Raw genomic sequence first — 288,358 nt, 5'->3', positions numbered from 1 at the left:
CATTGTCCATCTTTCATATGCATATGCGGCAATTGAAAACACTATGGCTTGAGTCAGATGTCCTTTAATCATCAAGGTGACATCTTTGTTTTTTAAATCTTTAAAGAGGTTTTTTTGCAGTAGATTTTCCCAGTGCAATATGATGTTTAATTTCTTGACTGCTACTTTCATGGAGTTGATTGTGGATCCAAGTAAAAGGAAATCCTTGGCAGCATCAGTCTTTCCTCTGTTTATCATGATGTTGTTTATTGGTCCATTTGTGAGGATTTTTGTTTTCTTTATGTTGAGGTGTAATCCATACTGAAGGCAGTAGTCTTTGATCTTGGGTACTCACCCTGTTGTTGTTAACTGCCTTCCAGTACATTCTGACTCATAGCAACCCTGTGTACAAAAGAACAAAACACTGCTTGGTCCTGTGCCAATCTCACGATTGTTGTTACATTTGAGCCCATTGTTGCAGCCACTGTGTCGTTTCATCTGGGTGAGGGTTTTCATTTTTTTTTGCTGACTCTCTACCAACTTGATTTCCTTCTCCAGGGACTGGTCCCTCCTGATACTTGTTCAAAGTATTTGAGCTGAAGTCTTGCCATCCTTGCTTCTAAGGAGCATTCTGGCAATACTTCTTCCAAGATAAATTTGTTTTTTGGCAGGCCATTGTATATTCAATATTCTTCACCAATACCATAATTCAAAGGCATCAATTCTTTGGTCCTCCTTATGTATTGTACAGTTCTAGCATGCATATGAAGGGACTGAAAACACCATGATGTGGGTCAGGCACACCTTAGTCCTTAAAGTAAAATCTTTGGTTTTCGACACTTTAAAGAAGTCTTTTGCAGCAGTTTTGCCCAATGCAATGCATCATTTGATTTATTGACAGCTGCTTCTGTGGGTGTTCATTATGGATCCAAGTAAAAAGACATCTTTGACAATGTCAATCTTTTATCCATTTCTCATGATGTTGCTTATTGGTCCAGTTGTGAGAACTTTTGTTTTCTTTATGTTGGGGTACAATCTATGCTGAAGGTTAAAGTGTTTGATCTTCATCAGTAAGTGCTTCAAGTCCTCTTCACTTTCAGCAAACAAGGCTGTGTCATCTGCATATCACAGGTTGTTAATGAGTCTTCTACAAATTCTGATGCCCCATTCTTAATATAGTGCAGCTTCTCTAATTATTTGCTCAGCATACAGATAATATCCATACACCTACAAGAAAGACCAGTTAGTATGAGTATTAGTCACATTTACACACCAACCACTAAGGCCAAAGATGAGGAAATTGAAGATTTTTACCAATTTCTGCAGTCTGAAATTGATTGAACATGCAATCAGGATGCACTGATAGTAACTGATGATTGGAATGCAAAAGTTGGAAACAAAGAAGAAGGATCAGTAGTTGGAAACTATGTCCTTGGTGATAGACAGGACAGTGGGGATGGCATGATACAATTTTGTAAGATCAATGGCTTCTTCAATGCAAATGCATTTTTCAACAATGTAAATGGAGATTACACATGTGGACCTCACCAGATGGGATACACAGGAATCAAATCGACTACACCTGTGGAAAGAGATGAAAGAAAAGCTCAATATCATCAGTCAGAACAAGGCCAGGGGCCAACTGCAGAACAGACCATCAATTGCTCATATGCAAGTTCAATATGAAGCTGAAGAAAATTAGAGCAAGTCTATGAGAGCCAAAGTATAACCCTGAGTATATCCCACCTGAATTTAGAGACCATCTCAAGAATAGATTTGACATATTGAATACCAACGACCAAAGCCCGGATGAGTTGTGGAATGACATCAAGGACATCATACATGAAGAAAGCAAAAGATCATTAGAAAGACAGGAAAGAAAGAAAAGAACAAAACGGAAGTCAGAAGAGACTCTGAAACTTGCTCTTGAACGTCAGGTAGCTAAAATGAAAAGTAGAAATGATGACATGAAAGAGCTGAACAGACGATTTCAAAGGGCAACTTGAGAAGACAAAGTAAAGTACTCACCTTAAAGGATATAAAATAATTGCAAAAGTGAGCTAAACTTTCATTTTCGCATTCTAGTAATGGGTCTGTTGAGACCAATAGCCGTATTTATATTTGATTCTGGTTTTTAGATTGGCTACTAAATGTGATTCTGTTAATTTTTTTTTTTTAATCGCATACTTTGTGGTATTTTTTATGGAAGCTCTAAGGAACTAAACTAGACAGATAATTAGGTAGAAAATTGAAGTACCATCTCTCTAAAGAATTTTTTTGTCTTATTAAAGTTTCCACTTTGCAAAAATATTATTCACATGTTTCCTACAGAAGCAACTGTATTGATAAATAAATTGAGATTCAAAATTCTGTACTAGAATAGAGTTCTTATCTCTTTAATAATAATGGATTATGGGAAAAAATAGAATTGTTTTCCTCCCAAGTTATAGCTGCTGCCTAATTGTATTATGATCCTTGAACTTTGTTTCTTATAGGAATTTTAATTTATTTTTTTAATAACAGGATGTTGTTAAGAAAAGGTTATTTTGCTACCAGTGTTTAGGAGACTGAGAAAATTCTGCAGTGGTATGAAAGCTGGTAGCAGGGTAACTTTCATGCAAACTCATTACTGTTTGTTTATGAAAGTTCATCTAAGCCAGCCACTACAAAATTGAATGACAGAATTTCGGCAGAGAACTTTTGTTTGAGGTAAAGCTGTCAGACACAGAATTATAGGCATGCAATAATAATTTTGACATCTTAAGTCCCACAGAGCTGGAAAACAGAATCTGCTAGGCAGAACTTGTCAACAATGTATGCTTAACACAGGAACAGGTATTCAAAAAAAAAAAAAACATCCTAGTCAGATTTCATTGAACTTTGAAAATATGGAGCAAGACAATGTGTGAGAAAACATGTCATAGGAAGACTTACATGAAAATGTACTTTTCCAACTGGAAAACATCTTCTACCTCCTTCCCCAGAAAATGCAGGAATAGCTGTACAAATGATAGACTTTACTCATGTGTTCCTTAGCAACACAAATGATCAGGAATATATTAATGACACAGAGGATTTATTTACTGTACTTGGGGATGTTTTAGACAATTGGATTGTTTGCTGCATTCCTTTTAAAGAGGTGGGTCAATGATATCGAAGAGCAGGAATAAATATATTTACACTTGCTATGTAAAAGCTTTACATTGTGATTTTGCATTTTTTCACACTTTTAGTAAAGTGTTAACTTTTTAATACTGTTATTTAGTAAAACTAGTTATTAGTTATTAGAAAGATAATAATAATAATAACTTAAGCAGAGTAAGTAGTGTCACATGGATTAAACATATATTTTGGCCTAAGCAAAGTGAATGCCATTATTCAGTCTTCAAGGGTTAAGATGACTTTATATGGCCAATACACTGATAAATCTCTTGATTCTGAGCCATAGCTAAATGACTGAGTTATGAAGACACTGAAAGCATAAGCTAACCTTTTCAATGTTTCCTTTAAGTATGTATGAAGCTGTTAGAAAACTACTCCAGAAGTAAGTTCTGTTTAAGTTCATAATACAGAATGTTTTAATGTAAAGTTCAGACCAGTACATCAAAGTGCTACTTGGTGAAATGATTTAAAAGTGTTGCATTTTAAAAACAGAACTCCCCTTTTATTTTCAAAAGAATACGTATACATATCTGTACATTCATATATGTATATATAAACTAAACTATATGGCACATGAGAGAATGCAATTGAATTGAAGAAGAAATGGAAAGGAGGAGAAGGAGAAGGAAAGAAGAGAGGTGGAAAGGGGGAAGAGGGGAGATGAAAAAATCACGGTATTATTTTTGGCAGAAACCCCCCCCCCCAAAAAAAACAAACCCATTGCTGTTGAGTCAATTCTGACTCTTAGTGACCCTATAGGATAGGGTAGAACTGCCCCATAGTTTCCAAGGAGCACCCGGTGGATTCGAACTGTCAACATTTTGGTTAGCAACCTTAGCACCTAACCACTATGCCGCCAGGACTAGTAGTAATTGGCAGGATTTTCATCTTGAGTCATTTTGGTAGTTTGTGTGTTTCTAGGAATGTATTCATTTTATCTAGGTTATCTAATTAGTTGGTTATTTATTTATTTATTTTTGCTACAGGTATTTAAGGAAATCTCTGTCAAATCACTAGCGGACCACACAAAAACATCTCCATATGTTTCCAGGTTGGAATGTGTTTACAATTCTGTTTAAAATTCTGCCTTGGCCTTTGCTTTGTGCTTGCACAGATCCTAAAGATCAGTCAGATGTGAGAGTTTAGGGTCCCCTTAGGTTCCTTCTCACCATGTTTCTTGCCCTGTGTGTGGTTTCGTGGTATACATGGGACATTTTCAAGACCCTTGTTTTCCCATGTTTCTCTTTCCCCAGGCTTTTCTTTCTTAGGCATTTTGGACTGTCTGCTACCTACCCTGTTTGTTATCCTTTGCCTTTGGGAGTTGAAGACCTTTAAATGTTTTCAACAAATACTTCCCCACCTGCGAGGCCTCTTCAGCCCAGAGAAAGCTTTAAGGCTGGTAAAACAAAGGCAAGCTCCTGAGCCATTCTTATGCCGAAACACACAACTGCAATACTTTGAGAATAACTCCTAATTTGACTGTTATATAAACTCTGGTGGTGTAGTGGTTAAGAGCTACAGCTGCTAACCAAAAGGTTGGCAGTTCAAATCCACCAGGTGCTCCTTGGAAACCCTATGGGGCAGTTCTACTCTGTTCTGTAGGGTTGCTATGACAAGATTCTCGAGTTCTGAGAAAGTTGATTCTGACAGTTTTGGCCAGCTTAATCATCACGTTCATGGAGGAATGATGTTTTGGAGTTCTTACTCTCCCATTTTTGGTGTCAACTTTTACATTGATATGGTTGAAACAAATGAAAATTATATGAAATTTTAATGTTATGAAGTTTTATTAGAACATTGTCATACTTACTTGTTTACATATCGTCTCTGGCTGTTTGGGGACTACAATGATAAAGTTGAGTAGTTGGAACAGAGTCTGTGTATGGGCTCCAACGGTTAAAATATATACTCTCTAGACTTTTAGAGAGAAAAGGTTTGCTAATCCCTCGCTAGGCTACATGAAATCATTAAAGATTACTATTTTGGTTTTGATTCTAATCTTCACTGTCGCCCAGACTAAATCACCTGGTGAAGACTTCTAGTTGTCTCCAAGACCTCATTCTCCCTTTCCTACAGCAATAATATAACCCCCAGTGTTTAGCTGCCCAGAATAAACTCAAACAAACCAAACCCATCGCTGTCATGTCTGTTCTGACTCATAGTGACTCTATAGGACAGAGTAGAACTGCCCTGTAGGGTTTCCATTGAGTGCCTGGTGGATACGAACTACTGAACTTTTTGTTAGCAGCTGTAGCTCTTAACCACTAGGCCACCAGGTTTCCCTACCCAGAATAAAGACTACATATCCCAGCTTTCTTTGTAGCTAGATGTGGCCATGTGACTCAGTTCTGGCCAATGGGATGCAGTTGGATGTTGTAGGTACAACTGTAGGGAAGTGTCCTCATGGGAATGGGAGCTTCCTCTGTAAGCTCATACTTCCTACTGCTTGTTGTCTTGAATATGAATGTAATGGCTGGAACTCCAGAAACCATCTTGGTCAATGATATAATCTTGGGAGTGAAACCCATACTGATGAAGCAAGTCGTACTGGATTTCTGATTCCATGATTTATGTTATGAGTTGTGGGCTAACTACTTTTGAATTATTAGTCTAAGAAACAATCTCATGTCTTGTGTAAAATGCTGTTGTTCTGAGTTATTCTGTTGCCTATTTTCTGACATAATCCTAATGCATCCTAAAAGTTTTTTTCTTTTCATTGCTCAGTATCCATTTCCTATTCTATAGAAAATGCTACTCTATATTATTTTTACTCTGAATGAGTTGGATGAGGTTGTCTCTAGCTTTTAAGTCCCAGGATAAGCACATGATTCTAGCCTGGTCAACAAGGATATTCCATCCCCTGAGTGAGAATTATTGGTTCATGGATGGTCACACAATAATGTGATCAGTATAATGGTTTGGATTACCTCTGGATCTAGCCTTTCCTGAAGCTACATATTCCTTGATTTCAATTTCTTGAAATGCTATTTATCTTCTTGTCATACACCCTCCCTATTTTAAGCTAGTTGGTTGTATCATTTTCAACTGAAAAAATTCCTTCATAATGCTTGCCCTATTCATGTATATTACTCACAAAAGCTCTAACAATTATTTCAATTTTACAATAATCCTGAAAATTTGGGAAGGTAAGAACTGATCTTAATAAGTTTTGCCTAATATAGAGTCTAGCACCACATTATGAAGAGAACAGTGGCTTAACAAATGCCTGCAGAATTAAACTGAGGTAAAGTAACAGGCATAATGTGTGTGTGTTTCTTAGATTATTAGACATCACACTAATTTTATTCAAACAAGCCAGAGTTCATAAAACAAAATGCCTGTTGTCTTCAAAATCTTCCATTAAATGGTGCTCATTAAATTTGGAGAGATACTGTTTGAAATTGCCTTCAGACCCTGTGCAATCTTGTTACAACAGCATAACTGATAAATCATTATTCTGTGAAAGATAATGTGATTTCTGTAAACAGCCAAAATATAGTTGGAAGTGAGTCTGATAATGATAGATACTAAAGTGTATGGGATTCAAGATGGAGAACTGTGGGAGTGCATGCTATTCACTAAGTCATTTAACATACACTTTGCATTCATAAATGCTAACATTAGTTAAGTACATGCTTTGATCCGGTCATGGTGCTAAGTGCTTTACATGTATTTCCCTATTTAATCCTCATAGCAACTTCCATGAAAGACATTATTATTACCAATTTACATATAATAAATTAATAAGTTTTCTGAGGTTACACAATCAATAAGTCTTGTCAAATAAGAGTCAAGTCTAAGGGCTAATGGAGAAGACTTCCAAACAAAGAGTCAGCAGAATGAACTGATTTGCCAAAACTACTGCTACACCCAACCACATTTGTTGAACAAAAACCAATGTTATTCCTACCATGGAACACTCAGTGGCCCCGAGGCTCTTCCTGTCCAATAAAGAGAAGAGAGAAGTGTTTGAGCAAAGCGGATGCACCATGGAAACCTACCCTGGAAAGATACTACTCTCCTGCACTATGTGATGTATTTAGTAAAAGTTGGGAAGGAGCACAAAATATCTGGATAACTGTGTGGCAATTTAAGGTTTCTGTTTACAGGAAATAATCTTTATGGGAAATAGAGAGTTCAAAACTCAGATATCAATAATTTATGGAAATTCTATACCAGAACTAGTATGGGCTAGTGACCTTGTAGCCCTTCAGTTCATACAGCTGCATCCTGTTGGTCTACATTACTTGACAATATAATGAGTGGGGATCAGGGAAACACCAGGGGTGTTGAACAGATAAATTGTTTGAGTTTTTCTTAAAATATATGTATATAGCTTTCTAAGGTGACTAAAAATCTTTATATATTTTTATTTCATTCTCTCGCAGTCTTACTTCTTCTCTTATTACCTGCTATGGATTGAATTGTGTCCCCCAAAATGTGTATCAGATTATCTAGACTATGATTCCAAGTATTGTATTGTTGTCCACCGTTTTGTGATCTACTGTGATTATTCTGTGTTGTAAATCCTAACCTCTATGGTGTTAATGAGGCAAGATTAGAGGCAGTTATATTAATCAGGCAGGACTCTATCTATAGGATTAGGTTGTATCTTGAGTCAATCCCTTTGGAGGTATAAAACAGAGAAGCTAGCAGAGAGGATGGGGCCCCCATACCACAAAGGAAGAAGAGCCAGGAGAAGAGTGTGTCCTTTGGACCTGGGGTCCCTGCACTGAGAAACTCCTGGATCCAAGGGGAGATTGATGGCAAATGTCTACCCCTAGAGCTGACAGAGAGAAAGACTTCCCCTGGAGCTGGCACCCTGAATTTGGACTTCTGGCCGTCTATACTGTGAGAAAATAAATTCCTGTTTGTTAAAGCCATCCAATTGTGATATTTCTGTTATAACAGCACAAGGTAACTAAGATATGACCTCAGTCTAAATAGCATATTCTTAGGTATACCCCCAAATGGTAATAGAGTTAGCTTTCTTTTGAAAATGGCCTACTTGAAAGTACTTTGGGCATACAATGCTTAGGAGTCTCAATTTCCTGTCTATTTCAAAGAAAGCCTCCCATGACTTTCAACTGAGCAAACAAGCAAGTATCTCGTTGTTATCTTAAGCATTGATAGAGATCATCAGTAGCCAAAATATCCCAAAGTTACAAAGAAGCAAGGTTCTCTGACAGTATCATCTTTTCTCTATTTGTTTCTCTGAACTTAATGTGGAGACTGGAATAGAGGCAATGAGTCATGAGGTTTGATGGATGCACATCCTGCTGTCTATAGATGGTGGTTGTTGCTTAAAAGGACATCTAACACTTTTGGCAGGAGGTCTTCATTTTACCTCCTTCTTTACCCTACCACTCAACGGAATCAGCCTTTCCCATGGTGACTATACAGTGGAGTACCATCACGTTCTGCAACTCTGTGCGTCAGCCTGTTAAAGAAGCTGCTTGAAAAGTTCCATGATAGCAGTACTGTTTTACCTTGATACAATAGTAATGTTTCAGGTATGGTAAGATCGAACATGAATCAAGAATGGGAGGCTAGAAACATTTAAAGATTTGTCATATTTAATGGTCCCTGATGTTCACAGCAGGTCATGATGCAGGGCCACTTAGGGGGCTGCACCCAGGATAGGGTATAAGCAAGCTGAAATTGTAGGCAATGTCTTCTAGATGGCAAGCAGGATGGGGTTACAAGTTGTGGTGGGGTTACTAGGCTTCCCAAGCTTCCAGGGGATTGGGTATTTTGAATAATTTCACAGGTTCTGGGGCATAGTGGTTGTCCTTGACCTGAGGATGACTAGGACAGTGCATAGCGACCCAGTAATACGAGAACCCCATAAGGGCAGTGGTTTGAAAATGGACTTAATCAGATGCTCAAGAAGGGGAATTGACTGGCTTCTAGCCAGTCAGGACTCAGTCAAGACAGCATTTGTGAAATATAATACAAGCATGTAAAAGGTAGTTCTGCGTCGTGCTATGAAGAAAAGGGTGGAACAGGCTACTTCCAGCTTCTGATGAAAACCACGGGAAACAATATCAGGGGTGCAATGAGAAGAGAAAGTCTAAAAACAGATGGTTGGGAGATGAAGGGGAAGTCATCCATGATTTGCTAACAGGCATGATTGTTTTCGACTTTCTGCAAGGTATTTAACCTCTTCCTGCCTTATTTCTCCATTTGTAAACTTGGGATGTAATATTAATATTATAGAATTTTGGGGAGAGCTAAATGGTTGAGTAAATATTTCTACAGTGTCTGTGTGCAGATTCACCATAACAACAATTGATATGTGTTAGCTTTGATGATGATGATTAAATGCAGACATAGTTGGAGATGGGTGTTTTCCAAGCAACTGGCCCAACTGAAAATGGTAACATTTCCTCTTTAATTCTCCTTTAAAAGGTAACAACAATAACCATACTATTTTATTCATTCTTTTCCCTGAGAAGCCATCAGACAGGTATGTATTATCCTATTTACAGGTGAGGAACACAGGGCTCAGAAAAGAAATATGACTTGTATTGCTTACGTAGCTTGTTAGTGGTGGAGTCAGAATGCGGACCTCAGATAATCCAACTTAAGTGCTGTTTACAAGGTTGCAACGATAATGTGAGGCAGAGACTTTCTCTTTCATTGGGATGGGGTTGGTAATAGAGGAAATGCAGTATCTACTGGGAAAGGAAAGCTAGCATGAGACACCAGGTTGGGATGCACTTAGGACCCTGAGAAAAACAGGGGCTGAACACTTGGGGGTGATAATATAGTCTCCTGGCCAACTCCTGATCATCTTTCAGCCCTCAGCTGCTGACACATCATTTCTTCTGAGAAGCCTTTTCTGATTCTTCAGACCATATTTGACTCCCTCCTCCATATCACAGCAGCCCATGCTTGTTCTTGTAGCAACTATGTGTTTACAGTTGGTCTCTGGATTGGTAGTCAACTCAAGAAAGCATGACCATGTCACCAGAGCTCAGTACTGCGCCTGGCTCACAGCTGGGCCTCAATGCCCATAGTAGTCAAATGAATGAAGAAGAGGGAGGCAGGGGCTACAAGAAGGCAGGTTGTGCAGATGCTGTCTCAGGTCCTGTGTTTCTGTGGTCTTTTCATGAAGGTAGCAAATTTGAACACCAGCTTGATTGTAGAACAAGGTATTCGAAGAAGGTATTCAGTACCAAAAGGAACTAAAATTGTCATAGATGGGTGGAGGGTGAAGGGAAATGGTGTATTTTATTTATCACCTAGAAAATGACTTTAGGGTCTTCAGACTTCATTCCGGAAAATGAATAAAAATGGTCAGTAATTAGGCAGCACAGGTTAATCTAACTTCCCACAAATTGAGACCCAGGAACTATTTAAAATAGATCAGCCTGCATATTACCGAGAAGAGGAGAGGGAAATTATTTTAGGGAATCCTTTTACTGCAGGGATAAGTCAGGAAGCATTGCATGCCAGGCAAACTGTTCTGTGGGCAGGACAAACACTTGTCTCCATCATTAAACAAGTCAGGCCTGTTTTTAGAGACTCCCATTATTCCTCTTCTGAAGCAACACAGAAACATCCAGTAGCTTGCCCTGCTTGCACCTCAAGCCCAAAGAAGAGTTTGTTGGTTTATTTTTAACCCTGTAAACTGAAAAGTCTCAAACTAGAGGCAGCCCTGTCAGGCTATGAATGTTGGGGCCAACATGCGTTCTCAGAAAGCAAAAGGTCAGGATGCAAACCATTTAGGAAGTGTGTATTAAGATGTAAACAGTTTTTCTCGGGAGGAACGTGTTCATCAGTAACTGAGCCAGTTTGAATGTAAACCCTTTGGGAAGAATATGTCAAGATATAAAAGATTTGCTCCCAGAAAAAAAAGAATAAACAACTACAATTCTGCAATCATATATAACCTAACAAGCTGGCACCTCTCACCTAAGTGGTGACTCACTCCTCCCTAACCAAGTAGTCGACCTTTACATCTCAAAACTGATCTTATTTACAAACAATCATTAACTCCTACTTTCCTTTGTTCTCTACATATATAGGCCTCTTTCTTTGCTTGAACTTCAGAGTATTATTACTGAGCGCTGCCCAGCTTTAGCTGTTATTATTCCTCAGTAAAACTCCTTTTCGTTCACTCCTAACAGAGTACAAGATTTTCTTCTTTGACAACCCCATGACATAGGTTCGGATTGGAGAACTCATATTTTTTATGATGTTTTCCCCAAATAACACGGCCCACAATTCATTTAACATTCCTCCTTTCCTAATTCCTGCCCTCACTCCCTTCATGTTATACTACATTTTCTTTACCTGAAGTCCTTTTCATTCCATGGATTCAATTTACATAATTCCTTTTAATCTTTTACCTGCAATATTGTATGACTTGTTCTTATGTTCTTCAAAGCGTCCTATTTGGTCTGTTTATTACTCCATGTTATATTTCAAGCTCATAATGGGCATTTTAGTTTTGCCTCTCCTCCCTTGCTTCTCTCACAACCCCTTTACATTCAAATGTGATATCCTGTACACAGGAGGCATTTTAAAAATATATATTACATAATGAATTTAGTGCTTCTTTTCATCCCCTACTTTTTTGTCATAACAGCACACATAGTGAACAATATGGAAGTAAATGGACATGGGGTAAATGGAAGAGTCTCCTTGCAGCCAGAGATTACTGTCCTGGAACTTCGAGTGCATTGACTTCACCTAGCTGTTCTGACCATTGTGGCCATTAGTGTTTCAGCATATCCCTGACCAATGTGCTGCATGTCCCATGCCTCTGCACGTGATTGAGAAGCTCTGATTTATGTAAATGCAGTGTAGCAGGGTTCCTGTAGCCTGGCTGTGTTCTTATCCTGACCTCAGCTTGATACAGACCCTTAATAATTCCAAATTCCTCTCACACTAATAAAAACAAACTATTTTACTGATGATATTTGGATAAGAATTTGTGTGTGTAATGGTCATGCTTGTGCATTGAGTTGGCTGGGCTATGGTTCTCAGTGGTTTAGCAGTTATGTAAATGATGTAGTTTGGCAGTTATGTAATGATATAATTTTGCAGCTACGTAATGATGTAGTCATCTTCCACGATATGTTCTGATGTGATCAGCCAATAAATTGTAAGGTGAGTTTCTGCAGTAATGTGGCCTGCATCCAATATATATGTGGTCATTCTGGCAAAGCTTGTTTGCTTGCTCTGGATTCTGCATCTGGCTCATCATCATCTGATGTCTCATTCTTGGCACTAGTGCCAGTGGCCTGCTGTATTTCCTACTTACTTTGGGATTTCATCAGCCACCACACCCTGTAAGCCAGCAGCCTGCTGTCTGACATCATGAATGGGGTCTGACTCACAAAGTCATTAAATCAGATGTGCACAGCAGCACCCCTTCATTAAATGGATGTGATATATAAAAATTGGGCTCAAATAGGACTAAAGGTACAAGTAAGTTGCATGAATAAGTGCTCAAAATGCCTATGGTTTCCACTGCTGTCATATTACCTGATTTCTCCCAGTCTGCACTTATGGCCTCATGGGGAGTTCCTTATGATCAGTTGACCAAAAAAGAGAAAACTCATGCCTGGTTTATAGATGGTTCTGTGTGATGTGCAGGCATCACTCAGAAGTGAACAGTGGCAGCACTGCAGCCCCTTTCTGGGATCTCCCCAAAGGACAGTGGTGAAGGAAGATCCTCCCAGTAGGCAGAACTTCGAGCAGTGAGCCTGGCTGTTCACTTTGCTTGGAAAGAGAGATGGCCAAATGTGTGGCTGTATACTGATTGATGGACTGCGGCCAATGGTTTGGCTGGATGGTCAGGGAATTGGAATGAACAAGATTGGGAAATTGGTGACAAGGAGGTACTGGGAAAAGGTAGGAGGATAGGCCTCTCTGAATGGGACAAAGAAGTGAAGATATGTATGTCTCATGTGAATGTTTGCCAAAGAATGACCTTAGCGGAGGGGGGGAAGGTATTTATTTTTTTCATTGTACTTTAGATGAAGGTTTACAGAACAAACTAGCTTTTAATTAAACATTTAGTACACATATTGTTTTGTGGCATTGGTTACCAACCCCACAACATGTCAACACTCTCCCTTCTCAACCTTGGGTTCCCTATTACCAGCTTTCCTATACCCTCCTGCCTTACAGTCCTTGCCCCTGGGCTGGTGTGCCCCTTTATTCTTGTTTTGTTTTATGGGCCAGTCCAATCTTTGGCTGAAGGTTGAACCTCAGGAGTGACTTCACTACTGAGCTAAAAGGGTGCCTAGCAGCCATACTCTCAGGGTTTCTCCAGTCTCTGTCAGACCAGTCAGCCTGGTCTTTTTTTGTGAGCTGGATTTTGTTTCACAGTTTTCTCCAGCTCTGTCCGGTACTCCCTACTGTGATCCCTGTCAGAGCAGTCAGTGGTGGTACCTTGGCATCATCTAGTTGTACTGGACTCAGTCTGGTGAAGGCTGTGGTAGTTGTAGTCCATTAGTCCTTCAGACTAATCTTTACCTTCTGTCTTTGGTTTTCTTCTTTCTCTCTTGGTTCCAAAGGGGTAAGACCACTGGAGTATCTTAGATGGCTGCTTACAAGCTTTTAAGACCCCAAATGTTACTCACCAAAATAGAACGTAGAACACTTTCTTTATAAACTATGTCAATTAGGCTATATGTTCCCCAAGATCATAGTCCTTACATCCCTCAACCCAGTAATTTTATCCCTCAGGGGGCAGAGGAGGATTTTATCAAGTGAATAGGATGACACATTCTATAGAAACCAGTCATTTTCTTTCCTCAGCTACTCTCATCATTGCACAATGGACTCATGGACAAACTTCTTATGGTGGCAGGGATGCAGGTTATGCATGGGCTCATCAACAGGGGCTTCCACTCACCAAGGCTGACTTGGCTAAAGCCTCTACTGAATGCTCTATCTGCCAGCAGCAGGGTCAAGTACTGAGTCCTTGAGGCAATCAGCTAGCAACCTGGTAGCAGGTTGATTACATCAGACCACTGCCATCATGGAAAGGCAGTGTCTGGTTCTTACTGGGTTAGACACTTACTCTGGATATGAATTTGTCTTCCCTGCAAGCAATGCTTCTGCCAAAACTACCATCCATGGACTCACATCCACCGTGAGTCACCATCATGGTAACAAAGTACGGTAATGAGCTCATGTTCATGAAATTCACTAGTCTTACCATACTCTTCATCATCCTGAAGCAGCTGGCTTGATAGAACAATAGAATGACCTTCTAAAAATACAATTACAGCACTGGCTAGGTAGCAACATTTTACAGGGTTGGGGCAATGGAGGGTATACATGCTCTAAATCAACATCCAATATATGGTGCTGATTCATGGGTCCAGGAATCAAGGTGTGGAGAAAGGATTGGCACCATTCACTATTACTCCTAGTGACTTGCAAAATTTTTGCCTCCTGTTCCAGTGACCCCATGCTCTGCAGGTCTAGAGGTCTTAGTTCTAAATGGAGGAATGCTCCCACTTGGAAACACAACACAAATTCCATTGAACTGGAAATTAAGAATTCCACCTGGCCACATTGGGTTTCTCATGCCTTTGGATCAACAGGAAAAGAAAGGAGATACCATACTGGCAGGTGTGATTGACCATGACTACCAAGGGGTTATTGGATTGATGTTGCATAACAGAGGTAAAAAAGAGTGTGTCTAGAATACCAGAGATCCCTTAGAGTGGCTCTTAGTACTACCATGCCCTGTGATTAAAGTCAATGGAAAACTACAGCAAACTAACTCAGACATGACGGCTAATGGCCCAGACCCTTCAAGAATGAAGGTTTGGGTCACTCCATCAGGCATAGAACCATGACCAACTGAGGTGGTTGCTGAGGGTAAAGGGAATACAGAATGGGTGATGGAAGAAGTTAGTTCTAAATACCAGTTATGACCATGTGACCAGTTGCATATACAAAGACTGTAGTTGTTATGAGTATTTCTTCCTTGTATGTGTGCATCAAATATTTTTGTTTTCCTCACTTATAAAATGTAAACAGGGCTAGTGCATTTTCAGTTATATGCATGTTAGGTGTATCAAGTTAGGCACAAGTATGACTGTAACTGTCTTTATTTAGGGATTGTATATTGTTTAAAAAATGTGTACAGTGCCAAGTTGACAAGGGTTGGACTGTGATGTTTATGGTTATGTGTGAGTGTGTGAGCCTGCCAAACTTGGGTTCATTAGCCCCAGTCATTATATGAGTCAGGAGAAGCCTCCAGCCTGACTCCTGCTTGATGAACTTGGGACTTGCCAGCCTCTATAACCATGTAGTCTTTATATATAGATATAAAGTATATATATAAAGTGTATATATATACTCTTCAATGGTTTTGCTTCTCTAAAGAACTCAGCCTAAGACAACATGGTACACACAAAGCAAACAATCAAAATTGTCATTTCGAATCTCTGCTTTTGTCTTGTCACCTTGTACTCCAACTTTTTTTCCCTTTTCCCTCCCAGCCAACAGAGGCCTGTATGTGATTTGACACAATGAATTTTTCATCCACTATGTGAATAATCCCTTCAGCACACTAGAAGCGCTTTCAGTTACATAGGCAGTCACCATCTATTAGTGTTCATTGTGTCTTTTAGGGGGCTTTTCTTATCCTAGATCATCTACAAATAAAATTCCTGGCTAACTTTTGTTCTTGGTCCCTTGTTTCTAAGGTTGACTTGGCTGTGAGTCTACATGTATGTTAGCATTTTGTTTGTCTCCTGTACATATAAGAATTCAGTGTATGTTAGATGGAATCTATCTTTTATCCCATGTCAACTATATGAACTAAGAGTTATCTTAATATTTGACTGAATTGGATGTCAGAATGTTGTTGCTGATTTTGTGATTTTGGGCAAGTCACTTACTTTTCTGTAACAGTCGGTTTTATGCGTCAACTTGGCTAGGCTATTAAAAAATATATATATATAATCTCCAGTTATTCAGTCGAGCACTAATCTAGACGTTGTCGTGAGGGCATTTTGTAAGTGTGATTAAGATTCATAATCAGTCAACTTTAAGTAAAGATTATTCTAGGTAATCTGAATGGTCATGGCTCAATCATTTGAAAGGCTTTGAAAGAAGAACTGAGGTTTTCCCAAGAAAAGAAATTCTGCTGGCAGACTGCAGCTACAGCTTATGTACAAGAGTTCCATCTTGCACTTCTATATTACCTACCCTATGGACTTCAGTTTTTTTTATGGACTTCAGACTTGCCTAGCCAGCCCCACAATTGTGTAACCCTATTGCATGCAATAAATCCCTTAATATATACCTTCTACTGGTTCTGTTTCTCTGGGTTGAAACTTGACTGATACAGTCCTCCTAGATTTTGCTTCTTCATTTATGAAAGGGAAAGATGGGTGGACTGGAAAGATGATCTTCAAGGTCCCACCTTAAATATATATATATGTATATACACACACATACATAGAATCATTATATTTAAAGACAGCAGAGGTTCCCCAATTCTTTTAGTGTTGCTTAAAAGGCTTTATGCATCAAACGGAAGATCGTCTAGCAATAGTGAAGATGCCGATTTTATTTCCTTCAATAATTAACAAACTAGAGATTCCCCCGCACGTGACATTACTGCAGCAATCACAATCTAGTTTCTCGAGTTTATAGAAGACTTTGAGTTTCATCCTTTACTTTGTGTATTTTCCTACCCAAATAATGTAAGGAAAGATAAGTAGAGGGTAAGTTTGCCTTGTCACCTTTAGTCAGATATTAGTTTTCTCTCTAAGAAGAGAGATTTAACAAAGCTCAGAACTTATTTAGAACATTCTCTTTCTCAACACTTTCATAAGAAAATAACGAGTTAGTCAAATTTACCTCCCTCCTGATGTGACTAAATGTTCCTGGTGGATTCCAGCCTATTTTTTATTAAAAGAATATTGGAGAAGTAAGCGTATTTCCTGCTGTCTCATACGGGCATCTAGCAATAAATTATGTGTGCTAAAATGGAAAACTCACTCAGAGGAATCAATTTTTGATTCAGGAAAGGAATAATTCTGCAACTTGGTGAAAGAATGTGACTTTCAAATGTATGAAATTATAGTGGAAAATTGACCCTAAGGGGCCAAAACAGAGATTCCTGCCAGTAAAGTATGGTTGTGAAGTTCCATCCATATGGTCAAATCAATATCCTTGCAGGGGACAATGGATTTGCCTTTCCAGTTGATGTGTTTCCTTCCCCTCATCCATATGTGAAATTAATATATCCAGACACTGATCAAATCATTCCTGGTAGGGACTCATCTTGCCAGAGATATCAATATTTTTAATGTTAGTTATACAGTGGAAAAATGAAAATGCAGGATCAAATCTTTTTGTGATCTTAGTTAGGTGTCATTCATATTCAGATGTGTACATGTGAGTGAATATATGTGTATGTATCCAGATATACACATGTGTGTGAATATATATGTAAAATGTACATGTATGTGAATATACGTGTATGTGTGTGTGTGTATATATATACGTATTTACTTTTTAGGGTAAGTTATTTTCAAATATTTGCTGCAGATGAAGAATATATGATTATTTTTAGTCAAAGGAAATGCAGGAGAACCCAGTTATGTCTGATAATGCAAATAATTTTATAGTGGGATAGCTGGTAACATCATACAAAAATTAGCAGGCATACCCCATGCCACTAATTAAGATTAACTGGTACAATGAAAATCAGTAGATGATTTGAATAAAAGAACATTCAGAAATAATTTTGTTTGAATTCTTTCATATACCTATTTATATTCAATGCTTTCCTACATGGCTTATTTTAATGAATAGATAGGAATGGTTATTAACCTGTACATGCAAACACACATTTAATAATATTAGTATTACATTGCTTGTGAATAAGCAGATATTTTAAGAAGTGAAAGCAGGGAGTTTTTCATAGTTTGCAGAACTGTATGCAAACTAGATGCGGGCACAGTCTTCAATAGCCCCAGACCATATCTATACAGGTCAGTTAATTTTACTCTACCAGGGTCATATATTCTTCAGATGAGCCCTGTTGGTCAGTGAGAATAGGAAATGGAAGGAACACATCCCACATGGCTGCAGAAGCTCTTATAGTGGTGTGTTTGTGTCATCCTCATCTTCTACCAAATAGAAGAATAGAATATGTAATGAGACAGAATATGTAATGAGACAATAATGTTTGTTTCTTAAATAACAATCTTTACAAAAAAAAAAAATCCAAAAAATGTTTGGATTTTTTTTTTTTCAATTTTCTAAGAAGCCTTTCCCCAGATACTTTTGACAAAGGTACTGATTTTCTTAATAAATTTATTTTTCCATAGCCAAGAAAAAAGTAAACTACTTTATATATTAACATGTTTCCAACTTGGCAAAGCAAAGCTTGATGGTAGGTGATTTTAGATGACTAAATGCTGGCAAAGGTATTTTCTTTAAAACACAGGAAGATTCTTAATTGGTTCTGTTTTGGTAGTATTGCTATTTCTAAGAAATTCTTTCTTCTTTTTATCTCATTGCTACTCCAAAAATGTACTCTGAAACTCTCCATGGGGCAGGGGTATGGGGTGGGTGGTGAGACTATTAAAGCAAACACTTGGGTTGAAACAGGTTGGGAAGGTGCATTTAATTCTCCATTACTACTCTACCTAGTTCTATAAAGAGTGATTCTACAAAGAGTGGATTTAAACAGAGAAAACCTGAGCAATTTTAAAAACTGACAACAAATCTTTCTATTTCTACCTGCAGTGTAAATGAAGTTTGCATAAAAGAGGCTGACTTGAAGGAAGAGTCTGAATGTTCTTTAACAATCATTTGGGAATAGTTGGTATTGATTTTTTGTACAATAATCCCATCCAAAATCCACAGTGAGCTACAATGAGAAAAATTTTATGTGTAAAGGATGTGTCTTTGTAGGGGAAAGATAATCATCCATAAAGTTATTTTTTAAAAAGTTGGGGTAAGGGATAAAGTGTGTTCGTATGTATGTGTGTGTTAAGGGTCAAGATGATGGAAATGGTGGAGAGAGAGCAAACAATGTGTTTGAGTTATGATAGCTAGCTCTCAACTCCTAGGCACCAAGCAAGAACTAAAATACAGAATTCACTTTGTTGCAAGTAAAGCCAGATTGGTCTGTGGCCCAGGTGATTGCATTAAGTAGATCTTGGGACTGGTAACTGGACCTATAGAGCAGATGCTTCTCTGCACAGCCAATTAGAAAATCACAGCCTTCTCGTTCAGTGGTGCATGAGAAGTGGTTCATTTTTTGTTACACATTTAAATGCTATGGCTTTAAGACTTTTGTTATTGGTGGTGGTGTTCCTACTGGGCTGGGAATAAGCAAACAGGCGAGGTTGGGGCAGGCCATGATGTTGTGAGGGACGCCAGTGACCACAGTAGGGCCTTAGGCAAGATGCCCGTCTTCTCTGTCTTGCTTTCCTTAGGTGTGAAATGAAGATACTATCTCACATTGTAGTGAAGATTAAATGAGTCAGATATGTTAAAAGTTGAAAAGGGACTTATTACATGGTAATTGCCAAATAAGTGGGATATGCTGATTTATAAAGTACCAGCTGTTTATGAAGAGTGCCTAAAAAGCTATCTTCAGAATGCGGTTTATTTTATACACCTTTCTTAATTTGATGGTCAAGGAATTACAATTATTGATGTATTTATTTGATTTATTTGATGTTGAGCCAGAAGCACTAAGACAAGAAGTGTCCTTATCCATTTTGCACCTTTAGTGCCCAGCACAGTGCTAGGTCCACGGGAGGTACTACATATTTGTGGAATGAGTGGAAGGTTGACATCTGAGAGTAAGTGGAAGGGGGAGTACTATCCATGGTTTATCAAGTCGAATATGGCCATAGGCAACATGGAAGTCTGCCCATTGTTACCTGTTTCCTTAAATTATGATGTTCAAGTTTGACGTACTTATAAGCCTGACCAGGGGGTGAGTGGCACCTCAGGTTCTGAACTGGAGCTGCACCTCCAGATGAAGCTTCTACCCTAGAACACTTGTTCTGGCCCCAGCATTGTCACCTCCTGGCTGTGTGGCATGGGGCAAGTCACTTCACATCTTTGGCCTTCATTTTCTTTTCAAGAAAATGAAAGATTTGATTGCTTCCTTCCAATAAAATGTATGAAATTTAATCTTAGTAAAGGAAAGCTTCGTGTTGGAAAAAAGATTAAAACACATTCTGATTTAACACCTAAAAGTTTATTGGGTACAGAAAATCAAAAAACCAAACCCATTGCTGTTCAGTCTATCCTGACTCATAGCAACTCAGTAGGATGGAGTAGAACTGCCCATTAGGGTTTCCGAGGAGCGGCTGGTGGATTTGAACTGCCAACCTTTTGGTTAACAGCCATAGCTCTTAACCACTGTGCCACCGGGGCTCCACTGGGTATAGATTCAATCTTAAATCTCAATAAATATATGTAACAGTTAATTGGTATTTACTTATTTAAGAGTAAATATCAATCCATTTCATGATTACTTAAATCAGCAATCATTATAAGTACCTAAAAACACTTAATTTTAATGAGTAATAGTTGTCAAAATAAAATTAAAGATTTTAATTTATTTTATCTTATTCATTCATTCAAAAACATTTATTAAAACGTTCTTTTAAAACACATTACCCTCTTGCCATTGAGTCTATTTCAACTCATAACGACCCTATAGGATAGAGTACAACTGCCCCATAGGCTTTCCAAGGAGTGGCTGATGGAGTCAAACTCCTGACCTTTTGGTTAGCAACCAAGCTTTTTTTTTTTTTTTTTAGAAGATCACATATTTTCACATTCGTCTTTGTTAGATGGAATCACAAGGTTCCATCTTTAATTTTTGTTTCCTAACTTCTGTGCAGTCAAGAGATGAGCGGGAAGGCTGGTAGCTTCACCTTTCTCTTATTCCAGGAAAGACTAAGAAAGAGTGACAGATGCTTTGGAAATAAAGATTGGGAGGGAAGAGAATTTGTTATTCAAATATTCTTGATGTCTTACAGATAACAGAAAGTAACATATGTAAAGGTCTTTTTGAAGAACGACCAGCTACAAATGCATAGAATTCCTGGTCTCCACATTTTTCTATTGTTCCAAAGTAGGTCATTTGATCTAGTCAGACAGTCACCACGATTAAACAAAATCAGATTCTCTGAGCTCTCCATCAAGAGATCATATATCTTACCTCATCTTAGCCAAGATAGCCTATGCCAATATATATTTTACACAATTTTTGTATCATTAAGTCACTTGTCTCCTTGATTATGGAACCACTTTCAAAGTACTTCCTCCTAAATCTTATTAATCATGTATTGAACATATTTAATTACAAGCTTCAAGGAGTTAAAATAATTACCAGATAGTTTAATTGGTATTCCACTTCTTCCAGAAGCCTTCCTTAATTTCCAAAGGTTGTTCCTACAATATTTTTGTGTATGAGAGGCTGAGGTCCTGACTTTTTTAAACTAATTTTTAGGTGAGAACTGGAAATGTATACATGTATATATTTATTAGTTAATTACCCACATCATTTCACAATGGATTTGAGGGAGTGATGAGATTACCAAAGACTATTTTAATTCCTCTCGAAGTGTGCTTGGAAAACAAACAAAATATTGGAAAAGCCTGTGTGTGGTTGTTTCCATATCCCCCTTTGAAGAATGCAATCTTCTTAATTGTCTTTCTGAAGTTTGGCTATTTGGGGCTACAAAATGATTTTAGATTTTTAAACAGTATTCTATTTTGAAACTTGGTGATGGTTAAGGACAGAATTAGAGTAAAACAAATCCAACCTAAACTTTTGTTTAAAATAACAATGGCAGAATATGATCTTTCTGGAGAGTAAAATGCCACAATAGCAATATAAGTCATGCTTATTCTTTTTGTCGGTGGTTTCACCTAATGGTGTTAATCAAATAAAAGCTAATTTATTATGATATATTACTACTGTTCTAAAGGTAATGTCTCTTTCTTATCAAAGGGATATCACTGACAAAGGAATCATTAGATATGAAAAAACAAAAGCTTATTTTATTGTGGGCCCCTATACTTCCCCTAGACTAATATGGAAAGTAAGAAAACAATTCCTCGTTGAGGGGAAAATATTCCAAGAAACAAGTTTGAGAGACGTGATGGGCCTTGGGAGGGAGCTCCATCCGGAAGCTTATGGCTCACTGATTAATGTGTATTTGCTTCCTCTGCTTAGGAGAAGGCCACGTGCTCTGTCACTGAATTCCAGTGGTAAAAAAAAAGAATTTTTTTTTTTTTTGAATTCCAGTAGAAGTGAAAAAAAAATGTAACGGAACAGAGTGATAACTGAAAAAGACATTGTTTATAACCTTTATATGACACCGAGATATTATCACACGGAATGTAATTAACAAAATGTCAAGGTCGTCTAATGTTCAGTACACATTCAGATTTCTCCAAATGTTCCCAAAAATCTCTTAATAATTATTTGTTTGAATTAGGATCCAAACAAAATCCACATATTTGATTCTTATTGTGTTAATTAATATATATATATAAATTTCTCCTCTCCTTTTTATTTCATTTTTTTAATTTGTTTTCGGGGGATGGGTCTTTGCCATTGATTTATCAAAGAAACACAAAGATTAGTCCCACATAAAGTCCTACCTTCAGGATTTGTCTAATTGCTTCCTTGAGGATTTTTTTTCCCCAATCCTGCAGTTTCCTGGAAATTGAAAATTATATCTAGTAGCTTAATTTCAGTTAGGAAAAACATTTTTGGTGAAAACACTTTGTGTAAATATAGTCTTAAAATTCAAACATATACAGGGCATTTATACAAAGCCAACAGCCAACATCATCCTAAATGGAGAGAGTCTGAAAACATTCCCCTTGAGAATGGAAACCAGACAAGGATGCCCTTTATCACTACTGTTATTCAACATTGTGCTGAGGGTCCTAGCCAGAGCAATAAGGCAAGAAAAATAAAGCGCATCCAAATTTGTCAGGAAGAAGTGAAAATGTCCTTATTTGTAGATGATATGATCTTATGCCCAGAAAGCCCTGTAGAATCCACATGAAAATTACCAGAAATAATAGATTTCAGCAAAGTATCAGGATATAAAATAAACATACAAAAATCAGTTCGATTCCTCTACACCAACAAAGAGAACTTTGAAGAGGAAATCACCAAATCAGTAAGATTTACAATAGCCCCCAAGAAGATAAAATACTTAGGAATAAATCTAACCAGAGATATAAAAGACCTATGCAAAGAAAACTACAAGGCACTACTACAAGATACTAAAAGAGACCCATGTAAGTGGAAAAACATAACTTGCACACGGATAGGAAGACTCAACATTGTGAAAATGTCAGTTCTACCCAAAGTGATCTATAGATACAGTGCAATCCCAACCCAAATTCCAACATTTTGTAAAGAGATGGAGAAACAAATCACCAACTTCGTATGGAAGGGGAAGAGGCCCCAGATAAGTAAAGCATTACTGAAGAAGGAGAACAAAGTGGGAAGCCTCATGCTACCTAATTTTAGAACCTATTATACTGCCACAGTAGTCAAAAGAACCTGGTACTAGTACTACAACAACAGATACATAGACCAATGGAACAAATTTGAGAATCCACATGTAAATTCATCCACCTAAGAGTACCTGGTATTTGACAAAGGCCCAAAGTCCTTTAAACGGGGAAAAGACAGTTTCTTTAACAAATGGTACTGGCATAACTGGATATCCATCTGCAAAGACCTATACCTCACACCATGTACAAAAACTAACTCAAAATGATCAAAGACCTAAATATAAAATTTAAAATGATAAAGATCATGTGAGGAAAAATAGGGACAATGCTAGAAGCCCTAATACATGGCATAAACAGAATACAAAACATTACTAACAATGCACAAACACCAGAAGAGAAATTAGATAACTGGGAACTCCTAAAAATCGAACACTTATGCTCATCGAAAGACTTCACCAAAAGAGTAAAAAAGACAGTCTACAGACAGGAAAAAAATTTTTGGCTATGGCATATCTGATCAAGGTCTAATCTCTAAAATCTACAAGATACTGCAAAACCTCAACAACAAAAAGACAAATAATCCAATTAAAAAATAGACAAAGGATATAACAGGCACTTCACCAAAGAAGATATTCAGAAGGCTAACACATACATGAGGAAATGCTCAGAATCATTAGCCACTAGAAAAATGCAAATCAAAACTACAGTGAGATACCAACAGTCTAGCATTAATCCAAAAAACACAAGATAATAAATGTTGGAGAGGTTGTAGAAAGACTGGAATACTTATACATCGCTGGTGGGAATGTAAAATGATACAACCACTTTGGAAATCAATTTGGTGCTTTCTTAAAAAGCTAGAGATAGAAGTAATGTAAGATTCAGCAATCCTACTACTTGGAATATTTCCTGGAGAAATAAGAGCCATCACATGAGTAGATATATGCACACCCATGTTCGTTGCCACACTGTTCACAATAGCAAAAAGGAATGGGTAAACAAATTGTGGTATGTTTACACAATGGAATACTACCCAATGATAAAGAACAATGCTGAATCCCAGAAACACCTCACAACATGGATGATTCTGAAAGGCATTATGCTGATTGAAATTAGTCAGTCACAATTGGACAAATATTGTATGAGACCACTACTATAAGAACTCAGGAAAAGGTCTGAATACAGAAGAAAACATTCTTTGATGGTTACAAGAGTGGGGAGGGAGGAGGGGGATTCAATAACTAGACAGTAGGCAAGAATTATCCTAGGTGAAGAGAAGGACAACACACAATATGGGGAAATCAGCACAACTGAACTAAACCAAAAGCTAAGACGTTTCCTGAACACAACCAAACACTTCGAGGGACAGAGTAGCAGGGGTGGGGGTCTGGGGACCATGGTTTTGGGGGACATCTAGGTCAATTGGCATAACGAAGTTTATTAGGAAAATGTTCTGCATCTCACTTTGGTGAATGGCATCTGGGGTCTTAAAAGCTTGAGAGGGACCATCTAAGATGCATCAATTGGTCCCAACCCACCTGGAGCAAAGGAGAATGAACACCAAAGACACAAGGAAAATATGAGCCCAAGAGACAAAAGAGCCACATAAACCAGAGACTCCACAAGTCCGAGTCCAGGACTAGAAGAACTAGATGGTGCCCGGCTACCACCAATGACCACCCTGACAAGGAACACAACAGAGAGTCCCTGATGGAGCGGGAGAAAAGTGGGGTGCAGAATTCCAATTCACTTAAAAAGACCAGGCATAATGGTCTGACTGAGACTGGAGGAACCCCAGAAGACATGGCCCCTAAGACTCTCTATAACCCAGAACTAAGACCATTCCCAACGCCGACTCTTCAAACAAAGGTTATCCTGGACTGTAAATCACAAAATAATACTTGTGAGGAGTGTGCTTCTTAGTTCAAGCAGATACATGAGACTACATGGGCTGCTCCTGTCTGGAGGTGGGATGGGGGGAAAGAAAGGAATAGGAGCTGGTTGAATTGATAGGGAAACTCAGGGTGGAAAGGGAGAGTGTACTTGCACATTACAGGGATTGCAACTAGGGTCACAAAACAATGTTTGTATAAATTTTTGTATGAGAAATTAACTTGAGCTGTGAACTTTCACCTAAAGCACAATTAAAAAAAAAAATTCAAACATAGTATTTCTGCCTAAATCTAAATTACTATTACAACAAAATTATATCATTTTGTTTAAATCTTAGAGCCCACAGGTTTCCAAAAATGTAGTAGACATTAGTGACAAATAAAGTCTTTTTAGAATGTGGCATATATAGAAGATGAAGGATTCCACAAAAAGAGATCTTCATGGAAACACCAGCAGAACTAACATAAATTGCTTATGTTCTGATGCTCACAAACAGGAAACCAAGCCAGCAAGAACACTTGGAGTAAACACCTGGAGTAAAGATGAGACAATTTATAAAACAACAGGAAAAATAAAATAAAATAAACTTTACACTCCAGCATTTCTAATATTGATCCAAATTCTCTGACATTGTTAAGGTGACATTTGGCCAACTATTTAAGATCTTATCAGTTTTTTTATTTGCAAGAATGGAAAAACATACCCAATTTCTAGGGTTATTCTTAGGCTTAAGTGAGATAATGTAAATGAAAATATCTACCACAATGCTTGGCACATAGGCCTCTACCAAAACTGCTGCTTGCCTTTCTTTTTTTCTTCCCCAAACCTTTTTAAAATATCTCTTTAAGGTCTAGCTCTCTGCCAGTTGTCATAAGGAGTTAAAAGAGGTATGAAATAGTATCGAGCATGGTGCCTGGCATATTACATACATATATATATATATATGGAAGCATTGTCTCTTCTTCAAAGGAATTCATAGTACAATGGAGACACAAATAAACCACATAATAAAAATATGTTTTGTAGTAATTGCAATAATTGGCTGTGCAGCCCTACCCTTAATCAATACAATTTTTCTATCACCTGGCTTGAGCACTGTGCTCTTTCAAGATCTATGTATATGGGATCAAACTGTCAACAGCAACTCAAAAGATTAGATAGGAAACTTAAGGGGCAATGAGTTTATGTTAAGAAGGGGGAACAACTCAGAAAAGGAGGGTAAGAAAGGTTGCACAACTCAAAGAATGTAATAGATGTCACTGACTTGTATACGTAGAAACTGTTGAATTGGTGTATATTTTACTGTGTATATTCTCAACAACAACAACAAAATATATACAAATGAGTAATTCAGACAATAGGAAATACATAATTTCAATGTACAGGGTCACTGTTGAGAACTGACATGAAAGGGATGGTCAATTAAGAAAAATGGTAGGACTGAAGTTGAGTCTGGAAAAAATATGGAGAACATCTGGACAAGAACAGAGGTTATGCAAGGATACTCCAGGCTTGGAATACTTAAGGCACTGGGGAATGTCTTAAACAATGATAAAGGAAAAAATAAGCAAAGAGATTTTTTTCATGAGTAGATCAACAAGACTGATTAGAAAGAGTTTCTTGTAAAACAGTAGTAGAAGAAGTTGATGGGATAGCTGAGATGGTTTTGGGGAGAGTCTCAAATGCCTCAGGAAGAAGGAGAAACACTGAAGGCTTTGCAGCTGAGAAGCATAATAATGAATCAAATGTTTTAGAAGAGTTAGTCTAGAGCAGAATGGATTAGGATGAAGTACTAATGGAACGAGCGATATCAATTAGGAGGCTATTATTGAAATCCCAGCATGAAGTAAAATGATCTTGAACTTTCTTATGAATGTGTGTGTTTAAATCAGGAAAGCATCAGTTCCTATCTATATAAATGCAATAGAAAAAATCTAATGCTGGGGACTTACAGGACAGGCTTCACGGTCATATGACCTATGCAATTTCTTAGGCCCCTGCACTTAAAAGGGCCCCAAACACGGCTTAATCCTGTATGGCCATCTTAAAATTCTTAATCATTTTTGAACAAGGGGACCCTCATTTTCATTTGCACAGGGCCCTGCAAATTATGTAGCCAGTCTTGGAGACATACTAGTTAACTTGGAATTCTTTTAGACAGATTGTATTTGTGCATAAATCCAAGAATTCAACAGAGTCGTAGTACTACAAAAAAACTGGAGTTAGGGAAAAAAAGAGAGGAGTTTGGGCATAGATGCCTTTCTAAGGCCTCACAAACAATGGGATACTGTGAACATTGGAAGAATCTTAGTCTTTCAGCCTCATTGGAAAATATTGGGAAGACCACAGCCTTTGGAATCACGTAGAGCTTGTTTTTAATTCTGGCTCTGCCATTTTCTTTTGTGCCTTTCAGGCTCAGTTACTGCCAATGGGTGGCAGTAAGAGGAAGGGTTACATTTGGTGGTGCAGTGTTAAGAGCTATGGCTACTAACTGAAAGGTCAGCAGTTCGAATCCACCAGGCGCTCCTTGGAAACTGTATGGGACAATTCTACTTTGACCTGTAGGGTTGCTATAAGTAGTAATCAAAATGATGACAGTTTGTTTTTTTTTTTAACAGTGATAGCTGGGTACATTTACATAATGGTAATTACTCCTTAGTCATCAGTCTTTCCCCAGGAGTAGTAGATTTTTATCTCCGACCTGGGAGAATGCAGAAGGTAAACTCTATGGTGGGTGTGGTCTCTGGTGACCCCCATGGACTTCTTTCTATCTTGATATCCATTATCCAGGGATTTATCTCTATTCCTATCAGCTACCCTGGCTTGAAGAAAGGGTTTTAACACAGCATGTAGTACGTCTGTATCTTGTAGGTGTTTTGATCTTCTGTGTAACCATTCTTCCTCATCACCTCTTTGGGAGCATCTTCAGGTTTATCATTTCCAGCAGAGGAAATCGAAGTAAGAAGGTATCTTTGTCATTATCACATAGGGAGATATTTCGATGCAAGATTCAATTTTGAGAAACGTGTACCTCAGTATCAAAATACAGCCCTCTTGTGAAAAGTTAAAACAAATATCATATTGGAGAGATGCCACCTTCAGTCACTGAGGAGCAAAAAGTTTATGAACTTGCATGTGAAAACCATCTATCACTGCTTACAAGAAGATCATGGCTCTGGAGACATTTGTTCTGGTTCCAATTTTGTAGAATCAATTTAAGGAGAATGAAGGCCAGGCAGATGGATCACAACCAATTTGAGCTAATCTCCTGGAGTCCAGTGTATATATGGGGTGAGTGAGAGAGTTTGTGTTAATGTTTTTTTAGGCTTTATCCAAAAACCATACCTCTCCCTATTGCCCCAAGCATTGCTGAACTGACTGTGGTTAAGGGCTCAGGTGTTAACCAAAAGGTCGACAGTTTGAACCCTGAAAGATGTGGCAGTCTGCTTCTGTAAAGATTACAGCTTTAGAAACCCTATGGGGCAGTTCTACTCTGTCCTGTAGGGTCTCTCTGAGCCTCAACTGACTATACAGCAATGCGTTGGGCAAAGGACAAGCAAGGTAAAAATTAATTCAGCCTGAGCAGGAGGAGCTACTTCTATCACAAGACTGACAGGTTTTTGTGCCGCCTTTGAACAATGGATGACAGAGTGCTCTTGTTAAGATTTGGTGGGTGGCCAGGAGAACAACTTTTCTATGACAGAAATAATCAGCTCTCTTAATTAAATAATCACCCATATACATAAAAACCAGACATTTCATATTGTCCTCAAAACAGACATCAACTTTGCCATCCACAGGGAACTTGTTTTTACATTATTAATGGCTTGGCCCTGATGTTTTTTGAGGACTGTCATTTTGTTTCAGTAATTGAGTGGGGCCTCCATAGGCTTCTGCCAGTATTTCAACAATGGTGATTATGGGAAGAAAAATAAAATCTGCATTAAAAACCGGACAAAATTTTTGCTATTTAAGCTCTCTGCCTACAAGTCTTCCAGCCTAAAAAAAAGTGAAGCAGTGAAATGTACTCTTCTCTCTCACAATGTGGACATAATTTTTATAACATGTTTATTAAGATACAATTCATACACTAAATAATTCACCCATTTAAAGGGCACAATTCATTGCTTTTTATTACATTCATAGATGCGCAAACATCATCACGGTCGATTTTGGAACATTTTCTTCCCCTGTAAAAGAAACCCTTTACTCTTGATCTCTAGCGCCCCTACCTTCCATTTCCCCAGCCCTAAAAAACCACTAACCTACTTTCTGTCTCTATATCATTGCTGTGGAGTTGATTCCAACTCATAGCTACCCTATAGGACGGAGTAGAATTATTCCATAGGGTTTCCAAAGCTGCAATCTTTACTGAAGCAGACTGCCAGGTGTTTCTCCTGCTGAGTGGCTGGTGGGTTCAAACTACCAACCTTTCCGTTAGCAGCAGAGCACTTAACCACTGTGCCACAAGGGCTCCGTGGTCTTTTTTTACAAATGTGCCTATTCTGGACATTTCATATACATATAATCTGTAGCCTTTTGTGACTACTTCTTTTGTTTAGCGTAAGGTTTTCAAGGCTCTGGGTAAGCACTAATTGACCAGTCAAGTGGCACTCAATCGTGGCTGTGCCTGAAACACACTTGAGTTGCTTTAAAAAATAAAGATGCTTGGGCAGCGGCATCACCAGGGTTGATGTCAGTCAATACGCTAACTCATGATGTCAACTGCCGCCACCCCATCTTTAGCACTGGAGTGGGTGGGGCTGAACTGAGAAACCTCCCCCTGGTGGGCAGAGCAGCCCAGCCCCTCCTGGCTCCTTTCCTCCCTCCCCTCCCGGCAGCTCTTCCCCTCTTCCTTTGGCCAAGGCGGGGACCCAGTTCTCAACCCAACTGGCAGGTGAGGGTGGCATAGAGAGGAGTTATCCCACTCGGTGAAGGGCGACACCAACTTCAGTGACGCCGCTGCCTTGGAGGCCCCTCCCCCGGCAGCACCTCTGTGCTGTCACTACCACCACCATTTTGGCAGACCCTGGGGTCGTTTTGGTGTCACCCCCTCGACAGTGTCAGGGGGAGCAGTACCACCCCCCACACCTGCCTAGCAACGTCCCGGGCTTGGGCCTAGCCCAGATAGAGTGAATCAGAATCCTTGACATGGCATGGGCCTCTTAAGTGTACAAAGAATCAACCTCATGTGCGGTAACAGCTTATAGTTTGGTTTCAAGAGCACTGAAGGAACCCAAGCTTTCCAAGCCATTGCCCCATTCACCTTAAGAGGATGTCTGAAAGTCCCCTCCCCAGTCACCATTTTGTGCCAGAGCCTCCTAAGCTAAAGTGCAACAGTTAAGTGGAATGTAATCCATTAACAGACTTTAGCTTCATAATTCCTAAATAGTTTACTAGTTTATCAACGGGAACCAGTAAAGCACTGAGGCTGAATCACCAAGGAAGGCTAGGGAAGTTAAGTCCTCTTGAGAAGGACAGGCCTGAGTGCAATAGGACAGACACAGAGACACAGAAATTCACCGTTTACTCAGAGAATGTTGGGAGACCTTGAGGGTGGTAGGTGGTTTGTCAAGAAGCAGAAAGCCTCCGATTAGGGGATTTAGAGGATCCACAAAGTAGACTTTGTTTCACAGTTTTGCCCTGGTCTGGTCAAACTCACTGCTTAGTATGGAGGAGGCACATGTAATAGTATTGTTTCCCCCAAAGACAGAAACAGAGAGGCTGAAATTCAGTGATGGAGGCAGTGTTCTCTTGGTGTGTAGGCTCTGAGGTATAAAGGAATTATGGCTGAGCTGAAGCTATTTGTCTGTGACACAGAAATGGCAAGTTAGAAGGTGAAAACTTCTATCAATCAGCCAAATTCATGTGAACTCAATCTGCTTGATTGTTATTGTTTCCTCTGGGGTTGATCAGTTAATTTATTATTATATGGGTTCGGATTGAATTACCAGTCAATTTAAGATAATTGTGTCCAACAACTAGCCAGTTTAATGAAAAAAAAAAAATCAATTGAACTTGTCATTTGGTGATGGGATGTACACCGCCTCCCCCCTCCCCCAATTAAATGTTACTTTATGTCAGTGTGTTGGTATTTCATGGCCAGTCAGACCTTGCTAGGCTTAGCTGTTGAAAAATACCAAGAGAGAGGAAAAGTTTCCTCTTTTTTTGACTGTCTATCTTTTAGCTCTGAATGAGACAACCGCCCTCTGGTTTTTTCTTTTAATTTCACCAGAGCCTTTTTCTGTTAAAGTCTCCAGTAATGCGTCTTTTATTACACCCCAGGAACACATTAGCCAAAATCATTTCTGTGCTAGTGACATTTGTTATTCTCTAGTTTCCCATCTGGTTAATCGATCTCAAAAATATGTCATTTGGAAAACACCATTGTTCAACTTTCTAGAGTTTACCATGGTCTTTATCTAGTTCTTAATGAATGAATACATTTCAACAGAGAGAGAATAAGAATAAGCTCTACTGGTAAGGCCTACTGCCAAGGCAGATAAACATATTTTTAGGTAGCTGAATTCTACAAGATTTTCATGTTACATTTATGCAGATACATGTTTAGAAAGGTAAGCCCAAAGGCTCTTCCATCACTGATGCTCTATGATTCAAAGTGATAGGAACCCAGGAAAAATAATAATGATAAAAATTCACATTTCCCAAACTAGATTTTTTTAGTACAGGCAGTTATAGAGATTACAATTATTTATTATCTCTAAGGGCAAACAAAGCTATCATAAACATTCTCCTAGGGCAAAAATATTCTCTTGAAGAGTTAGCTCAGAAATACAGCTTGGCAACATGTAGTGTTTTTTTGTTTTGTTTTTTACATTACAGACTGAACACTTTTCTTTCTTACACTCATAGGAAATAAGATTCAGAATTTCTGCTACCCTAATTGGAAAGAGAACATAACTCAAAGGTTCACTAGACTGTGAAGGAGTCACATTGTGCTGATTTCAAAGACTGGCTTCTTTTATGAGACTGAGCTCTGTGTTTGCTAGTAGAAAATAATGACTAAAACTTTAAAATCACCAGAAGGTCAGCAGTCACTGGGCAATGAAGCAGTATTGGGAGGTGCTTTAATTTGCTCATAAAAAAAGATTCCTCCACTGTTTTTTATTTTCAGTGACTATTCAATTACAAATAACTAATATAGTATGGGCATTTTCTGTTTGCTAATAATTGCTTGGATAAAGAGTTTTGCTTTTCTTTGAGCCTTCATAGTCAGACTCCTTTGCTAAATGAATGGTGCTTTCAAAGATTAGCAAACTGAAATGCCACATTTGCTTTAAAAATAAAGGTTGAGATATTTGCATATTGCTTCTAGGGTTTTGCCTGATAAGTACGCATAGTCTTTATCTGGTTTACCAGTACATTAATTTGCCTACTTTGAAATAAAAATGCCAATGCAGTTTCTCAAACAGTATACGAATGTCCTGCTTATTGTTAATTATCCAGGTAATTTCATTGGTTCTTTGCCTTGTTTTAGTGGCAGTGACGAGGACAACGGGTGCTTTGGAAAAGAGAAAATCACTAACATTTGACTGGGAGCTGGAAAAGATGACTATAAACAGTGAAGAGAGCTCTTTGCCTTCACTCTCCATTGACCTAAACAGCACAGTATACGCTGAGAATTAATTCGTGATTAGTTTTGGAAGTGAAATCAGGGTGTATGTTTCATATCATTTCAATTATCTTGTTAAATGCATTTTGCATTTGTAAATTGGTGTCCTTGTATCAAAACTCCTATACAGATATAGTCCGTTTATCACAGTCTATTTTGTAAAAAGTACTAGTAATTCCCAATATTTAAAAATTCAGCTGTTTCTTGTAAAATGTCTTATTCTGGTTTCTGTTGAAAAACTGGAAGATTTGGGGAACTGGCCCTCGTTTTCTGCATCAAAACAATTGGAACTTAGCAGCAGCTGCTAGATTTAGACGTGAGATGACTTCCTCAGTTTGCAAAAATCTCTTCTGCTTCCTTTTTTCTCCTCCTTGAGTCAGAATTGACTGGCTGGCAATGGATTTTTTTTTTTTTTTTATAGTGAGGTTGAGAATTATTTCCATTTATTTGCCTGCAGCCACCATAAAATAAAAAGGAAGATATTTTTACCTAAGAGGGTGTATATAGACACAATCTTAACTCTTTGGAACACATTCAAGTCCAAGGAGAGTGGTCAAATACATACTAAATCCTCCTTGAGGGTGGAGTCAGAGTGTGAGGTCAGGAGAACATCAGAGAAGTCCTGACCCCACTCCCTTGAGGTCACTGGCTTGACCCCTGCCTCTGCTCTTGAGACCCTTGAGATGGACAGTTTAGTTCCTCATGGCTTTTGTAAATGTCTCTGATGTCCCAGAAGCTTTTTGAGGCTAACCCCAAGGCCACACAGTAAAAAGTTAATCCATTTTAATTTTGTTTTACTTGAATTTTGTTCATCTATGTTTTATTTTGAAGCAATATATTTTAAAATATAAAAGCATGGGCCCTGGGGTCAGACTGACTGGGTTGAGTAACCTAGATACATTAATCATTATCTGTGTTGATCTTGCATCTGAAGATTTCTCTGGACCTCGGTTTCATCCTCCGTAGACTAATAGCACCTGTAATAGGGCTATAGAGAGGATTAGCAGATATAATCTCGGTGAAAGTGCTCAGCATAGAGCATGGTACATGATATGTGGTATATGGTACTCAGTCAATTCCAGACTTTCTTCCCTCCTCCTGCCCCACCTCCAAATCAGTCCAAAGCAATTTGCCAGTACCGCTGTCCTATTTGCAGTAGACAACAGTAAGTCTAAATATTAATTGCACCTAAAATGGAAGATAGCATTTAGCAATCACTAACTATGTACTTGCCACTTTTTCTGCATTATTTTATTAAATCTTCACGGTAACACTAAGGAGCATACATACAATTTCATTATTCCAATATTAAACATGGTAAAACAAAGATTCAGGAAGTTTAACTTGCTAATATTCAGAAGGCTGAAAGAAAAATGGCAAAGCTATCATTTTAACTTAACTCTTTTTTTGGAGCCAACATTCTTAATTTCAAAATCTATCCTGAAGCACAATGCTATCGATGATAGGATAATATCTATACACCCACAAGGAAGACCAGTTAATACGACTATTATTCAAATTTACACACCAACCACTAGGGCCAAAGATGAAGAAATAGAAGATTTTTATCATCTGCTGCAGTCTGAAATTGATCAAACATGCAATCAAGATGCATTGATAACTACTGGCAATTGGAATGTGAAAGTTGGAAACAAAGAAGAAGAATCAGTAGTTGGAAAATATGGCCTTGGTGATAGAAACAATGGCGGAGATCAAATGATAGAATTTTGCAAGACCAACAACTTCTTCATTGCAAATACCTTCTTTCACCAACATAAACGGCAACTATACACATGGACCTCACCAGATGGAGTGCACAGAAATCAAATTGACTACATCTGTGGAAAGAAACGATGGAAAAGCTCAATATCATCAGTCAGAAGAAGGCCAGGGGCCGACTGTGGAACAGACCATCAATTGCTTATATGCAAGTTCAAGCTGAAACTGAAGAAAATCAGCACAAGTCTACGAGAGCCAAAATATGACCTTGAGCATACCCCACCTGAATTTAGAGACCGTCTCAAGAATAGGTTTGACTCATTGAACACTAGTGACCAAAGACCAGACGAGTTGTGGAATGACACCAAGGACATCATCCATGAAGAAAGCAAGAGGTCACTGAAAAGGGAGGAAAGAAAGAAAAGACCAAGGTGGATGTCAGAGGAGACTCTGAAACTTGCTTTTGAGAGTCAAGCAGCTAAAGTGAAAGGAAGAATTCATGAAGTAAAAGAACTGAACAGAAGATTTCAAAGGGCCTCTTGAGAAGGCAAAATAAAGTGTTATAATGACATGTGCAAAGAGCTGGAGATGGAAAACCAAAAGGCAAAAACACGCTCAGCGTTTCTCAAGCTGAAAGAACTGAAGAAAAAATTCAAGCCTCGAGTTGCAATAGTGAAGGATTCTATGGGGAAAATATTAAATGATGCAGGAAGCATCAAAAGAAGATGGAAGGAATACATGGAGTCATTATACCAAAAAGAGTTAGTCAATGTTCAACCATTTCAAAAGGTAGCATACGATCAGGAACCGATGGTACTGAAGGAAGAAGTTCAAGCTGCTCTGAAGGCATTGGTGAAAAACAAGGCTCCAGGAATTGGTGGAATATCAATTGAGATGTTTCAACAAACAGATGCAGCCCTGGAAGTGCTCACTCGTCTATGCCAAGAAATATGGAAGATAGCTTCTTGGCGAAGTAACTGGAGGAGACGCATATTTATGCCTATTCCCCAGAAAGGTGATCCAACTGAATGTGGAAATTATAGAACAATATCATTAATATCACACACAAGCAAAATTTTGCTGAAGATCATTCAAAAACAGCTGCAGCAGTATATAGACAAGGAACTGCCAGAAATTCAGGCCATTTTCGGAAGAGGATGTAGAACCAGGGATATCATTGCTGATGTCAGATGGATCCTGGCTGAAAGTAGAGAATACCGGAAGGGTGCTTACCTGTGTTTTATTGACTATGCAAAGGCATTTGACTATGTGGATCATAACAAACTATGGATAACATTGCGAAGAATGGGAATTCCAGATCACTTAATTGTGCCCGTGAGGAACCTTTACATAGATCAAGAGGGAGTTGTTTGGACAGGACAAGGGGATACTGATTGGTTTAAAGTCAGGAAAGTTGTGTGTCAGGGTTGTATCCTCTCAGCATACCTATTCAATCTGTATGCTGAACAAATAATACGAGAAGCTGGACTATATGAAGAAGAATGGGGTATCAGAATTAGAGGAAGACTCATTAAAAATCTGCATTATGCAGATGACACAACCTTGCTTCCTGAAAGTGAAAAGGACTTGAAGCACTTACTAATGAAGATCAAAGGACACAGCCTTCAGTACGGATTGTACCTCAACATAAAGAAAACAAAAATCCCACAACTGGGCCAATGAGCAACATCATGATAAACGGAGAAAAGATTGAAGTTGTCAAGGATTTCATTTTACTTGGATCCACAGTCAACAGCATTGAAAGCAGTAGTCAAGAAATCAAAAGATACATTGCATTGGGTAGATCTGCTGGAAAGGACCTCTTTAAGGTGTTGAAGAACAAAGATGTCATCTTGAAGACTAAGGTGCACCTCACCCAAGCCATGGTATTTTCAGTCGCATCATATGAATGTGAAAGCTGGACAATAAAGAAGATTGAAGAAGAATTGAGTCCTTTGAATTGTGGTGTTGGCGAAGAATATTGAATACACCATGGAGTGCCAAAAGAACGAACAAATTTGTCTTAGAAGTACAACCAGAATGCTCCTTAGAAGCAAGGATGGCGAGACTGTGTCTTACATACTTTGGACGTGTTGTCAGGAGGGATCAGTCCCTGGAGAAGGACATCATGCTTGCAAAGTACAGGGTCAGTGGAAAAGAGGAAGACCCTCAACAAGGTGGATTGACACAGTGGCTGCAAAAATGAGCTCAAGCATAACAACGATTGTAAGGATGGCGCAGGACTGGGCAGTGTTTCATTCTGTTGTGCATGGGGTTGCTATGAGTTGGAACTGACTCAATGGCACCTAATAACAACAACAACAACATTCTTAATAAACATTTTATAATGCTGTGATATAACCCATTGCTGTCCTGTTGATTCTGACTCATAGTGACCCTTTAGATGTAAAATACCCTAAATTTGCACAGTATGAAACTCCTTACTAAAGCAGTACATATTTCATCTGAGAAAGTAAAGCCATAATATGAAGGATATCTGTGATGGTTAAGATTCTGTGTCAGCTTGATTGGACCATGATTCTCAGTGTTTTGGCAGTTGTATAATATTGTTATCACTTCCCTGTTGAGATTTGGTATGTTATCAACCACAAGATGGTATCTGCTGTGAGTAGCCAATCAGCTGAAAGGGAATTTCCTGGCGCGTGTGACCTACATCCAATACAACCAGACATTCTGGCAAGGCTTGGGGGCTTTTTGCTTGTGCTGGATCCTGCAGCTGGGTCTCTTTCATCTGACCTCGGGATCTTGGGACTTGAGCTAGCAACTTACCTGTGGTCTTGCCTGCCAATCTTGGGAATCGTCGATCTGCACAGCCTGTGAGCAAGAGCCCTGCTTTCTGACTTGCCAAGCTTGAGTTCACCAGACCCTGCGGCTATATGAATCAATAGAAGCCTCTACTCTGACCCACGGACTGGAGCTATTCCAGCCTCTACAATCGCGTGAGCCATTTCCTTGTTATAAGCCTCTCTCTCTCTCTCTATTTACGTGCTTTACTGGTTTTGCTTCTCTAGAGAACCCAGCCTAAGACAATATCCTGTCTCTCTGTTAAATCCAAGAACCAAACCAGTTGCCACCCAATCAGCTCAGACTTGTGGCGACTGAACCCCCTGTGTGTCGGAGTAGAACTGGGTTCCACAGTGTTTTCAGTGGCTGAGTTTTCAGAAGCAGATCACCAGATCATTCTGCTGAGGTGCATCTGGTGGACTCGAACCTCCAACTTTTTGGTGAACATCCGAGTGTGTTAACCATTCGCACCACCCAGAGGCTGAATCCATTTGTTGGTACCAAAAAAATTAGATCTCCAAATAGGCACAGAATCAACTCCCTTTCTCCCCTTTTTCTTAGTTGGCATGGCCCCAGGCAGCAGTCTGATACCTGATTCTCTTCTTCAGGAGCTATAGCCTGAGCTACACGGAGCTGAAGTTGTTTCCCCATCGCCATCAAACACTTCTCAAACTAGACTCACCCAACTCCAAGTCTCTTATACATCTTATTTTTCCCAGAGGATAAGTAGGATACGTAGGACTTACTGCACCTATTGTTCCTGCTTCATCAACCTCCAGTCTCAGTTTCCTAAGAGAGTACTACTAAAGCATTTGTCTCCTAACACAACAAATATTTTAATCTTGATCAGCATCATTGCTATGAACCATAGACCATAACAGATTTAGCTGAGAGATAACTAAATATTAAAAATAATAATAATAATAAGGTAGAGCAAAAGGCTGAAAAGAAATTATCTTTCTCAAGGCTTGAAGCAATCTGTGTCAGTTTTCTAAAGTCTGGGACATGTGACCTTAAACTCAATTGGTATTAATCTCTCATCATGAGCTTAGTTGTTACAAATCATGCTCAGATTTTGGGATGGGAGAACCCATCTCTAATACAATTTGTCTAGTTTGTGTAAGTGGCATCTAAAAAGGAATATATCCAAAATTGTGAAATCTTCTATAGTGGCCCTGCTAATCATTAGATTTTCCTGAGAGCTTACTCTTCCTTTTAATGTTCTTCTTGTACATGTAAAACCTTATTTCCATCTCTTTTTTGCCCTTCTACATTCCTGACACATCAGTGCTGAATTACGCAGGAACCTTGTTCAGGGATACTGATTTAGCTCTCTCAAGTAGCGGAGTGCCCTACATCCGTAAGCAGTGCCTCTCCAAAATAAATTCATACCCATCTCTGAAATTTTATAGCCCAATAGGATTCTAAGACTTTCTTGATGCTGACTTCTCTTATAGACTTACTTAAGTTTTAATTTTTTATTCCACCAATATGGTCATTGAGCCCATGCATACTGCAAGTCCAGGACTTCTTCTTGTTCTGTGCTCCCATGGAGCCATACACCCTTGTTTATTTAGGGACCAGCATTGTCATGAAGTTACTTCTTTCCCAATCTTAGCCTACCTTCATTTTCATTTTCTAGAAAGCAATCTCTTCTCTCTAAAAGCAAGGTGAAGCATTCCACTGCTTATTTGTTTGGTTTACATGATAGAGAAAAATATTTTATAGGCAAAGTAGTTTAGGATTAAATGTAAAGGCTCTGGATTCAAATTCTGACACTGCCATTTATGAGTTGTGGTAGCTATGGAGATGTGTCACTTGTATCTGCTTCAGGGGAATCAGCTGAGGGCAAGTCAAATGTTTGAGAAGGAAAGGTGGGGGTGGGAAGGAGAAGGCAAATGAGGGAGAGAAGAAGAAAGACAAAGGACATCAGAGAATGGAAGAAGACTGGACAAGAAAGGAGGAATAAAGGAATCAGGTAGAGAATTTTTTAGAGAGTGACACAAAAGAAATGGACAGGGACTGGGGAAAGCAAGGAAAATGTTCATTTGTGGGCAAATGATTAGGTAAAAGCTAAATTGGAGCAGTCAACCCTTTCTCTCTGCAGCCCTAAAGATTATTGCTGCCTGGCATGGTATTGCAAAAGGGTCAGATGTGTGACCATGGCACCAAACTGACCTCTTCACCAGCTATTATGGGCAATAGAATGCGATTTTCAAAGGAAAAATTTCAATCTGGGAGTTGTCAAAACTTTGGAGAGGAAACATATTTGACCCCAGAAGCTTAATATCTAGTAAAAATCAATGATCTTCAAATACGTCTTTGATTAAGAATGCTTCAATGTCCGTTTGAGACAGGGAACAGCGCCAGGGAACTGCTTTAGAAAAAAAAAAAAATTAACACTAATTGCCTACTAAATGTCTGGCACCAGGTTGTGTGTTTCCCACATGCATTGTTTTGTGGCGCCTTTATTAGTGGCTTTTAACGTTCTTTCAAATCAGGAAGGCTTATACTGAAGGCTGAGTTGTAAATGTGTTAAAAGTGGGGATTGCTCCTTCTTCCTCTCAGCCTCTCTTAACCTCTGATTCATCAACTCAGAATCCCTGGGATTTTCCTTAACATGGTAGGAAACTCCTGCCCTTAGATACACCATCATGGAAATTACGGATGGGGACAATGTAATTCAGTTTTAGCTTATACATGTGGACTTGAAGTAAATGATTTTCTAGGGCATTATGTCTCTGAAGGCAGAGGTAGTACACTATGCCACATTGTAATTTTTTGTGTATACCAACTAAATCATTGTTGGTTAGTATCATTGGATCTGTATTCCTGTTGAGCAGCAATTGGCTGAAGCTGTTCTCTGCTGTTCTGTTTAAACAGAGCACTGGCTCTCCTATTTACCACAGTTTAAATCTCATTCGATTATCAGTTAGTCTTGCTTGGTTCTTCTGGGCAGCAGAACTTGCAGCCCTCTCTAAGATTGGCGTTGTAGTTTTCTGCCCTAGAGTCAATGCTGACTCATAGTGACCCCATGCAACAGAGAGAACTGCCCCATAGGGTTTCCTAGGCTGTAATCTTTATGGGAGCACATCACCAGGTCTTTTCTCCCATGAAGCCGCTGGGTAGGTTCCAACGTCCGAGCCTTCGGTTAGCAGCCAAGTGCTTAGCCATTGCACCATAGTATTCTTTTCGTTAAGATTAGTTCCTTTAACATCTGTCTATGCTCCAAATATCCTGACCCTCATCCCACCAGGACTTCCCATGGTGATTAACAAAGTTTGCATCACTGCCATTGTACCCTGTATTCTCTTGTGACCCTAGTTTTCCAAGTCCCCCCTGTTGTCCTTATTCTATGTATCTGTGTTCTGCATACTCCTTGTTTGTCTTTTCCTTTCTGGCGAAATGGAACCTATTCTTTCAGACTTCCATTACCTAAAAAGAAAAGCTAATTCATAGCAAAGCAATAATGCAAAGGTCTTCAAACATGGCTGCGTATTAGAAATACCTAGAAAGATTTTAAAATTACCTATTTTAGGCCTCACTCCAACTAATTCCATCAAAATTCTTGAGTTGGATTCTAGGCATCAATATCTTTGCAAAGCCCTTCAGGTGATGCAGCCAGGCTGGAGAACCACTGTGTTAATGGCTCAGGCAATCATGACTTTCTTATATTTGAATATAAACCAAGATTTTCAAGCTTTAAACCCAAGGAGGACACTGAGTTGGATCTGTAGGCTTTAACGAAATATTTATGAGTGAAGTGGTGGGGTTGGAAACTTCTTTGATCCACGAGATCAGTGAAAGTATGGGATGGGAAAATTAGCGCTGGCCACTTGCTCTTCTTTTCTGTCTATTGGGACTAATTGCAGGGAAGAATATAGGAGAACAACAATTGGCCAGGTAATTAATCAAGGCCACTGTGATAGGGAAACCTTTCACAGAGCCGTTTCCTGCAGCATAGACAACAGAGTTTTCTTGTATCTGTTGTGTTTCATATATATATATATATATATACACACACACACACACATATATATGCCCCTATTAAAAAAAATAGTTTCTGACCCTCTGCTATGGCTAGTAAGATTTTCAGAAAAGCTTAACTTCTTCAGGGTTTGATACAGCTGCACCCCACTTATTTTCTTCTGCTTTCTCATTCATAACTATTAGCACCAATAAAATGTGACTATGTTGGGGCTTGAGGTGACCTGGTAGAAACCACCATTCATCAAATAAGGACAGGGTAATGGAGCCCTAGTGGCACAATAGTTATGGGCTTGGTTTCTGAGTGAAAGGTTGGTCATTCAAACTCACCAGCTGTGCTCTGTGGGAGAAAAGACCAGGCGACCTGCTTCTGTCAAATATTTAAAAACCAAACCCATTGCCATTGAGTTGATTCTGATTCACGGTGACCCTACAGGTCAGGATCTTTTTCTTCTGGGGGCTAATAAACAAGTTTGAGAAAAGGACAGGCAACTAAATAGTTACACCAGTAAAAGAAAAAGCAAAGAAAACACTTCAGATGTAGATGGTCAACCTCTGATCATTTATTGTTGTCATTGTGTGCTGTGGATTCAACTCTGACTCATAGCAACCCTATTGGATACAGTAAAACTGCCCCATAGGGTTTCCAAGGCTGTAAATCCTTCCAGAAGCAGGCTGCTACATCTTTCTCCTGTGGAGTGGTTGGTGAGTTCAAACTGCCATCCTTTCAATTGGCAGCTGAGCCCTTAACTGCTGTGCCACCAGGACTCCTTTATTAAAGACTACAGCCTAGGAAAGCCTAAGGGATAGTTCTACTTTGTCTAATAGGGTCACTATGAGTCGGAATTGGCTCAACAGCTCACAATGACACCAATAAATACCAGAGGTTGACCATCTATATATGAAGTGTTAGCTTTGCTTTTTCTTTTATTGGTGTAACTATTTAGTTGGGTGTCTTTTCCCCAAACTTGATTGTTAGCCCCCAGAAGAAAGGGACTTCATTTTGTGTTACTATCGTCTGCCTACCCACCCACCACTCCTAGCCTAGAATGTAAATTCCATAAAGGTATTTACCTCATCCACCCAGTTTGTTGTCGGGTGTACAGTAGGTGCCCACAAATTTAGTGAATAAATGATTAAACTACCGTCTCTGGAGTTGATTGGTGGCATGGTGGTTAAGAGCTCAGCTGCTAACCAAAAGGTTGGCAGTTCAAATCCACCAGCCTCTCTCTGGAAACCTTATGGGCCAGTTCTGCTCCATCCTATAGGGCCACTATGCTCAACAGCAATGGGTTTTTGGTATACTAATTGTGATAATTTAGAAAATCAGTTCCAGATACTGCATTCCCCAACCATGCATTTTATTGCCTTTTTGTTCGTTCATCTATAAACCTACTTTCTGTGTCACTGAGAACAGTTTTCTAATGTGCTTTATTTTAACTGTACATCTATGAAGCCAAACTTGATCAACTTCGCCTTGTAGCATTCAGGTTTCTGTGAACCTTCCATGTTTAATTCACCCTGATATTTTGTAGACTGTTATCAGCCAAGAGTTGAAATCTAAAGTACTAGGATCAAAAATCCCTTAAAGAATATTATGACAGACTAGCAGTCACCATGATGTTCATATACTGTGAAAGCAATTTCATACCTTCTTCTCTCTGCAGGTTTTCTGATATTATCTTCATATTTGGATGAGATGTAAATATAAGATTACTTCTCCCCCATCCCTCCTTTCTACCACCGCAATCCTTATGAATTTCTTTCAATCAGGCACTAATCTTATTTTAATGGAGACCATGCACTGGAGTATTAAATGGACTGTGCATCACTAAAGGAGCCTCTGATATTTTCTAAGAAGGCAAGATGCAAAGGCATAATCCAAATCTCAGTGAAATTTTCCACTTAGCGTTCAGGAAGTCTGTTGTCTTATCTCTTTGCTTCCCATAAGCTTAGGTTAAAATAAATAGATAAACAGACAGCAGACAGACAGATGGATACCGATTGCCACTGAGTCGATTCCAACTCATAGCGACCCTATAGGACAGAGTAGAACTGCCCCAGAGAGTTTCCAAGGAGCGCCTGGTAGATTTGAACTGCTGATCTGTTTGTTAACAGCCATAGCTCTTAACCACTATGCCACCAGGGTTTCCAGACAGATAGGCAAACAATATATCCTGTTCTATTCAAATGTGTTTCCAATGCAATCAGGCATACAGTTCCCTCTCTTCATTGAGATTTCATTCAATATACCATTTTAGAGGCAAGTTACACTACTTTCCTAATTGCCTTCATCCTAGGGGCTTTATTACCACAGTACATTTTTAGTGAAGTGTGTCTACTGCTTGCTAGTTACTCCCTAAGAATTGGTTGTAGCTCCTCTAATTAATAATAATAGCATGGCACATATTTAAATGAGATTGTGCCTGTTGGTAGAGTTTAGAGCTTAGCAGGTAAAGCAAACATTTCGGGTATCAAACAGATGCTAGGAGATGGAGGTGTCACTCATGAGTGTGTTAATTAGTATAACAGGTTTATTATTGTCTAAGCCTCAGGATGAAACCAGCAATTTCACCTACTGTAAAATGCTGCTTTATAGGTTGTTAAATACAAAAGAATAGTTGCAAATAGGATCTGCTTTAGACGGTTTGTGCCAATTTATTTGGATAAGGATTTAATACAATTATACATCCCTCTTATAGTGCAATATAGCCTTGAGGCAGCTGAAGTCACTTTGTTAGGTCTCCTAATAATACTCCTTATCTATCTTCTTTTTTTTTTTTTTTTTGCGGGCTGGGGTGGGGGCTGGTGGAGTGGGGAGGACCTTTTATCCTGACTACCAAAGAACAACAGAGACAGAGAGCTTTTCATATTCTGACTGTTAATATTCACATTCACTCTTGGAATAATCATTTATTTGGATGAAACTCCTTGGGAAAAGCTTCCAAAGAGAAAGCATGTTTAATCTTCCCCAAACAATTCCATCTCTATGATAGTCCCCTGGCTCTCTGCATCAGTTGGAGATGGAAAAGCTACTTGAGTGACAGGGGCTATTGAAATTTAGTTCATAAATTACAACAAGCATTTCTTTGATAGAAAACAAAATGAGCGTAACAAAAAACTTGATTTTCTGGGCTTTTTTGGCTTGAAATGCGTTAACAGGGGGACATTTCTTTTAAACCATAATTGGAAAAATAAATAAGCTCTATTCAAATTTTTCCCACAGAAGTCCTCAGCTTAATTGTTCTCTCCTCAGAGACGTCCTCCTTCACCCATTTTTTTTTTTTTTTTTATATAACACTTTCCTTATACTTTAATTACCTTGATCACTCATTTCCTGGTTTATAGAGTTCCTGTGTCCCCACATTCAGAGTGGACAGGGGCCTGACTGTCTAGTTCACCTTCTGGCAGTGCCTTAGAGCTTCCTGTGGTACCTCACCTGAAGAAGGTGCTCAGTGAATGTGAATGAATGAATTAAAGTACTGTATCAACTACAATGTGCTACCCAATTGTCCTGTGGTATGATGGTCTAGCAATTTCCCTCTCTTGTCTTCCATGTTCTCATATACATGAGGTGGTGGCTGACATGATTCTAAGGTCACTTCCAGCTGTAATAGCCTATGATTCCATCTTGGAATTGATAACTTTTGTTTTACCTTCTATATACTTTGTCCCATTGCAAAAGAATATGTAAATAAATAGAGCTTCTAAAGGTTGGGGGAAAAAATAAGCAAACAAGTGAGTAGGTGTATGAGGAAGAACAGATTATCTTCCTTATTACTTGCTGAAGTTGTTTAGCAGCAAATTTTATTACAAAAACTGTCAGTGACAAAAATAAATGAATAAAAATAAAAGTCTAGTTATACCCAGAGCTGATGACTATTATAGTGAACAAATAAGTAATCCTTTTCTCAGATAGTGATTTATCGTCTAGTAGGCTGTTGCATTCATTGTCTTTGAGTTGACTACAACTTACAGTGACCTTATAAAACAGAGTAGAACTGCCCCACAGGGCTTCTAAGGAGCTGCTAGTGGATTCCAACTGTCAGCATTTTGGTTAGCAGCCGAGCTCTTAACCACTGTGCCACTAGGGCTCCAGTAGGCTGTTAGATTTATTTAAAAAAATAAAGAAACTTTAAAACACTTTCCCTTTCAAGAACACATCTTCAACTTAGAAATTTAGTTTATTTATTTTGAGGGAATGGCTTTAGTAATAGTCCATTTTTTGCCTGGTGCTTTGAATAGTACCAGGTAAGTCAGTGTCTGTGGCAGAAGCATTTCTGCTTGATCAAAATTTAACTTTCTCTTAAAAGAATACTATTTACCATGTATTTATTTGAATACTCAGGAAAAAGAGATCATTAAACTTAGCACCAACAAGGCCCTATCCTTATAGGATGGGGGAGGGGGGCAAGTGTCCATAAATAGTAGTCTACCTTCACCTCTCCAGTGTTCCAGTAGGCTCAGCTTCCTGCAACAACAACTACAAAAAAAAAAAAAAGAAAGATGGAAAAAGGTAATAAACATATTGATGATTTAGAGGACAGAAAAAATTTGTTACATAAACATATCTACTTGTACCTGTTTCCATGGAGTTGCTTCTGACTCGCAGCGACTCTACAGGACAGGGTAGAAGTAGAACGGCCCCATAGGATTTCCAAGAAGTGGCTGGTGGATTCGAACATTTGACCTTTTGGTTCAGAGCCAAGCTCTTAACCACTGTGCCACCAGGGCTCCCTAAAACTTGTATAGGAGGTAAATATAAAAATTTTATAATAAACCAATACAATCTCAGACTAGCCCCTTCAAGAGAACAAAAAGGGAGAAACTACAAGATGTGAAAGAAAAAACAGCAAAAAACAGACTTCGAGGTATTTAAAAGGAAATATATGAATAACTTTGAAAACCTGGATAAAATAGGTGATTTAAAGAAGACATAAATTATCGTAATTAAACCCACAATTGATAAAAACTTTAAGCATTCTCATAACCATAGAAGAAATTTGGAAAGTTATCAAAGAGCTCTTCTTGTTACTCTGAAACAAAACAAAAACAATGAACTATGTACACACATAATTAAACACACAAATAAATAGAACAAAATAACACCAAAAAGATCTCCGTGCTTTACTGTTGACTTTTTTGAAAATAAAGAAAATCCCCACGGGGTTTTCAAATTCCAATTATACAATTTACTAGAGTGGTTATCTTTGGACTTTTGTGTTGACTTGGAGACGCCTGTCTAATAAACTAGAATTTCTGGTTATTCTTTTTTTCCGTGAGATTTTTCTGTGAGCTCTTGCATGTTACAGGCATTGAAAAAAGATTTTCCTTAGGCAGCATATTTTCCTTCGGACCTTTCTTTCCTTAAATGTTCAGAAACAAATTATTCAATTTTTTTCTCTGTCATTGTGAATATAACGATATTATCTTTTTTCACTTTACAAGCTGAACCTTTTTCATAACTCAGCTAGAATTGATCTTGGGGCATGAAGAAGCCTAGATATTCTGGCTTTTTCCTTGGGTAGGATAGAGAGTAGCCATTATTATTTTGGAAGACAAGAAAGATAAAAGAAATACATTTTGAAAAATTATAAGATGTGGATGAAGATAATTGTAAGCCCATCAAAAACTACAGTAATTTTAAGTGACATGATGAATCTATGACACTTTATATTGTTCATATGCAAATATGCACATGTACAGGCAGTAACATTTCAGAATATAAAGGCTGATCTTTCATGATAATTCAGATATTGGCCAAGTTTGTCCTTAGTATTCTAATACGCTTTTTCTTCTCAGAGTTGTCCTTCTCTTTAGATGCGACTTCTGCCTACTCAGAGTCTTCCGAAAAAAGTAGCGATGATGTAAGAATTGCTCTAGTAATAATTCTCTAGCCGAAGTCGTTTTGGGGGCAAGAGATAGCAGCTCACTTTAACTGGCACAGATAGATGGGAGTTTGTTTGATGTAAGCATACGGAGACTTAACAAACTGTATGTATGTAGTTGAGAACTGTTAAATCGTCAATTTTCACAGCCCATAGCTCTCCAGTGTCTCTCTTTTGGGACCCTGATCTCTTACCCTCTTCACTTCTCATTTATACTCCATCTGTGAAGACTAAAAAAAAAAAAAAAAAAAAAAAAAAGACTGGCTTCTTCGACTTCTTTATCTGAACACACCAGATACATGGCAACCTTTGTCAGAGTCTACATAGCCTTTCAGCTCAAGCAACTTACTGAATACAGTTGAGATATATCTAATTTCTTTCCTGATAAATACTTTCGTTGGTTGCTGCTAGACAATGGATTGCCTGGTCCTAGGTCAAATGTGTACTGCGAGATCAATTATACATGTGCAGGATATAAGATCCTGTGGTTATGTTGCACTATCTCTTTCAGAAACTGTGCGTAGAGAAGGAATAATTATAACAAAAACACATAGAAGTGTTTCTTTGTGACTAATAAAGAAGTTACATGGTTTTAAGAAGATAAATGTCTTGACAGTACTTACAGAACACATACTATTTTTATGTATAAAGTCAGTGTGTATCCTAAGAAAAATATTGGTACCTTCAGTGTTTTTGCTTAACCTCCTCAGAGCTTTAAGCAAGCTTGGCTCACTCAATGAACTCAGTTCCTTTAATTTTTCATTAAAAACACTTGCCTAGGATCCTCTTTGTTTTGCCTCAACTCTATTCTCATTCCGTTTTTACTTTCTGTCTGGCTCCTGGTTCTTCAATTTGTCATGCAGGTATCACTGGATTTTCAGCCCTCTGAAAACACCTGCCTCTCTTCCAGCCTCTCAGGTAGGGTGTCTAACTTTAGCTCAGTCCTGTGATCCAAACTCCAAAACTACATACTTGGCAAATGTTTTGGCCCCTTTCAAGGTGTGGTTTGGACATTTAGCTGCCTTGGGTGATGCTCCAGCTTCTTTCGAAGAAAAGCAAATAGGAGCTTTTTATTAGCAGAAGCAGTAGTTTCTTATAAATTTATTGACTATGTCTAAAAACTAGGAAACACTGTTTTCTGGCCCATATGAATGAAAACTAAATCAACATTTAGACAGGTTAGAAGCAAATGGGACTATTAAGGTGAAAAATCTAGGTCAGGAAAACCATCTGGTTGGAAGATCATCTTAAGTAGAAGAACATCTTTTCAGGCTAATGACATCAGCTGCTTGCACTTATAAATTTCTTATGTTCCTATTTTTTACATTTTATCTTGGCTACCTTTGAGGTCTATATAAGACTCTACTTTGAGATGCAGAAGAATTACTCACTTCAAAAATGCCTGCCATCTTCATGATAAATTCACCATTGATCTTTCCGTCCAAGAAGGGTTTAATAATAAATCTGAGTCTCTAAACAGCAATATCTAAGTGCTGACGCTCTTCCCGTCCTCCATGAGATCTATGCCCTGACACAGGACATTGTGTCACTTCCTAATCCTGGTGCTCTAAGAAGTTATTCAGTTTGTACAGCAGCTTGAATGAATCACTTCGTCAGCCTTCAAAGTCAGGTTATGAGCAGAATAGCTTAAGGAAGATTCAGCCTTCAGCTATCATGCATGAAATGATTTAAGCTAGATTCCAAGGGCAAAATTTTGGTTTGATGTGAGCAGTGGAGACTTATTTTACAGCTTTCCCTCCTTCCAGTGCGTGAAGAACTTTGCTAAATGTGTTACATATGGTCAGAAATACTCTAGTGTCATTGGTTATGAGGTGCCCCAAATATTTTATTACAAAAACAGCTAAAATAGTAAAGTTTGAGAAATATATTTTAAATAGAGTGAAGGAAAGACTATCATTTTAATAACTTGGCTTGCATTTCCTGCGTTCAGAGAAAAAAAAAATGGAGGTTAGAGTTAAAGAATAAAAATTATACAAGACCCTGTGTAACTTTTCTCTGGAAGTAAGTTATATATCCACTTTATGTGTCTTAGGGGAAGGGTAAAAATGCTGAGCTAGGTGATCCTCTCCAGCACTGAAACCCAGGTTTCTAAGGTGTCTACAATCTTACTATCTCTCACTAACTTGACCTATTTTCTACTTAAAAAACTTAAGGGCCTACTAAAAAGAAATAAACATCTACAGCAAAGAATGTTTTAAGCCCCTATGAAAATTTGAAAAATCATCCAAGCCTGTAAAGAAAATCAATTTATAATTGAATCCTATACTTTTCCTTGGGTGGGTGAGTAGGTGGGGAGATTTGGTAATCTTTTATAAAAAAGATAGGTGAGTGAGTAAATTAATTTATTAGTTAAAAAACATAAAAGGTTAAGAATTTGCCATTTCCTTTTAGCCCCTTACTTGGTGTTTTCTTACTGGCTATTTAACCTTGATGGAATAAGAGCTTTCATTTTTAAAACAACATGGTTGATTTAGATCGTTTTAAAAAATATATTAATCAGTGGTCACGGTCTCATTCAGAAACCCAGGACCACTATCACACTTAAATACCCAGTTTCTTCATGTCATGCTGGTGAATTCAAAGAGGGTATTATTGTTTTCTATATCTCTAACTGCTTCATAAATGTATTTATTTTCATTATATAAAACTGAAGAATACAGTATAAAATGTACAAGAATTTAAAAAATATGGCCAAACCAAGGTACAGACATGACAACTGCCTCAAACCCTAAGTGGTCCCAGCAACCAATACCAAAATGAAGGATATGAATGACTTGGACTTTCCCATTGGTGAATTGAGTAAAAACACAATTTTAAAATCTTTTAGACACATAGCTAAAAATCAGTTTTCTTTTTTAAACAAGAATGCCAGAAATTGCCCCTTTAAAACTACAAATCAAGTAGGTATTTAGCTCTTAAAATTGCAGGTTAGATTTTACACAGTATCTGGGTGCAAAAGGAATACTGGGAGTGGGTAGATTTTGTTTAATTTTAGCTTTTTTGGGTTTTTTCTCACAAAGGCCAGAGCCATGTGAAGAATCAATCTTATTCACAGTACCATTAAAAATACCATTAGTGAATAGGGGCTTCAAGTTTAACTAAAAAAGATTAGCCAATGTGAGCAATTGTATTACTATCCACTTTTATGGAGACACAGATGTTTCTTGGAAATTTAGTAAAATCTTGTGGGTGCTTAGAGACATTAGCTACTCTGAACGCAAGCTTGGTTATTTGGGAGCCATTTGAAGTCCAGCTCTCATAGAGGTGTTCAGGTGGCAGCAACACAAATGATTCAAAAAGGTCAGCATCATCCTTTCGTATAGATTTCCAGGCAGGAATCACCCCACTTTCAGTAAATAATGTTTTATATTGCTATCTTACACTAAATAATCTCTTGTGTTAATTTTCTTCTTTGTGTGATCAGACAAAATGGAGAACAGTTGGTTAGATTTTAGTTACAAAGACAAATCATGTGATTCATGAAACAGAATTACCAGACTTGGTTTTCCCTAATACTCTATGATATTTTCATGCACCTTAAGATATTTGGAGAATTACATAGTTTTAATTACTTTAACTTAAAATGCTCTCCAAAGTACATTAAAAAAGCAAAAACAAGCCAAAAAAAAAAAAAAAACCATTGCTGTCGAGTCGATTCTGACTCTTGGTGATCCTATAGGACAGGGTAGAACTGCCCCATAGAGTTTCCAAGGAGCTGCTGGTGAATTCAAACTACTGACCTTTTGGTTAGCAGCCAACCTCTTCATCAGTGCTCCACCAGGGCTTCCAAAATACAGTACATGCTAGTGTTTTGGGGCAATAATTTAACTGGATTTATATGTAATTGAAAATAAACAACTGGCCTTAAAATAAAAACAATTAGTAATTATCGTATTAGGTGCAATGATAAGATTTTCAAATCTTTGTTGGCTTAAGTTAATATATTCTTAAAAAAAAAAACAGGCATCTAATATAGGGATACCTCAGAGATATTGTGGGTTTGATTCCAGACTACCACAATAAAGCAAGTCACACAATTTTTTTTTGTTTCCCAATGCATAAAAAAGTTATGTTTACACTATAATGTAGTCTATTAAGTGTGCAATAGCATTATGTCTAGAAAAACTATGTACATACCTTAATTAAAAAAATACTTTACTGCTAAACATCATCTGAGCCATAGTGAGTTGTAATCACTTTGCTGGTGGAGGGTCTTACTTCGATGTTGGTGGTTGCTGACTGATCATGATGGTGGTTGCTGAAGGTTGGAGTGGCTGTGGTAGTTTTTTAAAATAAGACAACAATCAAGTTTTCCACATCAATTGGCTCTTCCTTTCAGGAAAGAGTTCTCTGTAGCTTGGGGTGCTGTTTGATAGCATTTTACCCACAGCAGAACTTCTTCCAAAATTGGAGTCAATCCTCTCAAAACTTGCCACTGCTTTATCAATTAAGTTTATGTAATATTCTAAATCCTTTGTTGTCATTTCAACAATGTTCATAGCATCTTCACCAGGATTAGATTTCATCTCAAGAAACCAGTTTCTTTGCTCACCCATAAGAAGCAACTCCTCATCCACTAAATTTTTGTCCTGAGATTGCAGCAATTCAGTCACATCTCCAGGCTTCACTTCTAATTCTAGTTCTCTTGTTATCTCAACACATCTGCAGTTACTTCTTCCACTGAAGTCTTTAACCCTTCAAAATCATCCACGAGGGCTGGAATCAACTTCTTCCAAACTCCTATTAAGGTTGACACATTGATCTCCTCCCATGAATCACAAAAATTTTTCATGGAATCTAGAATGGTAAATTCTTCCCAGGTTTTCAGTTTACTTTTCCCAGGTCCATCAGAGGAATCACTACCTAAGGCAGTTATAGCCTTATGAAATGTATTTCTTAACTAATAAGACTTGAAAGCCGATATTACTCCTTGATCCATGGGCTGCAGAATGAATGTTGTATTAGCAGGCACAAAAACAACATTAATCTCCTTGTACATTTTCATTAGAGCTCTTGCGTGACCAGGTGCATGTAGTATTTTGAAAGGAATCTTTTTTTCTGAGCTGTAGGTTTCAACAGAAACCCTGGTGGCATAGTGGTTAAGTGCTACAGCTGGTAACCAAAGGGTCAGCAGTTCAAATGCACCAGGCACTCCTTGGAAACTCTGTGGGGCAGTTCTACTCTGTCCTGTAGGGTTGCTATGAGTCGGAATCGACTCTACAGCACTGGGTTTGGTTTTTGGCTGGTAGGTTTCAACAGTTGGTTTAAATATTCAGTAAACCATGTTATAAACAGATGTGCTGTCATCCAGGCTTTCTTGCTCCATTTATATAGGACAGGCAGAGTAGGTTTAGCATAATTCTTAAGGTGCCTAGGGTTTTCAGAAGGCTAAATGAGCATTGGGTTCAACTTAAAGTCACCAGCTGCAATAGCCCCTAACAAGAGTCAGCCTGTCCTTTGAAGCTTTGAAGGCAGCCATTGACTTCTCCTCTCTAGTTATGAAAGTCCTAGACGGCATCTTCTTCCAATATAAGGTTTTTTCTTCTACACTGAAAATCTGTTGTTTACTGTAGCCACTTTCATCAATTATCTTAGCTAGGGAATAGCAGAAAGATGTTTACCTGTGTCTTATCGACTATGCAAAGGCATTAGGCTGTGTGGATCATAGCAAATTACAGATAACATTGCAAAGAAGGGGGATTACAAATAATTGTGCTTGTGAGGAACCTGTACATACATGAAGAGACAATCATTTGAACAGAAAAAGGGTACACTGTGGTTTAATGTCAAGATAGGCATCCATCAGAGTTGCATTCTTTCACCATGCTTATTCAATCTGTATACTCAGCAAATGATCCAAGAAGTTGGACTATATGAAGAAGAACACAGCATCAGGATCAGAGGGAGACTCACTAACAACCTGTGTTATGCAGATGACAGAACCTTGGTTGTTGAAATTGAAGAGGACTTGATGTACTTACTGATGAAGATCAAAGACTACAGCCTCCATTATTATTATGGATTGAATTTTATCTCCCCAAAACGTGTGTCAACTTGGCTAGACCATGATTCTCAGTATTGTGTGACTGTCCAACATTTTGTCATCTAATGTGATTTTCTTACATGTTGTATATCCTACCCCTATAATGTAAATGGAAACCCTGATGGCGTAGTGGTTAAGTGCTATGGCTGCTAACCAAAAAGTTGTCAGTTGGAATCCATCAGATGTTCCTTAGAAACTCTATGGGTCAGTTCTACTCTGTCCTGTAGGTTTGCTAGGAGTCGGAATCGATGTGACGGTAATTTTTTTTTTTTTTTAGTAATGTTAATGAGACAGGATTAGAGGCAGTTGTGTTAACGAGGGAGGACTCAATCTATAATATTAGGTTGTGTCTTAAATCAACATCTTCTGAGATATAAAAGAAAGAAGTGAGCAGGAAAACATGGACACCTCATACCACCAAGAAACAAAAACCAGGAGAATAGCACATCCTTTGGAACCAGGGTCTCTGTGCTGAGAAACTCCTATACTGAGGAAGACTGATGACAAGGATCTTCCCCTAGAGCTGACACACAAAGAAAGCCTTCCTCTGTAGCTGGCACTCTGAGTTTGAATTTCTAGCCTTCTAGACTCTGAGAGAAAAAGCTTCTTTTTGTTAAAGCTATCCACTTTTGGTACTTCTGTTATAGTAGCACTAGATAACTGAGACAAGTATAGATTACACCTCAACATAAACAAAACAAAAATCCTTACAACTGGACCAGTAAGCAACATCATGGCAAATGGAGAAAAGATTGAAATTGTAACAGAATGCATTTTACTTGGATCTTATGATCAACACCCATGGAAGCAGCAGTCAAGATACCAAAGGGCACGTTGCTTTGGGCAAATCTGCTGCAAAAAAAACCTCTTCAAAGTATTAAAAAGCAAAGATGTCTCTTGATGATTAAGGTGTACTTGACCCAAACCTTGGTGTTTTCAATCCCCTCACATGCATGTGAAAGCTGGACAATGAATAAGGAAGGCTGAAGAATTGACATGCCATGCCACAGGCTGTGAAAAGAATGAATAAACCTGTCTTGGAAAAAGTACCGCCACAATGCTCCTTAGAAGTGAGGATGGCAAGGCTTCATCTCACATACTTTGGAGATGTTATCAGGAGAGATCCGTCCCTGAAGAAGGACATGATGCTTGGCAAAGTAGAGGGTCAGCAAAAAAGAGAAAGACTGTCAGTGAGAGAGACTGACACAGTGGCTGTGGCAATTGGCTCAGGTATAGCGGTGATCATGAGTTGGCACAGACCTTCTAGATAACTCTCTGCAACTTCTATATTAGCACTTGCTTCTTCATCCCACACATTTATGTTATGGAGACAGTTTCTTCCCTTAAGCCTCATGAAATAACTTCTACTAGCTTCAGACTTGTCTTTTGCAGGTTCCTCACCTCTCTCAGACTTCATAGAATTGAACAGAGTTAAGGCCTTGCTCTGGATCAGGCTTTGGCTTAAGGAAATATTGTGCCTACTTTGATTTTCTATCCAGACCACTGAAACTTTCCCCATACGGGCATTATGCTGTTTGGCTTTCTCATCATTCATGTGGAAACCTTGGTGGTGCGGCGGTTAAGTGCTACAGCTAATAATCAAAAGGTTAACAGTTCAAATCCACGAGGTGCTCCTTGGAAACTCTATGGAGAAGTTCTACTCTGTCCTATAGGGTCTCTATGAGTCGGAATAGACTCGACCGCAGCAGGTTTTGGGTTTTATCATTCACTTGTCACTGGAATAACATTTTTAATTTCCTTCAAGAACTTTTCCTTTGCGGTCACAACTTGGCTAACTGTTTGGCACAAGAAGCCTAGCTTTCAGCCTGACTTGGATTTCAACATGCCTTCCTCACTACTTTTAATCATTTCTAGCTTTTGATTTAAAGTGAGAGATGTATGACTCTTCCTTTCACTTGAACATTTAGAGGTCGTTGCAAGGTAATTAATTGACCTAATTTCAATATTGTTGTGTCTCAGAGAATAAGGAGGCCTGAGGGGAGGGAGAGAGATGGGGGAATGGCTGGTCAGTGGAGCAGTCAGAACAGTACACACAATATTTATCAATTAAGTTCACCGTCTTATATGGGAGTGATTCGTGATGCCCCAAAACAATTACCATAGTAACAGCAAACGTCACAGGTCACCATAACAGATATAATAATAATGAAAAAGTTTGATGTATTGTGAGAATTACCAAAATGTGACACAGAGACATGAAGTGAGCACATGCTATTGGATAAATATTCCCATACTTGCTGGACACGGGTTGCCACAAACCTTCAATTTGTAAAAAAATGCAATACCTGTGAAATGCAATAAAGCAAAGCACAATAAAACGAGATAAGCCTATAACTGGAGATTAACTCAGAAAACTTCAGATTTCTTACTTTTTTCTAGGTTTTTGAATGCTAAAATTTCAGTACTTCTTTTTTCTTTTCTTTAATGCATACCCGTTGAAAAGTTTTGGCTCTCTCCAGGGAGGAAAAAAGGCTATCACTGATCAAACTTAAGAACATCTGTCTTTCCCCATTTGGTACATAAATCCTAGATATTAGAATTGTAATTTGACATGGATTCACTTAGCTTATCTGGATTTTTAAAGCATGAGATAAGACCTTTTCAAGATAAAGAATCATGCAGCCCCAAACTGTCTTTTGCTTTAAGTTCCATCTATCTCCTTATTATGGATGCAATTTGTTTGTGCTGTAAAACTTTCTTAGTTTTAATTTTTGAGTTGTAAGGTTAACTTTATCCAAAGAATTCAGTCTTTTATCTATTCCTGGGAGATAACTTCTAAAACCTTAGAATTTCCTGAGTAATTTAGAATCCACTAGATGGCAATGGGTTTGGTTTTTGGTTTTTGTTTTCTAAGAGGACTCCAGACCTGACAAGTTATGTTAATGAAGTGACTCAGATAGAGGCTGGCCAAACCAGAAAGACAACCTCCTGATATCAGCAGACCTCAAGGGATGGGGGCATGATTCATTCCATCATGCCTACATAATGAGGCCCCAATAAAGGCTCTGGGTATAGAAGCTCCAGGGGCTTCCTCAATAGTAAAAGACATCCATGCAGGGGGGAGGGTAGCTTGTCCCTTTTTGGGACCCATTGGGAATCCTCCTCCCTCCCAGCCTCGCCTTATCCATCTCTCTTCATTTGTATCCTTTTTTACAGTAATCATTAAGTATAGCACTTTCCACTGTGAGATTCCAACTGTAAGTTGTCCTAGCGAATTATCTAACCCAAAGGACTAGTGGGAGCCATTAGGTCAGAAGCAAGAGGGGCTGAGGACCCTGGAGATTAAAGCTGTTATCCTGAGGGGGTAAAGGGAACATCCAAATTTATAGCCAGCAGATCGGAAGTAAGGGGGGACCCTGGAAACTCCCAGACTTATGGCTTATATCCTGAGAAGGTGGTGGGAAAACCCCAAATCTGTAGCCAGCAAGTTAGAATTGATAGTATGGTAGGGACTCTAAGCTTACAGTTGGCATCTAAAGTCTTGGGAAAACTTGGCAGTCTGAAAGACTGGGCCTTGTAACTTGTAAGATCTGACCTTGATCTGTGTGGTTAGGGTCAGAGGAAGACATACCATGTGTACAGTGTTCCTGACCCATCAAGCCATGATGTTGTCATTCACCTCATATGCTTGTGAAAGTTGGACAATGAATAAGGGAGACCAAAGAAGAATTGATATCTCTGAATTATGGTGTTGGCAAAGAATATTGAATATACTAAAGACTGCCAAAAGAATGAACAAATCTGTCTTGGAAGAAGTACAGCCAGAAAGCTCATTGGAAGCAGGGATGGCTAGACTTCTTCTCACATACTTTGGACATGTTAGCAGGAATGACTAGTCCCTGGAGAACAACATCATGCTTGGTAAATTAGAGGGTCAGCAAAAAAGCAGAAGACCCTCCACAAGATGCATTGATACAGTAGCTGCAGTAATGGGCTCAAGCATAACAACAACCGTGAGGATGGTGCAGGACTGGGCAGTGTTTCATTCTGATGTACATAGGGTCACTATGAGTTGGAACCAACTCAATGGCACCTAACTGTTGTTAAATTGAATTCAAAGAACACCATTTTGAGAGTCTCAGTATCTCAAAATAGGGAAATTTGGGGAAAATATTTCTTGGGATTTATGGACTGGCCTGGATGATTTTAAGGCATGTCTTCCTTGGAAAGTGAAGAATTATTGGTGACTGGGCAGAATTATGACATAATGCTTCGAACTTGTGGTCACAGTGAGTTGAGGATCTTGAAATGAACTTAATGTCCAAAGTTCTGTTGGACCAGTTCTAATGAGCAAGCTGTTACTTTAAACAGGTAAGAATTTTTAATTAGTTAACAGTCTTTTCTTCCTGGAGTAAGAGTTTCCTGGAGCAGACAGCCAAGATTTTTGCTAAATCTTTTTCACTTAGTTTCTTTCAGATTTAATAAAAATTGTCAATGATTCAGATATCCCAAAATACATGTAATTTCAACAAAAGATTCATTTAACAATGATTTAGACTTTTAAAAAACATTCATAAGACCTAGCTTTGTGCTTGTCACACGTTAGATCATTAGTTCTCAAACTTGACTATTGTGTGGACCTCTGAAACTAAAACACAAACAACAGACAACCAAACATACACCTGCGGTCCACCCCAAACCTATGAAATCAGCTTTTCCAGGTAGTTGACCTCACTATCTGTATCTTCAGGAAACTGCATAGGTGATTCTGGTCCACAGTCAAGGTTGAAAACAACTGGAGTAGATATTAAAAATGATGACAAATAAGTAAAATGAGAGTTATTGAATCCAAAGAAAGTTTCAAAATGGGAGCGCACAAAAGATATGCAATTTGCTTTTCCCAACTGCAGAACATGCTTATATCCCTTAAAGCCTGAAAGCAGCATAGCAGAGCTCCTATATACACACTGCTGCTTGTGGTAGGAGAGGTCTAGCCTTAATCTTTTTGAAATTGGCTTCTCCATGAACCTGTGGTTCTAGCTCCTGACCACAAGTTTTAAACATCAGATGTATGTTTTGTGGCTGTGGACTTAAACTACCCCATTACCGGCTGCATGCTAACTCATATATTCATTTCCCTAGTTTCCCAGCTTCTGACTCTGAGTTATGAATTCAGCATCTTGCATTATATTTTGTTTGAAAATAGTCGGAACTTGTCATTTTTTGGGGTGGGCAGGGTTGAGGGGAGGGAGGAATGTTGACTTTAATTTCTCACTCAATCTCATTAGTTTTGATTTAGGCCACTCTTAAATTTTTTTTTTTTTTTTTACTTTCTTGCTCTTAAAAATTATTTCCTCCTGCCCTGGCCTGGTGGAACCACCAGCTAGGATAACACCCCGGATAACCCTGGGCTAACAATCTTGACCAACGTCCCTCAGAACTCTAAATTATAAAGAACAATTCAATGGAAGTGCCCTATTGGAGATACTTTTTGGAGGCCCTCTTTCATTCTTTTTCGAGACTCTACGCTTAGGTTTCTAGACACTGAACAGGACCCTTTTATTCATTCTTTAAACAAATATTGATGGAGCCCTTATTATATCCCAGGTATTGTTTGGGACCCTGGGGACATAATGGCCAATAAAACATATAATATCCCTACACTTATGAAGCTTTCAATCTAGTGGAGTAATATAGAAAAGAAACCAATAAATATGTAATATGTCAGATGGTGATTAGTGCTAAAAAGAAAAACAAAGCAGCTTAAGGAGTTATGTGGCATGGCCATTTTACAGACTTAAAAAAAAAAACCAGCTGCCATCGAGTCGATTCCTACTCGTAACGACCCTATAAGACAGAGTAGAACTGCCCCGTAGAATTTTCAAGGAGCGCCTGGTGGATTCAAACTGCCAGCCCTTTGGTTAGCAGCTGTAGCACTTAAAAAGACTTGTTAGGAAGACATTTTTGAGAAGTATGGTGGCTATCAATTACAGGACATGAGAAGACATACAGATGAGGAAAATCAATGCGTGGGTAGGTGGAGCATAAACCAAAAAACCAAACCTGTTGCTGCTGAGTTGATTCTGACTCATAGCAACCCTACAGGCCAGAGTAGAACCGCCCCTATAGGGTTTCCAAGAAGCGGCTGATGGATTCAAACCACCAGCCTTCTGGTTAGCAGCCGAACTCTTAATCACTGCACCACCAGAGCTCCAGATGGAGCACAGTGGCAAGAAAAGCGGTAGGATCTGAGGTCAATGAAACATTGGAGGAATGAGTTCAGCTAGAACCTCATAGGCCATAGTAGATTATTGTTAGTTGCCATCTAGTTGATTCTAACTCAGTTTCCCCATGTGTACAGAGTAGAACTGCTCCATAGGGTATTCAACACTGTGACCTCTCAGAAGCAGATGACCAGTCCTATCTTCTAAGGCTCCTCTGGGTGGGTTCAAACTGCTAATGTTTCAGGCAGTAATAGAATGCTTAACTGTTTGTGCCACCCAGGGACCACGGCCATAGTTAAGACTTCAGTATTTGCTCTCAGTGACTGGGAAGTCACTGAAGTATTTGAACAGAGGAGTGAGGTTATCTGACACGTATTTTTAAAGGAGGATACTGGCTGAGAGGAAAAGGGTCTATAGAGGAGCCAGAGTGGACGTTCTTGCAAACATTTTGCTGTTGCTGAGTACTGTCAAGTCAGTTTTGAGTCGTAGTGACCCTATAGGACAGTGTAGAACTGCCACATAGAGTTTCCAAAACTGGAATCTTTATAGAAGCAGACTGCCACTTCTTTCTCCTGTGGAGCAGCTGGTGGGTTTGAACTGCCAACCTGTCAGTTAGCAACTGAGCACTTAACCACTGCAAAACCTGGCCTCCTTTGCAAACATTTAGGTGAAAGTTAATGTGCACTTGAAAGGGAATGGTGGGAGTAGAGGTGGTGATAAAACTTTAGGTTTTAACAGTAGAACTGCCAGGATTTGCAGATGGATTGGATGAGGGTATAAGAGAAAGAGAGGAGTAAAGACTGTTTCAAGATTTTTGGCTGGAAAATTGGCTCAGCTAAACAATTGGAATAAAGGTGCTACTCACTAAGATGTGACAGCAGTAAAGAGAGGCAGGTTGGGAGCAGGTGAAATTTTGAAGTTCCACTTTATACCTCCAAATTTTGAGATGCCGTTTAAACATGAGAGCGGACATGGAAAGTAAGCACTTGGATACATGAAACTGAGTTAAGAAGCCAGATTGAGACTGGAGTTACAAATTTGGGAACTGTCGGCATAGAGGTGCTATCTCAGAAACCCTGGTGGCATGGCATGGGGGTTAAGAGCTATGGTTGCTAACCAAAAGGTTGGCAGTTCAAATCCATCAGGCACTCCTTGGAAACCCTATGGGGCAGTCTACTCTGTCCTATAGGGTTGCTGAGTCAGAATCGACTCGACAGCAATGGGTTTGGTTTTGGTTTTAGCTGCTATCTCATTTATGATTAAGTTTGGCTGTAAATAACAGAAAACTCAAAATAACATTTGTTGAAGTGAGAAAATAATTGCTCTCTCTCTTATATATACATTAAAAAAAAGTTCTGAGATACACAATCCAAGACTGGTATGATGATCTGACAAATATTCTGAAATTAGACTCTTCTCCTTGTTGCTTTCCCCCTTTCTACATGTGGCTTCTAACTCATTGTCTAATACAGAAGCTTGGAAGCTTGAGGTCTAGCCATTATCTATGCATTGTAGTTGGCATAGAGGAGGAAAGAAAAAAGAATGTGCTCTCTCCTAAGAAAACTACCAAGAAGTGTCACACGACGTTTCTACTTATTCCCTGTTCGCTAAAACATAACTACAATGGAGGCTGGCCTATTTTGTCTTATTTTAGAGTGTCCATATGCTCAGTTAAACAATTGGAGGTCTACTAAATGTCTTGGCTTCTAACGATACTTAAAGTTATGGTGATTGTTGTTAGCTGCCGTTGAGTCAGCTCCTGACTCGTGGTGACCCCATGCACAACAGAAAAAAATACTGCCCTTTCCTGTGCCATCATATGATCATTTGTGTATCAGAACACCGTGATCCATAGGGTTTTCGTTGGCTCATTTTCAGAATTAGATTACCAGGCCTTTCTTCCTTGTGTGTATTAGTCTGGAAGCCCCACAGAAATACATAAACTTCCACTGACAGATGAGTCGTGGCTGTGCATGTGGCAAATTGACCAGGAACAGAGCCCGAATCTCCTGCATGCATGGGAGGCAAAGGTTCCATCACTGAGCCGCCAACAATCCCAGTTTGTTTGTGATTGAGGAGTTTCATGAGAGATGGGATTTCCAGTGTTAAAACCAGGAATAAAAAAAAACAAATACCGTATGCTGTTGAGTGGATTCCAACTCAGTGAACCTATAGGACAGAGTAGAAATGCTCCGCAGGGTTTCCAAGTTGTAGCTGGTGGATTCGAACTGCCGACCTTTTGGTTAGCAGCCATAGCCCTTAACCAGGATAGTTCTGGGCAAAAAATGACAGTCATTCATACTACTAAGGAGTGGGTATAGATGGAGAAATAAAAGAGACGCGTAAATGTAAGCACACAGATGTACACATTTCTCTTTCTCCAGTTTTTTACTTGTCCTGTTGTTCAGGATTGAATTGTGTCACTTCAAAATATTTGTTGGATTTCTGGTCCCTGTTTGAAAATAAAGTTTTTCTCTTATTATGTTAAAGAGTCTATATCAGAGTCCATACCAGAGTTGGGTGTGGCCTAAGCTTAATCACTTCTGAGTTATAAAAAGAGTAGAATAGACACAGAGACACACACATGGGGGAAGGCAGACACGAAGGAGCTCCAAGTCATGTTAAGGAACACCTGGAGCTACTAACAAGGAAGAACCCTTCCTTAAACCTGATACCCTGATTGGAACTTTTAGCATTCAAACTGTGAGAAAATACATTTCAGTTTTTTATGGCTATCCACTTATGGTATTTGTATTACAGTAGCACTAGAGATAAATAAGATACCTGCTTTAAAAAACAAAAATATCAGCAAATGTGTTATTAGATTGCAAAGAAAGAAAAAAAAAAACATTTTCCTTCCCCTTTGCAAACCATGATATATCTTCATTGGCATTATTATATGGGATGCTGGTTACTTTAAAGAAGCATGATGGAGATTCATAGATGGGACATCCAAGAATGACTTAAGAGGCTGAGGAAATTGTCACATGATTCAGAGCAAACCGATACTTCTCATGTTCATTCTCTGTGCTTTGCTAAGAATTTTACCAGATAATATCACATTAAACCCTCCTTAGAACATTGTGAAGAGAGCATTATATCCATTTTATACACGAGCAAACTGAGCTCAGAGAGGTTGAAGACCAAACCAGTTGCTGTTGAGTTGTTTCCAACTCGTGGCAATGTGTAGGTGAGGTAGCACATCTAAGAGTAGAGCCTCGATTCTAGCTATGATCACATATGGCCCTTTACAGTACAGCACTTGCTCTAATTCCCATCATGTCTCCCATCATTCTCTCTCACTTGACAAACTACTTTGCAGATTCATGTCCTGTGACTTTAAATATGATGTTCCATCTTTCTGAAGGTTCCTTCCCACTTTGATTTTATTTTATCTTGGATATTACCTCCCCGGGAAGTCTTCTGTAATCTCCTCTCCCCTTGCCCGCCAAGATTTTATCTTATATACTTCTAATTGCCCTCGTCTAACCTGATGCTATACTTGTTTACATGTTTGTCACTTCTAATGTAATGTGAGCTTCTGTAAGGACAGGAACTATGTTTTATTTATCAGAGTTGTGATGGTTAGCAACAAAGTGCCTGGAGGTGAGTGAGTTTGTTTATTTATTAATAAATGATTGAAGGCTAATCTCTGTAGGCATACATAAACACAAATGCGGACAGAAACTCAACCAAAACGTAAATATATAAGTTGGGCTAAAAAAGACCATAGGGAAGTACCAGACCCTCCTAGAAATAGTGAAATTCCAACTAAAAAAGCTTAGTCAAGAAAATATATAATGGTGGTCTGCATTTCAATACCTGCCTGAAAAAGTTTACAAAGAGGAAAATATTCCTGAGAGAAACAGGATTGGCTGGGTAGAAAAGAAAAAGCCCTGAGCAGCACTAAGGGAATAGAGCAGATTACATGGCCAGGATACAAGCTACATCTTAAAGTGGTTTCCACATGATCGAACACACTCATCCAAGAGATAACTCAGCTCCCAGTGGCATTGAGTTCTTATCTACTTATTGCTTCTGGTTCTGACTCATTATTTATATTGATATCAGAATTTCGTAATCTAAATTCCATGAGTGGTAGAAAGACCCATAGCAGAAGGAAACACTAAAATTTTTTTTGGCTCAGGAGCTTTGAGCTAGAAGAAAATTTAGAGAATATTTAAGACTGGAGGAGTTAAATTAATTGCTTCAGACCACAGAGGTGGATAGTGGCAGAATCAATATAAGAGCTCTGATCCCTGATTGTTTCTCTCTGTATAAAATGATAAAAGGCCTTTAATCCTTGACCACTGGTCCTTTAAAAAACCCATAAGTGATTTATAGGCTTCTTTGGAGCTCCCTTGCAGGTCACAGGCCAGGTAAGTGGTTGGAGGAGCAAGTCATTGAGTGGGGAGGCTACACTTCTGCCCCAAAATACCCTGATTTGCTTTGGTTTTAAATATTTTACCTGTTGGGATTCTTCCTGGTTTCAAATCTTAGCTGTGCCATCTACTAGATGTGCAAGTTTCTTAATGTATTTGTGCATTGGTTTCCTCATCAATAAAAACAAAAAAAATGATCATAGTACTTCCTAAGGTTTTGTGAGGACTAAGTACATATGTGTAAAGCACTAGCAACAGTGCCTGACACATAATAAATGCTATACAAGTCTCAGCCTTTAATAATGTTGCTATTAGTCAGGGTCAACATGACTTCAGTCTACTCAAGGAATCTCTAGTTTCTAACCATTACACTGCTGAAAACCAGCTGTACGTAGAATCTGTAGAAGAAAAATCTTGGAAAGTACTTATTTTTAGTTGCTTAGGACTGAAAAGAACATAATGAGCACTGATCTAACTACAATTCTGCATGGATTTACGTGTTCTAATGTTAAGATCACTGACACTTCTAGCCAATTACCAGTTTACAAATCCGTCATTGTCTGTCAAGACCATCCTATGACAAGCTCCTATCCCCCAAACCCTGTATATGCCCTTCTCCAGCTCCCTTCTTTTGAGACATCTCTTGGATCTCCTTGGAGTACAGTCTGTCTTACTATGTAAAGTAATAAATGTAACTTTGTTGCTTAAGAGTGTATTCTTAGTGGTCTTTGGTTGATGACATCCACAAAGTAAAACAACAGTTTATTTGTGATGATTCTTGGTTTCAACTTTTAGAAGCTTTAGCCCAATGTAACTGTAGCTGTTATTAATCACATTCAGAGGATAAGAAAGTATCAGGGCTTTTAAACCACTAATTTCCCATCAGTGATGTTCACAAAAATAGTAGAACTTCCCTAAGCGAGCATTTCACAATGTTCTTGAAAAAGTCCATAGCTATTTAGCTGTAAAATGTGTCTGTGGAATTCTACATGATGCATTCCATTCACAGCGATTCACAATACATGCTAACATACTTAAACCAAACAAAAACCAAACCAGTTGTTGTCGAGTCGATTCTGACTCATAGGACAGGGTAGAGCTGTCTGATAGGGTTTCCAAGGAGCAGCTGGTGGATTCCAACTGCTGACCTTTTGGTTAGCAGCCATAGCTCTTAACCACTATGCCAACAGGGTTTCCCTAACATACTAAAGGTCCTGAGAATTCCTGACAACATCTATTTTAACCTTCATTTTACATTGAATTTCCCAAAATTATTTCACCATCTAGCTTGTTTTCAGAAGATATCTTCCAATACTTATGCTCCACGCATATCACTGGACTATGTCACTGCCATTTATTCGCACTGTGTTTCTGCCAGCACTCAGTACCCCATTCTCCACTCCCAGAACCATCCCAGGCACAATCCCTCTCTAGTTTAAACCAGGTGATTATACAGAGGTAAATAATTGGCCAAACTAGCAAAATACTTTGGGAGATTATGCATATATGTGCTTTAGCTGCAGTACTATGGTGATTCACATGTGTCTTTATGGAATATAGTTTATAAAAGTCGAGTTGGAAAACTACAGACCAGAAATACTGGTGATGCAAATATACATCACTACGTATGCAGAATCAACCTAAACGAATGCTGCAAAGTAAATTAAGAACGATGGTGGTAAACTAAAAGTAATGTATAATTAAAAGTACAAACAGCAGCAATTGAAATCATGAAAGCTTTAAGACAACACTCAAAATGTACTGAAAAGAAGTCTTTCTAAAAATTTTGGGAATCGCGACAATGTGCCTGTGCCTAGCAGGAACTCTGCTATGCCATTAAATATTGCAAAGACATGGTACAGTAGGTTCTTCAATAAGCGCTTATACCATGCAGCTTTTTGTAACCATCAATACTCACTTAGCAGTTACAAACAAGCAGCCTTCATTTCTACTTATAAATGAAAACTCATGTTTTGCAGCATGTGCACTCACAGATCTCCTGACCCTCTTCTCCAAAATGTGTGCCTTTAGGTCTCTTGATTTTTTTTTTTTTTTTATCAGTTTTATTGTCCTTTAGATGAAGGTTTACAGAACAAACTAGTTTCTCATTAAGCAGTTAATACACATACTGCTTTACGACATTGGTTAACAACCCCACAACATGTCAATGCTCTCCTTCTCAACCTTGGGTTCCCTATTACCAGCTTTCTGTCCCCTACTGCCTTCTAGTCCTTGCCCCGGGGCTGGTGTGCCCCTTTAGTCTCATTTTGTTTCATAGGTCTGTCCAATATTTGGCTGAAGGGTGAACCTCAGGTGTGACTTCATTACTGAGCTGATAAGTTGTCTGGGGGCCATACTCTCAGGGTTTCTCCAGTTTCTTTCAGGCCAGCAAGTCTGGTCTTTCTTTTGGAGTTAGAATTTTGTTCTATATCTTTCTCCAGCTCTGTCCAGGACCCTCTATTGGGATCCCTGTCAGTAGCTCTCTTGATTTGAAAGCAAAATGAGCAAAAATGAATCAGAAACACTTCCTAGGAACTTCCAGTTACCACAGTGCATACTATGCTACCATCAGCTGAAAATAAATCCAGTGCTTCCCCAACCCCTGCAGAATGTCCTAATGTGTCACTTTAAGGGTTAGATAGTTTTACACAAATGTGACATTTATTTTGCCTTATAGGTTTCTTGTCATGCCCAGTAATTTTTAAAATTGTGAGCTACAATAGTTGCCAAAGAGCAACTTAAAAAAATGAAGTGGTTGTTTTCTATAAACTGGGTTTTGATGGAAAAGCATCTTGACAAAGAAAGGCCAGTTCAGGCCACACTTGTTCTAAACTCTAGTCTCGTTAAAGCCGTGGGACCAGTATCATTCAGAAGTTTCATGAGGCTCTTAAATAACCTCTCATACAAGCCAGGCATTCAAGTCCAGGCCACTGTACAATGTTTTCATAGCAGGAATCTCCACAGCTTTGAGTGGTGCTGCTCTCTGCTGGGGTTCACAGCAGTGTAGCTCTTTTATCCATTTGCACTCAATTTCATTACTCGGTAGCTCTGGCTTAAATTCCGTAATTCATTGGCAGGTGCAAAGATGACAGATCTTTGGGAAATCACAGGATTTTGAAAGAATTAGGAAAAGATTTATTAATTCTGTATTTGCCCCTGGATCTTGATGTTGAGTTTGGATATTGGGAAGATTTGTTAGTTACAAAATGTTGATGCTTCAGATGTTATTATTGTTTAAATTTTATTTTTCTTTCCCTTAAAAAAAGGTGTGTGTGTGGGGGGGGAGGCTTATCCTGGGAGTCAATTAAAATTCCTTGGATAGCAATAGGTCATTCTTATGTGGCCAGCCATCGGACAACAAAGTTGACTAGTCAAACGTAGAAACAGCATTTCCTCACAGAAATACCTATCCAGATATTGTGGCTAGCAGAGCCAATTGTGATCATACAGAGATTTGTTTCTCAGATGGTATAAGTCTTTACATATATGTAGCCAGGTTGTGTGGGTTCAGTTCTCAGTTTTGCTACTAATAAGCTGGGTGTCTCTGGAGACAAGTCAGTAAATTTCTCTGTCCTTCACCTATCACTTGAGGATGCTAATAATACTACCACTGTACTTCAAGATACAAATAATACTGACCTAATTGAATTAATCGGGTTAATATAAGTGAAAGAGTGTAACACAGTGCCAGGTATATAGTAAGCAATTAATGAATATTAATTCTTATTGTTGTAATTATTATCTTCACTTTTTAAAAAGCGTATATCTGTCATCTGTTTTTTTTTTTTTTTTAAGTGTGGTCACACATTGTTTTTTCTGTTTCATTTTAAATACACTTTTTCTCAAAAAATCTTTTTATATTTGTTTGTTTAATTGTGCAGTTAAGAAAATTGTTGAGTAACTTATTAATTAATCCTAAATAGGCATGTGGTGGGATATAAGATTGCTAGTTTAGATGCATTGGGCAAATCTTCTGCAAAAGTCCTCTTCAAAGTGTTAAAAAGCAAAGATGTCACTTTGAGAGCTAAGGTGCATCTGATCCAAGCCATGGTATTTTCAGTTGCCTTATATGCATTTGAAAGCAGGACAATGAATAAGAAAGACCAAAGAACAACCCATGCCTTTGAATTATGGTGTTGCCAAAGAATATACCATGGGCAACAGAAGAATGGACAAATCTGTCTTGGAAGAAGTACAACCACAATGCTCCTTAGAAGCAAGGATGGTAGAACTTTGTCTCCCATGCTTTGGAGATGTCATCAGGAGGGACCAGTCCTTGAAGAAGGACATCATGCTTGGTAAAGTAAAGTGTCAGCAAAAAAGAGGAAGACCCTCAACAAGATGAATTGACACAAGTGGGTGCTCAATGGGCTCAAACATAGCAATAAGTATGAGGATGATGCAGGCCCAGGTAGATATCTATCTCCATCATAGGGTTACTATGAGTCAGAACCTGCTCAGTTGCACCTAACAACAACAGTTAAGATGGAGACAAAGAAAGGCCTAAGAAGTCAGGATAAGTACATTTAAAAATGAAAAATACTAATGAATACATAGTAAAAAATATATTTTTTAAGCCCTCAGTGCCACAGATATTGTTTTGTCTAGTGATGTTTTATGCCCAGAAATCTATTTATTTAAATTTCAATCTGAAACTTTAAAATAGCATAGTGAATAAAAATGGAAGAATATTATTCAAAAGGAAACCAGTTTTACCTCACTTTTTGGTGTTTCTAATAATAATAATAGTAATAATGTAGTAATCCTGAAAAAGAAAAAAGCTCTTTTTTATAGAATACTTATTATATAACAGAGCCCTGGTGGTACAGTAGTTAAGAGCTTGGCTGCTAACCAGAAGGTCTGCAGTTCAAATCTACCAGCTGCTCCTTGGAAACCCTATGGGGCAGGTCTACTCTACCCTACATGGTCGATATGAGTCAGAATCAACTTGACAGCAATGAGTTTGTTTGTTTTAGTTTATTATATAAATTAGTGTAGCAGGGATTCTAAGATTATTCATACCCATGCATTGTATCAATCGTCACAATAATCCTATGAGGTAGGTACAATTGTCAAACCCATTTTACAGAAAGAAACAAAGGCCTATAGTACAAGTAACTTCCTCAAGTTTCCTCAACTGGGATTAAATGTGCATTTAAAATTTAAGCAAACTTCCAAAGATTATAGGAATCCAAATACATTGTGTTTCTTTCTTTGAAATGCATCTTAGAGTCTACCTTTGTTGTCTATTCCTTTTATATACCACCTCCTTTTCTTGGAGGAAGTAACTCCGATCTAGATTTCTTACCCATTTTTTGGTTAACTCTGCATACTGTCAACAGTTTTGAAAATTCTGCTTTACCAGGTCTCTTGTTCACCGAGTTGTCTTACTGGCTTTTCATTGCTTAGAGAATCAAGTACAAAAATCAAGTACAAAATTCTGACTCCTCAGGCCTCTCTTTGTCTGTCTCCATCTTAACTATTAATCTTATTTCCTATCAGCTGGCTATTTAGGTTTAACTAATAAAAGTTCCCCAACAATTTTCTTAACCTCACAATCAAAGCAAACAGATTAAAAAAAAGATGTTTGAACAATTTTCTTTAGGAAGTGGGCTGAAGGAATTCAAACTTTAAGTCTGGGTGATTTGAATAGTGCAAAGGATAATTTTCTGGGATTTATATTATTTTATTTGGGGCTATTGCTTAACTATTACTTGAAAATTTGAGAATGTAAGGGAGTGTGCATTCTCATTAGACTTTTCCTGAGAGCCAGAACATGTGCCATGGCTATATTCCTCAACAGGCCTGGCCAATTTATGGTGTTCTAGTTTAAAATGTGTCCATCAGCCTGGTCTGTCCTTGCATGCCAGGGCTTGCCTTAAAATAAAATTTATGCTGTAGCTTGGAGAATGGAAGCCTGTCACTGGAGAGCTCATTTTAGGGTTCACAGAAAACCCCTGCTGCCAGAGGACTTTGCACCTGGGCCAAATTCAGAGCAATTTCATTGGTGATAATCTCTTCTATTGGGGCTTTGGCAAGGAATGTTTATATTTTTTGGAAGGATAGATTTCCTGAACAGGTGGGTATTTTTCTTTCCAACAAGTCAATAGTACTCTGCTTGAAAACATAGATGTCTCATTCATCCTTTTCAAATGAGCATGTTTTGAGATCCCCAAAGATTGGAACTATGTCTCCTTCACCACTTTGTTCTCATTTCCAATCACATTTCTTGGCATTGAGAGAATGTTTTTTTGAGTAAATGAATGTGTTCATCCATTGTTTGCCTGTGAAGTTTGTACGGATATCAACCTCTTGGATAGGGGCCTAGGAGGATGATGTAAATTCTCTGGCAATAGAGAACTTTACAATGTAAAAAGAGAATTTCTGGCCCTTAACAAAGCCCAGGGGCCTATAGAACTAGATATAATTGCTTCCAAGGCATGCTGGTGATGTAACCTGTGCAGTAGATAGAGCATCTTCCTTTAGCCCCCAAATGCTCGCTGCTATGTCATGGGATAGTGCTTAGAAGTGCATGTCTGAGGAGAGAGAGCCAATATACACTGTGCTTACTTTGATCTATGATATCTGTGAATCATTTTGTTCTGGCCTCTCAGTGATTGATCTAAGCAAAAAAACTGAGATTGTTACAGGACCTTCTTAGATCTTAAACAGAATTTTTTATTTGTTTTCTTGAGAGGAGGCTTGAGTTTTCAGAAACTGAGAGGAAAGTTGGACAGATGCTTATTGTTTAGGAGAGTTTAAAGTTATAAAGAAGGAAATTAGTTAAAGCAGGTGAGGTACAGTTTCCTTTTAGACTCAGAGGTGCCCTTTCAATTTCCCTTGCTACCTAGGGAAGTCATACATTTCCCTCTATTTTTCTATTAAGCTTTGTCCTCAGGAAACAGTAAAACTCCTTCATACTGGAGTAATAATGAGGAAATATATAATTCCTCTCCAAAAGTATTTTCATTTTACCCATTGCTGTCAAGTTGATTCTGACTCATAATGACCCCAGAGGACAGAGTAGAACTGCCCCATAGGGTTTCCAAGGAGCGGCTGGTGGATTTGAATTGACAGTCTCTTGGTTTTTTTTTTTTTTTGGTTAGCAGCCAAGCTCTTAACCACTGTGTCACTGGAGGGCAAACCCTTAGAATGGATAAGAGAATGCATTTCTCCGTGTGGCACTTTAGACAACAGTGAACTGGGTGGGGAAGGTATTTTAGGATGTAGGAAAACAGACTTGACCCAGACCTTCCTGAAATGATATACCCTAGACAGTCTCAAGGTGTACTGTTTTTTCAAAGTCCCCGTGTGGTGCAAATGGTTAAGTGCTGGACTACTAGTAGAAGAGTTGGTGGTTCAAACCCACCCATGCCTCAGAAGACAGGCCTGGAGATCTGCTTCTGAAAGGTCACAGCCTTGAAAGCCTAATGGAGCAGTTGTACTCTGCACATGGGGTCACCCCGAGTCTGAATCGATCCTACAGCAACTAACAATCTCCCAGTGGTAATGTTGCTTCCATATTAGGACAAGCAACTGCTCTCTGGCATTTCACTTGACTCCTAAGAGTTTGGAGAGCAGTTCTATTTTGTTCATGGGACTTTCCCTGACCTGCACTGTGAAGATTGTCCAATATACTTGGGCCCTCCAATTCAAATACTTCCATAAAGTAGCAATAATTTAATAAGTTTAATAGTATAAGGTTGAAGAATAATTATTGAGCATCTCAACTGACTCTCACTCAGGTGTTCCTCAATTTCCTCTGTGTCCCGGTGGCACTTTGTACCTACCAAGCTCTACAAATCATGGATATAATTATCATTTTTTTTCTTTTTGTTAGCTCATCCATTAGGATTTTGCATTAATTCAAGACAGTGGTCATGTTATTGTCATCACTGTATCCCCAGAAATGACACACACTTGCACGTGGGAGCTGCTCAGTAGATGTTTGATCAAGTGCATGAGTGATCTCGTCCTATATGCAAGGTACCATCATGGGAAAAGGGATGACAGCAAGTAGTGTGTACCCTTTTAGTGCTTATAGTAGCTGAAGAGATATACTTACAAAGCAATTTATTTTTATCTCCCGGAAACTTTTTAAATTCTCTCCATTGGACTATTTCTTCCTTTGCTCCATTAAATTCTAGTCACTTGAAAATAAGACACAATTCTCCAGTCAGTAAATAAAATGTTCGTGCGTGTGACATAGTCAAAACTTTGAACATTTTTTTTCTTTATTTTTAAATATGTAGACTTCTCTTCAGGCCTGACAGAGGGGTTGGCAGTGTGGGGCATGAAAAGAACTCAAGCTACCAAGGGCTCTGAGTCCCTTTAGGAGACTTGTGTGCACAGCTGAGAGGCGTCTTGGTAAAGGCTTAGGCGTTTTGGGAAAAGTGTTAAAGTCCTGAAAACTTCATTCATCTAGTACATTTATAAAATGTTTTATTCTTTATTTTAAGAATGAGAAAAGAGCTCATTTATTAGTAATTCAGACACTAGGTGGTGATTACTGAGATAATAAGGAATTGTCTCAGTCATCTTGAGGCTGTTGTATGGAGCTAAGATTTTTATTATGATTGTTGTTATTATTATTATATGGAGTGTTTTCCTACACAGCCCTTGGGGTAGCAGGAATAGAGAGTGGCGGGCAGGGTTCAGGCCGAGCAGGAAAGACCAGATGCTCCAAGGAGTACGTGCCACTTCTGCTAGAGGTATTTTTTATCTCTGCAGAACTTCTTGAGGAAAAACTATAAGGTACACAGTCAAAAAGGAGAAGCTGCTCTATCATTTGCTAAAATTGGCCACCACCCCGAGGATGTGGGCTGTGAATGCATTTGACACAGATATCAATGAACCAAATCTCCTGCTCTGAGATGTTGTCTTCCTACCTGGTGATGTTTCATGGTCACGTTCTGGCTTCTGGTGACTTCTGCCAAGTGGAATATGGGAGCTTTGTCCTTTGGTTACCTCCCCTATAAAAGGCAAGACTTGGGTGGGAAGGACACTTGCCACACTGTTCAGAAAATGTGGTTATTGCAGGCACTGACCCCAACCATCTAGAGCTGTCTCTGTCACCATCCCCTCTCTGGACAGCCATCTATGATTCATGCCAGAAGATCTCAGTTGCACACGGAAACAACCACTTCCTTTCTGGGTCTGGATTTGGCAACATGACATCTTTAAGGTTTAATGGGAGCTTTTAAATTGGGTAGGTTCAGTAATGAAGAGGAATGGTATCATGTTTATCATCAAAAAGAAAATTTCAAGATCTATCCTGAAGTACAATGCTGTCAGTGATAGGATAATATCCACATGCCTACAAAGAAGACCAGCTGATATGACTCTTATTCAAATTTACACATCAACTATTACTGCAAATGATGAAGAAATTGAAGTTTTTTACACACTTCTGCAGTCTGAAATTGATCAAACATGCAATCAAGATGCATTGATAATTACTGGTGATTGGAACACAAGAGTGTGAAACAAAGAAGAAGGATCAGTAGTTGGAAAATATGGCCTTAGTGATAGAAACGACACTGGAGATCACATGTAACAATCCTGCAAGACCAACAACTTATTCATTGCAAATACCTTTTTTCAACAACATAAATGGTGACAATACATGTGGACCTCACTGGATAGAATATGCAAGGATCAAATTGATTCCACCTTTGGAAAGAGACCATGGAGAAGCTCAAAATCATCAGCCAGAACAAGGTCAGGGTCTGACTGCAAACAGACCATCAATTGCTTATATCCAAGTTCAAGTTGAAGCTGAAGAAAATTAAAACAAGTCCACAAGAGCCAAAGTATGATCTTGAATAAATCCCACCTGAATTTAGAGACCATCTCAAGAATAGATTTGACACATTGAATACAAATTACCAAAGACCAGACAAGTTGAGGGACGGCATCTGGGACATCATACATGAAGAAAGTGAAAGGTCATTAAAAAGACAGGAAAGAAAGAAAAGAACAAAATAGATGTCAGAAGAGACTCTGAAACTTACTTTTGAAAATACAGTAACTAAAGCAAATGGAAGAAATGATTAAGTAAAAGGGTTGAACAGAAGATTTCAAAGGCAGCTTGAGAAGAGAAAGTAAAGTATTATAATGAAATATGCAAAGATCTGGAGTTAGAAAACCAAAGAGACAAAACATGCTTGGCATTGCTCAAACTGAAAGAACTGAAGAAAAAATCCAAGCCTTGAGTTGCAATATTGAATGATTCTGTGGCCAAAATATTGAACGATGCAGAAGGCATCAAAAGAAGATGGTACAGAGTCACTGTACCAAAAAGAATTGGTCAATGTTTAACCTTTTCAGGAGGTGACATATGATCAAGAACTGATGGTATTCAAGGGAGAAGTTCAAGCTGCAATAAAGCCACTGGTGAAAACAAGACTCTAGGAATTCATGGAATACCAATTGAGATGTTTCAACAGACAGATGCAAAGCTGGAAATGTTCACCTGTCTCTGCTAAGAAATTTGGAAGACAACTACCTGGCCAACTGACTGAGAAAGGTCCGTATCTGTGCCCATTCCAAAGAAAGGAGATCCAACAAAATGTGGAAATTATCAAATAGTATCATTAATATCACACACAAGTAAAATTTTGCTGAAGATAAAACAAAAATGGTTGCAGGGGTATATCAACAGGGAACGGACAGAAATTCAAGCTGGATTCAAAAGAGGACGTGGAATGAGGGATATCATTGCTGATGTCAGATGGATCTTGGCTGAAAGCAGAGAAAGATGCTTACCTATGATTTATTGAATATGCAAAGGTAGTCAACTGTGTGGATCATAACAAATTATGGAGAACATTGAAAAGAAGGGAAATCCTAAAACAATTGTTCTTGTGAGGAAACTGTACATAGACCAGGAGTATATTGCATGGTTTTAAAATCAGGAAATATGTATGGCAGCGTTTTATCCTTTTACCATACTTATTCAATCTGTATAATGAGCAAATAATCCAAGAACTGGACTATATGAAGAAGAACACAGCATCAGGATTGGAAGAAGACTCATTAATAACCTGCAATATGCAGATGACACTACATTGCTTGCTGAAAATGAAGAGAACTTGAAGCAAAGATGTCACTTTTGAGCACTAAGGTGCATCTAACCCAAGCCATGGTATTTTCAATTACCACATATGCATGTGAAAGCTGGACAGTGAATAAGGAAGACTGAAGAAGAATTGATGTCTGTGAATTATGGTGTTGGCGACGAATATTGAGTATATCACGGACTGGCGGAAGAATGAACAAATCTGCCTTGGAAGAAATACAGCCAGAATGCTCCTTATAGTGAGATTTTGTCTCACCTACTTTGGACATGTCATCTGGAGGGACCAGTCCCTGCAGAAGGACAACATGCTTGTTAAAGTAGATCTCCAGTGAAAAAGAGGAAGACCCTCAGTGAGATGGATTGACATAGTGGCTGTAATGGGTAAGCTCAAGCACAGCAGTGATGGTGAGGAAGGCACAGGATCACACACTGTTTAGTTTTTTTGTACATAGTGTGGCTATGAGTCAGAACAGCTAATATTCACTCACCATAGCAACACAGAGCAAATTTGCATGGGAGTCATGGGTGCTTTTTGTTGATCCCTCACAGAAGGAATCTGGAAGGAAACAGATCTGCACCTTCCAGACATTCTCTCGCCGGTGTTTATCAGTTTCTCCTGTGGCATCCATGAGGACCCAGAAAGTCTCCTCTTGGTATCCCCTTTTGCCCACATTTCATGCAGGATTGACTTCCATATCAACCACTAATATGTTGCAGGGTTTTGAGCACCTGATAATAAAAAACCCATCATTGCGTTATTGATTCTGACTCATAGCGACCCTATGGGATAGAGTAGAACTGCAGACCTTTTGGTTGGCAGCCCAGCTCTTAACCACTGTACCATCGGGGCTCCAGCTGATAAAAATAGTACCAAAATCATAGGCTGTTTCAAGGATTCAATGAGATAAAGAATTTAATGTACTAAAACAGCGTCTGGCCGAGTAAATGGTAATGATTATGATAATGATTATGCTTGACAAGTTTAACTTTGTTCTCTATCGAAGATTTTTTTCCATGCGTTACTTAAAAGAGCACTTAAGACACAATCCCTGTGTTCTAAAAGTGATATATATATGAATAACAGCCATTATATATGTGTATAGGAGCCCTGGTGGTGCAACCGTTAAGTGCTAGCTGCTAACAGAAAGGTTGGCGATTTGAACCCACTAGGTGTTTTGTAGGAGAAGAACTTGGCAATCTGCTTCCACAAAGATTACAGCCTAGAAAACCTTATGGAGCAATTCTACTTTGTAATATAGGTTTTTTTTTATGAGTTGGACAGCACCCAACAATAAGATATGTATATATATATATCCATAAAGACTGAAAATATGTAGGCCAATATGTTAATAGTGAGGCAATCTCTGTGTTGTTGGATAATGGATACCATTTATTTATCTTATTTGTTTATTAAAATTTTACATTTTTTCCTAAAATTACTTGTAATTATTCCAGTAATAAGAAAATATATTTTTTAATTGATTTTTTAAAAAATTGGTTTCCATTTATTTATTTTTTTAAGTAGAGAGTTTCAGAAGGCATTTACATCAGTCAAGGTTTGGCATAAATCTGGACAGTGTTTTCTGTTTTCTTGAGCCACTATAATGTTTTCCACAGTGAGGAACTAACTACATCAACAGTCATAAAAGTCCTGAGGGGAAAAAAGGCAATGTAACCTAATTTGTTGTCTGGCTTTATGTGGAAAATGGATATGCCATTGATTTTTTTTTTTCTCCTGTTGAGCAAAGTGTGAAATTATTTCCTAAATACGGACTTCTTCTGGCATCAGCCAACATCAGATCCCATGTGACTTCACAGTTCTAAGGAAGCTCCTTCTTTGCTCCCCACTCATCTCCCACTTTGGATTTCTGAAATTCTGTGACTCAAGATCTAGGAAGCAGTTTGAAGCATTTGAAAGATTCATTAGGCTACGGGACAATTTACAAGCCTCCAAGATAATTTATTACCCTTAGCAGTTAGCACAGTAACACGCATGTGGTTGCTTGCATTTAGCAGAATTTAAACAAAAATATATTGGATAAAAGAAGGAACAATCTACTCTTTTACGTATTTGTGTAAATAAGTTCACCTGCTTTCACCTAGAAAGCAGGTTTTGATTGATGAAACATGAATAGAGCTTGAAGAAGTTTTTGGTATTGAGGGAGCAGCCTCAGAGCCCATCCCTTACTAAGAAACACTTGCTCTGGCTTATTCTCCTAGACCAAGCAGAATAAACTGCACATTCTTCTGAAATTGTCCTTGACAAGATAACCACAGAACAGGTCACAGATGGCCTCAACCTGCCTCTAGGTGGAGACTTAACATGGTAACAAAGGAAAGTCCACCTCTTCCTCTATCCTGGAGAATCAAACTCTTGTCTACAGAAAATGCGTAGTCATTCCCAAGTCCGGAGTGCCTGCATGAAGTCAATCCTGAATATTCACGATGAATTTGCATTTTCTTGCCTGCTCTCTGTAAAAGCCCACTCACTTCTCCAAGCTGCTGCAAGCGGAATCGGAGGCGGCAGCCCTGATTGCTCCGTTCCTTGCCCAATGAAATAAAGGCATTTTTCTGCTCTCCCAGCTCAGCCTCTTGTTTATTGGCTGTGACAAGTCACTCCAAGCAGAACCTGGGTTTCTAACCGGCAACGTTTCCTGTGCGTATTTTTTCAGGTGGAATGGGAAGAAACTGCTGTGGACCCATATCACCGAAAGCAGGATGGGTATGTGTGGGAAATGGGAAGCTTGAGCTGAACTCAAGGATGGCCCTTTCTAATTCTACTTAAGGCCAACCTGTGAACGGTTGTTCTGTATTGATTGCAAACAAAAGGTGTTGATTTTGTTAACTTAGGGGAAAAGGGGGGTTTACCAGAAGTAAAGGGAAGCTCGCAGAAATTAAGGAAAAATTAAAGAAACAGATTCAGAGTCAAAGAGCACAGGGACCAGCATAATCCCAGAGAACCACACTGAGACTAGTTGACACTCATTTTGTTTTGCCCTTTTGGTTCCTTTGCTCAAGATTCATAGTCCAGCCAAAGGGTGTGAAATTGGCCTATCTTAGGTTCTGTGTACATTCCTGTCGGGGGAAAACAGAACACCTGGCTGATGATTCTCCAGACAGCATGCAATGGGAGAAGGGTAGAATACTCATCCCAGCAAAATTAACATTCCATTTTTGAAGAGGAAATGGATATTCTGTGGCAAAGCAACCAGTGACCATTATACCATCCTTTTTTCCACTTACTTTTTGTATGACCTCCATAATGTGATTTATAATAGCCTCAGAATTTTTTTTTTCACCTTTTGAAAAATGTCATAGCAGCACCGGCCTCTTTGTAACTTTTGGTTTGATTTGAGTTCAAGAAAGATAATAAGTTTTTCAGGAGTCTTATTTAGTAAATACAAAGCTAGAAATGACTTTGCAAAAACAAATAACATAAAATAAAAATAATCACCATTCTCTTCAGATGTTAAGTTCTGAAATAAGATAAAGATTTGCTTACCCAATCTGGTAAATAAGAGGACTGATGGTCCAGTATTTTATACCTTATGGGTTGTCCTTTGCCTGTAGGTCAAAGCAGACACAATAAAGGAAGTCAGAATCTTAATTCATTGTTCAACGTGACTTGCTGCTCACCCTGAGGCTGCGGCTACTGGCTGTATTTGTGCGTGTATATGCATGTGTGTATACAATAGAATAGAATATATGTGTATTATACACACACGTACGCACATATATTCTTTTCTTAAATATTAGGGAAATTTTACTATTTAATTTTAGCCTTACAGGTGCGGGACTATCTAGATAATGTTTCACAAGAGCTGCTATGTGGAAATCATGCTCCTGAGTCTTTCTTTTCCTTCATTAAAAAAGGGACCTTGATGATTTAAATGTCTACCTTGATATCTTTCAAAGGTAGTTGTTGTGTGCTGTCAAGTTGGTTCTGACTCATAGCAACCCTGTAGGACAGAGTAGAACTGCTCCATAGGGCTTTCTTGGCTGTAATCTTTACAGGAGCAGGTCGCCAGGCCTTTTCTCCCACGGAGCTGCTGGTGGGTTTGAACTGCCCACCTTTCAGTTAGCAGCCGAGTGCTTAACCATTGCACAACCAGCCTCCTCTTCAAATTGCCCCCTGGAAATCTAGTGTTTCAGATACTAAGAGATAGATGCTTTCTATGTTGTTCTGAAACTTGCTTCTAAGGAGGAAAATCCTAGCTGGAAGAGTATCTGAGAGGCCACAGTTAACCAGAGGCATCAGGGGAAAGAGGCTGTCAATCTGCCTGAACGTTATTCTGTTAATTACAAATGCACAGTGGTTGTTTGACTCTTTCTAAGGAAGGAAAAAAAAAAAGTCAGTTGGTGTGTATGTAAAATTATTTTCATTCATTTGCATCAGTGGTTTAATATTGGGTGTTTCTCTAACTTGTACTCTCAATATGATGTCCCTGAGATTTTGCATGTTTGTGCACGTGGGTGTACATTATTCTTTTACCAGTTGCACAGCATTCCATACTTGGATATGTCATCGTTTGTTTTATGATTCTAACTTTGATGGAAAGTTAGTTTGTTTCTGAGTTTTCATTATTATAAATGATCACAAAATGAATCTCGTTGAACATGCCTCCTTGGGCACATGTACAAATACCTCCTCAGGATATGTGTGCATCATGCACATCCACACACACTGGGCTTTTTAATCTATCCCAAATTTATATTTGTGAATGGATAATCAGTTTTCCAACACCATTCCTGAGCTGTTCATCCTTCTCCCCCTGAGTCAAAACACTATCATATTGTATACTGAGATCGTATATGTAGCTGTACATATGCACATTCATCTAGACTCTAGTCTGTTTCATGTTTCAGTTTATGTAACTTTATACAGAAATCATATTGTTTTCATTATTATGATTTGTAATATCATACTTTGACATTGTTTTGGCTACTTTCACACATATGCTGCTCTATGAGAAACACTTTAAAGATCTTGATTTGGGTTGCATTTGTAGATGAGTTTGGGAAGAACTGTCACGTCATTAGTAGTGAGTCCTTACCTCCTAAGTAGGGGAGTTCCACTCTGTCCTATAGGGTTGCTATGAATTGGAATCAACTCAGCGACAACGGGTTTATGTTCTCTTATTTAAACATTCTTTTACATACATCAGTATATTTTATAGTGCTTACATTCAGTGTCCACACATTCTTTTATCATGGAGAAATAGGATAGGTTTTAGCATGTTGAACTCGTATTCTGCCACCTTAGTGAACTCATCTATTAGTTTTGAAGAGGTATTATTTTGTTTGTTTTTGGTGAGTAGATTCCTTGGGATTTTCAAAATAGAAAAACATGTTATCTGCAAATAGAGAGAGTTTAAATGTCCTTTTGAATCTCTATACTTCTTTTCTTACCTTTCTGCAGTGGTTAGAACACCCATTACTATGTTGAATAGGAGTGGTGAGGACAGAAGTCCTCTCTACCTTACAAGGAAAATATTTAACCTTTAACAGTTCTTGCGATGTTAGCTATAGGAGTTTCTTTTTTTGTAAATGTTCTTTATCAAGTAGAGGTCATTCCTCTGTACCCCTAGTTGGCTGAGAGTTTTATAATGAATGGTGATTTTATTAAATGGTTTTCCTGTGTCAACTGGTGAATTATATTGATTGAATTTCAAATGTCGAAGCAGCTTTGCATAACAGGAATAAATCCCATTTAGTCCTGGTGTATAATTCTTTTCAAACATTGCTAGATTTGATCTGCCGATATTTTGTTCAGAATTTTGTATTTAAGTTAATGAGAGATATTGGACTATGTGTATGTTTTAGTTTTACACTAGCTTCTCAGCTTCAGATAAGAGAAATGAAAAAATGCCTCTCTAAGAATCTGACTTTCAAGTTATAACCTGAATGATAGATAAGAAATGGCTGACCTTAAGGAAATAGGCGGAAGATCATTCCAGACAGAGGTGGCAGCAAGGGAAAAGCCTGGAGCAGGAGTGACCTTGGGAATGCTAAGGAGGAGAAGGAAAGTCAGTGTGGCCAGAGCACAATGACGGAGGGCAATGATGTGAGATAAAGTCCAAGATGCAGAAATAGGTCAGCTCCTGTAAGATCTGGCTGTAAATTGTTTGCCTGTCTGCCTTCCTTTTTTTTATATATAGTTTCATTTTTTTGTTGTTGTTGTTGGAACACCCACAGCAAAGCATACACCAATTCAACAGCTTCTATATGTACCATTCAGCGATATTGATTACATTCTTTGAGTTGTGCAACAATTCTCACCCTCCTTTTCTGAGTTGTTTCTGCCCTATTAACATAAACTCACTATCACCTAAGGCTCCTGTCTAATCTTCAGAGTTGCTCTTGTCAATTTAATCCCATATAGATAGTTCTTAAAAGAGCATAATGTTCAAGGAAGACTTTTTTTTTTCACTAGTTAAGCTAAATAATTGTTTGGCTTTAAGAAGATTCAGGGGATATTTTTGGCTTAAGGTTTAAAGATTATCTCAGGGCAATAGTTTCAAGGGTCCATCAACCCTCCATAGCTCCAGGAAGTCTGAAGTCCATGAGGATTTGAAATTGTGTCCTGAATTTTCTCCCTTTTGATCGGTATTCTTCTATGGAATCTTTGATCAAAATGTTCAGTAATGGTAGCTGGGCACCATCCAGTTCTTCTGTTCTCATGGCAAAGGAGGCAGTTGTTCACGGAGGCAGTTAGCCACACATTCCATATCTTCTTTCTAGTCCTGACTGTCCTTCTTCCTCTGTTATTCCAGGTTAATAGAGGCCAGTTGTTGTGCCTTGGATGGCTGCTTGCAAGCTTTTAAGACCCCAGGCACTATGCATCAAACTAACAGGCAGAACAGAAGCACTAAACATGTTATTAGGCCAATTAACTGGGATGTCTCATGAAACCATCACCCTAAACCTCCAAACCAAGGAAACAAACCCAATGAGTTATCTGGTGATATGTAAAATTCCTTCCTTTTTTAATAGAAAGTAGAAAATAAATTCCTTAGAGATTGTAAGTAGGTGAATGAAGTGATCTAATATACCTTTTAAAAAGACCTCTTTAGCTCTCATATGAATAATTTAATTGGAGCAGGACACAAGGATGAAAGGTACCAGAAAAGAAAAATAAAAAATTCTGCGGTGGCCAGGAAGAGAGATGATGGAGCAGGTGGGGTCATTTTTGTCTTGTATTTGAGAAGCAAGAAGCACACTGTTTCCAGGTTTTGGTTTCCAAATACCACCCTTTGCTAAATGGAATCAGGTCTTCTTGGAGAAATGGCTGAGTCCAGGAATGGGGCAGGGATGGTACAAGATTAACCTGGAATATCTGTGCTAAAAATTAAGAACACGCACAAAAAGTGATGGGAGCATGGAACATATCAGAAAGACACAGAGAAGCCAGTTTGAAATGGCTCACATTGGCCAAATACAGTATAATTTGAGCAACAAAATGAACGATGAAATTATCACAGTACAACACACTGAATGAAATCAGAACCCATAAGTCCACTGTGTAGATAATAAAAGAATGAGTAAACATATATGAAAAAAGGGAATCTCCTCTTTAGAGTAGAATGCCAAGCAATAAGCAATATATGCTTGAGAGGCCTGATATTCTTTCATTAATTCACTCACTCACTGATGGCAAACTTGTTCTGAGATATCTGTGGATAGCTCAGTGGAACGATAGGACCTGATTCTGTTTTTGTCACACAGAAAGAGCAATCTGATTGGCAGCCCTGTTTATGCAGATTGCACCAGGTGCCAAATTTGAATACTTGGTTCTTGCCATTAGAACTGTCTGCCAGGGCTCTGACAGAACTAACTTTCTCATTATTATGTAATCTTAGCAGCAAAATGGCAAAAGAATAAACTTTCTACTTTTCTTATTTTTTCACTTTTGATAGGTAGAGAGAAAGTGGAAGAGAGAGTTAGACTGAGAGAGAGATTCTGTGAAAAGCAAATTCTACCGCATAGTTTTCAGTCATTAAAGTCTTCTAATACATTACAATAAATCATAATTCTCAGTGTTATAAAATTATCAGTTTGGATCAGCTCCTTTTTTAGCCACATACCTCTTTCCCAATGAATGACTTATCAATTTAAATTCATTACTAACTGACTGGGAATTAGGCTTCCAGTAGTGACAAATATCAACAAAGATAATCTAATTTTTGCTTGTTGTACTTTTTTGTGCTTTTAATGACCATAAGCAGTAGCTTATTATGTCAGGCTGCAGTTGAAGAGGCAGATAGTTTGAAATAAGTTTTTATTATTCTATGTTATTTTGTTTTATAATGTAAATTGTTTTTGTAATATAAATTGGCTTCCCCATTTAAAAAGCAACAGCATATGTTTTTGTCAAACAAGCAGAGATGGAAATAATGATAATTTGACAATCAAAATAAACCTTTTGAATTTAAGGTTTTCCCTTCAGTGAATGTATTAGGTTTATCAGGAACGTTCATTTACTGGAAGCACGTTGAGAAAGCATGTCATTTAAAATTGCAGTTCAATTTATTTGAGTTCTGCAGGGTTCCAGAAGTGAGGCAGTGCACCAAACCATAGCATGTCTCTCCTCTATTCACAACTTACTTTCTATGTTCTATGAATATTCTACGTTTTATGAATAAGCCTTTGCCATACTATTCCACTGGCATAAATGACTCGCAAAACTACCCCAAACTACTTAGAATATTTATCACACCACTTAATTATTTTCTGTGTTGTAGAATCTATTCTCCTAAAATAATCATCCGCAAAAAATTTTTCAGGGGACTGTAAGTTTTCTATGTGTGTTTAGTAACTGTATTGTAATTTTTTTAACTCTTTGTTCTCACTGATCTCTATTGTTGAAGAATTAAATAATCTAATGAATCAGAAAGTGTGGAAAATGTTTGTTAGAATAGCTTATTTATTAACAGTATTTCTATTTAATTTGTGCACAGTGATTGGTAGACTAAGCACATGGTTACTTGTTATTATATTAAAATAAATTGTTCCACCTCCAGGGCAAATCTTCATTGCAAAGTAAGATTTAATATTGTTGAGTATACAGGAACATAATGCTACAATGACAGTTTTCAAAAATGTTAGAATAGAAAATCTAAATGAGGAAGTTGTTAAAATGCATATTGAAAGGACAGACTCAGGAGGTCTAAGGTCCTCATTGTGTGTGTGTGTGAATGCATATAAAATAAATGAATCAAACTAAATATTTTTTAGGCCTTTTTTAAAAAACATTCTATGGATATTGGCGTTTCTACTTTTTAAATTTATGTTTCTTGTTAAATTTTCTAACTGTTTTGCTTAAGCCTGAGTACAATTATTTATCTGGTAATTGCAGTTGGATAAAATCAACTTAAAAATAGCAGAATTTATGGCAAACATATTACGTGTAAAAAATGATAAAAATCCTTATGCTTCAGACCAATGATATTGTATCAGAATTACTGGGGGACAAGATCCTATATGATGCAACATATATAAAACCTTTCTGTTGCTTTTGTGAGGCTTATCTGCACTCTCTCTGGAGGTAGTCTACATGGCTCAGACTTGGACTCTTCCATCCTCTGAGCCAAGGACAACTCCTATTATGTTTCTGGTTGAAACACTGGAATTACTAACTTAAGCCCTAGGAGCCCACAGGCGATGGTTATAGAACCTAACAAATGTTTCTTTGAACCCAATATTGACATGGAATGAAAGAACTCATAATGATGCCTCTGTATATGTGTATTTCTTATCTATGAGCAGGAATCTAAGAACTCAAGGCAGGAGTCAGGCCAGTAGTACCTCATGGGCCCATGTAAAACACACCCATTGCCATCAAGTCATAGTGACCCTACAGGATAGGGTAGAACTGCCCCAAAGAGGAGCACTTGGTGGATTTGAACAGCCAAGCTTTTGTTTAGCAGCCATAGCTCTTAACTGCTAAGCCACCAGGGTTTCCATGGGCCCACATAGTACCTATAAACACATCTCCATCTACCTTCTCTTCCCAAATCTCAATGAAGTGCTGTTTGGAAGTGTGATGTGTAGAATGAAAGAAGGCTAATTCTCCCCTTTTCCCTATCGCACCTGTAGATTCCTCACCCCCACCTCTGGGCTCCTCAATCGAAGGTCTCCTCAGACTCACTTTCATTTCCTTTCCTCTTCTTTCTGCAAGACTCAGCTCTGTGCTTTACTTTGGACCCAGGCTCATCCTTTGTGATAAATAGATCAGTGTATCAGGAGTTATTTTTCTTTTAAATTGATTTTTGGTTTTTTGGAAACCCACAGATTCACTGTCAATGCCATGATGCACAGAAAAAACAAACAAAAAAAGCATGGATATGAGAAGACAAGTAGGAAGAAAAGTCTTCTTCCCTAATTTTATGGTGTTGGTTTATTTTTATTTTTTTAATATAAAATGTAAAGAGGCATGAGTGTTGGTTCACAGGCAAAAATAGGTTGGGGAGAAACTGTGAGACTTGCTTTGGTTTCACAGAGGGGAAGGGGGAGGGGAAGTTGGTCACAGCAAAAATTTACATAAAAGAATGAAATGATGATGAGCTGAGGAGATGCTCCCTGTTGCAAACTCTTGTGTGTGCCTGTCTTTGATATTCAGCTACTATCCATCATCTGAAACCCAAAAAATCAAACCATTGCTTCTGACTCATAGTGACCCTATAGGGCAGAGTAGAACTGCCCCATAGTGTTTTCAAGGAGAACCTGGTGGATTCAAACTGCTGGCTTTTTAGTTAGCAGCTGTTGCTCTCAACCATTATACCACTGTGTTTCCTGGTCTCACAGAATGTCTCTTCTACAACACTGCTTATTTTAGAGTTAGGGAAAATATCAGGAGGAGCTAGAGGGGCAGCAGTTGCTGACCTTGCCACATGCTAAGAAAACTGAAAGGATGTTAAAGTAACAAAAAACAAACAAACAAAATCTTGTCAATAAGCCAGGTTCTAAAGAGCAGCATTTTGCAGTGATTATAAACAGAGAATTAATTAACATCTGTCCTGATATTTAGGGAAAGTTTTATAAAATGCTCAAGAGGACTTCAAAAAAGTACAGAAATGTGTTTTTCCACAAAGGTATATTCTACCCTTGTTATGAAAGATCTAAATTCAGTATCTAACACAGTATCCTTGAAGTTGCATTATACTGAAAAAGGTAATGAAGAAAAATCCATTCATCTAAAAAAAAAAATTTTAAGCAAAAACAAAACATTGGCTATACATAAATACTGCTATCTGTAAGCACTTGAGAAAACATAGATGTGGTCTTGTCATTCAAGTAGATTTATTAGAGTTCTACTTCTGTACTCACACAGAGAGGCTAGATAAGGGCACAGGTTTGAATTAAAGTAAACCTGGCTCAAATCCCATCTGCTAGTTAACTGCTGTTGGTTGCTGTTGAATTGACTCTGACTCACAGAGACGCTATGTACCATGTAATGAGATGTTGCCTTGTCCTGTCCCATCGTCATCATCATTGGTATACTTGAGTCCATTGTTGTGGCCACTGTGTATATTGCCTTCCAAACTTTTGGCTCATCTTCTAGCACTATAAGGGATAATATTCTGCTGTGATACATAGGGTTTTCATTAACTAATGTTCAGGAGTAGATCACCAGCCTTTCTTTTCAGTGTGTTTTAGTCTGGAAGTTCCACCAAAACGTGTCCACCATGGGTAAGTCCCATGGATTGAATTGTGTCCCCCCAAAATATGTGTCAAGAGGATTCAAGAGGACTTCAAAAAAGTGCAGAAATGTGTTTTTCCTCAAAGGTGTATTCTACCTTTGTTACCAAAGATCTAAATTCAGTATCCAACACACTATCCTTGAAGTTGCATTATATGATTATATTATATGCATTATATGATTCCCAGTATTTTGTGGTTGTCCTCCTTTTTGTGACTGTTATTTTATGTTAAAGAGGATTAGGGCGGGATTGTAACACCGTTACCCAGGTCACATCCCTGAGCCAGTGTAAAGGGAGTTTCCCTGGGGTGTCGCCTGCACCACCTTTTATCTTACAAGAGCTGAAAATGAAAGGGAAGCCAGCAGAGAGGGGGACCTCATACCACCAAGAAAGCAGTGCTGGGAGCAGAGCACACCCTTTAGACATGGGGTCCTTGCACAGAGAAGCTCCTAGTCCAGGGGAAGATTGATGAGGACCAACAGAGAGCGAAAGCCTTCCCTGGAGTTGATGCCCTGACTTTGGACTTTTAGCCTACTTTACTGTGAAGAAATAAATTTCTCTTTGTTAAAGCCATCCACTTCTGGTATTTCTGTTATAGCACCACTAGATGTCTAAGACAGCAACCCTAGTGGTATTTGAAATAATAATATAAAAGCTGGCATAATTTCCAGCATTATAGGAACATGCAAGACACCATAGCACAACAAAGTGACAACTTACTAGTTGAGCAATTTCAGATCTATTGTTTAACTCTACTGGGTCTCATTTGTAAATGGGAATTCTGTTCTCATTTATTAAAGAGAATAATGAGAGTATCCATCTTATAGAGTTTAGAGGATTTCACAGTACAGTAAAGTCTAAGAAAATGTTCCCCCACGTGTCTGTCAGTTTGTCATACTGTGGGGGCTTGTGTGTTGCTGAGCTTCCAGACTAAGACAGACTAGGAAGAAGGACCTGGCAGTCTACTTCTGAAAAGCATTAGCCAGTGTAAACCTTATGAATAGCAGCAGAACAGTGTCTGATATAGTGCCAGAAGATGAGCCCCCCAGGTTGAAGGCACCCAAAAGACAACTGGGAAGAGTTCCCTCATCAAAGTAGACTCAATTTTAATGATGTGGTTGGAGTTAAGCTTTCGAGACCTTCAGTTGCTGATATGGCATGATTCAAAATGAGAAGAAACAGCTGCAAACATCCATTAATAATCGGAACATGGAATGTATGAAGTATGAATCTAGGAAAATTAGAAATCATCAAAAATGAAATGAAATGCATAAAGATTGATATCCTAGGCATTTGTGAGCTGAAATCGACTGGTATTGACCATTTTGAATTGGACAATCATACAGTCACTATGCTGGGAATGACAGCTTGAAGAGGAATGGTGTTGCATTCATCGTCAAAAAGAACATTTCAAGATCTACCCTGAAGTATAGTGCTGTCAGTGATAGGATGAAATCCATACGCCTACAAGGGAGACAAGTTAGTATGACTAGTATTCAAATTTACACACACCAACGACTAAGGCCAAAGATGAAGAAATTGAAGATTTTTATCAGTGTCTGCAGTCTGAAATTGAATGAATATGCAATCAGGATGCGTTGATAATTACTGGTAATTGGGATGCAAAAGTTGGAAACAAAGAAGAAAGATTGGTAGTTGGAAAATATGGCCTTGGTGATAGGAAGAAGTGATTAAATAAAATAACCGAACAGAAGATTTCCAAGGGAGACTTGAGAAGACAAAGTATTATAATAACATGTGCAAAGAGCTGGAGATAGAAAAAGGGAAGAACACACTTGGCGTTTCTGAAGCTGAAAGAACTGAAGAAAAAATTCAAGCCTCGAGTTGCAATAGTGAAGGATTCCATGGGGAAAATATTAAACAATGCAGGAAGCATAAAAAGAAGATGGATGGAATACACAGAGTCATTATACCAAAAAGAATTAGTCGACGTTCAACCATTTCAAGAGGTGTCATATGGGTAGGAACCGATGGTACTGAAGGAAGAAGTCCAAGCTGCTTTGAAGTCATTGGTGAAAAACAAGGCTCCAGGAATTGATGGAATATCAACTAAGGTGTTTCAACGAACGGATGCAGTGCTGGAGGTGCTCACTCATCTGTGCCACGAAATATGGAAGATAGCTTCCTGGACAACTGACTGGAAGAGATACTTGTTTATGGCTATTCCCAAGAAAGGTGATCCAACCCATTAATATTACACACAAGCAAAATTTTGCTGAAGATCATTGAAAGCGTCTGCAGCAGTATATCAACAGGGAATTGCCAGAAATTCAGGCTGGATTCAGAAGAGGACGTGGAACCAGGGATATCATTGCTGATGTCAGATGGATCCTGGCTGAAAGCAGAGAATACCAGAAGGATGTTTACCCGTGTTTTATTGACTGTTCAAAGGCATTTGACTGTGTGGATCATAACAAATTATGATAACATTACAAAGAATGGGAATTCCAGAACACTTAATTGTGCTCATGAGAAACCTGTACATAGATCAAGAGGCAGTTGTTTGGACAGAACAAGGGGATACTGAGTGGTTTAAAGTCACGAACGGTATGTGTCAGGGTTGTATCCTCCCAGCATACCTGTTCAGTGTGTAAGCTGGGCAAATAATACACAAAGCCGGACTATATGAAGAAGAATGGGGCATCAGGATTGGGGGAAGACTCATTAACAACCTGAATTATGCGGGTGACACAACTTTCCTTGCTGAAAGCAAAGAGGACTTGAAGCACTTACTAATGAAGATCAAATACCACACAGCCTTTAGTGTGGATTACACCTCAACATAAAGAAAACAAAAATCCTCACAACTGAACCAATAAGCAACATCATGATAAACAGAACAGATTGAAGTTGTCAAGGATTTCATTTTACTTGGATCCACAATCAACACCCATGGAAGCAGCAGTAAAGAAAACAAAAGATGCATTGTGTTGGGCAAATCTGCTGCAAAGGACCTCTTTAAAGTGTTGACAAGCAAAGATGTCACCTTGAAGGCTAAGGTGCCCCTGACCCCAGCCAGGGTATATTTAATTGCATCATTTGCATATGAAAGCTGGACAATGAATAAGGAAGACCGAAGAAGAATTGACGCCTTTGAATTGTGATGTTGGTGAAGAATATTGAATATACCATGGACTGCCAAAAGAAGGAACAAATCTGTCTTAGAAGAAGTACAACCAGAATGCTCCTTAGAAGCAAGGACAGCGAGACTGCATCTTACATACTTTGGACAGGTTGTCAGGAGGGATCAGTCCCTGGAGAGGGACATCATGCTTGGTAAAGTACAGGGTGAGCAGAAAAGAGGAAGACCCTCAATGAGGTGCATTGACACATTGTCTGAATCAATGGGCTCGACCATAACAATGATAGTGAGGATGGCGCAGGACCAGGCAGTGTTTCATTCTGTTGTACATAAGGTTGCTATGAGTCAGAACCGACTAGATGGCACCTAACAACAACAAGAAGAAATGTTAGCTATCATTACTGCTATTATTAGTTTGGGTCAGTAACCACTAAGTGTTAGAGGAAAGATTCAAACTCAGGCAGTCTTCATCAAGAACCTGGGCTCTTAACCAGAGTTATTCTGTAGCGTTGAATGAGACATAAAGGGATGTTTGGCGAAGGAGATGGGATGGCTCAGTTGAAAGAGGAAGGTCCTTCTGCTCATTGAAGTATCAAAGAAGAAGAGACAGAAGCATTTAGAAAAGAAAAGTTTAAAAAGTGCTAGTCAGAGTTCAGATAGACTGGATGGCCAAGTTAAAATTACAATGAGTATTTAAAAGAAAAAAAATTTCAAAATTACCAAGGTTACCAAGTTCATACTAGTCTGTTCATGATGCATAACAGTAACTGCCACGTGACCATCAGGTTCACAAAGGTCCTTCCAAATGTCTTCAGATATCAGCATAGATAGAATCAGGGACTGTTTCTGGGGAAGTCAAAATCTATGGGAAATATTTAAGGTTCTGTTACTTTGGAGCCAAAAATGGTTAGTATGATCCTGCTTTTTGCTATTATTGTTGAAATTATCGCTGCTACTGTGTTTTCTTTTTTTTTTAATGTGTGTCTGTTGTTGTTGTTATTTCTTGGTTTATCTCAGGGTGAAAAGATTTTTCTTCCTTTTTTCAACTTATTTATATTACGTGTTTATTTATTAGCACCAGTAGATGGTCTACTTAGTGATACTGGAAACAGAGAAAATTATTAATTTTTCTTTTTCTATAAAAGATTCTATAGTGTTTTGCAGTCAGAAAGTATATGGAAGCAGGGAGATTTAATATTCTTTTGGAATTTAAAAATTTTTATCACCCAGCATATGATATAACTCTATAGTTTGGTAGTGATTTATGCAATTGCATGTTATTTGATAAAGCAACTTACACGTTTGGAAATATACTTCATTCCTATTCAGTATCATGGGTGGTGACTATTAATGGTTTCTGTGGCAGTTTGTTTCTGTAAAGATTACAGCCTTGGCTACCTTATGGGGGAGTTCTACTCCATCCTACAGCGTCACAGAGAGTCAGAATTGACTCAGTGGCACTGGGTTTGGTTTGGTGTTTGTGCTCATGTCAAATCGTCTTGTTGTGATATGCATATATAGCTATTTCTGATTTTAATTGTACTAAAGTCATATTAAAAAGACTACTGACTTAAAGAGATAAAAAAAAAAAAATTTTTTTCCTTCAATAATTTTCATCTTCCACTGCTCGTTCTTTACTGCTAGAGTCGTGAATCATCCAACTTTTTTTTTTTCTTTGGTTACAGTAAGTCAGTCAAGGAACCAGTCTCTAATTTTGGATACTCCCACTAGGCGTGGTTTACTCACAGTTATATGTCAGTTCTGGATCAGAGTCAATCCCAAGTCCTGCCTCCTCAACAAATAATTCAAAGAGCTGCTAACAGCTAAGGCAGTTGCAATAATACTTAACTTCATTTTCTGTGGTATCCAGAGCTATTAATTATCAGGAAGAAATATGTGATTTGACTGGAGAGAACATTTTAATGACCTTAATACCCTTGTCTTGGAACAGGAAATAAAATATCTTTGGTTATACTTGTGAGTAGAAGCTTGAAACCCATCTAATAACAGGCTATGCAATGGGATTTCCTAGGAAGATCACCCTTGCTATAGAGGAAGGAAGACAGCTCATTTCTTTTTTTTAAAGGTACATTTTTTTTTTTTTCCACCAAAAGGACTTTGGAGACCTTTCCGAACTGAAATGATGCCTCTAGTACAAGAGGATATTTAGTGGTTAGTGCGGAAATTTGAGTAATAGTAGTATTAACTGGTCTTCCTTGTAGGTGTATGGATACTATCCTATCACTGACAGCATTGTACATCAGGATAAACCTTGAAATGTTGTTTATGATGATGAACGCAATGTCATTCCTCTTCAATTCTGACATAAACCAAAAAAAAAAAAAAACCCAGTGCCGTCAAGTTGATTCTGACTCATAGCGACCCTATAGAACAGGGTAGAACTGCCCCATAGAGTTTCCAAGGAGCACCTGGCGGATTCAAACTGCTGACCCCTTGGTTAGCAGCCATAGCACTTAAGCACTACACCACCAGGGTTTCCAATTCTGACATAGTAGACTATAAAAAAAAAAAAAAAAAAGTTGCCAGAGTCAATTCCTGACTCATAGTGACCCTATAGTACAAAGTAGAACTGCCCCATAGGGTTTCCAAGGAGAACCTGGTGGATTCGAACTGCTGACCTTTTGGTTAGCAACCACAGCTCTCAAGCACTATGCCACCAGGGTTTCCTAGTAGCCTATATGATTATCCAATTCAAAATGTCCAGTACCAGTCCATTTCAGTTCACTAATGTGCAGGATACAGATCGTTATGCATCCCATTTCATATTTGATGATTTCCAATTTTCCAAGATTCATACTTTGTACATTGCACATTCTTATTATTAATGACTGTTTGCACCTGTCTTCTAATATTGAGCCATGGGCACATCAGCAAATGAAGGTCCCAGAAGCATTACTCTATCCACATCATTAAGGTCGATTCTACTTTGAGGAGGCAGCTCTTGGCTAGCTGTATTTTGAGTGCCTTCCAACCTAAGGGGCTCATCTTCCGGCACTATATCAGTATTTCCCCTGATACTCATAAGGTTTTCACTGGCCAATTTTTTCAGAAGTAGACCACCAGGTCCTTCTTCCTAGTCTGTCTTAGCCTGGAAGCTCTGCTGAAACCTGTCCACGATGGGTGACCATGCCAGTATTTGAAATACCATTGATATAGCTTCCAGCATCACAGCAACATACAAGCTGTCACAATATGACAGACAGACCGATGAGTGATTTATGCATCAACCGCTAATACCAAAGATGAAGAAAATGAGGATTTTAACCAATTTTTGCAGTCTGAAATTGATCAAATATGCAATCAAGATGAATTAATAATTATTGGTGGTTGGAATATGAAAGTTGGAAACAAGAAAGATGGTAGTTGGAAAATATGACCTTGGTGATAGAAATGATGTCAGACATTACTTGATAGAATTTAGCAAGGCCAGTGACTTATTCATTGCGAATACCTTTTTTCAACAACATAAATGGTGACTATACATGTGAACCTCACCAGATGGTATATGCAGGAATCAAATTAACTACATCTGTGGAAAGAAATGATGGAGAAGCTCAAAATTATCAGTCAAAACAAGGCCAGGGGACAATGGTGAAACAGAACCTCAATTGCTCATGTGCAAGTTCAAGTTAAAGCTGAAGAAAATTAATACAAGTCCATGAGAGTCGAAATATGACCTTGAGTATAAGCCATCTGAATTTAGATACCATCTCAGGAATAGATTTGATGAAGTGAACACTGATGGTCAAAACCAGACAAGTTGTGGAACAAGGACATCATAACATGAAAAAAGCAAAGCGTCACTCAAAAGACAGGAAGGAAAGAAAAGACTAAAACAAATGTCAGAAGAGATTCTAAAATGTGTTCTTGAACATACAGTAGCTAAAGGAAATGGAAGAAATGATGAAATAAAAGATCTAAGTGGAAGATTTCAAAGTGTGTCTTAAGAAGATAAAGTATTACAATGAAATGTACAAAGACCTTGAACTAGAAAACCAAAAGGGAAGCACATGCTTGGCATTTCTTAAGCTGGAAAAACTGAAGGAAATAGTCAAGTCTCCAGTTGCAACATTCGTAAGTCCTTCGGGCAAAATATTGAATGATGCCGGAGGTATTAAAAGAAGATGGAAGAAATACGCAGTCACTGTAACAAAAAGAATTGGCCAACATTCAGTTATTTCACAAGGTAGCATATGATCATGAACTGATGGTATTTAAGGAAGAAGCCCAAGCTGCACTGAAGATAATTTAGAAGATGTTGCAGCAGTACACGGACAGAGAACTGCCAGAAATTCAAGCTGAATTCAGAAGAAGATGTGGAATAAGTGATAACATTGCTGATGTTCGATGGATCTTGGCTGAAAGCAGAGATTACCAGAAAGATGTTTACCTTTTATTGACCATGCAAAGGTATTCAACTATGTGGATCGTAACAAATTATGGACAACATTGTGAAGAATGGGAATTCTAGAACAGCTAATTGGGCTCGTGAGAAACCTGTACATAGAACAACAGGCAGTCGTTCAAACAGAACAAGGGGATACTGTGTGCTTTAAAATCATGAAAGGTGTGCATTAGGGCTTTATCCTTTCACAATTCGTATTCAATCTGTATGCTAAGCAAATAATCTGAAGAGCTGTACTGTTTGGAGAAGAACACAGCATCAAGACTGAAGGAAGACTCATTAATAACCTTGATGCAAAGATTACACAACTTTGCTTGCTGAAAGTGAAGAGGATTTGAAGCAGTTACTGATGAAGATCAAAGACTACAGCCTTCAGTAAAGATTACATCTTAACATAAAGAAAACAAAATTCCTTACAACTGGACCAATAAGCGACATCATGGTAAACACAGAAAATATTGAAGTTGTCAAGGATTACATTTTATTGGATTCACAATCAATGCCCCTGGAAGCAACAGTCAAGAGATCAAATGATGCATTGGGCAAATCTGCTGCTGCAAGACCTCTTTCAAGTGTTAAAAAGCAAAGATGTCACTTTGAAGACTAAGGTACACCTGACCCAAGCAATGGTATTTTCAATCACCTCATATGCATGGGAAAGCTGGACAATGAAAAAGAAAGACCAAAGAAGAATTGATGTCCTTGAATTATGGTGTTGGTGAAGAATATTTAATATGCCATGTACTTCCAGGAAAATAAACAAATCTGTCTTGAAAGAAGTCCAGCCAGAATGCTCCTTAGAATCAAGAATGGTGAAACGTCCTTTCTTGTAATTTGGACTTTTTATCAGGAGAGACCAGTCCTTAGAAGGCATCATGTTGTTAAAATAGTGGGTCTGTGAAAGAGAGGAAGAACTTCAAGATGGTAGATTAACACAGTGGCTGTAAAAATGGGCTCAAGCATAGCAAAGATTTGAGGATGGTGAAGGCAGGGCAGTGTTTCATTCTGTTGTACATAGTATCGCTATAAGTTGGAACCAACTGGACAGCACCTAACAATAACAACAACAACAAAACAGCAACAACAACCTTTACAAGAAGATCTCAGTTCAATTTAATAGGCTGGCTGCAAAACAAGCATTTGCCCTTATAAGTTATTTACATCGAAAATTCCTAAATATGCAAAAAAAAAAAAAAAAAAAAGACCAGACTTAGTGGTCTGATGGAGACTGGAGAAACCCCCAGAGTGTGGCCCTTGGACACTCTTTTAAAACTCAGTATTGAAGTCACTCCTGAGTTTCACCCTTCAGCCAAAGATTAGACAGGCCCCTAAAACAAATAATAATTAATGTAGCTCAACCACATATAGGAGACTAAATGGGCACAATACCCCAGGCACAAGGATGAGAAGGCAGGAGGGGACAGGAAAACTGGATGAATGGAAATGGGGAACCCAAAGTTGAGAAGGGGAGAGTGTTGACACTTCGCAGAGTTGGCAAACAATATCACAAAACAATATGTGTATTAATTGTTTAATGAGAAACTAATTTGTTCTGTAAACCTTCATCTAAAGCACAATAAAATGTATATATATATAATCTGAGTCTGATACCTGGGTATTTGGACTAAAGCAATTATAGGCATGAGTGCAATAAAACTGGTACAACTAAAGCCCAGTCACTTAGCTGTTTTTTCCACTCCCCCCCCCCAGGAAATAAAACATGCATAGAACACTAGATAGACTGAATTTTCTAAATCTACTCTCATTTCTCCTTTCAACAAAACCACACCCATCCTCGTCGAGTTGATTCCTGCTCGTGGTGACCACATGTGCTACACGGTAGCTTTAATTGTTATGAAAGTAGATTGCCAGATCTTTCAATTGCAACACCACTGGGTGGGTTCAAGCTGCCAATCATGAGGTTAGTAGCTGAGAGCAAACCATTTGCACCACCCTGGGACCTTCAACAGAGTGTATAAAACCTACTGCCATTGATTTGATTTCGACTTATAGTGGCCCTACAGGACAGAGTAGAGCTGCCCCAGAGTTTCCAAGGCTGTAATCTTTATGGAAGCAGACTGCCACATCTTTCTCCCATGGAGCGGCTGGTGGGTTCAAACGACTGATCTGTCTTAGCAGCTGAGTGCTTTAATCACTGTGCCACCATGGCTTCTTTATATAGTGCATCCAAAAAAAACCCAAACCCGTTGTCATCAAGTTGATTCTGCCTCATAGCGGCCCTATAGGACAGTAGAACTGCCCCATAGTGCTTCGAAGGAGCACCTGGTGTATTCAAACTGCCGACCTTTTAGTTAGCAGCTGTTGCTCTTAACCACTACGCCACCAGGATTTACAAGTGCATAGGTACTATGAAAAAAGATGAGTGAGAAAAAAAAAAAAGAATGAGGGGACACTAACCTCTACAAAAAAATGAAACAGTTTCTATCAGTGTATGTAAATGCAGAAAGATAGAAGGAAGTTACAGGAACATGTAAGCAATTAACAACTGACCAGAATTCTGATATTACTTCTCGTAAAGGAATGTCAGTACCTGCCTCCATTCAGGCATAGTGCTACTATATATGAAATATATATGGTGTGTTTAAGCCACCATAAAACTCACTGAGTATCACTGAGTACACAGGGCAAAATGCACTGGATGATTGGGATGATTTTTTTCATGCTATTGCAATAGAGAAAACATTCATTAATAAGGAAGGTCTCAAAGATAAGGAAGGGAATCTCAGGTATATAGAGGTAAGGTAAACAAGACAGTCAACTATGAAGTCTTATAGGAGTCATAAGGAAAGAAGGGTAGGGGTGTATTATCTTGGAATAGGTGCAAACAGGGTGGTGCTTTGAGATTAACTGTTTCACAGAGCAAAAACTATAGGGTTTCTTGGAAAATAAAGAGTGTGAGGGAATTTCTTAGTCATCACTGTTTTCTGCAAGCATGCGGCTCATATAAAGTTCAACATTAAAAGTGCCAAGTATTCTTTAGATTAAGAATATTTTAATATAAGGGATGTTATAATTGGGGTGGTTACCTATTTGAAAGGACAGTTTTATTTTAAAAGCAGCCTATTGAAGGATAATTAAACAATAAACTACACATGATTAGTCTGACATATGAAAGCATCATTAAAATCAAGATAGTGAATGTATTTATCACTTCCAAGAGTTTCCTTATGCCACTTTGTAATAGACATCTGTTAAATGCAAAACATTTTTGGACACATATATTTACTGTCTGAAAAGACTGACATCCACTTATAAATCTTTCCTAATTCTCTGTATTCCAGCCCCACATTAGCAGAATGCAGTGGTTAATATGTCCATTCATTGCATACTAGTTCTGCCCTTCCTGATTTAGGCAAGTCACTTAACATTTTAAGCCTTTGTAAAATAAGAATACAATAAGACCAAAGTTATAAGGTTGCTAAAAGGCTTAAGTGGTTCACTACATGTAAAGAGCTAAGTGCAGTGTCTGGTATTCAATAAGAATTCAATGACAGTAGACAGCTATTTTAAAAGAATTATTACGCTTCTGGTCTGGGTAACATGCTGTCTATAGTCACCTCTCTCAGTAAGTAGAACAAAAATGCACGGAAAATTTCACTAATTCAGATTGATGGAGAATGCTTAAATTGAATTAATAAAATAATTTACCTATAGATTAAAAGAAGTGAAGGTTTATAACTTTCAAATTAAAGCATTAACTAGAGTCCTGCTAACAACATATTTAACAAATTCTCTGCTCTAAAATCATATAAGAATAGTTTTAATTAGCACATCAAAGCACTCAATTAAATGATGCTAAAAAACAAAACAAAACAAACCCATTGCCATCAAGTTCATTCCGACTCATAGTGACCCTATAAGACAAAGTAGAACTGCCTCATTGGATTTCCAAGGCTGTAAATCTTTACAGGAGCAGACTGCCACATCTTTCTTCAGCAGAGTGGCTGGTGAGTTTGAACTGCCCACCTTTCAAATAGCACCCGAGGGCTTAAGCACTGTACCACCAAGGACTCCATTAAATCATACTACTTACTGTTAACTAGGGTTCCTTCACAGAGCTATCCTAGTAGGAATACTCCTTCATTTAAAGAAAGACAAAGCAAACTCAACTGGCTCTGAAAAGCAAAAAGGAAGTTTGTGTAAGTGTGGAATCTTGACAGTACTAACATGGGGCTGGAATCCCCAAGCTAAAAATTTCTATAAAAACTCTTTTCTGACTCATGAGACACCTAGATGTCAGCAGATAAAAACCAAAATGTCTGCGTAGTAAATCTTCCCCACGCTTGGGCATTTTTTTCTTTTTTTTTGTACTCATATCAAATGTAAGTTATGCTCCTCATTCTATCTATTGATATCTTTCAGCATTGCTGCTTTCATAATGCATATCTTTTGTCTTTGCTCATACTTCTTGAGCCTATGACAAAATTTAGCAAATAACAAAAACAAAGAAACAATAAAAAAAAATTCCACTGGATATATATGCTCAATATCTTTCTCAAACACACACACACACAAGTAATATAAAAGCCATTTAGTGAAATGATCCTTTCTGAAGAAGAATTGGCAAGCAGTACAATTGGAAGATTAATAGTCACCCAAACTAGAGGAAATAAGCAGCATAAAAATAATCAAGGAATAAATATATCTAAAATCATTTAAAAAAAGGACTAGAAAATGTACAGAAAAAAAGATTCTATACGAAAATGCAGAAAGAGAAGAAGGAGAAGAAAGAAAAAGAGGAAGGGGAAAAGGAAAAGGGGGTTTTAAAATTATGTAGGAATTCTAGAAATAAAAATAAATATTAAAATAATAAAAAAGAACTCAATCTTGGGCATTATATATAACACATATACAAGAAGATTCTGAAAGGTGGAGAGGAAGCTGGAGAAATAGTGACTTTCTTAGACAAACAAAAACTGGGGGAATTCATTGCCAGCAGACCTGCCTTGCAAGAAATATTAAAAGACATTTTTAAAAGAAAAGGAAAATGATATGTCAGAAACTCAGATTTACACAAACGAAGAAATAGCATCAAAGAAAAATGAAGGCAAGATAGGATCATTTACTTTTCTTACTATTAATTGATCTAAATGATAACTATTTAGAGTAATAATAGTAACAATTTATTGGGCTGCTGTAGTAAACGGAAAAGTAAAATGAATGGCAGGAATGTCATAAGGAAAGGGAGGGAGGAGTTGTAGATACTCTGTTATAAGTTGTCTACAATATCAGTAGGTTGGGATAGGCTACTTGAAAGTGAATTTAGATTCATCATAAATGTACATTGCAAACTTTATGGCAATCACTAATAAATAAAGAAGTATAATTAACATTTAATTATACTTGTAAGTTTTGGGTATACTTCTAAGAGAGGCAATTAATACTGCTAAGAGAGGCAATAAAAGAAGATCATATGAAATGCTCAATTATGTTCAAAAAAGCCAGAAAAAGGGGAACAAAAAAAGAGAAAAAAAAGTAAGTACAATAAATTGTAAAAAATAACCCTCTTAAAATTTTTAGATATGTATATATCCATTTAATTTTTATTGTTCTTTAGGTGAAAGTTTACCACACAAATTAGTTTCCCATTCAAAATTTTATACACAAATTGTTTTGTGACATTGGTTGCAATCTCTGCATTATAACAGCACTTCCCCCTTCCACCCCAGTTTCTCTGGGTCTGTTTGTCCAGTTTTCCTGTCCTTTCCTGCCTTCTCATCTTTGCTTTTGGGCAGGTGTTGCCCATTTGGTCTCCTTTACTTGATTGAACCAAGAATCACATTCCTTATGTGTGTTTTTGCTTGACTTATAAGTCTATCTAATCTTTGGCTGAAAGGTGGACTTCAGGAGTGGCTTTAATTCTGAGTTAGCAGGGTGTCTGGGGGCCATAGTCTTGGGGGGGTGTTTCTCCAGTGTCTGTCAGACCAGTAAGTCTGATCTTTTTTTGTGAATTTGAATTTTGTCCTACATTTTCCTCCCACTCTGCCTGGGACCCTCTATTGTGATCCCTGTCAGAGTGGCAGGTGGTAGTAGCCAGGCACTTTCTAGTCCTTCTGGGCTCAGGCTGGTGGAGGCTGTGATTCATGTGGTCCATTAGTCCTCTGGACTAATATTTTCTGTGTATCTTTGTTTTTCTTCATTCTCCTTTGATCTGGATGGAAAGGAACTAATAGATGTATCTGAGATGGCTGCTTGAAAGCTTTTAAGATGCCAGATGCTACTCACCAAAGTAAGATGTAGAACATTTTCTTTATGTTATGCCAATTGACCTAAATGTCCCCTGAGATCATGGTTTCCAGCCTTCAGTTCCAGTAACTTGATCCCTCGAAGTATTTGGATACGTTTAGGGAGCTTCTATACTTTATCTTGGTCAAGTTGTGCTAATTTCCCGTATATTGTGTGTTGTCTTTCCCTTCATCAAAGTTAACACTTTTCTACTATCTAGTTAGGGATTTCCCCTCCCCACCCCTCCTCTCCTCTGTAACCATCAAAGTTTTTTTTTTTTTTTTCTGTGTGTAGACCTTTACTTGTTTCTTACTTTTTTAATAATAGTGATCCCACACAATATTTTTCCTTTTGTGATTGGCTTATTTCACTTAGCATAGTGCCATCCAGATTCATCCATGTTGTGAGATTTTTCATGGATTTGTCATTGTTCTTTATTATTGTATAGTATTCCATTGCATGTAGGTACCATAATTTGTTTATCCATTCATCTGTTAATGGGAAAAAAATAGTTAAATATTAATACAGCTATAACAATAATCACTCCAAATGTGAATGATCTAAATACACCAATTAAAAGACTGAGATTTGAAGAATATATATGAAAACAAGTTTCAACTATAGTTGTTTATAAGAAACCCACTTTAAATATGAAGTCTCATATAGGTTAAAAGTAAAGGAATGGAGAAAGGTACTATGCTAGCATTAATCAAAAGAAAGCTGGAACAGCTACAGTGATTGCAGATAAAGCATACTCTAGAATAAGGAAAATTATCAGGGATGAAAAGAGGCACTACATAATGATAAAGAAGTCCATTCTCCAAGAAGACATAACAATTCTTAACATGTGTTCACCTAACAACAGAACATCAAAATCCATAATGCAGAAACAGTTAGAAATGAAAGAAAAAACAGGTCTACTGTCATAGTTGAAGACTTAAACATTTTCTACCAGTTACTATTTATAGACTGAGCAGTCAGAAAATTGATAAAGTTGGAAGTGACTTGATCAGCATTATCAATCAACTTGATCTAATTGACACTTACAGAATACTCTAACAACAGCTGTATTAAAAAAAAAAAAAACTTTTCAAGATCACATGGAATGTTATCTAAGGTAGGCCACATTTTATATCTTAAAACATATGTTAAGAGAATGGAATACATAGAAATAATTCCATATATGTTTTCCTATCACAATGGAATTAAAATAGAAATAAACAGAAAGAGAGCTGTCAAATACTCAAATATTTGGAGTTTAAACAACACACTTCTAAATAACACATGGGTCAAAGGAGAAGTTTCAGGAGTTTTTTTTTTTAATTTTTAATTAAGTTAAAATAAAAATATATAAATTTGTGGGATGCATTGAAAACATATATTAGAAAAGAAGAAAGAAGTAGAAACAACCTAAGTTTCCACAGAGGAAACTGAGAAAGAAGAGCAATTTAAGCATAAGCCAGCCTAAAGAGGAGAAATTTAAGTGTAAGCCAGCCTAAATAATAAAAATTAAAGCAAAATCAATGAAAGTGAAATCTTGAAAACAATAGAGAAAAATCGATTACCCAAAAGTTGGCTCTTTGAAAAGATCATTAAAATTGAAAAGCCTGTATCCAGGCTGACCAAGAAAAGAGGAGAAAAGACATGGATGATTATTAACAGGAATGGAAGAAAATTAATCAGTACTTATCTCATGACATTAAAAAAAAAAGAGAGAAATATTATAAACAATTCTGTGCCCACAGATTTTAAAAATTAGATCAACTGGACCAATTCCTTGAAAGACACAGACTACCAAAACACACACAAGGAGAAAGAGATGATCTGAATTATCTTAATTTCCATTAAATAAACTGAAGAAAAAAACAGCAGGACAAGAGGATTTCAATGATAAGTTCTATAAAACATTAAGGAAGAAATGCTACCCATTTGCCACGATTTCTTCCATAAAGGAAGGAACACTTCTTTATTAACTCTATGAGGCCAACACTATCCTAATACCAGGACCAGCTAAAGACATTACCTGAGAGGAAAACCACAGACTAATATTTCTCATAAATATATGTGCAAAAACACTCAAAAAAATATTAGCTAATAAATCCAAAAATGTCTAAAAAGAATTATATACCATGATCAAGTGGAATTTTTTTCCAAGTATGGTCCAACATTCAAAAATCAATCATTGTAAACTACCACCACAACAGACTAAAATAGTTTTACGTTATTCTTCTATACAAGCAAGATCCAGAGTCTCTTCTGACATCTATTTGGTCTTTTATCTCTTTCTTGTCTTTTTAATGACCTGTTGCTTTCTTTGTGTATGATGTTCTTGATGTCATTCCACAACTCTTCCTGTCTTTGGCCATTAATGTTGAATGTATCAAATCTATTCTTGAGATAGTCTCTAAATTTAGGTGGAATATATTCAAGGTCATACTTTGGCTATTGTGGACTTCTTTTGATTTTCTTCAACTTGAACTTGCATATGAGCAATTGATCTGTTCCATAGTCAGCTTCTTTGTTCTAACTGATGATATTGAACTTTTCCACAGTCTACTTCCACAGATGAAATCTGTTTTATTTCTTTGTATCCTACCCAGCAAGGTCAATACATATAGTTGCAGTTTATGTTGTTGAAAAAAGATATCTGCAATGAATAAGTCACTGGTCTTGCAAAATTCTATCATGCGATCTCCAACATCATTTTTTATCACCAACGCCATATTTTCCAACTACCAATTGTTCTTTTTTGTTTCCAACTTTTGTTTTCCAATCACCAGTAATTATCGACACATCTTGATTGCACATTTGATCAATTTCAGACTGCAGAAGTTGGTAAATGTCTACAATTTCTTCATCTTTGGCATTAGTGGTTGGTGTGTAAATTTAAATGATAGTCATATTATCTTGTCTTCCTTATGGGTATATGGATTTTATCCTATAACTGACAGTGTTGCAGTTCAGGATAGATATTGAAATGCTCATTTCGAAGATGAACGTGCTGCTGATCCTCTTGAATTTGTCATTCCCAGCGTATAAACCATATGATTGGCTGATTCAAAATGGCCAGTTTAAACTTGCTCTCAAACACAGAATAGCTAAAGCTAATGGAAGAAATAATGAAGTAAAAGAGCTGAACAGAAGATTTGAAAGGGCAGCTCAAGAGGAAAAATAATATATTATAAAGGAATGTGCAAAAACCTGGAGTTAGAAAACCAAAAGGGAAGAACGTACTTGGGATTCTCAAGCTGAAAAAACTGAAGAGAAAATTCAAGCTTTGAGTTTCAATATTGAAGGTTATGGGCAATGTACTGAATAATGTAGTAAGCATCAAAAGATGGAAGGAATACACAGGATTACTGTACCAGAAAGGATTGATCGACATTCAGCCATTTCAGGATGTAGCATTTGATCAAGAACCAATGGTACTGAAGGAAGAATTCCAAGCTACACTGAAGGCATTGGTGAAAAATAAGGTTCTAGGGATTGATGAAATACCAATTGAGATGTTTCAACAAACAGATGCAACACTGGAAGTGCTCACTCATCTGTTTCAAGAAATTTGGAAGACAGCTTCCTGGCCAACCAACTAGAATGGATCCATATAAGTGTCCATTCCAAAGAATGGTGATCCAATGGAACATGGAAATGATCAAACAATGTCAAAAATACCATATGCAAGTAAAATTTTGCTGAAGATCATTCAAAAATGGTTGCAGCAGTACATCAACAGGGAACTGCCAGAAATTCAAGCCGGATTCAGAAGAGGATGTGGAATGAGGGATATCACTGCTGATGTCAGATGGATCTTGGCTGAAAGCAGGGAATACCAGGAAGAGGTTTTCCTGCATTTTACTGACTATGCAAAGGCATTTGACTGTGTGGATTATAACAAGTTATGGATAACATTGCTAAGGATGGAAATTCCGGAACATTTCATTGCGCTCAAGTGAAAACTATACGTAGACCAAGAGACAATTGTTCAAACAGAACAAGGAGATACTGCATAATTTAAAATCAGGGAAGTTGTGTGTCAGGGTTATATCCTTTTAGATACTTATTCATTCTGTATGCCGAGCAAATAATCCAGGCAGCTGGACTATCTGAAGAAGAATAGGGCATCAGGTTTGGAAGAAGACTCATTAACAACCTGGGTGTGATATGCAGATGACACGATTTTGTTGTTGAAAGTGAAGAGGACTTGAAGCACTTACTGATGAAGATCAAAGACTATACAGCCCTTAGTACAGATTACACCTCAACATAAACAAAAATTTTCATAACAGTATCAATAGGAAACATCGTGATAAACAGAGAAAATATTGAATTTGTCAAGAATTTCATTTTACTTGAGTCCACAATCAACATCCATGGAAGCAGCAGTCAAGAAATTGAATGATGCACTGCATTGGACAAATCTGCTGTTAAAAAGAAAAGAAAACCCTTTAAAGAACAAACAAATCTGTTTGGAAGAAGTGCAATGAGAATGCTCCTTAGAAGCAAGATGGTGAGACTATGTCTCACCTACTTTGGATATGTTATTAGGCGAGACCAGTCCCTGGAGAAGGACATCATGTTTTTTAAGTAGAAGGTCAACAAAAAAGAGGAAAATTCTCAATGAGATGGACTGACAGAGTGGCTGTAACAGTGAGCTCAACAACAATGGGCTCAAACATAGCAACAATTGGGCAGGATTTCATCCTGTTTTACATAGGGTCGCTATGAGTTGGAACTGACTCAACGGCGCCTAAGAACAACAACTTCCATTCAAGGGAAAATCAGAGGCCTCCATCTGAGATCTCTTATTTTTCCTTAATAACTTGAAAACCAAAGCCTAAGGTGTGCTGCAAAAGACACTGCCCATACATAATGTTTATTTTCTAATTCACATGTAATATCCCTAATTTGATTACATTAACATTCATTTACTCATTAATTCATTGTAAATAACACAAATAATAATGCATATACCACACACACAGGAGAGAGAGAGCATTCTGGATGAAATGACCTGAGGTAATCCTCAAGGATTAGTAGGAATTAATTATGGGAGGAATAGATGGGATATATTCCTGTATAAAATAAAGGATAGAGAATATTCTAGCAAAGCAGAGTAACATATGCCATGATGCTTTTGAGGAACTGAAATTGCTCCATCTTTGAAAGGAGAGTAAATCAGAAGAGAGTAGCAAGATGAGGCTGGGGAGACAGGTGGGGCCAGCTCACAAAAGGCCTTCTGGGACAAGGTGAGTAATATAAGTATTGGGAAGCAGCTAGATATTTTAAGCCGTTGTGCACTTTAGAAAGATTATCCTTGCAGTTGTGTGGAAACTAAAAGCGTGAAGGGTGTAGGCCTAACCCAGTAATATTTATAGGTAGAGAGAGAGAGAGAAAAATAGGCAGTCAGACAGACTGACTTAGGTGGTTATTGCTGTAATTCATGGGAGCCATGAACTAGTCAGGATGGGTTCAGAGACACTAAGGAAAGCAAGCTGGTGATTCTTGTACAAATCAAGGAAGAACAACATTTCAAACATGGTCTTTTCCACTGGAAAAAAAAAAAAAGAACATGTGATTTTTCAAAAAAGAAAAGCCATATTGCTTTGTCCTTAGGGTATAATGCATTTTCCCCCTCAAAGTGAAAAAACAGCCCACCTTGAAATGGATATTAGTCCAATCCATCATTTTGAAGCAGACTTTATGTCCAGAACATCTTTATCTTTGAGGTATAGTGACAGTTCCTAAGCAGATAGTTTCTGGGTTGTAATACTTAACATTCCTTGGATGTTCCCTTACTGTTAAAAATTCAGATTAAGGAACGTATTTGTCAGAGTTGATTTTTATAGTTTGGACATATTAAAGTCCTTTATTAAATTTGGATTTATGTGCTGGCCAATAAAGAAAAAAAAAATCTTGTTTTTTCAATTACCCTCTCTGGGTAACAGGGAAGCCCCAAAGTGCCAAGTATCTAATAATCTCCATGGTGGTGAGCAGTGGGAGGCCTCTTAGGTATCAGAGTAACTTTATTAGGCAGAAAACATTCGGTATTTTGAGATGCTCTTCTTTTTGTTACGGACAGAGCTCAATCTATTAAACTAACACTGTTTTGTCATATCAGCAATAGCAGCAGGGGAGAGTAAATTTAATTCTTGCACAAGCAATTTCATACAGTTGTCATTAATATCAAAGAAATAAATGTTGGGTTTAATAGTTCCCTGGGTTTCTAAATAAAGAGACTCTTGGAGAATAGAAATCTGTGCCTTATTTAGCACTGAGAGGATGACAAGAGAAGGAAACAACTTCTTTCCCTTGAAATCTTCCAGCAAGGGCTATTTGCTGTTCAAAATGTGCACAGATATGGAACTTTCTTGTTATAACAAGAGGAACATGAAGGTATAAGCTCAGGTTTTTTTTTTTTTTTTTTCCTTTAAGCACATTATAGCAGTTGGAAATAGTTATAATGCTTGCCATTGCATTTGGACAGGGCGCGCCAGCTGTTTCTGATGATTTTTTGTGCAGAAAAGGAAAGAACTTTTTCTTAAGCTGGATTGTTTGGGAGAACTTGAGGAAAAAAAGGAAAAAAAATATTTTAAAAAGATGGTTTTTCCCACCATCCTTGAGCAGCATGATTGCTTTCTTGTCCCACTTGGAGTTATCTTAGTGAGTCCACCATTGCTTTGCATAATAATCTGACTATGTCACATCATGTCTTTATGCTTCAAATTCTTCATCTTTAGAGCTTGACTTCAGTTCCTTTTGTGAAATTTGCTTTTTGCTCACAAAGAAAATAGATGGCAAAACTCAGAGATTCAAACAATCCATGACCTGCAGGGCTCTAGTAGTCCCTGGGTGGTACAAAGGTTTAACGTGCTCAGCTGCTAACCGAAAGTCCACTCTGAGGCACCTCAGAAGGAAGGCCTGCTGATCTACTTCCAAAAATCAGATGTTGAAAACCTTACGGAGCACAGTTCTACTCTGACAAATATGGGGTTGCCAGGAGCTGCAGTCAACTCAGAGCGAACTGGTTACTGGTTAACAGGCTGTAAAAGCTAGTCCATTTGGGACATGGAAATATAAGTTGCTCCCTCTCCTTTCGTACCCACTGCTGTCGAGTTGATTCTGACTCGTAGCGACCCTATAAACCAAACCAAACCCACTGCTGTCGAGTCGATTCTGACTCATAGCGACCCTATAGGACAGAGTAGAACTGCCCCATAGAGTTTCCAAGGAGCGCCTGGCGGATTTGAACTGCTGACCTTTTGGTTAGCAGGCGTAGCCCTTAACCACTGCACCACCAGGGTTTCCTAGCGACCCTATAAAAAAACGACCCTATAGGAACATAAAAATAGAGCATCTGTGATCTGTCAACACAAGGACATCAAGCAAATGATTCACAGGCTTTCCAGTTGCTGGTCCTAGTTGCAGGTACACAATATAGCCTCTGGAAATGGGTACATGGAGCTTTGTGTGTCTTGTTTAAGATAACAGATAAAAGCCTAATTCTGATTCCCAAGAGAAGGAAAAAATGTAAAGGAAGATTTTCTAACAATTAGAACTATTCAACAATTAAATGTTGTTTGAATTTAATTGTTGGATAGCCCTGAAAGCACAAACTTAAGTGCTAGGCTGCTAACCAAAGGGTTGGCAGTTGGAACCGGAGACCTTCCCGGGAGAAAAACCTGGCCATCTGTTCCCATAAAGATTATAGCCTAGAAAACCCTATGGGGCAGCTCTACTCTGTCACATGCTGTTACCATGAGTCAAGAATCGACTTGATGGCACCCAACAGTAACAACAATTAAACAAGCTGGCAGCCTTCACAGGGCTGGAAATATTCAAACAAGGATTATATAAAAGGTATTTTGTCACGGGGAGGAGCCTGGCCTCAATGATCTCTAAGGTCCAAATTCTTGCTATGAGTATGTTTGCTTTTATCTAATTTTTATCCAGCCCTTTTCCCAGTTACATTAAATTGTGGGCAAATATTCATGACATAAAAGCATTTTGGAATGTTTGTTGTTGTTGTTGTTATGTATTATCCAGTCGATTCCAATTCATAGCCACTCTACGTACAACAGAATGAGATACTGCCAGGTCCTATGCTATCCTCATAATCCTTGCTATGCTTGAGTCCATCACTGCAGTCACTGTGTCAGTCCGTCTCATTGAAGGTCTTGTTCTCTTTTGCCAACCCTCTACTTCACCAAACATAATGTCCTTCTCCAGGGACTAGTCCTTCCTGACAACATGTCCAAAGTAAGCAAGAAGTCTTGCCATCTTCTCTTCTAAGGAGTTTCTGGCAGTACTTCTTCCAAGACAGATTTGTTCACCCTTCTGGCAGTCCATGGTATATTCGGTGTTCTTCGCCAGCACCATAATTGAAAGGCATCAATTATTCTTTGGTATTCCTTATTCATTGTCCGGCTTTTACATAGGTATGTGAGGATTGAAAATACCTTGGCATGGGTCAGGCACACCTTAGTCCCCAAAGTGACATCTTTGGTTTTTAACACTTGAAAGAAGTCCTTTGCAGCAGATTTGCTCAACATAATAGGTTGTTTGATTTCTTGACTGCTGCTTCCATGGGCGTTGATTGTGCATCCCAGTAAAATGAAATCTTTGACAGCTTCAACATTTTCTCTGTTTATCATGATGTTTCTTATTGGCCCAGTAGTGAGAAGTTTTGTTTACTTTATGTTAAAATGTAATCCATACTATTGGCTGTAGTCGTTGATCTTCATCTGTAAGTGCCTCAAGTCTCTTTACTTTCAGCAAGCAAGGTTTTATTATCTGCATAGTTAGCAGCCAATCCTTTAACCACTTCACCACCAGGGCTCCATGGTGAAAGGATACAACCCTGATGCATACCTTTTCTGATTTTAAACCATGCAGTATCCCCCCCCCCATTGTGTTCAAATGACTGCCTCTCTGTCTATGTACAGGTTCCTCATGAGCACAATTAAGTGTTTGGAGTTAACATTCCTAGTAATGTTATCCATAATTTGTTATGATCCACTGTCAAATAACTTTACACAGTCAATAAAACACAGGTAACACATCTTTCTGGTATTCTCTGCTTTCAGCCAAGATCCATCTGACATCAGCAATAATATCCCTAGTTTCATGTCCTCTTCTCAATCTGACCTGAATTTCTGGCTGTTACCTGTCAATGTACTGCTGTAACTGTGTTTGAATGATCTTCAGCAAAATTTTAGTTTCATCTGATACTAATGTTATTGTTCAATAATTTCTGCATTCTATTGGATCACATGTCTTTGGAATGGGCACAAGTATGGATTTTTCCAGTTGGTTGGCCAAGAAGCTGTCTTCAAAATTTCTTGGTGTAGTAACAAGTGAACACCTCCAGCACTGCATCAGTTTGTTGAAAATATTAATTTGTATTCTGTCAATTCCTGAAGCCTTGTTTTTATTCCAAAGCCTTCAGTGCAGCTTGAATTTCTTCTGTTAATACCGTCAGTTCTTGATCATATGCTACCTCCTGAAATGGTTGAATGGCGACCAATTCTTTTTGGTGTAGTGACTTTGTGTATTCCTTCCATCTTCTTTTGATGCTTCCTGCATGGTTCGATATTTTGCCAGTAGAATCCTTTAAAATTACAAGTCAAGGCTTGAATTTTTTCTTCAGTTCTTTCAGCTTGGGAAATGTTGAGTGTGTTCTTCCCTTTTGGTTCTCTAAGTCTTTTCACATTTCATTGTAACACTTTGTCTTCTGGAGCTGCCCTTTGAATTCTTCTGTTCAGCTCTTTTACTTCATTATTCCTCCCATTCACTTGAAGCGCTCTACATTCAAGAGCAAGTTTCAGAGCCTCTTCTGACATCCATGTTGGTCTTTTCTTTCTTTCCTTTCTTTTTAATGACCTTTTGCTTTCTTCATGTATGATGTCTTTGATGTCATATAGCAACTTATCTGTTCTTCAGTCCCTAATGTTCAGTGGGTCAAATCTGTTCTTCAGATGGTGTCTAAATTCAGGTGGGATATACTCAATGTTGTATTTTGGCTCTCATGGACTCGTTTTAATTTTCTTCATCTTCAACCTGAACTTGCATATAAGCAATTGATGGTTTGTTTGCAGTCACACCCTGGCCTTGTTCTGATTGATGATTTTGAGCTGCTCCATTGTCTCTTTCCACAAATGTAGTTTATTTGGTTCCTGTGTATTCTATCTGGTGAAGTCCACTTGTATAGTCACCGTTTATGTTGTATATGAAAAGGTGGTCTGTAATTGAATTATTTGTGAGATTTCCAGGTAGAACATCATAATCAGCTTTTATTAAGGGAAGGAAGTCGGTACCAACATCAGGGATCAGAAAACCATCTTCTCTAATTTTTATGTCTAGGCCACTAAGCCACATTTCTTAATATTCAGAAGAGTGATTCTTTGTGAATTACCAAAAGCATCACAGCAATGACTCAGCAACATGCCCCCCTACAGAGGAGTTATTACATCCTCCCTAATCTGACCCTTCTAGGGCCTGTTTTGAGTTTTTTATGAATGTGAAATGGCATTCTCAAGAAAATGAATGCAGCACTCCTGGCTGTTGGCTGTATTCATTATTATAACTTTTTCAGAACTTATTTGCGTTTCAGAGTCCAGTAAAATCAAGTGTGAATCCCACTTTATGAAACAGGTCATGGCAGTTTGCTAAAATCATAAATACCTTGTGTGACACTGAAGTCAATGTCTGTGCCTGGGAATATGAGCTAATGAATTCATTAACAAATCTGTTAATAGAAATAATTTCCATCAATTTAAACTTACATTTACATTTAAGAGGTTGGTAACTTCAGAAAAATTATTTAATCTCTTCAATTTGTAAAGTGTACATGACAGTTTTACCTATTTTATACTGTTGCTATGAAGATTAAATGAGAAAATGTGAGTAAATTATGCAAGAAATTGATTGGAATGTAGTAAGAGCATGACAAATATTAGCCTTTGGTTTTTTATTGTTGTTATTATAAATTAATACAAGACAAGGAGTTTGGAAGCAGCATGGTGGTGGGAATAGTACCTGATTGTGAATCAGCAGTCCTGGGTTCCAGTCCTCATTCTATGACTAAAATACTGAATTGTTGTTAGCAAGTCTGTTAACTTCTTGGAGCCAAAGGGAAAATTTTGTATATATTTCTTTGTTTCTGTTCTTATTTATTTACTGTATTATTTTGTTTTCTTTTGCTGTGTTTCTACTATTTTTGTTTCTCTGTATTATAATCAAGCTAAAGAATCTCTTTTTCTCTCAACTCTCTTTTTTAACAGCTGTGAAAAATGACAATTTTTAGCTGTAAAATAACCCGTCACCCTGATTGCAAATCAACTTAATGTGTACACCTTACTAACTTTAAATATTGAAAACTATACACTAGGACTTAGAGAGGTGAATAGATTACAAGTGCATGAGTCAATCAAGGCATTTGGAACATCTCTTTTCAATTGGGGACAATTTTACCCCACAGGAGACATTTGATAATATCTGAAGCCATTTTTCATTGTCAAGACTAAGGTGTAAATAGAGATCAGGGATGCTGCTAAACATCCTATAATGCGCAGGAAGTCCCCCCCCACACACACAAAAATTGGTCCCATATGTAATAGTGTCAGTGTTGTGAAACCCTAATTTAAACCATCATTTAACAAAAATATGTTTGCTTCGATGATGGCCAAGTTTGTTCCAGGAACTGGATATATAGAATTGGATAAAATAATCTTTGTCTTCAAGGTGCTCAGAGTTTCCGATGCATCAAGTCATCTCTTATCATTTCTCTGTAATTATACCCTTTCCTTTAAAAGTGAACAAATATTGGTCAGAACCCCTACCAGATCATATATGAAAGAATGAAGGCCATAGACCTTTGGCTTCTCTGTTTGATCATCAGGGTCTTAGCTGAGTAGATTTAAATAGTAATATTCTTACTATTCACATCCATGTGATCAGAGTTGTTTGGATGAAAATAAGATAAAAATAAATGAAATAAATTATATGTGAGAAATATGATACTTGTTCATAATGCAAATTCATAAAATAATATCATCTCTTTAAATCCACTTGACCATTTAAGGACCAAAACCAAAGAGAATTTGTTCATCAGATGACAGAACCCAGTTTTAATTTTTTCCATTAAATAGAAAAGTCTGGTCTTCAAGTTGTAAATTTCTGTTTATCTGTGTAATGAATGAGGTCGACATTCTTGAATAGAACTTGATGCTAAAGGGTTGGAAAGCTTGAACATTCAAGTTTCTGATCTGTTTTTTACTAAAATAAACTACCAGTATTAATCAGGGTAAAGATTTATCTGACCATGTCATAAAATTTTTGTTACAAACTACAGGTAATTTTATTCTAAGTAGACATAACTTTTCACAATTATGTATATGTGTGTGAGTGTGTATGAGGAACAGTCAGTGTAAGTATCATGGAAGAGAAGAGGGCTTAAGGGGGTAAATTGAAATTAAAATGATAATAACTCTCAGTCTTACAGGTGGTGGTGGGGGCACTGTGATTCATACAAAGTGGGAGCTAGCAACATGCAGAAAAAGAATGAGATTCCTCACAAAATACCAAATAGAATGGCAGAAATAATTACATAGATATATAAGATCCAAGTTTTTTTCATTTGTGTAATGGAATTACTTTTGAATTCTTAATGTTTTAGTTCTAGGGCATTGGGAATGCAAGTCAGTGACTAGTGGCTTCTGCTGATAGTCACCTTCTTTCTATTGGGAAGCCTCTCAGTCACTGGAAAGGAGGAACAAGTTGTAACACCAGCTTAGAGCAGATGTTAGGTTAGGAATCTGATGTCCTAATAAGAAGATCTATCTTTAAGAGCAAGGATGCAAGGAATAATATATAAAAGACTCAAAAGAAAATGAGTGAGGAGCCCTGATCGCTTTCATTTAAATTACCGGTTACAATGGTATTTATGTGAAGACATATCTAGAAAAAGATAACAGGTGATAAGTAATTCAAATGTATGCATATAAAATTTTATTTTCAAAGGCTTTTGGCCAGGTTGGAGTACAGGGACCAGAGTTACTGCCCCACCCTTTAATAAAAAAATGAACAAAATATGTAAAACAATGGCTTTCAGATATTGGATAATGGGAAGTACAGGATTGTAATCTGTGAGAAAAGGGAGACAGAATGAGGTGGGATCTACGATTGTCCCAGCTGAAAGCCTCAGGTCAGTTTCCAGGCCCCAGCATATGGAGGAGGAACCCAACAGGATCACTAAATTGAAGAGACAGAGATAGAATTCAGCGAGGCCAAAATGGCTAAGATTTGTGGAGCAGAGTAGAGGAGAAAGAGAGAAAGAGCACTTAAGATCTGCAGGGAGTCCCCTTGAGTCATCTGCACAAGCATGACATAATGTTATTCTAGATGGGAGAAAAACAGGAGAAAGCAATAGGCCAAACAACCCCTGGAGTTCACACAGGGCTGAGAAGAATTATATTCCTAACAACCAAATTGGAAAGGGCCCATAATAGATACGGCAGCAGGTAGAGTTGTCTGAAATACATTACCTTAGTAGTATGACTATATTAGCTACTAAACGTCTACTCTGAATCTGTCCAAACAAAACTCAAGAGCAAACCTCCCAAGGATTCAACCAATTTCTAGTAATTGAACATCACAGAACAAATCCAACATTATTTTAAAAAAGAAATACCTAAATCTAGCACATAACTATTAAATTTACAATGTCAGGCATCTAAGAAACATTTTCCAAGGGTTCAAAAAAGCATGAATGTGTGACCCATGAAAAAGAAGATAACTGATTAGTAGAGACAGACCTAGAAGTAACAGCAATTGTCACGACATCTTTACTGACAAATATCTATTATAAACATCTCTTATAAATATGCTTCTTACGTTTAATAAGAGAGAAAAGAAGTTTAAATTGATGAGGAAAAAATGGTAAAAATCTATTTAAAAAAATAGAATGTCTAGATATATGTGAAAAAAAAAAAAAAAACTGGATTAGAGAAACATTAGGCCTGGAGAAGAGAAGGTCAAGCAACTGAAAAGGCATAAAAAAAACCATAGTAAAAGAAAAACCAAAAAAAAAAAAAAAAAAATCAAGCCTTTTGCTGTTAAGTCAATTCTGACTCATAGTGACCCCATAGGACAGAGTAGAACTGTCCTATAGTTTCTAAGGAGTGCCTGGTGAATTCAAACTATTGACCTTTTGGCTAACAGCTCCACAGTAATAGGATAGGAGCTATGCAGAATGATGTATAGAGAGAAAAAAAAAGACTGAAAAAAAACAAAGAGGACATGGTGGTCTTGGGGCAATGTTAAGAAGTCTAATTTTCTTGTAACCAGAGCTCTAGATGAAGACGAAAAGATTTCAGGAGATTGTTGCAAAAAATAGTAGCTGAAATTTTTAAAAATTTAATGAGAACTATAAATCCACAGAGAAATTCTGGTGGCACAGTGGTTAAGCACTCAGTTTATAACCAAAATTTGAACCCACCAGCCACTCCACGGGAGAAATATGTGGCAGTCTGCTTCCTTCCATCTTGAAAACCTTGTAGGGCAGTTCTACTCTATCCTACAGTGTTGCTATGAGTCAGAATAGACTCGTCAGCAGTGGGCTTGGGTTTAGTGAACCCACAGATTCAAGATGCTAAAAGGGAAAATGAGCACAATGAGAATAATCTCAAGTCACATAATCAACTTGATGAATGTCAGTGATAATGAGAAAATCTTAAAAACACTAAAGTGGGTCTTGTTTCATACATAAAAATGTAGCCCATTTCCTGTGAGAAACTGTGGAAGCCAGAAGACATTATGTTAAGTGAAAGGTGCTAGGCACAGAAGGTTACATACAGTATGTATAACTCAATTTATATTGAATTCTGAAAACGAAACAAGCCAGTGAGTACCAAAAGCAGGTAATGGGTTGCCAGGGGCCGAGGGTAGAGAGACACGAATGACTGCAAAGAAGTAAAGGAATCTGTCTTACTAGTGCTGCTGTAACAGAAATACCACAAGAGAATGGCTTTAAAAAAGAGAATTTTATTCTTTCACAGTCTAGGAGGCTAGAAGTCCAAATTCAAGCACCAGCTCTAGAGGAAGGCTTTCTCTGTCAGCTCTAGGGGAAGGTCCTTATCATCAATCTTCTCCTGGTCTAAGAGCTTTTCAGTGCAGAGACCCCGAGTCTAAAGGACACACGCTCCTGGCTCTTCTTGCTTGGTGGTAATGAGGTCCCCCTGCCTCTCTGCTCACTTCTCTCTTTTACATCTCAAAAGAGATTGACTCAAGACACAACCTAATCTTGTAGATTGTGTCCTGCCTCATTAACATAACTGCCTCTAATCCTGTATCATTAATATCATAGAGGTAGAATTTACAACATAAAGGAAAATCACATCAGATGACAAAATGGTAGACAGTCACACAATACTGTAAATCCTGGCCCAGCCAAGTTGACACACAATTTTGGGGAACACAATTCAATCCATAGCAGGAAATTTTTGGTGTGATGGAATTGTTTTTATCCAGATAGTGGTAGTGATTACATGACTGAGTACATTTGTCAAAACTCATTGAATTGTACAATTAGAATTGGTAAATTTATTTAGTCAGGTTGCCTAACAACAACAATTAAAAGGCAGCCTGTGGTACATTCTTTGGCAAAGTATGTACAATGCAAATCTTTTGATAATTTGACAATCTGCTCTGTTAAATCAGATATTTAAGTATTTGTTTTTATTATATCAAGGAATAGCTGGATTTTGTATTTTCTTATTTGGAACTTAGTTTTTTGATGTTTTTTAGTCAATTAGCATAGTCCATCAAGAAATTTTAATCTCAGTAAGTAAAGGAAGCTTTCAAACTCTTGATATTTTGCAAAAGACATGCTTTCTTGCTTTGATATGAAAGATTCTTGGATGCGTGAACTTAAATGTGTTCAAATTAGAGGTTTTTTTTTTTGTCACTAACTTATTGCTAGACATTTTGGCTGAATCTGCAGGGTGAAATCATTAGTTTCTTATACTTTTTCTTTCATTTTTCACTGAATTACAAATTCTGTCTCTGATTTGGATCAGGCAAGAAATATCTGCTCTCTGAGTGGCGTTGAGGTGTATTGTCATTTGAGTGGCTTTGAGGTGTATTGTCATTTGGTTGTAGGATCAAGGGATTAATAAATTTATCGAGCTGAAGACGCTGTTAGTCTTTCCTGGACATGATATATAGTGGATTATCAACCTGATGCTTGGTCTTACAAACAATGCCATTTCCTAGTTTGTTTCTGAACTGGATATGACCTGAGAGCTGACTGTACTCTAAATGTTCTGGTAAGCTATAAAGAAGAATTTTGAATCATTCTGGGCTGCATCTGGCCTGCTTTGATAGTCTTCCTAGCAACAGAAAAGTCATTCAATTTTTGTTCTTAAAGGCATTGCTATGAATGCTTAATATGCTATTCTGCACCCTGTATATATTTAGTGAATAATTTATTGATTGGAAAATATAGTGACATTGAGGATAAGAAGTGAGAGAAAATAATAAGAAGTGAGGAGGTTTTCCATATTTTGAGACTAGCCTAAAAATGTGCTATGCAGAATTATGCAAGATATCGTAGGGAGCGTAATCATGAAATCTAAGTTTCCTGGCATAACTCCTCATCTAATACCAAAATATCTTCTAAAACAGGCAGTCATTATTGAAAATAAAAACCACCTCACTGTTAAGTCCATTGATTAAAAGTCCCAGACTTAGTAAAAATTACATGTTAACTTGTAAAATTTTATTAGGTAGAGAATAATTTCTATCCATTGGAACAGGTTACTCATTTTGTATCTAATTCAGCATTATTATTCTAACATTTCCTTCTTCAATTACTTATAAATGCCTACCTTTTCAAATGCTCTTTTGACCAATTTTAACTTCTTATGTTGTCCCTCACTGTCCAGGCATGGACTGGTAATTTAAAATTTGCCTCTGAATATTGGAGGGTACTGAGAGATCAAAGAAAGAGGCTTGTAACTCCAGTGTGGTGGTGAAGCAGTTTATTAGGGAGACATATATGATGCCAAGTCCTGGACAGCATCAGGACTGGAAGATCTCCACATCCCACAGTGGGAAGGCAGAGGTTTCATAGTGGTGGTGGACAGTAGTGACTCCATGCCAGGGACTTAAATAAGGGTGACTTATCAAACTGTAGTGAATTAGCAGTCCTATGAGGACGCTTATATTAGGCCTCACAAAGCCTGTTTCCCCTTCAGTCTACCCCTTGAGGCTGGTGCTTACAATTTGGCATGTTCCCCATCTTTTGCTGTAGCATGAGAGACCCCATTCCCTCCCCATTGGGAACAGATATAGAAGTGGGGTTTGCCTGGTGCTGTGTGGTGCCTGTACATGAACAAGAGATATAAAAAGTTACTATGTGCCCAGAACAAGTGGTAGGCTTCTACGACAAGGAGAAAGAACTGGAAAAGAAAAGAACCCCAATTCACAGATTCCTTATCAGAGAATGTTCTGGGCCCAAGGCCTTTACTTAGTCAGCCTGGATGGGAGGCGTAGAGACAGACCATTCTCCCAACACTCATTAATTAGTTACACAAAATCTTTGACATGTGTTTATTTTATACTTGTGTGGAAGCCTTTTTTAACTTTTTTGAAAATTGCATTTTACGCTACTTTCTTGTTATTCCAGAGCTCAGATTCTTCAGTTCATTATCTTAATCTCAACCAGTTTCTCCTTTATGCCAGACACTGTTCTAGGCACTGATGATTCTAAGATATTTAAATGTTCCTTGGTTTCATCCTCAAGTTTTTCATAGTATGGTTGGGGAGTTTATCTTGCCTCTTGGTAGGATCTGTTACGGAATTCTTAGAATGGTCTTGGGGAATCCAGTTGGAGCACATGATTCTGACTGCATGGTTGAGGTCACAGAAAGCTACAAAGAAGAGGCAATATTTGATGTAAGCTTTGGAAGCTGAGAAGGATTTAACCAATAAGGCAAGGAAGAGAGGTAGGAAATAGGGAAGAGGGCATTCCAGGTACAAAAAAGTAGCAGCATGGAAGTGTTTGGAACATTCATTTAATCAAGGATTTCAGTATTGCTAGAGTGGAGAATATCCAGAGTGGGGAGTGTCTGTAATGAGACTATAAACAAAGTTTGAATATATTTTGTGAAAGACATTTTATTCCTTAATAAGGAGTTTATCATCATCCTGTTGGCAATTGGGATCCATCAAAGGTTTTAAAGCATATTCCTTCATGTTAATCTCTACATTTTAGGGCACTTACTTTGACAGAATGGAAAATTATTGAAGAACCAAGGGACAATATATATTGAGAAAAACCACATGTCTTGAAAGGGTTCAAGATAGAATTGTTTAAGGTCCTCATTACAAACACTTCAAGAGAGTGATTTTAAAATTAATTAGAGAAATTGTTTTAACAGGAGTTGATGAGGTGTGAGTGAGAAGGATGAGTTAATGATGCCTCCTAGGCTCACTACTTGGATGATAAAAAGATAAACTGGGTGAATGATCTGGGGTAGCAGTTACTCACAGAGGGAAGGCAGAATTAACAATGAAATGGGGAAGGAGGTGAGTGAAAGCATTATACAGGGATTTAATACAGTAGGGGTTATATGGCTAGGGAAAATATGTGCCCCAGCCCCAAAATATTTTCATCTGAAGGAAATTGGGCTAAGTTTAATATAAAGATAACAGTGGGCTGGAGCTGGGCTGGCTTGGGTTAGAATTCTGGCTCACTAGAAACTATTTGAAATGGGGTACATTACATAACTTTTCTGCACTTTAAATTCTTCATCTGTAAAATGGCGGTCAAAGCACCTACTTAAATATATTATGATATTACTATAAGCATGAAGATATGATGACTTTAAAGTGACTAACACGGAACCTAGTAGACTAGTGGACACTCAACAAATGAGAAAGTCCTTGGGTGGCACCAATGGTTAAGCACTTGACTACTAGCCGCAAGGTTGGTGGTTTGAACCCACACAGAGGTTCCTAAATGAGAGTATAACAGGTGAAAATTTCCTTACTCTTCTAGGAATAAATGCATTTTTTTGTTGTTACCTGTCATATAGACCACATTGATAGAGCATTTGCTTACTTCCAGATTTTTGTATAGTTATTCATTCTTTCACTCACTTAAACATTTAACCAATATTTTTGATAGTCTACTTAGTGCCAGACACTGTCCTAGCTGCTGAGAATACAGCAGTGAACAAGATACACTCCGCTTCTACCCTGATAGCATTTATATTCTAATGGAATATCATGAAGGAAATCCTCTATTAACATAGCATAAACAAAGAAAGGGAAGAATTATAGCTTGTCTTTGAGCCTCTCTCAAATAATAATCTGTAAAATAAGCTGTTGTTGAGGTGGGAATTAGCTGAATAGAGTTGTTATATGTATTATTTTTAAAATTCCCCTTGTGTAATGAGAATTTGAGGGAACAAAGAAGGGTCTATGTAGAGACACTTAGTTTTACCTCAGACTTGGTGAGAGTTAGGAGAAAGGGCAGACTGCAAAATGCTGCAGAGAATAGTTAATAAGTGTACAGAAAACAGAATTTAAACTTTTAGTTCCGTATCACCCTTTATGTATTATCCCGCAGTTTCCAACACTTGCAATGCCAAGTCCTGAAGTTAATGTATCTTCCCACCAAAACTTTACATTCAGACAGGAGGGTGGGTTGTATATGAAGAGGCCTTGAAGGCTTTTGTGACTTCAACAAAGAAGACATTTCTTCATCTGCACGGGAACATAAAACTTCATAGATAACCCATGAAAATTAGGCGACACCTGTGTGTTTTCTTGCTTACAGCATCATGTTCCGTGTATGCAGGTTGTTACAGATGGACTTTGTTTGACTTGCATTTTGTTTCAAAAATATCTGAGCTGGCATTTCAAAGAGGAGATTTCACTTTTAAAAAACCCAATTCTAGTTTCTCTTGAAAAATCTAGAAATCTGGCAACCCTGGACCTGTTTTGCTACGTGTCAGCAATTGGTTGGAGCTGAGTAACTGGCCCGTTAGATGTAGCCTGTGTTCCTTCATGGAAGTTCACTTCCCTCATTTATAATACATCAGATGTGTAAGCATTTGATTTTGACAAACTCCCTAGACCATAAAGCTGAAGGGATCCTCTGCTGCGTGTTGTCAGTTAGCACATGGGATACTTTACCGCCCCTTCTATGTCTGTGACAGCATTTTCCAGACACCTTTATTAGCTAGGTTGTTGATACATTTCATGTTTTCAGATACAACGCATTCACAGGAGATTTAAGAGAGAACTACAAGAAAAGAAATAGTGGTAAATAGATGAAAAAGTTTTGCAGGTATTAAGATTTAAATATTCTGTTTGCTTGTTTCTGAGGTACAATTTACAAATAATGAAATGCCCAGGTTTTCAGTGTTAATGTTTGATGAGTAACGACAAATACATTCATATAATCCTCAACCCTATCAAAATACAGGACATTTCCATCACCACAGAAGATTCTTTGTGACCCTTGCTGGTCACCTGTTCCCCCACCCCCTAGAAACAATGTTTTTTATTTCTTTTATCCTAGATTAGTTTTGCTGGTTCTAGAAACTTCACATAAATGGAATTATACACTATGTACTCTTCTGTCTCTGGTATCCTTACTTCAACATAATATTTTGCGTTTCACCCATAGAGTTATGTGTACTGGTACTTGTTGTTAGGTTCCATCCAGTCAGTTTCGACCCTATGTACAACAGAACGAAATACTTCCAGGTCCTGCACCATCTCACAGTCATTGCTGTGTTTGAGCCACTGTGTGAATCCATCTCACTGAGGGTTTTCCTTTCTTTAGCTGACCCTCTACTTTACCAAGCGTGATGTCCTTCTCCAGGTACTTGTCCCTCCTAAGAACATATCCAAAGTATATGAGACAAAGTCTCACCATCCTCTCTTCTAAGGGACATTCTGGCTGTACTTCTTCCAGGACGGATTTGTTCGTTCTTCTGGCAGTCCATGGTATATTCAATATTCTTTGCCAACTCTGTAATTCAAAAGCATCAATTCTTCTTTGGTCTTCCTTATTTATTGTCCAGCTTTGTACACACATGAGACGATTGAAAATACCATGGGTCGCAACAGATTTGTCCAATGCAATACATCATTTGATTTTTTGACTGCTGCTTCCATGACCATTGTTTGTGGATTCAAGTAAAGTGAAATTCTCTACTACTTCAATCTTTTCTCTTTTTATCATGATGTTGCTTATTGGTCCAGTTTTTTCTTTATGTTGAAGTGTAATCCACACTGAAGGCTGTGCTCTTTGATCATCAATAAATGCTTTAGTCCTTTTCACTTTCAACAAGCAAGGTTGTGTCATCTGTATATTGCAGGTTGTTAATGAGTCTTTCTCCAAACTTGATGCTACATTCTTCTTATAGTCTAGCTTCTTTGATTATTTGCTTGACATACAGATTGAACAGAAGAAACCCATTGCCATGGAGTCAATTCTGACTCATAGCGACTCTATAGGAAAGAGGAGAGCTGCCTCATAGAGTTTCCAAAGAGCAGCTGGTGGATTGGAATGGCTGACCTTTTGGTGAGCCTCCAAATTCTTAATTATTGAGCTACCAGGGCTCCACAGATTGAATAAACATGGTTAAAGGATATAATCACAACCCACGTTGTTTCCTGATTTCTTTTTATTGCTGAGAAGAAAAATATTGTATAATTATACCTCACATTGCTTATGGATGTCTCTAAGTTTAGGTTTTTATGTATCAAACTGTTCTGAACATTCTGGTACAAGCCTTTTTATGGACATATGTTTTCATTTCATATAAGAGTGGAATTTCTATTTTATAGGACATGAATGCATAACAATTTAAGAAACAGCCAAACTGTCTTTCAAAGTAATTATACCATTTTACATTCCCACCAACAACTTGTGATAGTTCCAGTTATGCCAAATTTCTAGCCAGCATTTGGCGTTAGATATTTTTAAATAATTGCCATTCTAATGATTATGTTGCAGTGTTACATTGTAGTTTTAACTTCCTTTTCCATTTTGATTAACATAGAGTAGTTTTTCATGTGCTTATTTATCTTCTGTATATCTTCCTTGTTGAGGTGTATGTTGAAAACTTTTACCCACTTTTTAAAAATTGGGTTGTTTGTATTTTTATTATTGAGTTGTAAGATATCTTTACATATTCTGGATCCAAGTCTTTTGTCATATCTCTGTCTCTGTCTCTATCTCTATCTTTATATCTATATCATCTATATCTATATTTATATCTATCTATATCTATATCTATAAAAAGTCAGTTAAATCTATATCGATACATACATAGAAGAAGCCCTAGTGGTGTAAAGGTTAAGTGCCCGGCTACTAAACCAAAGGTCAGTGAGTGGTTCAAGCCCGCCAGCAGCTCCGGGGAGAAAAGCTCTGGTGATCTTCTCTTGTAAAGATTCCAGCCTAGGAAACCCTATGGGGCAGTTCAACTCTGTCCCATAGGGCTGCTATGGGTGGGAGTCAACACAATAGTGCACGACAACAATGTATGTATATATGTATATTGTACGTATATATGTTGTTCTGTGTTTTGTCAAGTCAAGTTCATTCCAACTCATAGTGACCCTATAGGACAGAGTAGAACTGCCTCATAGGGTTTCCAAGGAGCTGCTGGTGGATTCCAACTTCCGGGCTTTTGGTTAGCCGCCGAGCTCTTAACCACCACACCACTAGGGCTCCATATGCATACATGGATGCTTGTATACATACATACATACAGAGAGAGATAGAGTTCATTCCAACTCATTGTGACCCTATAGGACAGAGTAAAACTGCCCCGTAGGGTTTTTAAGGCTGTAACCTTTATGGAAGCAGACTGTCACATCTTTCTCCCTTGGCACGGCTTGTGAGTTCCAGTCACCGACCTTTCAGTCAACAGCCAAGTGCTTAACTGCCAGCACTCCATATAAAATATATATATATATATACACATGCACACACATAATATATATAATATATCACATATAGAATATATAATATGTTCTTCCATTCTGTGGATTTCCTATTCATGTGTTTTTATTAAGGTAAAATTCACATAAAATTATCCATTTTAAATTTACAGTTTAGTGGCATTTAGCACACTTACAATGTTGTGAAACCACCATCTCCATCTAGTTTCAAAATACTTTCATCATCCCCAAAGAAAATCTCATAAAGCAGATGCTTCCCATCCCCTTCCCCTTCTAGCCTCTGACAAACACAAAACTGAGTTCTGTCTTTATAGATTGATTTATTCTGGATATTTCATTTAAATGGATGCATATAAAATGTGATCTCTTGTGTCTGGCTTGTTTCACTCAGCATAATCATTTCAAGGTTCCTTCACGTAGTAATTCATCCTTTTCCATGACTGAATAATTATTCTATTATATGTATCTATCACAATTTGATTATCCACTCATCCGTTGATGAACTTTTGAACTCTTTCCAACATTGTGAGCAGTGCTGCTAAGAACATGTGTGTGCATGTATTTGTATGAATACCTGTTTTCAATTTTTATGGTATGTGCCCAGAAGAGGAATTCCTTGGTCTTTTGGTAGTTCTATAGTTAAAATCTTGAGGAACTGCAAAAATGTTTTCTATAGCGGCTGAACCACTTTACATTTCCACCAGCAATGTATCAGCGTTCCAGTTTCTCCATATCCTCCTCAACACTTGGTATTTTCCTTTTTTTTTAATATAGCTATCCTAGTGAGTGTGAAGTGGTTGCCTATTTTTCATGGTGTCTTTTTGATGAGTACAGTGTTTTAAATTTTCATTAAGTCTAACTTATAGCTTATTTTTCTTTTATTATTTGTGCTTTCTGTGTCTTGTGTAAGAAAATTTTGTCCAGCAGTTTTGGCTGAAACCAGAAATTCATTATTATCAAAGCTTTTATGAACCTTGTATTGCTTCAAATTACCCAGTACTGCTCCTGCTACCAATGGTAATCACTATTTGAATTTTGTCTTAATCGTTTTCTTGATATTTTACTATGTATCTGTATATCCCTAAACAAACATTATTGTTCTGAATGTGGACTTAAGTAAATAATACCGTACTGTGTGTAACCTTACATGACCTTCTTCTTACTCTCAAGATGTTTTTAATATTTATTATACTCATAAGTGACATATTATTTTACTAATTTTCAAGATGATGTAGTGCTCAATTCTGTTGCCATACCATAGTTTATCAATTTTTCTGTCAGTGGACATTTTTTTTAGTCTCTCTGTCTATAATACCAAAATTAGCTCCTCTAAGCATTTTGCACATATTTGCTGGAACACGTAAGTAAGAGTGTCTGAAAATATCCGTAGAAGTCGAATACCTGAGTCAATAGTATATGTGCAACTACAGCTTTACGAGGTAAGGCTGAGCTGTTGACCAAAGTAGTTGTACTGATTTATATTCTCAACAACAATTCACATCGATCCCTACAACTTGACATCCTCACTGCCTCTTGGTGTGGTCTGTTTCCAATTTTTGGCATTTATCTCTTTTTCCAACATTTGCTGAGGGCTTACTGCATTTCAGGTACTGGATATTTTACAAAAATTATCTCTTCACCCTCTCAACAATTATCAACAGTTAAGTATAATTATCCTAATTTAACCACATTAATTTTAAAAGATTAAATATGTCCAAAGGTATAAAGTTAATTATAGCCAAGAATTTTTTCACTGTGTGGCAGGTTCTGTGCTAAACTCTACATGTATGATTTCATTTTAGTCTCCACAAAATTCCATGAGGTAAACTGTATTATTATCCTCTCCCTCTTACAGATGAGAAGTATAACTCAGAGAAAAAAAATTTAAAAAGTTCCCAAGTCACAAAGTTAGTAAGTGAATGCACTGGTTTCCTGCTGCTGCTGTAACAAATTACCACACGCTTTAAAAAAAAACACGTTTCTGTCAAGTCGATCCTGACTGGTAGTAACCCTGTGGGACAGAGGAGGACTGCTCCATGGGGTTTCCAAGGAGTGGCTGGTAGACTAGAACTGCTGGCCTTTTGGCTAGCAGCCGTAGCTCACTGTAGCTCTTAACCACTGCACCACCAGGGCTCCACCACACATGTAGTGCCTTAAAACAATAAAAATTATTATCTTACAGTTCTGGAGCTCAGAACTCTAAAATGGGTCTTGTTGGCCTAAAATCAAAGTATCAGGAGGGCTGCAATCTTCTAGAGGCTGTAGGGGAGAATTAGGTATTTTTTGTTTGTTTGTTTGATTGCCTTTTCCAGCTTCTATACACCACCAGGGTCGCTATGGGGTCGCTATGAGTCGGAATTGACTCGACGGCACTGGCTTTTTTTTTTAACACACTGCCTATATTCCTTGGCTCATGGCCCATCTTCTGTGTTCAATGCCAGCAGTGTGAGGTTGAACCCTTCTCTTGCTGCCGTCTCTCTGGTTCTCTCTTCCTATTTCTTTTTCACTTTTATGGACCATTGTGACTACTTTGGGGCCGATCTGGATGACCCAAGATAATCTATTTTACAGTCAGCGGATCAGCGACTGTAATTCGATCTACAGTCTTGGTTATGTAACATTGCCTATTCACAGGCTCTGGGGATTAGGACATGGCATCTCTGGGGGACCATTATCCTGTTTGGTGCTGTGTGAGAGCCGGATTTTAAACCCAGATCAGGTTGATCACCAGATTGCCTTATACCTCTAAATCTCAGGCTTATAAAGCTCTTTGAACCGGCGAACCCAGGTGAGTACGAATGTACATTAGAATGGAAAGCCTGGCAGCAGGTGGGGGAGCGTTTCTTTAAGGCCTTCCAGAAGGATGAGGGTCATTAAATACCTCTACTAATGCCAATTTCTATGAACCCACAAAGCAGTGGGAGAGACAGAAATATTTTATTTCGCCATTGTTTGCTGCCTGTCATTTACTTCTGACAACTGTCCGCCCATGAATTCTGCAGGCCAGGCTCCTTGGTTCATTCTGAGATGAAGAAATGCTAAAATGGATGCCGTGCAGTGAACCACATAATCCTTTTTTCTTAAACCTCACAAACATATCCAGGATTCAGCTCTGTGACTTAGAACATTTTCTAAACTGTGCTCGTCAGAATACTAGAGACCAGTGAGAAGTGGGGAGAAGGAGAGATTCCTTGGATAAATACATCATTAAGTAGTTTGGGAGAATGCTATAGAGTATGCTCATTCCCTTTTTTCAGATTAGCAATGCACATTAGCATATTAACGATCCTGGTGAGTCTTGCAGTAAATGACTCCTTTTAATTTTGTCGTTTTCCAACTAATCTGACATGGAACCCTTGCTGTTGTTAGGTGCCTTCGGGTTGGTTCCGACTCATAGCAACCCAGTGTACAACAGAAGGAAGCACTACCCAGTCCTACCGCATCCTCAGAATAGTTGTTATGCTTGAACCCATTGTTGCAGCCACTGTGTCAATCCATCTCCTTGATGGTCTTCCTCTTTTTCACTGACCCTCTACTTTACCAAGCCTGATGTCCTCCAGGGACTGGTCCCTCCTGAAAACATGTCCAAAGTATGTGAGACAAAGTCTTGCCATCCTTGCTTCTAAGGAGCACCCTGGCTGTACTTTTTCCTAGACAGATTTGTTCTTTCTTCTTGCAGTCCATGGTATATTCAATATTCTTTGCCAATATTCAAAGGCATCAATTCTTCTTTGGCCTTCCTTATTTACTGTCCAGCTTTCACATGTATATGAGGTGATTGAAAATATCATGGCTTGGATCAGGCACACCTTAGTCCTCAAAATGACATCTTTGCTTTTCAACACTTGAAAAAATCTTTTGCAGCTGATTTGCTCAATGCAATACATCATTTGATTTCTTGACTGCTGCTTCCATGGGTGTTGATTGTGGATCCAAGTAAAATGAAATCTTTGACAACGTCAATATTTTCTCCATTTATCATGGTATTGCCTATTGGTCCAGTTTTGAGAATTTTTGTTTTCTTTAGTTGAGATTTAATCCATACTGAAGGCTGTAGTCATTAATCTTCATCAGTAAGTGCTTCAAGTCCTCTTTGCTTTCAGGAAACAAGGTTGTGTCATCTACATATCACAGGTGGTTAATGAGTCTTCCTCCAATCCTGATGCTGCATCCTTCTTCATTTGGTCCAGCTTCTTGGATTATTTGCCCAGTATACAGATTGAATAACGGCAAAAGGGTACAACTGTAACGTGTACCTTTCCTGACTTTAAACAATGCAGTATCCCCTTGTTCTATTGGAATCATTGCTTCTTGATCTCTGTACAGGTTCCTCATGAGCACAATTAAGAGTTCAGGAATTCTCATTCTTTGCAGTGTTACCCATAATTTGTTATGATCCACGCAGTTCAATGCCTTTGGATAGTCAATAAAACACAGGTAAACCTCTTTCTGATGTTCTCCGCTTTTAACCAAGATCCATCTGACATATCCTCTTTTGAATCCTGCTTGCATTTCTGGCATTTCCCTGTCAATGTACTGCTGCAACTGCTTTGAATACTCTTCAGGAAAATTTTACTCGTATGTGACATTAATGACATTGTTTGATAATTTCCACAATCTGTTGAATCACCTTTCTTTGAAATGGACACAAATATAGATCTCTTCCAGTTGGTTGGCCAGGAAGCTGTCTTCCAAATTTCTTGACATAGATGAGTGAGCACCTCCAGTGCTGCATCCATTTATTGAAACAAGTTGGTATTCCATCAATTTCTGGAGCATTGTTTTTCACCAATCCCTTCAGTACAGCTTGAACTTTTTCCTTCAGTACCATAGGTTCTTGACCCTATGCTGCCTCCTGAAATGGTTGAATGTAGACCAATTCTTTTAGGTGCAGTGACTCTGTGTATTCCTTCCATCTATTTTTGATGCTTCCTAGAATCCTTCAATATTGCAAATCAGGCTTGAAATTTTTCTTCAGTCTTTTCAGTTTGAGAAATGCCAACCATGTTCTTCCCTTTTGATTTTCTAACTCCAGGTCTTTGCACATTTCATTATAATCGTTTATTTTATCTTCTCAAGCCACCCTTTGAAATCTTCTGTTTAGCTCTTTTACTTCATCATTCCTCCAGTTTGCTTTAGCTCCGCTATGTTCAAGAGCATATTTCAGGGTCTCTTCTGACACCCATTTTGATCTTTTTTTTTTTTCTTTCCTGTCTTTTTAATGACATTTTGCTTTCTTCATATATGATATTCTTGATGTCATTTCACAACTTGTCTGGTCTTCAGTCATTAGTGTTCAATGTGTCAAATCTTTTCCTGAGATGTTCTCTAAATTCAGGTGACCCTCACTTCTGGAATTTTGCCTCCTTTCTCAGAAGATCACTTTTTAACATCTAGTGGAACATTTGAGTAACCACATGCTAGCAAATATTTTTCAGAATATTGTTGGGATGTTAATTGCCCATTATTTTGGTACAATTCAGTGAAATTGATTATATTCAATTGTGCAACCATTTCACCATCCTTTTCTGAATCATTGATTCACCCATTAACATAAACTCACTGCCCCTGCCCCAGTTTCCCATCTAACATACTGAGTTGCTTTTGTCAGTTTGATCACATATAAATACTTCTTTAAAAGAACACAACACTCATGGTAGACAGTCTTTACTAAGTAAGCTCTACTACAGTTTAGTTTAAAGAAAACTTTATGATATAATTTTGGTTTAAGGTTTAACAGTTACCTCAGGGCAATAGTTTCAGGGTTTCATGCATCCTCAGTTGCTCCAGAAAGCCTGAATTCCACAATGATTTGAAATTCTATTCTGCGTTTTACCCCCTTTTGATCAGGATTCTGTTATAGAATCTTCGAACAAAAGTTCAGTAGTGGCAGCTGGGCACCATCCACTTCGTCTGGCCTTATGACAAAGGAGGTGGTTGTTGATGGGGGCAATTAGCCATGAATTCCATTTCCTCTTCCTGTTCCTTACTCTCCTTCTTCTGTTGCTCCAGGTGAATAGAAACCAATTATTGTACCTTTGAGGGCTGCTTGCAAGCTTCCAAGATCTTAGGCACTATGCCATGGACTAGGAAGTAGAACAGAAGCACTAAAAACAATATTTGGTCAATTAACTGGGATGTTCCATCCAACCATGGCCTTAAACCTCCAAAGAAGCCAAATCCCATGTAATGTTTGGTTATGCATAAGCAGCCTCAGCAGCTACTTATTTTTGTTGTTGTAAAAAATATATATCACACAATTGCCAATTGAACTTTTTGCAGGTGTACAACTTTGTGACATCAATTACAGTAGGGTTTGTAACCCATACACTCCACATACAGTGAGAAATATTAATGGAACAGGTTTACCTCTATTCATAAAACTTTCAAAATTAAGAGTTAGCACAGAGAGAGAGAGAGAGATCCTTTTTGAAGTAAAAAGATTTTCATTTATCCAGCTATCTGTTCATTTGTTTTAAAATTTATTTTTATTTTAGTGAGTTCATTTATAATAAAATTTGGTCATTTCTATAATTTTCACATGTACAAAGTCAGTGACATTAGTTACTTTCATCTTGTGCAGCCATCGCCACTATCTGTTTCCAAATTTTTCCATCACTGTCATTAGTAGCCCAATTCCCCTCAAGAGATGATTGCCTCTTCACCTTTCCGTCCTACCTCTGGTAACCTCTAATAGATTTTGGTATCTCTACATTTACCTATTCTAGATATTTCAAATAAGTGGAATCATAAAATATTAGTCATTCTGTAACTAACTTTTTTCACTCAGCATAATGTTTTCAAGGTTCATCCATGTTTTAACTTCTTAAGCTAAGTGATCTTCTCATTGGAGTGCTATTGTGGAGGTTGAATGTAGAGCCTAAAGTAACCTGGATGTTCAGCCAGAAGGTACAGTGTTTCCCTAAGTACCACTGTGGTGTCAAATTATTTTCTCTGTTTCTTTGAAGTCTATCTCCTCTTTCTTTAGTATTTCTAGAAGTGGTTGAGTTCAGAACTTCCACATAGAAAGTGCTTAAGAGAATTATTATTTGGGGAATAAATATTTTGAGCTTGACAATTTCTATAAATATGGAGGACAATAATGTAAGGGAAGCTTTGGAAAGTCATAGGAGAGGCTTAGATCTTAAGATGTGTTCATGCAGAAATGCCTAGATTTTTCTGAATCCATTTTCCACTCTAATATTTTTTTCAGTGTAAGAAACTTGGAAAATTTGCAAAAGTATAAAAGAGGAAATAAAAAATAAAGATTTTTGTCACTTTGGTCCATTTCCTTCTAGATTTCTAGAGGACAAAGTAAAAAAAATGCTGTTTATGGCATTTTACTACTTAATATTATATTGTGAGTATTGTTCATTAAAATCCTTTGTAAATGGCAGCTCTAGAGCTAAAATAATTCTATTTTTCATCTCCTGAGTATACAATTTATTTTTTCTTCATTTAATTTAGGTAATTAAAGAAAATCACATGCATTACTGGTAACATCTCATTAATTCTCTCTATATTTCAAGATATGCCCAGAAGTAATATTGGAAAAATAAGTGGAGAGCACAGAGACACAGAGTGGTAACTGTCTTGCTTAAGGTCCCAGCCAGGACTGTATCAGAGCCAAAAAGGGCACCAGATCCTCCTGTTCTGTTTTTGATCCCCACAAGACCTCATTCCATTTCTCTAAGTAGGATTTCTCTAAGTGACTATCATTTAGGCACTATTGATCTGATAGGTTATTTAGCCCACACCAAGGGATCATAAACTGAAACCACCTCTGTTAAAATGGAGAGGGTCCCTCGAGTGTTGCTGTTCCTGCTTTATGCCCTTGACAACTTTGTGGAAGGTTGACAGTCACCCAGTTCCCCACAGTGTGAAATGAAGTGGGAAAAACTGGACCTGCAGCGATTACCACTCTTAATTGCTGTGAAATGCTCAGAAGACTTTTCTACAGAATTTCACAGCCCGATCAACAACTGAAAACCATTCATTTACTTTCTAAATGAAACAAAGGAAGATAGACATTCCCATTCCCAGAGTAATCAGTGCAGACTGTTTTCACGAGGGTTAAGGAAACCACCTGACAATGTCGTGGAAAAGACTCTGCTGACCTATGGAGAGACTGACTGATTCTGACCACAGTGATACAACCCTCTTCCTTCTAGGGAATCATCCTTCATCTCTCTTCCCAGACTACAACCCCCACAAGATGCAGCTTATGATGCCGAGCGAACACAAAGAGAAATCATTTATTTTCTGCAGCTATTCATTTTTTTTGTCTTTTTTAGAAAGAAATAAAAAATATTAATAAAGTTCTTCAGATACATGTAAGAATTTTTCTTCCATAGTGGTTGTAAGGGAAAATTTATTCAAAATCAGATGAATTATTTCTCTATTGACCAGGATGACAAAATCATGCTTTATGAAATTCTATGCCTGGGAGAGCAAAAGGAAAACATTGGGTTTCAACTGCAATAAAATTCATACTTATGAATTCCAGCTCTCATATTAGAGCTTCATGTCTATTTATATGGAAACTGTCTACATTGACTCATTCCACATAAACTCCATGGTAAGTTGATCAAAAGTACATTCAGTTTATAAGACCTCACTCAAGCACTACATACTTGATCCCCATTTCTTCAAGAGGTTTCTTAATGATAGTAGTCAGTCAAATTGTTTGTTACACTACTCCAAGAGACCTTTTCTTTAATCTGTCTTAATTTAGCAAGCAGCTAAGTTACTTTGTGTCCACTGTGACCCCATATTACTATACTTTAAAAAAAAGATTAGCTTATTTAGTCCTCGCAACAATGCTTTTGGTAGGTTGTAATACTAATAATAGTAATATTTATTAAGCATCTACTATGTGCAAAGAGGAAACCCTGGTGGTGTAGTGGTTAAGTGCTACAGCTGCTAACCAAAAGTTTGGCAGTTTGAATCCACCAGGGACTCTTTGGAATCTCTATAGGGCAGTTCTACTCTGTCCTATAGGGTTGCTGTAAGTCAGAATCAACAGCAGTGGTGGGTGTGGGTGTGCAAAGAGCTCCTGGGTAGTGCAAACTGTTAACAGGCTTAGCTACTAACCAAAATGTTGGTAGTTTGGGTCTACCCAGAGGTGTCAGGGAAGAAAGGCCTGGCAACCTACTTCTGAAAAAAAGTCAGCCATTGAAAACCCTATGGAGCACAATTCTGCTCTGGCACACATGGGATTGCCACGCATGGGTTGGAGTTAACCCCATGATGACTGGTTTTCTGGTTACTGTGTGCAAGCCACTGTATAACTAGGCATTTTCATAATATATTATTTTTGCTTATGAGAAGATTGAACTTCTGAAACCCAAGGGTTCCATTCTGTTAGAGACTCTTACTCTGGGGGCTTTTGTCTACAAGATCAAAAAGACCCAAAAATCCAGAGGGAGAGGGAAAAAGGGATTTACAAATCAGCAACACAATTAACTATTCTTTTAATATCTATAATCTGGAAAGGATAGAAAAGGAAGAAAGAAGAGTTTTTTTTTTTTTTAACCTCTTATCATGAGCTATTCCCTACTTCATCTCTGTTAGCAGATTTCTTTTTACCCTTCTTATTTCACACATTTCTTTTCTTTTTTTTTTTAACTGGCACTTCTTCATTTTTATTGTGCTTCAAGTGAAAATTTACAATTCAAAAATTTATATCACCTTGCTATGTACTCCTAGTTACTCTCCCCCTAATGAGACGTCACATTCCTTCTCTCCACCCTGTGTTTCCGTGTCCATGCAGCCAGCTTCTGTCCCCCCCTGCCTTCTCACCTCCCTTTCAAACAGGAGCTGCCCACATAGCCTCATGTGTCTACTTGAGCCAAGAAGCTCACTCCTCACCAGTTTCATTTTCTGTCTTATAGTTTAGTCCAGTCCCTGTCTGAATTGTTGGCTTTGGGAACAGTTCTTGTCTTGGGCTAACAGAAAGTCTGGGAACCATGACCTCTGGGGTCCCTCCTGCCTCCATCGGACCATTAAGTCTGGTCTTTTTATGAGAATTTGAGGTCTGCATCCCATTGCTCTCCTGCTCCATCAGGGATTCTATGTTGTGTTCCCTGTCAGGTCAGTCATCGGTTGTAGCCGCGCACCTCTAGTTATTCTGGTGTCAGGCTGATGTAGTCTCTGATTTATGTGGCCCTTTCTGTCTCTTGGGCTCATAATTACCTTGTGCCTTTGGTGTTCTTCATTCTCCTTTGCTCCAGGTGGATTGAGACCAATTAATGCATTGTAGATGGCCATTTGCTAGTGTTTAAGACCCCAGAAGCCACTCACTGAAGTGAGATGCAGAATGTTTTCTTAATAGATTTTATTATGCCAATTGACCGAGATGTCCCCTGAAACCATGGTCCCCAGGCCTCTGCTCCTGCTACTTTGGCCTTCGAAGCATCCGGTTTATTCAGGAAACTGCTTTTGGTTTAGTCCAGTTGTGCTGACCTCTCCTATATTGTTGTTTCACGCATTTCTTCATGAGCACTTGAGCAAAGCACTTTCTTCCTCCAGAGAATCACTTGAGTCTTTGCTGAAGTTTCCTTGGCCAGTTGCGGATGCAAGTGTGAGAACTTAGCTGAAATGTAAACTGAGGGAATTGTATGCAGTAGTGTTTTTGAAGGAGGATTATATTGAGGGCAAAGGAGGAAGCTTAAATTATTGGGTCCCTAAACTCAGAGATAAAGTACACTCCTGGCTATCACAAATTTCAATGAATATATCTGCTAACATCCACCGTCAGAAGCCTGGGTGGCACAAGTCAGGGGCATCTTGACAGTAGCTAACAACAAGTTCTACTACCATTATCCGTAGCACAATAAGTGGTTCTTAAAATTTATGAATTGTGTGCCTACCTAAGAATTAGCACGAAAGTCTATGAGTAATGTCTTTTTTTTTTTTTGTCGGTCTATTCATATATGATGGCCACTGTGAGAAAAAATGAAATAGTTGTGTGCCCCTGGAAAAGCAGTGAATCACCATCTATATCATCACCATCATTTCATAACTATGATCATCATCATCTTCAACAATAATGACCTCCATAAAAAACTTCTGTTCCATTTTAAGTAATGACACATGGTTTTACCCATTACTCCATTTAATTCTAATCAGTCCACTAGCAAGTCTGACTGTATCTATCTATACAAATGAGGACACTGAGGTACACAGGAGTTAGAAACTGACTTAAGGCCACTCATTAGTAAATGGGTGATTTCTTTTTTTTAAACCTGGTTTGTATAACAAATCAAGCCTCTATTCCCCCTTGGAGATGTAATACAACACCTATAAGAGCAAGTCCCCTGCAACATGGCTGTTTGCACTGTGCTCTCTCACCTGTGTTAGTGCCCACTCTTCATTTAAACGATCAGCAGTTTATCCATCTTGGTGACAGCCCAAAACAATTAATGGTGATTTTCATCAAATCTGTCTTGGAGGTAAGTGCCAAGTAATGAATTTCATGCCTCTAGCCTGTTTTGTAAAAAAAAAAAATTTTTTTTTTAGCCTGTTTTGTAACAGGTTAGCACAGGAACAAACTGGATAAAAATAAAAACTTCTTGGCAACTAAGGTTTTAAAAAAATTGGTGTAAACCAAATCTACATCCATCAAAATGCATTGATCCTTCAGCAAGATTCCCAAGGCAAACCCTGTGTGCACTGTGTGCTGATCCTTATTCATGTCCAAGCGTTTCGTATAGACCTATCTCCCCACTTTATCAACACACCTGCACATTTGAGTTATTGTGGGAAGGTAGTCAGTCATTTAAATTTGCTTTACTCTTTTATGATACATTAGCTTTTTCATAGAACCATTTTTTAACACATGGAACTTGTTCATGTGATTATGAAATGCCTGCTAACAATTTGAACGAAGACCTTTCTCTTTTAACACAAATAGTAGACTAACAGAGAGGGATGCAGTTTTATACTGACTGGGAGAGCAGTCAGGATTGATGTGAACACCTGCAGTGTTTGAACTTTCCTCAAGGAAGAAGAGGAGAGAAATGGAGCAGGAGCTGTGAGAAATGGCAGACACATTTGCTCTACTTTGTTTGGGCTCTGTGATGACATGGTACCTGGGAAAGTAAAAAAAAAAAAAAAATTTTTTTTAAATTGCAGACCTTATCTGTATTTCAGAGATTTGCCATTCTGCCCTTGCTCCTTTAAACTCCATTGCTCTGCTTTTATGCCTTTAACTTGACATTTACATGGTTGAGATACTTGTATTTTTTCTGCTTTCCTGGTTAATGCATTCCTTGACAGCAGAGACTGCATCTCCCTCACTGCTCCTATCACAACTTCTGACACAAACAAGATGCACGATATACGCTTTGGGATTCAATGGCCATTGCATGCTATATGCTACACCGACCCAGATTCGAATGCCAGTTTAGCCTTCTATGCTGTGTGTTAATGGGCAAATCACTTAACTTTTCTGACCCTCAGTTTAAACAAAGTATCTAAAATGAAAGTATCCTCTTTTACAGTTTTGTTGTGATCATTAAAAATAATATATGTACAGGGAATAGCATTTTATAATTACGCTTCTCACACATGGCAGGGGCTTACAAATTTTTACTGAATAATAAAGGAAAGAAGGTAGTAGGTACTGTCTCTTAAAAAAGCCTCAAGTTTCAAAAATGTCTGTATCTCTTAGATGTACCAATAGTATTTTTAAATGAGTATAAATATTTTCACCCTTTAATAGGTGCTTTATTCTCATGTATACCAAGGATAGGTGTAGGTTCTTCTCAAAATTCCATGTACTCAAATATGATCCAAAGTTTGTCCTCAGATTCTGCCTACTATGCTAAAAGTCAGTTGTCACCAAAGGTCCAGAAACAGGACTGGGGAGGCTGAACAGAAAGAAAATAAGAAAGAGCGAGCAGTCCAATGATAAGTGAATGATGCACTGTGAACCTGCACTGAATCAAATTTGTCTCAGGGTCACTCTTTGACCAAACCTATTGAATGTTTGTTAGTTGTTTCTTCAAGGTTAAGACAGTTAAATAATGAACAATGCAATGATTCTGCCCTCTTGGGCATCCTCCTTCATAGTCTATGAAAAGGCATTCAGCTGCATGAATCATAACAAATTATGGATAACATTGAGAAGAATGGGAATTCCAGAACACTTAATTGTGCTTGTGAGGAACCTGTACATAGAGAAAAGGCAGTTGTTTGAACAGAACAAGGGGATACTGTGTGGTTTGAAGTGAGGAAAGGTGTATGTCAGGGTTGTATCCTTTCACCACACTTATTCAATCTGTATGCTGAGCAAGTAGTACAAGAAGCTGGACTATATGAAGAAGAACACAGCATCAGAATTGGAGAAAGACTTATTAATCACCTGTGTTATACAGATGACACAACCTTGCCTGCTGAAGTTGAAGAGGATTTGAAGCACTTACTGATGCAGGTCAAAGAGTACAGCCTTTTGTATGGATAACACCTGAACATAAGGAAAACAAAAATCCTCACAACTGGACCAATAAGCAACATCATGATAAACGGAGAAAATATTGTTGTCACGGATTTCCGTTTACTTGGATCCACAACCAACACCCATGAAAGCAGCAGTCAAGAAATCAAATGATGCATTGCATTGGGCAAATCTGCTGCAAAAGACCTCTTTAAAATGTTAAAAAGTAAAGATTTCACTTTAAGAACTAAGGTGTGCCTGATTCGAGCCATGGTATTTTCAGTCTCCTTGAGAAAACCAGACAATGAATAAGAAGACCTAAGAAGAATTGATGCCTTTGAATTCTGGTGTTGGTGAAGAATACTGAATATACCATGGACTGCCAAAAGAATGAACACATCTGTCTTGGAAGAAGCACAGCTAGAATGCACCTTAGAAGCAAGGATGGGGAGATTTCGTCTCATGTACTTTGGACATGTTATCAGGAGGGACCAGTCCTTGGAGAAGGACATCATGCTCGGTAAAGTAGAGGATCAGTGAAAAAGAGGAAGACCCTCTATGAGAAGGATTGACACAGTGGCTGCAACAATGGGCTCAAGCATAACAACAATTATGAGGATGGCACAGGGTGGCATGGTTTTGTTCTCTTGCTCATAGGTTGCTATGAGTCAGAACCAACTGGATGGCATCTAACAACAATAACAACAACAAAGGCTGTGTTATGCATTTAAAGGAAGGATTGTGGGGCATGAAATAGATGAAAAGTGAGCAGAAAAACTGAAATATTTTACAGTGTGTTAGTTAGGAGGCTACTATATTAGCCCAGGTGATAATTACTGTGGCACTGTTGACTATGATTGCGGAGTTGAAATAGACTGTATGGCAACAGGTTTTTTGAAATGACTAGACTGTACAGTTGTCTTATGGTAAATGTGCTGAGGAATGGCACAAGGAAATAAATAGCAGATTTGATGATAATACAGACTAATGGAGTTCACCTGGCATTAAGTCAGTTCTCTCTTCATTTTTCATAGCTGTGATTTAAGCAGCAAGGTTTTGTCTCCCAGTCTTCTTGCAACACCCTAGCCATTACCAAAAAAAAAAAAAAAACCCCACTGCTGTCAAGTCAATTCCAACTCACAATGACCCCATAGGGCACCCTAGCCACTGGTTATTTACAAATCCCTTCATTAGAATTTTACTTTTTTAAAATCATTTGGCTAATTGTACAATTTGATCTTCCACAGCCATGTGAAACAATGAAACAAAAGCAAGATAACAACAGCAATAAATAAATAAAATAAAGTATTTTACAGTTCAAATTTGTCAAATTCTATGGCTATATCCCTAAACTGTAGAGATTTTCAGAAGCAGAGATAAAAAGAAACATCAATAAAAATCAAAAGTATATTGAATACATGTTTATAAACCAAAGACCAGGATAAAAACATCAAGCACGCCTTTGTGCATTTGTAACCCAGGGATGCAAGCAAAGATAATACAGCACAGATATTCTGTAAGATTAGTTATCGTAAGCATCACAAGGTCAGCAGAATAAATGGAAAAAAGTTTGAAGGACATTTCAGAGAAAGTAAACTTAAGAGCAAGAAGGTAAATGTAAGTTAATTTAAGAACAACAAACTTCAAGGGGAGTTAGCTTACGGTGAGAAAACGATTCACTCTTTCACCCATCTTGGTAATGGTGAAAAGACTTTAGGAATCTTATAAATTAAATTGTGACTCTGTGGGACCTAAGTATGTTCTTCTACAAATAGTTTATTTATAGTCTGATTTGACTGAGTCCTAGGGGCTTTGATTACGAGTGCACTGTTTGTAGATGCTGAGATATGTTTTTGCTGAGCAAGCCAAGAATTCAAGGCCCTGACCATTCTCTTCCAGGTCATTTCTCAGGGTCATGCTTGCAATAAGCAACCTTGAAGGCTGAGGTAATGTCTTCTTGTGATACAAAGATCAGACTTCCTTAACGTTTACTATAAAAGCAATGAGATATCCAAGCTCAGTGTTTGTCACAGGTGGAACATTTTTACCGAGGAGCAGTATTTGGCAATAAAAGGGAATGAACATACAACCCACCAAAAAAAGGAATGAACATACAACCCACCAAATGTCATCCCCAAGGGTCTTGAGACTCAACCAGAGCCAATGCGAACATTATGTTTGTGTGTTTTGCTCTTCGGTAAGTAATAAAGTCCTTTTTCTCTGGTCCGGGAGCATATGCCTTAAAACAGCGTCCATGGAACTATAACAGGCTTGCTTATTATCTTGTAAGTAAGGTAAAATCCTATCTCAGACCTTGAGGTGAATTTTTACTGTGATTTATGAAACTATTTGATGCCCTAATTTAAATGATATATTTGTCAATTATTTGAAAATCACTTAAATCTCCTTAAAATACTATATAGGATGTAGAGGAAAGGAGACTTCTTAAAAATTCAGGAATAAGGAGCAAGTATTCTGTAATAGTTTTTGTATTATTTAATGGGATTTAAGGAAGACTCACATATTAAAAAAATACACTTCTGGATGAAATTTTTAAAAGGAATGCTTGACTTCTAAAGTCCTATTCTTAAAATTAAATAAAACATAACTCCAGCAGGCATTTTGAAAGTATGTTTAATAAGCTGGTCATCATTTTATGAGTTTAAGAAGATTTTTTCCTCCTACCATAATCAGGATTTTAATGCTTTATTTCTCTTTCATTTCATTTATATCATTATAAGATAGCACTGATGGTATCAGCAAATGGTCTAGCGAGGATGCCACCTTTAGGAGTAATTCTCTTAAGGAATTCATACAACCTTAAACCTAAGTATAGTACGACACCAGCTATTTGTGAAGTCAGTAGAGCCTAAATGTTTCATAAATGACAAGTGTTTTATTGGTATCTTAATGATTTTTAAAGTATTCAATTAGTAGGGAACCAGTAAAACAAGCCCTTTGACTCTATTAACTCAAACCCACAGCCACTGAGTCTATTTTAACTCATAACACTATAGGGCAGTGGAACTGCCCCATAGGGTTTCCAAGGAGCAGCTGATGGATTCAAACTGCTGCCCTTTTGGTTAGCAGCCTGAGCTCTTAACCACTGAGCCACCAGAGCTCCTTGACCCTACTAACATGTTCCAAATCTGTCTACTTCATTCCATCTCCTCCACTGACACGTTCATCCAGCTATCATCTCTCCCCTTAATGACTGTAATTGCTTCCTATGTGCTCTACCTCCGTGCTTTAGTACAAGTTACTCTCTACACAGTAGCCAGAGTTCCATGTTCCTGCTTAAAAGGACCAGGGATTTCCTATTGCATTTCAAATTAAACTCAAACTTCTTACCCTGGCCTCTGCCTTTTTGTCCCTCCTTGCCCTACTGTGGGAAACCCTGGTGGTGTAGTGGTTAAGTACTATGGCTGCTAACCTAAAGGTCAACAGTTCAAATCCACCAGAAGCTCCTTGGAAACTCTATGGGGCAGTTCTACTCTGTCCTGTAGGGTTGCTATGAGTCAGAATTGACTCGAAGGCAACTGGTTTGGTTTTTTGGTTTTGCCCTGCTGTGCACCAGCCACACTGTCCTTCTTTTGTCATTTTGCTCAGACCAGTCAATCTTGCTCTACTTTGCATTAGGGAACTCTTTTCCCCTCCCCTTCAGGTGGCCAGCTCCTTGTCATTCCCATATCAGCTTAAAATGCCCATTTTTCAGAGAGACCTTCCTTGATTTACCTGTCCAAGGTAGACCTACTGTCTTTTATCTCATCACCTTACCTTATTCTCTGCACAAAACTTATTATTTTATAATGCCTTTTATAAAGTGTATTTGTTTGTTCATTGTACTTCCCAGGTGCTACCTATAGAATCAGGTTCCTATCTCTCTTGTGCATTACTCAATCAGTTGCTTCTTGATAAGTCGCATAGTAGAAGTTTCATACATAATGAATGAATGAATGGAAAGAAGGTGGTTACTAACATTAACTGTGGCATCAGAGTTATCAGGGTTAGAGAGTCCCAGTTTTGTGTTTTATTAGCTGTATGACATTCATCTAATTGCTTAGCCTAACTAAACTTCAGTGTTGTTACCAGAAAAGTAAAGAGAATAACATTGTCTATCCATAGGGTTGTATGAAGAAAAATACTAAGTAAATACAAAGTTCTGAGCCCACTGCCTCAAAAAAAAAAAAAAAAAAACTCTCAACAAATGATAGCAATGATTTTACTATTAATATCCATGCCCTAGATACTCCTCCCTAATAGGTATGGCCCTTGGGCATTTCTGAGTTAGCTCCAAATGTGAAAGAAACTGTTGGCCAGTAGAATTTTACGGATTATATTGGACAATTATGTTCCCCATACCATGGGATCTAGGAGTGCTCTAGTTCACATTTGATTCACGGAGAGAATATTCAGACAGAATTTTCAGAGTTAGAATATTAAAATATTTCCCTCTGGCTCCTTCCAGTCTTTTCCATCATTATGGCAGTGCAAATAACTAATGATATGAGGAGAAAGATCCTAGATTGTCCAGAGGCTTGTCTCATCCTGAGATAGTCAAAGATTCACATTTACACCAAAGCATTTCACTTTGCAAAGGGAGGTACTTAAAAGTTATCAGCGGGAATGTTTGAGATCTGAGAATTCACCAGGACAGTCTAAAGGAATTTGCTGGGCAACAAAAAGAATAAAATGAAAAAAAAATATTACTCAAATGTTTAATTATTCATCCACATCTATTCATTCTCAGGAAACTTGGCAGAAAAGGAGAATTTATAAGATTCAGAAGTTCTCAGAGATATTCTACTTCCCTCTTGTTAATCTGGTATTTTGCATGATTATTAATATTTGTCTAAAATCTATTATTAAAATTATTATTATATTTGAAGTGGTGACATGTTGAAAATGATATAACTTTGTGAGACAGTGGAGACACTAATAGATAATAAAATAAAAAATTCAGAAGGCAGGAATGATTTTAAGATGAATTTGGAAAAATGTTTTTCCTCTGATGTAGTGGACCAAAGAAAGGAAAAAAAGGAAACTCAGTCCTTAGTGACAACAGAGAACTAGTCAATTATCTTAACCATGAAACCAACATTTTCCAATTACAAGAATCAATAAATTTCCACTGGTGTATAAGCCAATTCAAACTTTTTTTTTCACAGCTTGAAAATCCAAACTGATATATAGAAGTAGACAAAGAAGACAGAATAGCATACACTGAGGTGCTGGATTGTCTTGAGAAAAAAAAAAATGGTTATAAATTCTGAATCCAGCGAGGAAGAGGTGCAGGAGATGGAATGGTAGAAGATGAAGCGATCTGGGCTCAGATTATTGATTAAAATTATTTGATCAATTATTTACAGAAGCAACTCAAGAATTGTTTTTTGTGAGAGGGAAAGTTAAGTTGAACCATAAAACAATATTGTAGGTGGAATCCTGGTAGAACAAAATCCATTGAAAATGTGGTATTAAAACAATCCCCACTTTATGTCAAGTCTTTATTACTGATTATTTAAACAATCACAATTGCCCAGTTCTCCTCTCTCTCTCTCTCGTCACTGTCAGATTTACAATAATAAAACACTACTCTATGTTTCGTTCTCAAACTCCTTCAGTGTCTTCTCAATTTTTAGTAAATAAATTTCAGAAAATTGAAACACATATTCAGGGTTCACGTCTATGTTTCCACTCATATTCTTCATTATATTCCCAAAATTGTGAGGCTCTTTTGACTTTATTATTCTTTTATCCTATCCTTTCCCTCATGTCTACCTGTGAAAGTTATATCAACTTTCAGAGTCTAGTTCAAATGCCATGTGTTTCATTTCCTAACTGCTCTTCCTTAACTGGATACCATGCCTTTTGTTCTATCTTAATGCTATTGGTATCTTTTTAGTAACATTTAATTTTACTTTATTTTTGTATTCACTTATCTTATTTTCCCTCCTAAGTTATGAGCTAATTCCTGACAGAGCTCATGCCGTGCTTTTTCTGAGGAACATGTTGTTGTTGTTGGGTGCCCTTGAGTTGGTTCCAACTCATGGCAACCCTATGCACAACAGAACAAAACACTGCCAGGTCCTGTGTCATCCTCATAATCTTTGCTGTGCTTGAGCCCATTGTTGCAGCCACTGTGTCAATCCATCTCGCTGAGGATCTTCCTCTTTTTTGCTGACCCTCTACTTTACCAAGCATGATGTCCTGCTCCAGGGTCTGATCCATCTTGATAACATGTCCAAAGTATGCCAAAGCCTCACCACCCTTGCTTCTAAGGAGCACTGTAGCTGTACTTCTTCCAAGACATCTGAGAAACATAGGGAATTGTTTATTGTGAGTATTCAATACATACTTGATGACTGATTAGTTGAATGAATGAATATGTGTCTGTTACTCACATATATTTGATTTTATTAAGAGCAGAGTATTCTAGGTATGTAAAAGTCTATACAAACAGTTCATGAACTATTTTTTAAATGACGTAACAACTAGATTGTTCTTATAATGGGGGGTGGACATACTGGCACTTGAGCTGATGCACTAGCTCTTCTTTGCACATTGTTTTCAGATCCAAGATGATGTGCATGCTTTCCTTAAGTGGGTAGAGCCAATATAAATGGAAAGATGATGTACTCCAGCCTAGCCTCCAAGCAGGCTAGAAAGGACTAGGTTAATAAAATTTTGCAACATGCAAACACTCATATGAAAATAGAGTTCTTGATAAAATAGAGTTATTAGGAAACTAAGAGTCAAATATACCTCCATCCAATTCAAACGTAGTGCTTGAATGTACTGAAGTACAATTAAAGACATTGGAGCAAAATCACTCATTCAACATACATTTAATAAACTTCTACATTTTCTGACCTGCTCCTGGTACAAGGGATGCAGGAATGAATATGGATTCCTCCTTTTCTTTAAATACCTCACAGACTATTTGAGATAGTACAAACAAACTGAAGTAGCTTCAAGTGTGAAAAAATGATAAAATATGTGTGTATGTGTGAACTGATCACATGAATACCACAACAGTTGACCTTGAGAGGTAGGTAGTGAGTGTATGTAAGAATTATATGCATTTCTTAGTGGTCATTCATTTTAGAAGAAAGTTAGGATTATCATGTATAAAGTTAAACATATATTTACTCTCAGACATATAAGCCTGTTGAATTTTCTGATTCATCATACCTGTACTGGCTATACTGATCAGTATGATGTAGGTTATGTCATACCCTAAATTCTCGACAGAAGTTCATTTCTTCTTTGTGTTATCATCATTTTTCCCTGCCTTTTAATGCCACTGCTGTCAATTGACACTTCTTCCCGTTCATTGGCAAAAATAAGAGTCACATGAACACATCTAACTTCAAAAGGGTGAGAGAAAATCTTACCAAATACTAAAACATATGTCTGGGTCAATTTTAACATATACTTTTGTCTTATGACAACTTGTTATTGTAACAACTCGTGGTTGTGCTTTAACAACTCACCATGCTGTTGTGTTAGAAATGTCATCCTGAGACAGTGACATCATCAAGCTCTTTATTAGAAGGCAGAAAGGTAGCAGGGCCATCACACGAAGACCCATAAGTACCAGATTATTCCAGAAAAGATTACCCAGCTGAATATAAGCTAGTTCTGACTAATGAATGAATCAGACGAGGTACCTGAAATGGCTAGTAAAGTCAACAAATTTGTGCAAGGGCCTATGACTTAACAGAGTTGAGTCAGGTCAGTCAGGGAAAAGTCGACACTGTGTAATCAGAATAAACAGACTGGTCAATGAAATAATCTGGTCGATAAGAGTAGAAATGCAGGCAGGGACGTGACTAGAATGGGCAGAAAGAAGACAGCCAAGAGAAAGGACTGACTTAGTTGAGGAAAATACCACATATAGGCTTGCCAGACAAAATTCAGGATTCCCAGTTAATTCTAAATTTCAGACAAACAATGATTTTTTATTACTATATGTATATCCTAAATATTGCATAAGGCATACTTACAGTGAAAATATATTCTCTTTTTATCTGAAATTAAAATTTCATTGGCCAATTAATTAAATGGTATTTTTGTTTTCTAAGTCTGGCAGTCCTAACAAGACATACGTTTACAATAAATTACATAGTCCCTGTAGGAATACATCCTGCAACTGAAAGTTTATGGTTCAAAGGTTTCTTTTAAAGTGTACTTAGAATTCTATTGAGAAATATGATTCTGGAATGTCTACTCTAGCCTTTTCAGAGTTTAAAACATTAGGAAACCTTATTGAGACACAGGATACAAGTCTTCAAATACCTGAGCATGCGACCTCCAGGATGGTATTTGTTTAGATTCCAGTTACTAGGTGTTAATGACAGATGAAATAGGGTAAAGCTAGCGGTGAATGGATAAATTTATCTAAAAAAAAAATGGAGATGACATTTTATTAATATTATATTGCAACACTTGAATTTGATATTTAAAATTAAAAAAATGTTCCCATTGAGTAGATTCTGACTCATAGCAACCCTATAGGACAGAGTAGAACTACCCCATAGGGTTTCCATGGAGCAGCTGCTGGATTCAAACTGCCGAACTTTCGGTTGGCAGCCATAGCCCTTAACCACTGAAACACCAGGGCTCCAATAGTTGAGCAATTGTTGATAGACTGCATCCAAATGCCTATCATAATACAGATAAAAAGACACTAAATAATACACTTTTTAATTATTTAAAAAATTTTTTTTCTTAGTTTCATATACTTACTATTTCTTGAAACACTGTGTATATAAAGTGATTTACTGTTGATTTGTTAGCTTTTTATGCTTAAGTGGTATATCTGTTAAATTTCTCAATAACAAAGCCCATTAATCAAATTGTGGCACTGAGTTGAAAGGAAAACAACCAAATGAAAAATGTAAAGTGCCACAAATCTTAACATTTTACTAGCAATAGAAATGCTGCCATCTTTGCTTTTTTTTTATTTTTGTGAGAAGGTTATAATTTTTAAAAAGCCTTTTCAATATTTTGATTTTTAAACTTATAACTGCTCATAAAACAGAAAATGTTCTGTTTATGAGAAGTACATCTCTATCATTATATTAGTTACACCTTTGGATTTTAAACTATAAAACACTTTTAATGTAACATTGGCCTTTTTGAAATTTTATGTTTACAATTTGATCTACCTAAGTATAATCACTTGCTCTTATCTTTCACTTTAAATTATTCAGAACAGGAATTTCCTCCTAGTATTAATGAGGGATTTCAAAAACTAATTTTCTTCTCTTTGAAGCATTTTTTTCCTTTTGGCCATAACTAATAAAAAACATATTTCATATAATAACAGGAAGAAATTATGTATATGCATTTCATGGTTTATACCTAATAACCATTGGTTGAATTTTTTTTTAATGTCAGGTTAAACTGTATCAAAAATTGAATATTGTAAACGGTATATCCTCAGTGAAATTTCCATGTCATATTTATATGTCCTTGAAAGGAAGATTTCCTAACACTACATATGTTTTATATTGTCACTTTATTCATGTTATATATACATGTGTTATCAAATACACTTTATTTGATGACTTCTTATTGACAGGAAATAATTTTAAAGGTATTGGTGCTATTTTAAGGCATAAAAAACAAGCAAGTGTGTTATTTCATCACAAAACCCGGAGCATAAGTAACTTTAAGTACTGTTTAAATATTTAATAAAATGCAACAGACCTCAACACCTATATTTAAGAGTTTTTTTTTGAGGGGAAGGCCAGCAGTAGCTGAAGTAATCTGCTCTTGGGCTATCAATCAGGAACTAGCCTTGCTTAAATCTAGAGACTGCAAAAAGAGATGATTACATGACCTAGAGACCACACTAAAGACCCATTTACTTTCTCTACCTTTCAGCACTCACATTTAGGCAAAGGACCGAATGCCTCATTCATCTTAAAGGAGCCACCAAAAGCACTTTTAAAACCATGCTCCTTCATGCATGAAAGGCCCATAGATTTAAACATCATATATTTTGCTTTTGTAAATCTAAATTGAGAGATGTAAATTGTGTGTAAAATGATGACTCCCCCTCCCCACAGAAAATTTGGACTGAGGTCAATAATAAGTACAATTTTACTTTTTCATTGCTTTGACAAGGACCACCTTACTGATTTTTAAAAATTGGATTAAGAAAAGAAAAATATGGGAAAGGTTAAATAAGTCGTAGACCTGAAGGAGGTGAGAATACTAGGAGGTGTATGCTAGGGGCTAGCTCAGATTTCCATTACATCCGATGGCTTTAGTCTTCCCTGCTCTCCTTCATCCTTCATCTGGATGTCCCCTATTCTTTAGCATTCCATGTCCATATGGCTTCCTCCAGGAAGTTTTCTATGTCTTTTAATAGCGGGTTGGGGCCTGCGATTAGGAAGCTCATAATGCCCTGTCTTTATCACACGCAGTGCATTATACCTGTCTCACTGTATTGTAATTACCTGTCTACAAAAGGTCAACTTTTCTGGAGCAGGAACTGCATTCTCTTAGCAATGTGTCCTAAGAAAGCAGCACAGTGCTTGCTTTATTGAAGGTGAGTAATAGTGTTGAATAAATGAGTGACTATAATTCTTTCTGGCAGAATTCAATTAACTATCTGTACTACAAAGTAGTAAAATGTTCCTTAAAAGGGTAACCCTAAGTGGAAGAATAAAATTAGAGACCATTATGAACTCCAGGTCACAGTAGTTGGAGGTGGATTTCTTCTTTTGTTCTGCTCTTGCATTTTAGGTCAATGGAGAGCAGGAATTAGGATATCTTTTTTTTAAGGGCTAATCACATGTGATATTGGGCAAATCTGACTACCTTGGAAATACGTTTCTGCTTTTGCAAAAAGAGGAAATGTGTCCTGTAAATTTGCAAAATTGAACTGTACACCAAAGTTATCAGATTATGCAGGACAGGAAATTAAGCAGCAGTTAACAATTTTGCTGTAGAAAATGTATAATTACATATATACGAAGCATACTAGTTAGGGTAAGACTGCTGTAACAAATAGATCAAATATAGCCTAAAGAACAAAGAAGTGTGTTTCTCTGTCATAAGAATGCAGAAATAAATGGTATATATTTGTGAGTGAAGTTTTATTCCACTTAGTCACCCAGGAAACCAAGTTATTCTGTAAGATATTGCTTTACCCAAGACTTTTTTTTCCATACATGTATTCAACGCGGGGTTGCTCAATATCTGGGTTCCAGCTTGACAAGAGAAGGAACAAATAAGCAGGAGTGATATGTGCTTCTTACACTCAATTCTTCCGAGCGGAACTCGTCAGCTGTGAGTTCAGGAAGAAAGGCAGAACAGATTTTGCTGGATAACTGAAAGTTTCTACCACTTAAAGCAGCAGTATTTTAGGTCTTTTAGTAAAAAGAAAGTAAATGACCAAATTGTTTCAGGATGCACTTCATCTGGAGCATTATTACACCCCTTTGACGCATCCATTAAGTTGCAAATATACAATTCTGCTATTAAATACATTATAAACCAAAAAAAAAAAAAAAACCTAAACCCATTATAAACCCAACCCAGTGCTGTCGAGTCGATTCTGACTCATAGCAACCCTATAGGACAGAGTAGAACTGCCCTGTAGAGTTTCCAAGGAGTGCCTGGCAGATTCTAACTGCCGACCCAGCCATAGCACTTAACCACTACACCACCGGGGTTTCCGTTATAGCGTACCTATATAATCACGGAAACCCTGATGGTCTAGTGGTTAATTGCAACAGCTGCTAACCAAAAGGTCGGTAGTTTCAATCCACCAGACACTCCTTGGAAACTCTACAGAGCAGTTCTACTCTGTTCTATAGGGTTGCTATGAGTCAGAATCCACTCAACAGCAATGGGTTTGGTTTTTGGTTTTATATAATCATTATAATGACTTTGAAAAGCACTAATGAAATAGAAATGTGATAGAAACAGATTGTTGTTATAAAAGATTATGGAATTTGGGTTAATAATTTTATAATCTGATAAGCAATTCTACAGTTCAGTAGCAACTTCTCTCTATATATTTATGAGGTGCCCTGGTGGCAAAACAATTAAGTGCTTGGCTGCTAACTGAAAGATTAGTGCATTGAACCCCTCAGTGAACCCTATGTTTCCACTCTGTTGCATGAAGTCACTATTAGTCAAAAATGACTGGGCAGTACCTAACAATCACAATGTATTAACATATAAATATAACATATATATAACTTACATATATGCCCACGGAAGCAGCAGTTGAGAAGTCAAGTGATATATTGCATTGGACAAACCTGCTGCAAAAGGCTTCTTTAAAGTGTCAAAAACCAAAGATGTCACACTGAGGACTAAGGTGTGCCTGACCTAAGCCATGATTTTTTTAATTTCCTCACATGCATGCAAAAGCTGGACAATGAATAAGGAAGACTGAAGAAGAATTGATGCCTTTGGATTGTGATGTTGGCAAAGAATATTTAACATACCATGGATTTTTAGAAGAACAAACAAGTCTGTCTTGGAAGAAATACAGCCAGGCTGCTCCTTGGAAGCTAGGATAGTGAGGCTTCATCTCACATACTTTTGGCAGTTTATCGGGAGGGACCAGTCCCTGGAGAAGGACATCATGCTTGGTAGAGGGTCAGCGAGAAAGAGGAAGACTCTTGAGACGTGTTGACATGTGGCTGCAACAATGAACTCAAACATGACAAGGATTGTGAGGATGGCAATGACACAGGACTGGACGCTGTGTCATTCTCTTGAGCATAGGGTCACTATGAATGAAACTGACTTGAAGGCATCTAACGACAACAACATAATTTATATATATAATTATAATATATATAACTATCATATATATATAAATATAATACATTTATTATATATTTATATAAAATTATATAACTATATATAATATACACATATCAAATCCATTGCCATTGAGTTGATAATGGAATATATAACACGTAGTTACATATTGTACATATATATATGTCTTAGGCTGGGTTCTCTAGAGAAGAAAATCAGTAAAGCATATAAATAAATATACATATACAGAGAGAGATTTATATGAAGGAAGCAGCTCATGCTATTGTAGAGGCTGAAACATCCCAAGTCTGTGGATCAGGGTAGAGGCTTCTTCTGATTCACGTAGCTGCTGGAGCTGGGGAACCCAAGATTGGCAGGTCAGAAAGCAGGGCTCTTGCTCACAGGCTGTGAAGGTCGACGGGCAAACTTCTAGCTCAAGTTCCAAGAACCGGAGGTCAGAGGAACAAGAGGCAGCTGCAGGATTCAGAGCAAGGCAAAAACCTTGGCAAGGTAAGCAGGAAGGAAGCAGATGGAGAGATGAAGGCTGAGGGGGCAGTAAGCTGCCACAGGGCTTGCCTCAGCTGGTACTAAGCAGACTCCATCATGGGGGTGATCATATTTCAGATTTCAACGGGGAAGTGACCACAACATTATACAACTGCCAATACACTGAGAATCATGGTACAGACAAGTTGACACACAATCTTAACCATCTCAATATATAAAATAACTAGAAAAAAAAAAAAAAGAGATATACTTAAATGTTAATAGTGATTGACTTTTCGTTTTTCCTGGGATTATGATAATAGTTAGGTCTTTTTTATATCTATATTTTCTAAATTGCCTCTTATGAACATGAATCTATTTGTGTAATAATTAAACAACAATACATACTTATATTTAGAGATTTATGGAGTCCTGTACAGGAGAGTAACTGGGTGATGCAAAAGGTTGACATGTTGGGTTGCTAACTGAAAAGTTGGAGGTTCTAGTTCAGCCAGGTATTTCTCAGAAGAAAAGCCTGGAGATCTACTTCTGAAAAATTAGCCATTGAAAAACCTATATTCTACTCTGACAATGTAGGGTTGCTATGAGTTGAAATTAACTGGATGACAAACTGGCTTAAACACACACACACAGAAGCTACATTTTAGTACGTTTAATTTTAGCTACCATTTTAGCTGAGACTAGTGAATTCTGTGGCCAAAAGTGTCCAGGCATGCTTGTGGTATCTTAAAGGAAAATGCCAAAACTTAAGATACAGAAATTAGTAGATGTGACTTACGGGGCTCTCTCACTGATATAAGGGCTGTACTATTATTGAAACAAATACAAGCTATAACAAGTTCACATAAAGAGTCTTATGACAAAGCCCATACGAAAAATATGTCTTGCTTTCCAGACTAACCAAGCCATTGCCGTCGAGTCAATTCCAACTCATAGCAACCCTATAGGACAGAGTAGAACTGCCCCCTAGTGTTTCTAAGGATTGGCTGGTGCGTTCAAACTGTCCTTTTAATTAGCAGCGGAACTCTTAACTGCTATTCCACCAGGACTCCAGGCAGTCAAATAAAAATTCTGAAATGAGTGTAGCATTCAAAAGATAGAGCTTTTATTTCTTATCTAAATGACTAATTGGTTAAATGTTTTTGTCATCCATTATTTATTTGTCCGAAGCTTGAATTCCTGCTTATTTGTGATCACCACCAAGTTAAGCTAAGGGGCAAGTATTTTATTGTTGGGGATTTTTAGTATTTTCCATATTACTGCTATAAATAACGTTTTCACCGTTGTTCTTTTAATTAACCAGGTCTAGTTATGTTTTCTTTTCTAAACGAAAATAAAAAGAGCTTAGCAGAAATTGTTTGAATTTAGCATCAATATGCTGCTGCTTTTTTTTTGATTGCCAAGTTTTGATCATATGTCCACAAATAATTTCAGGCAACGTGTAACTAAAGTACAACCAGTTGTTTGCTGGCCTTTTCTCATGCCAATAAAGGAAACAGCTTTCTCTAGCCTGTAAGTACATCCACAAGGTTTGTTCATGCATTGTTTTTACTCACGTAGTCCCTTGAATGTCACTCTAATGTGTTAAGTGTTCAAGCAATCCCTAAACAGCCACATAGCTGCTTGGTTTACTCATCACACTTTTACACGTTCAATTGAGAAGGAAACAATTAACCCAAGTGATTGTAGACAGTTTATTACATTGCAGGAAGCATGAGCTTGGCATCCCTTCATCTTGCTTCCCAAGTACCATGGTGGTGATATGGAGTCAGGCTCTGGTGATTGTTGTACGCACAGTGGAGCTGTGTCCTCATTGAGGAACACTGAACTTGGGTTATCTTTAGTTTTATAAGAGGCTACTAAAAAAAACTACCTAATTTTTGTCCCTGTAGAAGGCCTTATCTTTATTGTCCTAGTCAGGAAAATATCTGTTCTCTAATTCAAAGTGAGATGCTATCTCTAGCTTCCAAAGATGTTTTCTGTAAAAAACATCCTTAAAGATAGTCCCAGATGGGTAGAAATTCTGGAATTATCTCCCCACCCTGCATGCTGCTGTAGGTTTAGCCGTAAGTCACCCTCTGATTGCATTGACCACCACCTGGACATTTTTAATTTATTTATTTTATAGCCATTAGGCAAATGACTGCTTTCTGTTGTACCCCAGGAGATGGGGTGGACAGCTCTGCTTTTATTATACTTCAATTTTATGAGTTTCCATCAGCCTAAAATATCAGTCTGTGCTGGAAAGCATATTGTGCAAAAAAAAAAAAGAATGATATTTGACATTACCTTATTTATGCCTCCACTTCTCGGAAGCTGAATAAAGGAATACCTATTTCAAAGTCATACAAATGACATTGAAATGTGAGAGACACGGTAAAGATATGCATGATATAAGATGTCTACCATGTTTTATTCACACATTTCAGTTGTGCGTTCAGAGCAGCACATGTCTCAGGGCTACTGGGCATAGCAGAGAAATAGTGGGCCTCTTCTATCATTATTCTTCAGCCATAGTCAAACTGCATGACGTACAAGAAAATTTGTGAACCTCTGTAACATGTACAAAATCCAAGAAAACTTTAATTTCACACTTTGCAGATAGAAACACCAGTGTAGATATTCCAAATGGTGTAAGAATACCAATATTGACACTAACAACCACTGATAGCTTTAGAGGGTGTAGTTTACATACTGGAATCCGCTGAAATGTAACCAAGCTTCCAGTTTTCAGAGTGTGGGTATTTCTCTCATGAATTTATCCTGTTCCTGAAAAATACTTAAATTGTTGTTCATGCAATGAAAACTGAGATGTAATTGGAAATTCAGCTACTTCCATAGCCATATATTTGGATCTTGGATTTAGGAACAAAATTTTTTGAAATGATTGTATGAAACAGCAAGTGCATGAAAAATACGAGAAATATAAACCAGGGAAGGCAACAAGTCAGCTTCTGGAAATACCCAGAAAAGCATCTTCTTAAAGAGCAGAAAACTTCAGTATATGAGATTGCTTCAATGAGATTGCAGCCTCGCTATTGATCAGTCTTAAAGTCCAGGAGTCAAAGAAGAGATCATTTTATTTTGATCTTTATCTTGGTCAGCCGTATTCGAGTGGAAAGAAAACATAAAAACTTGGTGGCAACAGTACCATAATCAAGGGAACTATAGAAGTTGTGCTGACCAAAAAATATCTTGCTCTTCTGTTGATCTTCCACTGAATATTCAATAGAATCTGTAGGAGGAATTAGCAAGTGATAATACTGAAATATATACATATACATATATACATACACAAATACAAATTCCAAACTTCTAAAATGTCGCCACATCATTTTTAAATAATAACATTGTAATATTGTTTTTTGGGGAATATTGTTGCATAATGTTTGGATACATTTTAGATTTATTCCTATGTCTCAAAAGTTGATTCTATGATGCTGATATTTTGCTTCAGTCTTGGTTTTGGCTGGGTGTGGATTTTAACCCTTGTTCATCCATCCTTTGGCCGAAATGTGGTGTCATTACCTTTCTCTGCTGAAATATTAGGGCAATATCAGAAAATATAAAAATAATTTTTTTTTTTATTTTTATATTTTCTGAAGGGAATTATAATGCAGAAAGTGGAAGGTGAAGTTTTGGTTAACATGGTCTTCCTTTGGACCTTAGAGAGAAAGCCCTCAGGAGAACTTTCCCTCACTCCTGACTTGACTCTTTTGCCTTCAGTTTGGCACATCCCTACTAAGCAGCCTTTTCTTCAAGTTCAGTAGTCTGAAATTCCAAACCCTTCTCATGAGGAGAAACCTGCCTCCTTGAGGATCCGTCCATAATCTGGAAATGGCCCAAGCGTGAACTATATAATCTCAAGAAATGCTTAACACTTGTGATATCTGATCCTGAGTTTCAGTTACTGGAGTGAAGGGGCGGTACAAGTGGGGTAATTAAAGTGGGGTTGTATACCAATTCCATGAGCCAGAGAAATAAATTTCCTTCAAGTATGTCTTTCAATACTCCAACCAGTGGGAACTGTAGGCCTACTAATCCTTTACTATCAAATTTTAAACTAATGAACTATTCAAATATTAACCTTTCTTACCAGGAAAATCATCAATTTTTAAGAGACAGTACAATATTAGCTCATAGTGACAAAAATTTCTCCTTTAATGATGTGCCTTCTCTGTCCTTAATGTCGTTGTATCCTCACTGAGAGGTTGTTTCTTTTTCTTCCGAGTGCTCAGAAGAAACATAAAGGACTTAGATTAGACTTTAATATCACCTTTATTGGGTCCTGGGGAGACACTCTATTCCATTTTATTCTTTTGTATCGGACAACTTCTTTGACAGAAAAGAAAGGGATGGTAGTGATAATATATTTGACCATTGACCTACAGATCATGGTTAAACACCTGCAAAGTCATTATTAGGCCTTGTACTATATAGACTTGCAGTGCAAAAAAGATGGTTGGGAACAAAAAATAAAATTCATGCACCTATTTGTATCCCAGATTATTTTATTCTATCATGGTTCCCAGAAAGTTAAATGGCTAGTTCGTAGATTTCCTCAGGGAGAGCTGCAACTAGGTAATTCCCTTTCAGAACTTGGATTAATTGTCACCTTGGACATAGCCTAACAAAGCAGAATTCCGTGGACTATGACCATCTAATAACTCCCAAGCTAATCAAACGAATAGCAAAGATGCCTGATAAAAGCAGAGAGGGACTGCAGAAGGTAAGATTCCAAATGTATTTCTGGATCAGCCAGAGAGAGCAAACAGCTTTTCAGAGCGAGAAGCTGACCTGTGCTGACTCGGGAAGTTCTATTTTTTGTTTTCTAGCCCAGGCTATAATATATGTATTCTTATAATCCAGAAGGATTAGAATATCTGAGGATAGACTAACTTGTCCCTGGTTATTCTATTCATTCATGCATGCATTCAACAAAAAGTTTTTGTTTAACCCTTTAGAACTATAATAGATAACAAAACAGACATAAATTCTAACCATCATTGTACTTACATTCTACTACAGAAAAAAAAAAAAGTAAAATCAATAGTAGGTTAGATTATAAGTGCTGTGGAAAAATTAAACTACAGTAGGGAAAATGGCAGAGCTCAACAGAGCAAGTTCATTGTAATTTTAAATAGGATAATATTTGAGAAGAAATTTGAAGGAATTATGGGAGCAAGCTATGTTGACATCTGAAATTAATAAATTTTAGGCATAGGAAACAGCAAGAACTAAAAAGACCTTAAGCATACAGACAGTATTAAATGAACAGCAACATGGCAGTATGATGGAAGAGGAGTAAGAAGAAGGTGAGAATGGCAAGAAATGGAGTCAGTGTAATAATGGATCGTAAGAATCATGTAGCTGTGCAAGCCATTATACAGACTTTGTGCTTTAAGCTATTGTAGGGATTAGAGCACAGTAGTAACATAACCTTACTTATGTTTTATTTTTATGAAAGATCCCTCTTTATATCTTTCAATACTTACTGTTTTAAAGTCTGTTTTATCTGATATACCCACTTCCACCTTCTTGGGCTTAATGTTTGCTTGGTTGATCTTTTTCATGCAGGCTATCTTTCTTTGCATTTAAAGTCTTTCTATTATTTGCAGAATATAGTTGGATGTTGCTTTTTTATACATCCTGATAATCTCTGACTTTTAATTTAGGTATATAGACCATTAATATTTAATATAATTATTAATGTGGTTGGATTTAGTTTTATCACATTATTTTATGCTGTTTGTGCCTCTGGTGTTTTTTTTTTTGTACCACTGACTCCCATTGCCTTACTGGTTTTGACTTAAGTATTTTTTTAATATTCCACTTTAATTTTTCTATTGATTTTTTTTGTAAAAATGTTTTGTATTATTCTTTAGTGTTCTTGTTATTATAATATGCTTCCTAACTCTTCATAATCTGCTTAGGGTTAATGTTGTTCACTTCACATGAAAGATAGAAACCTAGACAACATGCAAGTTTCTTTAACCACCTCACCACCTTCTATTTTATAATCATCTACGTATTATATCTACATATATTAAAAACACTCAAAGTATTTTTTTATTTTTAAACGATAATTTGTACTAACTAAAAAGAAAAGTGACAATCTTGAAAGCAGCCAGAGAAAAACAACACATTTCGTGCAGAGTCACAAAATTCAAATATCATTAACTTCTCAAGAAACCATGAAAACAATATAAAAGTAGGCCAGAAAATAGTAGAAAAACCTCTTTAAAGTGCTGAAAGAAAAAACAAAACAAAAACAGTCAATCCAGAAATAAAGGATAAAGGCAAGCCAAAGACATTTTCAGGTATAGGAAAACTAATAAAATGATCGCCAGAAAAAACAAAATACAAGAAATACTAGAAGTGGTTTTGCAAGTGCAAAGGAAATAATACCAGAGAGAAATCTGGACCTTCAAGAATGAAAAATGAATGCAAAAAATGCCAGATATTTATATATGTATGTAAAAGACATTTTACACTTAATTTGGAAGGCTTTTCTGAGGTGGTGAACACATCCCTCCCTTCCTCAATGCAGGACACCTTCCAACTAGGAAAGCTCTCTCAGCTAATCTCTGCTGCCAGCAAGCCATTCCTGGCCATGTAAGTAGGCCCTTCTTGACTGTGCATGCCCCCCCTCCTTGGCCATGTATGACCCCTCTTGACCATAGAGGCCTCTTTGCTTTTGGCCCCTCAACTGTCAACCTCTCTGCTGTTAACTGGCCCAGCTCATAGCCAGTGTAGTATTTTGGTCAGCTGTTGTTTTCCTAGCAGCAGCTTTCTGCCAGGCCCCCTTCCAAGCTCTGCCACTGGACCCCATTCAGGTTCCTTGCTGTCTTCAGTGTTACAGCCCTTGACCCATATTACAGCTCTTTTAGGAGCCTCCTTCCTCTTATTCTCTCTCTCTAAAAGCCTCTGCTGGGTTGCCCACTTAAATAAGCAAATTCCTTGTCAGTTTCAAGGTTTGGCCCTTCTAGCAGGACCATGAACCTACCAATACCCTCAGTGGACCATACATCACTCAGTCCTGTTGGCTAGGTTTTCAATCTGTAAGGAGGAGAGGGAGAGCTTGCACTGGAAAGAAGAAGAGGCAGGTAGTGGTGACATTCCTCAATAAGACAATCCCTACAGAGGAAGAGACAAGGGTGGTGACATTCCTCAATAAGATGGTCCCTACATAGTTAAACTTTAAGCCAAGGAAATCTTTACAGGCGGGGTCTTCAATTTGTTAACGTCCTTAACTTGATAAAGTCCCTAACTTGATAAGATCTCTAACTTGGTAATTAAACCTTAAGCCAGGAAATAGTCTTCAAAGGGGGGTCTTGTCCTGGCTTTTAAATGTTAATACCCAGTGCCCGAGGAATAGAGGCAGATAAAGGGACAAAAAGGGTATAAAAACCCTAAGAAAAGGACTATCAGGGCACTCAGATTCTTTCTCTACCTGATTAGCCTGTTTGACTTCCTAGTCAGGTGTACTTTTACTACTAACCCTCTCCTTGCTAATAAACCTCTGCTCGCTTGGCACTATTTGTCTCAGTGTTTGACTTCTTTCCTACACCGAAGACAAGAACCAAGGCCATTCTCTGGTAACAAATCCACTATTTCAATATTACATTGACCAAACCCTTGAAAGACTGTGACCCAGTCAATCATTTTGGGAAATCTCAAGCCCATGGAGTATCAATCAAATCAGGTCTTGCGCAAAAGTTACATTTTCTGCTGGCAGAGACCAGGTTCTTACCTGGGCAAAGTAACAAACCCTCTGGGGTGTAAAACAACCTGAAGCCACTCCTTCCCCCAGTCAAGTTGCTTCTTCAAAGAACTAGGGCAAAAGTAACTCCTTAGGGCTTAAGAGAAAAAAAAAATCCCTAGATATTTTTCCAAAGAAGCAAGACAAAAGTCCACATAAAGGAACTCATTTCGCTTCACCTATACTATCTGGAAATTGGCCATGGTTTCCTTGGCTCCTTTTCCTAGTTTCTGTAGCCAGAAAATAAACTTTCCATCAGAGTTTTAGCTACCTGTGTCATACCCTACAGGACTGCATACAGTGTTCTGCAAAAAAAAGAACAGAAGTAGTAGGGGAAATCACTCCCATTTACTTCCACATTTTTTGACTTCCATACCCAATATGCCTGCTTTTGTTTATTCTCCAGAACTCTCAGGTAGTTTTCTCCAGAGTTTATAGTTATTACCCAACACAATGGAGGTCAATACGTGGCTTATACTTCCACATCAGAAGTAGAATATTCCCTTGCGTTTTAAAAGGATCACTCTGTTTTATTAAAATCAGAATTAAAAAGGGAACATTTAGAAGCCAGAGTATTAGAAAAATCCAGGCAGATGACTTTGTTAACTTAGGTCAGTGATGTGATGGTACAGATACTTCTAGAATATAATTTTGAGAAAGAATCAATATTTGCTAAAGAGAAAATTCAAGACTGACTCCAAATTTTTGTCCTCAGTAACTGGCATTCTTGAAATGCTACTTAGCAAGATGATAAAGACTCAAAATAAGGCATGTTTGCAGTATGGCATGGGGTGAATTAGGATTTAAGGTGTTGAAAATGCTGATAGACGTTCTTTGGAAAAACAGCTTGGGAGATTTTTTTACCCTAAACCCTGAGAATTACCTTTGCCCTAGTTCTTCAGAGAACTAGGAGATTATAGAAATATAGTTAGAGACATGTCTAGCTTTCCAGGGAGTTGTCCAATATATAAATTTGGGGATACAATATTTAGCATTTATAAATAGAAAGCATCTAACACTGGAGAAAATTCAGTGGGCGGGAATAATTTTGGTACCCATCTTGCGTCTTAAGGAAGATTCTCAAGGAGTTGGATTGATACGATGGCTGCAACAATGGGCTCAAGCATAACAACAATTGTGAGGATGGTGAAGGACCAAGTAGTGTTTAGTTCCGTTGTACATACGGTCACTATGAGCCAGAAATGACTCAAAAGCACCTGAAAACAACATAATATAGCTGGACAGTCTAAGTGTTCCTATTGTTGTATTATATTAACTAAAGCGAGTCCTTACACTCACAACTTCCACCCAAAATCAATATAGGAGGTAGCTACACAAGGATGTAAATAAATGGTGGTTTATCTGAGCTGTCTTAAAAGACTAGCTACACAGCAAGTTACTTAAACCTCTTTGTGTATCAGCGTACACATGTTTAGTTTGAGGTTATAATGTTACTACTACATAAAATTGTAGTGAGAATTATATGAATTATTTTATGAAAAATATGTAGATTAGCATGTGGCACACGTCCAAGACATGTTCACTATTTTTATTATAACTGTTCTTTAAATATTACCTTTTGTACAGCTTGGGATTTGATAATATCATTTGCCATCTGGAAAAATTTTCTCTGGTACAAATGCACTGGTATTAATACATTTGCTTTATTCATTATGTTTGATTATGTGTAAATTTTGTCTGTTCCCCAACTTAAAACCCATGATGAAAGGAAAGTTATTTGACATGACTCTAGCCATCATATCCACAAAAGACTCTTCAAAGGAAATTTCAAAAAAAAACTTCAAATATATTTTGTATCTGTATTTAATCTAATTGATTTATTCCACTGTTCAAACAGCTTTTTAATAATTCTTCTTAAATCTTCGAGGGTAGAAAGAAAGGAAGGAAGAAAGAAAGTTAAAACAAAGAGATTAGTGATTAGCTGGTTAATTGATTTCTACCTCGTTTCCTTGTAGAAAATGTGAGTTTAACCTTTGCAAATTTATATTAAAGTAATTGATATCAGAGGAGTAGAGACTAAGGAAAACGAATTATATTCCAGGCGCCTTATCTTATTTTACACAAACTTGGGCAAGGCAGGTTATATCTCTGCATCTCAAAGTTACTATGTGTAATTAGGAACAGTAATGGTTCTCTTACATACATACTTGCAAAGCTTCTCCAAAAGAACCAAATTGGTTTCTGCAAATGTGTCATTTTATCCAGAGGTCTAGACCCTGTACTCTAGTTTATCCATTGACAGGTTGGTATGGTGCAAACAAGAATCTCCCACTCACCTAAGGAAATCAGATAACATCTTTTCCCTAGACCTGACAACTTCACTGCATGTTTATTAAGGGTTTGGAGCTCCAGTTGTTAAACTTTGCATCAGAAGGGATATGTTCAAGCAAGAAAACATGCAAGAAGAAATAGTGTGTTAAGTAAACATTTTTCAGAGCCTGTTACTCCCTTCTAGTACGGTGAATTTAATCTGACTCGTTGAAGCAGCAAACACATCTCACCTCTCCAGCAGGCGTAACTTTTATTGAAACACATGAATGCCTTCTTTCCATCTCTGAACTTTTTTCAGTGAATTCTTGAGCATATTTAAGCACTCGAGGCTCCTTCTGGTAAGGTGAAAGTTAAGTGTTAATTTGGAGACTCAAATTTTGTATTTTGTATGTGACTTGAGCAGGTCCTATTATAAGTCTCCAAGAAAAAGAATAAAAACAAAACAAAAAACAAACTTAAGAACTTTTGCCAAGTCAACATATTACAGGAAAAATTTTATTATTAATAAAACGAGAACTAGTCACCATTTTCTCTGAGAAATGGAAAATATAGTCTCAGCACTGAATTCCTCCTCACTCCAACTCCCCATTTGTGTATAAACCTTGTTTTGTTGTTGTTGGGAGCTATTAAGTCAATTCCTACTCATAGAGACCCCATGCGACTAAGTAGGACGGCCCCATAGGATCTTCATGGCTGTAATGGGATTCCCCAGGCCTTTCTTCCTCAGAGCCACTGGGTGGTGGTTCAAACTGCTGAACTTTTGGTTAGCAGCCGGTGATTAACCGTTGTGTCAATAAAATTACCTCAACATTTCATGAGAAGACTTTTTTTTTTTTAATTAATATGTGATGTAACTTAACTTGTCATTTAGATAAACATAACCAGATTAAGCACCTTTAGCTACATTTTTGTAGACTGCTGACCTGGTCTTTTAAATACAGAAAGAGAAACCATTCCTGTGGTGATATTAGCAATAACTATAATTTATTGTGTGTTCCTATGAACTGGATATTTTGGTAACCACTGTACATTTAATGCTCACAAAGAACCCAGAGATTTAGGTTTAAGTATTATGCTTATTTTACACATGATGAAACTGAGGCTTATGAAAACAAAACCACTTGCCTACAGTTATAAAACAGTTAAATCATACATAAAGGATTTGAAAGTAAGACTTTTATGACACCAAATCTGTGCTCTTTACTTACTGCCTTGTATGGACTAATTAATACAAACAGGATACTTGACATTTGACTTGGTAGGTCGTAAACACATATTAACTGAAGAATTTTATCTTCTAAGCAGAAAAAAAGAACCTGTATCCTCTGCTTAAATACTTACAGAACTTAAAGTAATTGAGTTGCCAGAAGAATTTTTCCCAATTATTTTTCAGAGCACTCTAATTACATTTTATATCTGAACAAGCAGAGGAAAAAATCTCTATTTCCATCCCCACTGACCTTTCCATCTTACCTCTTTCTTCTTCAGAGTGTAGATTCCTGTGGAAGGTAGGGTAGGTTCTAAATGAAGAACAGGGAAAGAAAAGAAGAACTGCCTTCCTTTTTTTCATGAAGGAATGTCTGCAATTCACAAGTTTTGCACATAAACACACACATACAGGTACTTATATTTAGAAATCATACTCAGTTATTTTATATATTTTGCTTTAAAAAATAAAAAATAGATCTAGTAAATTCACATGAATTAAAACATTATCTAACTTTCCCTTGTATTTATCAGAATTCTTGAAGAGTTTTTAAAAGATGGGCAGATACACATTTTACACAACAATCTCTCACATTCATCAACCATTGCTGCTTTTAAAATTATTAGCATCGTTGATGAATGAGAGAGACTGTAAAGATGGGTGTAAAATAGACATCCGCCCACCTTCCCTCCTTCCATTCCATGCCCAAACTAACTACTTTCTTTGCATTTAGTTTCTTTGTTTCCTGACTAGATTTTCCATTTGTGCCCATTTACTTTTGACCAGATCCTATAGGACAGAGTAGAACTGCCCCCATAGAGTTTCCAAGGAGCACCTGGTGGATTTGAACTGCCAACCTTTTGGTTAGCAGCCATAGATCTTAACCACTACACCAGTAGGGTTTCCTTTGGGGATTAGTGCAAGGTCCAAGAACATGATTAAGACAGAACATTTTTTATAAAACACACCCTCCTGGTGATCAATATCTCATCATCTTCTCTCAGACTGTTTAACAGAACACAAAAAAAATGTTTATTTTCTTTTTTTTTCCTAATGGGATGTGAGGTACATGAAATCAGGAATCTTGCCTCTTTGCTTCTTGCTGCATCCTTAGGTCCTAGAAGAGTACTTGGTTCCTACTAAGTACTTAACAAATATTAATGAGTGATTGACAGACTGGCTGAATGTATGTAGAAGAGACTGAAGTAAGTTCTTTGGGAAGCTGTGAGAAATTTTGTACTCACAGGAGTGGTGGACAGGGACTGTGATGGGACCTGACTTCCGGTTGCATCACATTAATGTAATCTGAGCAGTACCCTGTAGAAGATGCACGTGCAATTTGTCATCGCTTTATTCTGTTATTGGAATAAAACTAACATAAATACAATTTAGATAGAATCTATTTTTGCAAACAGCTAATCAAATAATGGAACTTGATAATGATTATCAATAGGCACTAATATCATAAAAAAATGAAACCAACAGGTATTTACCTCTCATTATAAACTGTACCATATGCACTCTTCCTTTAGTGGTTATACTTTAAAATCCTACATACATAAAAATAATTTTTCATTACAATGTGAAAATAATTCACTGCTTTTGTCATCATCATAAACACAATCTAGATATCATCAAGCTTTAACTGTCAAGGAAAAAACCTCTTTCATACCTACCCCCACCTTGTCATTTTTGACTGGAACTCTAGTTTTAACTTAAAAAAATAGTTTCTTAACACTAGATAGCTTCATGTCATTATTGCCTCATATCAACTCCTTTTTTTTTCACTTCTATTGTTTTCTTTCCTTCCTCTTCCTCCATTCGTCCCTCTCTCCTATTTGTGTAAGAGTTTTGACATTCTCTTCAGTAAGCCCTAGTTCAGAACCGTATCTTAGAAAGCATTTTTTTTTTTTTTTAGATGATATTGGTAACTTTATAGATCCAGTCAAAAAACTAGTTGGTAGCTTGACTTAGCTCTATTTACTAGGCTGTGTCTTCACTTTCCATTGACCTCTAGTTAGATTTAGAAGCAGAGATTTGGTTTTAGGATCCTTTCTAGAATAAGAATTCTGCATTTCACTTCCTGGTTTTGCCAGTGAACCAGGTTTGCAAGGGTCGCCGTGCTAAGAAGTACTCTTGGCCATTGTTACCTGGTAGAAACCAAAACCCAGTTGCCATTGGGCTACAGACCTTGAGCCCACTAGGTAAATAACTTTAGCCCCAGTAATCTCTTTCCACTTTCTATCTGTTCTATTTCAGTCTTTGTTAGGAGCTGATGGTGCCATTTTCATATTTTATAAAAGTACCATTATAATTACTGGCTATATTTACATTATATAGTGACACTCCTTGAGAGTTTCACTGTTCTCTTGGATATTTTATCTCTTGAGTCTTAATTTGTAATCACCATTTTGTAAGTGACACAAATATGCTGTGTGGCTCCAAAATAAGCTTCTAAAAAAAAAAAAAAAAAAGCTTCTAAGGCCAACGTATTCTTCGTGGTTTTGGGGAACAGAAAGGATCTGTTGATTCTATAATCCTGGCTTCTCGAAAGATGGCAGGATTCCTTTGACAGGTCTTTCCAAAGAGACAATGAGAGCTATCAATCCTTCTCTTTAGTTGCAATTTATTTTATTGGCAATTGCTGTATTATTTTTATGAATAGCGTATTGCCTAAAGCCTTCTGAAAAAAAAAAAGTATTTTTGCATGCAAAAGAGTTATCATCTCCCCTCCCTTTTATTTGTCTTGCAAGATGACTGAACTGATATTTGCTAGCGGTGAGAGTATAATGGCCAAATATTCTGAGCAATTGTTATTATTATTATTTTGTTTTTCTTCTCCAGACTCTGTATCATCTGGCGAGAATAATCTTCCATTTTTCCTTAGTGGCATAGTGGTTCTATTATTTTATTTTTTTATTTTCCTTCTGTGTACTAATGCCCTAATTTTAAATATCTGTTAGTAGTTTTTACATTTTTTTCTTGGACCATGTAATGGCATTGCTTATCATTGCTGTTAAAGTTCAGGTTGCTTAGGAAAATTAATGAAAGATTGTGTGAGCACCCAAGACCCCATGTGTGTGAATTTGTTGGCTAAATTAACTAAATAAAACATAACTGAGAGCATAGTTCTGAAGGAATTAGACACAGGAGGGAGGAATTTTGATTAAGGAGGTAGAACAATGCACAAAGAGATTTCTGTCTTTTTAGAGGGCAGTTATAGCAGCAAGGAGAATTTCATGGAGCTGAGACTTGTTGGAAAGTTGGTAAGTGCTCAGAGAGATGCTGAAAAGGGAAAATAAAAGCAGTCTGGTCCACTGAAAAGGTAGATAATTTCCTTCAGAGTTTTGCCAAGCTTTGCCTGGTTAAAGTTAAAATTTTATATAGTTCCGGGTCTTGTATATGATATTATTTGTCAACATTTTATAAAAAAGAAAATCGTTGCTCATAATTTGAGTTAGATTTGAGATGCTCAGTGTAGCAGTAACAGTAACATGCTAGCTTGCAGTTGTTGAGCATTTACTATGTGCAAGACCTTGTGCTTGGCTCTTCACATACAGTAAACACCTACCCCTAAGGCTGGTCTTCTGAGCAGAACTTCTAGAGTAAATGGCAGGGCAAGAATTGAATCTTAGGTCTGTGAGCAAGAGCTTTTTTCTCATCCTATTCTGCCCTTTATGTAAGAATGTTCCCCACACACTGATAGTGGTATCCTCTGTGGCCTTGTTTGAACTATAACACTCTGATTATCTGGCCATAGCAGATTGGATCTTATATGGACATCTGAGAATGTGGAATTAATGGTTGGTGGCACTGGAACAGAGAGACCATGTAGCATTAGGGCTAGGAAAGCCATTTCTCATCGCAAAGTTAGAGATTCAGAGAAAGTGTCTCTCAAGAACAGAGAGGAGTTGTTGGTTGTACTATCCTGGACAAATGTCCCTTATCATGGTAACAAATTATCCAGGTAAGCTGCATTCATTACCCCATTGGAAGAATTCCTGTCTGCAGGAAAAAAGATGCTTCCAGAGTGGCTGGTGCAAGGAGTATGAGTCAGAGAGGACAAGTGAGCTCCACAGAGAGGAGTTAAATGCCGTTTGGGGCTGCCTAGAGAGTGGGACCTGAATCCAATGGACAGAGAGGGTCAAAACCTGCCAAGGAAGAAGGAACAGGACCCAATAAATGTCGTAGTGGCTGATGCGAGAAGACAGGTATTTAGACACACAGGAAACCCTGTCAGCCCATCTCCGAAGCTGCTTTAATAATTTTACATTTAACAAGAACACTGAAGTTTCCACTGAGATGAAGGTAACACATAGAAAATGCACCTTGGAGATCATCACTACAATTTCTGTCCCAGCCCAGCTTAGCCCAGCTGCCTTTGGCAGTGATAGCAGCAGGAGAATTGTGATTTAAAAAACCAAAGTGGGCATGAGCAGCTATTATGTGATAACAAACAATAATTATTGATATTATTATACTAACACAAAAGAATCAAAAATAGAGAAAGGACAAACTTTGCCAAGGACACCAGCAGTGCTGGCATCTTGTGAGACCAGTTGTCTCAGACTTATAGGGTGCTGTCCCTATCAGACCCATAAATATTTTATTATGGTTAGAGAAACAGGAAGTGAGAGGAGAATATTTTATAAACTTTTTTAATGAAATAGAGCACTTATAAAGGAAAGTACATAGAACACATTTACATTTTAACAAATAATTTTAATGGTCAAGAAATATAACACTTCCCAACATTTCATAAAACCTCCACCCACAGTATACCCTCTCACCCCCACAACAGAGATAGCCACTATCTTGAATTTGCTTTTTTTAAAAATAGTTTTAGTAGTTATGTGTGTTCTCTAAAATACATACTTCAGTTTTGCTTTTTAAAATCTTTATATAAAGGTAAAACATATTTGAATGAGATATCTTCTACTATTTATCTTCTATTATATCTTACTTCTTTTGCTCCATATTCTTGGTAAGATTGGAGAGGGATACTAATATAATGTTTGTATTCACCATGTTACTGTATTAGGACTTCAAATCAAGGCTTGGGGTGGAAATGCCAACATATCAACTAGGCGTAAATTTATGGGATACTTTTTTGGGGACGAGGGGTCTCATTATACACATCTCTCATTTTCTATAGGCTGTGGTGATTGTCGTTACACAGTTTAACTTTACGGCAGAATCCGTATTTAGGGATACATTGTTGAATAGCTTGTCCCCAACATGACAATGCAATGAAATTTCAGTCCCAAGACTTGGGACATTTTTTTTTTTTTTTTGGTATAGTTTGTTTTTTGCTTGTTTTTTTTTTTTATCTCAGATATCATTCATTACATCTCCTCCTTTCTGCTCTTCAAGCAACATGCACTCCTGTGTAACTGGAAAAAGAAAACAAAAACAAAACTTGCTTGAATAGGGCACCAAATGGTTTGAGTGGAGATGCCTGATACCCAATTCATCAAGAATCCTTTCAGCAACCTTTAGAAGATAGAGAAAGTGTTGTGTATTTGATGCTTCCATATACAATCCAAATCTCTTCTGATCTATCCAGCTTGTAGATGTTAAGGAGACACAACTTTGATAATGTAATTTACCAAATTCTCACCCCTACTTTATAATGCAAGATATCAATCCACTATAGGGCCCCCTCCATGCATTTCTAGGAAGTATACTTGATACCTCCTGAGGGGTCTCATATCCCCACAAACAAGTCTCTTCCTCCTTATGCTGAACGATAGCACTGTATTATTGTCTTCTGTCCGGGATTCACTGGTTACTACACATTAGAGTGTAACGTCATGTCAGAAAGCCACAGCAAAATGTTCCTTAGGATGATAAATTCAATAGTGATCTGTTGCAAAATAAATTCTAGCATTCTTTCTATTTTACCCAGTATAAATTAATCATCGTCACCATCATCATCTCATGGCTGATTTGCCCTAGTTTCACAGTTTTTATTTAAAGATTTTCTGTGGTTTGTAGGACTAAGATATGAATTCATTAGGGGTTGTTCTATTTTGGGAGATAAATACTAGTGACAAAAACAAAGCTGTACTCAAAATTAACCTTTACTGAAGACTAAGATTTTCTTATTTAATTAAATAGAATGTGTTCTTTCCTGAGGCTTAGTACTTTCTTAGAAGACTTCTTGGTCTTCATAGACTTAATAGACTTTTAGAGGATCTGTTTGGCAAAATGCTCTAGAGACACCTGGATCCAATGGATATGGGATAAGCTCAAACTTGATGCCCACTGTTTGATAACATTTGGTTATGGCTGTAACTATGAGTCCACTATTGGGACTCAGGAGAGGTATCATAGTATATGTTGCCATGACCACCGGAAAGCTCTTCCATTTATTTTTCTCCTGTATGAGCTCACTTTTAGCTATTGGTATAGTAGCAAAAAAGAAGGTTAGAAGCAGACTAAGGGATGGGTTAATGGCTTACTGCCCTGGCATAGTATATAGTTGAATAGGCCAATAGTCAAGGTGAATAAAATGAATTCTATGTTCACAATAATACTGAGCCAATAATACTAGCATTAGAAATTCTGTCATATTATTCTAGTCTAAATTTTGCTACTAGTCATATATATTGGGAAAGTATGTTACAATGGAAATGATTAGAGTCTGGGGTACAGAAACTGGATTTTGAGACACAGGTCTCCCTCTTTACATTACCTTGGGCTGCTCATTTCTCTTCTCCTTGCTTAAGTTCCTCAAACATCAAAAAATTAATGTTTTGGATAAGTGATAGTTGAGGATCTATAGAGTCCTGACAGTCTGTGAATCTCACTATTTTATATGCTGAGCCATTCTACTGTAAATTGTACTTAGACCCATCAGTGGAAGTAGAACATGAAACTTTCTTTCCACTGTAATGACCATTTAAAGACTTGACCCACATAAGAGATAGTAAGTTTTTCCCAGAAAAGGTGAACTTTTGAAAATCACGTAGTTTGAGTTTGATGTTGAAGGAAACTGGACATTAGTACAACACAGTTTCTTGCATGGATACAGGAAACATGCATTCCTACATACTACAAACTTTATGAAAGGAAGACCAAAAGTTCCTTTTTTCAAATCAGATCAAAGCTTAATTTTGTATCACAGATGCATCTTTCAATATGCATTTTTTAAGTCAACACCATTGTATTACCATGGAAGAATTATGAAAGAACAATGAAGCAAAAAATGAGGGGGGGGGCAGTAGCGTTCCTTATCTTTATTGTTAGTAAACAGACAACTGTTTATTAAAATCCCATTAGAGTTTAATCTGGGATAACTGGCTTTTAAAAATGATTCTTTCAGACAAAGCTATTAGAATTCTTAACTGTTGTCTTGGAATTAATATGCCAGTAACATTAAGTGAGTTTTTCTAATGCCCAGAGGTCCTTAAGCACTGTCTGACAGAATGCTAAGCATTTAAAGTTGTATAATTCAACTCCATTGGCCCAACTGTTCCCACTCTGTTAAGATAAGTACCTGATTCGGTGGCATTGAACAGTTTATTGCTGACTTCCTGGTCTAAGGAATTCAATGAAATTCCCTAAAAGAATCTAGTAATAAAATATTGTATGTGTTTAACAGTGGTGATTTTAAATTAACCTTGAAATAGCTGAATTAAATGTAATGGAATGGCATAATTTTCTAGCATATTTTATTGGCTCCGATATCGTTAAACGTGGTTGTGAAAAAAAATTGTCACAAATACAGCTCCATGTAGAGAAAAGTGGCTTTTTATTGGTTCCTTGTAACCAATAAATGTATCTATATATAGATATATTGAGAAAGAAAAGCATATTTGTTTCATGAGTCCTTAAAAAAAAAAACTACGGATTTTAGGGCAAAAATTTTTGCTTGCTAAGTCATTATAATTCTGCATATCCCTACAATATTCTCTTTTGAAATAAAAAAAAATGTGTACACTTTATGGAAGTAAATTAATGTGTGAACTGTTACAAGCTTTATTACAGCAGAATCTAGAGAATGTGCTGATTATTAAGAATGTCCATTTTAGGCACCGTGGTCTTCCGTGTTCTTTGGGTTATTCTGGTTTTGACAACTACTATTAAAAGTGTTTGAGGAGATACGTTAATTTAGGTCTTTAACAATAAGAAAGTATTAATTATTGAGGATTTAATTTTTTTTTTTATAAAGAGAACCTTAACAGTTCACTGAATCAGTTAATTTTGATAGATAAATGCATCAAGCTAAAACTCTACGCAGTCTGCTCCTGTTTCAACCTCGAATCCATTGAAAACCTCACTGAGGAATGGCTGATGGTCCTGGATCTCTTCATCATCCTAATTTTATATTCAGACTATTAGCAGATGTAGTTCTTAACCACATCATCACCAGGATTTCCGTTTCTTCTCTGATGCACTTCTCATCTTTACATATTGTGGCTCTTACATTGTACCAAGGCTTTTATTATGAATCAAAAAAAAAAAAATTCAGATTTAACTGCTGAGGTTTAAGCAATAGCATGTCTATGACTTGCAGACCTCTGTTCATTGAACGGAATTTGAAGTTTTCTTTTGTTCATTACACTCAGCAAAATGCCTGCTGCCACCTTCTCTTTTCTTGGTTTGCTCTTCTCTTTATTTCTCTTTGTCACCTCTGTTTCTTCCACTGTGTTTCCTCTGTATTTCTTGGCTTTTTTTTAAGCTGGAAAGAAAGCAGTTTGCAGGTTGTAAATATGGCCTCAGGAACATTCCACTAACCGTCGCTTGAAAATCTAGACTCTGTTGACAATTGCTAGGTTGCAGTATGAAAGTAGTTTGAATACAAACATTTTAGGGTTTTATTGCGTGATCAGTTTGCTGCCTATTTGCTACTCTACATCTGTTCCAAAGCCAATGCTGTTGACATATTAAAAAATATAATTTAAATTCATTCATCATTTTTCGAATTGGTTGAGCATTAAAATTGTGCTTGGTATTCAAACCCTTTTCCTGGACCCCTAGCCCAAAAGAATATTTCTGTGTATATTGAGGGTAGGATCTTATACTCTGACATTTAATAAAGTTATGCAAGCTATTCTAATGACCTCTATACTTTTCATCTAGGTATACTGTCTCGGTCCTATAAGCTAACTAATTATTGTGTGTCTCCTCTTGTAAATAGAGAAACTAAAGCACAGGCAGCAGATAGCAAAACGTGTTGTTGTTAGGTGCCATCGAGTTGGTTCCAACTCACAGTGACCCTATGTACAACAGAACAAAACACTGCCTGGTCCTGTGCCATCCTCACAACCATTGTTATTCTTGAGCCCATTGTTGCAGCCACTGTGTCAATCCATCTCATTGTTGCTCATTAAGCAAAACATAGAGATCAATATATAGAGAGAGTATTGGTTGTATTCTTTTTTGATATGACAGTTGTTTGCACTTGGTGGAGTTACTCAACCTTGCTAACCACTAGTTTTCTAATCTAATCTTATAGGGCAGCTGAAAACAATTAAGTGAGCTAATATTTGAAAGTACTTGGCACATTTCTTGTCATATATTTAGCATTCAGTCAATATGGATTGTTTTTGATCTCTTTGACATTTTTGTTCTTTGTTCCCCTCTTAGCCTTTTGGCAGAATCTGACACAAAAAATAAATTGAATAAGATATAGGGTGAAACTGCCATAAATATAATTGCTATGTTTTCTATCATGTCTCATGGTTCTTCTCCTGGGGTTCTTCAGGGTGGCTGCCTATTAACACTTGTAGCAAATGGTGTTGTTTTCCCACCCAAATCCCCTTTGTTGGTTGGTGCACCCATGCCCCAGCTCTGTCTTTTAGCTGACAGCAGTTTATACCTACACTCTGTCTAGAGTATAACCCTTGGCCAAAGGGAGTCACTTTTCATGAAAGTGCCTAGAAGGTTATACTCTGCCCCTCCTCCTCATGGCATGAAGCCAATGACTAAACAATGCTTGGGTATAATAGTCCAGCCTTACTGCCTCTGGACAGGACACAGTTCATGCTCCAGAGCTGTTTTTGGCATTGATATGAGGTTAAAACTTCTCCTGAGACAATAATTTTCTTAAGTTTCTTTCCCTGCCCTAACCTGTTCCCTTTATCCCAGCGCAGGTTTCTTCTAAGGAAATCTCCTCAAGAAATCACTTATCAATGCTCTGCCTCTAGGGAACCTGACCCAAGACAATGCTTGACAGTGCTTATAGTGTTTTCTTGGAAAGCTGGGTTCAGTGGCAGGAATATTACCAGACAGGGAACCTGACCCAAGACAACGCTAACAGTGATTATAGTGTTTTCTTGGAAAGTTGGGCTCGGTGGCAGGAATAGTACCAGACAGAAAGCCACTGGTTCCTGTAACAAGGCTCCTAAGCAAGAACCATCCAGTACATTACCAGGCACATGGCTGAGGGCCAAACATATTTGTTTAATAAATACAAGAGTCCTACCTTGAATAAAAAATAAAAGAATAAATGCTAACCTTTTCCTATTTTTTGGCATACTAAGCCTACCTGGGTAAAACTTATTCCTTTTTAAAGAAAGAATTTGAATCTTCTGTCTTCCTGCAGACATTGTAGATTCGGTGAAATGAATCCTGGGTACTAAAACCTTCTTCATGTTGAGGAACTAGTGGGTGCTTGCTTACAAGGTGAGAAGGTTTGTCTGAAATGGGTTTTGTTTGTTTATAACAGTCTTGATTGTCTTCCAGCCTCCAAATTCTGTCAGAGATCCTGGAGTTTCATAAGATTCATTGTACCTACATTTTAATTCAATTCTTTTTATTCATTTAACCTACTTAAATGCCTTGACAGACCAGTCTCAACAGCTAAACAAGCCTGACACCCCGAATTCTCATTGTTTGGTGCATCTACCTGGTGATTTGGCTGTGGCTTCTTTGTGCTTGTCCAGCAGCTTAAGTAATAATAACTGTAGCTAATGTTTAGTGAATACTTACCAGGATCTTGAAACCCTGGTGGCATAGTGCTTAAGAGCCACATCTGCCAACCAATAGGTCTGCAACTCAAATCCACCAGGTACTCCATGGAAACTCTGTGGGGCAGTTCTGCTCTGTCCTATAGGATCAGTGTGAGTTGGAATCAAATCAACGGCAATGGGTTTGATTTTTGGTACCAGTGTCTTACATGTTTTATCTAATTTAAACTCTCAACTACTATATCCGAGGTAAACACAGACCATTCTTTTGGAAGGGACTTTTGTAGCAATGCTGTCTGTAATACTTGCCAGACAGCAGTGACAAATTCTGTAGAAAATAATTCAGAGGAATCTAATAAGCAGTGACAGCCATAAAATCTATCTTGTTGTTGTTGTTGTTGTTGTGTGAGATGACTAATACATCACTGATGAAATGTATAAACCAGAACGGAAACGGAAGCTGTTATCTGCATGAGCCACTGGCAATCTTATTTGTTTCTATTGGTAAAAATTGACAAAGCATGAGACATGTTGGCTCTAGCATGTGACATTAACTTGGAAAACACAATGACTTTATATCACGTATACTTTTTATAATAGTGGGTGGAAAATGGGCTGTCATTACTGATCTGATCTGATACAGTGGTTGTGTAACAATAATGCAATTGATTTCTCAATGCCTTCAATGAAGAAGAATTCAACTGCTGGGCTGTCATTAATTAAAATGGAGATTATTTTCTAGCAGTTTGTGTATTTTGTATCAACATCGGGTTACGATTTCTGGAAAAAAATATCTTCTAATATTGTTCTTTTAAAAGTCATTCCCATGTAATGTCCATAATTTTTATTTTGAATGGAAAGAGTATTCATGTGTGTTCTCGGAGTTTATCTTTTGAAGAGGATGAAGTATTTGTAGGATTCTTGTGTATTTTGTCAATTGTTTTTAAAATTATGTAAGATTTTTTAATTAACTTTTTTATGTGGATGAGGAAGATAAAGACGTGATATTTACTTCAATACAAGGGACCAAAGCATCATCTAAACCAAAAACCAAACCCATTGCCGTAGAGTCGATTCCGACTCATAGCTACCCAATGGGACAGAGTAGAACTGGCCCATAGAGTTTCCAAGGAGCGCCTGGTGGATTCAAACTGCCGACCTTTTGGCTGTACCTCTTAACCACTATGCCACCAGAGTTTCCAAACATCAACTAGGCTAGTGCAACTACTTTGATATGCAAATGAAGAAACTGAGTCCTAGAGAATTTGAGTGAATTGCCTAAACAAGTGTTAGGAGAAGGGAGAAATTTGGAGCTATGATGATGAAGTCACTTCGTATTTCCTCAAATATTGATGCATTGACTGCTTACTGAATTTTGTTTTGTCAGATGATTGTTTAAGAATCTGGAATATATTCAAATAGATGTTATATAAAATGATTAGGTCATTGGCTTCCAACAAATGCCTCCTTGTCACTTAGTATATTTGAAATGCTATTCATACTAGGAATAAAAATCTTCTCAAGTTGCTTCTGTAGTACAACGTAGAAAACAACCACAAATAATTTTATTTTCATGAGTGCTAGAGCTTAAGGAAGAACTTATTTAATGAGGATAATGGAAAGTGCTTTCATAGAGATTCTGAAGATGTTTGTGCAGACTTAAGAAGAACTTGGACGTGGAAGGCACTGCTTTCCTTTGTGTCACTTCAAAATATGTAGTTTTCTTTTGCCTCAGTGGACTTGGGTCTTTAGTTTTCTGTTCTAAGCATATATGAGTAGAGTCACAAACTGAATAGAAAGAGAAATCGATTGGACAGGCCAAGTCTGGATGAGATGGGGAAGAGGAGAGAATAAACAGATGGAGATAGATTTTCTTGACAAATTTAAATAAGATTTAGATAATAAAGGAAGAGGATTAAAGAGGACATGTATCCACAGGTGAAGAATTTCTGGAAATAGATGGGTTAGTAATGGTATATCAAAGGAAAGAAGAAAGTGTGTCGGGCTAAGTAAAACCCTGCCAAGACCAACCACCAGGAAATAACAGTGCTCTGAATGCCTGTAATAGAGGCACAGTAGAGGAGACTGTAGAAGGCTGCCAGCTATCTGTGTGTGGCATTTTCCTAACTTTTTAGATATAACTAATTGATTCTTACTTTATGAAGAAAGTGTTTGGCTGCTAAAAACAGTTTAAAAACCACTGATCTGTGACCTGTCCAAGGTCAAACTGTCATTAGCTGTAGAATGGAAAAGTGGAAACTCAGGTTTCTGACTCAAATTCAATTCTGACTCATAGTGACCCTCATAGGACAGAGTAGAACTGCCACATAGAGTTTCCAAGGAGTGCCTGGTGGATTTGAACTGCCAACCTTTTGGTTAGCAGCAGTGCTCTTAACCACTGGGCCACCAGGGCTCCAAAGGCCAAACTAATTTTTGCCTTACTGTTCTATATTACCATTTATCATAAAAAATTACTTTTAAAATATATTTTAAAGAGCTTGACATTATGAAAAATACTAACTACAGTGTCAGGACATGGATTTACTTTTAACTTTCAGTATTTGTAGCTGTGAGGCATGGTACAAAATACTTTTTGTAATTGGAGTTACTTCATCTCCAGTGGGTTTATCTAATTATTAATACCAATCTTACACATTTATCTAAATACATAAGCTATATAAAATAAAGACTAGAATACCCACCCATTTCCCCAAATTCCTTCTCTCAAAAGTAAGCACTCTAAATAGTTTGATCTGTAATATGCTAGACATTTTCTATTTGCATATTTCCACATAGTCTATCTCTCTCTCTCTCTATGTTGTTTATAAACTATAAAACTATATAAACTATAAAAAAAACTATATAGATGTTTAAATATATTGTATAGCTGTTAACTTATTATTTAAGATTACAAATTCTTATTTTGTCTTAGACTGACATAACATTTCTAAGCTATTAACTGTAATATGTATAATTTTTAATGAATATACTAAAATCTCATTGAGTAAAATAGAGCATACTCTACATATATTTATATTGTCTGAGTTTTTGCTATTATAAACTATATCGTACCTAACAATTTCTGAGTATCAATCCTTTTGTGTATGTGTGTGTAAGTGAGTGTGTGTGTGTATTTTGAATTGCATTCTTTCAAGGCATGAAATTACTGGAAACAAAGCTTCCATTCTTTGAAGCCAAATTGCTTTTCAAAATAGCTAATCAAAGTTACACTGTCCGGGCATATTTCAGAGTAATTGAATTGTAATCATTGAAGGATTGTAAATAGATGAACCTACTCTCATTTATTATTTAGATGACAGGAAGAGAGAAATGATACTGGGGACAGTAAATATAGTTAGGAATTGATTACATTGAACAGTGCAGGGAATGATGTGAATATATGTAAAAATTTAGCAGTCCTTGGCATTCATTAGTTTATTTATATAATTACTTAAAAAGTATTTATTGGTCACCCACTCTGTTCCAGGCATTGTGCTTGGTGTAGAAAGGGTTTGAAGCCCAATCTTTATGCTCCAGTGGGAAAAAGAGGATGAATATGCATTTGAGGCTTAGGTTTTTCCTGGGGGTTGTGGAGACCAAGAGTACATTTCCTGGCTTGGTGACTAAATGAATGGGAAGGTCCTTCATTCACATTGTCTTGCTCTTTTTCTGCAAACTTACAGCCATTGATTCACCTGATTAGTTCCTACTCTTCCTTCAAGTAGCAGGATAGATGCCATTTCCTTCAGAAAAATATTATGACTTTACCAATGGATAAGATGCATTTTTCAGCTACCCTCCTGCCCCCTAAGCATAGACGGGCTAACAGTGCCTCCAAACTAACACTTTTGAAAGACGCCAACTACAAATCCTAACACAAGAGTTGCAAACCTCAGAAGACCTGAAGAGCTGTTTTTAAGAATAAGACTCTCAGTCCTTTCTGGAGAAATATTTTTTCCTTTGGGTCATCTCTTCTATTTCAGTCGCCAATTCAAGACCAGTACCTTGCCATACAGAGCTATACTTACTTCATTTTTTCTTATAAATCTCTAAGGTAATAACATCTAGTTATTCTGTACTCTTGACAGGCTTGGGTAATGTAATTATGTATTTCAATTTATTGTGAATCTTGCAAAGAGATAAATGATGAACAAGTTTCATTATATATTGATTCATGCATCATTTGCCGAAAAGTTGATTCAGAGAAACACAATTACTGATGGTTATACTTCCTTTAAAAGTGTTTTCAACAGCATAAAGTGCTAAGTTTCAGAATTATTGATGGTCTTTTGGGGAAATAGACCTTAATATATATTTTTGAAATTGTCTTGCTGTAACCAAGCAAAATCTAAAAACTGAACTATAATTAGCATACTTGTCTCTAGAAATATATCTGATTTTTTTATTGTCCATGAGGAAAAATATCTCCACCATTCCTCTTAGATAAAAGTTTTATTGTTAGAACACTAAAAATCTCTTTCTTTACCTAGCTTGGTTTTATTGACTGCACATAAGGAGCGCCTGTCAGATTCGAACTTCGACCCTTTGGTTAGCAGCCGTAGCACTTAACCACTACACCACCAGGGTTTCAAAATCTTAATAGAAAATATAATATGATGTATGCAGACTGCATACATAAATGGTATCGTCCTTCTCTTTTATGAAATGTTCTCACTTGATCATGTAGCATTCAGAAATAATTAGCAAAATAAATACCATCAAATAACTGAGTTGTGACTATAATGTGTATGTCTACTTGGAAATTTTATCCACATCTGCTAATTATTTATAACTTTATAATAGGATCTTATTTTCAATCATCAGATGTTCAGGTGTCGAAATTAATAATTTTTATTTCCCAGAGGGAAAAGTAATTGGAAAATACTACACTGAAAATGCACGTAACATCGTGATTGAAGGCAAAATTTCCTAGCTTCTGTTCTATTTTTTTTTTTTTTTACCAATTTACCTTTGTCCACAGAAGGTATCAATGTAATAAAAGCAGTACTACCAGTACTTTTTTCCTTTTATTATTAGTGAGTGATTTTTTTTTTTTCTCCAAGAGCTTATACAACAAAGATGCCTTGGAAACATTTACAATATTTAATATATCAGACTGGCCTAAAACTGCCTTCAAGACAGCTAAACATATATGTTCTTTATAATTACTTAGTCAATTTTGATTTTTTGCTAATTTTTTCATGTTTATAAATATTTCTGGTGCAATTTGGTACATGATAATGTATTGTAATTTTTTCTTGTCATGAGGTCTGTGAGGACAGGAGATTCTGTCTTTTTCCTGTGTATTGCCCTAGAAAGGGCTGTTATGCCAATACTTACAGTGGCTGAGTCCTGGTGACGCAATGATTAAGAGCTCAGGCTGCTAACCAAAAGGTCAGCAGTTCAAATCCATCAGCCACTCCTTGGAAACCCTATGGGGCAGTTCTACTCTGTTCTATGGTGTCGCCATGAGTTGGAACCAACTTGACGGCACATCACAACTATATACAGATAGCATTAGTGTAACCAGCCAGGGAATTTCTGACATAGCTACACAAGTTTCCCGCAAGGGAGATAGGATTCACACAAAGAAATGTGTGCTCTTCCAATTAAAGAAAACAACTCTATTTCATTTAGAGAAATGGCAAAAGGAAATACTGGATTTCAGTTTTTTATTATAAAGATACAACGAAGTCAGTATATTACAAATTTTATAAATATTGCATATATCAATAAAATCAATACTTGGCCTCATAGTAGGGGAAAAAATAGAGTAGTGAAGACCACGGTAATATGGAGACTACCCTATGGGAAAAAGGCCTAGTGCTGTCAGATATTTTAATTATTAATACAGAGGAACAAGCTTGTGTCAATTTATACAGGGCTCCTCCCAAAACTTGAATGTTGACACACCATTAAAAATAAAATTATCCAAGATAACAATATACGGCCAATATAAAACATGCCTAAATGAAAAATTAACCTGTGGCTCAGCAATTTGCAATCTCTAGTCCGTAACACACAGTACACAAAGAAGTCTCCCTAAGAAATCCCAATTTTTTTCAGTTTGTTTCTCACATGGAGTTAATTTTTGGTTGATCACTTAGAGGACAAAAAGATAAAACATGTTGAGTTGCTTGACCGAAGTTATCAGTCTTTTTCTCTTAGTGATACAGAAGTAGATGCTCATTTGCTCTTCAAATTGCAGGAGTCATGTATAATCTTGAGTAAATCCAGACCTGCCGAAGCTGCTACGCATGGATATCATCTAATGGAGGCAGGGAGAGGCACACCTAAATATTAATGTGTGGAAATTAAAAGCACTTAAACACGAGGCTGACAAAGGAGTTGGGACAAGGATTTGAGAATGGTTGACCCAACATCTCCTGCAGAGTGCATTCAAAAAATATTTGCAGAGTGAAATGAGCCATGTTTGATCCAAAGTGGCTTGTAGCTGCATACAAGGCCCAGAGGATTGGAAAACATTCCTCAGGGAGTGGGCAGAACCTCTGACACTGCTATGTATTTCCCAGAAAATTTTGTAAGCAAGAAGTCGGTATTAATAGAGCCAAGCAGTAAACAGCTGTTGGCTGTGCAAGGCTGATGACAGTGACACCTTGACTAGCTGAGACAGGCAAGGTAGACAAGACAAAGAGTTTTTTCCCCTTTGGGTTTAATGCAATTATAGAAGTTAAAGTCTTTTCCTATCTTTTCCTACATGATGAAGAGTAACTGCCAATCAACTTGATTCAAGGTGGATTTGGCATTGCGTTTGGCTAGGCTCTTTATCTCATTTCCCTGTTGGTAACATTATTGCAACAGACTTTAACTGCATTGCAAGTGGAACGTGTGACAGTTCCAGACCAAGATCAGATACTGCCATTCATGGTTTAAACGTATTTTGATGACTGTTGTAGGTCTGAATGCAGTTTTTCTATAAAGCACTAGGCTGTTCTAAAAATCTGTGTGCACATTTTGTTTTTATCCAAAGAAGCTAGTTATTACTTTTGTAGTTGATTAGAGTATGTGTGTGTGCATATGGATACATAATACATATAATGAGGAGGACAAGGCTTCGTCTCATGTACTTTGGATTTGTTATCGGGGGGGGCCAGTCCCTGGAGAAGGACATCATGCTTAATAAAGTAGAGCGTCAGTGAAAAAGAGGAAGATCCTCAGTGAGATGGATTGGCACAGTGGCTGCAACAGTGGGCTCAAATATAGCAAAGTTTGTGAGGACGGTGCAGGACCAGGCAGTGTTTCATTTGTATACATACAGTAAAACCTGTGAAAGCTGAAACCTGTGTAAAGCAGAAACCTGCCAAAGAAGGAAAACTAAAATATTTTTCACTAATGTGAGCAATAAAGAGTGGTAAGACTGCACCCTGTCAAAAGTGGAAAACTTGAGAGACCTGGAAAAACAAGGCAGTCTTGTCAAGTTCCAACTCTCACAGGTTTCACTACGTGTGTGTGTGTGTGTGTATGGGTGTATATACACATATGTATATAAGTATATGTATATTTTTATATATATAGTCATGCACCGCATAACATTCTTTTGGGCACCATCCAACTACATATTTGTCTGTGGTTCCATAAGGTTATAATAAGGGTTCAGAAATCCTGACAGGAGAATGAGGTGTAGTAGATGTAATAGGACATAGAGAACGCAACAGCTTCCCACACACAGTAGGTGTGTCTGATATCTCTTGTATACAAAGCGACTGGGCTTCCAGGCATGTGATGATACAGTACATATGTAAACTATAATACATATGTCTTGATAGTCATAATAAACATGTATGTTCCTGGCTTATGTATGTACTGTACTGTACTTCCTATCATTATCTCAATGTGAGCTTTCCCTACTTACAAATAAAAAGATTTGCCATATAATGGGGTATGATCCAACTTATAGGCAGCAGCAACCTATCTCGTATATTGTGCACCTCTTGAGTGCTGTAGCATTATCACTCTGTTTAGTTTTTTCAGAAAATATTATCATGAAGTATATCATGGCTCTCAAACACAGCAAAACTAATGCTAATTTTAACAACAGTATCCCACATAGCTTTGTTAAGTATATGATATGGTGTTTGCACAATGACCAAATCACATAGCATCCTATTTCACAGAACCGTTAAGCAATGTGTGACTGTTTATATGTTACCATTTATTGACATGGTTAGGTTCCAAAGACAAGGTCATTTTGTGAAATCAATGGGATGCAAAAATGGAGGATGACCTAGTTGAAATGGCAAAAAAAAAAAAAAATGGAGGATAACTCCATCAGATCACGAAAAGGAGAAATCACTGCAAAACTGCAAAATTGCATCATTGCATAACTGCCAAACTACTGAGAACAACGGCCCAGCCAAGACAACTCATAACCTTAATCATCAAAGTCAGCATTACTTACTCTCACCTCCTACCTTGGTGTTTGTTACTGCCAGATATATGTCGTTAATGTGCAAAATAGTCAGATAGTAGATTTTAACTGTTGTCATAAATGTGAAATGTCACATAATGAGATAGTAGACAAGTGAGAAGGTGTGTGTATGTATATATGCGTGTATGTGTGTGTGTGTGTGTGTATATATATATATATATACACATATACATACACACAGGAGTCCCTGATAACACATCCAAAGTACGTGAGATGAAGTCTCACAATCCTTGCTTCTGCGCAGCATTCTGTCTATGCTTCTTCTTTGTTTTTGTGTTTTTAATTGTGCTTTAAGTGAGAGTTTATAATTAAGTCAGTTTTTCAGAAAAAAACTTTTTTTTATTTACACATTGTTATGTGACCCTAGTTGTTCTCCCTACAATGTGACAGCACACTTCTCTCCACCCTGTATTCCTGGTGTCCATTCAACCAGCTCCTGTCCTCATCTGCCTTCTCATCCCACCTCCAGACAGGAGCTGCCCACATAGTCTCATACGTCTACTTGAGCTAAGAAGCACACTCCTCACCAGTGTCATTTTATGTCTCATAATGCAGTCTAATCTTTGAAGAGTTGGCTTCAGGCATGGTTTTAGTTCTGGGCTGATAGAGAGTCTGGGGACCATGACCTCTGGGGTCCTTCCAGTCAGACCATTGAGTCTGGTCTTTTTACTAGAATTTGAGGTCTGCATCCCACTTTTCTCCTGCTGCATCAGGGATTCTCTGTTCTCTGGCTGTACTTCTTCCAAGACAGATTTGTTTGTTCTTCTGGCGGTTCATCGTCTATTTAGAATTCTTCATCAACACAATAATTCAAACGTATCAATTCTTCCTCAGTCTTCCTTATTCATTGTCTAGCTTTCACATTTTATCAGTCCCTAGAGAAAGAGATCATGCTTGGTAAAGCAGAGGGTCAGTGAAAAGGAAGAAGATCTCAAAAAGATAGACTGACACAGTGACTGCAACAATGGGCTCAAACATAGCAACAATTGTGAGGACGGTGCAGGACCAGAAGGCATTCTGTTCTGTTGTACATGGAGTCGCTATGAGTCAGAACTGAGTTGACACCACCTACCAACAGCAACAACAACAGGAGTCCCTGGCTAGTGCAAATGGTTAAGTACTCAACTACTAGCCAAAAGTTAGCTCTTTGAACCCACCCAGAGGCACCTCAAAAGACAGACCTGGCAATCTGCTTCTAAATGGTCACAGCCTTGAAAACCCTATGGAGCAGTTCTACTCTGCACACATGAGGTTGCCATGAATCGGAATCGGCTAGATGACAATGAACAACTATACATATATGTACATGTGTGACCAACACATACATATATGTGTGTGTTTGTGTACATATATATATGTATAAGTGTGTGTGTATATGTATATGTATTATAAATATATACACATATATAATCTTGCTTATTTGTTACTATTTTCTTTTTTTCCTTAGCACTATAGCTATGGTTCAAAGATGGCAGGTTCGTTTCTTTGAACATGTTCACTCAGAAATAGTGTTAATCACAAAAGACAGTGATGAGAAAAAAAAGGAAGAACAACAAAATGGTTGCCTTTAAATGCTATCATAAACACGTTTTATAAAATTTGATTTAAATATCTATTTGACAAAGCTATATTTTAAAACATTCTCACAGTTCAAAATAGAAAAGCCTAAAATGATGCAAAAGATTATTAGGTACCCCTCACAGATGCTAAAAGACTATTTGATATCAAATAAACCTGCCAAATATGAATATTAAATTTAACTAATCATGATATTTCAGTTTAGTCTGGTATCAATTCCCTAAGTGAATGTTCAGATATGTAGACAAGCCTTCATAGAGATTTTCGTGTTTGCATAGAAGGTTAACCTGAACCAGACAGATATTGTACATAGTTTTAAAATTACAAGAATAAATTGTCTAAAGCAATCCATGTGTGAACCAAGTCTATTTCCAGGTGTTGTGAAATTGTTTTTTGGATTATCTTAAGTACATTTCAAACAGCATACTTCAATTTCTCCGTCTCTACCTACATGATATAATTAAGCTAAAAACAATTACTTAGTGCCAGACACCTAAGAAAAGAAGTTGATTTGGGGGATATTTTAGGGAAATTGACATAAGTAGTATAGCATCTATTGCTCATCTCATAGTTTTTTTTGTCTTTGATACCCAAATAGTCAATTTCTCAGGAAGAGACTTTTTTTCTCAGGATGTTAGTGGCTTACAGTGGATGTGTGTATAGGACTTTTCTTGATTGCTTCTGGGGTCCCGCTGTTTGCTTTGTTTTCACCAGGGAAGTTGTCAAGTTTGAGCTGGGCCTCAAAGCATGCTCTGAAAGCAAGGCGTGCACCAAAGATCGTCTTGATTGTGATGTTCAACTCCTGTAGAGATATATGCCTTTTCCTCATTGTTTTTTCTTTCCTAGGTTGCTAGATTAAAAATAAGCATATTTTCCAATGGCTTATTTTCTTCTCAGGTTCTGTCAAAATAGTTCAACAGCTTTATTTGACTTAGAAAAATAAGCTTAAAAAAATAAAATAAAATTCCTTTATCTATGTCACACATTTTTTAGAAAAGGTGTCTTTGACTCATTGAGCATTTTAAACTTGTAGTTGCTCTGTGCTGTTGAGTCAATTCCAACTCCTAGCAACCCTATAGGACAAAGTGGAAATGCCCCAACAGGTTTTCTAGGCTGAGAACTTGATAGGAACTGATTGCCATGGAACCACTGATGGGTTCAAACCACCAACCTTTCCGTTAGAAGCCAAGCAGTTAACCATTGTACCACCAGGGCCCTTATTTTAAACTTAAGGGTACTTAATCTATAAATCCTAAATTTAAGGGCATGACTTTTTTCTTTTCTATTTTCCAAAGGGAGCAGAACATATATTCTCTAATGGAAAATTTCCACACAAAGGGGGATATTTACTTTACTTTTTCAACCCAAACTAGCAAGTTTAGAGTTTTAAGAAATATGCACTGCATAAGGAGATGGCAGAGATTAAGCAAACTTGATTTAGTCAGTGGCTGGATCTCTAGGAAGCTTTAAAAATCTTACTTTCGGGTTGGAATCACAAAATAACACCCCTGGAAGGGGGCTTAGAAGTCTAAAACACACGGAGGGGAGGTACTTAGTCCATGGGCCGCCAGTTAGAGGTAGTGTTAGTGACTGAGGATTAAATTCCTGGTGTCCTGGGTGTCATCCCGGCTCTCTTCTGAGTGTTATAATTTAGTGAGGTGCCTAAAAGCATGACCTTGCAACTTCAGATAAACCTGGCTTAAATTATTTTCTGTTACACATGGACTGCAAGGATGTGTTATTTAACTGTTCTGCACCTTAATCTCTCCATCTATAAAATAGGGATAATGTCATAATACCAGGGTCTGTTTCATTGAATCGTTAGGTGCTATCAAGTTGATTTCGACTCATAGTGGCCCCATGTGACAAAGTAGAACTTTCCTATAGGATTTCCTTGGCTGTAATCTTTAGGGAAGCAGATCACCAGGTCTTTCTCCCACAGAGCAGCTGAGTGGGTGAGTTTGAACTGCCAATCTTTGGGTTAGCAGCCAAGTGCTTAATCATTTGTACCAACAGGTCTCCTTCTTCATAGGATTAAGTGTTATCATGTATAGAATTTGCTTGACACATTGCCTATCACATATTATACTCTCAAATATTATAGGTTATTTTTCAATACAGCATGTTACATCATATTAAAAGAAGAATCAGGGAATGACAGTAATATCATTGACCTAACATTAGCTGAGTCTACGCTTGCTACTGCTTTCTCCTTAATGGAGGTGGAACTTGAATACTGCACTCACAACCTCTTCCTTATTATAACTTAGTTTCAGTGACACCCTTTTACTTGAAAAGCCAGAAAAAGCAAATTAATCTTCACCATAAAATCTCTGTTTCAGACAATAAATTTTATTTTTCACCTATGCCATAATTCTATGATGTCAGCAGTGGGCTCTTCTTTATGAAATCATTCAAGAACTTCAGATTCTTCAGTCTAGTATCTCTGCCATCCTGTAGGGCCTTGGATTCCTTCATTTGATCTCTCTGTCTTGCTGCTTGATGAAGGAAAATGAGAAATCATGATGTATTTTAGGTGTCTGGATGAGAAGTGGAATGCATTATGTTGGCCCATTTTCTATTTCCAGAACAGAGGTGCACAGCCCCATAAAATTGCAGGTGTCCACACAGATGGTAAGAAAATGGGCTTATGTGAGTTCATTGATATTATCTGAGTCATAACAAACATGAAGTGCAAAAAATGGACTGACTCATGCAAAAGAAAATATCAATGATGAATGAGCATATTTAAGTCTCAAAATACATCATCGTGATAGATATATAACACCAGATTAAGAAAGTGAGACATAAGCAACTTACCTACTGAGATGTTTCAAGAACCAATACTCTATTCCAGGAATTGTGACCTTGAAACAAGCTGTTGCCCTACCCAGATACACTCCAATGGGCCCATGCATTCAACCAGCATGTGCTGCAGGTATCGGCACTCTTCTGCAGGTATGAATAATAGAATCCTCTGTAAAAGGCTCTACAAAATATTGTCTTTGACTGAATTCTCTCTTGGAGTTTTTAGAAGGTTTTCCCCTGCCCCTGATGTAACGGAGGGGGGTTATAGTCATAGCATAGCAGATGTGGTGATATAACAATTTAGTTCCTTGCTTCTGGGTGAGAAAATTCACTCTGCAAACCTCCCCATGAGATGCGGCCGAAGCTTGACTTCTTTTGAAGCCCTATCCTGCTCCCCTCACTTCCTTAATAACTTGTTCATGGGCTCCCATCTTAGCAGCTGCTTCCACGTAAGCTGGTTGTATTAGTTTTCTATTGCTACCATACCAAATTATCACATACTTAGAGACTTGCTGTTGTTAGGTGCCATCGAGTTGGTTCTGACTCATAGCGACCCTATGTACCAGAGAAAGAAACACTGCCCAGTCCTGTGACATCCTCATGATCGTTGTTATCCTTGAGTCTATTTTTGTAGGCGCTGTGTCAGTCTATCTCATTCAGGATCTATCTCTTTTTCACTGACCTTCTACTTTACCGAGTATGATGCCCTTCTGCAGGAATTGGTCCTTTCCGATAACACGTCCAAAAATATTGAGACCAAGTGTCACCATCCTTGCTTCTAAGGAACATTCTGTGTGTAATTCTTCCAAGACAGATTTGCTCATTCTTTTGGCAGTCCATGGTATATTCAATATTCCTCACCAAGACCATAATTCAAAGGCATCACTTCTTCAGTCTTCCTTATTTATTGCCCAACTTTCGCATGCACATGAAGTGAATGAAAATGCCATGGCTTGGGTCAGGCACACCTTAGTCCTTAAAATGACATCTTTGCTTTTTAAAACTTTAAAGAGGTCTTAGAGGCTTAAATAATAAAAATTATCTTCTTACATTTGAGCAGGCTAGAAGTTACACATGGCTTCTTGGGACTAAATTCAAGTTTTCAGTAGGATTCTATTTCTTTGCGGAGGCTTTCGGAGAGAATCTGTTTCCTCTTTGATCTTAGCCTCTATAGATCAGCCTCTGCTCATGACCTCCATCTTCAAGACCATCTATAGCATATGCAGTACTTGTAACGTTGCATCACTCCGATGTCCTCTTTGGCCTCCCTCTGTGACTTTTTTGGACCCACCTGAGTAATCCAGGGTAATTTTTTTATTTTATGGTCGTCTGGTTAGCAACTTTACTTCCATTTGCAACCTTAATTTTTCTTTGTCATATAATATCACCTGTTTATAAGTTCTTGGGATTAGGATATGGACATCTTTGGGGAGCATTGTTCTTTCTACCACATGAGAGTTAGACAGTTGGAACCGGATGAGGTTCTTGAAATAGACTCTTTAATTAAAAGATTCTGGAGATAGATCACTCAGCAGCATGAAGGCAATGAGGACCTCATCACTGTTAGGTAGAGTACTGATAGGTCCTGACAAGCTGTAGCAGTGCTCTTATGGTGACCTGGAAACAGGTGGAAGATGATGAATTACCTTGTGCCCACTCTCTGGCATTTGAGAGATACGAGAGAAATGTTAATTATAAAGACTGTGAAGTTAAGCGGCTATTACTGACTACCAGTGATATGCTACAGAGAGAAAAAAGACTGGTCACAATTAACCGCCAATTTAAAGTCAAGTGTGAGAATCATAGGGCAGCTTTGCAGTAAGTATCCTGAAGCCAAATGGTTGATTTTCAGAAGACCACACCCAGGACTTAATTGTAAAAGCAGCATAACTTTAGAGAAGTCTGTCCAGCCTAGGAAAGTCTTCTACGCTAGAATCAGGGTCCTGATAGGGAAGAGGTGGAACCCTAGGACTTATTAAGGAATATCTAGGAATATGTAATTAAGAGTCTTAAGTTCTCAGATACCTTTGAATCCTCTGGAAGTGAAAAAGTGACCAATTTGACCTTGTGAGAGGATATCATTCACTGCCCTCCATGCTTGAAAACTAGGGCACAAATGAAGCAATGGCATTACAGTACAATGTTTGTCTGTCTTGTTGTATATTTCTTCTTTGCTAAAAGACTAATAACTAAGGTCATAAATTCTATGGCAGATACCAAAACTGCCAGTGGAAGAATCAAAAGACTCAAACAAGTGGGCATGTTAGAATGAGTCTAATTTACTGGAAGACCCACCAAAACAAAGTTGTGATAAGGTTACTTGCATTAGTGAAAAGCTTAATAGTGGAGTCCTTGTAGGCCAGTATTGATGATGATGTTATAAACTGGTGACCTCTTGTAGCAATGGGATGGCAAGATCTAAAAATAGCAGAGAGCAGGTAAGAACACTAACCAAATGAGAGTAATTAGTATAATGGTTTGCCTAGCGGAGTTGACCTTCAGAGATCTATAGCAATGGCTTATAGAACATGGTATTCCTAGAGACAAGATTGATAGGCATCTAAAATAGCATTGCATAATATAAAAAATGCAAAAATATAAAGAATGAATGAACAGAGGTCTAAAGTCAGTTTCCTCAATGGAAAGCCTGAATACCTTGTTCTCTTTCTATATATGAGTTCTTTTTCAGATCTCAAAACCCAAAATTGGAAGAGAGGCTGGGTTCTCTTGATGAAAGATGTTGTAACACAACAAAAGTACAGGCAGTAGTTATTCTTTTAGTCTTTACCCAAAGGAACCTCTAGTCATTTGCTTGAGTGACTATACAGTGAGGAAAGAGGAATGCCAGTATCTTTGGAGGCTTGTTGGATATTGGATACAGGGTCAGAACTGATACTAATACCTTGAAACTCCTAGTCAGAGAAAGGGAATAGCAGGGTCAGATAGTAAATGGAGAGCTGATTCAGGTTCTTCTCACAGTAGATCCATAGACTCAATTAATGTTAATTTTCACAGGCTCCAAATGCATTATCCAAATGGACATATTTGGAAGACGGCAGAATACTCTCATTAATTCACTGGCCTGTGGTAAGAATGGTCAAGGAGAAGGCTCTTAAACTGCTCTCTCTGCACAAGATAATAAATTTAAAAACAGATTTCATTCAAGTGTGATGGCAAAGATTAGTGTTAATATTCATGAAGGATATTTTTGCTGGGATATACAATTCTCAGTTAGCACTTTTATTTCAGTGCTTGAAAAATGTTTAGTCACTTCCTTCTGGCCTCCATGTTTTTTGATGACAAATTTGTTGCCATTCAAATTGCTTTTCCTCTATAGGTAAGGTGTCATATTTCTCTTGATGCTTTCAAGATTTTTTTCTTATTCTTTAGTTTTGAGAAGTTTGATAATGATGTGCCTTGACATGTATTTCTTTGGGTTTATCCTATTCAGGGTTTGCTCAGCTTCTTAAATCTGTGGGTTTGTATCTTTCTTCTGATATTTTTTTCAGCCTCACCCTCTTTCTCCTCTCATTCTGAGGCTCTAAATGACACAAATATTGGATATTTCGTCCTACATGTTACTGAGGTTCATTTTCTTAAGTCGATTTTTCCTCTGTTTCTCAGATTACGTGATTTTTATTGTTTTAGATTCAAATTCCCTGATTACATCCTCTGTTCTGTGCATTAGGCTGTTGTGCCCATGCATTGAGTGTCTATTTTGTTTACTGTATTTTCCAACTCTAAAATTTCTAGTTCCAATATGTCTTGTATTTGTTTTCTGAGATTTTCATTTTTTAATTAGTGTCAAATGTGTTCATAATTGCTTGTTGAAACATTTTAATGATGGTTGAGTTAAATATTTGTCAGATAACTCTAACATTTCTGTCATCTCTATGTTGGCATCTGTTGTGTTTTCTCATTGAACTTTTTTTTTTTGAAACATGGATATTTTTGATATTATGTTATGTGACCTCGGGTTTTATTTAAACCTTTAGTGATAGCCATGCTGTTCTGAGCTTCTATGGTGGATAAAGGGAAGTACAGCCTCATGACTATTAGGTTGGATGCAAGTCTAGGTTTCCCACTTGGCTTTGTTCTGCTGTTGTTGATGAGAGTTCAGGCTCCCCACTTGTTCTTTGCTGATAACACACTGGCTGGGAGAGGCTGACATGCCTTGTTACTGCTCCCTACTTGGTCACCACCGATTCTGCGGGAAGGATTGTCTCATTACCGCTGAGTGTAGTGAAGTCCTGGCTCTCCACCAGGCCTCCTCCCATATCAGCTCAGCAGAAAGGGCAAAGGATGCCTTGCTACCCCTGGTCAGGGTTGAAAACCCTGGCTCCTTACTAGGCCACTTCTGACACCACCCTGAAGAGGAAAGGAGGTAGGGAGGAAGGAAAAGATACCTTGCTACAACTGGGTGTGATGAAAATCTTAGTTTTCGCAAGTCTAGGCATGGTTGGGGATGAGTCTACAGTTTTTCATCCTGTGGAGTTTGGCTGGAGTAGAATGGTTATTGTCTTAAAGTTTTATGTTTTGCTAAGCTAGTCTTTTGGCTATAAAGAGAGTAGGCTTTGGGATGGGCCACTTTGATCTTTACCCATTGGTGTTTCTGGGTTGAAGGTTTTCCAGCACCCCGTTTGGAATCAGTTTGGGATATATTAGGTAAAAATAAAGCCTAGGGTGTTGTTCCTTATGTCCCATGCTCCCTAGGTGGATTGGTTTCTTCTTTTCATCTTTAAAAGTCTTCTTATGTTTGCTTTATATATAATGTCCAGAGGTTTTAGCTGTACTTAACAGGAAGAATAAACAGAAGAATGTGTAGTGCCTCAAGAAAATACTATTTACGTTAAAAATAATTTTAATAAATGATGGATACTTTTTAATAATCAAGTGGTAGTTAACTGTCTTATGTGTTTCAAAGAGGTGCATCATGTAAGGTGAGAATCAAACGTATCTTTTGAGTGAGGATATTCACACCTGATGATTCTCTCTAGTTTTACATGTCACAAATTCAAGTAGACGTAAAATAATGTTTCTGTCTTTCTGAGTTTCATTTCCCTAATTCTGGAGGAGGGACTGATTGGTCTAATTCAGGTTTAAAACTGAAATTAATTCAAGAATGTTTGTCAGGGTATAGAATCACATTATTGGAGCAGAGATAGCTGAATTACAAGACGAGTGAGGAAAGGGGAAGGGGCAGAGCAGGTGTACAGACAGGAGCACACAGAAGAGACAGGGATAGCACAATTGTGTTTTGAGTACTGGATTCCTGCTGAGACACAGCCCCATTTTTCTTCTGGGATTACCTGAGACGACACAGAATCCTTGTCATTAAAACAATTGTGCTTAAGCCAGTTCAAAAGGCATGCAAGATACCTGAAAAGAGAAGTATCTATAGAGTTTCTGTTGTATATTTCCCAAGAAATGGAATTAATTGTGAATATTGTAGGACAACACCATCCATTGTTTCATTATTGAATAATATGCTTTTACTAAATCACCTCACCTCTCCCCTCAAAGTTTTTATATAATGACATATTTGATGGGGGGGGGGGAAATGTTCTTTGTTATTCCGGCCAAAAGAATTACTACAGTAGGAATAATTTAGGTGTTTTATTTAGCCATTTTTCTTTGAAAGAGAATGATGGCTTCCCCCTAAGCCAGTGGAAGGGCATGTCTTATTTCGCTGACTGCAGTCAGCACCATTGGAAAGAAATATAACCAGATGGAAAGAATACGTCCTATGTCTGTTTGGAAAATAATATATTTTATAATATACTGCTATGATTATATTGTAGTTGTAAATCAAGAGGAAGCTTGTCATCGACTTTACGATACAAAGACAAATCTATATGGTATGAAGTTTTTATAAACCTTGCCCTTTTTATAGCTCAGCAAATCTAAATTCTTGTTTCTCCCTGCAGAGTAAATTGTTTCACCAGAATATTAGGGCTACTGAGTGTATTTTTATAGGCTTCGATATGAAATTAGACTTGTGAATGTGATTAAAAAAAAAGTGATAAAATGGTCTGTTTATCCCACTTTACATTAAAGGCTGAATTATGTAAAATCACGTGTCTCAAAATTGCATTTTTAACATGCTTTTGGCATGGCTGATCAATGATGTGGAAATTCTTTCCATGAGTAAAGAGTAAACTGAAGTAAAATCTCTTTATCCTATATTATTACCCCCACACATATCTCAGGGAAGAGAAAACAAATAAGAAGTATTGAAGTAATATAAAAAATGCAGTATTATTATCTTTATTAAGAAGTAGGCCTTCTAGATGAAAACTTACGAAGTTCAATATTAAAAGACTTTAGTAACTGGCTATTTCTAACAATAAACACACATAAATATTAAAAGGTCTTAAAGCCTATTTTTATTGTAGCTGGGTGAGAGACATGGGCATATTTTCTTGTAAATTTCTGCTAATAGTGATGGTGCCTGTGACTGTACCTCCTTCAGTGCAAATCTGAGAGCTCTAGCGTAATAGGAGAAAATAATGATAAACTATTAATATTTTCTTAAAGTTGAGTTAAAAGAGACTTTTCCAAACAGCCCAAACTTCAGTCTGAATACCTTTCAGTGAAAAGATGGCAGTCTAATTCTGCATGCTTGAAAAGATCTCTTAACTACCTGGAAATAGGATCCTAAGAGTCTAAATACAAATTTAAAAAAAAAAAAATTGATGCAGAAGGGCAGTGATTTTTTTTCCGTTTATTGATCTCTTTACCATACATGTAATTTTATCCTGCTGAGACACGTGCTGCAATAACTACTGGGCAGCAAATCATGGTGTTCCATTAGATAACTTTTATTTTTCTTTTAGATTCTGTCATTTATATTTCTTGGTAAACCGTATATGCTAAAAAAGGCAACTGACAAACTTGTTTTGAGATTTCAATTTTCTCCACTTCTTTGTAAATTAATTGAGATATTTATTTGGGTTCTACCTAGAGCCCATATCAAATTTGCAATTCATACCACAAAAGTTTCCAACTGAAGCCAAGTTGAATGAAATGCAAATAATTATTAAGACTTGGTTCTGGCATATTCTCTATAAAGCTGATATTGACATGAAACATGAAGGTTCAAATGAAATGGATTCTGGCATTTCTCATCTGTTTCTTCTCTGAAAAATGGTTGACAATTTGAGACATTAGATGTTCACTGCATCCAATGACGATGATGAATATTGTGAGTAATAACACTTTATGCTTTCGTGTCAATCCCTAAAGATTAGATGTTGATATCTTGCTTTTGCTACCCTTAATATTTTTAATCTATTGCTGTGAGCAAAAAAATAAAGAATAAAATAAAGTATGTTTAGAGACACTCAGTCTCTATTGTGAATTGTGCTGGAGTAATATGCTATTTTGTGTGTTGTTACTTTTTTTAAATTGGTGGTGATACTTAATCTTTTTTGGCTTTGAGAGAGAAAAGTAATCAAATAAAAATAAGAGAAACTAAAATCAAACAAGATTGTCCATAATCTAGTGTAATAGGAGAAAACAATGGTAAATTAACTATTATTATTTTCTTAGTACAGGAACTCACCTATATATTACTATGCTGTTGTGACTTCAACAGATACTTCTCCCTTTTTATAAATCACTTCCTTTCTCTAGCTCCTAAGCCAAATTCAGTGCAGAAGCATTGAGAATAAAATAGTTTGAGGTTTTTTATTTGGGGATTTTTGTATTTGTATTTGGAGATCATATAGTGAATAAGGGAGGAAGTTAGAATGATCTTTACAGTAATGGATTAGAGTTGAAGACGTTAGTATGAACTCATGTTTAACTTAATGCAGAGTCAGAGAGTTATTATAGATATAGATATATGTTAATAAGTATAGATATGTGTTAATATACACACATATATCTTTCCTCTGGCAGCCAACATCAAGTAGGGGAAAAGTTCTAAGTATTCGAAGGCAAAATTTACTAAGGGTAGTTATTGGACAGTTGTTCCTAGATTAAAAAAAAAAAAACTAAAAAGCAGGAGGTCAATACTATTAACTGTCTAAGCCTGCGTAGCACTGAGGATAGAAAGGCAATATTAACCAGAGAAGTTTTGAATATGTAACCTCATGTATTAAACAGGAAGTCCCAACATTTTCCCAGAATCTCGAGCCACCCTTAGCATAGACCTTAAATCTCTTTCCAGGAAAGAGCTCATACTCACTTTCTAGTCCTTGGCCATATCTTAACTTCAGAGGCTAAAATAGTTTCATTGCCAAGACTGTTTTATAAACTTCCATTGGCTTTTAAAGTTCCAAAGATTGTACCTCAGTTTTCTTTCTGCATTTAGTATTATGTCATCTTTTCCTTGTCAAAGAAATTACTTGCTGTGCTGGGCTCCTGATAGCAGTATCTATTAATATTTTACTCGGATATTTGGTGACCTCCATTTCACTCAGTTATACAGTATATTGAATTATTTGAATAGAGAATAACAGGAAACTGATGTAGTGACGAGATCACTCTTGAGAACTATAGTTATTTAAAAGACTTGAAATATGGGGAAGAAAATCAAAGTTGGCACCTGTACAAATATAACATTAATGAAAGAGTACAGACCTAAGCAAATAATTATCCAAAACTGCAAGGGATTCTGAATTTTTTGAATATTGTTCAGTGTGCCTTCAGCGTCTTTCATCCGTCTAACTTCTAAAGCCACACTTTTGTAAACTTGCTCATACACGGCAATTGTTTATCAGTTAAAAAAAAAAAGTTTGGAAAATTTCTAATTGCAACAAAGCTCCTTCTGATCAAACTAGCTCTTCAGTCTCCTGAAGCAAAGATAAATTTGGCTCAGGTTCTGAGAGAATTGAATTAGATTCATACACTGAAATAAAGGCATTGATTAAATCTGCGATTCCAGAGAGCCTCACAAGCTTTGCTGGCATCCCATTAATGAAATCGGACTCCAGCTGGTATCTACTTTATTCAGCTGTGACTAATTATCTTTTGCCATAATATTAGAATATTGAATGCAGATTCATTAACAGTGACACTAAAGGTCTCACTTTGGCATTAAAATCCAAATAATGACACCCACAACTGTCTGAAAGTCATAGTAATCATTGTCACAATGAAGGAGCAAAAGAGCTAATTGAACACATGAGGGAATGAGGCGTATGTTCCCTTATTCCTCCAAGACAGTTTCAGGCAAAATGTTTTTTTTTTTTTATTATTATTATTTGGTATGATTCTGGTTAAAAAAAAAAGGGAAAAAAAAATTTTCCCCTAAAACACACACTCACTAGAAAGATCTGGAGTTTTAATGCTCTGATACATTTAAAAATTAGTGCTTTTTGCATCCATTGAGTTTTGTTAGGTCTGGAATAAATGATGTGTGTGTGTGTGTGTGTGTGTGTGTGTGTGTGTATTCCTGTGCACACATGCATACGTGCATAGATAGGTTTTTGTGCTCTGGTGGGTTTTGGGGTTGGAGATTTTATGGAGGAAACTAAGATGTCATGTGCATATTACTAGGTATTCAGATGTTACTTTGTCATTTATAAACTTTTTGATAATGTCAAGTCAGTATCAAATATCATGGAGGTATGGTTAGCAAAAGCATGCATTTCAACTAACCTAGAATTGAGCATTGCCTGAAGACTGCCTAATTTATGGGATTCCACTTAGCACACAGAAATATGTTCGTCTTTGAAGTTAGCTGAGTATGTTTTCAGAAAACTGTTTCTTTGAGTGTTGTTTCAGAAAATGACAATGTCGATAGTCGAATATGGTAGTATTTCAAAATCTTCTTTATTGCCTTGTTTATATTCATTGGATAAAATAATTTTAAGTAGTATCATCTTGCAGATATTGGCATTAGATTTCCTAACTGCTGGAAATAAAGAGATATATTGACTTTTGGAACTAAAAATAATTTTAACATATAAGTATATATTTTAGCCAGTGGTTGTATTTACTTACTTTCCTTCTTTTCATATGGCCAAGACTGTATGCAGACCAACTAGAGCAAGCACAATGTGTGGCAATGTTCAGCCTCAGTGCTAGTGAGAAAAAAAAAAAGCAGCTGGTAAATAAGACGTGAGAAGGCACTGAAACGTCAGGGTGAAGGTTATTCTTCTGCACCCTGACAACAAACCTGAGTACAGGGATATGTCCAACTGCCTTTATTCCTTCTTCACATTAAAAATTTCATGGCCTTTGGGATGGCAGAAGGTGGGAGATGAAGATAGAAAAAGAATTCTTCCACAAGGAAAATACACTTCATTTCTAATGCCATAAAAACACATGACATAGTAATTTTAAAAAATTAATCAAAGTATATATGGGCTTTTAAAAAAGAAAGTAACAATCACATGAATATACCTGACAATAACTGTCTTTGTTACTTTGATGGTCATTCTCCCACATATTTCATTATGAGCATAGTAGACAGACGTACATAATTTTATATAAATGGGATCCTAGCACACTTTTAAAAATTGTTTTCACTTTTCAAAATATAACTGATTTATTATTTTTTGTCTTTTCTTCTACTCTCTTTCCTTCCCCGTTCTATCGTAACCCTGGTGCCTTTAACAGTCTAGTGTGTATTCTTCAATTACTTCTGGCCGTGATCATCTCGGCTTACACACAGTTTTCTTACAGTATTCGGTGCTTTTTGTTTCACAAAAATGAAGTTAGATCACATTAAATAAATTGCTTCTTGGTTTTCTCACTTAATGCATTGTGAAAAACCTTCCAAGGTAAGTATTACAGATTTTACTCATAAATTAACTCATATATATTCAGTCCACTTGTTGCTCTGTGCTACATTTTGCATAATTTTCTGAGCTATATCTTCAGGTGTCATTCATTTTGTCTTTAGTTGTAATCTTATCCTTTCACTCTGTTAAAAAGAATCCTTTATTTTTTTCACTTATAAAATTGCTCTCTGGTTCATTTCCAAACCTCATTATTCTTGTCTTCCTAATGTTTTTATTTCAACAACTTTAACAAAGTTTTCTTCTTTATTATTTAAATATCTTTATTTTATAGTTTTCTTCCTTTTTTAGTCATTGTTCGCTATGCTTCAGAGGTGTCATTTCTTCTGTTTATTGCATTTTCTGACTCTCGGAATTGTTTGTTCCTCTATGTATTTAATAATTTTTAGTTATAAGCTCATTTTAAGCATAAATTATTTTTCTACTTCATGGGATTCTTACATGGCTTATTATCAAAATTTCTCCCCACAGAAATTGTGAATTTTCTTTTTATAGATGTTCTCTGTGCATCACTTTCCTGCAAGAATTTTTTAAATATGTGGGTATTTTAAAAACATTAACTTGGTTTGCAGTTTCTCAGTACCACCTGAATAGAGTAAATTTGGACTCCATATCAATGATAGACAAAGCTTCAATTTTCTCTTGGGAGAATTTTTTTTCTACTCAGGCTTGGGATAAAAGTAGGCTTCTATCTTCCTCTAGAACCCTGACGTAAGAACATAGGCACAAGTATGTAGTCAATTTGGAAAATGACACAGGGAAAATCGGTAGTTGAGTAGCCAAGTAGGACAGGGAAGAGAAGAAAGCCGATAAACAATGCATTACTGCTGTGGGCAGCAGGAGCTCAGCCCTGCTGGGGAATTTGAAGAGAGAGTGTAGAACACTCACTTATATAAATGAATGAGGAGACTGAGGTATTAATCTACCAAATCACTATCCTATCATTGGCTGAGAGCTCTTTGGTGGTCCTTCCAGCACTGTTGCTTGCACTGCACATGACCCAGGGCTGAGGGAAAAAAAAAAAAAAAGGCCTTAGATAAAAGTCACAGGTGTTAGTAGTCAGTAGCCTGGTGTGTACAGGCCAGTGTCAATGAGATACTGGAGGTTTATCAATAGTACCTGAGAAATCTTCCTTGTCATCTCTCTGGATCAGTGGCTACGGTGATTGTGTCTTCCTTTTACTGATATTTGTTGTATTTTTTGGAGGGTCTTGTCTCTTCTCCTTGTAGAATGTTTAAACCTAACCTTTTTTTTAAAAAAAATGTTTAGCCATTACAAGGATGGAATACCCTCCAGGACTGCCCACCTGCTTATTGCTTTGGCTTTTTGTTTGTATCTGGCACCTGGAGATTTCTCTTTTTTTTTTTGGACATAAAGCGAGATTTTTTTTTTTTTTTTTTTTAAGGGGGAAGCAACTATCCTTGATCCAGCATCTCTAAAGTGTTCAGAGTGAGAGGATTTCAGCACTAGCCTAGTCATTTTGCTGGAACTGGAAGTTCCTCTCTTTTCAGAATAGTTGGCTAATATTTTATGGTAGAAGTGTACTATATATTTAATCATTGACACAGTAATGGACATTCAGCTTTTTTTTCATTTTTCCTCCACTATTTATAGTCCCAATTAACATCACTTTGTGTGTAATTTTTATTATTTTTTTTTTTCTTTTTGTGATAATACCCCTAGAATGGTATTGCTGTTTAGGGGTTATTTACATTTTAAAATTTTTGATAGAAAATTACCTTACTGAATATTAAAACGGGCTATAATAATTGATATTTACCCTAACAATTCGTGCTGATTGAATTATCTATCATGTGAATACAAGCATACAAACATCACATGGTTTTCTTAAGAGTGTTGATATGGACATTTTAATTTTTCATATCCTCAATGAAGGACGTAATGTATTTGATGCTTCTTTTTTTACAGTAGCAAATTGTAAAATTAATAAAATGAAAAGAAAAGCACATGGCTAGAACAATAAATCTGCAAACTTTGAACCTTCCAAACCAGAGACGTTGGGATTAAAAGCACTATCATTTAGACTCAGACAGAGAAGAGGAAATAAATCCTCCCAAAGAATTTTTTTTTTTTTTTTTTAAAGAAAACTAACTATATGCATGATGTCATTCAGGCTCTTCGTATGGAGCCTTAGGGAACCATAACCTGAGGTCGTGGCTACCTGGAGACATCCATATGTTAATTAGGATGTGCTTGTGAAATCAGATAGAATAACTACTACCTTGGAATTTGATGAATTCTGCCTTTTAAAAATGTATAGCGTGAAAGTCATCTCTGGGACGGTTGAGTTCACAAGTTTCTGGCACAGGCTTCTCTCAATTCAGCCTGGCTTATCTCCCTTAAAATGAGCTACTATTTCTGACATATTCCAAGTGACAAAGATCATCCAAGCTCTGTGTCTCCATGGCTGCTGCATTTGCAATATTTCTGTGTGAACTGAGAACAAGTTCTTTTAGTGGAAAATATCAACTCTCATGACTGTCAGATTTCATTCCACTGGAATACTGTTCCCCCCTTTTTTTTTTTTTTTACTAACAAAAGATGAGGCTATTGTGATTGAATAAACTATAATTTATGTAAAATGCAATGAATCAAACATCAATTCAGGATTTATTCTATTTCACGCAGAGGCTGCATTAAACTTTTTGTCTTCATATGATTTGTGAAGAAAAATTGGTGGAATACATGACTAATGTCAAGGTTGTAGAAGGAATACTTATGGTGAGCAAAACAAATAATTTTTAAGTGCTCCAAAACCATATTTTGCACAAATATTTGATATATTAATGACAACCCCTAGTCTTATGTATTTTAAACAGATACCAAAAACATTGACAAAATACTAGCATTTTTTCTAGTTTACATTGCTGCTTGAAAGTAAAAAAAAAAAAATCTTTTTAAAAATGAAAGTGCATATATTTTGCTATTTAAAAATAATTTCTCATCCAGGAATCCTAATTAATAATATTGTTTTAGTAGCTGATTGTGAGAAGTGAGTTTTGGCTTACATAAGAATGATAAACTTATATCCATACAGTTTTTTTTTAAAATCAGAATTTCTTATGATTGGGACTTCTTGTCATACTTTTCAGTAATAGTATCTCCAGTTTGTTTGGGGTGGGGGGAAAGGGAAGCATTTTATTTTTATAAATTGATAGGAGTTACCTTCTGCAGGATTTTCTTGACCAACTCTAGAGATCCATGTTAAAATTCAACCCTCCATGTAGAAATTTCCTGATTAACACAGCAGCATACAAGCTCTTAATCCATAGTTTTTTTTTAGAGCAGTTATTTTGTTATATTTGTTAAAGCATGTCTCATATATTGTTTTAGACTGCAATTCTTCATATAAGTTTTTTTGGAAGAAGGGACTCTGTCTTGAATGTTTTTGTATCCTCACTCCATCCAGTGTAACAGAAAGGGTCTTTGAACATAAAAACCAAAGCAAGCCCATTGATGTTGAGTCGCCTCATAGCAACCTTACAGGACAGACTAGACCTGCCCCTTAGTGTTCGTAAGGATGTAATCTTAACCGGTGCAAATTGCCGCATCTTTTTCCTGCAGAGAAGCTGCTGGGTTCAAACCGCTGACCTCCTGGTTGGCAGGTTAGCAGACTCGTGCTTAATCACTGTGCAATTATATTGGTAGCAATTATATCAGTGGTAATTATTAGGGGGTGGAAAACATGGAAGAGCACATCAAAGAAAGAACATGAGTCTCTCAAGATCTTCAGATGCAACTGTGTCATTACCAATATTTTCTTATATTTTTAGAAATGGTCTCTTGCACTGGCATCATTATTTTGATACCTGCAGTATTAGCTAATTTTATTGAGTACTTGCTATATACCAAACATAGTGGTAAGCACTTTGCATAGCTCATCTCTTGCAATCTATATAGGAACCTTAATGAGTAGAAACTATTATTATGATCCTCCCCCAATTTTATGATTGAAGAAATTGGGCCTTAAAAAGATTCAACAACTTATTTAAGGTGACATAGCTTTTACGCATTAAAGTCAGAATTTCAATCTAGGTATTCCGAATCCAGAGTCCATTTTCAATAAACACTATTTAATGACACAACTTCACCACTTCTTCATCCTCTTGAAGCCAAAGGTACAATTCCAATGTCAGGGAGATATAAAATCAAATTTCAAGTCAGACTTTAACGAACATTAAGGAGGAGTCGCGTTTCTCAATTTTGACCCCCAGTAAGACAAAGCCCTATCATGTTTTAATTAATCATTTGTTATCTGTCCTACAATGTAACTGGTATTGGTATACACCATATGTCAGATGATAACAAATGCTATATTTTAAAGCAAAGAAAGAAGATAAGGAAGTTTAGGAATTGGTGTGATGCAATTTTAAATAAGGTGATCAAGGAAGCACCTAATGTTTAAGCAAATACCTGAAAAAAAAAAAAAAAGAGAGAGAGATGTTTATGTCTGTATCTTATGTATAGAGTCACTGAGCCACTATTTATTAAATATCTAATATGTGCCTGCTGCTATATTAAGTCCTGGGGATACTGTGATCAACAAACACCAATTTGATTTCTACTTTTATAGAACTTTCAAAAAACAATCAAACAGTCATAAATGAACATAAAATCAAAACTCTGAGAAATGTTTTGAAAGGAAGGTATAGTGGCCATGAGGATTTGTAAAAGAGACCTTTATGAAGTTCTTTGTCAAAGTAGGAGGAAGGGAGAAGAGGCAGCAGGGTTGTGGTATAGTTTGGGGAAAGCTTATCTGAGGAATAGGTGCCTGAGATGAAATTTGAAGATGAATAGAACAAGACTAAGAAGGGTAGGAGAGGTATATGTGGCATACAGAGGTCAAAGTAGAACAGTATATGCACTGAGTCTGTGGCTACAGCAGTATGACTCAGTTGAAAGGACCACAGGTGAAGGATGAAGGCCATTGTGGACTGGAACACGGAGGCTGAGGCAGAGTGGGTGCTATCAGGTCCAGGAGGGTGGGTAGGCACCTGAGCAGGCAGGACTCCTAAGTTATTACCTCTGAACTGCATAGTACATTTCCATTTTCAAAGCTATTTTCTCATCATTTCAATGTGAGACAGGCAGAAAGGAGTAGCATAACAGACCTGTTTACTAATCAAAAATTCAAGTGATTGCCTAAATTCCACAACCAATTAAAAAAAAAAAAAGACAGCGTTAAATTTCAGGCCTGGACATTTTCTCTTAGCTGAAATTAAAGATTGAGTTTGATAGTGTGTCTTGATGTTTTCACCCTTGATTATGGACAAGAATAGGTGCCTGTGTATCTAAAACACATAACAAACATGTAAAGTAGTTGAGATTTTAGTTTTGAATGGACAGATAAAATTTCTTACAATGCTCTTTTGGGCTGTCATGGATTGAAGTATGTCCTCCTAAAAATGTGTGTATCAATTTGGCTGGACCATGATTCCCAGTATTGTGTGATTTTACTATATGTTGTAAGTCCTGCCTCTATGATTTTAATGAGGGAGGATGGGCAGCAGTTGTGTTAGTGAGACAGAGCTCAGTCTGTAAGATTGGATTGTGCCTTGAGGCACTCTCCTGAGATATAAAAGAAAGAAGCAAACAGAGAGACAGGGGGACCTCATACCACCAAGAAAGCAGTGCTGGGAGCAGAGCTCATCCTTTGGATTCGGGGTCCTTGTGTAGAGAAGCTCCTAGTCCGGGGAAACATTGATGAGAAGGCTGACAGAGAAATCCTTTCCCTGGAGTTGACACCCTGAATTTGGACTTTCAGCCTATTTTACTGTGAGAAAATGAACTTCTCTTTGTTAAAGCCATCTGCTCGTGATATTTCTGTTATAGCAGCACTAGATTACTAAGACAGGCTGATATTTCTAACTTGGTGTTAAATTGTTAAGAGAAAATATGTAGTAGCACATTCATACTCATATATTCAAAATGAACCAGGTTAGAAAATTATTTGTTAGTGTTTTAAATTGTGCTGAATTCAATAAAATTGTTTTAAGTCTTCTAAGGCTCAAGAACCATGATTATGTATAATTCTGAATCTGCCCTTATAAATTTATTCATGTAAATGTGTTATTGAAGTTACCCCCACACTATCCTATACATTTATTAAATATGAAATTGGTTTAAGAAGTGACAGAAACATCTGGAGGAAATCCCATAAAAAAGATTTAACAAGACCAACTTGATCTTGTTCAACATTCACCTTTTGCAAGTGAAACATTGCAAACTACGTTCTAAAAATCATTCCCTGGAAAGGTTCATTTTAGGCTGTCAACTCTGACATATCATGGGGATTACTTTCTTGTGGCTTGTCTAGAGGAATTCCTTCCTCACTTAATATCAACTAGCAATCGTCTGAAACTTCTGCATGGTTACGAGGACTCAGGAAACACAAGCACGCCTATGCCCGAACTGAATTTGCATTCTCTCTAAAAATGAATGATACCCAGGATTAAATAAAACAATAACACTACCCCAATACATGTGTGGCTTTTTTTTTTTTTTTTGCTCTTTTAGGAAAGTTGTAAGCTCAAGTTTCTAAATCCTTAGTGTGCTATAGTATGTGCAAGCTAGTTCTTTTACCAGCTGATTTACAAAGATTTCATGAAAAAAAAAGGAATAAAATGTGTATTTTTACAATTCTTTGGCTTAGTTGATCTATTCTTTCTTAGAATGTGCTTCGTAGACATTTTCACCCACTTTACTTGGAATTTTTTGTGTATTCATTCTGCCATCTTGCCTAGTCATTGGTTTGTTGTTCCTTATGTTTTAACATACACTGCACTCCTTCACTTCAACCCGTTAGTCCTAGACTTGCTCTATACGCCCAGGTGCTCTTGATATCTTCGAACTCTAGTTACATAAATTTTACGTTGTAAATAGAGTGGAGGTAAAGAACGGATGCCTCACTGTCATAGCTTAGTTCAAAAGGAGTTTATAACCAAGCCCTTAATGAAAATGAGTGAAAATTGCCTCTACATCATACAAAGTAAAACTGGAGAGTTAAGAAAAGCATTTAACCAGGAGAAGCGAAGAAATCAAAGAAAGACACGATCCTACAGTTTAAATATCTTCAGTCGGTTGATGATAATGTTGTTAGTTGCCATGGGGTAAGCTCCTACTCTGGATGATGTTATGAATAACTGAACGAAGTGCCTGGTCCTCAGCCATCTCTATGATCTTTGATATGATTGGCAGTTTGGTGATGATACTACATTCCAAATCTCTTTCAGCATTAGGGAAGGTTAAGTTAGATTTAAAATGGTGGAAAAGATGCAATGCAAATGTCTTGTAAAGAATATAGACAATATTATTGAAAGGGAGGGGAATATACATGTATTGAGATGCAAACTGTTTACTGGCTAAATTATAAATAGAAGAAAATCCCCACAGAACAAAAATAGATTGTTTGCAAAGAGTTGTGGTCTTTAAAAATAGAATTTACTATCTTTGATTATAAAGATATATGCTCATGTTAGAGAATATTTGGAAACCCAGTTGTAATTTAAAATCTATTTTTGATGTTGTAGTCAGGTACTATCCTCCCATGTTTTTTTTTTCTTTTTCCCCCTCCATCTTAGAAAGACATAGACTGCAATTAGCACCACCTTGTGACTATTTCAAGGAGCCCTGGTGATGCAGTGGTTAAGCTCTTGGCTGTTAACCAAAAGGCTAGTGATTCAAACCCATGCAGTGGCTCTGTGGGAGAAAAGATCTGGCAATCTGCACCCATAAACATTACAGCCTAGAAAACCCTTTGGGGCAGTTCTACTCTGCCACGTGTGGTTGCTATGAGTCCAGAAGGACTCAATGGCACCTAATGACAACAACGGTGACTATTGCACACAAAAGTGTATATTATCTTATATTAGCTACACTGTCAGTGACTTATCAATTTCAACTCTGTTTAAATGTTTATTATTTCTATTTTTTTCATTAAAATTAACTATTGTACAAGAGTTACTTTTGCATAAAAGTACATGCCGTCTCTTTTAGATAGAAGCTCAGCAACTAAATTAGGAAAAGGATATTGTAACTTCTAGTGAGTTACTTATTTCCACTGTGTCACCAGTAATGTTCCCCTGTCAGTATTATGATGAGAAAAAATCTGCAGAGAATACTCTTAATATACTATAAATTTCAGTGTTATTTCAGAATGAATCATTTGGTTTCCAAATAAAGCTGCAAGCAATGACTTTTTCTTCTTGATGAAATAAGGCATTGGGTACAGGGAACGCCCTTCAACTTTTTTGATTAAAGGTTAACAAATTATTTGTTGTCTTGAAATATGACATACACTGAATGTCCTTAGAGGTCTTCACAAAAAATTACAACAAAAAAAGCGACAATGTGCTTCTTGCTGATATTGCCGGTGACTTGATTTCCATTTTAGCGTGTAAGGTTTCTTATCTCTTGGGGCAATGATACGCTTCAGTTTATACTGCAAATCTCCAAAAGTTGACTTTCTTCATGCTTCTAAGGGACCGTCAGGAGTTACCCAACTGAAAAATCACAGAAATGCTATTTGTTTTTTCAAGAGTTGTTTTGGAAATTCTCTGCTATATTGGAAGAACTAACTCAAGGGAACAAAGTTCTGTCAAAACTTTAAATCATTGAGTCCCAGCCTTGCCTATAAGCATGGCCAATGTAATAATGCATGTGTAGCGATCTTTGAAAAAGATCATGAAATTGAACACAATGGGTGGCTTGATTACTTGTTCTAAGATCATAGATAAAAGAAACACTACTTTTTCATGATTTGGAATATGGCTTGCATTATCAATTTAGGGACTATTGATAAAGAAATTAGAAGAGAGGCTACTCGCTGCCTTTCTGTCTATTTAATTCAATTTATTTGCATCACCAAAGATACTAACCAGGCAACATTCTTTACAACTAAAATGCTACTATTGTTAACAAAATAATGATAACGGCGATAGCAAAGGAAATTCCACTTTACAGATATATAACATTTTCCAGTTATTTTGCATTTTCTCCCCCATTTTTTTAAATAAAACTCCATGACAAAAACCAAAACAAAAAAACAAAACATGTTGCTGTGGAGTCGATTTCAACTCATAGCACCACTATGGAACAGAGTAGAACTTAGAACTGCCCCATAGGGTTTCCAAGGAGCGGCTGGTGGATTCAAACTGATGACCTTTTGGTTAGCAGCCAAACTCTTAACCACTACGCCACCAGGGCTCCCTGTGACAAAGACAAGGTACAATTATCCCAATTATGCAGTTGAAGAAACTGAAGTCTAGAGAAATATTACAAAGTTCTGTGAAAAGAAAAGTGGGAATGATAGACGAAACCTATGAGTTGCTGAAAGCTGTATCCCAGCCAGCTCCTATGTCTAATAAACAAAAAATTCTACTACAGCAGATCACATTAACTGAGACAGAAAAGCAAGATGCAACATACAATAAAAATTGTCCCAAAAGGGCTATGATATAAAAGCTTATCTACAAATTCACATTTAATAAGTAGCTAGTAGTTACTAAGCACATTATGTAGTATAGACATTCTCAAGGGCTATTTTGTGAGCTGTTTCAGACTCCCATGGGCATCTTTTCCAAAATAGTCACTCTCTAAGATAATGTTCCCAGCATGGGGGAATCTTTACCTAGTGTGCCACTATTACAGGTAGTATGTCGTGACAAGGCATGTTCAGAATCAGGGACACACATTACCCTATTGAATCTTCACTGGGAATATATCAACTTGTGGATGGAGCACATAGGATGGAAGGATCATGAACAGAAATACTTAAATCGAGACAATCATAGAGTCGTTAGGAAGAAAAAAGAAGATGAAGCAAAGTCCATGTACTAAAGTTACTAGAATACTGGGGGTGTGCCCATGAAAGGAAATGACAGTCATTTAGCTAAAGTCCTGTCCTTTGTTTCAGACTAGAGAACATCATAACATAGCCTGCAAACTAGTGGACGTGACAGCTTGAGTGTACTAATGACATCTCAAACTTTACAACATATCATGCCCCTGATCACGCCACTCTCCTTCCCAGGGCCCTTTGCTGACACTGATGTCTACAGGAGAAATTCTAAGCTTCTGTCTAGGTGTTAGAGTCACCAGTGAAGAAGTCTGCTTGAATTTTTATACAAGCGAATACAATTCCGCTTTATATATGCTTGTACCTCGGAGACTTACCATAATGGATCCAGGGAAGGGTGCTCTAATAATGACATTTTTATATTGTTTACCATGTGTCAGGCATTGTTCAAAGTTATACACACATATACAACCTATTTCTTACACACACACATTAGTCTATTGGCCATCCTATTACCATCCTCACTTTGAAGAAAAGAAACTAATCCACAAAGAGGAAAGCATCTTGGAATCACAGGCCAGGTAATCCATCCCCAGAGCTAATGTTTTTAACCGTTACACTACGTTGCTGGTCAAACATGAGACTCAGGATGCTGCCTATTAGCCTAAAGGATTTTTTGGCAAAACAAGTTTGGAAATACTGATTTAAGTCAGTGTAACTGATTTTATTATGCAGATCTCAGGACCTTTAATTTGCAATAGGCATTGTGAATCTCTAGTCAGGAAGGGGAATATTTTATGTAGAAAACCAAAAAAAAAAAAAAAAAAAACCTGTTGCCGTCCAGTCAATTCCAACTCATAGAGACCCTACAAGACAGAGTAGAACTTCCCCATAGGGTTTCCAAGGAGCAGCTGGTGGATTTGAACTGCCAACCTTTTGATTAGGAGCCAAATGCTTAACCACTGTGCCACCAGAGTCCCTTTTATGTAGTTACCCAAAATTGTCTGGTGAGATGCCAGATGGAATCACATGCCACAGAATATACTTTATGTAAAGCTGCTACAAGTTATCACAGCTGCCAGCGTTTGTATATGTTGTTCTTTTCAGAACAGAGTTCCATAACTACACTGTTAATGTACTTTTCTGCTATGAAAAAATGTTGTTAAACCTAAGTACTTGCTCATGGTAATGATCGGCAAGAAAAGATGTGGGAATCAGGACTAATATTATGTCTAGTCAACAGGAAAATTCCCAACTTTACTTGGTAAGGTTGTCTACATCACTGAAGAAACAGTTTTAAGGTTCTTCCTTCCATGAACATTTATTCCTTCCTTCAGTCTGAAGCCTTCTGTCACCCACTTTTGATTTCTAAGCCGTTGCTGGTTTGCTGCACACATGCAGTATTCATAATCTGCTGTCTGACAGAGGAATGTTCTGTATGTATGTTTTTAACTCCTCTAGAAGATTACAAAGGACCCCTGGTGCTACAGTGGTTATGCACTTAGCTGCTAACTGAAAGATTGGTAGTTTGGACTCAGCAGCAGATCTGTGGAAAAAAGATGTGGCAGTCTGCTTCCATAAAGATTACAGCCATGGAAACTCTATGGGGCAGTTCTACTCTACCCAAACTCTATGGGGCAGTTCTACTCTACCCATAGGGTCACTATGAGTAGGGATTGACTCCATGGCAATGGGTTTGGGGGGTTTTTATAAGATTATATGGAACCTTGGTGGTGTAGTGGTAAAGTGCTCAGCTGCTAAACGAAAGGTCAGAGGTCGAAGCCCACCAGTTGCTCTGTTGGAAAAAGAAGTGACAGTCTGCTTGCATAAAGATTGCAGCCTTGCAAACCCTATGGGGCAATTCTACTCTGTCCTATAGGGTCGCTATCAGTCAGAGTCAACTTGAAAGCAACAGGTTTGTTTTTTTCTTTTATTTTTACAAGATTACAGGCTACTGAAAGTCAGGAATCATGGTGACACCTCACAAAGTGCTTCCACAACAACTGGGACAGTGGACAATCATTGACTTGGTCAATGAATGAAAAGGGAAGCATATAATATAAAAATCATTTTGATGCATACTTACCCTCTTTCTGGTAATATATTTTTATCCTCTTCATCTTCCTCCTACTACTACATTATTAACTATAACATTATAGGAAAGTTAAAATTAAAGAAAACATCTCTTTTTTCCCGGTGCACCTATTCATTACGTTTGAAAGATTGCTCTTGTTCTCCTCCATTACATTCACGTATAATTTTGATTATAACTTAGATGTAATTTTTGTTCTAGGTGTTTTTTTCACTCTGATGTAAGTTAATTTTTATATTCCTTCTGAATATCACACTTAGTTGTTGCAAAATACTTTATTCAAGAGATGCAGCATCATCTATTTAAAACTTAAACTGTTATCGGCACTACTAGCAGACATCGAAGTTATTTCCTTTTTACCTTCCCTACAACAGATATTACTGACACTGCATTAAATCAGTGTGATTGGAACCAATTCTAAGAAGGACTCATGAGGAGTAGGGTGATACAGTCAAGAGTAAGATATTATCATTTGAAATCAGATTTTATGTTGTGTACTAGTTCCACACTTCTAGTTGTATTTAGGTATTTATTTTTGTTCTTTTTCTTTTTGCTGTTGATATTATAAAATTTATCACTATAAGTTCTCTAGGATAGTACCACATGTCCAATCACTTTTTTTTTTATTAACTTTTATTGAGCTTCAAGTGAACGTTTACAAATCAAGTCAGACTCTCACATATAAGTTTATATACACCTTACTCCGTACTCCCACTTGCTCTCCCCCTAATGAGTCAGCCCTTCCAGTCTCTCCTTTTGTGACAATTTTGCCAGCTTCCAACTCTCTCTATCCTCCCATCCCCCCTCCAGACAGGAGATGCCAACACAGTCTCAAGTGTCCACCTGATATAAGTAGCTCACTCTTCATCAGCATCTCTCTCCAACCCACTGTCCAGTCCCTTTCATGTCTGATGAGTTGTCTTCGGGAATGGTTCTTGTCCTTGGCCAACAGAAGGTTTGGGGACCATGACCACCGGGATTCCTCTAGTCTCAGTCAGACCATTAAGTATGGTCTTTTTATGAGAATTTGGGGTCTGAATCCCACTGATCTCCTGTTCCCTCAGGGGTTCTCTGTTGTGCTCCCTGTCAGGGCAGTCATCGATTGTGGCCGGGCACCAACTAGTTCTTCTGGTCTCAGGATGATGTAGGTCTCTGGTTCATGTGGCCCTTTCTGTCTCTTGGGCTCTTAGTTATCATGTGACCTTGGTGTTCTTCATTCTCCTTTGCTCCAGGTGGGTTGAGACCAATTGATGCATCTTAGATGGCCACTTGTTAGCATTTAAGACCCCAGACGCCACATTTCAAAGTGGGATGCAGAATGTTTTCATAATAGAATTAATTTGCCAATTGACTTAGAAGTCCCCTTAAACCATGGTTCCCAAACCCCCGCCCTTGCTCCGCTGACCTTTGAAGCATTCATTTTATCCCGGAAACTTCTTTGCTTTTGGTCCAGTCCAATTGAGCTGACCTTCCATGTATTGAGTGTTGTCCTTCCCTTCACCTAAAGCAGTTCTTATCTACTAATTAATCAGTAAAAAACCCTCTCCCTCCCTCCCTCTCTCCCCACCTCGTAACCACAAAAGTATGTGTTCTTCTCAGTTTATACTATTTCTCAAGATCTTATAATAGTGGTCTTATACAATATTTGTCCTTTTGCCTTGGACTAATTTCGCTCAGCATAATGCCTTCCAGGTTCCTCCATGTTATGAAATGTTTCACAGATTCGTCACTGTTCTTTATCAATGCATAGTATTCCATTGTGTGAATATACCACAATTTATTTACCCATTCATCTGTTGATGGACACCTTGGTTGCTTCCAGCTTTTTGCTATTGTAAACAGAGCTACAATAAACATGAGTGTGCATATATCTGTTTGGGTGAAGGCTCTTGTTTCTCTACGGTATATTCCTAGGAGTGGGATTTCTGGGTTGTATGGTAGTTCTATTTCTAACTGTTTAAGATAACGCCAGATGGATTTCCAAAGTGGTTGTACCATTTTACATTCCCACCAGCAGTGTATAAGAGTTCCAATCTCGCCACAGCCTCTCCAACATTTATTATTTTGTGTTTTTTGAATTAATGCCAGCCTTGTTGGAGTGAGATGAAATCTCATCGTAGTTTTAATTTGCATTTCTCTAATGGCTAATGATCGAGAGCATTTTCTCATGTATCTGTTAGCTGCCTGAATATCTTCTTTAGTGAAGTGTGTGTTCATATCCTTTGCCCACTTCTTGATTGGGTTGTTTGTCTTTTTGTGGTTGAGTTTTAACAGAATCATATAGATTTTAGAGATCAGGCGCTGGTCGGAGGTGTCATAGCTGAAAATTCTTTCCCAGTCTGTAGGTGGTCTTTTTACTCTTTTGAAGTCTTTAGATGAGCATAGGTGTTTGATTTTTAGGAGCTCCCAGTTATCTGGTTTCTCTTCGTCATTTTTGGTAATGTTTTGTATTCTGTTTATGCCTTGTATTAGGGCTCCTAGGGTTGTCCCTATTTTTTCTTCCATGATTTTTATCATTTTAGCCTTTATGTTTAGGTCTTTGATCCACTTGGAGTTAGTTTTTGTGCTTGGTGTGAGGTATGGGTCCTGTTTCATTTTTTTGCAAATGGATATTCAGTTATGCCAGCACCATTTGTTAAAAAGACTATCTTTTCCCCAATTAACTGACACTGGGCCTTTGTCAAATATCAGCTGCTCATATGTGGATGGATTTATATCTGGGTTCTCAATTCTGTTCCATTGGTCTATGTGCCTGTTGTTGTACCAGTACCAGGCTGTTTTGACTACTGTGGCTGTATAATAGCTTCTGAAATCAGGTAGAGTGAGGCCTCCCACTTTCTTCTTCTTTTTCAGTAATGCTTTGCTTATCCGAGGCTTCTTTCCCTTCCATATGAAGTTGGTGATTTGTTTCTCTATCACATTAAAAAATGACATTGGAATTTGGATCAGAAGTGCATTGTATGTATAGATGGCTTTTGGTAGAATAGACATTTTTACTATGTTAAGCCTTCCTATCCATGAGCAAGGTATCTTTTTCCACTTAAGTATGTCCTTTTTAATTTCTTGTAGTAGTGCTTTGTAGTTTTCTTTGTATAGGTGTTTTACATCTTTGGTAAGATTTATTCCTAAGTATTTTATCTTCTTGGGGGCTACTGTGAATGGTATTGATTTGGATATTTCCTCTTCGATGTTCTTTTTGTTGATATAGAGGAATCCAAGTGATTTTTGTATGTTTATCTTATAACCTGAGACTCAGCCAAACTCTTCTATTAGTTTCAGTAGTTTTCTGGAGGATTCCTTAGGGTTTTCTGTGTATAAGATCATGTCATCTGCAAATAGAGATAATTTTACTTCCTCCTTGCCAATCCAGATACCCTTTATTTCTTTGTCTAGCCTAATTGCTCTGGCTAGGACCTCTAGCACAATGTTGAATACGAGCAGTGATAAAGGGCATCTTGTCTGGTTCCCGTTCTCAAGGGAAATGCTTTTAGGCTCTCTCCATTTAGAGTGATGTTGGCTGTTGGCTTTGTATAAAAAAAAAAAAAAAAACTAGTGTAGATGCCCTTTATTATGTTGAGGAATTTTCCTTCAATTCCTATTTTGGTGAGAGTTTTTATCATAAATGGGTGTTGGACTTTGTCAAATGCCTTTTCTGCATCAGTTGATAAGATCATGTGGTTTTTGTCTTTTGTTTTATTTATATGGTGGATTACATTAATGGTTTTTCTAATATTAAACCAGCCTTTTTACCTGGTATAAATCCAACTTGGTCATGGTGAATTATTTTTTTGATATGTTGTTGAATTCTATTGGCTAGAATATTGTTGAGGATTTTTGCATCTATGTTCATGAGGGATATAGGTCTGTAATTTTCTTTTTTTGTAATGTCTTTACCTGGTTTTGGTATCAGGGAGATGGTGGCTTCATAGAATGAGTTAGGTAGTATTCCATCATTTTCTATGCTTTGAAATACCTTTAGTAGTAGTGGTGTTAACTCTTCTCTGAAAGTTTGGTAGAACTCTGCAGTAGAGCCATCCGGGCCAGGGCTTTTTTTTGTTGGGAGTTTTTGGATTACCGTTTCAATCTCTTTTTTGTTATGGGTCTATTTAGTTGTTCTACTTCTGATTGTGTTAGTTTAGGTAGGTAGTGTTTTTCCAGGAATTCATCCATTTCTTCTAGGTTTTCAAATTTGTTAGAGTACAATTTTTTGTAATAATCTGATATGATTCTTCTAATTTCAGTTGGTTCTGTTGTGATGTGGCCCTTCTCGTTTCTTATTTGGGTTATTTGTTTCCTTTCCTGTATTTCTTTAGTCAGTCTAGCCAATGGTTTATTAATTTTGTTAATTTTTTCAAAGAACCAGCTTTTGGCTTTGTTAATTTTTTCAATTGTTTTTCTGTTCTCTAATTCATTTAGTTCAGCTCTAATTTTTATTATTTGTTTTCTCCGGGTGCCTGATGTATTTTTTTGTTGCTCACTTTCTGTTTGTTCAAGTTGTAGGGACAGTTCTCTGATTTGGGCTCTTTCTTCTTTTTGTATGTGTGCATTTATCGATATAAATTGGCCTCTGAGCACTGCTTTTGCTTTGTCCCAGAGGTTTTGATAGAAAGTATTTTCATTCTTGTTGCATTCTATGAATTTCTTTATTCCCTTCTTAATGTCTTCTATACCCAGTCTTTTTTCAGGAAGGTATTGTCCAGTTTCCAAGTATTTGATTTCTTTTCCCTCATTTTTCTGTTATTGATTTCCACTTTTATGGCCTTGTGGTCTGAGAAGATGCTTTGTAATATTTCGATGTTTTGGACTCTGCAAAGATTTGTTTTATGACCTAATCTGTGGTCTATTCTAGAGAATGTTCCATGTGCGCTAGAAAAAAAAGTATACTTTGCAGCAGTTGGGTGGAGAGTTCTGTATAAGTCAATGAGGTCAAGTTGGTCGATGGTTGTAATTAGGTCTTCCGTGTCTCTATTGAGCTTCTTACTGGATGTCCTGTCCTTCTCCGAAAGTGGTGTGTTGAAGTCTCCTGCTATAATTGTGGAGGTATCTATCTCACTTTTCAGTTCTGTTAAAATTTGATTTATGTATCTTGCAGCCCTGTCATTGGGTGCATAAATATTTAATATGGTTATATCTTCCTGATCGATTGTCCCTTTTATCATTATGTAGTGTCCTTCTTTATCCTTTGTGGTGGATTTAAGTTTAAAGTCTATTTTGTCAGAAATTAATATTGCTACTCCTCTTCTTTTTTGCTTATTGTTTGCTTGATGTATTTTTTTCCATCCTTTGAGTTTTAGTTTGTTTGTGTCTCTAAGTCTAAGGTGTGTCTCTTGTAGGTAGCATATAGACGGATTGTGTTTCTTTATCCAGTCTGAGACTCTCTGTCTCTTTATTGGTGCATTTAGTCCATTTACATTCAGCGTAATTATAGATAAGTAAGTGTTTAGTGTTGTCATTTTGATGCCTTTTTATGTGTTTTGTTGACCGTTTCATTTTTCCACTTACTTTTTTGTGCTGAGACGTTTTTCTTTGTAAATTGTGTGTTCCTCATTTTCATAGTATTTGACTTTATGTTTGTTGAGTCGTTACGTTTTTCTTGGCTTTTATTTTGAGTTATGGAGTTGTTATACCTCTTTGTGGTTACCTTAATATTTACCCCTATTTTTCTAAGTAAAAACCTAACTCATATTGTCCTATATCGCCTTGTAGCCCTCTCCATATGGCAGTTCTATGCCACCTGTATTTAGTCCCTTTTTTTGATGATTGTGATCTTTTACATATTGACTTCAATGATTCCCTGTTTTGAGCATTTTTTTTTTAATTATTCTTAATTTGATTTTGTTATTTCCTTATTTGAGTTGATATCAGGATGTTCTGTTCTGTGACCTTGTGTTGGGCTGGTATCTGATATTATTGGTTTTCTGACCAAACGATTTCCTTTAGTATTTCTTGTAGCTTTGGTTTGGTGTTTGCAAATTCTCTAAGCTTGTGTTTATCTGTAAATATCTTAATTTCGCCTTCATATTTCAGAGAGAGTTTTGCTGGATATGTGATCCTTGGCTGGCAGTTTTTCTCTTTCAGTGCTCTCTATATGTCATCCCATTGCCTTCTTGCCTGCATGGTTTCTGCTGAGTAGTCTGAACTTATTCTTATTGATTCTCCCTTGAAGGAAACCTTTCTTTTCTCCCTGGCTGCTTTTAAAATTTTCTGTTTATCTTTGGTTTTGGCGATTTTGATGATAATATGTCTTGGTGTTTTTCTTTTTGGGTCAATCTTAAATGGGGTTCGATGAGCATCTTGGATAGATATGCTTTCGTCTTTCATGATGTCAGGGAAGTTTTCTGTCAGCAGATCTTCAACTATTCTCTCTGTTTTTTCTGTCCTCCCTCCCTGTTCTGGGACTCCAATCACACGCAAGTTATCCTTCTTGATAGAGTCCCACATGATTCTTAGGGTTTCTTCATTTTTTTTAATTCTTCTATCTGATTTTTTTTCAGCTATGTTGGTGTTAATTCCCTGGTCCTCCAGATGTCCCACTCTGCATTCTAATTGCTCGAGTCTGCTCCTCTGACTTCTTATTGCGTTGTCTAATTCTGTAATTTTATTGTTAATCTTTTGGATTTCTACATGCTGTCTCTCTATGGATTCTTGCAACTTATTAATTTTTCCACTATGTTCTTGAATAATCTTTTTGAGTTCTTCAACTGTTTTATCAGTGTGTTCCTTGGCTTTTTCTGCAGTTTGCCTTATTTCATTTCTGAGGTCATCCCTGATGTCTTGAAGCATTCTGTAAATTAGTTTTTTATATTCTGTATCTGATAATTCCAGGACAGTATCCTCATTTGGGAAAGATTTTGATTCTCTTGTTTGGGGGTTTGTAGAAGCTGTCATGGTCTGCTTCTTTATGTGGTTTGATATCGACTGCTATCTCCGAGCCATCACTAAGATATTGTAGTGATTTATTCTATATTTGCTCACTGAGTCTTATCTTGTTTTGTTTTCTCTCAATATACGTGGATGGGCTACTAGATTGTGCTGTCTTGATTGTTGTAGCCCTTGACTTACTTATGACCTATTACCAGCTGGTTTGGGCTATTGCCAGATATATATGCCTGAGTCTATTCACTATTCTTAAGTAGAATCTGATTTTGAGTCATGTGTGTGCTGCACCCTAACACCTATCCACCTTGAGAAGTAGTGGTGATAGTTGTGTGCACCAGATTCTGTTAGCAGCTGGGGTTCACATTCCAGGGGGGCAGGATGCTGACAGGCTTCCCCATGTGTCAGTGAGGTAGGTGTGTCTCTATTCCTAAAGCACCTTGGTGGGAGGGCTCTGCAGCTGTACGTTAGGCCCCCAATGCAAGTACCTGTACAGATTGGTAGGTGTTACCCTCCTTAGACCCCTAAGTCAAGAGGCTAGTTGGTCTGGGGGGAGCTTCAGCCCCCAGTTCCCTGTTGTGGGTCAGCGAGGGCTCTGTTGAATAAGCAGAGATATCAGACCTGGGAAACTTGTTTTTCTAGTAAATCTGCTAAAAAAAAAAATGCAGTCAGATCCCTATCAGAAATGCCTTTGCATTATAATAGCCACCTTGTTCCCTGTAGGGATGAAAGCCCCAGATATGGATCATATATGCTTGGCTGGAGCTGGTTCTGTGTTTTTAGTCCAATTAGGGAAGAATTTTTGGTCCCTGGGTTTTTTGTGGTTGCTTCTCTCAGTCCAGAAGAATGGGTTAGGAAAAGACCAAAAAAAAAAAAAAAAAGGGAAAAGAAAAGCCGCGGAGCCAGAGCCATTCTCCTTCTGGCTCAGGAAATTCCAATGTTAATGAAGCTGCCTGGGAAGGGGAGGGGAGTGTTCAGGAAAACAGGAGAGAGTAAAAAAAATAGCCAAAGTTGCTTATCTTGCTTGGGATGACTATTTTATCTGAGATTCCCGAGGGGCGTGTCGCCTATGTGTGCTGGCTGTGTAGAGATTGCCCCCAAGGGTCTGGCCTGCAGAAGCCACGGTCATTTCCTCTGCTGCCAGTCCAAAGCCCAGCGTCAAGATACCCCGGCTGGGACGCTGCACTCCCGGCTTCAAAATCAGTCGCTGTCTCCTGGGGTCTTCTCCTCCCACCAGCGGCGTCGCCGCGCCACCCATGCGGACCGGCTGGGCCCCCTCCCGGCGTCAGTTCAGGGGTGTAGGGCTGTGCCCCGTGTTTTCGCCGTCACAGGATGTTGTGTTCAGCTCCCCTGCACCCAGTCCTAAGCCCGGCGCCAAGGTTACCTGACTGGGACGCTGGCTCCAGGCTCCGAAAACAGTCGCTGCTTCCCCATAGTTGTTCGTTCTCCATCTCTGTCACTCAGGTCAACTCTTTAAATCTGTGTTTGTTGTTCAGGGTTCATAGATTGTCAGGTATGTGATCAATTCACTTGTTTTTCCGAGTCTTTGTTGCAAGAGGGATCTGAGGTAGCGTCTACCTACTCAGCCATCTTGGCCCCCTCCTCCCAATCACTTTTAAAACACTAATTTGGAGGAGATCTGTTTTATCATTTAATCTTATTCAGAGACAGAATATCCCCAGATTTCTTAAAGAGGATTTAATTTTGATAAATATTGAGTTAAGGTCAATCTGAAAGTTTTTTAAAAGACAAACATTATTTTAAATTTCTCACCTACGAGACTATTAAAAACAAGTATTTTAATGCTCTATTTATGCTAGAAACTATTTCGAAAATTTTGGCAAAATTTTAGATGCTGCTAGACCAAAGGGACATTGATTTCTATTAACAATACACAATAAAGAAATGTTGAAGTAAAAGAGCAGAATGGAAGATTTCAAAGGGAGGCTACAGGAAACAAAGTAAAGTATCATAATGACATGTGCAAAGACCTGAAGTAGAAACATGCTTGACATTTCTCAAGCTAAAAGAACTGAAGAAAAAATTCAAGCCTTGAGTTGCAATATTGAAGGGTTCTATGGGAAAAATATTAAATGATGTAGGCCGCATCAAAAGAAGATGGGAGGAATACACAGAGTCGTTATACCAAAAAGAATTGGTTGACCTTTAACCATTTCAGGAGGTAGCATATGATCAGGAACTGATGGTATTGAAGGAAGAACTCCAAGCTGCACTGAAGGTATTGGCAAAAAACAAGGCTCCATGAATTGACAGAATACCAATTGAGATGTTGCAACAAACAGATTCAGCTCTGGAAGTGGTCACTCGTCTAGGCCAAGAAATTTGGAAGACAGCTACCTGGCCAACCAGCTAGAAGAGAGCCATATTTATGGCTATTCCCAAGAAAGATGATCCAACCGAAAGTGGAAATTATTGAACATTATCATTAATATCACATGCAAGTAAAATTTTGCCAAAGATCATTCAAAAGCCGCTGCAGCAGTATATCCACAGGGAACTGCCAGAAATTCAAGCAGATTCAGAAGAGGACATGGAGCCAGGGATATCATTACTGATGTCAGATGGATCCTGTTTGGTTGAAAGCAGAGAAATACCAGAAAGAGGTTTACCTGTGTTTTATTGACTATGCAAAGGCATTCAACTGTGTGGATCAAAACAAATTATGGATAGCATTGTGAAGACTGGGAATTTCAGAAAACTTAATTGTGCTCACGACAACCTGTACACAAATAAAGAGGCAGTTGTTTGAACAGAACAAGGGCATACTGCATGGTTTAAAGTCAGGAAAAGCATGCATTAGGGTTGTGTCCTTTCACCATACATATTCAATCGTATGCTGAGCAAACAATCCGAGAAGCTGGACTATATGAACAAGGACGTGGCATCAGGATTGGAGGAAGACTCATTAACAACCTGTGTTATGCAGATGACACAGCCTTGCTTGCCGAAAGTGACAAGAACTTGAAGCACTTACTGATGAAGATCAAAGACCACAGTCTTCAGTGTGGATTATGCCTCAACATAAAGAAAACAAAAATCCTCACAACTGTACCAATAAACAACATCATGATAAATGGAGAAGAGATTGACGTTGTCAAGGATTTCGTTTTCTTTGGATTCACAGTCAACATCCATGGAAGCTGAAGTGAAGAAATCAAAAGACACATTGATTGCATTGGCAAATCTGCTGCAAAAGACCTCTTTAGAGTGTTGAAAAGCAAAGATATCACCTTGAAGACTAGGGTGTACCTGACCCAAGCCATGGTGTTTTCAATTGCCTCATATGCAGTGAAACCTGGATGATGAATAAAGAAGACAGAAGAAGATTTGATTCCTTTGAATTGTAATGTTGGCAAAGAATATCGAATATACCATGGACTAAGCCCAGGTGGCATAGTGGTTAAGAGCTGCTAACCAAAGCGTCGGTAGTTTAAATCTACCAGCCGCTCCTTAGAAACGATATGGGGCAGTTCTACTCTGTCCTATGATGTCGTTATGAGTCATAAATGACTCGATGGCAATGGGTTTGGTTTTGGTTTGGCCAAAAGAAGAAACAAATCTGTTTAGGAACATTGTCAATATTTGATTTCTCAAATTAGCTGTAAATTTATTATTTGTAGCACAAAAATAAATTTTAAAAATTTTGGCATATCTATACCTGACTTGCTATGTTTACTCCAAGAAATGTTTTTTTTTTTTTACTCTAATTGAAGAACAGAAATATTTAAATGACTTATTAATCTGATGTACAGCTAATCAGTGGCAAAGCTGACTCACCTTAAATAGGTTACATGGATGAAGGCAGAGGAGATGGATCATTTAATTTCTTAAAGGGTCTCCTGGTACTCCTGGGGGCAGAAACTATGATTCTATTGAAACGATTTCAAAAATATGTGCTAGTTTATTATTTTGATGATCAAAAATCTCAAATCACATTTGGGAACAAATGTAAAACTATAATTGAAATTCAAAACCATTTCTAAAAATTATCTACATTTATAACACTATCAATTTCTCCATCTAACCATTGAGTCGATTCCAACTCATAGCAGCCCTAAAGAATAGGGAGAACTGCCCCATAGGGTTTCCAAGGACAGCTGGTGGATTCGAACTGCTGACGTTTTGGTTTCCAGCCGAGGTGCTTAACCACTGTGCCACCAGGGCCCCGATCTTTTTGTAAGATAAAGACAATTCTGATTTCACTTAATAATCACCCTATGTCTGCTTCTTTATCTTGTTCATTATACACTCATGTCCTCAAACAGGAAGCAGGAAGGCAGAAAGAGAGAGAAAAAAAAAAAAAAACCCTAGAACATAAATTAATCATAAATTAAACAAATCTCACATTACTTTAAAATTCAATATCTAGGTTAAGGAAATTTTGAGATACTCTTGTTAGGTGACTTTAAGTCGGTTCTAACTCATGGCAATCCAATGTAGAACAGAATAAAACACTGTCTGGTCCTGTGCCATCCTCACAGTCATTGCTAGGTTTAAGCCCATTATTGTAGCAACTATGTTAATGCATCTCCTTGAAGGTCTTCCTCTTTTTTGCGACCATCTACTTTATCAAGCATGATGTCCTTCTCCAGGGACTGGTCCCTTTGATAATAAGGCCACAGTACATGACAAAAAGTCTCACCATCCTCCTTTCTAAGGAGTGTTCTGGAGGTACTTCTTCCAAGACAGATCTATTCCTTCTTCTGGAAGTCCATGGTATGTTCAATATCCTTTGCCAGCACTTTAATTCAAAGGCATCAGTTCTTCGATCTTCCATATTTCTTGTCCAGATTTCCCATGCATATGAAAATACTTTGACTTGGGTCAGGTGCACTTTAATCCTCAAGGTGAGATATTTGTTTTTTAAGACTTTAAAGGTATTTTGCAGTGGCTTCGTCCAATGCACTATGTTGTTTGATTTCTTAACTGTTGCTTCCACAGGTGTTGATTGTGGATCTAAGTAAAATGAAATTCTTGACAACTTCAATATTTTCTCCTTTTATCATGATGTTGCTTATTGGCCCAGTTGTGAGGATTTTTATTTTCTTTATGTTGATGTGTAGTACATACTGAAAGCTGTAGTCTTTGATCTTCATCAGTGAGTGCTTCAATTCCTCTTCATTTTCATCAAACAAGGTTGTGTCACCTGTGTATTGCAAGTTGTTAATTAGTCTTCCTCCAATTCTGGTACTGTGTTTTTCATCATATAGTCCAGCTTCTCAGATTATTTACTGAGCATACAGAATGAATAACCAAAACCAAACCCATTGCTGTTGAGTCAATGCCAACTCCTAGAAACCCTATAGGACAAAGTAGAACTGCCCCACGGGGTTTCCAAGGAGCAGCTGGTGGATTTGAACTGCCGACCTTTTGGTTAGTAACCTGAACTCTTTTAAATACTGTGCCACCAGGGTTCCATACAGATTGAATAAGCATGGTAAATTGCTGCAACCCTGATGCATACTTTTCCTGATTTTAAACCACTCAATACCTCCTAGTTCTGTCAAAATGACTGCCTCTTGGTCTATGTACAGGTTCCAAATGAACAAATTAAGTGTTCTGGAATTCCCATTCTTTGCAATGTTACCCATAATTTGTTATGATCCACACAATCAAATATATTTGCATAGTCAATAAAACATCTTTCTGGTATTCTCTGCATTTACCCAAGATCTATCGGACATCAGGAATGATATCCCTCATTCCATATCCTCTTCTGAATCCAGCTTGAATTTCTGGAAGCTGCCTGTTAATATACCACTGGAGCCACTTTTGAATTATAGTCAGTAAAATTTTACTTGCGTGTGATATTGTTCAATAATTTCCACATTCTGTTGGATCATCTTTCTTTGAAATTGACTTGTATGTGGATCTCTTCCAGTTGGTTGGTCAGGTAGCTGTCTTCCAAATTTATTGGCATAGCCAAGTCAGAGCTTCCATCGTTGCATGCATTTTTTGAAACATCTCAATTGGTATTCTGTCATCTCCTTGAGCCTTGTTTTTCACTAATGGCTTCAGTGCAGCTTTGACTTCTTTGGTCACTACTGACATTTCTTGATCATATGCTACCTCCTCAAATGACTGAACATCAATCAATTATTTTTGGTACAGTGACTCTATTTCTTCCATTTTCTTTTGATGCTTCCTACATTTTTCAACATTTTGCCCTTAGAATCCTTCACTATTTGCAACTCAGTAATTAATTTTTTCTTCAGTCCTTTCAGTTTGAGAAATGCCAAATGTGTTCTTCTCTTTTGGTTTTGTAACTCCAGGTCTTTGCATATTTCATTACTTTGAGGTGGCAGCTCTTCCCCAGTGGTATTTTGAGTGCCTTCCAATCTTAGGTTTCATCTTCTGTACTATATCAGACAATGTTTCCCTGCTATCCATAAACTTTCCACTGGCCGATTTTTTTCATGAGTAGATCACCATGTCCTTCTTCCTAGTCTGCCTTAGTCTAGAAGCTCTGCTGACTTCTGTTCACCATGGATGACCTGGCTGGTATTTGAAATGCCAGTGGAGAAACTTCCAGCATCACAGCAACATGCAAGCCACCATAATATGACAAACTGACAGATGAGTGGTGGTTGGAGAAATTAGTGATACGGTATTTGTAAGGAAGACTTTGCCTGCATTTGCAAAAAAGCAGGATACCGCAACAAGGTGTCATATGGGGAAAAGGGGCTGTCTGTTCAGAAACACACTGACATTTGCTTTGGTGAATTTTTTTGCAGGTGAGGGACTGGATCATAGTCTTCCAGATTCAGTTTGTTGCAATTTGAAAGGGAAGATGTTTCTGTGGACAGACTCACATTAACCAATTTCATAGACTAATGTGTGTAAACCACTGACATGTATAAATGAAAATGTCATTTTAAATTTACACATATATACCTAATTGTCAATGAATCAGAGCATTTAGGTTCACCAGCATAATCTCTCTCTGTAGGAAAACGCCTTGGAAGAAAGGTTCTTAAGGTACTTAGGGTCACTATGAGTCAGAATCAACTTGATGGCAATAGGTTTTTTTGTTTGTTTTCTTTTGTTTCTGACATGAATTCTTCTAGGAAGCCATCCTCGACCCTCCAAGCTTGGGTTAGTTACTCTGATTTTAATGCACTTAGGATTCACCTTAAGGACAGGGACAAGGCAGTTGTCTTCAACTGCATAACTGTATGAGGGGTATTTCTTAAGGTTTAAGAACATTTCAGAATAAGCAATATAATATAAGGACCATAATCTATGTTCACTGAAAGCACTTGACATTACTGTGCTGTATCTGGCTCAGAAGAGGTCCATTTGCTATAGAGAGGTCTATGTATTTAGCAGCCTACTTGGTAAATGAAGTCTGGACATTTCTAATCCTCCAATTATGCAAAGAAGCATATTTGTTTACTTAATTAGACTCTATTCCTGAAGAATTTAAAATTAGAAAATAAAAATATTCTAAAGAAATGGAAACATTCATTAAGTAGTAAAAAAAATCTTCCTTTTTTCCAACCTGGTTCTTTCAAATATGGTTTAAAATCTAATTTTAAACCTTATCAAATAATAACAACTTCTGAATTCTGCACAAGCTGCATCAATTTCAATCATAGAGTTATTTTTTTTTTTAAATATCTGTGTTTGAATATAGAGACATCTTGCAGGCTCTGTGCCCCTCAGCAGTTATTACATTAAGAAAAGTACCATTCTGGGATTCAGAAATGATGTCTGGGAGCAAAATGAACACAGCAGAATGATAATGATAGATACTTATGTTTCCTAATGTGTTATATTTTTACAATGGGACTTAAGCTTCTCTGAGGGAGATGCTAGCATGGTCGTATCCAAAATCTGACCCTAGTCACATTAAAGTCTGTGTCACTGGAGAATAATCTCGGGGAAATATACCATAGACCTCTGGTATCATTTGTGACTTCTAGAGAGAAAAAATTCAAAATGATTGCAAAAGTTTGGATTTATTTAAAACTGACTTCGAAGCAAGTGATTTACTAGGGTATTGGATAAAGACCAGCTTGAAAAGAATTTCTTTTGTTAACACTGTGGTGCTAATTGTGTCATGAGCTGCCCTTAGAAATGACATAAGCATCTGTCAGATACTGTGTTTCTAAAATGCTGAATTTCTGTTCAAGAAGGTATAACTAATATTTTGGAATTAAAAAAAAAATAATTTACCAAAATTGTTAGCGACCAGTTCCTGAAATAAGCAAACAGAAACAAATTATTTAATAAAGTTATAAAAAGTAAATTCATATCAGCCTTTGCCTTTTTGTGCTGACTTAGTTCTATTAAAGGGGAATGTCTTAGTCATCTAGTACTGCTATAACAGAAGTACCATAAGTGCATGGCTTTAACAAAAAGAAATTTATTATCTCATAGTCTAGTAAGCTAGAAGTTCAAATTCAGGGCCTCAGCTCCAGGGGAAGTCTTTCTCTCTGTGTCTGTTCTGAGGGAAGACTGTTGTCATCAATCTTCCCCTGGTCTAGGAGCTCCTCTGCACAGGAACCCCAGGTCCAAAGGATGTGCTCTCCTCCTGGTGCTGCTTTCTTGGTTGTATGATGTCCCCATATCTGTTTGCTCACTTCTTTCTTTTATACCTCAAAAGAGATTGACTTAAAATATAACCTAATCTTGTAGACTGAGTCCTGCCTCATTGACATAACTGCAGCTAATCCTACCTCATTAACATCATAGGGGTAGAATTGACAACACAAAGGAAAAATCCCATCAGATGATAAAATGGTGGACAATCACACAATATTGGAAATCATGGACTAGCCAAGTTGACACATATTTTGGGGAAACACAATTCAATCCAAAACAGAGGAATAATAAAGTAAAATTGATTAATATTTTTAAAGTAAAAATACTTTAATAATTAAAATTAGTGATAAAGATTCTTGTATTTTCCATATTCTCATTTCATTTCATGTTCATTTGAGGAACAGTAAAAATTCAGGCCACTATGTCAAATAACCATGTTAGAAGTACAGCACAAGGGAATCGGTGTCAGTGAAACTATAAAATTCATGGAGAAAGTGGTAAGGAAGGAGAGTCCCCTGTATGTGAATTGTCCTTTATAATATTTTTCCAAAATATACATTTAAGATGTAAGCCCTCAGTACAGCTTACCTGTTCAAGGAGAACCTTCCTTTTTAGTAATGGCATAGAAAGTATTTACTTTTTGCTCTCTGTGGGTAGTTTATTTATTTATAATAAAACCTAAAAGATTTTCTCCCTCTCGGAGACATGTGGATAGGTTATTGCCAACATACTTGTATTTTATTCAGAACCACATCAGTGCAGAAATCCCCAGATTATTTGGAAAATTTGATGTGATGCTATAATAATCTATAGCATTATAGTCACTGAGCAAACAGGCATACTGATTAAGAAGTTATATATGAGAGAGCTATTTCCAAGATTCAGAAGTCAAAGCAATGGAATCTGAATACTAAATCATTAATTCATAGTGGACTCTGTTTTCCCTTTCTTGTATATACATTTTACCATTGACTAGACTTTTACCAGCTGTTTCACCTTGGAAAACTCACAGAATTTTAGGATCTCAGGAGTAAAAACAAACTTAAAGATTCTCTTATTGAGTCTCTCAGACTTTCTGTCCTATATTCACTCAAAATGGTTACCTGAATATTTTCAGTGATTGGAAACTCATTACCACCGACGTTAACTCATTGGGCTTCCAATAACTCAGATTATTAAGAATTTATGCATACCCTAAGCTATTTTGAATTCTTCTTTTAACATATAAATGGAGATAATGACAGCTGCTTTGCCTTTCTGGCAGGAATAACACAAGAATGAAGTGAAATAATGCATATAGAACATAAAAGGAATATAGTGAAGACAGATATATCTGTACAATATCTTTCTTATTATGCCCAATGTGGTAAATAATATTAATAAGTATTTGCTTCCCCATTGACATTAGGCTTGACTATTCATTTGCCTTAGCCAATAAAATGTAAATGGAAGTGACTTGTGTTACTCTGGGTGGAAGCTTTAAGATCCAGCATGTGGACCTATTTCCTGTTTCTTTCTGCCTTTATGACCATTAATTAATGTTATAGAAGTTGTGCTGAATGCCTTGATGCCAGAGTGAACATCGCGTGGGGTATAGCGGCTGATAACCTGCAATAGACTTGGAACCTGTGCAAGAAACAAGCCTTGGTTATTGCAAGCCACAGAGGTTTGGGAGTTCAAATAGCATCACAGGATAACAGTCTATTCTCACTGACTTACCTACTCTCCCCCTTGGTTACTTCTCCTCATTGTAGGGTAACTGTCACAGGGCCTTTGTTATTCTACCTCTGTTACAAAAGAAGGAAGTAAAAGGTCCCTATCCAAACTAATACGGAGTTAAGAAGAATTTCTTTTGCTGACTTTAGAACGTGTTAACTACTGAAAATATTTATCCATGAAACATTCCCAGTTGGAATCAACTTAATCCTTTTTAAGTTGGGAATGGTGGGTATTTTCCTCTAGTTGAAAAGGAGTCAAGTTAGACAAATCCAGTTTGTGAACATTTAGGCTGGTGTGAGAAATCTCTCAATGTGTGGCGGAACTCAGCACAATGAGGTTTTTGAGTTAAGTAATTTCCTTAGAATAAACTGAAGAAGAAAGGAAAAATCCCATTTTTTAAAGGTAAGAAGAATACATGCGATTTACAGTTATAAAACCAAGTAGGTTGAAACCAGTACTCTGTGGAAAAATTGGGTAAACACACACACACACAATATGAATAGATAGTATCCACTGAGTGCTTAGAATATGCCTAGCTTTGCTTTTTACTGTAGCATTCAATTCTCTCTAGGAACACTGGAATTAAATACTCTTTTAGATCTAATTTTATACATGAGGAGGCTTACAAAAATTATGAGAGTTGCCTAAATTTACGTAACTGGCAAGAAGATTGAGGATATATGCCCAAGGCTACCTCACTTCAAAGTCAAGATCTTTATTTATTTGCTGTGGTAACATAGTCTCTCTAACATAAAGCAATATGTTAGTCTGCGAATTAACACATTTCGTAGGGAAGACCAGAGAACCTGGATTAATTTGTCAGAGATTTCTTTAAGGAGAAAAGCTTTTTACGGCTAACTAAGGTTTTGAATTCTTGGAAGGTTGAAAGGTCCTATTCTTCCTCTTAAGGGTTAAAAAACAAAAAAACAATGACTCCATCTATTGCGACAAAGACAAACTTCATCAAGTACATATTTCACAAGAGGTCTTATATAATTTATATCTATTATGTAATAATATTAGCTTATATGTAAGTTTAGATGTAAATATAGATGAAATCTGCCCCATAACTTGGCCCCTGTCTGCGATATATACACTTTAGGTAGGAAAAAAAAAAGAAAACAATGTTGGGTCATCCCTTTTCAATTTTCATATATTTCATTTCAGAGGTGAGGTGAGGCAAGACTGGGTGGGGAGGAGAAGAAACAGTGGCTAAGAAAGTCAGAGAAAGAACCAAAAAAAATCAAAAAACCTAAAAAAAGGTCATGTATTTTTAGATTCAGCCAATATGTGAACCACGTCTATACCAATATGATCAAGTTTTCAAATATCAAAATAAGAGGAAAAAAAATAAAATCCAGGAAGAAAAATATTACACTCAAAGGAATTAAATTTCCCACAAAAGAAGATAAAATACAATGGGAGTTATTCCTTCAACATTTTAAAAACAAAAATTCAACATTTAAGGGAACTTAATCTTAAATCTAAATTTATATATTCAGACAAACTATCAGTCGAATATAAAAATAAAATTTGGGGCTTTCAAGGACCAGAAAATTAACCACCCATATATACTTTCTGAGGATGTAAACTGAGGGTATGCTACAGAAAATCTAAGAGGAAATAAAACAAGACTTGGATTTCAGCAATTAAAGGCCTTAATCCAAAAGCGGTATAACGGGAACTCAAAGCAGAGTAACGGGAACTGTTGTCAGCTGCACAACTGAAAAGAGAGCAAATAGTCCCTATTCAGTCAAGAGATATGGAGGAAAAAAAAGGTGGAGGGGTTCACTGTAAATGATTGATTGAGGAATGGGATAATTTGGATGATCAAACCAAAAAAACCAAACCTGTTGCCATCCAGTTGATTCTGACTCATAACAACCCTACAGGACAGAGAAGAACTGCACCACAGAGTTTCCAAGGAGCTCCTCTTGGATTCTAACTGCCTACCCTTTAGTAAGGTAGCACTTAACCACTACCCCACCAGGTTTTCCTAATTTATATAATAGAGAACCATTATTCTTTTGCCAATAATAATAAAGGCCATTAGAAAGTCAAGAAAAAAGAAATGCACTAAAAAGTAATGATGTAAATAAATATAGAAACAAACATGGCATGAATTTGAGCAATAAGTAGAGTGTAAAAAAGAGAAATCTATTAGATTTTAAGCCTAGCAAACTTTCCTTTCATTGTCCTAGGGTTCATGACATTAGACATTGAGAAAAGGAAATATGTATAATCCTAGTAACCATTCAGTCCTACAATGATCAATATTTATATAGCCATATTAATTTACCCTCTGTTCATTGGTTTTCAACTTTTGGAATCAATACATTACCAAGAGAAAGCACACATAGTAATTTTTTACAAAAGAAAATATGTGTGTTATCAATCTTGAAACACAAAAAGAAAGATACAACTAAAATTGGGAGCTCATAACGGGGAAGAGCAGTGAAAGGGTGAAAGAATAGAGATACTGTTATCTTCCTTTAAAAGTATGGGAGAAGTACTTCTTACAGTTGTTAGCAAAATAAACACAATTTTAAGTTTATTATTCATCTTTACAAGGGTTATCAATTAGAGGAACTAAAAATATTAGTATTTCTCAAAAATTGAAAGAAATGAGCTAAATCATCATTTTGCATAACGCAGGTAAATAATGAATACTGAAAGAAAGAGAGTAAGTATACTATGAGAGATTTGAGAATAACAATAAGAAATGAAAATATAAATGGTTACAAGCCTTTACCTTTGAAGACTGGGCTATAGGTGTAGAAGCTGGGCAGAAAATTAGTGTTTCTTATTTCAAAGCCTATATTGCTTGATTGCTTAAATCATCATGAAATTGTGTTTCTTTGTTTTAAAAATATTGTTTAGATTAAAATGACCTCTTGATGTGGGATATCTTGAGCACACAGAGTTTGCACTTCCCAACTAAAAAATATACAAAGAATACATAACAAGGTTTTATTTTGATGCAATTGTTTATGAAAAGAGCTCTGACCTGCTCATAAAAACCTCACCTGAACTGAAATTATTACTGGCTGGCTGATAATTGACAGGATGATATCTCTTGGGATAGTTAGACACGAACAGTGATAAAACCAGTAAATCAAGAGGATAACAATTGTTTCTACGTCAGTAGCTTCTAATAGGCATAAAACCAGACTGAAAATGGTCATAATACTTAGGTCAGCAGTATAGAGTTGTTTCAAAACAGAACCCCGCACATTTCTAGCTTTAGGACCTATCAATAATTCGCTTTCTTAACACTGCCTTGTAATTTGAAAGGATCAGTATCTTTAGACAGCTAGTTAACCAGCTGTAAAGAAGGATTCGTTCAATGTCTTTGAAAAGTTACTATGATTTGAGGTTTCATATTTCTCCCACATTTGGAGAAATCAAACTTTTATTAGAATTTGTAGGAGGCAAAAAAAAAAAAAAAACTGCAGAAATGAAATCCCAACTAAAATTGCTTGAAATTGCCTTTCAGTTGGCTGAATAAATTTATTATCGATTTTGCCCTTTTATAAGAATGAAAGGTTAATAAAAACAATCACACAGCTTTCACTTTAGGTGCAGAATACGTAATACACAAATGGCTTGATATGCTTCCCTCTCAAAATATGATAGTGTTTATACATCAACTGCATGTGCTGTTATGATAGGAAATAAGTTATGTCACAATATCTTGGCTTGCAAGACCTTGACACATTCATAACACTGCTTTGCATTCTAAGTTGCTGTGTTTACTATAGAGAGCTATTTATTTTGGAGGCTAAAGACAAAGAAACATTTTCCATTTCAACTAAGAGAGCTTGGCCAAAGAAATGGTGGGGGTAGTTATTTTTCCTCTCTTATTGAGGGTAAAAAATACAAGCACATATGGGGAAACTGATATTTATGGGTAATAACAGTGCAGTAATTTTTCAAAGAATCTGCTGGTAGATGATAGAAAACATCATCTATTTTATTATTGGTCACTAGCAGATGACTAGAACAAAACCTGGTATTGCCAACAAGATTCTGGATACAATTGTTAAAAATTTATCATATCTGTTTTCTAAATAAAAGATAAAATTGTTGGGTCAATCTTTCAAAATTATTATCAATATCAGACCAAAAAAGGCAAACCCATTGCCATCAAGCCGATTCTGACTCATAGTGATCCTGTAGGATAGAGTAGAGCTGCCCCATGGGTTTCAAGGATTGGCTGGTGGATTCGAACTACCAACCTTTTGGTTAGCAGTTGAACTCTTAACCACTGTGCCACAAGGCTCCATTGTCAAAACAGATTATATAAGCTTTTTCAACAATACTTTTTTTTTTTTTTTTAATATCTGTGAAGTAGAATGAAAAACAGAAGAAATTAATTGAGGACTTTGGTAACAATAATTTCATCTCCCAAATGCCCAAATAATTGAAGAAGCCTGTCTTCCTTCCTTTTTTCCTGTCCTTCCTTCCATTATTTAATTATATTTATTTATTGGTTGCAGATTATTCAATTCTTTACTTTAACTCTAAAAAAACTATCTTTCTAATTTTAGTTAGCATTAGATATTTACATACAATTCTCAAAATCATCTTACTGTCTCTTCCTTTACTAATGTGCTGTGGTGACCCTATAGGACAAAGTAGAACTGCCCCATATTGGGTTTCCAAGGAGTGGCTGATGGATTCAAACTGCTAACATTTTGGTTAGTAGCCAAACATTTAACTACTGTGCAGCCAGGGCTATAATATGCTATAATAGCTCCCTCAGAATTTACCCAGTCTCTTGTTGCTCCTTTATGAATGAAAAGTAATATTCTTCTTTTACCTATGAAAACTCTTACTCTAAATTTAAGGTAACCCCCAAGAGTAGATTACCCAAAAAGCAAGGTAAGCACAGACTTACTTGTGCCCACTTTCTAATCTGTAGTGACCAGTTTCACGTGGGTTTCATCACGTCATGCCAAGCACACACAAGTAAGGCTGTGCTTACCTTGCTTATTGGGTAATCTCTCCCTGTCAGGAAATGTAAATTTTAACAGGGGCTTTGATTCTATAGGAAGGCTCTCTGGGATTGAGACAGATGCCAGCCTTATTTAGAAGTAGAGTCTTTGATGTGGTGAAGAAATGTGAAATTTTTCAGTACAGATACAATCTGGTATGCAAGATAAGTGCCCTGCTTACCTTTCCTCTTGGATAATCCACTCCTGGCCCAGAAGAAGGTGAAGAAAATTAGCTGTGGATTACTCTTGGAAAGTTGCTGGATACTTTGGCAACAGAAAATTAGTATTATTTTGTGAAAGTCATCTCTTCTCTCTGTATTCCCTCTTTTGAGTAAGCCTACACTTGCTCTTGACTTTTACACCAAAACCCATTCTTCTGGAACACTGAAATGAGCTCACATTGACCATTGCTTATAGTGAAGCAATTAAGAAAATTAAATCAACTGTATCTGCTAGCATCCTTTGTGATTGATGTTAAGTTTAATGTAAGATAGTCATTGATCTTGGTAAGTAACAAGGTAATTGATGGATACTGAGGTCCATGAATAAAAGTATCATGAAGTATTAAGTAAAAGAGAAAATATATCTGGGTCAATATTGAAAAGTTCTACCGTGTAATTCCTTAATTGACATTTAACTGAAATTTTTCCCACTTTTGCATGAGAAGTAGAATTACTGATTGATTTAACAGTAATATTTGGGTAGACCCTGAGATGCAGTAGTTGAAGCAATTAATCTGAACTTATCAAGTCCATTTAGTACATAAAATATAGTAGAGTTCAGTAGGAGAGTTGCAGTTCTCTTTCAATTTATCAGCTTTCTACGCCTGGGAAGCCTATAAGTGGTCTTTGTGATTTAGTGGAAAGAGCTTTGACGTGGTAGTCAGAAAGTTACTACTGGGTCACATTGGTAGTTAACTTCTATCCATGACAATTACTGCTAAGCACTTAGTTAAAGGTTCTACATGCATCATCTCATCTAAATCTCACAGCATTTTTGTAAGGAGGTAGCCTTATTAACCTGTTTAACAGGTGACAAAATTTAGCTTTAGAGAATTAAGCAAATTGTCAAAGGCCATACATTAAGTAGCAGGACTAGAATTTGAATCTATGTCCAGTCTAAGAGTTTACATCCATAACAGTACACTGTACTGCCTCTTCGGGTGAGAGCATAAGGCCTATTTCTTTTGTGGATTGGATCCATGGCTTTGTAAAAGTACTTAACCCTGGTTCTCAATTAAACTAATGATTTTCAACATTCATTTTGGTTCTAAAATTTTACGTTTCCTCCAGAAATTATATAGCCGTGTTAGGGTGATTCTGAAATGCATACGTTTTGTCTAATAGTATAGGCTATGGGAACGAGTTTCATGTAGCCTCGTTCTAAATTGCCAGCTCAAGGAGTGTAAACATGTTTGATTTCATTTCCCTAGTGCTCTCTCCTGAGACCTGGCAGTATAGCGGTTAAGAGCTTGGCTTCTAACCAAAAGGCTGGCAGTGCAAACCCACCAGCCACACCTTGGAAACACTATGTAGCAGTTCCACTCTGTCCTATAGGGTCACTATGAGTGGGAACCGCCTCGACAACAACGTTTTTTGTCTTGTTTTTTTAAATAGCTCTTTCCAACATTTACTAAAATGCTTTGCACAGTCAGTGTCTTGGTCAATACCACTGTTCAATCAGTGCACATTCATACCCTCTGGGGGACTTTTGGTAACCTGTGAAATCCTTGTGTTGTATAGTTCCCCTGGCATTATGGAATTCAAAAAGCTGCTAGAAAGAACATAGTATTTTATAGCTTCCTCAATATTTAAAAAAAAAAAAAAACCCATTGCCATTGAGTCAATTCCGACTCATAGTATCCCTGTAGGATGGAGTACAACAGTCCTATAGGGTCTCCAAAGAGCGGCTGGTAAATTTGAACCGCCCACCTTTTGGTTAGCAGCTGAAGGCTTTGCCACTGTGCCACCAGGAATCAATATTTTTAAGGGCATGCAAATCAAGGTAAGGTCTGGTAGAGTTATAGGATGCAATGTGTGGTGATTTGTGCAGGTTACATTGTGGTGAGTGGATGTTCTGACCTGTTTTCAGTGTTAGGTGTCATTGGAAGAGAGTGCTGACTAACAATTAAAAAACAAGAAAAAAACCCAAAGCCTTCCAGTCAATTCTGACTCAAGAGAGCAGAACTGCCCCATAGAGTTTCCAAGGAGCGCCTGGTGAATTCCAACTACTACTGGCTCTTAACCAGTGTGCCACCAGGGTTTCCAAATAATAGCATCATGGGAAAAGGCTGTAGAATTATGAAATAATGGTTGGGCATTGAGAATCAGAATATGCAAGTGAGGCTTTCCTGTGTCTCTAAACAGCTCTGAGCCTTTGACTCTTCCCACATTCTTATTTGTTCTTTAAGAGCAATCCTCTACCTCCCCTGAATTTGCTCTTAATCTACAACTCCAGTGTGTCCCATAATCCCTTGAAACTTAAACAAGGTGTACAAAGTCAACCATACCACACTTATTACTATTACTTTTTGTTTTGGCCTTAACTTTATTTTGAAAAGAAAAATATTGAGACAGATACAAAAACTTCAAACAGATTCACTTTAGAGAAATGCCATATAATGAATTACGGAAGAGTAGTTTCTGAGTAAGACCTATAACTGCTCTTTAAACAATATACGTTATGAATCAATAAAGCAGAAGAAAACTTTAGGTGAGAGCGTATAGAAATTAGATTGCTCTGACCCTGTGCAATGACTGTCAAGATGTTCAGTGGCATTTGTCCATGTCATGAAGGTTATTATCCGGTATCTAAACTTCTAGCAAGGTTAGACCTCAGATGCTGTGTTTGAGATTAAGAAATTTTGAACTGACAGCAGGTAGACTGGGATTAAAGAACCCAAATGTTTAAGCATGGAGAAGATTGAGTTGTGAGAGATTACAGGAAGAGGCAATAAAACTACAATGCAGAGATTCAGTTTGAATAAGTAGAAGCTAAAGGGATATGTGTTTAGTATTTTAACATGCATGGAAAAGATGCATTTCATATACATAAACTGTAAACAGCTATGCTACAGTAAGTCTTAGCCATGTTCAAATATGAAACGTAATTGTGTAAAAACAGAAGACGGGACTTTGTATCTCTGCCTATGTTTTTTTTTTTTATATATATTCATTAATTTTATCCTATAAAAAGATCTAATATAAATTAACTAAATGCAATTCAAGAAAAATTGCAACTAGAGTTCAAATGTAGTCTATACATATGGGATGTGGGAATCTAAGGAAATTTTTGCACATGTTCAGGAAAGGTAGACACAGGTATTTCTAGGTACAGACAGTTCCTAACACGTAGGTGAGTCGGAACAGGTGCGTAGGGTTCTTATTTAGCCTTACATGTACTTTAGTGCAAGAAAAGGCTGAAGCCTTCTCGATGGTTTAAAAGTTGCTTGAGCAGAAAATGAAGGAGATTGTGACAAAGACTTTGTTGTGAGTAGGGGTTGGTTCAGTCATTCACCATGAGGACAAATTTACATAATATTACAGTGCAAGTACCAGTTGTCCTTAAGTCAGACATTCATAACCCATGGACTGCCTGTACTGAGGCATGGAGAACAAGTTTTGTGGGACATTATGGAGGCAGACAACACTTTGAGGAATTCTCAGGGCTTACAGGGTATCACTTTGAAAATGTGAGCCCATAGTTTTTGGCAAAGTGCTGGAAAAACCTAAACGGACTGCCACAAACTAATAGGAGACTCTCTTCCAAAAAGCTTTAACTTCTGGAATATTATAGGCTACTTGAATGTTAGAACTCCAGGAAAGGCTATTTTTCAGATCACACCTAGACCAAACACAAGTTAGTGGATCTGCTAAATCAGAATAATGGTGGAGGGAGGGCATTTTTAAAACTGAAAATGCCATGGCCTTACTGAGTTGGAATCAACTAGATGGCAGTGGGTGTGGGTTACTACTAATAATTCTACATCTGAGGTGAGATTTGGAAATCTATTCATAGCTATGATTTTCAGGTAGTTAGAACGTGTGGCCAGGCTTGAGAAACGCTTCCTAGACCACTCAAAAGATATAGGAAAAAACTTGATCAATCATTTTAGATGGCAAGTGGCACTTGTGAGAAGACGAAGAGATGGCTACGTAAGAATAAAACTATCTGAGCCAAGTGACTTTGCATTGGTTAATCAATCACTGATTAAGGAGATATTAAAAATGCAACATAGGAAAAAAATTCTTCTTGGCTACAGATTCTTCTTGCCTGTGGAAGAATTATGTCACTGTTGTGTTTATTTAGGGAAGTTCTCAAGATAATGTTGAAAAATACATAGCATAGTTGCAATTCTAAATTAAACTATTGCAGCTATAATTGAATGATTTGTTATGATGTTATTACCCAGGCATTAAAGATCTAGTTTCCAGCCTTGATGTCATTTAAATACAAAGATCAGTTTTTCAATAGTCATTTATTGGCAAAAGATACAACTTTTATATATGACTAGATAAAGGCATGTTGTATAGTTTTTCACTTGTTTGAGCACCAAAACTCAATTAAAATTTAACAGGATCAAGAGGCAGTTGTTCGGACAGAACAAAGGATACTGATTGGTTTAAAGTCAGGAAAGTTGTGCATCAGGGTTGTATTCTTTCACCATACCTATTCAATCTGTATACTGAGCAAATAATAGGAGAAGCTGTACTATATGAAGAAGAAAGGTGCATCAGGATTAGAGGAAGTCTCATTAACAACGTGTGTTATGCAGATGACACAACCTTGGTTGCTGAAAGTGAAAAGGACTTGAAGTACTTGCTAATGAAGATCAAAGACCACAGCCTTCAGTATGGATTGCACCTCAACATAAAGAAAACAAAAATCCTCACAAATGGACCAATGAGCAACATCATGATAAACAGAGAAAAGATTGAAGTTTTCAAGGATTTCATTGTACTTGGATCCACAATCAACAGCCATGGAAGCAGCAGTCACGAAATCAAAAGATGCATTGCATTGGGTAAATCTGCTGCAAAGGACCTCTTTAAAGTGTTGAAGAGCAAAGATGTCACCTTGAACACTAAGGTGCCCCCACCCAAGCCATGGTATTTTCAATCGCATCGCATGCATGTAAGAGCTGTACAATGAATAAGGAAGAACAAAGAAGAGTTAACACCTTTGAATTGTGGTGTTGGCAAAAAATATTGAGTATACCACGGACTGCCAAAAGAACAAACAAATTTGTCTTAGAAGAAGTACAACCAGGATGCTCCTTAGAAGCGAGGATGGCAAGACTGCATCTTACATACTTTGGACATGTTGTCAGGAGGGATCAGTCCCTGGAGAAGGACATCATGCTTGGCAAAGTACAGGGTCAGTGGAAAAGAGGAAGAACTTCAACGAGGTGGATTGACACAGTGGCTGCAACAATGAGCTCAAGCAAAACAACGATTGTAAGGATGGCACAGCACTGGTCAGTGTTTCATTCTATTGTGCATAGGGTCACTATGAGTCGGAACCAACTCGACGGCACTTAACAACAACAACAAATTTTCAAAAATATTGATAAGTTAATAAAACTACAAGTAGCTTGTCAATATGGGTTAAAAATGATAAAACTGATTAAAGTAAGATAAAGTTGAAAATATAATATTTTAGTATTATAAATGTATATATTAAAATATATATGTATATATATATATAATTCTGCTAAAGAAAATTGCCACATTGTAAATCTTGATCGGGTGAAAGCAGGTTTAAAATCTGTGGTGACTGAAAAATGGCTCCCAAAGATATCTTGTTCCTTATTTCTGGAATCTGTGATCATTAACCTTATATGGTAAAATGGGATTTTGTGTATGATTAGATTAAGATCTTGAGATGGAGAGACTATCCTGGATTATTCTAGTCGGCCTGAAATGTAATCACAAGGTTTCTTAAAAGAGGGACATTTGGCTTGCATAGTAATGTAGGCCATGAATAAGGATAGGGTAATCTTGAAAGAGGTAGCTAAGACAAAAGAATGGTTCAGAAATTTTGTGGTTAGTCTGAAAGATTAGAGCAAAGGTACCAGTAAAGCCAAGTAGGTGGTCAGAGTCAGAATGCCCAAGAACCAGTGTTAGATCCACTAGCTCCCCAAAGCCAGCAGGAGAAGAGCCATAAGAACCAGAAAAGCATAAATGTGAGAAGGTCTACAAGATGGTTGGTCAAACCTCCAAGTAGAGAAGAGCCAGTGAAAGAGTAGTAAGGATATGGGAAAAATTAATGAAAAACAACCTTGACTCCTGTGGTTACTTCTACCTTGACTCTTGTGGTTACTTTTACATGCTTAGGTCAGGGCTTTTTGTGGTTTTGGGGATAACATCGGCTAAGATTATCCTCACCAGTTCAGGGCACACAGGTATTCGATCATCCATGATAAAGCTAGAGAACCTATTGTCTAAGTTGTTGATAATCCTTGGGTAATCCACAAACCAGTAACATCTTCATTACTTGGGAGCTTTTTAAAAAAATGCAGGATCTCTGGCACCAACCTGGAAGTAAATCACAATTGATATTTTAACAAGATACCTAAGTGACTCTATGAGAACCACTTGTCTAAGATTTTTATGACAGGCATGTTCTGATAATCGAATCCTTCAAGATATTTGAATGTCTCAATATGAAAGTTTTATTTATTTTGGTCCTACAGTCTTTTCCATTAGTACTCTAATTCTGGGTTCATGAAAAAACCAATGAACAATTTCTGATCACTTATTCTACAATAGTTATTTTGCTATATGCTGGAAATACAATAATGAGCAAGAGAGTCTAAATCACTGCCTTCATGGACAATCTTGCTGGGGAAGATCTTAAATAAGCAATTACAATAAAATATTAGAAAATTAATGATCAGGGAAGAAAAGGATACTTCAAGAATGCATAGGAAGGGCACCCGGACCAGTGCTCGCACCCAATCTGAGTGCTGTGGTCAGCCAATTCAGGAGGGCTTCTCTCTCTAACCACCTAGAATCCTTGGTTTGCATGCCCGTCCTCTGGGACTACCTTGATGATTCCCATTCCTGGAACCCCCAAGCCCCCCTCTTTCTCTATTCCAGATCTCAAACTGCATTGTTGGATAAAGAACCAACACTGTACTGCTCTCTCTACTTTGCATTTCTCAAGTGACTGGCCCAAATCTGTCCTAGCCACTTAACCTCAAATCTTGTCACCTTCAGCACATGACATTGCCTACTAATTTGCTGTTAGATTGAGTCCAACTGGTGAGAACTCCCTTATGCCTCCACCTTTCCTAGCATCTGCTTTCACCACATCTTAGAGTCCTTCAAATAATCCTTAATTTTTGCCTATCTGCTTCTACTTTCCTCCTTTCTTAGAGAAAAAAAAAAAAGAGAGAGAGAGAGAGAAAAGGTGACGCTCTTCCTTTTCAGAGCTAGCCTCCCCATTCATGGTTTTGGTCCCACCCCTCCTCCCTCCCCTGAAACTCTTTCAACTTTCCCTTCCCCTCTTTGGCAGAACAGTTGCTCTCTCTCCTGGCTTCTTTCCGGGTACCTGAAGAAATGCATCAATGCCAGCCTCAATCTAAAACTGTTTTTACCAGATCCTGAGTTTCCCCATCTTTTATTCTACCACTTCCTTACTCTCATCACTGAACTTGTGGTCATTGGAAATTTTCCAAATGTGCCTATAAATATGTTTAGAACTTAGGAAACAGGTCACTGGATTTGTCTACATCTGTTGTTTCTATTTTTCATCACCCAGATTTATTCCCTTTTTCTTCTCTTCAGATCATTATCATCAGTACTAGTGGTGGCATTGCCATCAGCTCCTCTGTCTCTGTTCTGCCTTTGTGCCAAATATCTGCAGACAATCAGAGTTTTCAAAGCAAATGAATATCTTACATTCAAATCATGTGTCCACAAAGTACGAGTTATGTGCCATCCCATTTCAGATTCATTCCTTGTAAATATTAGGGTAATAATAATGCCTCATCAGGTTGCTGTGAAAGTTAAGAATATTAATCCTTTTGAAGAGCTTTGCAGAGTAACTGGCACAAAGTAACTATTCAAAAATGTTAGCTATTTTTGTTATTTAGCCATCTTTCAGCTCCTTTCCCATATCTTCCAGGATCCATGTCTGTCAACAGTGTCTACATAAATCAAATTACTAATGCTGTGTCCTGCACGTGTTTGATAATCAATTGCAGAAATAAGGCTGTTATCAGATGATGTTAGACATATCAGGGTCGTGATATTTTGCCTTTCTGATAATTTGCCCTATATATGATTATGACTACTATCATCTATTTATAGAGTTTCTGTGAGTGTTAAGTAAGATGTCACATGCTAAGCACTAAGTCTGTGGTAGGTACTCAATTGTTAGGTGCTATCATCATCATCAACATCATCATTCCTCCTCCTCCTTAATCCTTTGCAACTTGACTGCTCGCACTGTTCACCTAAGGATTTTCTCATATGGAACCTCCCAATAGCCAGATTAAGTGGCTCATTTTTAGTCCCTATCAGTGATTTAGAAACCCTGGTGGCTTAATGGTTAAGTGCTACGGCTGCTAACCAAGAAGTCGGCGGTTCAAATCTGCCAGGCGCTCCTTGGAAGCTCTATGGGGCAGTTCTACTCTGTCCCATAGGGTCCCTGTGAGTCGGAATCGACTCAACGGCAGTGGGTTCGGTTTGGTATCAATGATTTATTTGTTGAATAATATTTCTGCTTTGATTTCAACACCCCAATTTATTTTTCCTTATGTCTCATTTTCCTCCTTTCATCTCCTATCACATCATTTCCTACAATTATTCAACATTTTTCATCTCAAAATTCCCATCCATTTCATTTCCTAGGCCTTAATATTTCCTTATAGATTATCCAAGTGTCTGGTCTTGACGTCTATCCTAAGGACTAGACATATTTCCAAATACATAAGAGAATTTTCTTCCTGCATATCTTATCAGCAGTTTACACTAAACACATCTTATTTCACTGAAGCCACCTGAAATGCAATGAATCGCTTTTATTTGGCCTTTTTAACCATTGTTTTGTAACTCCGTGAAATGATTGGGTGGAACTATGCAAATAAGATATATAAAACTCTTACCAAGATTGGCTTGGATATGTGAATAAGATGCCTCTGACCCACCAACGGGATTGGTCAGTTTTGCCACCCTTTCAGGCTTAAAAAGAGCCAATCCCACAGGTTAAGCAGGGTGGGGGAGGGGAGGGGAACCTCAATACCATCAAAAAGAAGAGCTGGGGAGGCGGGGCCAAGATGGCGGACTAGGGAGACGCTACCTCGGATCCCTCTTGCAACAAAGACTCGGAAAAACAAGTGAATCGATCAAGTACATAACAATCTACGAACTCTGAACAACAAACACAGATTTAGAGACGGAAAACGAATAAATACGGGGAAGCAGCAATTGTTTTCAGAGCCTGGAGCCAGAGTCCCAGTCAGGTAACCTTTGGCGCCTGATTTAGGGCAGAGCCCAGGGGAGCTGACGGCGCAAACAAGGGGCCCAGCCCTACCCCCCTGAACTCACCCCAGGAGAGGGCCCAGCCGGTTCGCACGGGCGGCGTGACGACGCAGCCAGTGGGAGAAGTCCCTGGGAGGCAGTGACTGGTCTTGGAGCTGGGAGAGCAGCGTCCCAGCTGGGGAATTGTGCCGCCGGGATTTTCACTGGGCGCTGGCACAGCACAAGCACGGAGAGCTGCTCCACTCCCCTGAACTAACCCCGGGAGGGGGCCCAGCTGGTCCGCAGGGGCGGCGCAGTGACGGCTGGTGGGACGAGAAGGCCCCAGGAGGCAGCGACTGATTTTGGAGCCGGGAGTAAAGCATCCCAGCAGGGGAACCTTCACGCTAGGATTTAGACTGCCAGCGGGTGGCATCAGAGGGACAGACCCCCGGGGGCAATCTCCACACAGCCAGCACACATAGGCGACACGCCCCCCGGGAATCTCAGATATAATAGTCATTCCAAGCAAGACAAGCAACTCTGGCTATATTCTGAGATGCTACTCTTCTATCTCTCTGATCCCTCCCCCACCCTTCCCAGGCAGCTTCATTAACATTGGAATTGCCTGAGCCAGAGGGAGAACAGGTCCGGCTCTGGCTCTGTGGCGGCTTTGCTTCCCCTCACCCCTTTTTTTTTTCTTTTGGTCTTTTCCTAACCCACTCTTTAGGCCTGAGAGAAGGAACAAAAACAAAAACAAAAAAAACCCAGGGACCAAAAATCCACCCCTAATTGGACTAAAAACACAGAACGAGCTACAGCCAAGCATATATAATCCAAATATCAGACTTTCATCCTTACAGGGAACAAGGTGGTGGTTATAACCCAAAGGCAATTCTGATAGGGATCTGACTGCATTTTTTTTAGCGGATTTTCTGGAAAAACTAGTTTCCCAGTGATGGCTCAGAGACAGCAGTCCATATCAAACCACATAAAGAAGCAGACCATGACAGCTTCTACAACCCCCCAAACAAAAGAATCAAAATCTTTCCCAAATGAAGATACAATCCTGGAATTATCAGATACAGAATACAAAAAAAACTAATTTACAGAATGCTTCAAGACATCAGAAACGAAATAAGGCAAACTGCAGAAAAAGCCAAGGAACACACTGATAAAACTGTTGAAGAACTCAAAAAGATTATTCAAGAACATAGTGGAAAAATTAATAAGTTGCAAGAATCCATAGAGAGACAGCATGTGGAAATCCAAAAGATTAACAATAAAATTACAGAATTAGAAAACGCAATAGGAAGTCAGAGGAGCAGACTCGAGCAATTAGAATGCAGACTGGGACATCTGGAGGACCAGGGAATTAACACCAACATAGCTGAAAAAAAATCAGATAAAAGAATTAAAAAAAAAATGAAGAAACCCTAAGAATCATGTGGGACTCAATCAAGAAGGATAACTTGCATGTGATTGGAGTCCCAGAACAGGGAGGGAGGACAGAAAACACAGAGAAAATAGTTGAAGAACTCCTGACAGAAAACTTCCCTGACATCATGAAAGACGAAAGGATATCTATCCAAGATGCTCATCTAACACAATTTAAGATTGATCCAAAAAGAAAAACACCAAGACATATTATCATCAAACTCGCCAAAACCAAAGATAAACAGAAAATTTTAAAAGCAGCCAGGGAGAAAAGAAAGGTTTCCTTCAAGGGAGAATCAATAAGAATAAGTTCAGACTTTTTTACTCAGCAGAAACCATGCAGGCAAGAAGGGAATGGGATGACATATACAGAACACTGAAGGAGAAAAACTGCCAGCCAAGGATCATATATCCAGCAAAACTCTCTCTGAAATATGAAGGCGAAATTAAGATATTTACAGATAAACACAAGTTTAGAGAATTTGCAAAAACCAAACCAAAGCTACAAGAAATACTAAAGGATATTGTTTGGTCAGAAAACCAATAATATCAGATACCAGCACAACAGAAGGTCACAAAACAGAACATCCTGATATCAACTCAAATAGGGTAATCACAAAAACAAATTAAGATTAATTAAAAAAAAAATACTCATAACAGGGAATCACGGAAGTCACAATAATCAAAAAGAGAGACTAAATACAGGAGGCATAGAACTGCCATATGGAGAGTGATACAAGGCGATATAGAACAATACAAGTTAGGTTTTTACTTAGAAAAATCGGGGTAAATAATAAGGTAACCACAAAGAGGTATAACAACTCCATAACTCAAGATAAAAACCAAGAAAAAAGTAAGGACTCAACAAACATAAAGTCAAACACTACAAAAATGAGGATCTCACAATTTAATAAGGAAAACGTCTCAGCACAAAAAAGTATGTGGAAAAATGAAATTGTCAACAACACACATAAAAAGGCATCAAAATGACAACACTAAACACTTGTTTATCTATAATTACGCTGAATATAAATGGACTAAATGCACCAATTAAGAGACAGAGAGTCTCGGACTGGATAAAGAAACACGATCCGTCTATATGCTGCCTACAAGAGACACACCTTAGACTTAGAGACACAAACAAACTAAAACTCAAAGGATGGAAAAAAATATATCAAGCAAACAGTAAGCAAAAAAGAAGAGGAGTAGCAATATTAATTTCTGACAAAATAGACTTTAAACTTAAATCCACCACAAAGGATAAAGAAGGACACTACATAATGATAAAAGGGACAATTGATCAGGAAAACATAACCATATTAAATATTTATGCACCCAATGACAGGGCTGCAAGATACATAAATCAAATTTTAACAGAATTGAAAAGTGAGATAGACACCTCCACAATTATAGTAGGAGACTTCAACACACCACTTTCGGAGAAGGACAGGACATCCAGTAAGAAGCTCAATAGAGACACAGAAGACCTACTTACAACAATCAACCAACTTGGCCTCATTGACTTATACAGAACTCTCCACCCAACTGCTGCAAAGTATACTTTTTTTTCTAGCGCACATGGAACATTCTCTAGAATAGACCACATATTAGGTCATAAAACAAACCTTTGCAGAGTCCAAAACATCGAAATATTACAAAACATCTTCTCAGACCACAAGGCAATAAAACTAGAAATCAATAACAGAAAAACCAGGGAAAAGAAATCAAATACTTGGAAAATGAACAATACCCTCCTGAAAAAAGACTGGGTTATAGAAGACATCAAGGAGGGAATAAGGAATGAAAATACTTCCTATCAAAACCTCTGGGACACAGCAAAAGCAGTGCTCAGAGGCCCATTTATATCGATAAATGCACACATACAAAAAGAAGAAAGAGCCAAAATCAGAGAACTGTCCCTACAACTTGAACAAATAGCAAGTGAGCAACAAAAGAATCCATCAAGCACCAGAAGAAAACAAATAATAAAAATTAGAGCTGAACTAAATGAATTAGAGAACAGAAAAACAATTGAAAGAACTAACAAAGCCAAAAGCTGGTTCTTTGAAAAAATTAACAAAATTGATAAACCGTTGGCTAGACTGACTAAAGAAATGCAGGAAAGGAAACAAATAACCCGAATAAGAAATGAAAAGGACCACATCACAACAGAACCAACTGAAATTAAAAGAATCATATCAGATTATTACGAAAAATTGTACTCTAACAAATTTGCAAACCTAGAAGAAATGGATGAATTCCTGGAAAAACACTACCAACCTAAACTAACACATTCAGAAGTAGAACAACTAAATAGACCCATAACAAAAAAGAGATTGAAACGGTAATCAAAAAACTCCCAACAAAAAAAAAGCCCTGGCCCGGACGGCTTCACTGCAGAGTTCTACCAAACTTTCAGAGAAGAGTTAACCCCACTACTACTGAAGGTATTTCAAAGCATACAAAATGACGGAATACTACCCAACTCATTCTATGAAGCCACCATCTCCCTGATACCAAAACCAGGTAAAGACATTACAAAAAAAGAAAATTACAGACCTATATCCCTCATGAACATAGATGCAAAAATCCTCAGCAAAATTCTAGCCAATAGAATTCAACAACATATCAAAAAAATAATTCACCACGACCAAGTGGGATTTATTCCAGGTATGCAAGGCTGGTTTAATATCAGAAAAACCATGAATGTAATCCATCACATAAATAAAACAAAAGACAAAAACCACATGATCTTATCAATTGATGCAGAAAAGGCATTTGACAAAGTCCAACACCCATTTATGATAAAAACTCTCACCAAAATAGGAATTGAAGGAAAATTCCTCAACATAATAAAGGGCATCTATACAAAGCCAACAGCCAATATCACTCTAAATGGAGAGAACCTGAAAGCATTTCCCTTGAGAACGGGGACCAGACAAGGATGCCCTTTATCACCGCTCTTATTCAACATCATGCTAGAAGTCCTAGCCAGGGCAATTAGGCTAGACAAAGAAATAAAAGGCATCCGGATTGGCAAGGAGGAAGTCAAATTATCTCTATTTGCAGATGACATGATCTTATACACAGAAAACCCTAAGGAATCCTCCAGAAAACTACTGAAACTAATAGAAGAGTTTGGCAGAGTCTCAGGTTATAAAATAAACATACAAAAATCACTTGGATTCCTCCACATCAACAAAAAGAACATCAAAGAGGAAATAACCAAATCAATACCATTCACAGTAGCCCCCAAGAAGATAAAATACTTAGGAATAAATCTTACCAAGGATGTAAAAGACCTATACAAAGAAAACTACAAAGCTCTACTACGAGAAATTCAAAAGGACATACTTAAGTGGAAAAACATACCTTGCTCATGGATAGGAAGACTTAACATAGTAAAAATGTCTATTCTACCAAAAGCCATCTATACATACAATGCACTTCCGATCCAAATTCCAATGTCATTTTTTAAGGTGATAGAGAAACAAATCATCAATTTCATGTGGAAGGGAAAGAAGCCTTGGATAAGCAAAGCATTACTGAAAAAGAAGAAGAAAGTGGGAGGCCTCACTCTACCTGATTTCAGAAGCTATTATACAGCCACAGTAGTCAAAACAGCCTGGTACTGGTACAACAACAGGCACATAGACCAATGGAACAGAATTGAGAACCCAGATATAAATCCATCCACATATGAGCAGCTGATATTTGACAAAGGCCCAGTGTCAGTTAATTGGGGAAAAGATAGTCTTTTTAACAAATGGTGCTGGCATAACTGAATATCCATTTGCAAAAAAATGAAACAGGACCCATACCTCACACCATGCACAAAAACTAACTCCAAGTGGATCAAAGACCTAAACATAAAGACTAAAACGATAAAGATCATGGAAGAAAAAATAGGACAACTCTAGCAGCCCTAATACGAGGCATAAACGGAATACAAAACATTACCAAAAATGATGAAGAGAAACCCGATACCTGGGAGCTCCTAAAAATCAAACACCTATGCTCATCTAAAGACTTCACCAAAAGAGTAAAAAGACCACCTACAGACTGGGAAAGAATATTCAGCTATGACATCTCCGACCAGCGCCTGATCTCTAAAGTCTATATGATTCTGTCAAAACTCAACCACAAAAAGACAACCCAGTCAAGAAGTGGGCAAAGGATATGAACACACACTTCACTAAAGAAGATATTCAGGCAGATTTTTTAACAGATACATGAGAAAATGCTCTCGATCATTAGCCATTAGAGAAATGCAAATTAAAACTACGATGAGATTCCATCTCACTCCAACAGAGCTGGCATTAATCCAAAAAACACAAAACAATAAATGTTGGAGAGGCTGCAGAGAGATTGGAACACTTATACACTGCTGGTGGGAATGTAAAATGGTACAACCACTTTGGAAATCTCTCTGGCGTTATCTCAAACAGTTAGAAATAGAACTATACAACCCAGAAATCCCACTCCTCGGAATATACCCTAGAGAAACAAGAGCCTTCACACAAACAGATATATGCACACCCATGTTTATTGCAGCTCTGTTTACAATAGCAAAAAGCTGGAAGCAACCAAGGTGTCCATCTACAGATGAATGGGTAAATAAATTGTGGTATATTCACACAATGGAATACTACGCATCGATAAAGAACAGTGACGAATCTGTGAAACATTTCATAACATGGAGGAACCTGGAAGGCATTATGCTGAGCGAAATCAGTCAGAGGCAAAAGGACAAATATTGTATAAGACCACTATTATAAGATCTTGAGAATAGTAAAATCTGAGAAGAACAAATACTTTTGTGGTTACGAGGGGGGGAGGAAGGGAGGGAGGGAGAGGGTTTTTTATTGATTAATCAGTAGATAAGAACTGCTTTAGGTGAAGGGAAAGACAACACTGAATACATGGAAGGTCAGCTCAATTGGACTGGACCAAAAGCAAAGAAGTTTCTGGGATAAAATGAATGCTTCAAAGGTCAGCGGAGCAAGGGCGGGGGTTTGGGGACCATGGTTTAAGGGGACTTCTAAGTCAATTGGCAAAATAATTCTATTATGAAAACATTCTGCATCCCACTTTGAAATGTGGCGTCTGGGGTCTTAAATGCTAACAAGCGGCCATCTAAGATGCAGCAATTGGTCTCAACCCACCTGGAGCAAAGGAGAATGAAGAACACCAAGGTCACACGACAACTAAGAGCCCAAGAGACAGAAAGGGCCACATGAACCAGAGACCTACATCATCCTGAGACCAGAAGAACTAGTTGGTGCCCGGCCACAATCGGTGACTGCCCTGACAGGGAGCACAACAGAGAACCCCTGAGGGAGCAGGATATCGGTGGGATGCAGACCCCAAATTCTCATAAAAAGACCATACTTAATGGTCTGACTGAGACTAGAGGAATCCCGGCGGCCATGGTCCCCAGACCTTCTGTTGGCACAGGACAGGAACCATCCCCGAAAACAACTCATCAGACATGAAAGGAACTGGACAGTGGGTGGGAGAGAGATGCTGATGAAGAGTGAGCTAATTATATCAGGTGGACACTTGAGATTGTGTTGGCATCTCCTGTCTGGAGGGGGGATGGGAGGATAGAGAGAGTGGGAAGCTGGCAAAATTGTCACTAAAGGAGAGACTGGAAGGGCTGACTCATTAAGGGGAGAGCAAGTGGGAGTATGGAGTAAGATGTATGTAAACTTATATGTGACAGTCTGACTTGATTTGTAAACGTTCACTTGAAGCTCAATAAAAGTTAATAAAAAAAAAAAAAGAAAAAGAAGAGCTGGGAGTAGAGTGCATCCTTTGATCACAGGGTCCCTGTGCTGAGAACCTCCTAGACTCAGGAGACAAAGCTATAACACTGGAGAGTTGTAACCTTGGAGAGTTGTAACACTGGAGATGGCAGCAGCAAGGCACAAGACTGACAGAGGCATGGGACCAGCAGATGGCTGCACTGGGCTCACACACCCACTGAGAGAGAGAGCTGAGCACCTTCGGGCAGAACGCTTGATGGTTGAGTGGGGTGCCTCCAGAAACTAATCAGTGAGCTAAAGCGCTGTAACTCTTGCCTGGGCAGGGCAGAGACCAGGCCCAAACAAGGCTGGCAGCAGAGGCCTACCTCTGCACATGGCCGAGCAGAATGTGTCCTGATCGAAGAACTGTATCCTGAGTCGTTTTTTTTTTTTTTTTACTTCCAAGCTGATCCTGATCCTGAACTGCAACCTGTTGCTTCTCTAATAAACCCCATAATTGTGAGTATGGTCTGTGAGCTCTGTGTGGCCATTGCAGTGAATGACCAAACCCAACAGAGAAGTAGAGTGCAGTGGGAGGGACGGCTGGTATCAGAATTGGTAAAAAGGTTGGAGAGTGGAGATATGTCTGACTTCCACCTTGCAGGAATCAGTTTTGTGCTAATGCTAATGATGCTGACTGTTCTCCCCCCGATGAAGTTAGAGAACCTCTGATAACGCCATTTTATATCACCGTCCCTTGTAAACATTTGTTTGCTTTTGAAAAACCACCGTTATCCCAAGGCATCTAATCTTGACACTGATCCATATAAGTTAATTATTTGCCCAGTCTTATTGACTATCCCCTTAAGCTATCTCTCACATTCATCCATTTGTCCCCATTCTAACAAATAGCCAATAGAGAATTCCCACCAGCTTTGTGATAGAAAAATGGAGGAAATGATATGATTACTCTCCAGGACCTCTCACAATGCATCAGTGAGGACTGATATTGCATTCTTCAGGTAAATGCTGCTTCAGGTATGGGGGGAGATCACAAAAGTCTACATAGTAGTAGATAAAACTATCTGTTTGAAATCAGATAGATGTGGTTTTAATCCTGGCTCCATCCCTTCAGACTGATTAAATATGGAATGTTAGAAAATTCTAGCTTTTTTTTTTTTTTTTTTGGTTTAACAAACAAATTTATTTTCTCTCTATTTAGGAGGCTAGAAATCCAAATTCAGGGTGCCAGCTCTAAGGGCAGACTTTCTCTCCCCCTGGGCTCTGGAGGAGGGTCCTTGTCTCTTCAGCTTCTGCTTCCTGGTTACTTGCAGATCTCCATGCGTCTTGGCATCTATCTTATCCCATCTCAGCTTCTCTCCCTTGCTTGTTTGATCTCCTTTATATCTCAAAAGAGGCTGACTCAAGACACACCCTACACTAATCCAGCCTCATTAACATAACAAAGTCAACCCACTCCCAACTGAGATGATAACCTCGGGCATGTTGTTGTCAGGTGCAGTCCATAGCGACCCTATGTACAGCAGAAGGAAACACTGCCCAGTCCTATGCCGTTCTTACAATCATTGTTACACTTGATCCCATTGTTGCAGCTACTGTGTGAATCCATCTCGTTGAGGGTCTTCCCCTTTTTTGCTGACCCTCTGTTCTGCTTTACAAAGCATGATGTCCTTCTCCAGGGACTGATCCCTCCTAACAACATGTCCAAAGTATGTGAAATGAGGTCTCACCATCCTTGCTTTTAAGTAGCATTTTGGCTGTTCTTCCTCCAAGACAGATTTGTTTATTTTTTTGGCAGTCTATGGTATATTCAGAAACCCTGGTGGTGTAGTGGTTAAGTGCTACGGCTGTTAACCAAAGGGTTGGCAGTTTGAATCCGCCAGGTGCTTCTTGGAAACTCTATGGGGCAGTTCCACTCTGTCCTATAGGGTCACTATGAGTTGGAATTGACTCGATGGCACTGGGTTTTGGTATGGTATAGTCAATATTCTTCACCAATATCATAATGGGTGTTGGTTGTGGATCCAAGTAAAATGAAATCCTTGACAACCTCAGTCTTTTCTCCGTTTATCATGATGTTTATTGGTCCAGTTGTAAGGATTTTTGTTTTCTTTATGTTGAGATGTAACCCATACTGAAGGCTATGGTCTTTGATCTTCACCACTAAGTGCTTCAAGTCCTTATCACTGTCAGGAAGCAAGATTGTTACATCTTCATATCACAGTCTTCCTCCAATCCTGATGCCCCATTCTTCTTCATATAGTCCAGGCTCTTGGATTATTTTTTTATTTTATTTTTTATTATTGTATTTTAGATGAAGATTTATAGGACAAATCAGCTTCTCATTAAACAATTAGTACACATATTGTTTTGTGACATTAGTTACCAGCCCTGCAACATGTCAACACCCTCCCTTCTCGACATGGGGTTCCCTATTACAGCTTTCCTGTCCTCTCCTGCCTTGTAGTCCATGCCCCGGCCTGGCATATTCTTTAGTCTCATTATGTTTTGTGGGTCCTGTCTAATCTTTGGCTGAAGGGTGAAAATCAGAAGTGACTTCATTATTGAGCTAAAATAATGTTGGGGGCCATACTCTCAGGGTTTCTCCAGTAGAAAGCTCTAATATTTCTGGCTTTTATTTCCTGCTGTGGAAACTGGGTATATTAATCATCCTTATATTACTTGGCTGTTGTACATTATAAAAAAATCATAATGTATTATATAATATACTTTCAGTAAATAACTATCATGATTCCTACTACACTGATTTTATTGTTTAATTAAATAGTTATGCACAATGCTTATACACTTAGTCTTTATTTTACTACCTGCTTCTATCCTATTGGAAGGATAGGGCTTTTGATAACCTGTTTCTGTACATATCAGTATGGCGTCCTACAGCAAATATAGTTTTTGACCCAGTGAAATTTCCAAGATCACCAGCTTAAACTCCACAACGTCTCTTTTCACAGATACCTGTTCTTATCTCAAGCATACAAAGAAACCATCATCTTCCTAGAGCAGTTAACACAGTTACAATTTGGTTATAAAAACACCCTGCATAACTTTGGCCAGTAAATAAGACTTCTAACTGGGTGTCAGTGAAGCAGAAGCATAAATATCATATCCACTTCAATAGTTAAAGCCTAATGACATCTTTAAAAGTAGGCAGTATGTGACGGAGGGGTAAGTTTATTTCCCTGGAGACAGCCAGTTGATAAATATAATGTTCTGTGCAAGTCTAATGATTTTTCAATTCACAAAAACCTGTGGTGCTTTAAAGACTTGATGTCAAGCATATGACCAAGTCACTAATTCCAATCCCCAGAACTACATAAAGCATCATATGAGGAATCTAGGCTCTAGAATCATCCAGACACTGCCAAATGGCCCTTGTGGGGCAAAATCACCTCATGAGGGCTGTTGTTTTCTATCACTTTGAACAGTGCATGGCTTATAGTAGGCTCTCAACACTTATTCATTGAATAGTTGCATAAAAATTAGTATAATATCCATCACCATCGTCATGCTTGTCTCTAGTCTTTTTTATATTGTAATAAAAATATTATATATCATGCTGTTTCCATTTAACAGATATTCTACTTCTATTGTCCTCCCCAACCCTATTTTCAGAGTCAGTCTTATCATGGGTTTGGTGGGTATCCTTCAGCTTAGTTACCTTTTCAGTACACTAAAACAACATACAATGATGAGAATGAACTTTGCCCTGAGACCTGAATATGCTAATAGATTGTAGACCTTAGGGATCACAGTTTTCCTAGATTAACCCCAGATTGATACGCATGTACATTTTTTCTGTCTTTTTTCTTCTTTCTTTCATAAAAAAATAAAAGCAAATACAAAATGTTATATTTTTATATTTCTACACATTCACATCATTTCAGCATTTCTTTTTACATTCAAACAATCATTATTCCTTTACAGTTTTGTTCTGAAATAATACTTTTAATTATTGTCAATCTCTAGAAGAATTTTCATTACGGACTGTAATTTTCTAATTAAAGATTCTTGAAAGCATGTTTGATTAGATAATTTTCATTTTTTACAGAGTAATAAAAATATTTCTCTTCTCTATCTTGAAGAAAATACAGAGGTTCCTAAATTCCCATTTTGCATTTGAGTGGGAAATGCTATGTAATTTGAGCTGAAAACATTAGATTAAAATGCACATGTACATGTGTATATATGCATGTATATGCATATATATTCAGATAGTAATAAGGGTTATAGAGAAAAATAAAAAATAAAGTAGGGACAGGGAATAGGAAACCTGAGGTATTGCTCTTTACACAAAAATAACCACTAGAAAAGTGACTGCTCAGCTATCAGTCTTGTGGCACCATGGTTAAGAGCTCAGCTGCTAACCAAAAGGTTGGCAGTTTGAATCCACCAGCTGCTCTTTGGAAACCCTACAGGGCAGTTCTACTCTGTCCTATAGGGTTGCTATGAATCAGAATCGACTTGACGCCAATGGGTTTGATTTTTGGTTAGGCTATAAAAAAAGGGGGAAAAAAATCCAAGACAGAGGATTACTTCATAATTGATGCTGAAGGTAACAAGCACTTCTTTGTTTCTTAGGTTGAATTGGGCCTAAATTTGAAATGAATGATTCCTCAAATAGAAGATATGGTACCTATTCTTTCTCATGTCCTGAAATAAAACATTCATAACAATAACAAAGAAGTTAAATTTCTGTCACACGATATCACTTCTACACAAACTTATTTGACTAGACATGAGCACCTGTTCCCTGCTACAACAAACATATTCCTTAGGAATTAGGAATTGACCTATTAAAAGACTGAGATGAAAGTCCATATACATTTAAAGTAAAAAGTAGCATAATGACAAACTAAAACCACGTATGAGATGAAGTTACACGGGGAGAGGGGGTACAAAAAGGGTGAATATGAATGGGAAGCTTTTTGAATGAGAGGAGAATGGATTAGGCATACGGAAAGAAGTAGAAATAAAGAGGAACGGATATGAAGCACCCCATTCCCCAGGTGAATTTCACCTAAGGCCCATAAATTTAAAAAAAAATTTTTTTTTAGATTTTTTATTTTTTAGGCCTATAATTTTTGAGCTTACAGCCAACCACTGTATTTATAATCAGATTGCTAGGATAACTCTGCTAGTATTCCAAGATTATTCTGCTTTGGACTCTGCTAACTCATATTGGAATGCAACCCAGTGCCGTCGAGTCGATTCCGACTCATATTGGAATAGCCATGGTTTTTCCCCCTCCCATAAGTGTTTTTCTTTTTCCTACTTTCTTTCAAACAACCCTCCCTTACTATTTTGGCTACTTAACGTGGCACATAGGGTCGCTATGAGTTGGAATAGACTCAAAGACAATGGTTTTGGCTTGGATGGGTTAAAGTGGCACAGTGGTTAAGCGCTTGGCTGCTAACCAAAAGGTCAGCAGTTTGAATCCACCAGCTGCTCCAAGGGAGAAAAATGTGGTTTTCTACTTGCATAAAGATTACAGTTTAGGAAATCCAATGGGCAGTTCTACTCTGTCCTGTATGGTTACTATGAGTCAGGATTTTCTCAACAGCAGCGAGTTAAGGGAAAACTGCCCATTTCCTTTTCCTACTTTGCCATAGTTGGCCTCACAGATCTTACTGTAAGGCAGTGGAAGCCCTCTTGAATCTCTCCTTCTACTGTGTTAAGAGAGGAGGAGTCAAGATTACCTCTGGAATTGACCGCTGCATCAACAATTCATCTTCCACCATCTGTTGGGAAAGCATCATTCAGCTGAATGACTGACTTGAAAATCTGAACACAGAAGTTATGCTTAATGAGCTTCCTTCTCCTCTTCATAGCTCCATTGTTGTAATAGGGCAGTGAATCTTGACAGAGGTGCTGACGTGAGCAGTCTATTGAGAAAGAGGAAAAACAGATATTGGCATTCTGTGGCAACAGACACAGAAAAGACCTTTTTACTAGCCAAGGATTTTCTCAGGATAATGAGCCATCATAAATCTTTCTAACAGTGAAGAAAATGTATGTCTGTAACTAGTTTTAGTTGGAACAACTTAAGATATAAGGTGTCTATTTCAATTTAAATAATTGTTTCCAAAGGACACAGCACAACCATGTAAAAATTATTTCAGTCAAGAACAGCCATACATTTGGCTTATTAAAAAGTGCCTTTCCTACTACTTTTTTTTTTTTTTTTTAAGAATCACTTTGTTTCTTGAAGTCTTCTAGAAACCTGCTGTAGAATCAAAGCCCGGAGACTATCAAGAGAATACTTTAAGTCAGACTTTAGGCTCCCACAGAATGAGTGGGATGCCAGGACAACTGTCTAATCATGTCACTAAATCTGCCCACGTGTCTTTCAGGACATTATGTGAGCTATTGTTCACATTTAGGTCCCTGAGCAAAGCAGGACTCACCTTCAGGCCTCATTATTTACATCAAACTATCCTTAATTCTTATAGGTCTCAGATTCCCAACAAGCAGTACCTCCTAGGCACCAATACAAAGAGGTTTTTTGTTTGTTTGTTTCACCCAAAATAATACTCACCAAAATCTTTTCAACCATGTTCTTACTGTTAACTCCCAATGGACAGCATGGATTCTTAACCCTGAGTGTTTTCTTAGAACTCATCTCCTATGTTTTAGGGATTGGCCTTTTAGATTTAAGCCCTTCTGTCTTTAAACCTGTGGCATGAACCCTCCCTATTCATATAAACTCTAATCCTAGCTCATTTTGACTTACTTTCCCATTGTTACTCAGAGTGTCACTACTTCTAGGGCTATCTTGGCATCATTCAGGACTAAGTTCAAGTCCTATGCTTTTCAGGAATTTTTCCACAGCTATTTCCACCCACACTGGTACAGAAGAAGGAGTGTACTAAGGATATCATTATTACTCAAGCGCACTGTTGACCTTAACCCAGAGTTCTTATATTCCCACATAGGTCAGATGTGAAGTCCTAGGTAGTGTAAATGGTTAACATGCTGGATACTAACTGAAAGAATGAAGGTTGTATCCACCCAGAGATGGTTCAGGGGCGGGGGGAGGAACTGCCTGGTGATCTACTTTCAAAAACATCAGCCATTGAAAAGCCTATGATGGCTTCATCTCCGAGAAAACACCAAATGGCAAATGACTCCCTGTGCAGTGATAAGGGATGGAGGCCCCTGAGGTTGGAGGGACCCTCGGATGGGAGGTCTTGGGAGCTCCTACAGAGGTTTTGGCAGTGGCTTCCTGGACCTGGCCCCACTGTGGTCAGTGGAGGCCTTGACCATGGCACTCACGTGAGTCAAAGCCAAGGATCAGGAGTGGCTCCCTGTCACCAAGCTGGGCCACCTGGTGAAGGACATGAAAATCAAGTTCCTGGAGGGGATCTCTCTCTTCTCACACCCATAAAGGAGTCTGAGATGATTGACTTTTTCCTTGGGATGTACCCTAAAGATGAGGTTTTTAAAATCACTCCTGTGCAAAAGCAGACATGCTCTGGCTGACAGACTAGATCCAAGGCATTCATTGCAATTGGGGACTACAGCAGCCAAGTTGGCCTGTGCATTAAGTGCCCCAGTGAAGTGGCTACTGTCATCCATGGGGCCATCATCCTGGTCAAGCTCTCCATCATCCTCAGGCGGCGAGGTTCCTGGGAGAACAAGCTCAGCAAGTACCACACTGTTCCCTGCAATACAATGGGCTGCTGTGGCTCTGGGCTCATGCACTTCATCCCCACACCCAGAGGCATTGCCTCGCCTTGGCCCCGTGCCCTAGGAGCTGCTCATAATGGCTGGTATTTACAGCTGCTGCACCTCAGCCAGAGGCCGCAATGCCATGCTGGGCAACTTTGCCAAGACCACTTTTGATGCCATCTCCCAGGCCTACAGCTATCTCACTCCCCTGAACCTCTGGAAAGAGGCCATGTTAACCAAGTCTCGTGATCAGAAATTCACTGACCATCACCTAAAGGCCCACACCAGCATCTCCCTGCGAAGAAATCAGGCTCCAGCTGTGGCCACCACGTAGTGGTTTTTTTTTTTTTTTTACAAGAAAAATAAAGGGAATTAATTGAAAAAGAAGGAAAACTCTCTGAACCACAGTTCTGCTCTGATGCACATGGGATCACCATAAATCAGAACTGACTTGATGGCAACTGGTTTGGGGTTTTTCTGGTTAGATGTGAGACACTTTCCCTCCAGAACATTGTCTTCTCTTGCTGTGTAAGGCTCTCAAAAGATGGCCTAGCGATGGTGATTCTTTAGCTGAGATTCCGTATTTCTGTACTTCCTACTCTCCTCTCTGTGTTGTTCCTTGTCTTTCCACTTTCCTCCACATGCTATCTTTCATCATGTCTCCAAATATATCTGTCTTACAAATTTGACTGGAATATTTTCAATTTGTGGAGTCCTAGTGGCACAGTGGTTAAGGGCTCAGGCTGCTAATCAAAAGGTCGGAAGTTTGCATCCATCAGCTCCTCCTTGGAAACCCTATGGGGCAGTTCTGCATTGTCCTATAGGGTCGCCGGGAGTCAGAATTAACGTCATGGCACACAACACATTTTAAATTTAATTATGAAGAATCTGGGACTTTTGTTTTCTGGTTCATCTGTGGAGGATTCACAAAAAAAAAAGGGGAGGGGGTGCTGGGAGTGGTTAAATCAAAGGCCCCTGAAGTACTGGTTTAGGAATTTGTTGAGCTTTTTACACATTAGTTAGTACTTGGAAATATGATCTCATTAGGCTATGTGTGTCTTTTTTTTTTTTTTTTATCTTCCGGTGTTTATGGCATTTGTCTCTGTCACTGCTTTGACACTTGATCGCATGTGTTTTTGTTAATTACCATGTTTTTCTTATTTTTCAGTTTGTCTTACTTTTCTAGTTGTGTGTCAAAACCTTGAGAGAAGTAACTGCAGCTCACATTGATATTGGTTCTCTCTGGAATGCTAACCCTGTTATAGATAGCAATAACTCAATAAATTCTTTTTAAGCTTATTTATTGAGAAAGGAAAACCTGCCAGTTGGAGCAGCAATGACAGAGATTTCTTACTATACCAATTTATACTGCTAGGATGTATGAAACTAGAAAAAATGAGCTAATACTCAACCTTTTAGCAAGATGATTTAAATTAACTTTCAGTATTATTCGGAAATTTAAGGATTATGTTGTTTCCCACAGATTTTATTTCTGCAGAATTGAAGTCCACACAGATGATGTGAATGCCTAGAGGCCCCAGGTTATTAGTCACAACATTGGGCCTACAACACAGCATTTCTTTTACACAAGGAAGATTCCATTAAAATTCGATAAAACCGAATTTTGATTAGATTTTCTGTAACACAGTAATAATACCCAACAGCTATTCTTACAGAAAATTCAATTTGTAAATTGTAAAGAGCTCCTATGAATGTACTCTCTTTTCTGAGACATGTTAGGGTCTGACTGAGCAAATAATTAAATAGAATAAAGACTGAAGCACATTCAGTGGTCACTCTTCTCTGCTAGCTTGCTCCTCAATGGTGAAGGGGTGTCTTATAGAAGGAATTGTACTTTGCAATGTACTTAAATTTCCATCATTGTTGCAGAGCAAAGGAGATTTTCTTTCTTTCTTTCTTTTTTATGAATATTCACTTGAAAAAGTTAATTTTGGGTTTCAGATATGATAATTTGATCATTATTATTGAATTATTAATAAAATCTCAGGGTCTGATTTTCACCTCTGCTAATAAACAAATATATCAGTTTTGCACTATTGAACATGTATATGCAAAGTACATCTCCTGCTTTAGGCTCTGATCTAAATAATCGTTTTACATTTTACTGAATTCAAAGATTAATCTTACGGAATGAGCTCACTAACATGATGCTCAAAAAACTGGCTCTGCGTCTTGAGTGCATATTTTTTTTAAAATAGTTATGTCACACAGAGCAAAAATGAAAATGATATTAAGGGGAATATTGCAGCCCTGGGGTATCTATAAGGAGCCCTGGTGGCATAGTAGTTAAAGCACCTGTTTGCAAACTGAAAGGTCAGTGGTTCAAACCCATCAGCCACTCCACAGAAGAAAGATGTGGCAGTCTGCTTCTGTAAAGGTTACAGCCTTGGAAACCCTGTGGGGCAGTTCTATTCTGTCCTATATGGTCACTATGAGGCAGAGTCAAGTAGATGGCAATGGGATTTTTTTATTTTTTGATTTGAGGTCTTCATTCTTTCATAAAATAAGAATCTGTTTGGTTTTCTTTTGTCCTTTTTCTTTATGTATATAGTTCTAAGATCTTAGCTTCTTGTTTTTAAACAACACACACATACTACACACCTTCTCACTCTCTCTTAATTCTATTAAAAAATAAAATAAAAATTAAGATTACAAGTGTATTTATTACCTTATTGGAATGGACATTGTTTATTCATAGCATGGCATTATTTTTAAAATGTGAATTTGAGTTAATTTAAAGGAATTTAATCTATACAAAGCGTTGGCTGAAGAATAATTTAGGTTTTTTTTTTTTTTTTTTTTTTTACATATGTAGCAGTTGCCACATTAGAAATTATTTTGCCCCTAGCTTCTGGTTGGTTATTCCTATGTTGATTCTAGGGTTGTAACTAGATTTAAAGTATTTCAAGAGTGGAAGCAGGAAGTATAGTATCTTTCTAAATGATCAAGGGTTTAGCATCAAAAGAGTGGTCTGTGAAGTAATAGGAGATAAAGAGTCATTAGGTTCACTCATCAATTACCTTCATTTGAAGTATGTTGGACCTAAACAGTAAGGCACTGTGTCCCAGAAAGAAGTTGGTGTCTCTAGTCAGTGGAGTCTGGAGGCCAGTGGTCTATGACTCTCACTGTTAGGGGCTAGCTGCTCACTGATTACCTATGCTCTGGGAGTTTGGAGAATAGGTGCTCTAATGGCTCTTATTTCTAATAGTACTATTAGAACTGGAAAATAGATCTAGATTTGTGCCCTAGCTCTATTATTTATTTGTGTGTGATCTTAAAAGAATAATAATTTTAGAACTATTTTCTCCTTTGTAAAATGTGGATAAAAAAATAGATTGTCTAAGAGAGTGAATCTTGGGTTCATATTCCAACTCCAGCACTTATCATTTGTTCTATCTATGAGAAAGTTGCTTAACCTCTTTTTGCTGGAGTTTCTTCATCTGAAAAATTGATGTAATAAAAGTACTTACCTCAGAGTTGATGTGAATATTAAATGAATTAATGCATATAAACCATTCCAAACTGTTTGTGGCATATATGGTCATTGGGTGCACTTCAGCCAATTCAGACTCAGAGTGACCTTATGTGACATAGTAGAACTGCCCCCATAGGGTTTTTCTGGCTGTAATCTTCATGCAAGCTGATCACCAAGTCTTTCTCCCACAAAGCCTCTGGGTGGGTTCAAATGGTTAACTTTTCAATTAGCAGCTGAGCACTTAACCATGGTGCCACCAGGTCTCCTTGTGGCATATATTAAACACAAATAAATGTAATTTATCATTAAGCATTCGAAAGACTAAATAAAACAGACAATGTATATGGAACATATAGCCCATTACCTGTTGTCTTTGTTGTTAGCTGCCATTGAGTTGGTTCCCACTCATAGCAACCATATGTACTGTAGCATGAAATGCTGCCTGGTCCTGCACCATGCATACAATCATTATGCTTGAGCTCACTGTTGCAACCACGGTTGTCAATCCATCTCATTAAGGGTCTTCCTCTTTTCTGCTGACCCTCTACTTTACCAAGCATGATGTCCTTCTCCAGGGACTGATCCCTCCTGACAACATGTCCAAAGTAATTAAGACTCAGTCTTGCCATCCTTGCTTAATGTCCAATGCCTAGTACATAATAAATTCAAAATAAACAATAATATAAAGAAATTAGTCTATACTTATTTTGAAGATATTGTTAATTTGCATCTCTGTTTCCTAGTTTATTTTTGTTTTGTTTTTAAAGAATTTTTTTTTTCTATTTTTCCTTCAGGATAGAACAGCAAGTTCCAAAACTGATTTTACTTCAGAAAGAAAATCTTCAGTATTATATCTTATTGAAAAATATTTCTCATTTTTTTATTTTTATTGCTTTCATATCTTTCTTCTTTTCTTAGCTTTTTTCCTTACCTAAAACAAAATGTTAAAATTAGAATTCTAATTATTCTTTATTAATATACCTGATAGTTTAATTTATACAACTTTTATGATACCTTAAAGTGAAAAAAAAAAGTGGTAGTCTTTGTAATTAATATAAAGGAATCCTTAGTGAATAAATTCAAATATTAAGTGATGAGCTGATTCAAAAGAAGACAGTCCTTTGCAACTACAGGATTTTTCCTTTTCTGGTTCTTAATTCATATCAGTGTTACTTTCTTCCATTTCAGAAAGAAACCTCTTATAATCATGGCCTTTATAATGCAAATGGTTGCAATGCAAACCTTCAAATATGTCACAGATACAGTAGGTGTCATTGTTGTTAGGTGCCCTTGAGTTGGTTCCAACTCACAGCAACCCCATGCAAACTGAACAAAATGCTACCCAGTCCTGCGGTATCCTCACAATCATTGCTATGTTTGAGCCCATTGTTGCAGCCACTGTGCCAATCCATCTCTTTGAAGCTCTCCTTCTTTTGTGCTAACCTGCTATTTTACCAAGGGACTGGTCCTTCCTGATAACATGTCCAAAGTAAGCAATACCAAGTTCCACTATCCTCCCTTCTAAGGAGCGTTCTGCTTGTACACCTTCCAAGACAGATTTGTTTGATTTTGATTTTCTGGCAGTCCATGGTATTATCAATATTCTTTGCCAAATGCATCAATTTTTCTTCTGTCTTCTTTAGTCACTGTCCACCTCCCCCAAGCACAGGAGATGATTGAAAATATCATGGGTTAGATCAGTCACACCTTAGTCCTCAAAGTTATGTATTTGCTGTTGAAAACATTAAAGAGGTCTTTTGCAGCAAACTTGCCCAATGCAATTTGCCCAATGTCATTTGATTTCTTGACTGCTGCTTATAGAGTGTTGATTGTGGATACAAGTAAAAGGAAATCTTTGACAACGTAAATATTTTCTCTGTTTATCATGATATTGCTTACTGGTTCAGATGTGAGGATTTTTGCTTTCTTCATATTGAGGTGTAGTCCATACTGAAGGCTGTAATCTTTGGTCTTCATCAGTAAGTGCTTCGAGTCCACTTCTCTTTCAGCAAACAAGGTTGTGTCATCTGCGTATCACAGTTTGTTCAGGAGTCTTCCTCCAATCCTGATGCTATGTTCTTCATATAGTCCACTTTCTCGAATTATCTACTCAGCATTCAGATTGAGTAAGTATGGTGAAAGGATACAACACTGACATGCATCTTTTCCTGATTTTAAACTGTGACTCGGAATTGACTCTCCTTATTTTGTTCCAACAACTGTCTCTTGGTCTATGTACAGGTTCAGTATGAACACAATTAAGTGTTCTGGAATTCCCAGCCTTCCCAATGTTATCCATACTTTGTTATGGACCACACATTTGAATGCCTTTGCCTAGTCAATAAAACACAGGTAAACATCGTTCTGGTATTCTCTGCTTTCAGCCAGGATCCATCTTCGTCAGCAATGATATCCCTGGTTCCATGTCTTTTTCTGAATCCAGCTTGGATTTCTGGCAGTTCTCTGTGTATGTACTGCTGCAACTACTTTTGAACGACCTTCAGCAAAATTTTACTACTTTGTGATATTATTGAAATTGTTTGATAATTTCCTCATTCTGTTGGGTCACCTTTCTCTGGAATGGGTACAAATATGGATCTCTTCCAGTGGTTGGCGAGGCAAGCTGTCTTCCAATTTTCTTGCCATAGAGGAGTGAGAACCTCCAGTGCTGCATCCATTTGTTGAAACATTGCAGTTGGTATTCCATCAATTCCTGGAGCTTTATTTTTTGCCAATGCCTTCAGTGCTGCTCGAACCTTTTCCTTCTGTACTATCAGTTCTTGTTCATATGCTACCCCTTGAAATGGCTCTATAACCACCAATTCTTTTTGTTGCAGTCATTTTTGTCCACAAAACAAAAACTTTGTTGGCATCGGGTCAATTCTGGCTCATAAGACCCTATAGAATCCTTCAGTATTGCAACTTGAGGCTTGAATTCTTTTTTCAGTTCTTTCAACTTCAGAAATGCCGGGCATGTTCTTCCCTTTGCTTTTCTTACTCCAGATCTTTATTGTACTTTGTCTTCTGGAGCTGCCCTTTGAAATCTTCTGTTTGACTCTTTGCTTCATCATTTCTTCCTTTTGCTTTAGCTACGTTATGTTCAAGGGCAGGTTACAGAGTCTCTTCTGAGATTATTTTGGCCTTTTTTTCTTCTTTCCTGTCTTTTTAATGACCTTTTGCTTTCTTCATGAATGATGTCCTTGATGTCATCTCACAGCTCATCTGGTCTTTAGTCAATTAGTGTTCAATGCATCAAATCTATTCTTGAGATGGTCTCTAAATTCACATGGGATATACTCAAAGTCATACTTTGGCTCTCATGGACTTATTTTAATCTTCTTCAGCTTCAACTTGAACTTGCATTAGAGCAATTGGTGGTCTGTTATGCAATTGGCCCCTGACTATGTTCTAACTGATGATATCGAGATCCTCCCATATCTCTTTCCACAGATGTAGTCAATTTCATTTCTGATTATTCCGTCAACTGTGTTCCACATGTATAGGCACTATGTATGTTGTTGAAAAAGGTATTTCCAATGAGTGAGTCATTGGTCTTGTAAAATTCTATCATGGGATCTCTGGCATCATTTCTATCACTGAGACCATATTTTCCAACTACTGATCCTTCTTTGTTTCTGACTTTAGCATTCCTATCACCAGTAATTATCAAGGCATCCTGACTGTATTTTTTTTTTTTTAATCAACTTTGGACTGCAGAAGTTGATAAAAAATCTTCATTTTCCTCTATGGCATTAGGGGTTGGTACATTTGACCTCCTTGTGTCAGTCAGTTTGCCATACTGTGGGGGCTTGAGTGTTGCTGTGAAGCTGTAAGCTATGCCACTGGTATTCAGACACCAGCAGGGTCACCCAGGGAGGACAGGTTTCAGCTGAGCTTCCAGACTAAGACAGACTAGGAAGAAGGACCAGATAGTCTACTTCTGAAAAGCATTAGCCAGTGAAAACCTTATGAATTGCAGTGGAACATTGCCTGATATAGTGCTGGAAGATGAGTCCCCCAGGTTGGAAGACACTCAAAAGATGACTGGAGAAGAGCTGCCTCCTCAAAGTAGAGTTGACCTTAATGATGTGGATGGAGTAAAGCTTTTGGGACCTTCATTTGCTGATGTGACACCACTCAAAATGAGAAGAAACAGCTGCAAATATCCATTAATAATCAGAACATGGAACGTATGAAGTATGAATCTAGGAAAATTGGAAATTGTCAAAAATGGAATGCATAAACATCGATATCCTAAGCATTAGTGAGCTGAAGTGGACTGGTATTGGCCATTTTGAATCAGACAATCATGTAGTCTACTATGCTGGCAAAGATAACTCAAAGAGGAATAGTGTTGCATTCGTTGTCAAAAAGAACACTTCAAGATCTATCCTGAAGTATAACGCTGTCAGTAATAGGACAATATCCATACGCCTACAAGGAAGACCAGTTAATACGACTATTATTCAAATTTACACAGCAACCAGTAGGGCCAAACATAAATAAATAGAAGATTTTTATCAGCTGCTACAGTCTGAAAATGATCAAACATGCAATCAAGATGCATTGATAATTACTGGCAATTGGAACACGAAAGCTGGAAACAAAGAAGAAGGATCAGTAGTTGGAAAATATGGCCTTGGTGATAGAAACAATGCCAGAGATCAAATGATAGAATTTTGCAAGACCAGCGACTTCTTCATTGCAAATACCTTCTTTTACCAACATAAACGGCAACTATACACATGGACCTTGCCAGGTGGAACACACAGAAATCAAATTGACTACATCTGTGGAAAGAGGAGATGGAAAAGCTCAATACCATCAGTCAGAACAAGGCCAGGGGCAGACTGTGGAACAGACCATCAATTGCTCATATGCAAGTTCAAGCTGAAACTGAAGAAAATCAGAGCAAGTCCACAAGAGCCAAAATATGAACTTGAGTATGTCCTGCCTGAATTTAGAGACCATCTGAAGAATAGATTTGATGCATTGAACACTAGTGACCAAAGGCCTGATGAGTTGTGGAATGACATCAAGGACATCATCCATGAAGAAAGCAAGAGGTCACTGAAAAGACAGGAAAGAAAGAAAAGATCAAGAAGGATGTCAAAGGAGACTCTGACAAGTGCTCTTGAAAATTGAGCAGCTAAAGCAAAAGGAGGAATTTATAAAGTAAAAGAACTGAACAGAAGATTTCAAAGGGCGGCACAAGGAGACAAAGTAAAGTATTATAACGATATGTGCAAAGAGCTGGAGATGGAAAACCAAAAGGGAAGAACACGCTCCGTGTTTCTCAAGCTGGAAGAATTGAAGAAAAAATTCAAGCCCCGAGTTGCAATAGTGAAGGATTCCATGGGGGAAAATATTAAACGATGCAGGAAGCATCAAAAGAAGATGGAAGGAATACACAGTCTCATTATACCAAAAAGAATTAGTCGATATCCAACCATTTCAAGAGGTGGCATATGATCAGGAACCGATGGTACTGAAGGAAGAAGTCCAGGCTGCTCTGAAGGCATTGATGAAAAACAAGGCTCCAGGAATTGATGGAATATCACTGAGATGTTTCAACAAACAGATGCAGCTCTGGAGGTGCTCACTCGTCTATGCCAAGAAATATGGAAGACAGCTTCCTGGCCAACTGACTATTCCCAGGAAAGGTGATCCAACTGAATGTGGAAATTATAGAACAATATCATTAATATCACACACAAGCAAAATTTTGCTGAAGATCATTCAAAAATGGCTGCAGCAGTATATTGACAGGGAACTGCCAGAAATTCAGGCAGGTTTCAGAAGAGGACATGGAACCAGGGATATCATTGCTGATGTCAGGTGGATCCTGGCTGAAAGCAGAGAATACCAGAAGGATGTTTACCTGTGTTTTATTGACTATGCAAAGGCATTTGACTGTGCAGATCATAACAAATTATGGATAACATGGCAAAGAATGGGAATTCCTGAACACTTAATTGTGCTCATGAGGAACCTTTACATAGATCAACAGGCAGTTGTTTGGACAGAACAAGGGGATACTGATTGGTTTAAAGTCAGGAAAGGTGTGCATCAGAGTTGTATTCTTTCACCATACCTATTCAATCTGTGTGCTGAGCAAATAATACGAGAAGCTGGACTATATGAGGAAGAATGGGGCATCAGGATTGGAGGAAGAGTCATTAACAACCTGCGTTATGCAGATGACACAACTTTGCTTGCTGAAAGTGAAGAGGATTTGGAGCACTTACTAATGAAGATCAAAGACCACAGCCTTCAGTTTGGATTGTACCTCAACATAAAACAAAAATCCTCACAACTGGACCAATGAGCAACATCATGATAAATGGAGAAGTGATTAAAGTTGTCAAGGATTTCATTTTACTTGGATCCACAATCAACAGCCATGGAAGCAGCAGCCAAGAAATTAAAAGACGCATTGCATTGAGTAAATCTGCTGCAAAGGACCTCTTTAAAGTGTTGAAGAGCATAGATGTCACCTTGAACACTAAGGTGAGCCTGACCCAAGCCATGGTATTTTCAATCACATCATATGCATGTGAAAGCTGGACAATGAATAAGGAAGACCGAAGAAGAACTGATGCCTTTGAATTGTGGTGTTAGCGAAGAATATTGAATATACCATGGACTGCCAAAAGAATGAACAAATCTGTCTTAGAAGTACAACCTGAATGCTCCTTAGAAGCAAGGATGGCGAGACTGCATCTTACATTCTTTGGACATGTTGTCAGGAGGATCAGTCCCTGGAGAAAGACATGATGCTTGGCACAGTACAGGGTCAGCAGAAAAGCGGAAAACCCTCAACAAGGTGGATTGACACAGTGGCTGCAACAATGAGCTCAAGCATAACAACGATTATAAGGATGGCGCAGGACCGGGCAGTGTTTCGTTCTGTTGTGCGTAGGGTCGCTATGAGTGAGAACCGACTTGACGGCACCTAACAACAACATCAATTTGAATAATGTTTATATTAACTGGTTTTCATTGTAGACGTATAGATACTACCCTGTCACCAACAGCATTGTACCTCAGTATAGACCTATAAATGTTCTTTTTGATAATGAATGTGATTCTTTTCGTCTTCCATTTTGTCATTGTCAGCATAACAGTCCATCTGATTGTTTAACTCAAATTGGCCAGTACCAGCCCATTTCAGCCCACTAATGTCTAGTGTATTGATCTTCAAGTGCTCTTCTCATTTTTGACAACTTCCAATTTTCCTTGATTTATTCCTCATACATTTCTGTTCCAATTACTAATGGATGTTTGCAGCTTTTTATTTTTTCTTATTTTGAGCCATGCCACATCAGCAAATGAAAGTTTTTTAATCTTTACTCCATCTAAGTCATTAATGTCGACTCTACTTTGTGAATGTAGTTCTTTCCCACTTGTATTTTGAGTGCCTTCCAATCTGAGGGGCTGATCTTCCAGCACTACCTCAGACAATTTTCTGCTGCTACCCATGAGGCTTTCGCTGGCCAATCTTTTTCGGAAGTAGATCACCAGGTCCTTCTTCTTAGTCTGCCTTAGTCTAGAAGCTCTGCTCATATCTGTCCACCATGGGTGACCCTGCTGGTATTTGAAATACTGATGGCATAGCAGCCAACCTCAAAACAACTTACAAGCCAATACAGTACAACAAACTGACAGACGAGTGGCTAAGCACAGCTGGTACAACATCATAAATAACAACAAATACTAATACAGAAATAGACTCAGTATAGATCAGTGCTACTCAAAGTCTTGTCCCTGGTCTATCTGCTGCTGGTCAGTAGTAAGATAAGGAATTATCTCAAGAATGTAAATTAATTACATTATTAACCACAATTTAATTTTGACAGACATTTTTTAGTAGCACGACTTTTTCGGTGAAGGAAGGTGTGCATTGATTTGCTTTCCGGTACATGTTTCTTATCCTTTTGTGAATTAACATCTTTAAGATCATTGGGATATAGATGTAAATTACACTTAATGTGCTATGAGCAGATGCAGTTCCAGAAGTGCACAGAAGATTGAATTTTTTGTTGTTGTTGTTTGCTTTGTTTTGTTTATTTATTTTGGATTTTGCTTTATTTTTGTTAAGCAAGATGTTTCAGTCTTATCCCAGCTGGAAATGCATGATTTAAAGGAGTAATTAGAAGGGTTTAGTCAACAACTGTTCCGAAGTGTGGACATAATTAAGTGAACCAACAATAGATGGTGAAGCCCTCAGGGTGTCACACTGGAGAGCTATTAAACTCCTAGGTCTGAAAAGCCAAAGAAAGGGAGCTCCTCACTCCTAGTGAGTACTAGGATTGTGTATGCTATGAGGGATGTATATTTTATATTCTAATTGTTATGCAAAATTAATATATTAGTTGGCTGGGATAGATGAAAAGGGGGTATCCTGCAGTGCAGCATTCACAGTGCATATGATAGGATATTTCTCATAGGCAATAAACTTAATGTAGCAAAATAGAATTCTGGGGGAAGATGGCAACCATACTTTAAACAATGGCTGTCTGTGTGTGTGTATGTGTGTTGTTATGAGGAAGTTCCTATTAGAGCAATGATTTATTTCAAAGCATAAATCCTGAAAAAGTAATAGATACATGAACAAAAATCTAAAAGCAAATGGGATGAAATGAACAAACAGCAAAATGTATGCATACCGATGAAAATAATGTCTGAGCTATGAGGGCAATTAAGGAAGCTGGGCTTTATTTTTAAATGAATTGATTAAAATCCTACTACTTGAGGCAGTGAAAGAGAAGGAGGATTTTAAAGAATGTTGTATAAAGAACAGCCTTGGGCTCTTCAGTGCTGATGGGATAAGTGACTCATGTATAACAATTTTCTTTCCAAAATAAAGGATATAAAACATCTTTGTAAATTATTAAGTTCTACGAAGTGCCTTTGGGATCACAGCCTCTGTAGTAAAGATTAGGAAAGCAAATTATCATAGATTTAGTTTATATGTAAGTGTATGCTCTGCCTACACTGTATCCATTGCACAGGCAGACAGGTTGTGCCTCCAACTTCCAGGCAGCCGTAAGACTGCTAGGAATGATAAACATAACAGCCACTAGTATCAACCATTTCATGGGTGCTGTGTTCATTTGTTATCGATCCAGACACGTGAGACACACAGTGTTGGCAAAGTGAAAGCCATTATTATTATTTCTAGGAAGCAAATGATAACCAATAACATAGTCCCAAAGGGAAATTACTTACCCTTTCCCAAATTACCCATGTCCAGTCTCATGTTATAGCTCTTTCTTCTGGGCCTAGGAGGTTCTCAGTGCAGAGACCACAGGGCCAAAGGACATGTTCCACTCCAGGCTCATCTTGATGGTAATGTGGTGCCTCCAAACCTCTGTGGGGTCGCCCTTTATTTATATAAATTGACTTCTTGTCAATTTCAAGGCATGGCCCTCCCAGCAGGACCATGAACTGACCATTCCCCTTGGTAAATCATAGTCACTCAATTTGCATAGTCCCAGTCAATCATTTTGTGGGAGTTACAAGACCATGGCTACTCTCTGGAGGTAACCATGCTACTCTCTGAAGGTAACCACGGTTAGTAACTCCTTTGCCGTTTTCTAGAATTTTTTTAGGTACATGGAAACATATATAGAAATATTCATTGATGTACGCTTTCATATCTATTTAATATCCAGTTGTTTACACAAATGGGTTTATACCATGCATATTTTGGGCATCTTGATTTTTATTAATTAGGTATAGGACATTCTTTAATAAGTAACTTTTTCACTTGATTTTCAGAACACCTCTGTCTTTTAGTGTTCTTTCTACCTCATTAGGTGTTCCATTTCAGATTATTTTATTGACTGCTCCTTAGCATCTAAATTTTGGAGTAAATATTACAGTAGCTCTGAGTCCAAGTTCCTAAATGAGTTTTTATTCAATCTGCACTCATTCCCTAGGTGATATAGTTCATTGCATTTAAGTGTCATTTATAAGATGGCTACTTCCAAATTAATGTGTCCAGATGTGATCTTTCTACTGACTCTAGATTCAAATATACCATAAACTCATTAGCATCTCCAGCTGGATATCTATCTGTATTCTCTTTCCAAACATATTCAAAATGAAATTCTTGATTCCCACTCCCAAACCTGTTCCTCTTAGAATGGTCACCATATAATAAATGGCAATTTCAATCTTTCAGTAGCTCAAACCAAAAACTTTGAGGTACTGCTTTCCTCACATCCTACATCCAATTCATTAGTGAATTATTTCAGTCTTGTATTCAGAATATATCTAGGCTTTGACATTGTCTATCTCTACTTTTGTCCAAAGAATGTCATATTTTTTGCATTGATTATGTAATAGCTTTCTAACTGGGTTTTCCGATTCCTCATTGGATTATACCAGTTCCACTCTGGATTTAGCCCAGTTTTGAACTCATCTCACAGATTCTAAGAAGAGTTAGACTGAAATGAAGGTGTGGCTTTTCTCTGCATTCAAGTAAGCTTTACAACACAGAAAAGAAAGATGACGAGAAAGAAGAGGGAGGACAGATACCTAATAAGAAATCTGCATGATCCTTCTTGGGTCCGTGTTTATGCTTTGGGTGTTTCCTATGAAAGGGTAACTCCAAACTTCCATCTAATATTTTATGCTGCCTATGAGAAAAAGAAGTGAGGAAGGAGAGAATGAAAGAAAGGTAAAGTAGGAAAGGAGGAAAGAAAAGGATTGAAGAGAGATAAAGAAGAGGAGAAGGAGGCAACTGAAGGCAGGGGAAAGGAGGGAGGGAACAAGAGAAGCATCAGGTTGGGATCCTGCCTAAGAGTCGAGAAAATGTTTGCTCTGATGTGAGTAGCTATCACAGTCCTGATATATGCTTTTTGCACATGAACAAAACTAAAATTCTCTGAAGAAATGCTGCAAAAGTGATAAAAGCATCTTCCTAAAACACTGTCTTGGAGAACATTCAGAGAATTCTATGGCCTGTTTATTTCTGGGTTAGAATAAGACATCTATACTTGATCATATTAAAATTACTTGGTCAGCTAACTAGGCTAAGACTGTGGCATTGCAGAAAACAATGAACTAGCCAAGAAAGGGATTAAAGTAGAAATAATTTCAGGTTTCTCTCTCTGGTAATTCAGCTTCAGGATTGTTTTGGTAAATTTCTGGATGAAATTGGAACAAATTGTTCCAAGTGTTCAATTCATTTCCAGAGCCTAAAAGTGCTTGTTTCCATTGTTTTCTGTCAGGGTATGATTTATTGTTTTAATTTTCAGCACAGATTTTAGGGTTTTTAGTACAGGATCTTCAGCAAGACCCACATTTGGTATTTGCTTTCCTCTTAACCTATTGATGGCTTGCGGACATTTACTTTATCAGAGATAAAGCAAGGCCATGCATTTCAGATTGGATAATGGCTTCAAATGTCTTCACAGCTCCTTAATCCATGATAACCTATAAGTGTCCACTAGCTGAGATCATTTGGAGAACTGGAGACCTTTACCTTTTAGAAATTGTTCTTACTTAGAAAGGAGCCTGATTCTTGTAAGGTCTGGAGTTGATTGCAAATAATTCTTTGGAAATCAATTTTTCTTAATAATAAAGACCAGCATCATAAGGAAAGTTTCCACTCAATCTTATAATCATCACTGCAGTAAAATCACTATATTAAATTTTCATTGAAGGAAAGGGAAAAAATGGTAAAAAGAAGAGCTAGAGGAATAAAAAACATATAGGTAAAGAGGAAGATAATATGCAAATATCTTCATGGATATAATGAGTTTGTTGTCTGTAAGCTCTTTTAACCTTCACTCATTTAGAAGCAGAGGACTATGACAAATCTCCCGAGGAGTTTACAATTACATCTCTCTCCCTTTTGATGTCATCTTAAATATTTGCTTTGGAGAATGACAAAGAAAATCTGGATGATTGAGTCCTCAGTAATTATGGAAAATATTTACATTTATTCATTTTATAAACATTTATTGTGTACCCACTAGAGATCAGATAGTGAATGTACAAATATGTGTACAGTCCGGTAAGGTGGATATTAGCATAATATTATGTAGAAGACAGATTTGGAAAAGTCAGAAAAGTTTCTTAAAAGCATAAGTTGAATGACCAATGGAGCAGGTCCAGATGTCTTGTTGCAAGGGAAAAAAGGAAAGAGAAGGAAGCAAGAGGGAGGGACCTCAGTTCGACCAACAAAGAAGAGCAAGGAGCAGAATGTGTTTTTTGGACATGGGGTCCTGAGCTGAGAACATCCTAGATGCAGGGGAAGGTTGATGCCAAGACACATGAAGATCTCCAAGAGACACCAAGCCCACAGATTTTGAAAGGAGACAAGGACTTTCCCCCAGAGCCAACACAGACAGGAAGCCTTTCCCTAGAGCTGACACCCTGAATTTGGACTTCTAGCTTCCTAAACTGTGAGAGAATAAATTTCTGTTTATTAAAGCCATCCACTTGTGTTATTTCTGTTATAACAACGCTAGATAACAAAGACAGAATTTGTCTTGTAATTTTTGTTTTACATTTTTTTCATATAGATGAGCAATGGGTGTTTGCCAGGAATTCAAAGGAATCTGCAGCTCTAACAACTTTGCTGCTGAGGAGGTCAACTACTGGCAAAAGAGATGCCGTAAGTGTATCTGTTCAGTTTTATTGATTGTCTTTATGTACTCTATTCTTCTCAGTAATAATACGGGTGATGCGAAACTCTTAACAACTGTTAACAGTGGATGTCAAAGTTTCTTGGAAACCTTACTGAGGGAGGTCAAGGGCACAGAGATTGGAGGAAGTATTAAAGATGAAAAATTTTAAGCTTATTACAAGAACTATGGACAGAATTTTCTCTGCTGTTAGCCTTAGTAAGAACTCGTAAGTAAAGCTGACATAGTAAGTAAAAAGTGAGCTTTTACCAGTAATGAAAAGAATTATCTTGCTACTTTACACTTGTTAGTTAGTGCCCTGAGGCACAAAAAGTAAAAGACTTGGTATCCTCAGGGTTTTTTAAGAGGCATATATTGATGAGAACTAACACAAAGGGGGAAAAAAAAAAAAAACCCTAAATATCTTCTTAGCCTGTGCCTTAAAAAAAATATTCAAAGCTAATATTCAACATTGGCATAGAATAAAGTCATATGCTATGTTTCCTTGTGATCTTAATCTCGTAATCAGTTTCTTACCAGAAAGATTACGAATTCTTTATTATTCTTTTAGCAAATTCTTTCTGATTATCTGTTTAATCAGAAAGATAAACGCTAGGAAAGCTACAGCCACACAATGCATCAAATACAATGTTTGCATTAGACTAGTTACATTCTGTTGTGTACAGAGTCCCTGTGAGTCAGAAAAGACGCCACAGCACCTAACAACAATAACAATTTCATCTGAGAACAGTATCATTTTGAAGAAACTTTTAGTCCAATTTATAACAGAATAAACTTTTCATTTGAAAAGGAAAGAACAGATACATTAATTTCAGGGAGGAAAAATTTCAGCAACATCATAGAATTTCAACTTGTGCTTCATACGTGTATTTTCTTGAAGAAAATCTTTTCCAAAAGAATAGACCTTAGAGTGGAAAGAAAAAAAACTAATAAAAATAAAAACTATGCACAAAAGTGATACCTGCTGGTTCAGTAGCTGAATTGAATGACTAAGTGGTAGGTGTGTACAAAGGTTAAAAATCATGGGCCCTGGAGCCACGCTGCCTTGATTTGCGTCCCAGTTCTGCCAACTGCCAGGTGTATGACTTTGGGAAAGAAACTTAATGTCACTGTGTGTCACTGTGGCATCTGTTAAATGAGGAAAATAACAGTACCAATGTTATATGGTGGTACTTAAGCACTTAACATACTGGTTGTCACAAAATATGTGCTACCTAAGAGCTATTAGTGGTGGTTGTATTTTCTGAGAAGTTTCTTAGTGGTGGGCAGCCAAATGGATGTTGGAAAATCACTGGGAAATGGGAAGAGGACATAATATTATAAGTATTTAAACATTTACCTTATGGGATAGGAAGATGTTAAAACCCATAGGCAAGTTCACTTGACTTGTGAAATACACACACACACACACATACACACACAACCATACACCAGTACATTTTTAAGATACTAGGAGAAAAATGGAAGTATACATAAAAATATGTAAAATTATTTTTAAGTCAAAATAAATATTGAATAAAGGACATCTGAAAAAAGCTAAAAGCATCTAAAAGGGCAAAAATACATTTTTACAACATATAGATATGAGTGAGTTTAATTATCTGTTGACTTTTTACAGTGTTTGCATTTACATTACAAGGATAGTCGTTGCCGCAGTTTATTGTTTGTTACCCATTGCTGTTATCTTCCTAAAAATGGAAGATTTCCCAGACAAATTATTTTCAGAAACCCACTCAGAATCACTGAAATGGACAGACACTCTAGTGGCCTAGTGGTTAAGAGTTCTGCTGCTAAACAAAAGATTGGCAGTTCAAATCCACCAGCCGCTCCTCAGACTCCCTGTGGTGCAGTTCTACTCTGACCTATAGGGTCACTATGAATCAGAATTGACTCGACGGCAATGGGTATGGTTTTGGTTTGGTTTTCCTAATAATTATTTGATACAAAATTGTTACCAAAACAAAGCGTGTGAAGGATACAGGAGGAAGGGGAAAGAAAAAGGGAGCAAAGGAGAATAGAGGTGACTTGAGATGAAATGATTGAAGCTGCACAGGGCATAACAGAAACATTTTCCTCAACCCCTGCGGAGATTTCGAGTGAATCCAGAATAGCAAAGACTAAAAATATCTTTAAAAGTTAACAGGCCACTTGGTAAAACAACTATTGATGTTATCAATCAAATAGCGACAAAAAGAATTATTCAGCAACCAAATAAAGTTTTGCTCAGAATGAAAATCTCACAAAGTAATTAAAATGAAATTAAAGCTAATTGTCTATACAAGAGCTGTGACCTTTATCATTTCTGAAAAGTTAAATAAAGAGATGGTTAAATAAGCACTTGATTTGAAATTTCATTTCAGTTTTAGCATGACCTTTGTGAGAGATATCTGAAATAGCATCGCATGGAAGAAGGGCACCTTAGCTGAGAACGGTGTTGAACTATCAAAGGGGAAGGAGGCACAGCAAATGTATATAATCATAGATGGAAATTTTAGAAATGTGAAGATATAATCCTTTGTGTTATGGAAGGGGAAATAGTACTGGTACCCACATGTCTTATAAAGTACTGGCTTCTGTTTCCTTTTCTGGATTCGCCTGTGATTATACTTTATGGCTCATGTAATGGCTAGGGTATCATAACTAATTGTTGATTGGTTTACTAATACAGAGTTATAATGGTCCTATATAGGGAGCACTTACAGATGAAGATCAAAGACCACAGCCTTCAGTACGGATTACACCTCAACATAAAGAAAACAGAAATCCTCACAACTGGGCCAATAAGCCAAATCATGATAAATGGTGAAAATATTGAAATTGTCAAGGATTTCATTTTACTTCAATCCACAAACAACGCACACAAAAGGAGCAGTCAAGAAATCAAATGACATTGGGCGAATCTGCTGCAAAAGACCTCTTCGAAGTATAAAAAAGCAAAGATGTCACTTTAAGAACTAAGATGCACCTGACCCAAGCCATGGTGTTTTCAATCACCTCATATGCATGTGAAAGCTAGACAAGGAATAAGAAGTACCAAAGAAGAAGAATTGATGCCTCTGAATTATGGTGTTGGTGAAGAATAATGAATATAGCATGGACTGCCAGAAGAACAAACAAATCTGTCTTGGAAGAAATATAGCCAGAATGCTCATTAGAAGCAAGGATGAGACTTCATTTCACATACTTTGGATATATTATTAGGAGAGACTAACCCCTGAAGAAGGACATCATACTGGGTAAAGCAGAGGGTCAGCTAAAAAAGAAGAAGACCTTCAAGGAGATGGATTGACACAGTGGCTGCAACAACGGGCTCAAGCATAATGATTGTAAGGATGGCACAGGACTGGGCATTGTTTCATTCTGTTGTACTTGGGGTCACTACAAGTTGGAACTGACTTGATGACATCTAACAACATACAGCAGACTCATAGAGGCCCTATGTAGAGGTTAGAATCCACAACACATAAAATGGAGGATAATCTACTGTACATGGAATCATGGCCCAGTCCAGTTGACACATAACCCCAACCATCACAGGCTCCATGTACCTTATTTGCATATTCCCATTCATTTATTGTGTATGAGTCACAAAGACCATGGCTAGAAGGACCATATTAAGTAATTCATTGCGTGGCACTTGAGTTTGGGGTACAAATTATCAAATAGATTTAAGAAAACAACAACAGCCTATTGCAGTCAAGTCGATTCTGACTCATAGAGACCCTATAGGACAGAGTAGAACTGCCCCACAGGGTTTCCAAGGAGCAGCTAGTGGATTCAAACTGCCAACGTTTTAGTTAGCAGCTGAGCTCTTTCTTAACCACTGTGCCACCAGGGCTCCAAAGTAGATAACAGTGCTTATTATATGTCAAGTGTTATCTCAAGAACTGTACATGGAGAAACTCATATAATTCTCTCAACTTCTGTGATATAAGTACTATTATTATTTTCACTTTATAGAACCCAGAAAATTTGAGGACGTAACCCTGGCAAATTGGACAGATCACATTCAAACCTTCCAGAGCCAATGACCTTGGCTATGATGCTACGCTGACTCTGTGAATACACCATGCGTCAGGGCATTTCTCCCAAACGTGGTGACAACAAATGATACTTGAGAAACATAGTATAGTACTTCTTGTCACTAAATCAGGGAATAGTTATTTGCTGAGCAACTGTTTTTTTTCCCAGGAAAATACTATGCTCTGTGATGAAATGCCCTTGAATACTTATTAAAAGAATGCTGTTGCATATTGTCATCTCTGTATTTGGATATTTGGATCATTTCATAAGAGGAAAATCATTCCATTTCTATTTCAACCAATGTCAAGAAAATGCTCTGTTTAATATACATTTATTGTTTTCATAGTTTATTATCCTAGGACCTTAGCCTAATCCACAACAACATTGGCCAAGCCTATATAATTTGTAACAATAGGCCTCAGGCTATTTTCTTATTCACCTACACAAACTCTAACTAAGCTGTTGGTAAGGTCTTTCCGATTTTTTAGTCCACCTTGTTATTTGCTTTTGCTTTCATTGCTATTTTGATTCAGTATATCATAGTGATTTTAATTTGTGTACTGCCAACCTGTGTGAAGTTAAGCACATTCCTAACTGTGCTATGCCTTAGTTTTCTCATCTCTATAATGGGCATGACAGCATGTGTTGATGGGATATTTGGGAAGAATAAATGACATCACTATTGCTGGAAGCTAGTACTTAATAAGCAGTGTTTTTATTATCATTGTTGTATTTTTATGCTTTAACTTAATTTTTTGTTTATAAGTTATGTGTGATAACTTGGATATCTCTCTCGTGACTACATTTGTAGGCCTGCGATTCTCCAGCGCTTGTTTCTCTGATTCTCTGTTACTTGCTCATTGTAAAAACATGGAGCACTTACTTTGTTTCCAGCATGGGAGCCAAGTGCTTGATACACACACACACACACACACACACACACACACACAACAGAAACAAAACGAAAGCTTTGCTGGTCCTGTTGCCTTTCCTGTGTTTGATTTACTAATAAACATAATTCAGGTTCGATTAGTACATTACACAGATTATTAGGTAAACCGTTATAGAAAAAGAGACTGCGATGTCCTTCTCGGTCTGAGTACATTTCACCTGAGGGGGCAAGGCATGTCATTGAGTAACAAGATAGATATACCGAATACCTCCTTCCAGTTCTAGTGATATAAATATGTAAATCATAGATCATTTCAAAGTAATTTTTCTTGTGAAATGTTTTTCTGTCTTCTCTGAATTGGCCAATTTTGGAGGGCTTCTCAGTTCCCTTTTTTTAGGTCTTTTTATTTCTCAAATCAGCGTACAACAAACCTTAATGAAACACACAGGTGTAAAATATTTGGAATCTCATGAGCTTTTGTTTTCATGGGTTCAGTGGAAGAGAAACCCAATACTTGTTGGATCTGGGAGATTCTGGCCCTTGAATTTGGCACTGAAGTGAGCAGCACAGTTAATGTTGCACTTTATTTCAAACGCACACACACAAGCACACTGTTTTTGAAAGGGAGCTATCTATGGTGGAGAAAAGGTTTCTTTTAGATGAAGGGAATAGGAGTTACTTAGGAATGACATGTTTGACTGATTTTTTGATTGCTCATTAAACTAGATATAAACATGTATTTGAATTGTAGAATTGAGTTTAGGAAAACTGAAATATCCAGTCTTCTGGCTGCTGCAAATGGTTAAACACAGGACTACTTAATGAAATGTTTTAGATTCAAACCCACCCAGAGGCTCCTTGAATGTAAAGCCTAGAGATATGTTTCTGAAAGATCACAGCCTTGAAAACCCTATGTAGCTGTTCTCCTCTGCACACAGGGTGTCACAGTGAGTGGGAACTGACTTAAAGACAAACAACAACAGCAAACATAAAAATATTCACAAGACATAGTTGTGAAACTGAGAGGTGTGTCTTTGCATTATTGCCTTGATTACTGTGTTACTTTTCCATTTGATATCTGATGTTGTACACAATCTATGGGGACATATTTAACTTCTATTTTATAAAGTAATTTTCATCAAATATTGTTCATTACCATATTCAGTATTCGGAGTTGGGTCTGACACATAACTATAGCTATCCATTTCCTATTTTTGGAGGAGGAATGAACGTAGAAAATAGAGTGACCAAGAGCAGGAACCAAGCAATCAGAATATGAAACTCATTTAAGAAATATAGGAGTTAGTGGCCAAATTGGGAATAGTACAGAGACTAGGTCAAAATAAATGCTACAAATATTAGTAATTATCACACTAAGCCAGGCATCAGTCAGGATCCTCTCTAACCTTTCAGATATACATAAAAAAATGTCTGGAATGTCCTAAATTTCCTATCATTTGGATTTCCAACACCTTGGAAAGGATTTCAAGTTTCCCAAATGAATATATTATACTTTTAAAATGGTTGTAGATTTTCAAAGTCAAAAGCTTTATTTTTCATTCTGTATTCTCCATCCTTTTACATTTCAGAGCATATTGGAGGTGTTCAATTAAGTTGCAGGGATGGTAATATCTCAGATTGTAAGATCTCTAGTGCATGGGAACGTTTAAGACAACAATCTTTAGACAGAAGTGAGTTAAATCCTAACTGGTTTAAAAGAGTTTCTCTGCTTAATGAGAAGACTCCTTAAACCGTTCTGTGGAGTAATAAATTTGGTAAACTTAATTATAAATTAACAATGTATTATTGTTATCAACTAAGAAGTAGCATGAGAAAAGACAACACACATATTGAAGTCTTTTTTTTTTATCTAATGTAAATTACGGAGAGGCATATCAGGGAGTGTCTGAAAAAATTGACTACTAGGAGAGATATAAATTAAGCAATTAGAAAGCAATAAAGCATCAGCGTTATTTAGACTATAAGGAAAGACAACCAAGAAAGAACGGTAAAACACAGGACAGTTGAAATGAAGCAAGTCACTTGAAAAACAATGACACTTCCACAGTATGCGAGGCAACTAAAACTGCTTCTTGATCTTAACACCAAAGAGAAACTAATTTTTCTCTTACATTGGTCTGTCTACTACCATGAATTATCTTCTGCCATGAATAGACAGTATATCTTTGTTTTTATATTGGACAGTGTGAGCAGAAAGCTAGGGGCAGGTGGCCTTAAGGTCAAAATGTCAGAGATGACATGGATCTCGCCTCTATTCTCATCTTGCCTTATTTATTTTCTAAAAGAGTCACTTTATTTAAAAGGGATAAAAATGATGCAATCCTGCAGTTATTTACTTGAGTAATAAGAGAGCTAACAAGCATAGCTATTAGACTCCAGATCATCTGATCTTTGACAGGAAGCATCACGAAAGGTGGCTGCCTGGACCGTCTGTCTCAATACAGCGATACATTTTGAGACTTGAGAGTTTTCTTTTGCATTTCTTAACTCTGTTCCTGTTACTTTAGATGAGGATGTTTTGAACCTACCATCTGCATGTTCTAAGTAACATTCACTTCAATAAATTCAATAAAATGTCATAGTGGTGTATTTCTGACTCTGTCAGTAACCAAAATATGTTATTTTCCCCCTTAAATGTGTTTCAATTTCTCCAAAGGTGAAATATATGAGTTTTCTTCTTACCAACTGAGAGTGATATTGTTAAATATAGAACATTCTGCTAAAGGTCAAAGGGAAGGTCTAAGTCAGAAATTCATCTACTTTGATTTCAGAACTTTGGACAGAGACATATTTTAATTGGATCGAATAGGTTATAGTGCTAGTAAATCCAATCTGGATTCCTCATTAAAGAAAAAAAAGTTGCCATTGAATCAGCTCCGACTCAAGGTGAACTTCATGTGTATCAGAGTAGAACTGTGCTCTGTAGGATTCTCAATGGCTGATTTATTGGAAGAACCTCGGGGTGGACTAACCTCTCAGTTAGCAGCCACGCATGTTAACAGTTTGTACCACACAGGGAGATTCTTCATGGACATGTGGCTGTAGCAACTGTGCAATATAATAGTGAAAGAATATAGTATACATGTAAATTTTAAATTAATCCAGAAAAAAGGTAAAACATTTATGTATGGTTGGTTTATCTGCTGCTCTTATATTTTATTTCTTCTTCCTCTTCTCTCTTTCCTTCTTCCATATTATCAAAATTATCACACAATTTAGCATTTGCTAAAGTGAAAGCACCGAACATACAATTTAGGAAAAAATATGTCATATAGTGACATGCATATGACCTACTCCATTGAAGTTTTTATTTTTCCATTTTTGTTTAAAATTGAGAAAATCTTTAAAATTAGGTTTGATCAATGTGGTAGGTAAAATAATAGCATCCAAACAGTGTCCGTGTCTTAACCCCCAGAACCTGTGAGTGTTACTTTACATGGCAAAAAGGACTTTGCCAAAACCCAAACCCTTTGCCGTTGAGTCATTTCCCACTCATAGCAACCCTACAGGGCAGAGAAGAACTGTCCCATAGGGTTTCCAAAGAGTGGCTGATGGATTTGAACTGCCAGTCTTTTAGTTAGTGGCCTGAGCTTTTAAACACTGCACCACCAGGGCTCCAAACCAGGACTTTAGATGTCATTAAATTAAGGACCTTAAAATTAAGAGATTATCCTGCGTTGTCTGAGTGGATCCAATGTACCCCAAAAGTCGTTATAATGAAAAGGGCAAAGCAGATGATTTAAAGAAGGAGATTTGATGATAGATGTAGAGGTTGCAGTGATGTGATTGCTGGGAGAGGACCAGGAGCCCAGAAATGTGGGCAATTCCTGAAGCTGGAAAAGTCAAGGAGTGATTTCTCCACGAGAGCCTCAAAAGGTACAGCCCAGCCAACACCATGATTTTTAGGTTTGTAAAACTCCTTTTAGACTTCTAACCCCAGAACTCCATATAATGAACATGTTTTGTTTGAAGTGTGGAGCCTATGGTAAATGTTTACAGCAGCAATAGGACACTAATACAACTGGTGAGTCATTTTGAGCCCTAAGAGTAAAACACATGTCAGTCTTAAAAAATGGTTTTTGTAGCTCATGTTAGAATGTCCATATAATGAATAAATAGTACAGCTAGAGGAACACTTTTCCTCTTCTAGAGAAAACTGCATCCCATCCATGCCTCTACCCAGGGAGAAATCTATTTACCTTCAGACTTAATCTGTTAGTCACTATTACCCATTCTTAAAAAAAAAAAAAAAAAATCTCACTTGTATAGTATGCAACAGAAGATTGAGGTAAATCTCAGAGAAAGAGGTAGACCTGAGCAGTACCTGCAGTAGAGAGCGTGAGATGACAGTAAACTGAATGGTTAAGAAATAGAGCAAGCTGACATTTTTGGATTTACTCTTGGTGTCTTAGTTTCCAATTGCTGCTGTAACAGAAATACCACAAACAGGTGGTTTTAAAGAACAGACACTTAGTTTCTCACAGTTTAAGTGGATAGAAGTCTGAATTGAGGGCACTGGCTATAGGGGAAGGGGCTCTCTCTCTGCTCTCGGGGAAGATCTTCTCTTTCAGCTTCTGTTCCTCAGCTCCTTGGCAATCATCACATAGCATCTATCATGTTTATCTGTCTTTCCTGTTTGTGCTTGCTTCTGTGTCTAGTCTGCTCTTTTTTTGTATCTCAGAGTGACTAGATTTAGGAAATGCCCTACAGTGATATGACATCATTAACGTAACAAAAAAATCCCAATTCCCAAATGGGATTATACCCACAGATACAGGGGCTAAGATTCAAATTCATATTTTGGGGGGACACAATTCAATCCATAACATTTGGTGACATTTTGGAGACTCTATTGGGGGATAAACCCATTGCGGTCAATTCCAACTCATAGCAAATCTTCTCCCAAAGAGTAGCTAGTGTTCAAACAGCTGACTCTTCAGTTAAGATCCATGTGCTTAAACACTGTGCCACCAAGGCTCCTCAAAAATAACAGAGTGACTGAAAAATAATATGTACTTAGTACCTGAGTTTTGAACAGTGGATATACTCTAATTCATAAGTAAAGCCCTTTTAAAAAGAAGTTTATGTTTGCTGATGATGAGTGTGGACCAGGTAGATGTTGATACATGTGAGAGAAACCAGGAGGCACTAGCCAAACAAAGAAGAGACATCTGTATCAGACAGAACAGAGAAACATTCTTTCCTGTGTCTGATTTTGGAGTTTTAACTGTCTCTTCATCGTTTGGAAACCCTGATGGCATAGCGGTTAAGTGCTATGGCTGCTAACTAAAAGGTCGGCAGTTTGAATCCACCAGGCGCTCCTTGGAAACCCTATGGGGCAGTTCTACACTGCCCTGTAGGATTGCTATGAGTCAGAATTGACTTGATGGCAATGGGTTGGGTTCTTCATTGTTTAAATTAGAATTCAAAACTAGGCTATTATCTACATCATTGTGGAATTTGGGATTCTTATTTTATTCCATGGATTTTAGTAGTTTGCTACCATTACTTGTTTGGATGTCCAAATTGTCCCAGGTTTAGAACAGAACAAATCCACTACTTTTTATAAAACAGCTGGTTTATACACTTCAAAAAAAACCAATATTATGAATCAAAAAGAAAGACTGAGGAACTGTTCTAGATTAAAAAACAGGAGATTTGGCATCTGAATACAATGCATGTCCAGAATTTTATTTTGCTATAAAGGACAATTAGTGAAATCTGAATAAAATCTATGCATTGTATTAATGTTAATTTTAGGATTTTGGTAATTTACATTGTGGTTATATCAGATAATGTTTTTCCTTTTAGGAAATACACATGGAAATATTAAAATGACACAGTAAAGAGACATAAGTCTGAAACTTACTCTTAAGTTTTCTTAAACTCCAATGTGGTAAAAGTTAATATTTGGGATATATTAAATGTTATTCTGGAATTCTTTATAATATTCTGGCTGCTTTTCTATGAGCCTGAAATTTGGTCAAAATAAAAAGATAAAAGAAAGAAAACACTACATATTATCTATAGATTAGTGGACAAAAGTGAAAATCAGGCAGAAATGGCGTTCAACACCAAGATGAGGGTTGAGTCATTAAAAGCTACTGTGTGCCTTTATGTATATGTATGTGTTTTGTTAGCTTCTGTAACAGTTCAGATCTTGTTCAGGTACAAGTGACTAAAAACACAAATAATAAAAGTTATTTACGATTTTTCAAATTTCTTTTTCTCATTAAAATGAAATCTGGAAGTCAGCAGCCCAGGATTGTGTGGAGTCCCCATGACCATCAGGAACGTACGCTTCTATCTTTTCTCATTGTCTTTTCCTCATGGCCCAAGATGGCTGCTCAAAACCCACCTATGACACTGTATTGACCCAGCACGAAAGAAGGAAAGAGAAAAGCACATATCCTGAACCTTTAAAGACAGATCGTGTAAGTCAAATGTGATATCTGTTCTTATATCCCTTTGGCCAGAACTTAAGTCATGTGGCCACATTTTGATGCATGGAAGCCTGGGAAATATATAGTCATTTTCCCAGTTAAAAATTAGAGTTTCTATTTTTATAAGGAAGAATAAGGGGAGAATCAGATATCTGGGGAAAGACCAGATGTGTCTGACATATTGTTATGAAGAGTGAAATAAAGAGCCTCTCCTGTCTTTGCTAGACCTCTTTGGGCTTACCTTGAATACTGATGATAATGCAGACATAAAACAAAGAGGCAGTTAGAAAATTATAGCTTTAAGAAAGCTGAGGCCTATCTGCATTAGAATATTAGTGGTTGCCGTGGGCTGGGGGCAGGGAGGAAGTGGGAATAACCATTAATGGGTACAGAGTTTCTTTTGGAGGTGATAAAATGTTCGGAAATTAGATAGTACAGATGGTTGCACAACTTTGTGAATATACTAAAAACCACTGACCTAGATAATTTAAGAGAGTGCATTTTATGCCACGTGAATTATAACTGAATAATAATTAGAACAAAACAAAGATCAGTGAGCCAGATTTGGCCTGCAGGCCATAGTTTGTTTACTCCTGCCCTACCCCAGCATTCCTTGGTTTTGGCTGCACGTCAGGATTTTCTGACAAACCTTCAGAAGATGCTGATGCTAGGCGTGATCCTATGACGCTGATGCAATTGGTCCGGGGTGGTGCTTGTTTGGTATTCCCCAGGTAGTCCTGGCCTACAGCCATGGTCAAGAAGAACTCCTGGTCTAGAATAGTGTTTTGTAGTTTCAGGTTTAGTCTAGTTCTTTTATAAACCATTTTGGTAGGCAGAACAATGCCTCCCAAAATTTTCACATATTAATCCCTGGAACCTGTGAATATGATACCTTACATGGCAAAAAGGACTATGCATATGGATTAACTGCAAAATCTTAAGATGGGGCAAATATCCTGAATTATATGGATGGGTCCAATCTAATTACATGAGTCCTAAAAAGCAAACAACTTTCCTGGTTGTGGTCAGAGGAGATGTGAATAAGAAAGAAATGTTGGTCAGTTTTGCTGGTTTTAAGATGGAGGAAGGAGGCCATGAGCCAATGAATGAGGATGGCTTCCAGAAGCTGGAAGAAACAATGAAAAAGGCTCTTCCCTAGATCCTGAAGAAAGGAATACAGCCTTACACTTATATTTTAAACCATGTCCGACTTCTAACCTACAGAATTCCAAGATAATAAAATTGTGGTGTTTTACACCAAAGTAGAAATGAATTTTAGATGAACAGTATTTTTTTATAAGTGTAAGTATTCTTCATGCAATAGTTTAGGCATATTTAGGCTAAAAAATATGTTATTTTCCATTCAAAATTAATGAACCTCTTACATTCTATGTGGTGACCTGACTGCTGTTTTTTTTTAAAGAAAAATTTAGATGAAAAGTTAATGTTTCTGGAATCCAAGTTTATAATAGTTTATTGAATCATAATGGTGCACATAAAATATTCATACAAGTAATACAGTTAATAGTCATTCTTTGGGTGCTATGGAAACCCTTGTAGCAACTTGTTTAAGTGGTAAATTCGAAAGGTTGAATGTTCACCTAAAATTTCGTCTTGAAAATATTTTTTGTGTGTAAATAGAGATACTAGTTGCCTAAAAATTTTGGAAAAAATACTTCACTTTTTATACTATATACTAATAAAAATACCTGGAAGGAATATATTAAATTATTCTATACTATTGGGCCTGCTCATATACCCAATATTCACTTTTGCAGATATAGAACTCCAAATGAGATATACCCAATATTCGCTTTTGCAGATACAGAACTCCAAATGAGATAGAGAGTAATTAATCACTAACTTCATTAATGTGAGCTCAAATTTGTAATTTCTTTCTCAAAAATTAATTAAGAGAGTGATAAAAAAATATTAAAGTAATATGTAATGTAAATGTGATTTCTCTCTTTAGAGATTTAAGCCACTGCAGTCTTGTTACCTTAGGGAAATGGGTGATGCAATTTTAAAAGCTGGAATATAAATCAACAGCCTTGTCATTGCTCTGAAAGACTACTACTCTAATGACAGCAATTATTTTTAGAAGACTGTTTTGAAATGTGTGGAACTGAAACTTAATAATTTAGCTGTCTATAAATGCTCTTTCTTTCATATATGAGAATTATGTTACTTACCCAACCTCATCAGCAGTGATATGCCTGCATTAATCCATCCCTGCTGACTAAGTTCCCCTTCTGATGAACTGCACAGAGTGGACAGGCTTAGTTAGTTATGTTGCAATACCCCATGATAAATAAAAAAGGAACCTTAAACCTTGATCCCTTTAGGGCCATGATACTTTTCTCTTGCACAAAGATTAGTCAGTTTCTTCAAAGTTGTCAGAAGTCTTACTTTATATGATAGATTCAGCAAATGAAGATGCACAGATGCGTTGGTCCCATGATATCAGATATAAAGCCCACATTAACAGGTTACACATTTTCTTGCTTGGAAATGTAACGTATATTTGACCTTGAATTGCATATCCACCGATGCTCTGAAAATTTGGGTGTGGCTGTTGGCCCAAAGCATCAATACTTTCTCTTGTCACTTGACAATTGGTGTGAATTGAGATTGGCTACTAAAAATAATCTCACCTTGTCCATTGATGTTTTATCCTTTTGATATACTTCTTATATTAACAAGAACAAATCTTCAGTTACAAATATAAGACCAACTTTCGCAAGATGGTTTTTTCTACAAGTAGTCCTTGAAACCTAATTCATGTTGACATATCTTGAAACCTAACTCATGTTGACATATCTAGATCTTGTAATTGTCAAGAGATTCTCAAGAAGGTGAGAAAATGTAATGTATAAGTTTGCCCCAAATAAATTGGTATTCAGTTACAATTTACTCTGTAGAAACTAGCTCGGTTACCCTGTTTTATATGCTGGTTCATTATCCAAGTTAAAATCTGATGTCCTCTAACCTAAAATCTCTCATTTGACAATCCATACATATCTACTTATCATTAATAAAGAGTGTAGATCTCATATTTTTGCAGAATGACTGAGTACCAGACGATGGTGATTTAAAGGACACAGCTACCCGTTGTGTCTCTCTGTTCACCATACCAAAATTTCATGATCTTGAATGAAATAATAGATCCCAATATTGTTTGTTATGATTATAAGGACACTTGCCATTTTACTAGAATTAAGTTTCCAGGATACTCTGAGGTTGCCTCTTTAATGATCTTGTTATCACAGAAAAAAAAACTAGAAACAATCTGAAGTCATTCACCTCCATTGGATGCAGAAATCTAGGCTGAAGAAGTCCTCTGGTTTGTTTGAGTTATAGACATTTTTGGCCCAGCTTTGTGTCTGATGGGCCACTGAAGGGCTTAGGAAGAGGTTGTACCTTTGAGGCAGGCAAGATTTATGCCTGCTTCCCTGAGATGTTCCTGCAACTTGAAACTAAGTTGTGTTTAGGGTTGATGAGTAGGAGTACATAGAAGCTTGCTCAGAAATTTTCTAAAATTCTGAAAATGTCCTGCATTATTCAAGCATAATTACACAGAAAGAGAAATATTTTAATGTCCTTGGAAATCTTCCACAACACAGACTGCTTGAAAAAGGCAAAATGGCTTAGTGTGCCAGAGTGGAATGCCTCCAGCATCTAGGATAAGCCAACCAAGTAACCTAACTCTCAAGACAAGTTTTGCACGCATAAGTTGGTGATAGTAACAATACTTTTCTACATTCACAGAGTAATTATTAGTCATGTCAATCTACCCTTTAATATGAATAGGACTGTACAGAAGCTAGGTGGCACTGTGCCTTTTTTGGAAAGAGACAGTGAGTATAGAAAACATATCAATGCCAGTTGTCGGTTACTGTGTTTTATTATGGATTATTCCCACAGGGCAATTTTTATAAAGATCAGTGACAACAAAAAGCAAATCTTGCCAATGGGGAGAAACCTAGACGGTAACTGCATTGGAACAGATGAAAGAAAATCTATGAATATTAATTTTATTATTTTTCTTTTTCAATGTTTAGAAACAGTTGGAGGCTATAGGTAAGTGGGCATTTCATGCTCACTTCTCACAACAATGAGATGAGACATGCAAATTTCTTGAGGGATACAATATGTGGACTAATGCAGACTGAAAAAACAATTATATTTCATAAAATTTATTTTCTATATAAATTCAATTTTGTTTTTGTTTATCATTAATTACAACACATTAAAATTGCTGAATTCACTATTGACAAGTTTGGTGGTGGTTACTTGATTTGTTTTATAAAATCTGGTCTATATCTGATATATGCCACTCATTGCAGAAGTTCCTGGGCAGTAAGAAACATGCATGGCTGTTGCTTACATGATGCACATCCTGTCACTGGCAGCTAGTTTATGCAATCTACCGAGAATAATGTCTGGCTTCTGATTGGCTGAGACATGTCATATGTATTAAGCTGCCAAACTGATAAATCTAAAAAATGTAATATTACTTCCATTTCAAAACTTTGTTTATCGTAGGAAGTCCTGAAAAATATAGTGTATGCTTTCCTACCAGTAAGACCAATTTGGAGCCAATTTCTGAATTCTACAGAAAAATGGAAATTGTTATTTACAGAGAAACTCTAAGACCTGACTTTTAGAAAATAATGAGTGAATATCAGTTGGATGCAATAAGAGGCGATGGGTTTACAGCTCTCCCCAATTATTTTTTTATTTTTTGATGGTCACTGGGTGGTTGAATTGACTAGTAATGGATGAATTTGGGACATAAATCCCTGGGACTAGTTCTAAACTCCCTGCTTTCAGCAAGTATACTGCATGGCCTCTGTTTCCATCACATACTTACTGCTTGGGTTATGTATATCTCCAAACATAAAAGTTTGTAAAAGAATATCATGCACTGGGGATATCTTAAAAGACTGAGTTAAATTTATATGAGGTCAAGATCAAATATTTTTCATAAAGAGATTCTGTCATTTAAATACTTAGTTTAAGGCTGTGCTACCTCTTCAGCACATTGGGTTCTCCCCAAATAAACATAGTCACGAATATGCCATTTTTTGCCAATTTAATTATATGAAAAAAGTAATTTATTTGGAGTTTATCCAATAAGAACAAGGAGCATTTAGAAGTCACTGTATCAAGAATTGTGAGCAATCTAGAGATAAAAACAACAACTTCTAAATGTTTAGTGTAAGTTCTTTCCTATATTTCACCACACCTGAAACCAAAATTAATGGTTACTTGTATCCTGAACTATTGCATTCTGGCCTTCCCAGTACCATGTGATACATTTGTTCACGCTGTTCATTTTACAGGGAAACCTGCTTCCATAAAGATTATAGCCAAGAAAACCATATGATGCACTTCTATTCTGTTACATGGGGTCACTATGAGTCACAATCAACTGGATGGCACCTAACAAAAACACTCAAACCCTAAAAATATTCAAACCACCCATCCAAACCAAACATAATATTTAAGATGCTTATGAAATGCCAATCTTTTTAAGAACTGTTCTTTTCCCACTTGGCCCATGTTATAATTTCTCCATTCTAAATTGTTAATAGTATGTCCCATGCTTTGCAATCTTCTTGTATTATTGTCTTTTCTTCTTTGTAAAAAAAAAAAAAATCATGCTTCAGATGCCAGTGAACAGGTTCACATTTTTGTACCATGAAAAAGACCAAAGTCACTCACTAAAAGGGGCCCTGGTGGTGTAATGGTTAGGGACTCAACTGTTAACCGAAAAGGTCAGCGGTTCAAACCCACCAGCAGCTCTGCAGAAGAAAGATATGGCAGTCTGCTTCCGTAAAGATTACATCCTTGGAATAGTATGGGGCAATTCTAATCTGTCCTATAGGGTTACTATGAGTCAGAATCCACTCAATGGCAAAGGGTTACACATTAAAAAAAGGAAAGAAAACCTGTTGCCATTAAGTTGATTTTGACTCACAGCAATTCCATGAGTTATAGAGTAGAACTACTCCACAGGGTTTCCTTGGCTGTAATCTTTATGAAAGCTTATTGCCAGGCCTTTCTTTCATGGCACCACTGAATGGGTTCAAACTGCCAACCTTCAGGTTAGTAGCCAAGTGCACACTGTTTTGCTCCAC

The 288,358-nt window shown here is 37.5% G+C and overlaps 1 long non-coding RNA gene and 1 pseudogene across 1 annotated transcript; both read left to right on the top strand.

The window, feature by feature from the left end:
- Positions 1 to 77,771: 77,771 nt before the first annotated feature.
- Positions 77,772 to 278,418, top strand: LOC111750317 (uncharacterized). Its single transcript, XR_002785477.2, has 3 exons — positions 77,772 to 78,013; positions 270,714 to 270,805; positions 273,526 to 278,418. It is a non-coding gene; the product is annotated as an uncharacterized LOC111750317 (long non-coding RNA).
- LOC100663125 (small ribosomal subunit protein uS5-like) lies at positions 254,332 to 255,012 on the top strand (annotated as a pseudogene).
- Positions 278,419 to 288,358: the final 9,940 nt, after the last annotated feature.

The sequence above is a fragment of the Loxodonta africana genome, chromosome 16, assembly GCF_030014295.1.
Source record: "Loxodonta africana isolate mLoxAfr1 chromosome 16, mLoxAfr1.hap2, whole genome shotgun sequence".
Lineage (NCBI taxonomy): Eukaryota > Metazoa > Chordata > Mammalia > Proboscidea > Elephantidae > Loxodonta > Loxodonta africana.
The sequence above is the reverse complement of the archived record's forward strand: the minus strand, read 5'-3'. Positions and strand labels throughout refer to the sequence as shown.